We start from the raw sequence: 288358 nt of genomic DNA, 5'->3' as shown, positions 1-288358 counted from the left end.
AATCATAGTTACAATCATTAATCATAAATTACAAAATTCAGATTCTAGCCTTCCTTGTTGCAACAAGTAAGTCAATACTGGTCTTTTTCTCTTGTTTTTTTTTCCAGTAACAAAGTTCTATATTGCATTTTGCATTTCTTCTTTCATTTTCATATACATCTTTTCAATAAAAGATTAGGTTAAAGTTAGGGTTAGGGTTAAAGTTAGAGAGTTAGAGTCAAAGTTAGGGCTAGGGTTAATATTGGGGTAAAGGTTAGCCTAATCCTAAACCTAACCCCTTTCATGACTCTCTTTTCATACTTTGCCGGAATAGTTCTTGTCACTCTGCATAATGCCTAAGTACTATACCTAGGGAAAGTATATGATGATGTTCATCCATCGACATCTAATGGGTTACGGGAGTTGGGAAATGTGAAGATTTGAACGTGAATTGGATTAAAATGAGGGAGAGGTGTGCATAATGAGGCTCACTCTCTCTTCTCAGATTCCATCTTGCTCCAATGGCAGGACAAGAATTGAGACAGTTGGAGATGTGTTGGGCACAGTGGTTGACCAGGTTATATTTCATGCTTTGCCGTGCTCTTAGCATATCACATCGCTTGTGGAGTCCACCTTCATGACCGTTGTCCTATTCTGGTAGGTTTCATCCACTCAATCCACCGGAATCTGTCTTCACATACTCAGGATAGACAAATCTCTATCTGACTGAAGGTCGATGACCTGAAGGCTATCCTTAACCTGGTTTGGCCAGCCTGTCCAAGCTTTTGCCTGGGGTGTGGCCTCTGTGCATGCTACAGCTACTAGGAGCTACAGGTGAGAGCTGAATGACAGGTGGGGATCAAAGGTGGATGAGCTGCTCTAAAAGGACACTACATGCCCCTACACCAGAGGTGCTACTACCCCTCTCTGAACACCTCATATCCCAAGGGAAAGTACCATATTTTTTGGAATATAACATGGACCTTTTACACCCTAAAAGAGTGTGGAAATGTTGGTGAGTCTTATACACTGAATACAGCCACTTTCGGCTTCCTGAAGCCCTGCCCCCACATTCTATTTTTGTGAAAAGGGTGAAAAATGGGCTGTTTTTCGCAAAAATGGAGGCATTTTTGCCTTCCCCCAGCCCCCAGCAGCACTCTGAAGGCTTCAGCAGGGCTGGGGAAAGGCAAAAACACCCCCATTATTGTGAAAAACGGTCCGTTGGATGTGGGGGCAGGGCTTCAGAAAGCCAAAAATGGCTGATTCGATGTATAAGACACACTAATATTTCCACGCTCTTTTAGGGGGGAGAAAAGGTGCATCTTATACTCCGAAAAATATGGTACTCTGAAAAATATGGTACCTCTTCGAAATCCTGGTGCACCTTATCCACCAGCGCGTCTTATAGTCCAAAAAATATGGCATATAGCAAATTAAAATAACAAAAACATTTCATGCTTTGCCTAAAAATCTTTAGATTTCCTAGGCATTCTAGGAAATGCCAGCTTTCCACACATCGCCAGTAACATATATGAGACACTGAGGTTTGTGAGCTTGTATTATTTGTATACACAAAGGTAATAAAGTCCTGTTCTTTCCTGTGTATGCATGTGTGTGTGTTTGTCTTTGTTTTTTAATGTCTCAGTCTGTTTATAAAGCATCAGTTCCTGCAGGTGTAACTCCTGTCAGGGCACATATTATCCAATATAAACTCTTTAACAACATTTGAAACTCTGGTAAAAGATAACTTTCTATATAAAAGGTAAACTCTATAATCCTACTATTGGCTTATTGCTTACAAAATGATACATTCCCTCTATTTCTGATGTTTATGTCAGGAGTGCCATAATAAGACTCCCTGAACACAGGTAAATATTACCACCAGGTTTTTGACTGAGGTTTTTAGAGAATGAAAAATATTCGAAGTCCTTGAGGACACCCCAAACGCAGGCAATAAGGAGTAACATACTTATTCAATAACAGATGACGAATAACTGTTGAAAGAAGGAAATGGAAAACTAGGAGTAGAAAATAATGCTTTGGCTGACATCTGGAGAAATACCATATTATAACATTTTGTTTTTGATTTGACTTATTTTATTGGTACTCTTATAGAACATAGAACGATATGTTGGAAAGGACTTTGGAGGTCTTCTAGTCCAACCTCCTGTTCAAGCAGGAGATCCTATACCATTCTAAACAAATGGCTGTTCTTGTAATCCTCCAGTGATGGACCATCACAGCTTCTGGAGGTAATTTATTCCACTGATTGTTCTCACTGTCAGAGAAAACAGCCCAAAAAATCGTCTGAAAATGGTCCGAAAAACAGCCTGAAATGGCCTGAAAAATGGCCCCAAATGGCTGAAAAATGGCCCAGAAAACAGGCCAAGAAATGAGCAGGGGCAGGGCCAGCCAGTGGTGGGATTTGCCAGTTTGCTGAACTGCGCAGAATCTTAACTACCAGTTGATCCAAACTAGTGTGAAACGGCAGCAGCCCATCTCTGGTGTAGATCCTTTGCTGAACATGCAAAGCAGTGGTGGGTTGCTAACTGGTTTACTATCGGCTCGCTCATGCTCGCGCACATGCTTGCATGTGCATGCAACACTTCTGCGCATGCGCAGAAATGTCCGGGCGGGTGGGTGGAGCCTCCCACCACCACCATACCACTCCAGCTGAACTGGGCCGAGCCAGGAGCAACCCACCATCCGATGCAAAGGAACTGCAAGCTCAAGTTGTGAAAGTCAAGGACCACCGTGAATAAAGATGTGAGTACAACTAAAAATGAAAAAGATCAAACTAATTCAACAGATACAGGAATCAACTTTAGAGCTGACAATGAAGTTACTGAAGTTGTGGATAGCTTTTGCCTTTTAGGATTGACTATGAACAACACAGGAATTAGCAGTCAAGAAATATATAATACGAGTAGAACTTGATGGGGTAGCAACGAAGAGGCCCTGGAAAACCTATTCAGATGACATTTTATGATCAGAATGAGGCAGATGGTGGTTTATCTTGCAACATTCTGTGAAAACAAATATCAAACTTTAAAGAAGCAGGATAGAAAGACTATTGGTGCTTTTGAGTATTGAAGAAGATTCATAAGAATAAAATGGACAATCAAGAAAAGATAGAAACCGATTACAGAACCAATCAGACCAGAATTCTCACTCAAAGTTCAAGTGACAAGGCTCCTTTTATCATATTTTGGACATATTAGGTCCAAAGACCAATCTCCTTTGAAAACCTTCATAATACTGGGAAATATTGAAAGAAAGAGAAGAGGATGACCAGCAGCAAGGTTGGTAGACTCAACTGAACAGTAGCAAATTCACCATTGAGAGACCTGGAAGACTAAACTAAGACTAAACTGAGTTTTGATCATCTTGGAGAAATAGAATAAAAACATAATTCTTTATTGGCCAAGTGTGATTGGACACAGAATTAATTTGACTTTGGTCTATCTATGCTAAGTCTATCTATGCTAAGAGTTGACCCAGACTTGATGGCATATAATCAATCAATCAATCAATCAATCAGGGAGGCAGAGTATGTGCACAGCTGAATTTGATTTTGGGTCCAACTCATCCATCCATGTCTCTCTTGCTTTTGAGGTTAACTTAACAGCAGTGGTGGGATTCAGTCAGTTTGCACCACTTCAGGAGAACGGTGTTGTTAATTTCTGAGCAGTTTGGTGAACTGGTTGTTGGAAGAAATCATTAGGACAGAGAACTAGTTGTAAATTATTTGAATCCCACCACTGCTTAGCAGCTATTTTTTATATTTTTCCAACTGAGACCTATTAAGAGAAACCAACTCCTTCATTTCATTTACCCCGTGCTTTCTCACTCTGTATTCAGCAAGGTAAAATGCCAACTGTCTGCACAGAGAACACCCACTCTACTAATGAGCTTTGTTCTTCCCCCGCTCATAAAAAGATAAAATAAACAAATGGATTCTTATTTTATTCCCTGTTTACATTTATATCTTGACCTATCTTGCCATGCTCAGGACCGTTGATGTGAGGAGTAAAGATTCAAAGCTGACTTTCCCTGGTTCGAATCTGGAACTTTAATGGGCATGGAGCCATGGCAACTTAGATAATCATAATCATGGTTCACAGTCAGAATTATGACAAATAATTTATCCAAAGAATAACGTTGTGGAATCAGAGCTACTCCAGGCAGATGACAAACTCAAGAAAAATAGAGAAAATAGAGAGTTTTGGGGGAAAGACATGCTTCTAGGACACCTTTGGTCCCATCAGGTTAAAATATATTCTTAAAAAGTGGATGGATGAATGGATGGATAAGAGAAAGAAAGAAAGAAAGAAAGAAAGAAAGAAAGAAAGAAAGAAAGAAAGAAAGAAAGAAAGAAAGAAAGAACCAACCAACCAATCTCCAGTATTTTCTTGAATTCCTTTGGGGTTTCATGAAAATTAATTTGGGTTTCCATGGGATAATAGAGATTTTACAGTATCTTAACTGCATTGAATCTTGTATCTTGCATTGTATCTAGAATTAGATCTATTACATCTAATTTATTTCAGGATAACTGATGGTTTATTCATAGTCATATCGTTATTCCTACCATAACTATTATTTTGTGCATGTGTCCACCACCAACCATCAATATTCTAAACATGCTCCTCACCTAAGAAGGTTGTCTTCTCCACCATAACTATTTCATCATGATGGACCTTTTTTTTCCTTTCTTGATCAGGTCCACAATAATATTACATAAAGCTTTCCAGACAGAAGAAAAATGATAGCCTTATCCAAAAATGTTTAGTAACAACAAGATTTTTGTTAAAGTTGATTAAAACCTTCTCTTGTCTGCTTGCTTCTTTGAAACCCATTTACTTGGATAAACAGTATTGGGAAGCTTAATGTTAAATAGCGAGAGTGAGTCACGCAACCTTTCTCTTTCAAGTCATCTTTTTTATCTTTGTCCAGAAACTCAGTGTTGGTGAACCTTTTTGGCACCAAGTGCTTTAATGGGAGAGTGTGTGCACGGGCATTAGAGTGCCAGAAACTGGAAGAGCAGTTCCCCAGTGCACATGTACGTACTGGGAAACTGAGCTTCCGGTTTCTGGCATGCACATGTGCACTGGTCACTTGTTCTTCTGTTTTATGGCACACATGCACGCATGAAGAGCAGCTGGCTGACATGCAAGCGATACCATAAACCAGAAGCTCAGCTTCCCAGTGCCCGCATGCATGCCAGGGAGCTGCTCTTCCAGGTTCCGGTGCCCCCATGCATGCAAAGACCAGCTGGCCGGTGCCAGAACCCAGAAGAGCAACAAGCGATGACTGGAGTGCCTGGAGAGATGGCTCTGCATACCACTTCTGGCATGCGTGCCATAGGTTCGCCATCACGGTCCTATTTGGTCATCAGTTCTACCTTTCATTTGCTGGATTTAAATGTCTTGAAGTCTCTAAAAGAATCTTGAAAGCCTAAAAGTACATTTCTCCACCCTCACCTTTACAGTCCAAGAAACTAGGAAGGGTCCCTTCTGCAACTTTTGCAGTGGGGGGTTGCAGGCAGTATGCTCCGGTACACGCATACCGGTGCCTGCCGGAAGCAGCAGCCACCGTATCAGAACGGTGCTTTGGAGGGCCCACCCACCTACCCGCCCTCATTCCTTACCTGTATTTGAAGGAAATGGGCCATCTGCACACTCATGCGCAGCGTACAGCTCCTGCGCAATGCTCCACCGAGCAGCTGAAATGTCGCAGGCGGTGGGTGCGCGTCCGTGCATCAGGAGCATAGCTTCTGGAGACCCTAATCTGATTCTCAGCAGTTGGTCTTGGGTAGAATTGTCATTCATTCATTCACTCACTCACTCAGTCACTTTGGGTCTGTGTTGACGCCTGATAACTGCCTGGTCTAGTCCCTATGGTTTTCTTGATAAAATTTTGATTCCTTCCTAAGACTGAGAGAGAGAGATTGGTCCAAGGCCACCAAGTTGCCTTTGCGTCTAAGGCTTAAGCTCTACACCAAAGGAGGTCTCTATTTATTGGTTAGGTTATCATGCTCCACTTTTCTTCCAAATTACAATCAGGAGTCACATACATGCGATGGAATGCTGTGTAAGTTTATTAAATAAACAAAAAAGCTTTGAAATAAGTAAAGCTGGAAAAGAGTGAAAACTATAGCCAGGAGCTCCTGATCTGGTTCACTGATTTCCCCAATGCCGGAGGGGCCAGGGACGACAACTCTGCTCACAATAGCATCCCTTATGCCATCAGGCTCGAAATTTTGGACTTGGATAATCTGGAACTACACTACCTGCAGTCCAATCTAAGCATAGTCCTACCATTCAATGACTACTTCAGCTTCAACCACAATAATACATAGGCAAACAATAGATACAAACTCAAGGTTAACCGTTCTAAACTCGATTGCAGAAAATACGAGTTCAGCAACAGAATGGGCAACACCTGGAATGCTCTACCTGACTCCGATGTCACATCCTCAAATTCCCACAACTTCAACCTCAAATTGTCTACCGTGGACCTCACCCCATTCCTAAGAGGCCCGTAAAGGAAGTGTGCATAAGTGCACCAGCGTGCCTACCGTCCCTGTCCTCCTGTACCCATTTATTTGTATTCATTTCCTGTGTTCATGTCCATGTTTATACTTGTATCTGTTACCTTGTACATGTTTGACAAACTAATAAATAAATAAATAAAAATAAACATCATTTTCAGCCCCAGGACTCTCCAGAAATTCTAGGGGAGAAGTGTCATCCCTGTTGGATGGTCCTGGTTCCAACGCCCCCTCCTCCTCCTCCTCCTCTTCCTCCTCCCCCTCCTCCTCCTCCTCACCAGGATCCAATAGGACCATGACACTTAAAGGATAAACAGAGATTGAAATCTCATTTCCCCTCACACAATCTAATAGTAACACGGCAAACATTTTCTAGTTGCTAAACCATCCAACAGTAGTTTTTAATATAACTTCCACAGGAACATCTGCAATTTGAGAACTGCTAATAGCAAGATCCAATTTATCCCAACAGTTGAAATAATAATAACTATGAATTATCCAGCAATGGAGATTGGCAAAGTTTTCTCTAAACCATTAAACACACTCGTGCTTTGTAACTACAGCCATTTTGGCAATGTAAAGGGATAATTTTGCCCCCACAGTATAAGAAAGATCCTCTGTCCCTCCTCCCCAAATGTAGGCCCACTTGCAAAAAGATTGCCTAGCCTTCTCTTATGTCTTTGCAGCATCTTCTTCTCTCCTTTTCTTAGGATTGACTCTTTCCTCCTTCCTCATTTTGTAAAGGCTTCTCAAGTGGGGATGAACATTATGAAAAACACTTCAATCTTCCTTGTGCATTTTAATTCACCGGCAGTCATGCCAAATGCTATTTACAAGGAGCCCTCATCAGCTTGTAGTCAGCCATAAGCATTTCAAATCAATTGACGACCACTTTTCATTCCCTGTTCTTTTTTTTTTCATAGATGAGCAAGTTATCGATCCGAAGGGTTTTCAGTCTCATTTAATATACTGGTATGGACTTAAACTCCCCCCCCCCCCATGTAAACCTCAGAAGAAATTAGCTGGCTTAACTAAGACAATTCTCATCAGTATCTTGGGCCTGGAATAAAAATTGCAATTACCGGTAAGTCTTCATGGATATTTACAAGTGTCCGGATGGTCATTTATACATGCAAGGCATTAAAATGTACTTGATTTTAATAAGAAGTGAAAAGAAAGCAGCATTATCCTCCACTCCATCACCCAGAGGTATGCAAATCCTGCCAACCCTTGAGTGATTTATAACAATTAGTAAACCTCAGCCTGGACCTACACCAGTGGTGGGATCCCAATAATTTAACAACCAGTTCTCTGCCCTAATGACCAGCTGGATAGGCGTCAGTCATGTCACTGGGTAGGCGTGGCCAACTCAACATCACTCAAATTGATGGGCGCTTCGTCTTAGCTGTTACAATGTAATAAGGGTTAACCAGAGAGGCAGTTTCTGTAAGCAGGGCAAGAAAGATTAGGCTAGAAACAACACCAGAATGTTTCCTTCCTGCCTTCCTTACAGGATTAGCCTGTAAAGTGGAAAAAAAACAAAAGGAGATTTCTTCCAACAATCGGTTTTCTGAACTACTTAGAAAGTTACCAACCGGTTCTCCCAAATAGGTGCGAACTGGCTGAATCCCACCACTGACTTACACATATCCAAGTATAAGAATTGACATTGTAGGGAAGGAAAACAAGTCCCTTTGTGAAGCCTTTCTTATCTTCTGCCTAAAAGCAAAGGAACCTATCCATCTAGCCTAGAATAAGAAAATTTCCAGACTGTGCAGAAAAACTAACTCAACTCCAAGTTCCACTATAATGCCATTATTTAGGAACCTAGAAGGATGAGTCAGAAATTGTCAGCTTGATGTGAAACAAAATTTAGGCTTTACTTGATAAAATGGATCCAGTCTATACTTAAAGTGATCAGGAGTCTCGATTTTTGAGATGCTTGTAAAGCAATTCTCTGGAACGCCAGAGATTTTTCTCAATGACAGCCTCTGCACGACTGAGCAGATCCATCCCACAAGTATTTTTTTTAATCTGTCTCATTCATGGAAGGAAATTCAAATGGATAAATCCATGCAGTGGATGTCCAGAGCAGCAGTTTTCCAGTGATTCCAGTGTTCAGCAGAAGAGTCAGTCATAGTTATGGAGTCTTTGGTCCTCTCTGAGCTTGATGGTTTTCATGCAGACTTTTCATTACCTAACTAGATAATCTTATCAGTGCTAGAAGGGAGTGGGAATTTGCTGTCTGTTTATATATTAATGGCTTGCCCTGTTGGTGATAGGGGGAATGTTCTTGGCGATTCCTTGATGAGTCATAGGAAAATCAGCCTGGAATATGGATTCAGATTACATTATGTTTGTTTATAAATCAAATTTATATAGCTGCCCATCTCATAAAAAGTGACTTTGGGTGGTGTACCACAAATAAAGAAAACAGCACACATATAAAACAGCACATACAGTTAAAGATCCACATTAAAAGATAAATATTGTAAAAAAGAAAACCCCAAATATACCAACCCCGGGCAAAATAAGGATTTAAAAAGACTAAGTCAGCAATGGAGCAATCTAAGTATGTTATGCATTTATTTGTTTGCTTGTGTTTGATTGATTGATTGATTTCTATATCCGCCTGTTGTGGCCCAGCAGCGGCTGGCTGAGCTGTTGGTGGACTCTGGCAGCTCAGACCATTATGGAACTGCTCTGGAGGATGAGGAAGTCTCTGATGGTTTGGAGTCAGAGCCGGAACTAGAGAGGCCTGTTGGCCACCAAGTGGCATCTGAGTCAGGGAGCAGTGAGGAAGAACAGGGGGAGGTTGTCCCTGATGTGCGTGTACGTAGAGCTGAGAGGAGAAAGGAACAGCTGTGGAGAAGACGTCATAGAAGGAAGTAGGGACAGCTGGCTAAGGTTGTGGCCCCTCCCAAAGAGTTTGTAGGTGGAGCGACGGGAGGGGAATCTTTGCAGGAAACAACAGTCCATTTTACTAGCTGATGAGAAAGCACTCCGTAAGTTTAATCTTGGTTTCTTGAAGATAGCGTTCTAGGCTCCTAGCCAAGGGGTGGCTTTATCTATGTAATTAGTCATGCCAGACAGCCAAGCTGGTGTCTGCATATTCATTGGAATCACAGGACAGAACACCAGCCCATCTCAGCAAATGACTCTGGGAAGCTCACAATTCAAACATATATTCAGAGATGGTATTCTGCCGTTTCGGACCAGTTTACCCGAACTGGTAGCGGAAATCACAGGTGACCCCGCCCACCCACCCTGGCTCTATGGCTTCCCATTTAGGCACTTTTTTAGCCAAAGCGCATGCACAGAAGACTGAGTGCTTGCACAGTCGGGGCGCATGCGAACGAAGGGGGAGGACGCTCACATTTGCGAACCAGTAGGGAAGGTAAGTGAATACCACCCCTGCATATATTACAATTAAAGATTTAAAAACATTTTGAAACAGTCAAAGGCATTAAAACAATAAAACAGGAGGGGAAAAAACCATGAATGTTGCTGGTTCCCTCAGAGCCCAGGTCTGATAATATAACCAGATCTTGAGGGACTTCTGGAATGTCAAAAGGGATGGAGATAATCTAATTTCAGAGGGAAGAATGTTCCATAAGGTGGGTGCCATGACAGAGAAAGCATTGCCCCAGGACCCACCATATGGAGGTCCCTAGCTGATGGTACCCGCAACATGCTTTCTGGGCCAGATTAACAGGGCAGACTGAGATGATCTGTCAGAGAGGCTGGTTCCATGAAGGGCTTTAAAAGTTGAAACCAGTCACTTGAATTGGACCTGGAAGCAAACTGGCAACCACTGCAGGTCACAGAGTAGAATTATAACATGCACTATTCTATGAACATTTATTTATTTATTTGTTTGTTTATCAAACATGTACAAGATAACAAGTATAGGCATGAACATAAACATGAACAAAGGAAGCAAATACAGATAAATGGGGACAGTAGGGCAGGGAAGGTAGGCACACGGATGCCCTTATGCACATTCCTTTTACGGACCTCTGAGGAATGGGGTGAGGTCTATGATAGGTTGAAGCTGTGAGGGTTAGAGGCTGTAACAATGGAGTCAAGTAGAGCATTCCAGGCTTTGACCACTCTGTTGCTGAAGTCGTATTTCCTGCAGTTGAGTTTGGAGCGATTTACCTTGAGTTTGTATCTACTGTTTGCCCTTGTATTATTGAGGTTGAAGCTGAAGAAGTCATTGACAGGTAGGACGTTGTAGCAGACAATTTTGTGTACTATGCTTAGATTGGACCGCAGGCGGCACAGTTCCAGATTGACCAAGCCCAAAATTTCAATCCCGGTGGCATAGGGAATTCTACTGTGAGTAACATAATGATGATACCTCAATCCATTTTGATGGATGAGCTCACCCAGAATCCTCAGGTAGGTTCTAAAGAGGAGAGGAGACAACATCCAACCTTGTGGCACCACACAAAGTGGTGCCCCCCCTCTTCTCCCCACTCACTACCAACTGGAATCAACTGCAAAGGAAGGAAATGAACAATACAGTGCCACCCATGCCCAATCCTCTGAGTCAATCCAGAAGAAAAACATGGTTGATGATATCACAAAGAAGGGGGTGTGTGTCAACTTATTTTCCAAAGCACGAGAAGGCAAGACAAGAAACAATGGATGGAAACTAATGAAGGAGAGAAGCAACTCGGAAGTAAGGAGGAACTTCCTAACAGTGAGGACAATCAACCAGTGAAACAGCTTGCCTCAAGACGTTGTAGGTGCTTCATCACTGGAGGGTTTTTTTAAAGAAGAGATTGGACAGCTACTTGTCTGTTCTCCTATGTGAGCAGTGGGTTGGACAAAAAGACCTCCAAGGTTCTTTCCAACTCTATTCTGAATTATTATTATAATTATATGATTGTATCACAGCGGCCAGTTGTTTCGCCGGATTTGGCATTGATTACTAGTCGGGCCCCACCCAGGGGCCTAGGACGTCGTAACGTATTTTCGTAATATACGTGCAGATCCAAGCAGTGCAGCTTTTTGCATTTGACTGATGGTGATTTTGTCAAGTTTTAACTGTTTTAAATGTAATTCCAGTGCTTTTGGAATAGCACCCAGTGTGCCGATTACCACTGGAATTACCTCTGCTGGTTTGTGCCATAATAGTTGAATTTCAATTTTTAAGTCCTGGTATTTCGCGATTTTTTCATGTTCCTTCTCGTCGACCCTGCTATCACCTGGTATTGCGATGTCTATGATTGTAACCTTATCTTTCTCAACCAGTGTGATGTCTGGTGTGTTATGTGCTAGTATTTTGTCTGTTTGTATACGAAAATCCCACAGTATCTTGACCATCTGATTTTCGGTGACTTTTTCAGGCTTATGTTCCCACCAGTTTGTTGTTGTTTTAATATTTAATAGTCATGTATCCACTTTGCTTCCTTATTGTAGTCCTTTGCATTTTCCCACAATTCTTTCCAGAATTCAGCTGTGGCCTGCTTTTCTGGTTTTTCACTTTTGGTGTCACCATTCACATTAAGACTTTGATAAAAACGCAGTTGGTCTGATCGAAATTGTTGATTTTGTTTGTATTGAATGATTCGTGCCTCATATCTCTCAATTTTTCTAGCTGTTGCTGTTGTTGTTATTGTTATTATTATTGTTGTTATTGTTATTATTATTGTTGTTATCGTTATTATTATCAAATTGAATTTTTAATTGATTTTTGTTACATAATAAAAATTCTGTCCGAATTCCCCCTTTAACATTCTCACCAAAAGACATAATTCATTTTACATTATATTTCCATTATTTCCAATTTTAGCCGTATTACTTTTCTTCTCCTATTTTCCAATTTCTAGTTTTTAACATATACAAACAATATGGTTTTTCTTTCTCTTTAAAAATAAACAATTTATCATTTCTTTTCCATCTATTTTCCATTAACACTATGAATCTTCAAGTTTCAAATTACAAGTTTTATATAATCAACAGAACATAATTATTTATCAGCGTTAAGGTTCTTAATATAATTCCCACACATTCTAATTAAAACATACTTTTACCTTGCCGATAATCTCTCTTTCTACTGGATCATATCATTCTACTATTCTATTTCTAAGGAGAAAAAAAAATCTATTCTGAATTATTATGGTACCAGAAGCAGCCAAAGGTCAAGTAGGGCAAGGATAGATGCACAAGAAAGAAACTGAAAAGCCATTTAGGATCAGCATTTCTTCATAACCTAGTGCAGGGGTGTCCAAACTTGGGAACTTTAAGACTTGTGGACTCCCAAGTTTGGACACCCATGACCTAGTGGGTCTCAGAAACTTGTAAATTCTAGTGGGCCTTCACTGCAGGCTCTTTGAAAGCTATTGCAGTGCCAAAAATGCCAGAAATCCTACCCAGGAAGCAGAGAATGTTGGAGGGGGGCAAACTCCTTCAGAACTTAAGAAGAGCTTTGCTAATCAAGCATCCATGACACAGCTGACTCAAAGCATCTTCCGAAAAGCTTAGAGGTCATGAGCATAATTGTCCTCTTAGTTAGCAACTTAGATTTATGGTGTATTGCTTTTGCTCTGAAAGTAATATACAGCTATCAAACCTAATAGCCCTTGATAGCCTGATACTTCATTAATTTGTCTAGAGCTCTTTGAAAATCATCTGAATTAGTGGCTCTCTGTTCTGAAGGCAGCCACTTTAACGAGAACCGTGTCTGTGACCCTCAGCCATGATATGATTAGTTTTGGCTTAGTGTGTTTAGCAGATTCAGTTATTGTGGTTTATAAACCAGCATAGGGTTTAGTGTGTTCTGTTCATGCAAGCCAACTGTGCTTTCTTTGTGGTAGCTGACCAGTAGTGGGTTCCAGATCCCATTGCAACTGGTACGGTGCAATGGGGCCCGGTGTCCCCCACATGCACATGCGCAACTCCTTGGCGGAGCATCGCACAGGCATCGTACTCTCCATGCACATATGCGGAAGCGCAGAAGAGCTCAAATACAGGTAAGGAGCTTGGGCAGGTGGGCCCTCCAGAGCACCATACCGGAACTGTACCCGGTACTCCCAGCATGCATTGATACGCCCGTACTGGGGCGTACTGCCTGCAACCCACCACTGTAGCTGACCTAACTGGCAGTAGATGAAACTAATATGTTGTTGGTGGTGGTAGTTGTGAAGTCATGTCCGACCCATTGCGACCCCATGAACAACTGCCAGAGTTTTGGCAGCATGACTAGTATAATGTGATACACCCAGGAGCAATAACACACCACGCAGAGCCTTAAGACAATTAATAGTGGTTTATTTACAAATATATACAGGCAAACACATGCAGGAGATAAAATCCCTTACCATTCACTACAGGCACAAGGAGAGAACTGAATATACTGAGAGGAAGAAGCACCCGCTAATGACCATCTACAGTATATATAGATACCTCTTAAAGGAGAGATGACCTGTGTAGACCCCAGCAGAGTCTTAAAAAGGTGATATCATATATTGCTGAATCATCCTCATTGCATCAGCTTACAGATTATAACCTTACATCAGCTGGCAGCTATTAAATCCTCAGTACCTTGACAACGATGTTCCTCCAGACCTTCCTGTCCTCTACCATCCCCTGGAGTCTGTTTAAGCTCACACCTACTGCTTCAGTGACTCCATCCAGCCACCTCATTCTCTGCCGTCCCTTTCTTCTTTTGCCCTCAATCTTTCCCAGCATTCAGCTCTTCTCCAGGGAGTCCTTCCTTCTCCTTAGGTGGCCAAAACTAATATCGAATTGGTCAAATGAAGTGAAGTCCGAGCAATATCTAACTTCTTCTGAACACACTGCAATGCTCACCTCATATATAAAAAGTATGCTGACAATGTCAACAACAAGAACTAAAAATATATGTAGCTGAGAGCACCAATGATGATCAGTGGCTGCAGCATCTCTCTAAAGCAGGGGTCTCCAACCTTGGCAACTTTAAGACATGTGAACTTCAATTCCCAGAATTCCCCAGCCAGTTATGCTTTGACTGCTGATGGTTTCCATGTAGCATTTAAGCATGATATCACTAGAGTAGACATGAAAACATAGAAATGTAATGTGTTGCTAGGAAAACCCCTGCTTTCAGTTATTATAAAATGAAGGGCTATTAAAGGGACAAAAATAAACCAAACGTAGATCACTTTGGCTCCTTTCTAATTCTTAAAAATTAGACCAGGAGTGTCAAACTCATAGATCTGGCCCAATGGGCCATCCTGGAAACAGTGAAGGACCACCCCTTAGTGCAGCGATGGCGAACCTTTTTTTGGCTCGCGTGCCATAAGTGGGGGGAGTGCAGGGGGGTCGCACCCATAATGCAATGCGTGACCCACCAGTGCGCATGCACGCACTACAGGCACTCCCCCCCCATTTGTACATGCTGTTTTTGCCCTCCCCAGGCTACAGGGGCTTTATAGGAGTCTGGGGATGGCGAAAACAGCCTCCTCTGCCCCCCTGGACACCCTCCGGAGGCTTCAGAGAAGCCTCCGGATGGTCCCTGAAGCCTTCGGAGCACTCAAAACGATCCTCCGAGAAAACCGGAAGTGAGGGTCATTTTGAGCACTCTGAAGGCTTCAGGGACCGTCCGGAGGCTTCCCTGATGCCTCCGGAGGGTGTCCGGGGGGCGAGGGAGGCTGTTTTCGCCCTCCCCAGGCTCCTATAAAGCCTCTAGAGCCTGGGGAGGGCGAAAAAATGGCTTTAAAAAAGGGTGAACTCAGCTGGCGCCTCGCATGCCCTGACAAATGGCTCCGCGTGCCATAGGTTCGCCATCACTGCCTTAGTGCCTCTGCCAGTGAAAACGGAGCTGGGGAGAGCCACGTATGTCCCTCCCGAGCTCTGTTTTCGCCAGCAGAAGGTGCAGGTAGCTGTAACAGCCAAAAACGGAGCTTGGGAGCCTGTTTTGGCTGGCAGAGCACTTGGGCCACCACAGGCGCCCCAAACACGAATGGCATTGAGCTGGCTATGCCCCCTTCTCCCCCCACCCCAAGGTCAAACACAATGCTGACACAGCCCTCAGTGAAATCAAGTTTGCCATCCCTGAACTAGACTCTTCACTTGAACAGTTCTGATATATCTCCCCAATTTGCAGGCAATGAAAATAAAAGGCTGTGATGGCTACATTGGGGAAAGAAATTGTCCAGTGAACAGGATTGATTCAGAGAACAAGAGAAATTCAGTGGGAAGTTTCCTGTTTTGTGTATCCGCATTTAGGAGGAAGCTGCAAAACAATTGCTATCTGGTCTACAAATCTCTGTGTCCACATGCCTGGATTGATATTAACAATTGGAAAAGGAGCCTTGGGATCCAACCCGGGAGAAAGAAGACTCAGGATCACTGATTTTTTTTTTTAAGTTAGAAGAGCTTATTTTCCCTGCTGTCCCTCTTTTATACTCTGAGACGTACAACACCAGAGACAATTTCTTGTGTGTAATCATACTTGGCCAATAAAGTCTTCTCTTCTCTTCTCCTTTCCCCTTCCCTCCCCTTCGCTTCCCTCATCTCCTCCCTTCCCTTCCCTTCCCTTCCCTTCCCTTCTGTTCCTGTTTCTATTCTGTTTTGTTCTGTTCTGTTCTGTTCCCATCACATCCTACTCCAATCCCCATCCCCATCCTCATCCCCATCCCCATCCTTTCTCCATCCTGCCCCATGCCCATCCCATGCCCATGCCATCCCCTCCCTATCCAGTCTCTTCTTAATCTTAACAACCTCCAGTGATGAAGCACCCACAACTTCTGATGGCAAGCTGTTCCACTGGTTAATTGCTCTCAGTATTAGAAAGTTTCTTCTTAATTCCAGGTTGCTTCTCTGTTTGATTAATTTCATCCATTGTTTCCTATCTTATCTTCAGGTGCATTAGAAAATAAGCTGACTCTCCTCTTCTTTTTGGCAGGAATACTGGAATGCTACTATTAGATGAAGGAGGAGGAGGAGGAAGGAGGAGGAGGAGGAGGAGGAGGAGGAGGAGGAGGAGGAGGAGGAGGAGGAGGAAAGGAAGGGAGGGAGGGAGGCAGAGAGGGAGGGAGGGAGGGAGGGAGGAAGGGAGGGAGGGAGGGAGGGAGGGAGGAAGGAAGGAAGGAAGGAAGGAAGGAAGGAAGGAAGGAAGGAAGGAAGGAAAGGGGTGTCAAACTGGGGGCCCATGTGCCAGGTGCATCACCCCATCCCAGTTCCACAAAGGTAAAAAGGTCACAAAATGTCATGTGACACGCACACACACGCATGCACGCACACATTCTGTGTGTGTGTGTATGTATGTGTGTGTGTTGTATTTGTGCTAATAAATAAATAAAGGAAGACTAGTATAGATCTATTTCAAGCTATTTAGCTCTCATCAGCTAGCCATACCCTTACTGATGAGAGCTAAATAGCTTGAAATAGATCTATACTAGTCTCCCTTTATTTATTTATTTATCAGCACAAATACAACACAAATATAAAAAGGCAACATTAAAAATATGGTCTTCTGCCTGGATGGTCTCCTGCAGTGAGCCGATAGACAGAAAGGGGGAGTAGTGAGTTCCCTCCCATATTTGGGCATACCAGGGGTTGTAACACACACACACACACACTCACAGACACACACACACATACACATATGCTGGTCTTGTTTTATTCGGGTCTTTCGAGATTGTCTAGGCAACATTTGGGCAAGGTCTCACTCGCTATCTTCAGGCTGGTATGCATGTATGCATGCATGCATGCATGCATGCATGTATGTATGTATGTATGTATCACTCTCTGAAACGTCAATATCAAAGCTATTCTCTATTCCTCTCCTTAATGGGTAGAAATTGGTTATGAATTTTAAAAAATAACAGTGGAAAGCGCAATAGATTCAAACCTAGTTGTGCTAGCAGTCAATCATACTGGCCATTATCTTAAGATTAGCGCTGTGAAACATCCTTGCATTTTATTTTCTTTAAAAACCCTGAAGAGATCTAAGCTTTAGTTTAATTCTATTTGAAGGATCTTTCATCAAGAAAGGTTAATCTGAGCAACTGAAGCTAATAATGGTACTCAGGCAGCTGCCATAATCATGAGACTGACCTCAGTGATATGTTAAGTGTGGTGTACTTCACCTTACTACAGTTGATAGCTTTTCACAGTCAATTATCTTACCATGATAACAGCTTCTTAAGGCCTGCGGAGTTAAATATAGGTCCGTGTGCAAAATGTTCATCTTTTCTGATCCCACACCAGCACCATCCCACAAACAAAAGAGGAACCTGTTTAACCCCGGGAGAGTTTTCATCAAGGTTTGCAAACTTTACAGGTAGCCCTGTTGACCCACATTGTAAAAAGCAGAAACTAAAGCAAAGTGATAATATTTCCAGAATAACTTGACCTTTATAAGGTCAATCCCTTAGCAAAAAATAATGATGATGATGATGATGTAAAACTGCATCATTTTTGCAAGCACTTCAGAATCCCAATGTATCATTTCTTTTAACAAATCGTTGTTATTATTATAAAAGAGCAAGCAACAACTGAACATCTGAGGAACTATAAAAACCAAGGGATAATTTGTTCTGAGTTGTGTGTTACATGAGGAAGGGCGGGATGAATTCAATTGGCTCATATTCCTGTCAGTGTTCCGATTAATGCGCCCATTGAAAGCAGAACTCCGAGGCAGATAGATTCCTCAAAAAACCATTGATTGGATACATCATATTGGCACAACTGGTGAAAACTGACTGAACGTTCCCACAGTTTTCACCTAATTAAAAAGTGAACCTTCCCCCTTCCTCCCAGATCATTGGTCACATTGTCCAATAGTGGTGCTGGCCGCTGGCCTGGTCCCTCCTCCTCTTCTCAGCCACCTGTTGGAATGTCCTTGGTTCCCACAAGAAAACATTTTTATTTTGATGGCAAAGCTGAGCTATCTAATTTCCCCCCTCCCATTCTCCCCCTCTGCCTTGTGGCAACCATGAAGCATCAAAGATGGCCTCAGCCAGGTTCACTTCAGGGTTGACAATTACAATGGGAACCAAAACATTCTCCTTGTAATCTTGTTGTACAGCCCAAACAGATTCCTAAATCTACTTTCAGTTTATAGACCCAAACAGCAAGTGAGAGGTTGAAGAATTATTTTTATTCTTTTCAATCTAACTGAATATCGGAAAGAGGTTATATAAAAAGGACTCAGGACTCTGTCTGTCCATCAGTAGGATAACTCTCCAAAAACTGAACAGAAAGGAACCAAATAGGTCAGGGGTCCCCCAACCCACACTTCACAGATCAGGACTGGTCCATGGCCTGCCAAGAACCTGTCCACACAAGTGACTGAAACCTCAACCCTGCACACATGGGATGCAATCAGCATGTCAAACCATGCCCCTCTGGCAGGGGTGGGTTCCTACCAGCATTACTACCGGTTCAGCGCCTGAAAAAGTTTGCGTGCGCACACTCGCTTTTAACCTAGAATTCAAAAGCACATAAAAATGCAAGTAGAAAAATAGGAACTACTTTTGGTGGAAAGGTAACAGCATTCCATGCGCCTTCAGCGTTTAGTCATGCCGGCTACATGACCATGGAGACGTCTTCAGACAGCACTGGCTCTTTGGCTTTGAAACGGAGATGAGCACCACCCCCTAGAGTCGGGAACGACTAGCACATATGTGTGAGGGGAACCTTTACCAATTTATTCCCATCAATGTCTCTTCAGTTTGCCCTACTGCCTCTACATGATATGAATTAACAGGAACTTATCAATTCTCTTTTTAATTGGTAAGTGATGATGAACCTCCTGAAATCCAATGACAAGTAATGAAGATCGCTCTCTGGAAAGAGTCAGACAAGAGCAACAAATGATTAGAGGACTGGAGGCTGGAACATTTAAAGAACGGTTGCTAGAACTGGGCGTGTTTAGTTGAGTGAAAAGAATGACTAGCGGTGACATGATAGCAATGTTCTGATATCTAAGGGGCTGCCACAAAGAAGAGAGAGTCAACTTATTCTCCAGAAGGCAGACAAGAAGCAATGGATAGAAACTAATCAAGGAGAGAACCAAACTAGAACTAAGGAGAACTCTCCTGACAGAACAATTAATCAGAGGAACAATTTGCCTCCAGAAGCTGTGAATTCTCCAACACTGGAGCTTTTTTTTTTCCCCTTTTTTTTCAAACAAAATTTTTATTGGTTTTTACAAAAAATAATCAGGGAAAGGGATGGTGGATAAGGTACAAATTTTGACAGTTACATTATGCAGGAAATGGCCCTCCCCCCATTCTCATAACTTTCATTTATTAATACATTAAATTGTTACTACTTAATAATATTTTGTCAGCATATTTAACCTTTTATCTTCAAATGATTTCAATCATTTTATATCAGACAGATTTTCTAGTTCATTTTTATGATCTAAGTTTTCTCGATGTTGCCTCTTCTCCCCCCTCCAGCAAGGCTCCAGCACCTCCCGTGTCCTGTATATCCCGTGTAGTGTCATCAGATTTATCCAGGAGGACTTTGTTTTTTTCCATGAAGGCCTCAGCCTCCATAGTTGTGTTAATTCTAACTCTAGTGTCCTCCCAGAATATTAACATACCTTCTGGCAGAAGCCACCGAAACCACACCCCTTTCTGGTATAATTTCTTCGCTAGAAGCGAATAATTTTTTTCTTTTATTTCTAGCTTTCTTTGGGATTTGTTTCAGAATGGCTATTTCTCTATCCTTGTATTTTAATACTTGCCCCCTTTGTGCACTCAGAATCTCATCTCTTGTAGTCTTTCTGAGAAATTTAATGTGGACCTCCCTTGGAACGTTATGTGTTCTGGCATATGCTGAGTTTACTCTATAGACCAGGTCAATATCCCACCCCAACTGTTGTCTGTCTTTTTTGATGTATTCAGCCAATAATTTTGTCATAATGTCCCTCAAGTCAGCCTCAATTACATTTTGAAATCTAAGGAAAAAAGACATCCTTTCAAATTCCATTTTTATCTGGTGGTTCTCAAGTTTTTGATTTCCTCTCTGGACCCCCCTCACCTCCCCCCCTCATCTCAGCCATTCCCTCCTCCAAAAGTTCCAGTCTCTGTGAATTTTGAACTGTTCAGTTTTGGTTCTCTCTGAGCTGGTCATTCATTTCTTTCAGTTGATTTTTCAAGTCCTCCTGCCCCTTTAAGAGCTGTTGGAACATCTGTTGGGTTAGGTCCACCTCAAGGGGCTTAGGCTGAAGTAAAGACATTAGTGTCTGTTGTCCGCTGGGGCTGGACGCTGAAGATGCTGGGGCAGAGCCAGCAAAACCCGGTTTCCCCGGTGGTGGTCTTTTTGGTGGCATTGTAGTAAGAAGAGCTCAGAAATGACTGTGTCAACACAGGGAAGAAGCAATTGTAAAAGTGGATAGCCGAGAGAGATCACGAGGCAGGCAGCCCAGACAAATAAAGACCTTTTCTAAAGTCTAAATCCAAGCAGTAAAGTCCATTGTTCCAAGTCCAGGATAAAGTGTATCAAGAGATATCTCTGAGTGTCACGGAGACAAAGACAAGATGCCAGCAGTTTCTGTGGGTGGAGTCAAATTTCAAAGTACATGAAGACAACGGAAGTGTGCCATCTTGCTTTGCCAGCTCCGGAATCAGAAGGCAACAAACCAAAAGTTTTCAAAGTTTTCAAAAAGTCAGATCATCACCTCATTTTCACAATTGCAGTAGAGAAAATCTGCTGCTTGCTATGAGCGTGACTTCATTCCAGAGCTCACCCCCCTCCTCCTCCTCTGGGGGCGGAGAGCAGTTTAGAGCCGCTTATCCAAGGGGGGGGGGAAATCCCCCTCCCTCCAGTCACACTTCCCAGGAATGGGTTGAAAGTTTTTCTAAAAAGCTGACCGTCCTTTTTTTTTTCAGTCAAGAAAGGGAACGGGGGGGGGGGATTTCCACCTCACCGCATTGCAGCTGCAGCCTTCAAATCATCAATCTCGCCCAGCTGCCTCGACGCGAAAGTGCAGGAGAGCACCTCCCCTTTTGCCTCCTGGTGCCTAGGGCGATGCAGGGAGCCCCCCCGGCCACCGCTGACACAGGGGATCCCCCACTAAGCTGCCCCCTTGGCAGGGGCCCCTACAAGGCTCCCTGTGCCCCCCCAATCAGGGGGGAGCCCACCAAGAGCGCGTGGGGCGAGCAAAGCATGCCCGTCGCGATCCGCAGCCAGAACCGGAACCCAACACTGGAGCTTTTAAAGAAGAGATTAGACAACTGTTTGTCTGAAATGGTATAGGGTTTCTTTCCTGAGCAGGAGGTTGGACTAAAACATCTCCAAGGTCCCTTCCAACTCTGCCATTCTGTTCGGATTGCATTTGCAAATAATCCACCAGCAGAGGATAACATATCCATTATAATAAGACTCTGACGTTGTGACGTTGTGTCACCACTTCAAGAGTGGGTCATTGTTAGGCACCTGTCCTGCTGCTCTTGGTGTGCTACTGTGCCACTTAAATCCATCAAACTGCAATGAAGCTCGCTGGGGAGAAACTTTAAAAACCTCTAAAAACACGACAGCTCTGGCAGTTACCATCATTTTCACAGCAGTCCCTCGAGTAAGCAATGGTTTTCTTCAACTCAAACTTCACCTTCCTATTACAGAACCTGTAAGAGTTTATCACTCCCTGATCTTCACCTATAGCTATGAATTTCCCTATCCAGTTCACTTGTCTTTGCAACACAAAGCTCCTACTTGCTGGGCAGTTGTGGCATTCTAGGGCTCAGTCCTATTTGTGTGTGTGTGTGTGTCCCTCTTTTGAAATTCAGAATTTGTCCCAAAGGAGTCCTCCAGAACAGGGGTCACCAACCTTTCTGATCTCAGGGACCACTAAATTCATAATTTTAAATCCTGTGGACCACCAATATGAATTAGTGATGGGATAGCTTGGCTGCCAGTTAGCGGAGAGAAGTGCCTGGGGTCAACCCCAGATTTTTTTTGCAGCTAGGAATCTCAAATATGGCCAAGAATGATAGTTTGTCTTGTAGCCAGCCTTGGTGCTAGATCAGCCCCCTGCAAACCCTGTCTTTTGAGGAGCCCTGCTGAAGTTTTGCGCACTGCCCACTGAAGCGCCTGGACTCCCAGGGAGGGAAGGGCTGGAGCTACTAAATAGGCAGCCAAGCTAAGTGCCTGAAGGACCCCGGAAAGGATCAGTGGCAGGAGTAATTGCTTTGGCAGACCATATCCAGCCCAGGGGCCGTAGTTTGAGGAGCCCTGATTTAGTGCAATATAAAAATTGCAAAAATGAAAAGATTTTTTCTGTGGACCACCAAAATATTCTCGCGTACCACCAGCAGTCCGTGGACCACCAGTTGGTGACCACTGCTCCAGAAGACTCTGAAAAAAATTCTGCTGGGTCACACCAAAACCTATGGAGGTAGTCCTCAATTTACAACCACGGTTGGTTCCAGAACTTCCACCATTAAGTGATGGGATTGTTAAACCGCCCTGACACTGGAGGTGGTTGACTAATTAAAACCTAAAGATTGTAATGCTTTTATGTGGTAAGCTGCCCAGAGTCATTTAGTAAAAGTTGGATGCCGATTAATTTTTAAATAAATAAATAGTAAATAAATCAGTCTTGTATGTATGTATGTATGTATGTATGTATGTATGTATGTATGTATGTATGTATATGTTGTATTTGTGCTGATAAATAAATAAAGGGGGACTAGTATAGATCTATTTCAAGCTATTTAGCTCTCATCAGCTAGCCATACCCTTACTGGGATTCGAACATGGGCTGTATTACATATTAGGCAGATGTATTAGCCACTAAGCCACAGGCTCTCCTCCTTATCAGCTGAGCCACAGAAATAGGTATGTATTTGTGTTACAACCCCTGGTATGCCCAAATATGAGAGGGAACTCACTACTCCCCCTTTCTATCTATCGCTCACTGCAGGAGACCATCCAGGCAGAAAACCATATTTTTAATGTTGCCTTTTTATATTTGTGTTGTATTTGTGAAGTGTGTGTGTGTGTGTGTGTGTGTGTTCCAGCATAACTCTGGAACACCTGCAGCAATTTCAACCAAACTTGGTACACAGATGAAAAAAATTGGAAAAACAATTGTGGGGGTAAGACACCCCTAACACCTCTCTGGGTGCGTGTTCTGTTAAGATGCAGCCTGTTATGCCTTTAAGTGGCTTCTACTGTACTGCTGTAAAATGGCTTCTACTGTACAGCTCAATGGAGTTGCCATGGTAACGGCTTCACAGTACTCCACACGGGGCTCCCTCTAGTCAGGGGGAAAATCCAACATTAGAAATTACGTTTGGTCTGAACATTTGCCCACTATAAATAAATACCCAGGCAACGTCAGGTTATCAGCTAGTCATCTAATTAAAAAGCTTGTTCTCTGGAAGAAGGAACACATTGAATGCAGCCATGTTCCAGAGTGAAATCCAGAAACTGTTGTATTGCAGGCTGGACTGCCCCTCAGTTGGCCATACATTCCTTGGGAAGGAAGTCCCGGATGTAAAACCGAAGGTGCATTTGCATTAAAAATATTTGAAGATGCAAAAATGCAGCTTGCTAACTAGCCAATGAGTTTGCGTTCATTCACTCATTCCTTCACAGGGGAGACAGTAACTCGAGATAAAATAAGCACTTGGCTGACTGTCAGCTCAATCCAGCACTGTTCCACATGTCTGCTTCAAATCTTCAAGAGGCTGTTGAGCAGATGCCAATAAATGGGGAGGGAGGGAGGGAGGGAGGGAGGGAGGGAGGGAGGGAGGAGAGAGAGAGAGAGAGAGAGAGAGAGAGAGAGAGAGAGAGAGAGAGAGAGAGAGAGAGAGAGAGAGAGAGAAGTAAAATATGAGAAAGTGACTGTAGCATTTACACAACTCAAGAGCCTCAATCAGAATCCAGTACTTGAGATTGTAATGGCACAGAAAACTCTCTGCTTGTTCCCAGCTCTTCATTTTCCTGTTCTTTGCTCAAACCTATTCAGGGAACAGTTATTTTGAAAGCTTTCAAGAGTATTATTAAAAGATTAGTCTAACTGTGCTATCACAGACAAGAGGCTTGAATGACAGAGATTGCCACCTAGTGCAACAGATGGAATAAGATGAGGAAGCATCCTGGATAAATTTCCACAATCTCATCAATATAAGCCTTTGATGTACGGTATGCAGGCCTCCCCAGCAGTTTCCTAGCTGACAGTTTTTGTTTGAAAATTTATACAGGTGTTCACCAATTCATGGGGGATCTGTACCACAGGTGGTATTCAGCAGGTTCTGACCAGTTCTGGAGTACCGGTAGTGGAAATTTTGAGTAGTTTGGAGAACTAGTAAATGCCACCTCTGGCTGGCCCCACCCCATCTATTCTCTGCCTCCCGAGTCCCAACTGATCAGGAAGAAATGGGGATTTTACAGTATCTTCCCCTGCCATGCCCACCAAGCCACACCCACTAAGCCACACCATGCCCACCAAGCCGTGCCAACAGAACCGGTAGTAAAAAAAATTGAATCCCACCACCGATCTGTGGTGGGATTCAATGACAGATTTGTACAGCCAGGGAATTCTTCCTGTATCTATGTATCAAATCACTTCTGGATCTGCCATCTGGTGCAACAGAGAATAAATCCTCTCTTTCTTCTATGTGATAATCCTTCCGATATTGAAAGACTGTTGTCATTCTTGATCTCACTTGTCTTTTCCACAAGCTAAACATACCCAAATCCTTTACCTGTTCTCATGGACTTGATTTCTAAACCCTTTGTTATCTTCATAGCTTCAAAGGTGCTTTTTCAGGAGGCAACTAGACTTTCTTGTTTTTTTCTTTTGAAGACATTTCACTTCTCATCCAAGAAGCTTCTTCAGCTCTAACAGGATAGTGGGGAATGGAAGGATTTATATTCCTTGCAAATAGCTGGTGGTCGGAATCCTTTTAGAGGGTCGTTGAAGGACTTGGAGGTTTATTTGTGTCCTCGGGGTCACCTGAGTAGTGCTCCTGGTTCCTGTAATCTGCAATTTTCTTGGATGAGAAGCATCATCCAAGAAGCAAAATATCTTCAAAAGAAAAAACAAGGAAGCCCAGCTGCCTCCTGAAAAAGCACCTTTGGGACAACTATGACCTGGATGACGGAGAATCTCTACAGACTTCATAGCTCCAGTTTGTCCCTCTCTTTTCTGAATAGAAGTGCCTGGAACTGGATCCACTATTCTGATTACCAAGGCAAAGTAAAATGAAACTACATTATTATTTCCCATAATCTGAACTCTGTGCTTAGGTTAATGTTCTCCAAGACAGCTTGACTTTCAGGTGTGACATCCTTTCAGGTATTTGAAGAGAGATTCTGTGTTCTTCCTCATCTTTTTTTCAAGTCTCCTTTCCAAATTCCTTCGATCTCTTTTCATAATATTTCATTTCTATGCCACCTGATTGCTGCTCTTCTGTGAATTGCAAAAGTATAGAACTTCACAACGTACCAATTTTGGATCATTGTGTACTCGTTGCATCTGAGAAAGATGATCACAAAAGCAGCAAAAATGCCAGAAAGGCAAAAACAAATTCAGCCATTGGTTGGATAAAAAAGCCTTTCTTAATCAAGATACACTTTCAATGTTTCGTTTACATTTGTTTAACTTTAAATTTCCATGCTTGAGAGAATGAATCAGCTCATTCATTCTTGTAAAATTGTAGCTTCAAGTATTCAGCTTCTCACAACTCACTTCCTTTTCTCCATTTGAACAACGATTGACAAACTAATTTATGGCCAATGAACAATAATTGAAAATGTATTTTCAAACCATTTGACTAGGATGATATAACATCTCCTACCTTGCAGAATAAGGACATGGTGGCTCATGGCTAAGACGCTGAGCTTGTCTATCAGAAAGGTAGGCAGTTTGGCAGTTCAAATCACTAGCACCGCATAATGGAGTGAGCTCCCGTTACTTTGTCTTCTACCAACCTAGCAGTTCGAAAGCATGCAAAAATGCAAGTAGAAAAATAGGAACCACCTTTGGTGGGAAGGTAACTCTTCCATGCACCTTCGGTGTTTAGTCATGCTGGCCACATGAACCACAGAGACGTCTTCAGACAGCGCTGGCTCTTCAGCTTTGAAACAGAGATGAGCACCGCCCCCTAGAGTCGGGAATGATTAACACATATGTGTGAGGGGAACCTTTACCCTTACCTTATAAATATTTTCGTAATCTAATTTTTGAAGCTGTGGTATTCACAATGTCCCCAAAAGTACAATTCAGTGGAACATTTGAGGCATGACCTCGGGGTGCTACACCCAGTATTTGGAGGATTGAATTAATGGGTTTAGGTTGTACAATTCTGAGATACTTTGATCTGATCCCAACCCTTATTGGATAAGGGTTTTCTTACAGTTTTTCTGATGAGGTTTGCAGATAAAAAGGCTTGTGGTTATTTTTATTTTTTGCTCTCAACAGTTCTTGCATTGTACATCAGCATTCTTTGTCAGGAATGATGAAAAATAAGATGAGCTAGTGCCCAGTTTTCCAGCTGCATAGTTGGCACGCTTCCCATTAGTAAGATTGGTAGTCACTGTTAGCACATAGTCAACCTTTATTAAAATCCTTATTTAGCTCAACTAAAAGTGAAAGCCACTTTCTTTCCTGAGGCTAACATTTGAATCCAATCCAATTCTGTGGGATGTGGCTTCTTAATATTACTTCAAGTCCTTTGAACTAGCTCTATGGATTTTCTCTCTACTTCTCTCATTTTCAACCTCCTGGCAAACATCTTATTGGGTAGTTTTTAACGGTAATTTTAATGCTTATTTGTATTTTAATTTAAATATTGTACAGTGCATATCCTACCTCCTCCGTTTACCTATTTGTATATTTAAGTATATCTATATTTGTAATTTGTAAATTTGTATAATTTAAGTATATCTATATTTTGTATTCATACTGTTTTAATATGACTGTACACTGCCCCGAGTCCTGTTTAGGAATGGGTGCGGTTTATAAATTAAAGATTATTATTATTATTATTATTATTATTATTATTATTATTATTATTATTATTATTCTAACCAAGCAACAGTCCAAAACCTAGCAGGAAAATATCCTTAATCCTTATTTTGGATTAAACTGGAAAGCAATGGAGTCAACATTTATCAGAATGCTGCAGTGCTGTGCACAACTCCAAAGATGCACACCAACAGCCAAGAGAAACAGGTGTGTTATGGGGAAACACAAAAACACATTATCAGCAGAAAATAGCTGGCAGAGAAGCACGCGTGCTAGGAAACACTCGCAAAAAGATGTACGTGAAATTTTGTGTGAATTGTCTTTTGCACCGAAGCTTCAAATCAGCGTGGCAAAACTTTAATTTACTGAGAGGACAGGGACAAACTGAGCAAATCCAAAGTTGGCTAATTCATCAACCCCTTGACAAACCATGCGTTTATTTATTGGCTGTACTTTTTTTACAGGGAAGAAAGTGAAAAGGCAGTCCAGCAGCTATTCAAATATAAAAAGGTAAAGGTTTCAAATATCAAATATTTGAATCAATCAAATACCCCGATTCCTCGAAATGAAGACCTCCCCGGATAATAAGTCCAATTGGGCTTTTGAGTGCATGGGCTAAAATAAGCCTTCCCCTGAAAATAAGCCTTCCCCGAAAATAGTGCAACATAGGAGCAGCTATGATGTGACCATGCTCATCACCTCCTGCACCTCAAAAATAAGAAGACCTCCCTGAAAATAAGGCTGTGCTTAAGACACTCTGTTATTTTCAGGGAAACATGGTATAAAAAAAATAAAGGTTTTCCTATCTACTCATGTCTGAAATCTCGGGGATGGTGCTCACCTCCATTTCCTAGCTGAAAAAGCCAGGGTTGTCCGAAGACATTTTCCATGGTCGTATGGCCAGCATGGCCATGTGTCAAAGGCACACGGAATGCCTTACCACCAAAATGGTACCTATTTATTTACTTGCATTTGCATGCTTTCAAACTGCTAGGGGAACAGGGGTTGGAGTAACGACAGAAGCTCGCCCCTTGTGCAGCGCTCGGGTCTTGAACCTGGCTGCCGGCTTCTCAGCCAACAAGCTCAGCGCCTTTAACAGCTGAGCCATTACACCCCACAACCAAATATAGATCCACAAACGCATAGCAAAGGTCAGGCATATCTACCCCTTGTAGATTGTCCTTCAAGATAGGCACTCTGACAAATTCATTTTTTGAACATTAAGAGGCAAATTGAGCCAAATGACACTTTTCCAGCAGATTAACGTTTTGCTCCCAGTTGGCTTTCATACTTCCTGAATGCTCTGACTCAACACTTCATGGAAGTAAAGAAGAAATATGTATTTGGGAAGAAAATATTTAAAGCTGATTAAATACAGGTTTAGAGTTCCTATTTTTATCAGAGGAGGTATTCAGCCAGTTCTGGCAGATTCTGGAGAACCGGTAGCGGAAATTTTGAGTAGTTTGGAGAACCAGCAAATAGGCTGCCCCGCCCCGCTGCCTCCCAGCCTCCCAGCTGATCTTCTTTTGTTGCCCTGAACAGAAGAACAGAGCTGGAAAACAGGTTAGTGGGGTGGGGAGGGAGTGGGGATTTTGCAGTATCCTTCCCCTGCCACACCCACCAAGCCACGCCCACCAAACCACAGCACATATAACTGGTAGTTTCTGATTCCACAGAACCACAGATCCACAGATTCTCATGCTATGGAGATTCTCAGTCATCCAGGTTGTGATTGTTCCAAAGGTGTTTTTTTGTTCAAAATACAATTGGACTTCCTTGTTTTTTTTTCCTTGAAAATATTTCACTTGTCATCCAAGAGGCTTTTTGGAGAACTGAAAAAGCTTCTTGGATGAGAAGCAAAACATTTTCAAGGAAAAAAAAACCAAGAAAGTCCACTTGCCATTTGAAAAAATATCTTTATGCTCTGTTTAAAAAATAAATATATGTGCTAGTCGTTCCCGACTCTAGGGGGTAGTGCTCATCTCCATTTCAAAGCCAAAGAGCCAGCGCTGTCCAAAGACATCTCCATGGTCATGTGGCCGGCATGACTAAATGCCAAAGGTGCACAGAACACTGTTACCTTCACACCAAAGTTGGTTCCTATTTCTCAACTTGCATTTTTATATGCTTTCGAACTGCTAGGCAAGCAGAAGCTGGGACAAATAATGGGAGCTCACTCCGTTACCCAGCGCTAGGGATTTGAACCACCGAACTGCCTATCTTTCTGATAGACAAGCTCAGTGTCTTAGCCACTGAGCCACCGCGTCCCTATTTTGCAAGGTAGGAGATGTTATATCATCCTAGTCAAATGGCTTGAAAATACATTTTCAATTATTGTTCATTGGCCATAAATTAGTTTGTCCATCCTTGTTCAAATGGAGAAGTGGAAGTGTCAGCCTCTGTTTTGCTATTTGCTTTTGGCTGCCATTGAAACGGGGAGGGGGTCTGGTATTTGGGAGGGGAAGTTTAAGTACAGGAGAGATTGTAAAAAGGGAGTTTTGGTCTCACCGTCTCCTGCGCATGCTGGAGATTAGTGCTTGTTGTCGGTCAAGGCCAACCGTCCTGCATACCAACCTGATGATGCTCCTTGAAGATGGAACTCACGTGACACCTAAGGGATTTGCAGATTGGACACTGGGATGAGGGTTACCAGGGGGAGGGGGTTTGGTCATATATTAATATGTATGATTTCGCACGCTTTTGCCTCAGATCTTGCTTTGCTTAGTTGCTATCTTTTCATAACCAGTAAAAGTACTCTTAATTCTGCAAAATGGAGTTAAGTGGTTTCTTTCTTGGTTGCTGAGGGAGGCCGGCTTGACAAGAAGTGAGTTGTGAGAAGTTGAATATTTGAAGCTTCACTTTTACAAGAATGAATGAATGAATGAATGAATGAATGAATGAATGAGCTGATTCATTCCCTCAGGCATGGAAATATAAAGTTAAACAAATGTACACGAAACGTTGAAAGTGTATCTTCATTAAGAAAGGCTTTTTTAATCTGTTTCAGTGGGAAATCAATTAGCTACAGGGCCATGTGGAGTTTAACTTTGGATTACCTAATCTTTTCTTCCACAGGTAATTAACCTTGCTGTTTATATCAGCTGCCAAAAAGAGAAAAAAGGAGGAAAGAGACCCATTATTGAATTACTTGTAAAGACAAGAACTCAATATTTTGGACAGCTAAGTACCCTTCAGGTTAATTTAAAATAGATATACAACAGCTATCCCTAAAACATCTGAGAGATCATTATTTTTAACCTTCTGTCTTACATTGAAGTGATGCTCTTTCTGACAGCTATCTTGTATCAGCACATGATTTGATTTCCAAAATCTCAGAAACCCAGAAAATTTCCAGTCTGAAGGTGGGTAGCATTTTCTTTCTGCTAAAAATACTGCAACAGATCTGCTAAAAAATACCCTGTTAAAACACTATTGCAAATCTAAAATACTCTAGTAAAAATACAACTAATGCTAGTGTAAATAGACTGAATGTATATTTCTAATTTGCTGGTGAAACTCACCATAGTTTCATCTAGGGTTTGTCCAATTAATCAATGAATTAAACAAGGTAAGTCAATCAATTGAATGTATGTATATTTCTAATATTGTATGCATATAATTTCTAATATTGTATGTATAAATTGAATGTATGTATATTTCTGAATGTATATAATAATAATAATAATAATAATAATAATAATAATAATAATAATAATAATAATAATAATAATAATAATAATAATAATTTGAATTTATTAGCTGCTCCCTTTCCAGGCAGGACTCGGGGCGGCGTACAATGGAGCATATAGAACATAAAACATGTGTACAGACACATAAACATACATATATACAAAGACACACATGCACGGAGGAGGTAACAAATTACAACATTTAGACAGTTAAAAATCACCATTAAAATACCCCAATTGTAAGAAACCCAATGTACAATTAAAATTTAAAATTTAAAAAGACAGTCAGGAGGAGTGAGAAAAATTACGGTTGAGCCAGGCCAGATAATTGAAAGAGGTGGGTCTTCAGCTGTACACGGAAGGAGCGGAGATCGGAAGTAATCCTGATGTCACGGGGGAGGTCATTCCACAGGGCTGGGCCCATCACAGAGAAGGCTCTGCTCCTGGGTGTCGCCCCCCGACATTGTTTGGCGGACGGCACCCGGAGAAGTCCCTCTCTGTGTGAGCGATTTCTAATATTTCTAATTTGCTGGTGAAACTCACCATAGTTTCATCTAGGATTTGTCCAATAAATCAATAAATTAAACAAGATAAAAAAGGTAAGTATAAAAAGTGGAAGGAGGGGGACATAACTAAGGCAGAATATCAGCAAATAGCCCAAGCCTGTAAAGATGAAGTGAGGAAAGCTAAGGCTCACAATGAAGAAAGGCTTGCCACAAAAGTAAAAATTAACAAAAAAAGCTTCTTCCAACATGTTAAAAACAAGAAAAAAGTTAAGGAAACAATTGGTCCATTGCTAGGAGAAAGTGGCAAGAAAGTGACAAGCAACAGGGAGAAAGCAGAACTATTTAACTCATGTTTTGCATCTGTCTTTACACAAAGGGATAAAACAGTCCAACCTATCAGAAGCAGCACCACAAAAATCAGATTAGGAACACAAATTGAAATAGGGAAGAAAATGGTAAGTGAGCACCTGTCTACCCTAGATGAGTTCAAATCACCAGGACCGGATGGATTACACCCTAGGGTTCTGAAGGAACTAGCAGACGAGATCTCAGAACCACTGAATTATATCTTTCAGAGATCCTGGAACACTGGGGAACTACCAGAGGACTGGAAAAGAGCTGATGTGGTTCCCATCTTCAAAAAAGGGAAAAAATTAGATCCAGGAAACTACAGACCTATCAGCCTGACCTCAATACCAGGAAAGATTCTGGAAAAAATAATCAAGCAACGAATTTGCGAACACCTAGAAGCAAACAAAGTAATAGCCAAAAGCCAACATGGATTTGTCAAAAACAGATCATGCCAGACTAATCTTAGTTTGAGGGGGAGATGGACCTTGCAGGGATAACGGAGACCTGGTTGGGCCACGAGGGTGGTTTACCCCTCGTGGAAATGTGCCCACCAGGTTTCCGTGCATTCCATCAGCCTCGGGCCCTGGGTAAGGGTGGTGGGGTGGCGGTAGTTATACGGGAAGGTCTAGAGCCGAGGGAGTTCACTGTTCCTCAGATATCCGGGTGTGAGTCCCTTGGTGTGAAATGGGGCCCAGGGAGGCAGTTGGGTTTGCTGATTGTATACTTCCCTCCTCGCTATACATCAGCGGCCCTGCCCGAGCTCCTCGAGCTGATCTCGGAGATGGCGGTTGAGATCCCCAAGCTTGTGGTTATGGGGGATTTCAACCTGCCGTCGACGGGAGCAGCATCTGAGGTGGCTCGGGAGTTCATGGCTTCCATGACAGCCATGGGCCTGACCCAATTAATTCAGGGCCCCACACACGAAGGCGGCCACACACTGGACATTGTTTTTGTATCTGAGCAGTGGACGAGTGATCTGGGTATAGGGGACTTAGTTGTCACACCCCTGTCATGGTCAGATCACTCATGTCTCCGGCTGGACTTCCCTGGCGCTACCCCCCACCGCGAGGAGGCGGGACCAGACGGTCCAAGCTGGTACTGCCCCAAGCACCTGATGGAACCGGATAGGTTCCAGACGGAGCTTGGGCCATTACCTGTAGCCCTGACCCGCGCTCGGTCGGAGGACCTAGCGGCCGCCTGGAATAGGGCGGCGGCTGGGGCCTTGGACCGGGTTGCGCCTTTGCGACCTCTACTGCGGCAGCGACCCACCCGGGCTCCTTGGTATACCGAGGAGCTGAGGGTGATGAAGCGCCATAGGAGACGTCTAGAGAGCAGGTGGAGGTCCTCACGCTCCGAATCTGATCGAACACAGGTAAGAGCCTATTTACGGACCTACCTTGTGGCATTAAGGGCGGCCAAACGTAGATATTGCGCCGCTCTTATTGCGTCCGCGGATAACCGCCCTGCTGCCCTGTTTAGGGTGACCCGCTCCCTCTTGTCACAGAGGACGCGGGGGGCACCCTTGCAGGGCAGAGCAGAGGAGTTTGGGGAATATCTGCAGGACAAAGTCGCTCAGATCCGGAGCGGATGGGCCCCCCTCAGTGGACCAGACGGGCCGCCAACAGCGAGTCTTGTGAGACCATCCTGGGAGGAGTTTGATTCTGTTGCCCCCGAGGATTTGGATAGGTTGCGTGGACGGCTGCGACCCACCACATGTTTAATGGACCCGTGTCCCTCCTGGTTGGTACTGGCATCTTGGGAGGTGACCCGAGGCTGGCTTCTGGGCCTGGTGAATGCCTCATTGGGTGAGGGATCCTTGCCAACCGCCTTGAAGGAGGCGGTGGTGAGGCCCTTACTTAAGGGGCCTTCGCTTGACCCAACGGAGCTAGCTAACTACCGTCCAGTCTCCAACCTTCCCTTTCTAGCGAAGGTTGTCGAGAATGTGGTGGTGCAGCAGTTTCCACGACACCTTGACGAATCCGATTATCTAGACTCACGCCAGTCCAGCTTCCGACCCGGGCACAGCATGGAGACAGCCTTGGTCGCGTTGGTCGATGATCTCTGGAGGGCCAGAGATAGAGGTTGTTCCTCTATCCTGGTCCTATTAGACCTCTCGGCGGCTTTTGATACCATCGACCATGGTATCCTATTGCGCCGGTTGGAGGGGATGGGAGTCGGAGGTACCGTTCTGCGGTGGTTCGGCTCCTACCTCTCCGACCGGAAGCAATGTGTGTTGACAGGGAGACAGAGGCCGACCCCGAGGCCACTCACTTGTGAAGTGCCACAGGGGTCGGTCCTCTCGCCTCTCCTGTTCAACACATATGTGAAGCTGCTGGGTGAGATCATCCGTGGTTTTGGGGTTGAGTGTCACTTCTACGCTGATGATACCCAGCTGTATATTTCAACCCCAAACCACCCCAACGAGGCTGTCGAAGTGATGTCCCGGTGTTTGGAAGCCGTCGGGGTCTGGATGGGGGACAACAGACTTAAACTCAACCCCTCCAAGACTGAGTGGCTGTGGCTACCGGCACCTCGGTTCAGCCAGCTGATTCCATCGCTGGCCATAGGGGGCGAACAATTGCCCCCTGTGGAACGGGCATGCAATTTGGGCATCCTCCTTGATGCCTGGCTGTCAATGGATAACCATGTGGCAGCCGTGGCAAGGGGGGCATTCCACCAGGTTCGCCTGGTGCGCCAATTGCGCCCCCTACTGGACCGGGATGCCCTACGCACGGTCACTCATGCGCTGGTGACGTCCCGCCTGGATTACTGCAATGCTCTCTACATGGGGCTGCCCTTGGGACGCGCCCGGAGACTGCAGTTAGTTCAGAACGCAGCCGCGCGGGCTGTGATGGGGAGTACGAGGTACTCCCACATAACACCTCTCCTGCGCGAGCTGCACTGGCTACCTGTGGTTTTTTGGGTGCGTTTCAAGGTGCTGATTACCATCTTTAAAGCGCTCCATGGCACGGGACCTAGTTACTTGCGGGATCGCATCCTCCCACATACATCCCTGCGGCCAATTCGCTCACACAGGGAGGGACTTCTCCTGGTGCCGTCCACTAGGCAATGCCAATGGGCGACACCAAGGAGTAGGGCCTTCTCTGTGATGGGCCCAACCCTCTGGAATGACCTCCCCCCTGACATTAGAACCACTACTGACCTCCGCTCCTTCCGGCAAAAATTGAAGACTCACCTGTTCCGATTAGCAGGCCTGGCATAATTACAACTGTCCCTCCTGGCAAATGTACTATTAACTGGTTATTTTAGGGGTATTGTTTTTAACTTATTGTGTGTGTTTTAGGGGTTCAAAATCCTATATTTATATATACTGCTTTGTACAGTTCTTTTAATTCCATTTTTAACCTCCTCCATTCCAACTGTACATATTCAATTTTTATTGTATTTTGATATATTTTGCATGGACTGTACACCGCCCCGAGTCCCTTTTGGGAGAGAGGGCGGTCTAGAAGCATGAATAATAAATAATAAATAAATAAAATAAATAAATAAATAATTGCATTCTTTGATAATGTGACAAAATTAGTGGACCAGAGGAATGCCGTCGATATAGTTTACTTGGACTTCAGTAAGGCTTTTGATAAGGTAGACCATAACCTACTACTAGATAAAGTAGAAGAATGTGGGTTAGACAGCATCACCACCAGATGGATTCGTAACTGGCTGACCAACCGCACTCAACGTGTAGTTCTTAATGGAACTGCAGCTATATGGAGGGAAGTATGCAGTGGAGTACCTCAAGGCTCTGTTTTAGGCCCAGTACTCTTCAACATCTTCATCAATGATTTGGATGAGGGAATAAATGGGGAACTCATCAAATTTGCAGACGACACCAAGCTGGCAGGAATAGCCAACACTCCAGAAGATAGGCTTAAGATACAGAAGGATCTTGACAAACTTGAACATTGGGCACTATCTAATAAAATGAAATTCAATGGTGAAAAGAGTAAGGTTCTACATTTAGGCAACAAAAATGGAATGCACAGGTACAATATAGGTAATACCTTGCTCAGTAGTAGTAACTGTGAAAGGGATCTTGGAGTCCTAGTGGACAACCATCTAAATATGAGCCAGCAGTGTGCAGCAGCTGCCAAAAAAGCCAACACAGTCCTAGGCTGCATCAACAGAGGGATAGAATCAAGATCACGTGAAGTGTTAATACCACTTTATAATACCTTGGTAAGGCCACACTTGGATTCAGTTCTGGTCGCCACGATGTAAAAAAGATGTGAAGACTCTAGAAAGAGTGCAGAGAAGAGCAACAAAGATGATTAGGGGGCTGGAGACTAAAACATATGAAGAACGGTTGCAGGAACTAGGTATGCTCAGCTTAAGAGATAGAAAGACTAGGGGAGACATGATAGCATTGTTCCAATATCTCAGGGGTTGCCACAAAGAAGAGGGAGTCAAACTATTCTCCAAGGCACCTGAGGGTAGAACAAGAAGCAATGGGTGGAAACTAATCAAGGAGAGGAGCAACTTAGAACTGAGGAGAAATTTCCTGACAGTTAGAACAATTAATCAGTGGAACAGCTTGCCTCCAGGAGTTGTGAATGCCCCAACACTGGAAGTCTTTAAGAAGATGTTGGATAGCTATTTGTCTGAAACGGTATAGGGTTTCCTGCCTAGGCAGGGAGTTGAACTAGAAGACCTCCAAGGTCCCTTCCAACTCTACTATTGTATTATTGTATTATTGTAAACAATCCAAGTATATGTTTAATTCTTCAGTCAATATGTTTTTTATTTATTTATTTGTCAAGCATGTATAAGGTAACAAATATAAGTATAAATATGATTATGAATACAGGAAATGGATACAAATAAATGGGGGACAGTAGGACAGGGACGGTAGGCACGTTGGTGCGCTTATGCACGCCCTTTACAGATCTCTTAGGAATGGGGTGAGGTCAACAGTAGACAGCCTAAGGTTAAAGTTTTGGGGGTTTGGGGGAGAAACCACTGAGTCAGGTAACACATTCCAGGCATTCACCACTCTGTTGCTGAAGTCGTATTTTCTGCAATCGAGTTTGGAAAGGTTTACCTTACGTTTGTATTTATTGTGTGCTGGTGTATTGTTGAGGTTGAAGCTGAAATAGTCATTGACAGGTAGGACGTTATAGCCAATAATTTTGTGTACTTTGCTTAGGTCAGACCAAAGGCGGCGCAGTTCTAAGTTATCTAAGCCCAAAATTTCAAGGCTGGTGGCCTAAGGGATTCTGTTGCGAGCAGAGAAGTGCAGGACTCTTCGCATGAAGTATTTCTGGACTCGCTCAATTGTATAATGTCCAATATGTGCAGATTCCAGCATGTGCACCAGCCAGCTCATCTTCGTGCACACCAGAGTACCAGAAACCCGAAGACCAGCTGGCTGGCGTGCGCATGCCTGGTTTTTGGCCATTTTCTGCTGTTTTGGGGTTTGTTTTTGGCCATTTCTCAGGCCATTTGCAGGCTGTTTTTTGGCCCATTTTGGCCTGAAACAGCCTGAAAATGGCCTGACAACAGCCCAAAAACAGCCTGTTGTTTGGCCGTTTTTTGGGCCATTTTCTGGTGCTCTGGCACCTGTGAAAACCAGCTGCCCAGTGTGTGTATTCATGCCAGAAACCAAAGGAGCTGCTGGCAATGGCTCACATGCTCACAGAGAGGGCTCTGCGTGCCATCTCTGGCACACTTGTCATAGGTTCACCAACAAGGGGGTAAAGTCTCCTGCTCTAACACTGGGTTGGACCAGAAGACCTCCAAGGTCCCTTCCAGCCTCTGTAAATAAGGAATCCAAAGTTGGCAAACAAGTGGCAAGTCAACCAGTGTCGGTGCCAGAAAAGAAAAGAACATAAACAATGTCACTAAAATGTTAAAAAAGCAGTGAAAATAATATCTACATCAGAAGCAAAGAAAAGTTCCTCAGGTGATGAAATATTAAAGGAGTAAAATTAACCTAATGATGTCTGTAAGTCATTCAATGTCTTCTAAGAGACAAGCGGCAATGATGCAACAAAATGAAGCCTGTGTAACACAGGGGCAAAGCAGTAGTGGGTTTCAATTTTTTTTAGAACCTATTCTGTAGATGTGGCTTCTTTTGTGGGTGTGGCTCAGTGGTCATGTGACCGGGTGGGCATGGCCAACTTGGAAAATGTGGTGAAACTCACTTAACGATCGTAACGGCGGAAACTTCGTAATGGCGGGAACTTGTTCTCACTCACCCGGCTTCTGCAGAGGCTTCCCTCTCTGGGACTGTAATTGTGTGGGGTGTGTGGGTGCCTATGTTTTCCATGGCTTGGGGCCACGGCCAGAATGTGCTCATCTCCGTTTCAAAGCCAAAGAGCCATCGCTGTCCAAAGACGTCTCCGTGGTCATGTGGCTGGCATGACTAAATGCCGAAGCTGCACAGAATGCTGTTACCTTCCCCCAAAGGTGGTTCCTATTTTTTCTACTTGCATTTTTACATGCTTTCAAAGTGCTAGGTTGGCAGAAGCTGGGACAAGTAACGGGAGCTTACTTTGTTACGCGGCGCTAGGGATTCGAACTGATGAACTGTGGACCTTTCTGATCGGGAAGCTCAGCGTTTTACCCACTGAGCCACCGCGTCCCACTTACCGCTTAGAAAGGGCTGTAAAGCACCGTGAAGCTGTATATAAACAGGTGAGCTCCTGACAAGTAACAGGAGCTCAGTCCGTTAGACGGTGCTAAGGATCCAAACCGCCAAACTTAAAATGGCTACTTGCATTTTTACGTGGATTCGAATTGCTACGTTGGAAGAAGCTGGGACAAGAAATGGGAGCTCCCTCTGTTATGCAGCACTAGGGATTCCAACCGCCAAACTGCCAACCTTTCTGATTGACAAGGTCAGCGTCTTAGCCACTGAGCCAACACACATACACACATATATCCATCTCTGCTGCACGTGCTTTTCCCCTTTTCTTATTTATTGCGCAGCCTCTTTCATTTTATCTATAACAGGCGTTTTTATTGTTTTACCATTGCTCTCCGAGCCTCTTACGCTCGGTTTCATGGCTTTGTCATCATGATTGGTCTTTCCCAGAATACCGAGAGGCCACTCAACAAAACAGGTATTTGAGGTAAAACTTACTTCGCTTGCTGTACTTGACTGAGTGGGTGAAGAGCCTCTTCCTTTCTCCTTAGCTTTTGTTTTAATTTCCTTTCAAAATAGCTCTGAGGGCATCAGTACCAGTTTTGTGGAATATAGATGGGGGAGTGAAAGAGATACTGCAACTCCCCTCAGTTAATTTTCAATTTTAATTTCCATTTGTACTTGGCCATTCCAACACTGTGAGGAACTCTGCCTTGCACTTACAGTTCTCTCAAAAGTCTTCATCCCCTGCCAAGGAGGTTCCACTTTTAATTCCATCTTGCTTGAAAAATTATGTTGGATTTCTGTGGATGGATGTCAGCCTCTGCTTTGCTTGCTTGCTATCGGCTGCCATAGAAACGGGGAGGGTGGGGGCTATCGTATTTGGGAAGGGAATTTTATGGTACTGGAGGAGTTCTGTAGAAGGGAGTTTTGTTCTCACCATCTTCTGCGCATGCTGATGGCCTGTGTTTGGACTTGGTCAAGGCCAACCGTCTCGCATACCAATTTGATGAGGCTTTTTGAAGATGCACCCATGACACCCTAGGGAGTTGCAGATTGGACATTGGGTTGGGGTAATTGGGGGGGAGGGTGCTGGGTAATGGTTTGATATATTCTTGTTCGCGCCTTTTTGACTCAGATCTTGCTTTTCTTTCGCTGCTATCTTTTCATAACCAGTAAAAGTATCTTAAATTCCACGAACAATGGAGTTGGGAGTTTTCTTTCTTGGTTATTGGAGGCACGCCTGACAATGGGTTTTTGTGCTTGCTTGATTGTTGGAAATGGCAGAGGGTGCTATTCCTGATATTTGTGTGGGGTGTGTGTGTCATTTTATTTGAAATTCTTACTATGATTCTGAGGCCTCCCTAGCAGCCCCCACTTTCCAATTTGAAAATGTCTTTGATCACTTCCTTAGGGATTTAATTAAAAAATGTAAGAAGACAAGGAGATTTATTTGTTTATTTGTTTATTTATTACCCCACCATTATAATTTCCATAAATATCTCTGCTCTGTATGGAGAACTAGGCAGACAGGAACTGAGGCAAGGCAGGTTGTGCAATAACAAAACGACATTTATTCTAAACAGATTAACAAGGCAAAGTGCAAGGCAATGCGCAAAGCAACTCCTGAACCAGCAACAACAACATTTACCATCTGACAGCTCTTTATATAGGAGCTGTCAGGCGGACGGACCAATAGGGAAGCTGCAGTCTCCTGCCGGCTGACTGTTCACATCTTAGCCAATCAGGAGCACGCGGAAGCCAGCAATGTCTTCAGGCATCGTTGTAGCCCGAGGACTTAACAATCTCAAAGCAGCAAACATACTCCTTCCTCCTCCTATTTTCTCATAACAAAAACAACCCTGTGAGGTGAGTTGGGCTGAGAGAAGTGACTGGCCCAAAGTCAGACAGCTGTAGGAAAAGAGTAGGCAGAGCTAGAGGATGGAGTTAAGTGAGTCATTAGCTTAAAGTCATTGCATTCCCACAAGTGCTCCAAGTTCTACTCCTTTTGAATTCTGTTAACCCTTAACTGGCGCCAACTGTCAACTCTCAAAAACAACTTTAGCTGAAGCCATGTTCTTTTTTACTTCATTTCTTAGTTGCCATACATATGAGGGGAGCTACGGGGTGTGGGATAAAATTGCACTAATTTTCATACCTGCTGGAGAAAAGAGGAAATGAGGCAGGTCTTGGAAAACTTGGTGCCAAACACTTAAAGAAAATCTTAAGATTATTAAAACTGCTGGAAAACTCTTGCTACCCAATGTGCGCTGTGCTTTCCCAAAAATAAGACTTATCCCTAAAATAGTCCCTAGCTTGATTTTTACACATGCACCCAATACAATCCCTACCCCCAAAATAAGCCCTAATTAAGACCCCGCCCACTCTGGGGTGCACAGAGTAAGTGAGGCGCACAGGTAAAATCAAGCTAGGGTGAAGATGGGGGGGGTGGAGCTGCCCTACTGGGACTTACCTTTAGACGGTTGCAGCCAGGCCTCGCATACCCTGCCACCTGCCTCGCACTTCTTCTGTGGCCATTTGCACATGTCGCAGAGCTCCAGATTGACACGTGCAGTGCCCCCTGGCCTCCGTTTTGCTGTCAGAGGCCTTTCTGTGCACGTCAATATGGAGCTCTGTTATTGGCTGCAGAGGCATTTCCTGAAGGACTCTGATGGCAAAACAAGGCAGGGATGCTGTGCACGTCAATCTGGAGCTCATTTCTCAGCTGCAGAGGCCTTTCTTGAAGGTCTCTGACAGCAAAACGAAGGCCAGAGGCGACACATGCAAGTGGTGAAGAAGTGGGCTGCAAAGAAAGTGGGCAACAGCCTCCTGCTGGGTGGGGCTGTCAGTGCTGCTGTTGCAAGGTGAGTCGGTGGGAGATATCCTCCTAAAATAAGACCTGGCGCTTTTTTGGTGTGTGTGTGTATCTGTGTCTGTGTGTCTATATCTATATCTATCTATCTATCTATCTATCTATCTATCTATCTATCTACACACACACACACACACACACACACACAGAGAGAGAGAGGGGGGGGGAGAGAGAGAAAGAGAAAGAGACTGGGTCTTATTTTCAGGGAAACACATTAGTTGTCAGAGTTCCAAATATCATGCAGAATTAAATCAGAGTCCAAGGCAGAGCTATCCTTAAAGTTCCAATTTAATAAGACAGACATGTTGGCACATCTGTGGAATCCCAAATCTAAAAGCTTCCTGGGATTCCACCCAGTTGAAAGTTCATGATCTTATCCCCATACCCATAAATCCATCACATGGTCCAATCTTCTTCAGCCACACTGGCATCTCCACCCAGCTGGTTCCGGTCAGGTGCAGAGGTGCGGAAGCAAAAGATGACCTTGGCTTCTAGAAAGGAATGACAACAACACATTCCACAATTCTACTCCTTTCTATTCCCCCCTCCCAATTACTACACTAATGAAACAGCATAATGAAATAATAGAGAGTGTGGCAGCCCAAAGATCCTAAAAAGGAATATAACTGCAGGCCTGACATTAGTCTTATAAAAGCAATCTTCATATGATTGAATGAATGCTTTTGGTGCACTGTAACTATTGCAGAAGTATTCCTGAACATCTGCAGGGCAGAATACAAACAGAATCTTGGTGTGGCCACTTTTTGCATACTCTCAAATAAGACCTAAAGAAATTCATTTCGGATTTGCAACAAATGCTTCAGCAACTTATACAGGGCCAGGAAGAAATTAAGAAACAATTAAAGGAAATGAAGGAAGAAATTAAAGAGAATCAAGTCCAAATCTATAAGAACTCACAGAGACTGGACCTTGTGGAGGGTGGGGTGGCGGAGGTGAGGGGGGGGGTAGAAGCAGTGCAGAAGGGAAACAAAGAACTTGATATCCAGCAAATGAAAACAGAATTTGAGAGAATGTCCTTTTATCTTAGATTTCAAAATGTTATAGAAGCAGATGGGGAAAATATAAGGGACATTATGACTAACATTCTAGCTGAATACATACATAAAGAAAAACAACAGATGGAATGGGAGATAGATCTGGTCTACAGAGTGAATTCAGCTTATGCCAGAACACACAATGTACCCAGGGAGGTCCATATTAAATTCCTTAGAAAAAGCACAAGAGACGAAATTCTGGGTGTACAAAGGGGGCAAGCATTGACATACCACGATAGGGAAATAACCATCTTGAAGCAGATCCCCAAAAAAATTAGGGAAAAAAGGAAAAATTATTCGCAATTGGCGAATAAATTATACCAGAAGGGGGTGTGGTTTAGATGGTTGATGCCTGAAGGTATGCTGATATTCTGGGAGGAGACAAAAATTAGAATCAATACACCCATAGAGGCGCAGGCCTTTATGGAAAAAAACAAAGCAAACCTAGAAAAAACAGAAGATTCTACAACGGTTATGCAGGACACGGGAGGGGCCGGAGCTCTGCCAGCGGGGGGAGAAGGGGCAATACCAAGAAAGCTCAGATCACAAAAATGAATAAGAAAACCACATTGTTATAAATAGACCGAAAGTAGTAATGAAATTATATGTAGATTATATATTACAATATATAAACTGATTGAAAATATTTTTAGAATTAATATGCTGATTTTATATGATTATGTAGTAATGTTTTACACTCAGATGTATTTTATGAGTTTGGAGGGAGGGGGCGCCTGCCACACTTGCAACTGCCAAAATTTGTATACCCTTCCATTTACTCTTTTCCCTATAAATGTTAAAAAAACCAATAAAATTCTTTGGAAAAAAAAAGAAATTCATTTCATAAACGACATTGTTTGGAAATCTAAAACCCGTGTGTGTGTGTGGAATGAAGCAAGAATTTTAGAAGCATACCTAACCAGGTTACAACTGCTTTCTTTCATTCACAAAAGGATCTGAACAGACTTGATTTTCTGTAGACTCCTATGAAAATAAATGAGATTCCTTCATATCAGAGGGCAACTACAAGTATTACCTGTCACAGTGACTTTATACTGTCACTGAATTTAGTGAATTTACTAAATTTAGACTTAATGGGTTGGTAAAGTATGTTGGTGCTTTGTTGAGAGAGTGATATTTGTGCTTGGGATCTTGGTTTGGCAAGTTCCAGTAATTTCCAGTCCCTGTTTGGATCCATTAACAATCAGCGGAATAATGCAGCATCTTCTTCTTAATGTGATTTCCACATTGTTCCTCCTACTCTCTCAGTTTTATGCTGTCTTCCGGAATGCCAACATTTGCAATTAGAGAGATGAAAATCTTGGCTTTGGTTGAGGCTTTTATTCGACTGGAGGAGTAAGCAATCAGAAGCATTTGACTCAAAAAACGATGGTGCCAAACTACACAACAAGCAATTAAGACAACAAAAACTAATTTCATACACTTGGCTGAAGAAGCTGCTTTCGCAGTCAAAAGATTTAGAATAGGGTTCAAAGTTAGAAAAAACTCAGTGCATCTTAATTGCTTCCTTTCTATATATAGTATTTGTTGGGATGTGAGCTTCACTATTGATGGAACACAGCCCAAATCCATCTTGATAAGAATGTGTGTGACAATGTATCACCATTCGTTGAGATGTTTTGTGTGTAGTTCGGTGTCCTCACACAAAGACAGCAGTATGGTACAGATGTGACAGGGCACACAGCTGAATCACAATCTATTAGTATGTGCCCCAGTGCATGCTTAAAAGGACACACACTCAAAAATTTCTACCCAAATGCATATATAACACTGCTTTTCTGAATTCAGAATTTGATGTCTAAAACAGGAAAGGGAAATGTAATACTTCATGGAAACTTCATTTTGGCAGCTTTACATTGATCAGTATGTGCTTATTAATACCCTAGAACCGGGGTATTAAACTTGCGACCTGCAGGCTGGATGCGTCATGCGCTGGCCATACCTACCCCCAGTTTAGCCAAAGGGGAAAAGATTATATGATAAGTCATATGATGAGAATGTGACACCGCAAGTTTGATAGCCCCTCCCTAGAAGATGAGGGGGAGAGGGAAATGCAAGGTAGCAAAATAAGTTACAGCAACATCTATGAGTTACATGTTTATGTCTTACCAACAAAGAAATAAAGGGAGACTAGTATAGATCTATTTCACGCTATTTAGCTCTCATCAGCTAGCCATACCCTTACTGGGATTTAAACCTGGGCTACTTGCATATTAGGTAGATGTTTTAACCTCTAAGCCATGGACTCTCCTTGCTTTGTTGGCTATACCAAGGGTGAGATTAAAATGAAAGCAGTATGCTCTGTCCCATAATTGGGTAGACCAGGTTTCCCTGATAGACTGGTCCCACTGGAAAAAAACACTTAATCTACCGTGTTTCCCTGAAAATATGTCCTACTCAGAAAGTAAATCCTAGTTTGATTTTTATATGTGCGCCAAATATAAGTCCTACCCCCAAAATAAGCCCTAATTAAGACCCTACCCATTCCAAGGTTCATGGGTAAAAATTAAGCTAGGGTGGGGATAGGGCGGAGCTACCCTACTACTTACCTTTGGATACTTGCAGCCAGGCCTCACACACCTTGGCCCATTTCTTCTGCAGCCAGCAAGCCTTTCCTGAAGGCCTCTATAGTTGATAACAGAGCTCCAGATCCAGAAGAAATGGGCTGAGGTGGGCGAGGCCTGGTGGAAACTATCTGAAGCCAAAGAAGTTCCTGAAGGTCTTTGACAGCAAAAAGGAGGCTGGGGGTGACGCACGCAAGTGAGGTGAGTCAATGGACGACATCTCCCCCCCCCCCAAAAAAATAAGACCTGATGCTTTTTTTGGTGGCAAAAAAATATAAGGCAGGGTCTTATTTTCAGGGAAACACAGGTATGAGTTACATTCTCATTTTATAGAAAATGTTAGAGTTCTTTTAAATGCAGTTCAGATGTTAAGCCCAAGTGAGCCTTATTGCATTTAGCCCCATCCTCCAAGTTTCTGATCTTGCTGAGTTCAATAGTCAGGGATGAAGAGAATGTATATACATGCCAGTGGTGTGTTCTGGATTCCGTTGCAACAGGTCGAGTGCAATGGGGCCCGGCGGCCACCACATGAATGCGTGCAGCGCACGCATGCATCCTTACCTACTGTGACACTCCCTGACGCCTCCGAGATGCTCCAGCTGCTTGGTGGAGCATTGCGCAGGCGCCGTATGCTCCATGCACGGAAGCGGCAAAGAGCTCAAATACAGGTAAGGATGGTGGGCCCTCTGGAGCACCATACTGGAACGGTACCCGGTACTCCCGGCAGGCACAGGTACGCCTGTACTGGGGCATACCACCTGCAACCCATACATGCTCACTCCAGGGTGGGTTCCAGCAGGCACTACTGCTGGTTTGCTCATGGGTGTGCTGCGTGTGCGCGCATAAACAATGCAATAAAAACTGTTCTGCGAATGCGCAGAAGCGAAAAACAAGATTGTGGCGCCTATGTTACCGCCTGGAGAACTGGTTTGGGGGCATGGCAGGCCTGGTCGCTGCCGGTTCCAGCAACCCAGGCTGCCAAACCACTACCAGTTTGGCTGGAGTGGTCCGAACTGGTAGGAACCCACCACTGGCTCACTTATATTATTACTACAGAAACAACATTTAGGAGGAGTAGCTAAGGAAGGACTGTTACTGAACCAAAGAAATGGGGCAGAAGACAAAACTTAGCCCAGGGGGAATTTAGTATAAAGCAAAAGAGTCTGATAATTATTAAAAGTATAGGGAAAAGTATATAAGTGATCCTTACTTAATGCTCTGGAGCTGGCATATTTTGCAGAGATTTGTTGCAAACTTGAAATTAACTACTAAAAGGTTATGGAATGAAGAGAAATACTTAGTTTAAAAAACAGTGTAGGAGACTGAATTCTATTTTGACTTTTGCCCTTTTGTCCAAAAGAAGTTCAATTGATTTGTTCCAATATCTTGTCTTAAATATGACATGAAGATATTGCTCTGAAGAGTTGCTGAAGTGTACTTTATTACGTTCCAGCCAGAAGCAAGAGTGTCCATAGAGTGTGCCGTTTCTTATGTGTGTTGTGACACTGATTGTGTCATTTGCTCACCTCCCCTCTCACAGATGCCTTCGCTTTTAGCTATTTTTAATTGGCTTTTTGATGGTCTTGGTTGTCATCAGTGGCTATCCTGCTGTTTTAGTAGAGGATGGTTTCCCTGAACATATATAAGATTATACATATCGTATTTTTATATTTGAGGAAGCCAAGCTTAGAATACTTTCTGCTTTAAAGATTTGTATAAAAATACCTTGATGAGTGGCTTCCGGGTGGCACCGTAGGGGCTTCCGGGTGGCACCGTAGGCGTTGGAAGACGTTTCTCTGGGAACGCCAGCCTCAAGATCGTGTTTAAGCTGCTAGAACAGCGTAAACCAGCTGTCAAGCGGCTTGAAAACTCTCCCCTCAGGAAAAGAGGGGGAGGAGAGCAGCCGGGTATTAAGGGCAGAGCCCCCCATAAACCCGCAGGAGTAATTCTGTGGTGAGAAGGGTGAGAGCTCCCCAGCAGCCCCAGCAGCCCAACATCTCGGGATGCTTCTGCTGCAGCAGAAGCAAAACGTTGTGACCACCCCCTGCAATCAATGCTTATCTACATTTGAATAAAAAGCAGGCAAAGCAAGTACGGGAGTTTTTATAATTGCGAGCACAAACCTTAACTCCGATGCAGTTTTACTTCCTTCTATGAAAATTGAAAAGAGCAAAGGGTGATAAAGATGGCGTCTGCAAGTCAAAGGGTGTGATCAAAGCAAAACTTAAAAGGAAAGTATTTGTTAACTGTTTGTTATCGTCGCTAAAAGTCTCAAGAGCTCATGTCTAAAGTTACAAGATTTAACAAGCTTGGGGATTAAGTGGACCTTCTGGACTCAATAAGTTGGTTGCTGGAAAGTGTGATTTGGATATTCGGAAATGCTTTTAAAACAAACCAATATAAGTGCCTCTAAGAGTGCTGGAACGGATACACAAATGGTGACATTTGAAGCTCTCAGGGGTGCTTTGGAGGCACAAGTTTTGTTTTTGCAGGAGGGGATTGCAACTGCCCTTAAAAATGTGTCTGATGAAATGTCTGAAATTAAGGACTTAATTCAAACCCGTAGTCCACAAATAAGAGAGGCTACAGTGGATGTGCTTAAGGGTTTGTTTGTTTTTGCAACATCATTGGGCAATATGGTGGAAAAAATCACCCAGTCTAATGGGAATTTGGAGAATAAAGTCAATGAGCTTCAAATCAAGATTGAAAAAACAGAGGCAGAAGTTACAATGATACAATACACAGTGATGGAATTTGTTTTGAGAATAAGAGGTTTGAAAGAATATACCGAAGAAAATTTGAAAGAAATTTTTGTAGAAGCTTTCGCTCAGTTAACTGGTGAACTAAAAGCAGAATATGGTTGGCAGACTGAAAAAATTTATCGGGTTAGTTCAAGGATCGTCAGACAGAGACAACTATCAAGAGATAATGCAATTTTCTTTGTTATCAGGGAAACAAGGAATGGAATACTACAAGCGTTTCACGATCCAGGATAAATCCAAAAGAAGAATCAGAAAAATTAATAGGATGTGAGATAGTAAAAAAGGTTACATATTTAGGAGTTTATATTACAATTTTAAATGGGAGATTATATAAGTATAATTAAGAACATTAGGGTATAAAATATAGATAGAGACGGTAAATGGGAGAATTTACAATAGTTTTTAATAATGATGGGAATACGGAAAAAGATTTGGGTAAGAAATGATAATTTATGCAAGAATAACATTTGATAGAGACTCTTTATAAGATGTTTTTAGATGGTTTTTAGATCTTAAAAAGTTAGCTTGTGTGTATCTCAACTTATAATTTAAATGGAAATGTGATTGTGCTGATGCTATGTATTATTATGTATGGTAGATTTGTAAGGAAACTAAAGCATTTTGAAGTTCACTCCTCAGTTGTTTTTGTTAGGTATAATTACAGACTGTATATTTATAGAGAATAGGTTGATTTTGAACTTAATAATGGCAACAAGATTGCGGGAAGAAGGAAGAACTGCTTATTATTCAAGATTGGACATTAAAGGTAGTAAATCTAGCAGAGATGGCGAAAATTTCAGTATATTGGAAAGCAGTGACGTGCGGTGAGGGTTATGGCTGGGGAGGCTGGTGAAGTCATCAGGAAGGCGGGGAATGGGACCACGTGTGCAGCACATGTGGTCCCATTCTCCGCCTTCCTGAGTGAACATTAAGAGGACCGCGGAGTGCACTGATCTGCGTAGCATTGCTTCCTCTACCGGCGCCAGTCCCTTCCCCCCCCACTCCTTCAAGGTCTCCCACCAACCCAAAGCCCGATCCCCAGCTCCCTCGGGCAAGGCTTGAGCGGGGTGAATGGGAAAGCAACGTAAGGGGCTGCGCTTTCACCCCGCTCAAGCTTGGCCCCTGCAGCCACCGCCCGCCCTCGCTGCCCCTTTCGTTGCTTTCCCGCCCACCTCTAAGGCGCGCCAAAGCCTCCTTCGTCCCCCCCAGCGCCCGCCCTTTTTATTTCCCCCGATACCCCCCCATTTCGGGAAAGCTTTCCCCATTGCCTGGGGAGTGAGGGGGCCGGCTCCTCTCCCCCCACTCCCTCCGTCCCTGCCTCTCTCCTCAGCCCCAAAGCTCCGTCCGCGTGACTCACTTCCAAGGCGGTGGCTGGAGAGGCGCGCAAGAACGGCGAGCGGTTTCCCACCAAAGCGGCGTTTTGCGTGCAACAAGGAAAAGTCCGCTTTGTCGCCCCGAGCTCTTGTTTGCGCTTCCGCCCCTTTTTATTCGCTCCATCCCGCTCCGGCTCTGGAAGGGCCGGTGAGGTTGGCTCCAGCCGAGAGCGACAGGAAGGAGAGGAGGGGGTAGCTGCGGGCTACCTTCCGCCCCTGCCGTGCGCACCTCGCTCTTGTCGGAGCCTCGGCTGCCCGCAGCTTCCATTGAGAACCGCAACTCCGCCCGCCTCGCCAAACCAATTTCAAAATCATTCTTTATTCCAAATGCGCACGAAAAGCTGGAAAAGACAGCTGGGTAGATGTGTGTTTGCGTTTCAGCTACCTAGTGCTCTTTTCCACCGATCGCGGACGCTTTTTGTGCGCATTTGGAATAAAGAATGATTTCGAAATTGGTTTGGTGACCCTCTCTGCAGTCCCTCACTCTCGCCAGCGAAGGAAGGAGGGATACACTCACTCTCTCTCACACACACACACACACACACACAAATGGCAAATCGAGCAGCCGCTGTTGGGAGCCCGTCACATACATTCGGGCAATGGGGGGGGGCAGACTAGAGGGACTGCAGAGAGGGTCGCCTCGAGTCTACGGCAGTGAGTCATTCGATGGGAAAGTTCCCTCTTCCTCCGCCCAGCCCTCCTTTGCTTAGGCTTCTTTGTCAAGAAGCGGCTTTTGGGGCTAATGGGAGAGGAGAGTGAAGAGAGAGAGAGAGAGTGAATGGGAGAGCAAGAGAGAGAGAATGAATCCCGTCACATACATTCGGGCAATGGGGGGGGCTTTCTTGCACGCCTTCAGAAAGCTTCTGAAGGTATGCAAGAAAGCCCCCCCCCCCCCATTGCCCAAATGTATGTTATGGGCTCCCAGCAGCAGCTACTCGGATTTGCCATTTTTGTGTTTGGGTGTGTGTGTGTGTGAGAGAGAGAGAGAGAGAGAGAGAGTGAATCCCGTCACATACGTTCGGGCAATGGGGGGGGGGGCTTTCTTGCATGCCTTCAGAAGCTTTCTGAAGGCGTGCAAGAAAGCCCCCCCCCCATTGCCTGAACGTATGTGACGGGACTCTCTCTCTCTCTCTCTCTCCCTCTCCCTCTCCCTCTCCCTCTCCCTCTCCCTCTCCCATTAGCCCCAAAAGCTGTTTCTTGACAAAGAAGCCTAAGCAAAGGAGGGCTGGGCGGAGGAAGAGGGAACTTTCCCATCGAATGACTCACTGCCCTAGACTCGAGGCGACCCTCTCTGCAGTCCCTCTAGTCTGGCCAGACGAGAGGGACTGCAGAGAGGGTCTCCGCAGTCTAGAGCAGCGAGTCATTTGATGGGAAAGTTGCCTCTTGGAAGGAATGACCCGGCTTGGCTCCCACTTCGTCTCTCCTGCCTCGTCTCTCCTGCCTCTTCGCTTCTCCGTTCAGTTGTTGGGCGGCAGATCGAAAGCGGGAGCCAAGCCGGGTTATTCCTTCCAAGAGGCAACTTTCCCATTGAATGATTTGCTGTCCTAGACTCTCTCTCTCTCTCTCTCTCTCTCTCACACACACACACACACACACACACATGGCAAATCCGAGTAGCCGCTGCTGGGAGCCCGTCACATACATTCGGGAAATGGGGGGGGGGGCTTTCTTGCACACCTTCAGAACCCCCCCCCTGCCTGAACGTGTGTGATGGGCTCCCAGCAGCGGCTGCTCGGATTTGCCATTTGAGAGAGAGAGAGAGAGAATGTATCCCTCCTTCCTCCAGTCCAACACTCTCGCTGGCATCCCGGCCAGACGAGAGGGACTGCAGAGAGGGTCTCCTCGAGTCTAGGACAGCGAGTCATTCAATGGGAAAGTTGCCTCTTGGAAGGAATAACCCGGCTTGGCTCCCGCTTTCGATCTGCCGCCCAACAACTGAACGGAGAAGCGAAGAGGCAGGAGAGACGAAGTGGGAGCCAAGCCGGGTTATTCCTTCCAAGAGGCAACTTTCCCATTGAATGACTCATTGTCCTAGACTCGAGGAGACCCTCTCTGCAGTCCCTCTCGTCTGGCCGGGATGCTTTTTTGAGCCTTTTTTTAACAGTTAAGCAGAGTCATCAGCAGCTAGCTCAGTCTCGCCTCAGCTGTCGCCTGAGAGGCTGAGCGCGCTAAAACCTCACAGCAAGCTCTCATATGTTTTTTTTTTCATGATGAGAGGTGAGGCTGTGCCTCACTTGCCTCACCTGACTGCACGTCACTGTTGGAAAGACTGTTCAGAAGAGAAATACAAGTCGAAATGGAGAAGATGGACTGACTATATTTAAAATAAACATTGGACGAAGGAACTTTAATTAGTCTAGGAATGAATAAGGAATGTTATAGTTTATCTAAATTTGGTTTAATAAAAGGGGAGTTAAAGTACAAGAGGGAGCAAAGATGTTATAGTTAGTTAGCCTATGTTAGTGTATGATTGTTAAAGGTTTATACCCTGTATTTGCTTTGGGAAGTTGGGGGGGAGGGAGGCTTGGAGGGGTGGTAGGGTTAGGGTGGAGGGGAGGGGAAGGGGAAAATATTTGTAAAAAATTATTAAAACTTTTCAATTAAAAAAATACCTTGATGAGTGAAGCAAATTAATAAATGTCCAGCAGAAGCAATAGCACTTATATACCACTTTACAATGCTTTTACAGCCCTCTCTAAGTGGTTTAAAGAGTCAGCCTATTGCCCCCAACAATCTGGGTCCTCATTTTACCCACCTTTGAAAGGATGGAAGGCTGAGTCAACCTTGAGCTGGTGAGATTTGAACTGCCGAACTGAAGCTAGCTGGCATGAAAGTCAGCTGAGTGTTCTTGGGCTAGTCACTTGCTGTCACCCCAACTCACCTCACAGGGTTGTTGTTGTGCAGAAAATAGGAGGAGGAAGTATTGGTAGTTCATGGCCTTGAGTTATTTATAAAAATAATAAAGATTGAATCCAAACTCTATAAAGGAAACTAGAGAGAGCATTCTTGGAAGATCTCCCATTTAATCCCATACTCAACACAGTCTGTTTATTGACAGAAAGTAAATATAGTCTAGAATAGTGTTTCACAACTTTGGCAACTGTAAAATACCTCCCAGTATTCTCAGCCAGCATGCTGAGAGTTGAAATCTGAATAGAATAGAATAGAATAGAATAGAATAGAATAGAATAACTTTATTTTCAGTTAGAATGTACACTAATCAGCATACATTAAAATGAAATTTCATTGCATACAGGTCTCAAAAGGTCACCAGCTCCAATATACACTACATAAACATGACTAAATAAATTAATTAATACAAAAATATGCATAAACCTACATATATTATATGACACAGAAAAACAACACAGTCCAGTCCGAATGTATACATGTACATGGCGAGAAAAATGAATCTTGTGAGAGTCATATAATGTTCTCGGCTGGCCTTACCACTCTCTGTATGGACTTTCTATCTGAGGCACTACAGCCACCAAACCAAACAGTGATGCAGGTTGTTAAGATGCTCTCAATCGTACCTCAGTAAAAAGTGGCCAGGACAGAAGGAGAAAGATGTGCTCTCCTCAGCCAACGCAGGAAATGCAGGGGCTGGTTTGCACGCTTCACTAAGGATGACATCTGGAAAGACCAGTTCAGATGGTTAGCTATCTGCACCCGCAGATACTTAATACTGTTGACCACCTCTTCAGCTGCATCCTTGATACTGAGTGGAGTACCACTATGCCAGCTCTTTCTAAAATCTAGAATGATCTCCTTTGTTTTATTAACATTTAAAACCAGGTTACTTTTATTGCACCAGTCCACCAGAGCCTTCACCTCTTCCCTATATCTTACTTCCCTACATCTTACATCTTACTATTACTGCAGTTGAGCAATATTGGTCTAGAAAGTCACCCATGGAAGAGGAAGTTGAAAGAAAAAGAATGGAGGAACTCTGCGCTGCCAAAGAAATTGCTCTTAGCAGAGGGAACATGAAGCCTACAATACTTTTTGGGTGGTTATCTGATTCCCCTAAAGCTGAGCCAGGAAAGTAGAAGAATAAGCATCTCAGCTTTTTCAGATCCTGGAGCCATCACAATAAGGAATGGAACACTGTATTTTTAAAAAAAAATCAAAGAGGGAGCTCCCTAGGGGTTAACAAAAAAAGATCAGGTGACCTCCCATGAGTAACTTTATGTAAACCAGTTATTATTGGTAATAAGCAAAGTAACACAATGTTTGCGCCCGTGATTGTCCTGTCACCTCTCCATGATACCAGCTTGACAGCCTCTGTGCTGAATGTGCAGCTAGTTTTTTCTCACCCTGTGCCGTGATTTACAGATTTCTCAAGCTTTTCTTTGGATTTGTCCGCATTTCCACATCCATATATTTGATGTATTGTTGAGCAAGGCATTTGTTATCTTCTACAACGACATGCTTGTAGCTCAGTAAATCTATTTCCAGCTTGTCTTCCGAGACAGATACTACAAGAGCTTCTTCTGAGGCATCAATTTATCTGATGCAAGGAACAAAATATGTGACAAATGCCTCTAAGAGTTGCATCACCTTACACCATTCTCCTGGTCAATGTGTAGCAGCAGCTTGCCTTTCGTCATTTAATTACTTTGACTCAACAGCTATCAAAAACAATGGTTCACTTGACCTGGATTGCAAAAGTCTCCTTCTATGGTATTTTTTTGCCTAAAAGGAAAGAATCATGAGTGGGAATACATGTTTTGAAAGTGAAGTAGTTACCTGTCCATTTTCTGGGAAGTAGTAGCCTCTCCATTTTCTGGAGAAATTTAAGCAGAAGGTGGATAACCATTTTTTTAGATGCTGCAGTACATCCAGTTCCAGTCACCACAATATAAAAAGATTGTGAGACTCTGGAAAGAGTGCAGAGAAGAGCAACAAGAATTATGAGGGGGGGCTAGTGGCTAAAACATATGAAAAATGGTTACTGGAATTGGGTATGTCTATCTAATGAAAAGAAGGACTAGGGTATTTTACAGATTAACAGATTTGGAAGGGACCTTGTAGGTTCTCACTGTCAGAAAATGTCTCCTTATTTCCAGGTTGAATCTCTCCTTGTTCCATCCATTATTCCTTGTTTGGCCTTCAGGTGCTTGGAAAATAGCTTGACCCCCTCCTCTCTGTGACAGTCCCTCAAATATTGGACAACTGCTATCATGTCTCCCCTGGTCCTTCTCTTCACTAGACTAGCTGTGACTTTTTCCTGCAACCGTTCATTGTATGTTTTAGCCTCCAGTCCCCTAATCACCTTGGTTGCTCTTCTCTGTACTCTTTCTAGAGTCTCAACATCTTTTTTATAGTGTGGTGACCAAAGCTGGATGCAGAATTCTACATGTGGTCTTACTAAGGCTTTATAGAGTGGTATTAGTACCTCCCTTGATCTTGATTGTATCCCTTTGTTAATGCAATTTAGGATTGCATTGGCTTTTTTGGCTGCTGCCGCACAGTTAGCTCCTATTTAATTGGTTGTCCAACTAAGACTCCAAGATCCCTCTCACTGTTTAAGGGGCTCCTACAAAGACAAGGGTTTCAAACTATTTTCCAAAGCACCAAACGGCAAGACAACAAACAATGGTTGGAAACTAACCAAGAAGAAGAGAAGTGACCTATAATAAGGAGACATTTCCTAACGATGAGAGCAATCAACCAATGGAATAACTTGCCTTCAGGCGCTGTGGCTGCTCCATCACTGGAGGCTTTCAAAAAGAGACCGGATAACAATTTGACATGGTGTAGGGTCTCAAGCTCAAGCAGGGGGTTAGACTAGAAGATCTCTGGGGTCCCTTAAAACTCTTTTATTCTAGGTTCTGTCCTACACTGCAGTGAACAGGATCTGGGGAAGCCTCTAAGAACCATTTTCATTTTTACAAGCTTCTGAAGACTTAAAGTGTAAGGATTTTTTAATATAGAGAAAAAGGAATTAGGGTGAACCTTAGGTGGGAAATGGAGTGGTTTTCTCTGTTTCTTATATCAATAGCACTTAGAGATATCCACTTAATCTAAGTAGCAGGCAGCAAATTCAAGATTAGTAAAAGAAAGTGATTTTTTGTGATAACAGCTGCGGGCTTAGATTGTTTCATAAAGGGACAAGCAACAAATCCATAAGAGAAGGAGTGGGCGATTAATGCCAACTGAGAGATGGAGTCAATACAATTTGGGATACAGAAATCTTTTAACTTTCTTCATGAGCTTGCCAATGTTAAGTGGATGGTCCCTGCTGGAGTCAGATTAGCTTAGATGGGATGATCCAACTAGGTACTTGTGTTCATCTATCTCAAGGGTGTCCAAACTTGGCAACTTTAAGACTTGTTGACTTCAACTCCCAGAATTCCCCAGCTGGCTGTGGAATTCTGGGAGTTGAAGTCCACAAGTCTTAAAGTTGCCAAGTTTGGACACCCCTGATCTATCTGAAACTCCATCATACCAAACCTTGCATTTACTACCACATGCATGAGGAAATTGACACATAAAGGTTTCCAAATATTCCATGTCATGTTGAGATTTTTTTTTAAAAAAACAAAGTTTTATTGGTTTTTTTAAGATTTACAAGGGAAAAGGTAGTGGAAAAAGTATACAAATTTTGGCAGTTGCAAAGTGTGGTAGGCGCCCCCTCCCTCCAAACTCATAGTATACATCTGGGTAAAAATCATTAATACATAGTCATATATAGTCAGCTGTTGTGGCCCAGCCGGTGCCGCTGTCACCAGACTCCGAGAGTGATACTCCATACGAGTCAGCTCCAGAGGAGATGGGCGATCCTGGACAGGATTCGGAGGCTGAGCAGGAATCCAAGAGTCTGGTCGGCCACCAGGTGGCGCCAGAGGCATGGAGCAGTGGTGAGAGCCAGAGGAGGAGGACTCCCGATGCCCTGCCTTGGAGCAGCGGAGAGGACAGTGACTCAGGACTTAGCAGGGCGTTTCTAGATGCCCGTTTCCGGCACGCCCACAGACGCAAGGAGCGTGGGCGTAATTATAGGCAGTAAAGAGCTCTCAGGTGCTGTTTGGGAGACGCCCTTTTTAGGTTATAAAAGGGTTGACTCTGGAGAGGCTCTGCGTAGCAATCAACAAAGGACTTAAGCCAGCAACTCTAGTCTGGGATCCTGGCAAGCTGGATAGCTGCTTTTGTGTGTTCTATCTCTGTGAGTTCTGTCTTGGTGGCTTGCTGCCACAAAACCTCTTGTCTGTTGGTGTAATAAACCTTGTTCCCTTGTACTGTTCCGGAGTGTGTGTGCTGTGTGGGCAATGGAGGAAGGGGGGTCAGAACAGTCAGCATATTAATTCTATTGGTACTTTCAATCAATTTAATACATAGTAGTATATAGTCCATATGTTAATTCCATTAATACTTTCGATCAGTTTATGTCAAAAAGATTTTCTTATTCATTTTTGTGATCTGAGCTTTCTTGGTATTGCCCCATCTCCCCCCGCCGGCAGAGCTCCGGCCCCTCCCGTGTCCTGCATATCCATTGTAGGATCTTCAGTTTTTTCTAGGTGTATTTTGTTTTTTTCCATAAAGGCCTGTGCCTCTATGGGTGTGTTGATTCTAATTCTTGTCTCCTCCCAGAATATTAACATACCTTCAGGCATCAACCATCTGAACCACACCCCCTTCTGGTATAATTTATTCGCTAATTGCGGATAATTCTTCCTTTTTTCCCTAACTTTCTTGGGGATCTGCTTCAGGATGGTTATTTCCCTATCATGGTATGTCAGGGCTTGCCCCCTTTGTACACCCAGAATTTCGTCTCTTGTGCTTTTTCTAAGGAATTTAATATGTACCTCCCTGGGTACGTTGTGTGTTCTGGCATAGGCTGAGTTCACTCTATAAACCATATCTATCTCCCATTCCATCTGTTGTTTTTCTTTATGGGTATATTCGGCCAAGATGTTTATCATGATGTCCCTTATATTTTCATCATCTGCTTCCATCACGTTTTGAAATCTAAGATAAAAGGACATTCTCTCAAATTCTGTTTTCATTTGTTGGGTATCAAGTTCTTTGTTTCCCTTCTGCACCGCCTCCACGCCCTCCCTCATCTCCGCCACTCCACCCTCCACAAGGTCCAGTCTCTGTGAGTTCTTATAAATTTGGGCTTGATTCTCTTTAATTTCTTCTTTCATTTCCTTTAATTGTTTCTTAATTTCCTCTTGTCCCTGTAAAAGTTGCTGAAGCATTTGTTGCAAGTCCATCTCTGTACTTTTAGGTTGCATCAGGTCTGTTATCTTTGATTGTGTAGCAGGACTGGAAGTTGCTGATGTCGGGGCAGAGGTAGCAAAGCCAGGCTTTCCAGGAGGTGGTCTTTTAGGAGACATTGTTTATAGAATAAAGAGCTCAGTCAGTGTAGAGAATGGACAGCTAGAGCGGCAGAGCAGCCAGATGAGTCCAGGAGGCAGAGGGTCCAGGCAGGAGAGAATTTCTCTAATCAGCCTGGCAGTAGAGTAAAATTTTTCACCCCAGGGAGTTCAAAAAGTAGGAATCCACAAGAGATTTATCTGAGTAACATGGAGACAAAGACCGGAAGCCTGAATTTTTAAAGGTGGAGTCAGAGATTTTTTTTTATTGTTGTCTTTTTTGTATTGTGCTGAGATATAAGTGCCAAGGTGGTGCAGTGGTTAGAGTGCAGCACTGCAGGCTACTTTTGCTGACTGCCTGCAGTTTGGCAGTTCAAATCCCCCCAGGCTCAAGGTTGACTCAGCTTTCTATCTTTCCAAGGTCGGTAAAATGAGGGCCCAGATTGTTGGGGGCAATATGTTGACTCTGTAATCCACTTAGAGAGGGCTGTAAAGCACTATGATGCGGTATATAAGTCTAAGTTCTATTGCTATAAGTACATACAGTACAGAGAGCCAGTTTGCTGTAGTGGTTAAAGCATCAGGCTAGGCTGTGAGTTCTAGTCCTGCCTTAGGCACAAAACCACTTGGAGGACCTTGGGCCAATCTTTCTTTCTTTCTCAGCCCTAGGAAATTGGTAATTGCAAACCACTTCCGAGAAATCTTACCAAGAAAACTGCAAGGAGTAGTTGCCAGGAGTCAAAGACTAATTTGAAGGCATAAAACAATTTAAAAATGCTGTCTTGCAGGCAGCGTAACATAGGTTTTCATACAGAACTTTGACCTCAGTAAGAGAGACAATTGAGATCACACTTTTACTCCTAGAAAATACAGAATAACAGAATTGGAAGGGATTTGGGAAGTTCTCTAATCCAACCCCCTGCCCAAGCAGAGGACCCTAAACCAGTAGTTCTCAACATTTTCTTCATCACAGACCCCCTTTAAATTCCTTTTGTGGCCATGGTCCTTGGCCACAGGCTCCCAAGTCTTAAGATTTAAATCATAATATTTCTTCAAGCTTTCACAGATTCCCTATGAAGACATAGTGCTCCCCCCAGGGTCCCACAGACCACAGATTGAGAACCCTAACCCTATGCCATTCTAGACAAATGGCTGTCCAATCTCTTCTTAAAATCTCCTGTGATGGAGCAACCACAGCTTCTGGAGGAAAATGAAGGCCACTAATTATGGCTCAGTGGCTAAGAGGCTGAGCTTGTCAATCAGAAAGGTTGGCAGCTCGGCGGTTTGAATCCCTAGCACCACGTAACAGAGTGAGTTCCGGTTACTTGTCCCAGCTTCTGCCAACCTAGCAGTTCGAAAGCATGTAAAAATGCAAGTAGAAAAGTAGGGACCACTTTGGTGGGAAGGTAACAGCATTCCATACACCTTCGCCCTTTAGTCATGCCGGCCACATGACCACGGAGACGTCTTCGGACAGCACTGGCTCTTCGGCTTTGAAACGGAGATGAGCACCGCCTCCTAGAGTTGGGAACAACTAGCACATATCTGCAAGGGGAACCTCTACCTTTTACTAATTGTTCTCAACTAATAGGAAATCTCTCCTTAATCCTAGGTTTCTCCTCTTTAATAAGCTTCCATCCATTACCTCTTGCCTTGCTCTCAGTGTCAACCCCAAAGTTGTCTGAACTGTGGCTATTTTCTTTTATGACTTTTCTCTAGAGAGTTTCTTCTTCTCACAGCTTCAGGGCTGACACAGCCTGGAGTGAAGGGGCCAGGGAAGGAGGGTGTGTGTAGAGATAACTGGGGTGCTGTAGCCAAAATAAAGTTATTTCCCCTGGGAATCAAGGACATTGGTGCAGGTGTTTGGAAGGTGGAGAGTGAGGTCACCTAGCAACTGGACTACAGGGTGATTGGACCATGTGATTGGTGGCTCTGTGGGGGAAGTGACAGTTTTACTTTTAATTGGGTGTAAAACCAGCGGGAACCTAGAGCCAGTTTTTCACCAAGAAAAGGCCAATTTGATAAGTTCCAATAAAGTGTTCTTTGAGGAATATGCCTGCCTCAGAGTTCTTATTGAATGGGACGTATTACTTGAAACCTTGACACTCAGGTGCTTCCTAGAATAGGTTGTCCCCTTCTTCTTTCTGACACCCTCTCAAATATTGGAAGACTGTTATCACGTCACCCCTAGTCCTCCTCTTCATTAGATTGCACATACCCAGTTCTTCTCCCTCTTGAAAGGAAGCAGTCCATTCTGTCCCCAAGCTTATCTTTCTTGAAGTACAAGGCCCTCAGGGACCTCCACCTCAAGCTAAGGAAACATTTTTGTTGCCCTGGTAACCATGATGCGGGTGGCCTTTTTGCGGCTCTTGATGGGATGTGTTATTTCCAGTTGCCGTAGCAACTAGATTTGCTCAGTTCCTGGCCCACAACTTCCAAATGAACAGCAGCCATTGTATGTTTATTGCCATCAAAAAGAGATCCCTGTCTTGGAGCTGCTGGAGACATCCATGTTCTGACCTAGGCTTCCGGATAAAGCATAAATCACAATCTTAGTCCCCGAAAACCCTCTTTTATTTATACAGCTGTAAATTATGGTCGTTGCAAGGCTTCAAATATAGTCTGTGAAGGTTCTGACAGATGTCTGCTCGAGTTGCCACAGTCTTTCAGGGGAATGTTGATAAACACCCACCTTATCTTCCTTGGAATGCTGCCAGAGACCTAATTGCCAAATGCAGAGCAAGGCCAAACTTAGATCAGAGTCAAACAGAACTTTTCAAAGCTTGAACCGACCAGATGAACTAATTGCTTCCTGCAAAATCTCACATCCTGTTTGCTCCTCTTTTATGTCTTATGGGAAGGGCCAATCATCTCCAAGCCTTATTCCCAAGTCGACCCTGTTTTCTTAATTGTTCTTGCCTTCTGGTAGCTCTGCGCATATGCACACTGGGAACAGGCTCTCATTCTTCTGCCTCACTGATGTCAGACTCGGGTGGCTCTGGAGGCAGCAAATAACTACCAGAAGGCCTTGGCCCCCTCTCTGCCTCCGACACAGAGCCCTCATCCGAGCCTTCCCCAGACTCCAGGACTAGCCCATGTTCTTCCCCAACCTCCTCATTGTCCGAATCTGCTGCCAGCTCTGCTGGCCACTGGCAGCCCACAACAATCTGATTGACACTTTCAGGCTTTGTATCAGTTGTGATAATGATGATGATAATAATTACTATCATCGTCTTGAAGCGATTCAAAATTAAAGTCCAGGGAGGAAAACACAGCATGGTTAACAAGGTCAAAAAAGTAGCCCTTTTGATATGAAAATTGAAAAACAAACCCACATAAATTGGCGGAATTCCTGCACTGAGGAGAGTGTTAGATTTCATGGTCTAAATGATTTCTTTCTACTCTTGCTTTTTATGAAATGGTAATTAGTAAAGAAAGTGAAAATAAAAGAAAATTTAAAAAAGATGTTGCTATAATAATGGTTACCAAGAAGCTGAATCACTGTGGATTTCTCCTTTCCCTACTACAGAAATGTGGCAGAATAATTCTGTTTTGTTTCCACATCCCAATTTCTCTATCCATCAGAGTTACTTCTGGCTGATTTCAGGAAGCTTAAATGGAGCGCACACTGGCTAGTGCTTGGATGGGACACTACTGTTGGAAGAAATGTCCTTCTGGGTTCAGTTCCAAGTGGGAAAAAAGACACTGGATTCATGGAAGTTACTCAGAAAGAAGGTTTATTGATGGCGGACAGGACCACATGGTTTGAGGTCCTGGGGGACAAGGGTGTCACATGCCTTGAAGATCTTGAAGGAAAAAGGGCAGAGATGCTGAGAGAGCCTGAGTTTTATACCCTCTCTTGGGCCCCAGCTTAGAGTTTCCTGTTCCTGTACAAGAAATGTATCTCATTGGCTGTCAGACGCCCAGGGGGCGGGAGGTCTTAGTTAACTTTGTGGGCTGTCGGTGTGATGCACCCAGGCTTGGGTGATGCAATCTTCCCAGGTACCATGGTGAGATCTGTTGCTAGATGGGTAGAGTGCTAATCTTATCACTGTGATGGCGAACCTATTGTACCTGTGCCACAGGGGACACGTGGAGCCATTTGTTAAGGCACGTGAGGCGTTGCCCTGTGAGCTGGCCAGCTGACTTTGGCCTTCTTTCGAGGCCATTTTTCGCCCTCTGGAGGCTTCCTTGAAGCCTCCAGAGCATGAAAAACCCGTCCTATGGGCAAACCGAAAGTTCAAGAATGGACTTCTGGTTTGTCGGTAGGGCCATTTTTTGCCCTCTGAAGGCGAAAATGGCCCTATGAGCAAACTGGAAGTCCAGGCCAGTTTTTCGCACTCTGGAAGACCTCTGAGGGACAGGGGAAGCTGTTTTTGCCCTCCCCAGGCTCCTAGAAAGCCTCTGGAGCTTGGGGAGGCTGAAAAAAGTGTGCCAAAAGCAGGGGGGAGTGCTGATGGTGTGCACATGTGTGCAGGGGAGGGCATGCATGCTAGGGTCATGCGCATAGCATTATGGGTGTGGCACGCCCACACATGACCCCCTGCGCTCCCCCTGCTTTTTGGTGGGTGCTAATTTCCTTCACTACCAACAGATTTGTAAGCTAGAAACTGCAAACATGTCCCAGAAAGAGTCAGGATAGTTCTGTATTGTTTTCAAAAAGACTAGACGGTTCTTGAACTCACCTGGAGATGAATTTGGCTTGAATTTACTATATTCTTTCATTTAAAACCAAACAAGGTAGAAGAGAAAGTCTAACAACGATGAGCAGAATGCAGTTTGCAACTAAGGCCAAAACTGTTTCCATCCAACAAATAATATCTATCATTTTTTAATATTAACTCATACTGGAGACGGGGAAAGTGGTTGGCACAATCAGCATCCATGCAGCCTCTGGAGCAAGTATTTTTGAGTCTTGGCAACTTTAAAGTTGTGTGGATCTCAAGTCCCAGTTGAGATCCACAGAACTTAAAGTGTGATAGTTGAAGTTCACACATCTTAGAGTTGCCGTGGTTGAAAAGCATTACCCTGGAAGGGCATGGAAACCTATCTAATGAGAAACCCATCTAAAGAGAAATCCACAGAAAAAGATCTTTAGATTGGACCGCCAAAATTTGACATCAAGATAGCAGAACTCCACCAATGCAACCTGAGAACAGAGAAAGTGGTGAGGTGTAAAAATGGCAATGATTTGCCCCTGAGATCCCTCCTACCTTCATTCTCCTCTTTTGGAGGGAATAAAAACCATGTCATCCAAAACCATTCTACTGCCACATTTTAACGGTGTGTGGCATATTGGTAGGTAGCCATTGCCATTATGGGTAGAAGGCTTCTACTTTTCTCCTAGCACAATCTCTAATGAAAAGGCCTGTTCCCTTTTCACAAACAGAACTGCAAGTCCCCAGGTGGACCATTCCACAGATTTAGAAATATCTTGCTACAAGGCACAGTTCTTCCAGTAACATCTACAAAACAGGTAATGTGATTCCATGACGGGGAATTAAGATTACAATGCTCCAACCACTAGACAGCATTATTCAAAACGGAAGTGTCCGGTCTCTAAAACAAGGGTAGGTGATCTGTGACCCACAAACCACCTGCAATCCCTCTTCAAAATTCATTGATATAAATATGTGGTTTTTAAGAGCAAAGAGCAAATTGAAGGTACCAATAAAGGAAAGTATTTGTCGCTCAGGGTTGAAATGAGGAGTCCTTGTGGTCTCTGAGCTTGGTTGTTTTCTTGCAGATATTTCATTATCCAAACTAGGTAACATCATCAATGCTAGAAGATGTGGGATTTTCTCCCAGTTTCTATTCTAGTGGCTTGTCCTGTCAGTGTTGATGGTTCTTTGATTGGGTTGCTTACCATTAGCTTGTCTAGTACGTCCTTGATTGGAGTACTATTTATTTCTTAATGTTTAGTCTGATGTTAATTTTGGAGTTAACCTATGCTTACCTGGATCCTGTTTGCTGGCAAGGAGATATTTTGTTATTTCTGTTCCCTTTTTGGCTTGTTGATTGTCTCTTTTGCTCAGTGTGTAGCTATTATTTATGTCTACGTGTCTATTGATTGCTAATTTGTCAGAGTGCCAGGCTTCTAGAAATTGCTTAACAGTTTTGGACTTGGCTTGGTCTAGATCGGTCACAGTTTTCCAGTTGAAACTATGGTTAAGTCTATCATATGTTGTGAAATTACAATTACAAACAATAGAGGTGTTAACCTCTGCAGAGCATGAGATGTTCTTTCTGCACCTTATAAAACCTATATTACTCATATTAAAATCTGCCCAGGTCACACACTCCTACTCCAAAGGAATCATGGAAAAAGGCTACAGTTGGGAAAAACAGATCTACAACAGATTATAGAAACCAGGAGCAGTACTCAGGTAACCCTGAGGATATAGAGAAACCTCCAAGTGCTTCAACGATCCTCTAAAAGGAGGCAAATGACCAGCTGTCTTCAAGGAATATAAATCTTTCCATTCCCCACTATCCAGTTGCGTCCTGAAAAAGCACCTTAGGGACAACCGGGACCTGGATGACCGAGAATCTCTACAGACTTTTAGCCATACAATTTGGGGTGAACACCCTTTGAATGATGCGGGAGTAGGAATTGATTTCCAGTGGGGGGAAAATTGAAGACTACATGAACCAGGAGCACTATTCAGATGACCCTGAGGACACAGATACAATACAATACAATAGCAGAGTTGGAAGGGACCTTGGAGGTCTTCTAGTCCAACCCCCTGCCTAGGCAGGAAACCCTATACCGTTTCAGACAAATAGCTATCCAACATCTTCTTAAAGACTTCCAGTGTTGGGGCATTCACAACTTCTGGAGGCAACATCTGTTCCACTGATTAATTGTTCTAACTGTCAGGAAATTTCTCCTCAGTTCTAAGTTGCTTCTCTCCTTGATTAGTTTCCACCCATTGCTTCTTCTTCTACCCTCAGGTGCCTTGGAGAATAGTTTGACTCCCTCTTCTTTGTGGCAACCACTGAGAACTTGGAAGACTGCTATCATGTCTCCCCTAGTCCTTCTTTCTATTAAACTAGACATACCTAGTTCCTGCAACCGTTCTTCATATGTTTGGAGATCAACCTCCAAATGGCCTCATTGACCCTGTAAAAGGATGCAAAGGACCAGCTTTCTTCAAGAAATATAAATCCTTCCATCCAGAGTTGAAGACGCTTCTTGAATGAGAAGCGAAATGACTTCAAAGAAAAAAACCAGAAAGTCCAGTTGCCTCCTGAAAAAGCACCTTTGGGACAACCATGACCTGAATGACGGAGAATCTCTACAGACAGCTCTACGACAAGTCACCGAGTTGAAGATTTTGGCCACAGAGACGGGCAATAGCGACCATCTCTTGTGAAATTTGACTGACCCGCCACTCTTGTGACAGAAACAGCATCTTGATAAATAAAGTGATGAGATTTCAGTGTGTCTCCTTGGATGGAGATAGAGAAGTGTGGGGTTCTATAACCAAATTGTTCAAGCAGGAGGGGGAGAAGGAGAATTCACCAGCCATGGGAAATAAATGTTAAATTTGTTAAGATTTCATGGTTAGCTGCACAGATATTCACGGGCTGCTTTCCACTGTCAGGATAACAACTAGTTTTCCAGTGGAGAGACAAAGTAATGAATAGGTTGTGAAATACACTGGTAAAAGTGAAGGATTTTATTCATCATCTCTGATTTTCTGGAAGTCCCCTTTTCTCCAGCTTTCCCCCGCTCCCTCCTTCATCCATTCTGTCCTTTTCTTATTATGTTTTTTTTAAAGTGTTTAATATTCATGTCTTTAAAAAAAAACCCAAAGCATTTCCGATTCGTCCCAGGGTGATAAAAAACTTTTAAAGTGGCAAGGCACCCGGATCGAGAGTTCATTATGTAATAATTAATACATGTTCAAGTACTGTGTAAATATTATGTTGCAGTCGTCGTAAGGAGACACAGACAAGCTCTCTGGCAGCGCCTTTCAAAAACCAAACGTTAGCAATTAATCTCTCTTAAAAGTCTGACATGTCAAAATGGATGTTCTTTTTTTAAAATTACAGTCTGGAATGTCAGCGGGAAAGAGGGAGCTATTTAGCATTTTAATCATGGAACTTTCATGTCTTTGAAAGAAAGGTTTCCTCTCCAATCGTTTGTAGCTTTTCCCACAAGGAAAAGTCCAGGTGGGGAACAGGATCAAGGTAGCCCTTAAGCGAAATCAAACGTTGCCCAGGAGATCATGTGACACCGGGGTGGGTGAGTGGGGGTGGAGCTTAATAAAATGCTTATGAAGTCCTGCTTCCCCATGGTGTAAATTTCTCTTTCTACTGTGTATGTTGATAGAGAAATTACACCATTGCAAATTGTCCTTGATTTGCTTAATGCTTGTTTTGGGGCCATTTGGAGGGCCATTTACAGGCCATTTGGGGGGGGCTGAAAAATGCCCTGGAAAATGGCCCCCCAAATTGCCAGAAAACAGACCGGAAAATGGCCCATAAAGTTGCCTGATTTGGGGGCATTTTAGGCGGTTTTCCAGTGCTCCACCATGAAGACCAGCTGGCCAGCATGCATGTGTGTGCACCGGAAACAAGAAGAGCAGCTGGCGATGGTGCGCCTGCCCACAGGGAGGAGTCTGCGTGCCACCTCTGGCACATGTGGACCTAGATTCTAAATTTAAAAGTTTGTGTGTCCCCCTCCCGGTCATGTGACTGCAGTTCAGGTATTCAGCAACCAGGCTGCATTTACAAGTGTTTGCAGCATCCTGCAGTAGTTTGACTCTGTTTTATGACTGTTTTGCTGAAAACTAGCATTACTTCTGAGTTTTGACAACCCTGGCCCCATAGTAAACCCCTGGTTTGATTATTGACCAAGGGAACATTTGTGGTAGTTGTGTTAAGCAAACCCCACAGATTATGGGGTTTGCTTAATCACCACCACAAAATAGGATCCGGCGTATGAACAACCCACTTTACATCTGGGTAGGCTTCATTATGGTCATAACTTGAGGAGTACCTGTAAAGATAGAGTGGATGCCTTGCCTTGCCTTGCACTGATCAGATCATCTGGCATGCCTTTTCTTCCAATAGAAAACAACATCTATAGCTCAGAGTTGAACTGTGAAGTTCTTGGTGCAACCATGAACACCAAATAGATGACACATTGTGAGCAGGCTCAACCCACAATTTTATCCAGTAGTTAACATGCAGATAAGCAGGAATTAATACCAGGCAAACAACACAGGCTAATAATTCTGGTCTAGAATAAACAATGTGGACTCTCACGGACATGACTTATCAAGCCCATGAGACCTCTACAAGCTTCATCAGATAGCAGTTGGCTTCCCAGTGCCGATTATCATTCATAAAGTCCTTCCTGTCATAGGGGCTGATTATTTGGAGGACTATTTGTCTCTGGTTGTTTCAGTTCATCTGATGACAGCAGGCAGTGTGAACACATTTTGAGTCCCATCAGTTAAACAGTGTGATCAAGCATGACTCAGAAAGCACGCTTTCTCTTGCACTGCACTTGCCTTCTAGAATGAGATCCAGTGTAGGAGATGACCAGGTGAGCCTGAGGAAGAGGTCGAACATGTCATCAGTCATGAGTCCCTTTGTGCCTACAAGAGATCTAAGTACAGCCCAACTTGAATTCCTTCTACTCTTATCTCCCGCTAATTTCCCTTAGCCATTAGTAGTTCAGATTCTTGTAGAGAGCTTAAGCTTCCAAAAAATCCATTTGAATTGTCTGGATCTCCTGATTTTTCTGGAGCTTGACATCCCCCTGGTTTTTATCCTGACAACATTCGGGAATCTATTAAAGACCTGGCTATTTTCATAGGACTTGGGGATAGGTTTGCATTTGAGCCCCTATAACAGTGCTGGATAACCTTTTCCGGAGTGAGTGCCCAAAGCGTGTGTGTGCACACCAGAATGCGCATGCACATGTGCCCAAACTCCCAAAATGCAGTGAGTACGCATCCCCCACATGCACACATACCCTGTGCATAAACACGTGTCCCCCATGCACCCCAACCCCCGCACATGCACAGCAGAGACCCAAAGACCCGCTGGTAGGAGGCATGTGTGCATGCATGGCAGAGCTGAATTGGTTTATGTGCCATTAGAGAGGGGTTCACCCTAGGTTCTCCATCACAGCCCTATAATATATTTGTCTTCTGATCATTCATGATTTGTTTGGTTTATCATGCTATTCTTTCTTTATAGTTGTAAGCTGCCCAAGCCCCTTGGGAGTTGGCAGCCTCTTCCTTACATCAACCAATCTGTCAGTCAGTCAGTCAATATCAATCAATCATTCAGCATTACAAGAGTGACAACAAGATATTCAGAAAGCAATTTCTGGGATTTTTTTTCCCCTCAAGATTTTGCAGGTTTTCTCCCTCCTCCCATCTTACCTTAAATCTAACCTTTGTCACCCACAAATGGTGTGATCAATTTCTACATGCCTAACCAAGCTGCAGTCATCTTACCACAGCCAACTCTCCATGGACAACTCACTGCCGTACTATTCAGGTGGGATGACTCAACACAACAAATATTATCTGCCTCTGTTTCTTCTATATTGTTTCCTTTTTTGTCAATAATGGCCATGGCAAGATGGCCACGGCAAGTTGGTTGTGGCAAGATGACTATGGAGAGATGGCCGCAGCAAGTTATCCCATTCCATGCTTTCTTCCCTTTCACTCCCTTTAGTAAAACTAAAAGTCAAGTTAAACCTCAGCTGACCTTTCATCTGTTGATTATGGCTGTTTTAAAATTACTACATTCTGAATATTTAAATGGAGCAAGCACCAGCCATATGGAATAGATTATTTGGCCTCCCTTAAATCTTCCTGCCGTAAAATTGTTCATGAAATTAGAAATGCTACTGCTGCAGTCCAGCATTGCCATCTAGTATTCCCTACACTAACTGAGTTTGTGTGACGTGTTAGATAAACTAAAATGAAGTTTGGTAGTTTGCAGATAGTAGTATAGGAATTCAGCCATTATTTTAGCCGGCTAAGTTGACCAATCCTTCCTATTACGCTATAATGTCATTTGTTTCTTGGGAGAAAATGTGTATATGAATAGAGCAATTATATTAACCTCAATTTAGGGCTTTACACATTGTGTGAACCCAGGCATAGAGTGTCTGTTGAAAGCTGGTGTTGTTGTGAAAAGTTTAGTCAGACCAGTTCCATTTGTTTTGCACTGAAATTGTTGTGATCCATCCAGAGTTCATCCCTGGGAGGAAAGATGTAATAATGTTGTAAAACAAATAAAGTGAAATGCAACACCACTACCACCATCACCAGTGGTCCCAGTAGCATTAGGAATAATGAACACCAATAATTCAGAATATTATTCAAGTACCTGACCCATAAGCAGTGCAAGATCAGAGGACGTGGAGAGAGCTGGCCCATAGAATCGCCAAAAGTTGGACACGACTGAATGGATAACATCACAACACCTGAACCATGCTGGCTGGGAACTTCTAGGAGTTGAAGTCAACACATCTTAAAGTTGCTAAGGCTGAGAAATACTATTGTTGAGGGTTCAAGCTAACTTGCTGTAGAGGATAAGACTAGAACTAGTGGGATGAAATTTGAAGTACATATAGTTTAAGAGGGACTTCTTAACAGTTACAGCTATCAATGAGTGGAATGAGTTACTGCATGGAGTGGTTTCTTCCCTTTCACTGGAAATTTTCAAACAGAAGCTGGATAGTCATCTATCTACAGTGGCACAGTGGTTAGAGTGCAGTACTGCAGGCTGCTTCTGCTGACTGCTGGCTGACTGCAATTTGGCAGTTCAAATCTCACCAGGCTCAAGGTTGACTCAGCCTTCCATCCTTCCGAGGTGAGTAAAATGAGGACCAAATTGTTGGGGGAAAGATGCTGACTCTGTAAACCGCTTAGAGAGGCATCTAAAACACTGTAAAGCAGTATATAATTCTATGTACTATTGCTAAGCGGTATCAAAAATGGTGTAATGAATCCTGCAGTGTGCAAGAGGTTGGACTTGATGACCTCTTAGCTTCCTTCCACCTCGATGCCTGCCCGATAATTCCAGAGGAACGGCCACTTTGTCATTCAAAATATTAAAATCTTGAAATTTCAACAGGCTTACAGCCTCTGCAAAATTCAGCTGCGCTTCAAGCAAGAATCCAAGAAAACACTTCCCCCCCACCTCATTTTCTGAGCCAGTTAAAAGCACTGCTTCGCAAGGTAGCATCAAGAGCCAGCTGTCAACCATTATGCTTGTTAATTTATTAAAACCAGTTCTTTATCCTCTCAGGAAATCATGGCACTCACACTTCCTGCCAGACAATCACATTGAAGGGCCAGGCTGTTGAACTTGTTGACAATATCAATTATTCAGTTTTCTGCCAATTCCTATTAGACTTCTCAGGCTGGAGAATTTACACTGCATTATTGAATTAAACACACACACAGCTAAAAGCTTCAGGGAACTCAAACTAATTAGCCAGGATTTGTAAACCCCTTTGTTCATGGTAATTTGTTTACAAGGGTAGCTCAACCTTTTAATTATGGTATGTTCATGCAGGCCAGTTACTGTACCTTTGTCTTTACGGGTGCATTGGTGAGGTGTGAAAAGGACAATGGGAAGGAAGTAATTTTTGATTTAATGAGCAGTGGCAGTCTAGCCCCATCGTGCTTGACCTAAAATGCAAGTATGTTTTTAATTACACAGAAGGAAAATTAAGCACCCCGTGTGAGACACTGAGCCCATACTCAACTCTATCTCAGAAAAGGAGAAAGAAAGACAGACACATTGCTTTCATCCCTGAGAAGACTTGGTTATGTAATTTTGAAAGATGCGAGAAGTAAGGTTGTGGTCTCTGTGTCACCTATCCCCAGAACTTTCAGTCTAACCCAGGGGTCAGCACTCAAAGAGCCACAAAGGTCCTAACCGGAATCCTCCCCCCCATTCAATTCTGAAGCCGACCGGAAGTCTGGTTCCCCCACCATACAGTCTCCTCCTAGAGCAGCGTCCTTTTTCCTCTACCTGTCCTAACCGAAAGCCCTATCAATTGTGGAACCGAGTGGCAACAGGGAGCCGCAGCAGAGGGATGAAAAAGCCACATGTGGCTCCAGAGCCACAGGTTGCTGACTGCTGGTCTAACCAATCTCCATAACTCCTGTGGAGTTGATTTCTTGGTCTGGTCGAGCCGCTGGGGCTGATAATAAATCCATCTCCACCAATTCCCTCCTCATGCTGGAATAGTGATTGATTGATTGATTGACCACCTTTCATATTTCACTACAGTCAATCTGACTCTTACAATATAACCTGGAAGAAAGTGCCTTGTGGTGGCATTCTTTGATTGACATTTCCTCCACCCAATCGCACAGTTATACTAGAGACAACCAATCTTGAGCCAGGAGAGACAAACCTATAAGGTCAAGTTTCCTTTGAGTCAGGTTCAACTCCTAGTAATTGGGAAGATCCATACAGAGGTTTGAATGTTTCTTTGAATTTCCAGTCCAGTCTATAAGACTGGCATATCCTGATGGTCTGCTGTAAATGTAACAGAATAATAGAGTTGGAAGGGACTTTGGAGGTCTTCTAGTCCAACCCCCTGCTCAAACAGGAAACCCTACACAATTTCAGATAAATGACTGCCCAATCTCTTCTTAAAAACCTCCAGTGTTGGATCACCCACAACCTCTGGAAGCAACTCATTCCACTTATTAATTTTCTAACTGTCAGGAAATTTCTCCTAGGTTGTTTCTCTCCTTGATTAGTTTCCATCCATTGCTTCTTGTCTGCCCTCAGATGCTTTAGAGAATAGCTTGACTCCCTCTTCCTTGTGGCAGCCCCTGAGATATCTAAACACTGATATCATGTCATCCCTAGTCCTTCTTTTCATTAAAGGAGACATACCCAATTCTAGCAACCATTCTTCATATGTTTTAGCCTCCAGTCCCCTAATCATCTTTGTTGCTCTTCTCTGCACTCTTTCTAGAGTCTCCACTTCTTTCATCCTAGCCTTAGCTGCATTAAACCCTGTTCAGCTTTTTTGAGAACCTAAGGACAGTAGAGATTGCCTCCTGTTGGGTATTTTCAAATGGATGTTCTCTTAAAAACATTCATACTGAACTACATTTGCCAGAGGGCTTTAAAACAGTATTTATTGCATTTTTGGGAGTTGAGAATCACTGTGGGAGCATTCAAAAAATGCAAACACACATATTTGATATTACAGGTGTTGACAGCAGTAAGAATTGTATTTGCACAATATTGGAAAAAATGAGGGAATTCTGACAGATGAAAATATAATTAAAAATATGAGACTGTGTGGAAATGGATAGGCAAACATTAAAAAATAAAGGAGAAAGGAGACACAGAATATTTTTAACATGTTTTTTTTTTTACAAATGGTTAGACAACAAAGGTAGAAATTAGAAGTTGGAAGAATACTACTATTTACGAGTAAATATTGTTATTAGTACTGATATTATGTATAGGTAAGTTGACTCAGGCAATACACTGTATATTAAGCACTCATGTGTGATAAAGAAAAAAAATATACAAATAAAACTTAATTTTTAAAAATACAAACATCCTACAATAATTTGAAATGCCGATTGTATTCTGACCTAGGCTTCCCAAAAGCACAAAGCAGACTCCTCCAATAAAGCCCTTTTTATTTAGTTTAAAGTTTAAAGGGAATTCCTCTCCAGCAAAGTCCCGGCCAACAGTCTTGCAAGAGATTTCACAACTATAGACCTCTAAGGCTTGGAGAGCTGCCAGGCCGATATCTCCCAAATGTCACTCTGTAGCAGACAATACTTGGCAAGAAGTCAGGAACAGATCTTTACCCTAATGAATTGAACTAATTGTCTCCTGCAAACTCCACTCCCCTTTCGCTCCTCTTTATTCCCTATGGGAGGGGCCATTCACTGTCCACCTGTGGCTTTTCTCACGAGTCGAACCTTGTTCCTTAGCTGTTCCCTTCTCCTGGAAGCTCTGCGCATGCACACACTGGGAACAGACTCCAGCTGTTCTTCTGCCCCACTGATGTCTGACTCTGAAGGCAGCTGATAATTATCGGACCGCCCTAGCCCCATCTCTACCTCTGGCACAGAGCCCTCATCAGAGCCTTCCCCAGACTCTAGGACTGGCCCATGTTCCTCCCCAACCTCCTCACTGTCTGAATCTGCTGCCAGATCTGCTCGCTGCTGGTGAGCCACAACAGATTGTAGATTAGCCTTGGTGACAGAGGGATTGCCTGTGAAGGCCATGTGCTGGAAGAGTAGTTGGCTTCTTTGTGCAGTTGTTGGCCACTGTGAGAGGAGACTGCTGGATGAGACAGGTTAGTGGTCCAATCTATCAAGGCACTGCTTATGTTCTTATAAAAAAAATCCTAGATATCTGTTCATCAAACAACTCTAACCCCATTGGAGTAACAGATCTCTTTGGAGCCTTAGACTCATCATTTAAAGTAAGTCCTTTAAGTCCTTGTAGTTATCAAAAGGAACAAAATTGTACCATTGCTCAAAGAACACCGCATAATGATAGTGGAAGGACCCATCGCTCTTCTTACAACACCCTGCGCCTAAGTCCCTATTTGAGAAAGATCAATCTAAAAAGCAAAGCATATTTTGAACATCGATGTACAAGAAAAGCAGATACATTTATATACACATTTAAAGTGGAACTTTAAAAAGAAACATTAAGAACATTTAAGAGTCTGTGTTAGGGCATACACACAAAACTAGAGCTATAGAAGAAATTGACCAATGGCAAAAAATGCAGTTCAGATTTGCACTGATCTCCATATTTCTTCATACATTGGCCAATGGTCTGGAATGGTAACAGGAGTGGAATCCATAGCATACCGGACCAAATTAGACAATGCCGCCTTATATGGATTGATTTCATTTCATGGAATGGAATTTTGTAGACTAAACATTATGCCCAACTCTTCTGTGAAAACTGTTTAGTAGGAATTTTTAACTGAAATGCTGCTATAGGTTCAGGCCCAGCACAAGAGCAACATAGGACAATCTAGCCGGACTTCAGTTCTTCATTTGCTTATGGAATCTTGCCAGACTAAACCTATACTACTCTAATGGAGGGATATATGCAGGGAGATTCTAGACAGTGGCTGTCCTAAATCTCTTCTTTGATTCAGCTCTGGGCTGTATTGTCTCTTGTCATGATCCCCTCCTTGAAATGTGCTCCCTCCTTTCGAGGAAACTGCTGCTTCATTACACCTTAAAGGAAAGGTAAAGGTTCCCCTGCATATACGTGCTACTCGTTTCCGGCTCTAGGGGGCGGTGCTCATCTCTGTTTCAAAGCCGAAGAGCCAGCGCTGTCCAAAGACGTCTCCGTGGTCATATGGCCAGCATGACTCAACACGGAAGGCACATGGAACGCTGTTACCTTCCCACCAAAGTGGTCCCTATTTTTCTACTTGCATTTTTACTTGCTTTCAAACTGCTAGGTTTGGCAGAAGCTGGGACAAGTAATGGGAGCTCACTCCATTAAGCGGCACCAGGGATTCAAACCACCAACCTTTCTGATTGACAAGCTCAGCATCTTAGCCACTGAGCCACCCTCTGTCTGCAATAGGACATTCTAAAAGCTTGTTTGGCTGAACATCTCTACAACTCCTACACATCTGGTTTCAGAAACAAAGGAAACAAGGATTGTAAAATTTGCGTGCTTTTGAACTGCTAGGTTGGCAAAAGCTGGGACAAGTAACAGGAGCTCATTCCGTTACATGGCGCTAGGGATTCGAACCGCCGAACTGCCGACCTTTCTGATCCACAAGCTCCGCGTCTCAGCCACTGAGCCACCGTGTCCCTTCCATTACACCTTACTTCAGTTTAATGCAGGGGTGTCCAAACTTGAGAACTTTAAGACTTGTGGACTTCAACTCCCAGAATTCTGGGCGTTGAAGTCCACAAGTCTTAAAGTTCCCAAGTTTGGACACCCCTGGTTTAATGTAATGAATCTCTTTCTCTCCCTTTTCCTCTCCCTCTCTGTCCATGTATTTGAGACGTGCCCCACTTGGGGTTTGAGGGTTACATAAAAGATCAGATACAGGGTGAAGATCCGCTCCAAAAATAGATCTATAAAAGGAAAGACAAAATAAGGTTTTTAGTCCTATGGGATATCTGTTGTGAAAACATGACTTCGCCAAAGCCACATGTTTTCTTAACACATTTCCCCAAACACGATAAATCAATTTTCATCTAATTAAGTTATGCCCGAAGAATTCATTTCTTAGCTGCTAAAACTGACAGAATATATACTCCTAAATTAAATTGGTGTGTGCGCGAAAGAGAGAGAGAAAGAAGACTCACTTAAATCCTGCATAGTCCCAAATGTTAAGTAAAACAAAAAAAAAATGCACAAGATATTCTGGGCATGTAACACCGTTTGTAAGATTGCTAATTTTATACGAGGAGAAATTCATGGCTTCCTGTTTTCCAAGAAGTTCTGCTTCCTCTGCTGAATTAAATGGATCAGTGCCTGCCAATATTTATTAGCTTGTATCTGCATCAGAGTGGGACGCGGTGGCTCAGGGGCTAAGATGCTGAGTTTGTCGATCAGAAGGTCGGCAGTTCAGCGGTTCGAATCCCTAGTGCTGCATAACGGAGTAAGCCCCCGTTACTTGTCCCAGTTTCTGCCAACCTTGCAGTTCGAAAGCAAGTAAAAAATGCAAGTAGAAAAATAGGAACCACCTTTGGTGGAAAGGTAACAGTGTTCCGTGCGCCTTCAGCATTTAGAAACTGAGATGAGCACCGCCCCCTAGAGCTGGAAATGACTAGCACGCATGTGTGAGGGAACCTTTACCTTTACCTTATCTGCATCAGGTTTGTTCTATAACAGCGATGGCAAACCTTTTTTGGCTCACGTGCGACAAGAGGGGGAAGCGCAGGAGGGTCATGTGCAGGCGTTCCGCACCCATAATACAATGCATGACCCACCCAGTGCGCATGCGTGCACAACAGGTGCTCCCCCTCATTTTTACATGCTTTTTTCGCCCTCCCCAGGCTCCAGAGGCTTTATAGGAGGGTCGTTTTAAATGTTCCGAAGGCTTCAGGGACCGTCCGGAGGCTTCCCTGACGCCTTCAGAGCACTCAAAACGCTCAAAAGTCACTTCCGGTTTGCTCGGAGGGTCGTTTTAAGTGTTCCAAAGGCTTCAGGGAAGCCTCCGGACAGTCCCTGAAGCCTCCGGAGGGCCTCCGGGGGGCGGGGGAGGCTCTTTTCGCCCTCCCCAGGCTCCTATAAAGCCTCTGGAACCTGGGGAGGGCGAAAAATGGCTTTTACAAATGGTGAACTCAGCTGGCCAACGCGCACATGCCCGCTGGCCAACTGACAGGGCAGTGCCTTGCGTGCCCTGACAAACAGCTCCGCGTGCCACCTGTGGCACGCATGCCATAGGTTCACCATCACTGTTCTATAAGAAACATGAGCTGAATCAGCTCCAGAAGGAGCTGAAATCAAGATCAAGGTAAATGTTGCCACCCCCACCACCCCAATTCTGCAGAATTGGAAATGCTTATTCTATCGAAATAAGAATAGGCTATTTTGTGTGAAATGGATCTTGGAGTCCTAGTGGACAACCAATTAAATATGAGCCAGCAGTGTGCAGCAGCTGCCAAGAAAACCAACACAGTTCTAGGCTGCATAAACAGAGGGATAGAATCAAGATCACGTGAAGTGTTAATACCACTTTATAATGCCTTGGTAAGGCCATACTTGGAATACTGCATTCAGTTCTGGTCGCCACGATGTAGAAAAGATGTGGAGACTCTAGAAAGAGTGCAGAGATGAGCAACAAAGAGGATTAGGGGACTGGAGGCCAAAACATATTGCTTCTTGTCTGCCCTCAGGTGCTTTGGAGAATAGTTTGACTCCCTCTTCTTTGTGGCAACCCCTGAGAGATCCAAACACTGCTATCATGTCTCTAGTCCTCTTAATACAATACAATAGTAGAGTTGGAAGGGACCTTGGAGGTCTTCTAGTCCAACCCCCTGCCTAGGCAGGAAACCCTATACCGTTCCAGACAAATGGCTATCCAACATCTTCTTAAAGACTTCCAGTGTTGGGGCATTCACAGCTTCTGGAGGCAACTTCTGTTCCACTGATTAATTGTTCTAACTGTCAGGAAGTTTCTCCTCAGTTCTAAGTTGTTTCTCTCCTTGATTAGTTTCCACCCATTGCTTCTTGTTCTACCCTCAGGTGCCTTGGAGAATAGTTTGACTCCCTCTTCTTTGTGGCAACCCCTGAGATATTGGAACACTGCTATCATGTCTCCCCTACTCCTTCTTTCTATTAAATCTAATAGAATCATATTTATTCTCTGGACTTTCTAAAGTCTCAACATCTTTTTAAAATCATGGCTACCCAGATGGAGTGCAGTATTCCAAATGTTCTCCTACCAAAAGAATGAGAAGAGGAAGTCAATTTATCCTCCAAAGCACTTGAGGGCAGGACAAAACATACCTGGTGGAAGGAAGATCCTTAAAGAGAGATCCAACCTAGAACTAAGGAGAAATTTCCTGACAGTGAAAACAATGGCTGCCTTCCCCTTCCTAGTCATGTGATCGTGTTTTGGGCACTTGGCAACTATTTGCAGTCTCATGATCGAAATTTACAACATCTTCTGCCAAAATCCAGGTTTTATTTTACTTAATGACCATGGTGATTCACTTAACGACAGCAACAACAAAAAAGATACAAAATTGGGAGTGATCATGTGGTAACCTGTTTAATGGCCTGTCCTATTTAGTCAATTACGGTCGTAAGTCGAGGACTACCTGTACATTATCATCCTCTGCTTTTGGAGCTTGCCATCGAAATTTATACTGTACATACCCTGCACACTAGATGCTCCACCGTGTTATTTAAAATGCATTCAGAAGGGCTCTGCCTAAATCTTTTAATCCCATTTGATCTACAAACATTGCAGTAACATGTCAGGTTGGATTAGCTCACTTGGGCCTGTGTGAAATTACACATCTCAAGCCCCATTACAAGGCAAGCAACAGCTGCAGCTTCAGATAGAGTTTTCCCCCTCATTTTCCCATCCCGCTATTCTCCCCTCCCCACCTTTCATTTGTAACCCTGAGCTAGACATGAATAAAACTTGTCCTTCTATTTCCGCTTGATTGAAATACATGTACACACGATTCTCCCCCCAAAAAAAAAACCCAAAAATTAAAATTAAGCTCCCTAAGCATCAAAGTGACTGAAAGACTGATTTTTCTGTTAAGGTTTCAGGCTTTTTCCTCTCAGGACCGCTTAGAGTAGAGCAGTTAACCCTGCACACTCTTCTTATGTGGCATCATATAGGTAATACAGTTAGTCCTCGACTTAACAACAGTTCGTTTAATGACTGCTCGAAGTTACAACAGCACTGAGGAAGTAGCAATTGCACTTGGACTTATATATGGCTTTATGTGCTTGCAGCACTCTCTGAGATGTTTACGGAGTCAGCATGTTGCCCCCAACAAGCTGGCTTCTCATTTTATCAACCTCGGAAGAATGGAAGGCTGAGTCAATCTTGAGAGAGTCAGGATCGAACTCGTAGCAGTGAGCAGAGTTAGCCTGCATTCTAACCACTGTGCCGCCATCCCTCATCATCATGCATCATCTTCCCAGCCCTGGAGATATGTCTCTCCTCTGGTCTTTCTATCTTTGATCCACTTCTTGGGATACTAGGCAATTTCCTGTGATAGCAATAGCACTTAGACTTATATGCCGCTTCACTATGCTTTACAGCTCTCTCTAAGCGGTTTACAGATGTTAGATACTTGTTCTAACTACAGTGGTTTCTGTTAGGGATGTAACCCTAGGCTTGACTTGACAATGTATATAAGCCATGATTGTAACAAGTGTATCTATTACTTTAAATGCTTAAGAGGTGTAATTGGTTTGTTACCTCAAGCAGCCATAAGAGGAAGCCAGAATGGCTGTTAGCTCTCTGTTTTGTTAGATGCTGATCGGTGTATTGTGAGGTACTGTGGTTTGCAACTGTTAGCTATATTTTGTGTGTTAGACTGACTATTTTGATAACTGAATTACTGAACCGTGTATGACTTGGACTGTTAACCGGACTCTGAATACCTCTATATTTTTACATAGTAAACTACTATATTTTTATACTATTCAGTGTCCCTGTATGCTGGTTTGTGCGTGTTCTTCCATACCACTCTCATTACGCTTCTCTGCATACTCGCTCTCCTAACGGGGAGCTTAATTACTTAACAGTTTCCACCAGGGTCCTCTGTTCTGGCAGGAACAGAGGTTTAATCCTATTGGTTGAAGGGTCTGACAGCTCTCTATAAAAGGGCTGTTGTCAGACTCAACCTTCGCTGGATTGTTCTCACTTGTACTTAATAAAGAGCTGTTGTTACTGTTAAGCCTGTGTGTGCCTATCCATTACCCAATCTAACAACAGAGTCAACATATTGCCCAATATATGTCAACATATCAATCTTGAGCCTGGTGAGATTTGAATTGCCAAATTGCAGGCAGCCAGCAGGCAGCAGAAGTAGCCTGCAGTACTGCATTCTAACCACTGTGCCCCCCTGGCTCATATTTCATATGGATTTCCTGTGATCCATATTTGTAATGAATTGAACATTTATATTTTAGGAAACAGTATTATCTATCCTTTAGGGAAACACACTTTTTTGAATGCTGTTATTCAGTTCTTGACTTACAATCACAACTGGGATCAGAATTTCTATTGCTTATTTAGTGAGTCATGTCTGATTTTACAACTTTTTTTGCCATGGTTGCTAAGTAAATCACAGCAGTTGGTATGTAAATCATGCAGTCATTAAATAAATCTGCCTTCCCCCCTTTACTTTGCTTGTTAGCAGCCAGCTGAGAATGATCACATCCCCCCCCCCCCACACACACACACTACAAGTGGTGTAAATGCATACTGGTTATCAAGTACCAGAATTTTAATCTTATGACTGTGGTCAATTGCAAGTTGCAAATGGTCGTAAATCACTTTTCTCAATCTCATTGTAACTTCAAAGAGTCTGTAAATGAATAGCTGTAATTTGAGGGCTATCTGTACAAAAGTGTGTGTTTTAGGACTAAAATAGGTTGCCCATTTTAGGGGCTGCCACAAAGAAGAGGGAGTCAAGCTATTCTCCAAAGCACCTGAGGGTAGGACAAGGAGAAATGAATGGAAACTAATCAAGGAGAGAAGCAACCAGAAATAAGGAGAAATTTCCTGACAGTTAGAACAATTAATCAGTGGAACAATTTGCCTCTAGAAGTTGTGAATGCTCCAACACTGTAAGTTTTTAAGAAGATGTTGAATAACCATTTATCAGAAGTGGTGTAGGATTTCCTGCCTGAGCAGGGGGTTGGACTAGAAGATCTCCAACGTCCCTTCCAACTATTCTATTCTATGCTATGTATAAAGAAAAGCACCTTTGAGGGGGAAATGAATAAATGCCATTTATATTGGAGGATTAAATACTAGATCAATGTAGAAAGAAGCAACAAGGTGTTGTGAGTGAATACAAGCGCAACTGGCTGGAAAAAGAGATTATTCCATCTATTCTTACTTTCCAACTTTAATTCAAAAAGACAAAGGAGAAAAATGCCACCTGTACCTAATATTTGAGATAATCAAGGCATCTTTTAGCTTCTTCCTCGTATCCGTTTCTACTCCTGAAATCCAGCTCCCTGGTAAAATATGTCTGTATCTTATCTTCTCACTAATCAGACTAAATGACAGTAATTAATATGAAGCTCATTAAAAAAGATTAAACATAGTGAGTCAGTAATAAAAAATGGCAGGGGTTTTCTCCCTCTTTCCTCCCCTTTTTTGTGATTGTTTTTAATGAATAAACAGTGACTCTTCCATTCATTATTTATCTCCCTCTGAATGTTAATGAGTCCTTTCCTACGCTCATTAACAAAGTTCAAAATTTATGGAAAAGTGGTACTTCATAAATACAAAATTCCTTCACAGCTTAAATATATACCAGTTCAGAAATCAGTAATTATGTCTCAAACTACTCATTATACTTATAATTATAAGCCAACGGTGGCAGAACAGCACATAAATTAAAAATTAAAACAAATAAAAGTGGAATCTAATATTTATGGAAGTTACACTGTGTTTGAATTATGGAAGGGGGGAGGGGAAGGTAGAAGCTTTAACTGAAAACGATTAACTCCCCACATATGAAGTCTCTCCTTTAGCCTTATAAATACAGAGGTTGAAGAAATACAGCAAACAGGGATCCTATCCGTCTCTCCCATTGAATTCAAAGACCCAACAAGAGTTAAGTCAACACAAAGCTGGAGATCAGAGGACATTGATTGATGGCCAAAATGGTGGGCGCTCAAGGCAGAGGGAACACGGAGGTGAAGGTTCAAAAAGAGAGAGATGGTCCCTCTGATGGTCATGTGATCAAACTTTGGATGCTTGGCCACTGGTATGTTTTGCAATTTCCCTAAGTCCATGATGGCGAACCTATAGCACATGTGCCAAAGGTGGCACACAGAGACATATTTGCTGGCATGCTGATTTTGAGCTGATTTTCAACCTTCTGGAGGGCCTGGGAGGGGTGTTCCCGAACTTCCGGTTGGCCCATTGGGACCATTTTTCACCCTCCCCAGGCTTCAGGAAAGCCTCTGGAGGTGGGGTAGGGTGAAAAACAGGCCAACGGGCCAACCGGAAGTTCAGAAACAATCCATTTCCAGCTTCCAGAGGGCTTCCAGGGGCCAGGGATGGCCGTTTTCGCCCTCCCCGGGCTTCAGGAAAGCCTCAGAGGGAAGTCGTGCACACATGCACAGGTGGATGGGGAGGATTGAATTGTTATGGGCACACACGCATGCGCAATAGCATACACAGACAATTTTGGCATGCCATAAGAAAAAGGTTTGCCATCACTGCCCTAGGTCATGTGACCACCTTTTGTGACTTTCTGACAAGCAAAGTCAATGGGAAAACCATTGATTCACTTATAAACCATGTTACCAAGTTAACTGATTTCACTTAATAACTGGGGCAAGCAATGCTGTGAAAAAGAGGCAAAATTCACTTTTAACAACTGTCTCACTTAGCAATAGAAATGTTGGACTCAGAACAGAGGGGGTATTCTACCGGGACTGGATTGCCCAAACTGGTAGTGGAAAATGTGATTGGCTCCGCCCACCCACCCACGGCTCTATGGCATCTCATTTAGGCCATTTTTTTGCCAAAAGCGCATGCACCAAAGTGGCGTGTGCGAGTGACGCGAGCCCGAGCGCACTCACATTTTTCAACTGGTAGTAAAGGTTAGTGTATATCACGCCTGACTCAGTTGTGATGGTAAGTTGAGGACTACCTGTATCGCGAGAGCCCAAAATGTGGCTTAATTTAATAACCAGATTAAGTGTAATGAATTAAAAAAAAACTTATGGATGCATGCATCTTGAGATCCTCCATGCATAGAAGGAATCTTATTGGAATTTTGGATTTACTGTAACTATTATTATGTGAAGTGTTAATACCGCTTTATAATGCCTTGGTAAGGCCACACTTGGAATACTGCATTCAGTTTTGGTCGCCATGATGAAGAAAAGATGTGGAGACTCTAGAAAGAGAGCAGAGAAGAGCAACAAAGAGGATTAGGGGACTGGAGGCTAAAACATATGAAGAACGGTTGCAGGAACTGGATATGTCTAGATTAATGAAAAGAAGGATTAAGGGTGACATGATAGAAGTCTTCCAATATCTCAGGGGTTGCCACAAAGAAAAGGAAGTCAAGCTATTCTCCAAAGCACCTGAGGGCAGGACAAGAAGCAATGGGTGGAAACTAATCAAGGAGAGAAGAAAATTAGAACTTTGAGAAATTTCCTGACAGTTAGAACAATTAATCAGTGGAACAACTTTCCTCCAGAAGTTGTGGAAGTTTTTAAAAAGATGTTGGATAACCATTTGTCTGAAATGGTATAGGATTTCATGTCTAGGCAGGGGGTTGGTCTAGAAGACCTCCAAGGTCCCTTCCAACTCTGTTAGTCTATTCTATTCTATTTTTACATTAACTTATAAATATTTCATATTGCTGGGAGTGTACTGTTTCCCTAGACAGCATTGAAGGAAAGGATCATAGTCCTTATCAAGGACAGGAGCTGACATTAATATCATACAAAATTGTATTTTTTCATCCAATATCAACAAAAATGCATGCCATTCTTAAAGGGAACCATCAGCAACTATTTCTCTCCCACCAAAGGATCTATATCAGTTTTGAATTTAACCAATGTTGCTTTATAAAATTCTTAGAAAATTAAAGGTTTGCACAATAATCTGCAAACCTTCCTGTTAGCATAATACAGGTAATCCTCAATTTAAAACTGTAATTGAGCCTGGAATTACAGTCATAAGTCACAGCACTCATTGAATAAGCAGTCACTATATGACCATATAATTTTTTTTGCAGCAGCCATTAAGCAAACAATGTGGCTGTTAAGTGAACCATTATACCCAGTGGACATTTTTGCCAAAAATGGGAAGTAAATACCGGTTCTAGGTTTTAAAAAATGCCAAAAGTCATAGTCATGTGACCACAGGACATTGCAAATGGCTTTAAATGGGGGCTAGTTGCCAAATGCCCCAAATTTAATCACATGACTGCAAGGGGTGGACATAGCCATCAAAACTCTGAAATTGGGGGGAGGAACTTGACATCATGGTGAAACAATGGACTTTCCCAGGGCTCCGGGATCGCTGCCAAATTCCAGGTGCCTGGATGGTCCAACTGGACCTAAACCGTCCCATAGAGACAGTGACAGGTAGGGGTATATCCTGTCGATCCCAGAGACACCCACCCATGTCATTTTGGTGAGAGTTTTAAATTTCTTTTTTTCTATTGGAGAGAGAACACTCTAAATCTGGAGATTTAATTTAAAATAAAGACTGATGAGAGAGTAAGCGGTGGACTTAAGGCATGGTCAATTGAAGGTTTCCTTTTTTCCCATTTTATTGTCGGAAGCTGGATTGGACTTTCATTGTAAATCACTTTTTAAATTGGACTGGCTCTTTGCGCCTTTTTTTTTTCTTTCTTCATTGGACTCTTTGGAAACATTGATATAATTAAGTTTTAACTGTCTACTAATTTCTTTTTTTTTTTTTACTTTTGCTTAATGAACTATTGTATTTCCCTTTTCTTGGCTTTGCTTTTTCTATTTTTTTAAAGTAAAAGACAGAGCGTAAAAGACAAAGACTGAGAGTGGGAAACAAGTATCACTGCCACCTAGTGGATTTGAAACAATGTTTTTATTTTTGCATGAATGTTTGGAGAGAAGCTGTTCTTTCCAAGGCTACTTAATCAAGGCTTGATAGTGAGAGGAACACAGTTGTTTATACGGGTGTTCCTTGTAAACTTTCAGTGTCTAGAAATTTATCTTGAAAGAATAAATAAATTTTAAGGGAAAGCCCAGAGTGACCTTGGAAAGGCTTTCACCTAATAAAAGCTTTGAACTCTTTTTTTTTCTCTTTTTGGTGGCAGTGTTTACCTTACTCTTATGGAAGCTGTGACTACTCTCTGTCTCCTTTTTCCTTTTTGAATTTTTCTTTTTTTTCTTCTGAGACATTTGTTAGTTTGTTGTAAGTGAATTGAACTAAGGGAAAAATTAAACACTTTTTTCTTTTCCTTTTTTTTCTTTTCCTTTTCCTTTTTCATAATTTTTGCATTTTCATACTTCTGTATTCCTATTTGGGGATTGTTCCTTTTTTTTCTTTTTGCTCCCTTTTTTTCTCTTTTCTCTTTTTTCTTTTCTAATTGGAACCAATTGGCTAAGGGCATATAAGAGATTAAAGATTTTTACCTTTTTGGTTTTTTACATTATTGTATATTTTTCCTTTTTCTCTTTTTGGCATTTTTTGTGTTGCCTCTTAACCCATTTATTGTTCTATTTTCTATTTTTTGACCTTCCCATGGTCACTTGGGATTATAATCCCACCTCACATTAGGTGAATTAAAGCACACACACACAAAAAACCTTTGAAGATGAGTAAAAAAATAACAACCATTGGCTCTGCAACAACAACCCCCTCCTCTTCAGCTGCAGGAGGACAAAGATCAATACAGATGATGCTTCAACAGGAAAAGGACAAGGGAGTTACATTAGAGGTGATTTTGCAAGGAATACAAAAACTACCAGTAAGAGCAGAGATTATTGAAAAGAGAACAAAAACCATTGGAAAAAAAACAGAGAGAATGGAAAATAGAATTGAGATGATAGAACATCTTACTTATAAAATATGAACATGGAAGAGAAAAAATGATTACAATCAATCTAAATGGACTTAACTCAGCAATTAAAAAAAGAAGAATATTTCACAAATTAGAAAAATTAAAATTGGACATAATCTGTCTACAAGAAGTCCATATTCAAAAACAGTATGAATACTTATTAGTGCAGCCAAAACTTGGGAAAATATTTACCGCATTGGCAAGCTGTAAGAAAAGAAGACTGATCTTTTACATTAAAGATACAATTTCAGCGAAACCAATTTATACAGATGAAAATGGAATAATGCTGATGGTGGAAATTATGGACAACACTAAGAAAATACTTTTAATTGCAATTTATGCTCCTAACGATAAACAAGATGAATTTATAGAAAACTGTACAGGAAAATAATTGACTTGGACTATGCTCATATTTGTATGATGGGAGATTTTAATGGAATTGTAGATCAGAATATGAATTATAAAACACAACAATCAACAAAGCTAAATAGAAAACCACTCCCCAAATCCTTTTTTTTTAAATGATAGATGAAATAAAACTAAAAGATGTCTGGAGAGAAAGAAATCCCACAAAATATATATATATACTTTCTATTCAAATAGACATTTATCATGTTCCAGAATTGACATGATATGGGCCACAATGGAATTGACTTGTAATGTACAGGAAATTGAGATTGAAACAAGTACCTGGGCAGATCACAATCCAATTACAATTAAATAGAAAGGACAAAGGAAAAGATCTAGATGGACATTAAATAACACTATATTAAAAGAGAAGGATTTTGTACAGAAAATGGAAAAAGAACTGGCCTTCTTTTTCAAAGAAAACAGAAAAGAAGATACATCGATAGAGAATCTTTGGGATACAACGAAGGCCTATACCAGAGGCTTGATAATAGACTATACAAGAAAGAGAAATATAAAGAAAAGACAAATTTTTAAAGGTCTAGAGAATTATAAAGCTCTTGAAAAAGAGTTACAGAAATCCCCACAAAAAAGGACATTAAAATAAAAATGGACATAAATAAGCACAAAATGGACCTGCTGTAAAGGAGGAACTAGCACAAAAAATTAGAGGTGCTAAACAGAACTACTTCGAAAATGCAAACAAACCAGGTAGATGGATGACGTATAAATTGAAAAAGGAGAGAGAATCAAGAAAATATTGCAATTAAGAGATGATCAAGGGCAAATTTGTTATGGAAATGCAAAGAAGAAAATTATACAAGACTACTACAGTAAGCTGTATGACAAGAGAATATAGATAAGGGAAGAGTTAAACAATGCTTACAAGAAGCTAACCTTCCCCTGAAGAAATTGAGATAATACTAGAAGGCAAAATAACCATCATGGAGTTAACCGAAGCACTTAAAAAACAAAACAATTGAAAGGCCCCAGGCCCGGATGGGTTGCCAGTGGAATTTTACAAGACACTCCAGGAATCGTTGTCTCTTCCACTATTAGAAGTTATGAACGTGGTGATGTCAGAGAGCAGGATGCCAAAATCATGGTCAGAAGCATATATTACACTTCTGCCAAAAGAGGATGCTGATCTATCACAAATTAAGAACTATAGATCCATCTCCTTGTTAAACTTAGACTGTAAGCTATTTGCTTCAATATTAGCAGAAAGACTAAAAAAAATACTTAAATAGTTTTATCCACCCTGATCAAAATGGGTTTCTACCAAAGAGACAAATTAAAGATAATATGGGAATAATCCTGGACACTTTGGAGTATTATGAGGCCCACCCCGAAAAACAAATGACGTTGATGTTTTTAGACGCACAGAAAGCATTTGATAATGTGAATTGGCAATTTATGTTTTTACAACTGGAACAGATGAATTTTGGTAAGAAATTTACCCAAGCCATACAAACCATATACTACAAACAAACAGCAAAGTTAATGATAAATGGAGAACTGACAGATTCTATTGAAATAAAGAAAGGTACGAGACAAGGTTGCCCACTATCACCTCTATTTTTTGTTTTAACATTAGAAGTTTTAAATAGAAAGATTAGAGAAGATAAAGAAATAAAAGGAATGAAAATCAAAAAAGAAGAATATAAACTACAAGCATTTGGAGATGACCTAGTTTTTATCCTTGAGGACCCATTAGAAATGGCACCTAAATTGATAGAAAGAATAGAGGAATACGGAAAAATAGCAGGTTTGAAAATTAATAAAGACAAAACGATGATTCTGACAAAGAATATATCATCAAGACAAAAGGAAGAATTGGCAGAAGACTTGGAGATTCAAGTCATAAATAAGGTCAAATATTTGGGGATATACTTAACTGCAAGATGCAGGACACTTAAAGAGAATAACTATCATAAACTTAAGCAGCAGATTGCGACTGACTTGATGAAATGGGAAAACCTACAACTATCAATGATAGGGAGAATATCTACAATCAAAATGAACATCTTACCCAGAATTTTATATTTGTTCCAGACAATTCCAATTAGATTAGGGAAAGACTATTTCAATGAATTAAATAAAATAGTGCTGAAGTTTATTTGGCAAGGGAAAAAAACAAGAATAAAACTAAAATTGTTACAAGATGCTAGAATAAGAGGAGGATTGGGCTTGCCTAACTGGGAATTATATTATCAGGCAACAAGTTTGATGTGGGTTAAGGAGTGGATAACACTAAGGAATTCTAGATTATTGACTGTAGAAGGACATGACTTACTGTCGGGATGGCATGCTTTTTTATGGTATAAGGGAACTAAAACACAGGGTATTTTAGAAGACACTATTTACGGGAGGCTTTGTTTCTGAATTGTGAGAAGATCAGAAGGCAACATTATTTAAAAATTCCAGTCTGGCTATCAACTATTGAGGCTTTTTCATATCCAATAATATTCAAAAAGGAACAAACAGTTAGATATGGTGAAATATTGAATGCAGAGGGTGATCTTAAATCTATGCGAGTTGAAACAGGAAGGAATAGGAATGAATTGGTTTTCATATGTGCAAATACAATTTAGATATGACAAAGACCGTAAAACGGAAAGTTTCTATGATAAAATGACTGAATTAGACAAAATTTTGACAGGTACTGATGAAAAAGTAATTTAAAAAATATATGGACACTTACTAGAGGTTAAGTTAAAGGAAGAACAAGTTAAAGAAACTATGATAGCTTGGGGGGAAATTTTGGACATGGGATTGAACTAGAGAAATGGCAGAAATTGTGGTCTCAAAATTATAAAATGACAATGTCAACAGCATACAAGGAAAATTTGTATAAGATGTTTTATTGGTGGCACCTACCCCCAATGAGAATAGCAAGAATGTTCAAGAACAAGTCGGAAAAGTGTTGGAAATGTCATCAGACACCGGGTTCATATTACCATATGTGGTGGACTTGCATAGAAGCTAAAAGATACTGGACTAAAATCCACACGTGGTTGGAGAAAATGATACAAAAACACATAGACTTTAAACCAGATTTTTTTTTATTGGGAATCATACCAGAAACATATAATAAAGATCTGAAATATTTGATTGTAAATGTTTTAACGGCAGCTAGAATTGTATTTGCAAAAAAAATATGGAAAAATGAGAAAATACCAACGCAGGAGGAAGTTATTCGAAAAATAATGGAATGTGCTGAAATGAGTAAATTGACATTCAAAATTAGAGAACAAGAAGATGAACAATTTTATAAGGTATGGGATTTGTTCTATCAGTGGTTAGATAAAAAAAACATTGAAATGAAAAATTTTGAAGAAGTCTTTCACATTGTAAGAATAATAGAACGAGAGAGGTGATGTCATAAAGACATATTATTATTAAATAGATTTATAATGATGCAATGGAATATTGGTATATATATGAATTGAATATCTAGAATATTTTGTTTAAAATGAAGGAATAACAATTGTAGTTGAACATATGATGTACAATGATAACAACGTATCTATGTATATTTGATGGACGATCTGTGATTTTATATACAACTGAAAGTGGTGATGCATAAGTATTCTTTCATATTGTAAGAACAATAGAATGAGATAGGTGATACTAAAAAGACATATTATTACTAAATAGACTAATAATGATGCAATGAAATGTTGGTATATATATGAATCTATTCTGTAGAATACTTGTTTAAAATGAAGGAATAACAATTGTAGCTGAACATATGATGTACAACGATAACAATGTACCTATGTATAACTGATGGACAATCTGTGACTTTATATATAATTGAAGCGGTGATGCACAAATGCTTGTAACCAAACAACATGCTATATGTATATGTAATTGATGATGGTTTTATGTTTTATGTCTTTTGTCTTTGTCTGTCTAAAAATAAAAAACTTTTATACAAAAAAACCCCCTCTGAAATCGGGTAGTAAATAGATCTGGGGAGGCCTGTTGTAACTATGCGACCAGTCATAAGTCAAAGACTGTAAAGATTTTTCCATAACTTAAGGGTCTTACTTAAGGGAAGCGGTGGCTCAGAGGCTAAGACGCTGAGCTTGTCGATCAGAAAGGTTAGCAGTTCAGCAGTTTGAATCCCTAGCACAGCATAACAGAGTGAGCTTACTTGTCCCAGCTTCTGCCAACCTAGCAGTTCGAAAGCATGTAAAAATGCAAGTGGAAAAATAGGAACCACATTTGGTGGAAAGGTAACAGCATTCCGTGTGCCTTTGGCGTTTAGTCATGCTGGCCACATGACCACGGAGACGTCTTCGGATAGCACTGGCTCTTCGGCTTTGAAACGGAGATGACCACTGCCCCCTAGAGTCAATGAACGACTAGCACCTATGTGTGAGGGGAATCTTTACCTTTACCTAAGGGTCTTACTAAAATAACGCTGTCTGTTTCCTACCAGTTAACATTAAATGTGATGAAAAGAGAATTTGCTTTCAATCACCCCTTCAAGGAAGCTGAGAATTTCGGAGATACTCTCCTAGCTTGCAAATGTTTTTTTTTTGCGCTTACGAACGTAACAAGGGATTTGCACAAGTGTCCTGTTTTTCCCCCGTACAATCATTTCTCTAGTGAGCTGCTTCTTCCCTCACTTCCATTAAACCTCAAGGGAAGACATCAGGAGAAACTGCCTCCCCCCTGGGCCTTTTGCAGACTGAGAATTGTGAGCAGCCAAAGAGATTTCAGGATGATGGAAAGCTGCATCACCAAAAACAATAACATCAGCAGAAGATCCCTCTGCTTCCTTGAATAACCAAGTAAGGTCAAAAAGACCTTCAAGATAAATTAAATCCTCAAGCATCCAGAGAATCTTTCAGAGTGGAAGAAAATTTTGCTGGAATGGCAAGGCAGATTTATAACATAATACAGAAGTTTTCCTTAGCCTCACCACGTTCGGTCCTCAACACGGTGGCTTCTGATTTTCAAAACTCATCTAAGACTTTCCTAACCAACATCTTATGAAGTGCAAAAGAACCATGTGAAGACTTCCTCCCTAGCTTAAATCATCCCTGAGGGAGACAAATGCCTGGCTAGGTGGCTCAGTGGCTAAGACGCTGAGCTTGTTGATCAGAAAGGTCGGCAGTTCGGTGGTTCGAATCCCTAGTATAGGTCTCCTGGATGAGCAGGGGGTTGGACTAGATCAGCGATGGCGAACCTTTTTTGGCTCGCGTGCCATAAGTGGGGGGAGCGCAGGGGGGTCGTGTGCAGGCATGCCGCACCCATAATGCAATGCGTGACCCCCCAGTGCGCATGCGTGCACTACAGGTGCGACCCCCCCCATTTTTGCATGCTTTTTTCGCCTTCCCCAGACTCCAGAGGCTTTATAGGAGCATGGGGAGAACGAAAACAGCTTCCCCTGCCCCCCCCCCCCCCGGAAGCCCTTCGGGGGCTTCAGGAACCTTCAGGAGGCTTCCCTGAAGCCTTTGGAGCGCTCAAAATGACCCTCCGAGCAAACAGGAAGTCTGTTCCGGTTTGCCCGTAGGGCCAGTTTTTTGCGCTCCGGGGGCTTCAGGGAAGCTCATGAAGCCTCCGGAGGGCCTCTGGGGGGGCGGAGGGGCTCTTTTCGTCCTCCCCAGGCTCCTATAAAGCCTCTGGAGCCTGGGGAGGGTGAAAAATGGCTTTAAAAAAGGGTGAGCTCACCTGGCCAGTGCACGCATTCACGCTGGCCAGTTCACAGGGCAGCGCCTCGCGTGCCGTGACAAATGGCTCCGCGTGCCACCTGTGGCACGCGTGCCATAGGTTTGCCATCACTGGACTAGATGACCTCCGAGGCCCCTTCCAACTCTGTTACTGTTAAATAGGGAGACCGGGGCTGCCCTCTTCTCATTCCTATGCCCCAGACTTGAAGTCTGGGACCTCCAGATGTAGAAGTCAGGATGTCGTCTGGCCGAAAAGACAAGGTCTTTATTTGATGCAGGGTCAGAAACTTTTTATATAAGGACTGCTGCGGACTAGAGGTGGAGCTCTCGCCTCGCAATCAGGAGGTTGTGAGTTCGATCCTAGGTAGAGGTAGATGTAGGGCTTGGGCAGAGGGTTGGACTAGATGACCTGCAAGGTCCCTTCCAACTCTGTTAATCTGTCAGTACATCAAAACCCACATCTTCAGATGGATAAGCAAACATCGTGTGGAGATTTCCTCCAAATTCTGGTTCCAGGACTACGAACCCTGTCAGGACCTTGATCTGGTTGCCATGGCCACCAAAGAGGAGGGACCAGCTTCTGCTTTGGGGGTGGGTTTCTGGGCCCATCGCAGTCTGCTTCTCTCCCACATCCATCTTTAGATGTGGTGGCCACGCCGGGTAGCTCTTGCGATCTAATTAAATTGTCTTTGTGCTTTGCTGGATGAAAAGGTATTGTGGAGAAACAGCATCTGTTGATTACACAAAGCTAAGCAATTTCTTTGGCAATCACGGGCAGGAGTTAGCTAATCACAGAGCTGGAGAGCTTCCTGCTGCGTTTTCCATTACCTTGTAATTTTTGTCTTGTTCACTGTTGCTGAAAACGGCCCCCTCGGCTTTTGAATTCGTCCCACATCCCTCCTGCTCCTCTTCCTCACGTCTCTCGTCAGTACAGATGCTTTCCACTGGGGGAATGTCTTGAGCTTAGTTCCCGGAGTTTTTAGCAGCCAGGAAAACTCCAAAATGATGCCGTTAATCTTCCAAATTTATGTCGTCTTCCTTTTTGAAGGACTAAATGCAATTCGAAACAATTTGTTTGAGGGAGGGGGCATTTTAAAAAATCAGAATTTTCTCACCCGCTCCATGCAATGGAAAGAGAAAGGGATGTTTTGTTTTAAATTTTAAAAAAAAACTAGAGCATTTGCAGCTCATTAGCAACAAGATTCACAAAACATCTGGCCTTGTCCCCTCCTCTTTCTTTCTGATGGTGTTACAGAGTGCCAGGAGTTTTTTGCATTCATTCCACACGCCGGAGATGCAAAATTGCTTTGCCAGGAACTCATTAAATGTTCTCACAAGTCAAACAGTGTAACCGTACTGTTTGGGGAAAATTGGAATATTTCCTCACCGCCCTCTCCCTCCCGAATGTTATTCTTACCATGGCAAGCACGTAACAGCGATATATTATTCTTTGAACATCTCACCATGGTTGGGTTCCCTATGCATTAACCACAGCACAAGACTCACATACTTGAAATATCTCTTTTAGTTCCAGGTCCTCATGATCTGACTGGTATATAGTTGCACTCTCCCATCGAGGAGGAGGAGGAGGAGGAGGAGGAGGAGGAGGAGGAGGAGGAGGAGGAGGAGGAGGAGGAGGAGGAGGAAGAGGAGGAGGAGGAGGAGGAGGAGGAGGAGGAGGAGGAGGAGGAGGAGGAGGAGGAGAAGGAGAATAGAATAACAGAGTTGGAAGGTACCTTGAAGGTCTTCTAGTCCAACCCCCTGCTTACGCAGGAAACACTACACCACTTTAGACAAATGGCTATCCAACATCTTACAATACAATACAATACAATACAATACAATACAATACAATACAATACAATACAATACAATAGCAGAGTTGGAAGGGACCTTGGAGGTCTTCTAGTCCAACCCCCTGCCTAGGCAGGAAACCCTACACCATTTCAGACAAATGGCTATCCAACATCTTCTTAAAGTCTTCCAGTGTTGGGGCATTCACCCCTTCTGGAGGCAAGCTGTTCCACTGATTAATTGTTCTAACTGTCAGGAAATTTCTCCTTAGTTCTAAGTTGCTTCTCTCCCTGATTAGTTTCCATCCATTGTGCCTTGTCCTGTCATCAGGTGCTTTGTAGAATAGCTTGAGTCCCTCTTCTTTGTGGCAGCCCCTCAGATATTGGAACACTGCTATCATGTCTCCCCTAGTCCTTCTTTTCATTAAATTAGACATATCCAGTTCCTGTAGCCATTCTTCATATATTTGCCTCCAGTCCCCTAATCATCTTTGTTGCTCTTCTCTGCACTCTTTCTAGAGTCTCCACATATTTTTTACATCGTGGCGACCAAGGGACATTCCCATCACAGGCATAGTATCCAAACTGGGTTGGTGGGAGTGCAGGTAGCCAAATTCATTTCGTGACCATTCCAAAGTTCCAACACCACTGAAAAGCATGACTTATGTTTTTCACACTTAGGGCCATCCATTGGGATGGTCACAAGATCAAAATTTGTATGCTTGGCAATTGACTCCTTTTTACGATGCTTGTATGCCCTGGGATTATGTGATCACTTTTTGAGGCTTCTGACAAGCAAAATCAATGGGGGAGCCAGATCCTCTCAGCAATCGTGTTACTAATTTACCAACTGCAGTAATCCACTTAACAACTGTGGCAAGAAAAGTCGTATGATGGGGCAAAATTCGCTTAACAACTGTCTCGCTTAGCATTGGAAATGTTGGGCTCAATTGTGATCTTAAGTTGAGGACTACCTGTATTGCATGGTCATTAATATGCTAACTAGACAGCAGAGTTCGAGCCATTGGAAGATGGTAAATACTTCCTTAGTCATCCAGCCAGAAAAACTGGCCAGAGGTTGGTTTATTTCAGGGGTGTCCAAACTTGGGAAGCTTAAGACTTGTGGACTTCAACTCCCAGGATTCCCCAGCCAGCATTCTGGGAGTTGAAGTCCACAAGTCTTAAGCTTCCCAAGTTTGGACACCCCTGGTTTATTTGTTAGGTAAATGATGACATAGCAATAGCACTTAGGTTTGTATACTGCTTCATAGTGCTTTTACAGCCCTACGCGGTTTACAGAGTCCCCAACACTCTGGGTTCTCATTTTACTCACCTGGGAAGGATGGAAGGCTGAGTCAACGTTGAGCCTGGTGAGTTTTGAACTACCAAATTGTAGGCAGCCGGCAGGCAGCAGAAGTAGCCTGCAGTACTGCACTCTAACCACTGTGCCACCCTGGCTCATACAGTACTTCATATGGATTTCCTGTGATCTGTATTTGTAATGAATTGAACATTTATATTTTGGGGAACAGTATTATCTATGCTTTGGTGAAGCACACTTTTTTGAATGCTGTTATTCAGTTCCTGACCCATAGTTGACTTACAACCACAACTGGGATCAGAATTTCTGTTGCTAAGAAAGGTACTTATTTAGTGAGTCATTTCTGATTTTACAGCTTTTTTTTTTTGCCACAGTTGTTAAGCAAATCACGGCAGTTGGTATGTGAATCATGCAGTCATTAAATAAATCTGGCTTCCCCCCCACTTGACTTTGCTTGTTAGCAGGCAGCTGAGAAGGTCACAAATAATGATCACATGACCCCCCAAAACTACCTTTTGCAACCTTCTGACGAGCAAGGTCAGTGGGGAAGCCAGATTCACTTAACAACTACGGTACTAACTTAACTGCTGCAGGGATTTGCTTAACAATGGTGGCAAGAAAGGTTCCTAAAGCGGGGAAAATCTCACCAACTGTCTTGGTAAGCAACAGAAATTTTGGGCTCAATTTGGTGGTCGTAAGTCGAGGACTACTTGAAATTCAGGTTTGTAGACCTTAAACAAAGGAGGACGCAGAGAGGAGGGGATATAGCAATAGCACTTAGACTTAAATACCGCTTTGCAGTGCTTTGCAGTGCTTTGCACCTCTTTAAGCGGTTTACAGAGTCCCCAACAATCTGGGTCTTTATTTTAACAACCTCAGAAGGATGGAAGGCTAAGTCAATCTGAGCCGGTGAGATTTGAACTGCCGAACTGCAGCCAGCAGTCAGCTGAAGTAGCCTGAAGTACTGCACTCTAACCACTGCGCCACCTCAATATCATGTATTCCTACCCCCCAAGATAGAATAGGTGGGTCGTGTTTGTGCTGCTATTACATGGAAGTGTGAACCTGCCTTTAACTTATTCTAATCTGAACCCAAGTTAAAGCAATTTTCCACTACTCCCAACCTCATTGTTCAAACCGTTGGTACATGTTGGATGGAGCAGAGACTTTTTGCCATCACACCACACTCTCTAACGGTAGCCTCAGGTTATATAAAATCTATCACCTTGGATGGAGATCAATTAACTGCAGGATGAGAAGAAGAAATAGAAGTAGGACAGGAGTTGGTAATGGGGACAATACATTCCAGGGTGGCTTGGTTTTCTGCCAGATCAAGTGGGGAAAATCCCAGAGTCCTAAATTCAGACTATTTCCATTCATATTGTGGTGCTTTCCTTGGTAGATTTGTTTTCTGTTAACCAGCAGAAGGAGGGCATCATGGCTAGTAAAGAGAAGGACTAGGAGACACATAATAGCAGAGCATTCCAATATCTGAGGGGCTGCCACAGAGGGCAGGGGGTCAAGCTATTTTCCAAGGCACCCGAAGGCCAGACAAGCTCATAGTGCTTATAAGCAGTATCCTGAATAATGGGAAGGGAGCTCCCTATAATCTTCTCGGCTGTCCTTACTACTCTCTTTATGGACTTTCTATCTGAGGCACTGCTGGGGCCAAACCAAACATATGATGCACTTTGTTAAGATGCTCTCGATTGTGTCTCTGTAACAGGTGGCCAGGACAGAAGGAGAAAGATGTGCTCTCCTCATCTGATGCAGGAAATGCAGACACTTGTTTGCATGCTTCACTAAAGATAAGGTATGAAGGGACCAAGTCAGATTGCTAGTTATTTGTATCTCCAGATACTTAATAATGTTGACCACCTTCACAGCTGCAACCTTGAGACAAAGTGGAGTATGACTATGCCTATTCTATATTTTCTGTCCCCCACCCCCACCCCACCCCATATATATATATATGCTTTGATTATTTAGAAAAGAAACTAAAATTATTACGTTGCTAAAACAGGAAACTCTCTGCAGATGTGAGCTTTTTCACATAGAGTCAAGGTGAATAATAGTAGTCATTATAGCAGTATACAAAATCAAGTCAAGTATAGAAACTGTGAATATGGAGAAGTCCCCCCCCCCTCTTTAAATGTTAGAACTTGAGGCTTTAACTGAAATTAAATGTGAAGTGATTCAGAAGTAATAAAAAGAAGTATGGAATGTGCTCCCATCAAATATAAAGGTCTGTAGTTTAAATGGTTTAGATAGCTAGTCCGATGTACAGATATGTCAGAGTTTGTTGCATAAGTTCAAATTCAGAAAGCTCACACAGATAACTGATTCAGCTTGATTCATTAACTTCTTTATATACATAAGAATAGATGCATAAGTGTACAATACCAACAGGTGGTTTTTTCAAGTAAACACAAGACAGGAGAGTTACAAGCCAACACAAGCAGTTTCATTTCAGCAGACAAGCCCAGACAGACTGCTAGTTTACTTCTCAGAGCATCAGACTGTTTTAGTTTCAATTCTCAGCACAGAGCTTAATACAGCTAAGCCATGACCAGACTTCTTACTTAAGTTTCTGTTTCCAATTCTCTGCACAGACTCAGAACTGTTTTAGCTCCCATTGGCTGACTTAGCTGCTATGCCTATTCATTGGCTGACCTTGTTCCCATGTCTCTCCAGTCATGAATATTTTAACAAGGTAGTCCTCAACTTACAACCACACTTGGGACAAGAAACTCCTAAGCAATACAGTCATTAAGTGATTCATACCTGATTTTACAATCTTTTGGCTGCAGTTGTTAAGTTAACCACACCACTGTTAAACAAATCCAGTTTTCCCTTGCTTGTCAAAAGCCAGCTGGGAAGGTTGCAAATAGTGATTGTGTGACCCTGGGATGCTGAGACCATCGTAAAGATATACTAGGGAGCCAAATTTTGATCAACTGTCCAACTGTGAAGATTGTAAAATGAGCACTGCTCATAAGTCACTTTCTTCAGCAACATCGTAACATTGAATGACTGTTAAAGAAATGGTCATAAATTGAGGATTATCTATATGGGGGTAAGGAAGGGACTAGATGAGGGGTGTCAAACTCAAGGCTCGGGGGCTGGATCCAGCCTGTGGGATGCTTAGATCTGGCCCACAGGGCAGCCCTGGAAACAGCGAAGGACCGGCCCACAGTGCCTCTGCCAGCAAAAACGGAGCTAGGTATCAACCATCCTGAGGTGTTTTGGCAGAGGGTTCCAGGAGACTGTCACAGCTGAAAAAGGAGCTTGTGAGGGCCATGGGCAGCCCTCCCGAGTTCCGTTTTCTCTGGCAGGGAGTTGCAGGAGGCTATCGCAGCTGAAAACGAACTTGGGAGCCTGTTTTGGCAGAGCGCTTGGGCCACCACAGGCGCCCCCGACATGAGTGACTTCAAGCTGGCCATGCCCACTCTGGTCCTCAAGGTCAAACACAACACTGATGCGGCCCTCAATGAAATCGAGTTTGACACCCCTAAACTAGGTTCTATTTCCTCCTTAGCCACAGAAATTGATGTAGAGATCTGAGGCAATTTACTCTTTCTTGACCCAACAGCCAATGAAGATGTTGAACTAACAGTTGCAAGACTCCAGTTCAAGTCACCTCTAAACCATGGGTGTTCACTGCCAAACTCTGGGTTAATCTCTCTCTCATACAACCCAGCAGTGACGTGCGGTGAGGGTTATGGCTGGTGAGGCTGGTGACGTCATCAGGAAGGCGGAGAATGGGACCACGTGTGCAGGAGGCGGAGGCAGCCTCAGCCTCCAGCACACGTGGTCCCATTCTCCGCCTTCCTGAGTGAACATTAAGGGGACAGCAGAGTGTACTGATCCGCGTAGCATTGCTTCCTCCACCGGCGCCAGTCCCTTCCCCCCCCCACTCCTTCAAGGTCTCCCACCAACCCAAAGCCCGATCCCCAGCTCCCTCGGGCAAGGCTTGAGCGTGGTGAATGGGAAAGCAATGAAAGGGGCTGCGCTTTCACCCCGCTCAAGCCTTGCTGCCTGCAGCCACCGCCCACCCTCGCTGCCCCTTTCGTTGCTTTCCCGCCCGCCCTCGCTGCCTCTTTCGCTGCTTTCCCATTCAGGCGGCTGCGCTTCCCATTCCCATTTCCCATTCAGGCGGCTTCCCATGCAGGCAGCAAGGCTTGAGCGGGGTGAAAGCGCAGCCCCTTTCGTTGCTTTCCCATTCAGGCGGCTGCGCTTTCATGCCTTTGTCATCCGGCAGCGCTGACATTTCTGCCTCCGCCCTCCGCAGCTCCCTGGCGGGCCTGCACGGAGGTAGCCAGAATGGCGCCGAGACAGTCCGGCGGGCGAGCGAGCAAGGCAGCCTGATCCTCGGTCGCTCGCCCGCCGGACTGCCTCAGCGCCATTCTGGCTACCTCCGTCCATGCGCGCCCTGGAGCTGCGGAGGGCGGAGGCAGAAATGTTGTCGGCGCTGCCGGAGCCGACAACATTTCTGCCTCCTCAGCTCCCGGGCGCGGCCGGATGGATGTATATAATATTATAATATTATATATATATATATATAGTATATAATATTATATACTATTATTTCATGAAGAGAGGTGAGGCTCTGCCTCCCCTGACCGCACGTCCCTGCACCCCAGCATAGCTCACAAGGCTCTCATAATGGGGGGGGGGGGAATAGGAGGAGGGAGCAGGGCATACAAATCAATTGTTTAGAAAAGAATGATGAGAATAAAGACATTGCTGCTTTTTGATGGCTTTGCACAAGTTTCTGAATCAAAGAAAGAATGATGGCAAATTCCACAGAGAAGGAAGCTGGACCAATTCATCTAGGTTTCACTTAAGTTTAATCAAAGTTTAAGGAAAATAATTAAATACGGTAAAACTGAATTGTCTTGAACAATTTCCAGTTGGGAGAGCAAATTTCAAAGGAGCTCTGTAAGTCTCACCCAGGCCTTCTGGCAACTCGCTAACTAGCCACAGGACAAGAGTTACACTAGTATCAAAGAAATAGTGGAACAGAATCATTAAAGAAAAGATTCCAAAGGAGGGATAAAATGAAATGTGTCTGACAAACATTAAAATATTTTTTTAAAATTATTTTAAATCATTGAATTGAATTATTGAATTGTCCCCAGCGAGTTGTCTCATGGTGAGTTGGCCATGGTGAATTGGCTGCAGTGAATTTCCTGTGATGAGTTGACTGTGGCAAGTTGGCTACAACAAGTTGTCCCATTCCACCTGGAGCACCAGGCTGAACCTTCCTGGTGAAGCCAACCATGACGTAAAAGAACATATCCCACCAGCCATCCAAATTGTGGGTGTCTTGCTATCACCTCCCTCCAAGCTTTGTTACTTTTGCAATTTCTTGGGAGGCAGAAACAATCTGTCCATCTTAAAAAGGTAAAGGTTACCCTCACACATATGTGCTAATCGTTCCCGACTCTAGGGGGCAGTGCCCATCTCCATTTCAAAGCCAAAGAGCCAGCGCTGTCCGAAGACGTCTCCGTGGTCATGTGACCAGCATGACTAAATACCGAAGGCACACAAAACGCTGTTACCTTCCCACCAAAGGTGGCTCCTATTTTTTTTCCTACTTGTATATTTTACATGCTTTCGAACTGCTAGGTTAACATAAACTGGGACAAGTAACAGGAACTCGCTCCGTTACGCAGCACTGGGGATTCGAACTGTGAACTGCCGACCTTTCTGATCGACAAGCTCAGTGTCTTAGCCCCTGAGCCACCCCTCTGTCCATCTTGCCAAACTTCAATTCCTGAGACTGAAAATGAGAAAGAAGGAAAAGGAGGAGGACTTTTGGCTCCAGCATAGACTAGACTCTCTTCATTTCTAAAACGAGAGCTCGGTCGCTTTACAGAAAATGCTCCTAAAACATAGGACGGAATGCGCGTCACTCCTGTGCAGTCAACTGGCTGATATTCTAAAATTTGTTTAGTGCGTCCAAGGTGTTCTCGGCTCCTTCCTATCTTTGTAAAAGTAAAACCTAGCCCTGCTCAGCGCATGCCAAGGTAATTAAAACTAATTGATTCTGAATGAATGAGCAGTTTTTATGGTGATGGATAATCCACTTAGGGAAGGAGGCCTTTAAGAGAAAAGGAAGAGACAGCGATGGTGCCGAGGAAGATGATCGGCAAAAAGACAGACTTTGGGCCCTATAAAGAAGAATATTTGTAGCTCAAGGTTGAAATGAGGGATCCTTGATGCTCTGTGAGCTTGGTTGTTTTCTTACAGACGTTTCAAGTCTAGGAAGACTAGTACTGATGACGTTACTTCATTTGGGTAATGAAACATTTGCAAGAAAACAACCAAGCTTTGAGCAAGGAACCCTCGTTTATGACCTATTATGGTGTTGGAAAAAATGTCCATCTGGGTTCAATTCCAAGTGGGGGGGAAAGACGCTGGAAACATGGAGGCTGTTCGGAAAGGTGGTTTTAATGGTGGGCAGGATCACCAAAAGAGAAGAGATGCCAAGAGTCCGAGTTTTATACCCTCTGGGATTTGAATTTGAACTTGTATTCTGATTGGTTGTCAGACTCCCATGGGGCCATGCAGAGGCAACTCTGTAGGCTGTCCTGAGTCCCAGGCTTGGTTGAGCCTTGCTGGATGATGATGTAATGAAAAGGCTTTGGGATTCCTATGATGGCTCTGCCTGAAGGAGGTAGATCTTTGTTATGCAGAATAGACTGTCTCAGGCCTTTAATGGCCCATTGACAAAGGTGGGGGGGGTGAGTTTCTGCCTCCCTTTTAGGGGAAATATTCTGCCCTTTTAATATTCCCTAAAATATCTCATTTTCTTAGGAGAGGGGTGGGTGCTAACTTCCTACTGTGGGAGGCACTGCCTAGGCCAGGGGTGTCCAAACTTGGGGACTTTAAGACTTGTGGATTTTAACTGGCTGCATAGCATAGCTGGCTGGGGAATTCTGGGAGTTGAAGTCCACAAGTCTTAAAGTTCCCAAGTTTGGACACCCCTGGCCTAGACTGATGCTTACCTGAAGAAGGCAAGGGAGCACCCAAAAACCAATGATCGATTAATTATCTGCCATTAGAAAGCCATTCTTTCACACTGGCAAAACACCCCTTTAAATGGAGAATTTCATTTCACTGTGCACAGGTTACTGTTGCTTTTAAGCACATTTTATAGTTTAATTCAAAGGCAGGTAAATTTAAGCCGAGGCTGTAAATCACTTTCTAGCTCATTCATATATTCAAGCATTCATCTTTTTTGTTCGGTTTCATCCGCCTGTGATTTATTTTGGTTTTTAAAAAAAGGCAAAATATTATTTTACCACCGTCTTGTTGTTCTTGTTCTTGGATTGTGATGATGGGTAATCCACCGCTGCAAAATAATATGTGGCCCCTGACCCTCCAGAATTGGTAATTGACTTTCTTTCTAATTTTCAATACAATACAATACAATAATAGAGTTGGAAGGGACCTTGGAGGTCTTCTAGTCCAACCCCCTGCCTAGGCAGGAAACCCTATACCGTTTCAATACAAAGCAATGGAAGTGGATTCATTAATAACCCTAATGTGCCTCTGCCACCTCCACCTCAAATAAGACGATATCGCACAATACTTTAGAAGCAAAAGACTTTGTTTGGACAACACACTAAATCCCAATAAAGTGAAACAAACTCAACACTTGCAGAGTTGTCACTCAAAACACAAATAACCAGACTCAAGTTATCCTACTTTGGTCACATTATGTGAAGACTTGGGTCTTTGGAGAAGGTTTTGATGCTGGGAAAGATGGAAGGAGAGAGAAGAAAACAATCAACAGCAACCTGAATAGCAATTGCAGTAGCACTTGGACTTATATCCCTCCACATAGCCTTTACAGGCCTCTTGGAGTGGTTTACACATTTAGCCTATTGCTCCAAACAATCTGGGTCCTCATTTTATCAACCTTGGAAGGATGGAAGGCTGAATCAAACCAAGAGCTTGGTCAGGATCGAACTGCTGGCAGTGAAAGAATCAGCCACCAATACTAATTCTAACCAATGAGCCACCAGGGCTTTCTAAAGTGGATGGACTCAGGTGGGAACAGACAGTCATGGAGAGAAACTGGCAAAAAAAAGTTTCTTTTCTTTTCTTTTTTCCATCCCAAGCACAAAACCTAGAAATGATTTCCACCTTAAGAAAATGTAATTAAATATATTCTACATCTGAGTTCCAATTATTTTCATATCGCAAACAGCAAGTTGCCTGTAATTGGCTTTGAGGGCGGTGTGGCGCCCTGTAGATGTTTTTTTATGAAACTGGGACTTTAACCCAGTGATGGGATGCTGCCGGTTTAACAACCAATTCAGTGAGCGGGCACTTTGCGCGCATGTGTGCTTTGCGCGTGTATGCAGTGCTGAAAATAGAGCATTTAGAACCTCAGCTGCTTACCTTCCAAGTCAGCAACGGTAAGTAAAACAGTTGGGGGAAGGAATCAGATGTGCCGCACAATTGAGATGAGCTAGAAAGCAGGAAATAAATGATAGGGTAGAGCAGGGGCATCTGGGTGTGGCCAGCTGATGGTCAGAGCTATTGGTTCGCCCAAACCTGTCCAAACCAGCTGAATACCACCCCTGCCTGAACGTCAGTCATCACTCTTTGCTTTGCATTGAAGAGGGAAAGAAGAGAAGGCACTTTTGTGATTTTCCACTTGATCTCACACATGCACATATATTAGCCTGGTCATTTGTATTTCAAAGGAGAACTCCAAGTTGACTTAATACAATACAATAGTAGAGTTGGAAGGGACCTTGGAGGTCTTCTAGTCCAACCCCCTGCCTAGGCAGGAAACCCTATACCGTTCCAGACAAATGGCTATCCAACATCTTCATAAAGACTTCCAGTATTGGGGCATTCACAACTTCTGGAGGCAAGCTGTTCCACTGATTAATTGTTCTAACTGTCAGGAAGTTTCTCCTCAGTTCTAAGTTGCTTCTCTCCTTCATTAGTTTCCACCCATTGCTTCTCGTTTGATAATCCCTCAGTTTGTTGCTGGGACCTTAGAAAGAGGACAGAGAAGAGCAGCAGAGATAAGGGGTTTGAAGGCTAAACTGTTGAGAGAACTAGGTATGGCTAGTCAAGAAAAGAGGACTGTACCACTTCAGGCAAATGGTTGTCCAAACTCTTCTTAAAAGCCTCCAATGTTGAAGCATCCACAACCTCTGGAGGCAAGTCGCTCCACTATTTTATTATTCTAACACTCAGGAAATGTCTCCTTAGTTCTAGGTTGCTTCTCTCCTTGATTAGCTTCCATCCATTGCTGCTCGTCCTGCCTTTAGGTGCTTTGGAGAATAGGTTGATCCCTCAGTCTTCTCTATGGCAGGCCCTGAGATATTGGAATCCTGCTATCAGGTCATCTCTAGTCCTGCTTTTCATTAAACTAGATCAGGGGTGTCCAAACTTGAGAACTTTAAGACTTGTGGACTTCAATTCCCAGAATTCCCCAGCCAGCATTCTGGGAGTTGAAGTCCACAAGTCTTAAAGTTCCCAAGTTTGGACACCCCTGAACTAGACATTCCCAATTCCTGCAACCACTGTTCGTACTTTTCGCTTGGTTTACCACATGCAGCGGTGGTATCCTAACTAATAATGCAAACCCATGTTGTGGACTTGTGGTTCGACAGTAGCATTATAAGCTACCCACTGGGGATGGAAAAGTGGATGTAATGCTAAGAAATTATACATAAGTAATTTAAGTAATTTCCTTTAAGCTTCAAGTTCCTCCATTCTAAATTCCCTTGCCTCAAGCATATTACTGGTGTTTTCATGGAGCATATTATTTATTAGAGCTGTGCAAGCATTTTACAGAAGCATTTTGCAGAACACATGAACATAAGCAAATTCCCACCCCTGAAACGTTAAAGCAGCCAAATCCTCTGGAAAAACCCACCTGGCTGTTTTGAAGCTTGTTTTAGCCTTTTTTTTCCCCCTGTATGAACATAGGCCACTGTCCCTGGTACCCAAAATTCACTTTGTGCCTAGCATCATTTTGGAATGCTTATGTAATCGTATCATTTGTGGGATAAAGATGGTCTAAAAAAGCCAATGCAATCCTAAATTGCATTAACAGAGGAATACAATCAAGATCAAGGGAGGTACTAATACCACTCTATAAAAGCCTCAGTAAGACCACACCTAGAATACTGCATCCACTTTTGGTCACCACACAATAAAAAAGATGTTGAGACTCTAGAAAGAGGGCAGAGAAGAGCAACAAAGATGATTAGGGGGCTGGAGACTAAAACATTGATTGAGATTCTCAGTGAGATTGAGATTCTCAGTCATTCAGTCAGGAGCTGAAGAAGTTTCTTGGATGAGAAGCGAAAAATCTTGTAAGAAAAAAAAAACCAGAAAATCTAGTTGCCTCTTGAAAAAGGACCTCTGGGATAACTCTAAGGCTCATCCTTTTTTTATATATTATTTCTGGTATTCCTAAATCAGTGACACCCACTGGTTCATGCCTCCCTCAAAAACCTAAGAAAAAATCCCTTATCTTACCTTTATTCCTCAAATGACTTCATCCACTTGACTTCCTCGCCTATCCACTACGACCTTCTCAATCGACAAGTTGCTCATCTGTAGAAGACTCCTGAGAACACCATGGACAGCTAAGACAGTGATGATGTTTCCTAGTTTTGGCAATGAAACATCAGCAAGAAAGCCACAAAGTTCAGAGAGCACCAAAGATCCCACGGCTAAGAAAACAAACCAATGAATTCATCAAACAAATCTTGAGGCCCAACTAACCAGGTTCAAATCATCCCAAAGAGGACAAGCAGCAGCAAGGTGGATGGACTTAATTACAGTGGTGAGGGGTGCACTGTTGGGAGACATGAAGGACCAAGATAGGGAAACAAAATTATGGAGAACATCTATCCATGAGGTCACTAGGAGTCAACAATGCCTTGATGGCACATAAATTATCAACCAATCGTGTTTAAAGAAACACATAAAATCAGGTGAGTCTCCTGAAACAGGAAGTTCTATTGGCCAGGATTGAGAACCCACAAATTAACTGCCCTCTATTTTGGTATGTGTTACACAAATAGGGACATGATGGCTCAGGGGCTAAGATGCTAAGCTTGTTGATCAGAAAGGTTGGCAGTTAAGTGGTTTGAATCCCTAGTGAGCTCCCGTTACTTGTCCCAGCTTCTGCCAACAGTTTGAAAGTATGTAAAAATGCAAGTAGAAAATTAGGAAGCACCTTTGGTGGGAAGTTAACAGTGTTCTGTGCATTTTTGGCATTTAGTCATGCCGGCCACATGACCACGGAGATGTTTTGGGACAGCGCTGGCTCTTCGGCTTTGAAACGGAGATGAGCACCACCGCCTCCTAGAGTTAGGAACAACTAGCACATATGAATGCACAAATAATATGCTGGCTCATCAAAAGATCAACCAGTGTCAACAGCTTCAGATTACAGGTGAAATGATTCTTTTCGCTCAATTATCTTGAAATTCAGTTGGAGACTCTTTTTTTTTTCCTTTTGATAATACGGAGCATCTAGAAAGAGAGACCAAAAAAACCCACGTTATTAGCATACCTGTGGCTCGAGTTTATGAATTTTTTAAAAAGGAAAAGCTGCTTCTTCGCTCAACGTTTGAATTATTCAGGTGCCTTGCAACACAGTCCGTGGCTAATTACAGCTTGCAGATGCAAATGGAAGCAATAATGATCACCATTTCCTGGGCTTTTATACCATGCCAGGTTTTCAACTTGAGGGTCTTCAAACATTAATTAAGTCTCACAGCACACTGGTGCACCAGGTCCAACGAATCGTTCGCAGCTGCAGTGGAAAGAGGACAGAATATTCAGAAAGAAGACTGCTGAAACTGGGCTGCAAAATTTTTATTCTGCCACTGGATATTTTTCCTATCTCTGCTGCCATCTAGTGGTCATCTGGATTCTTACAGACCGGTTCTATCCTGGGTCTAACAGGTCTCTCAGCTGAAATAACAACCTGCCACATCTGCCTTCTAAATGCCAGGTTTATTAATCTTGGAAAGAAACTTCTGTTTGGGGAAGTGCATGGATTTTAAATTCTTTTCTCCAGCTGCTTTTCGGTTTCTTTAGCAATGGGGATTAGTGTGACTGCTTAACCTGGTTTATTGGGGCTGAATGAGCCGTGGTAGCTCAGTGGTTAGAATGCAGTATTGCAGGCTGACTCTGCCCACTGTCAGGATGTCACTCTTTTCTCCAGCTGCTTTTCGGTTTCTTTAGCAATGGGGATTAGTGTGACTGCTTAACCTGGTTTATTGGGGCTGAATGAGCCGTGGTAGCTCAGTGGTTAGAATGCAGTATTGCAGGCTGACTCTGCCCACTGTCAGGATGTCACTCTTTTCTCCAGCTGCTTTTCGGTTTCTTTAGCAATGGGGATTAGTGTGACTGCTTAACCTAGTTTATTGGGGCTGAATGAGCCGTGGTAGCTCAGTGGTTAGAATGCAGTATTGCAGGCTGACTCTGCCCACTGTCAGGATGTCACTCTTGGCTTTCCTGCAGGTCAATGGTGATTTAACCATTAAACAGACTAAGGGCACCAGGCCACAAAGTTGAGAAAGGAAAAAAAACCTATGAAGCTTGGCTTCATTTGTACAGTAGGTACAAAGGAGGGGAAGGCACCAAGATTCGTCAGTGCTTAGGGCACCAGTGAGCTGCTGGTGACCACCATCTGCTAAAACATGGATTCCTAGCCCCCTGGCAACCAGGATGATGATTTCTCATCACCGGGCAAACCATTGTCGATCACAGCAGATTTTGCAAATTATGACTTGATGAGTCATAATGATGAGTCCCCAAATATCTTCACAGCTTTTAGCATTTTCACTACCGAAACCTCTGACTCCACACAAGTATTTGATAGCAAGATTGAAGGTCCCTTGATTGCATCTTAATTATCGAAAAGATGGATAAATTAAACAACCCACACATCCATTTTGGCAAGTGCTGGTTCAAAACACACACACACACACACAGACTCACAAGCAGAACCCTAGACAAACTAGGGTTTTGTAATCATGAAGAAGCTTCTAATTACATTTAAATTGGAAGACGAAAATTAAGCAGTTTGTCTCCCTGTAATGCATGGCCATTAGAGTAATTGCAGTTCTTTTAATGAACAGTATGCATATTTACTATAAAGAAGGGGAGGGGAAAAATTAATTGACAGTTTGGGCCAATATAAATGAAATCCCTTTACATCAGGGGTGTCAAACTCGATTTCATTCAGGGACGCATCAGGGTTGTGTTTGACAGTTGGGGAGTCAGGGAGGCGTGGCCAGGGTGGGCATGGACAGCTCAACATCACTCGTGTCAGGGGCACCTGAGATGGCCCAAGTGCTTCTGCCAGAGAAAACGGGCTCCTGAGCTCCGTTTTCAGCTGCCTCTGCCTCCTGCAACCCTTCTGCCAGAGAAAATGGAGCTCGGGACGGCCACATGCAGCACTCCCGAGCTCTGTTTACACTGGCTGAGGGTTACAGGAGGCCATGGCAGCCGAAAATGGAGCTCAGGAGCCCATTTTCTCTGGCAGAAGCACCATGGGCCAGCCTTTTGCTGTTTCCAGGGCAACCCCGCAGCCAGATCTAAGTACCGCACAGGCCAGATCCAGCCCCCGGGCCCTGAGTTTGACACCCCTGCTTTACATCATCCATTTTCTGATCAGCTTCAAGTTCCTAGTCTTTAAGCCTATGGCATTTTCTGCCCTTCACAGATTCACTTCACCCATCCAGTTCGGGTGAAACCTCTAATACGATGCAAGTTATAACACAGGGCTTTTCACTTAATGACAAGCATTTCTTCCTAATAATGCACCCGGCTTTATAACGGTTCACTCCAATAACACATATCTGAACATTACCGGCACTTTAGCATTACATCTCTTGGGGAAAAAAAAATCAGTTTTATTACTGTATTCATTTAGTCTGAAATAGTCAGCTCTCAAAAGACCAGTCTGGTTCCTTCACCCACTTAAGATGGAAGAGGGAAGATCCCAGCCTCTTGAGGATGAGAGTAGAAGTTCAAATTTTAAGTATGCTTTCAACCTATTCACAGGCCGCCAAACTACTAGCGGTTTGGTCGAATTGGTCCAAACTGGTAGGAACCTACTACTGATTGCTTCCCAGGAATGAAAATCAGGGCTGTCTCAACAGCATTATGGGCCCCCAGCAAAGCAGTGTACTGGGGCCCCTACGACAACTACTCATAGGAATAAAAATAAATGGTCGATAAAATTAAACATACATTTATTTTATTGGCACTTCCAACAAAATTGGTGTTGAAACATTAAAAATATGCTGTGCAGCAACAGTTAATCAACATGATAAACATTTGAGCAATACACATGGCTTGAAAAACACAATCATACTCAGTAAGCCATACAGTTGCTGTATTTATACGATACAAAGTGCATTGAAGGGTTAACATACACAGATTAGTATGGGGCCCCTATGCTCATGGGGCCCACAAGCAAGTGCCCATCAGGCCCCATGTGTTAAGACAGCCCTCATGAAGATGATAACCCAATCGTCTTTGCTATCAATTTTTTTGTTAACATGCATTAGGCATAGACTAATTTTTGCAATAATCAGAGCTCAGTGTCACTCCAATTGGATTTGGTGCCTCGGTGGCTAAGACGCTGAGCTTATCAATCTGAAAGGTCGGCAGTTCAGTGGGTCGAATCCCTAGCACCGCGTAACAGAGTGAGCTCCTGTTACTCCCAACTTCTGCCAACCTAGTCGTTCGAAAGCACGTAAAAATGCAAGTAGAAAAAATAGGAGCCACCTTTGGTGAAGGTAACAGTTTTCTGTGCGCCTTTGGCATTTAGTCATGCCACATCTTTGTCTTCGAACAGTGCTGGCTCTTCGGCTTTGAAACAGAGATGAGCACCACCCCCTAGAGTTGGGAATGAGTATCACATAAGTGTGAGGGAAACCTTTACCTTAAGTGTTTCTCTTTACATTCCCTGAGACACATTATTTGTACCTTCCATTTCATATCCAGAAAATGAATGCATATAAGTCTGTATATGTACAGATCTTTTAAAAAGCAAGTCAGGAAGAAAACCAACTCGTTTGAGATGTGGTGCTGAAGAAGGCTTCTGCCTATTCCTTGGACAGCAAAAGTGACCAACAAATAAGGACTGTAGTGCGTAACATCAGATATGTCACTGGAAGGAATAATCACAAAACTGTGTCTCTCTTATTTTGGGCATGTCATGCAGGGGAATTCACTGGAGAGATCAATTATGTTTGGAAAAGTTAGCGGTAAAAGGAAAACAGGCCATCAAAGAATACAATGGATGGACACCATCAAAGCTGGCACCAGCCAGAGCATGGGTTCCCCTCGCACATATGTGCTAGTCGTTCCCAACTCTAGGGGATGGTGCTCATCTCCGTTTCAAAGCTGAAGAGCCAGCGCTGTCCGAAGACGTCTCTGTGGTCATGTGGCCAGCATGACTAAACGCCGAAGGTGCACGGAACGCTGTTACCTTCCCACCAAAGTGGTCCCTATTTTTCTACTTGCATTTTTACGTGCTAGGTTGGCAGAAGGTGGGATAAGTAACGGGAGCTCACTCCGTTATGCAGTGCTAGGGATTCGAATCACTGAACTGCCGACCTTTCTGATTGATAAGCTCAGCATTTTAGCCACTGAGCCACTGCATCCCTAGCCAGAGCATAGAACAACTCAAAAGAAGTAGTTGGAGATCGGAAGATGTGGAGACACCAGGCCCACAGAATTACCAAGAGTTGGAGTTGATTGAATGGATAACATCATCATCATCCTCTTCCTCCTCATCACCGTCATCATCATATACAGATCACATCTGAATGTCTATATAGACTAGTGTTCCTCCACCTCAGCAACTTTAAGAAGTATGGACTTCAACTCTCCTGTGTTGGCTGGGGAAATCTGGGAGCTGTAGGCCACATATTTTAAAGTTGCTGAGGTTGAAAAATATAGCTATACACACACACACACACACACACATCACATCACACATACAATTTCTAAGCAGCTCACAGGCCTGTGCTGGAGCTCTGCCAGGCCAACTGACTCCATTTGACACCTGGGAAATTTAAAGCTGCTGTGTATTGTTATTTTACAAGCTCTTATGCAGTGTTTGTTTTAAATTATGTGTGCTGAGATTTACTAGCGCCTGCAGGAAACTGTGTACACAGGAAGGCAGACTGGTCAGTATGCCGGCATCAGTTAAGAAGTGAGGAAAAAAATAGAGTGAGCAGGGAGATCCCAAAGAATGACTAACAATTTGAACACCGGTATTTTTAGATGTTAGTGTGAGCAAATCAAGGAACTATCACAACAGATGGGCCAGTTTCTCAACTCCTTGGGATGAGAATTATTCGTTGTCTTGACGCTATCCTTCTGATGGTGCAGTCTAGGACAGCGTTGGCCTTTTTGGCAGCTGCAGCACACTGCTGGTTCATTTTTAAGTGGTTGTCCACTAGGACTCCAAGATCCCTTTCCCAGTTACTACTGTTGAACCAGGTACCACTAATTGAGTTGTGTTCTGACCTAGGTTTCCCCAGCAGGACGAAGCAGAGTCCTCATCACAGTAATCCCTTTTGTTTAATATACAGTAAATTTTTCTCCAGCAAAGTCCTGGCCAACAGTCTTTCAAGGCAGTTCACAATTATCGACCTTTATCAGACCGCTGCAATACTTGGCAAGAAAGCAGGAATGAACTAATTGTCTCCTGCAAACACCTCTTTTATTCCCTATGGGATGAGCCATTCATTGTCCACCTGTGGCCTTACTCCCAACTCGGCCCTTGTTCCTCAGCTGTTCCCTTCATCTGGCAACTCTGCACATGCGCACACTGGGAACAGACCCCAGCTGTTCATCAGCCTCACTGATGTCTGACGCCAAGGGCAGCTGATAACTGTCAGATGGCCCTGGCCCCATCTCTGCCTCTGACGCACAGCACTCGTCAGAGCCTTCCCCAGACTCCAGGACTGGCCCATGTTCCTCCCCAACCTCCTCACTGTCCGAATCTGCTGCCATACTCCACTGGCCGCTGGTGGCCCACAACAAGGTGTAAAGTTATAAAGCTATATATTGAGAGCATAAAAAGTGATAATATCGCTTTGTACCACACTAGTGAGGCCACGTGAAGTATTGTGTACAGCTCTGATCACCATGATACAAAATAAAAGATGCTGAGACCCCAGAAAATATGCAAAGAAGAGCAACAAAGATCATAAAGGATCTGGAGGATAAATCATAAGATTAACAATTGAGGGAGCTAGGGATGTCTGGCCTAAGGAAGAGAAGGATTAAGGGGGAATGTGATAACTGCCTTCCAATACTTGAGGGACTGTCAGAGAGAAAAGGGTGTCAACTTATTCTCCAAAGCACCCAAGGGCAGGACAAGAAGTAATGAGTGGAAGCTTGCTAAGGAGAGATCCAACCTAGAAATAAGGAGACATTTTCTGACAGTGAAAACAATGAATCAATAGAACAGCTGGCCTCCTGGAGTTGTGGGGGCTCCATCACTCCAGGTTTTTTTTAAAAAAAATAGATTGACAACAACTGACTGGGATGATATATGGTTTCCTGGCTTAAGCGGGGGGTTTGACTAGAGGACCTCCAAGGCCCCTTCTAGCCCTATGACTCTATATTCTACGCTTATTTGCTTCCTTTGTTTAGGGTCAGTGGGTTTTTCTTCTAAGCAGGGTTTTCCCCAAGCTGGCTTGCAACATTTCCGAATGGCAATTTTAAAAAAAAAATGAAACCCTGAAACAGTGATTCGGAGAACGATCTGTAACAATAAAAGCATAAACAGCAGGAGGATTCATTAAAAAAAGCTTCCCCGCAATACGTGCATATAAATTATGAAGCTATTTAAAGATGAGGGAGAATTAAGAAAATACGAGGTAGGAATCATATCTGTGCCATGCAGAGAGCATAACACATCATGGGGTCCATCACAGAGAGCGCATTCTGCTTGTTGTGGTCCGCTGGTGGCTGGCGGAGCTGACAGCAGAGTAGGACAGGGAGGAGGTTGGGGAGGAACATGGGCCAGTCTTGGAGTCTGGGGAAGGCTCAGATGAGGGCTCTGCGTTGGAGGCAGAGAGGGGGCCAGGGCCATCTAGGAGTTATGTGCTGCCTCCAAAGCCTCCAGAATCTGACATCAGAGAGGCAGAAAAACAGTGTGAGCCTGTTCCCAATGTGCGCATGCGCAGAGCTGCCAGAAGGCAAGAACAATTAAGGAAAAAAGAGTGACTTGGGAGTAAGGCTTGGAGATGATTGGCCCCCCCATAAGACATAAAAGAGGAGCATTGTTACAAAACAAATTGGCAATTTGGCAGCGTTTCAAGGGAGATAAAGGTGGGTGCTTATCAACATTAACCTGAAATACTGTGGCAACTCGAGCAGACATCTGTCGGAATCTTCACAGACTGTTTGTGAATCATTACAGGCTGTGAATGACCATATTTCACAGCAGTGTAAACAAAAGAGGGTTTGGGGGACTAAGATTGTAATTTATGCTTTCTCAGGAAGCCTAGGTCAGAACACTGCTATGCAACCACTCACCATACCTTAAGATGGGAGTCACTGACTCAGGCCCTACAAAGATCATCTTCTGATATAAAGCAGAAACATATAAGAAATGGTATTCGCCCTCGATAAAATGTACACCTAAAGAGGAGAAATCTATGCTATTTAAGACCGAGAAAGAGGGAAGACTTGCGATACCTAATGTATTGACTTCAATTCTCCAAATTTCCAAAATTAGCAATAGCAATAAGCACCTAGCTTTATATACCACTTCACAGTGCTTTAAAGCCCTCTCTAAGTGGTTTAGGTGGGACGTGGTGGCTCAGTGGCTAAGACGCTGAGCTTGCTGATCAGAAGGTCTGCAGTTCGGTGGTTCAAATCCCTAGTGCCGCGTAAAAGAGTCAGCTCCCGTTACTTGTCCCAGCTTCTGCCAACCTAGCAGTTCGAAAGCAGGTAAAAAACACAAGTAGAAAAATAGGGACCACCTTTGGTGGGAAGGTATCAGCGTTCCGTGTGCCTTCGGCATTTAGTCATGCCGGCCACATGACCATGGAGATGTCTTCGGACAGTGCTGGCTCTTCGGCTTTCAAACGGAGATGAGCCCCATCCCCTAGAGTCGGGAACGACTAGCACATTTGTGTGAGGGGAACCTTTACCTTTTACCTAAGCGGTTTACAGTCCTCAGCATTCTGGGTTCTCATTTAACCGACCTCAGAAGGATGGAAGGCTGTGTCAACCTTGAGCCAGTATGTGGCCATTTGTTAAGAATTTTGGGAGTTGATATTCTCCATGTCTGGAGGCTGAAAGCTATCCCTGTTGAGGCTGACATGGGGAAAATATACTGCAGCTAAGGAAGATCTCTGTAGGAATAGAAAAGAAAAATCCTTCAAGGTGAGGAAAATGGAAACAAGTGTAGGGATATATCCCTATCATCCTTAACTTAATTCTGCCTATCTTGTTCTTCTGGGAGAAAAATGTAAAGATAACGGGAATAATTCAATGTTTTTGAGAAGCTGACACCAAAGCAACACTTCATACAGATTGTTCCATCACCAGCTTCTTTCCGGCAGAGAAGATCTAATCTCAGCATCTTCTGATCCTTTTCTATAGTTCATTACTTTCTAATCACTTCTAGCTCTTATCGAAAAGAAGCTCTGAGCCACTCTGACTGGAACAAATCCATAAATCAAAGTAAGAGAGAGCTTTAACAGAATGCCTTCCCTTTCAGACTTCACCTACCTCTGAAAAACTACAGGGCATGAAGTGTGTGTGTGTGTGTGTGAGAGAGAGAGAGAGAGAGAGACCCTCCAGTATTTCCAGATCAGAAATAGAGCTGTGAAAACATTCTGTTGGACCCAGGCCCTATAAATAAGGAATTTTCCAGTCCGGTGCCCTCCAGTTGTGGTTAACTTTAGGCTTCAGTTCCCACAATCTCCAAGTCAACCACATGCTGGTTGAAGGTCTATGCAAGTCGAAGTCCATCGAAGGAGCACTAAGGTGGAAATCTCTTTATTAATAGGATTGGGTTAGATTGAAGCAATACGGAAGTCATGGTAATAAATGAAACTTCAGTAATAAGATTGCCGTATTGTTTTTGTTTGTTCGATGAGGCCACACTAACTGAAAGCAATGTTGAGCTTTTCAATTAACTGGCAAAGATACCCAAGGGGGATGGCAAAAGGGCTGCCTCTCCCTTCAATAAATTAAACTTTTGAACACTTTGGTGGTCTAGTTAAGGAACCAGCCTAAAAACTGGGAGACTGGGAGTTCTAGTCTGGTTTTAGCCAGTTAGATGACCTTGGGACGGCTGCTTGGTCTCAGCTCTAAGAGGTGATGGCAAACCATTTTGCCATCTGAATAGAATAGAATAACAGAGTTGGAAGGGACCTTGGAGGTCTTCTAGTCCAACCCCCTTCTTAGGCAGGAAACCCTACACCACTTCAGACAAATGGATATCCAACATCTTCTTAAAGACTTCCAGTGTTGGAGCATTCACAACTTCTGGAGATAAGATGTTCCACTGATTAATTGTTCTAACTGTCAGGAAATTTCTCCTTAGTTCTAGGTTGGTTCTCTCCTTGATTAGTTTCCACCCATTGCTTCTTGTCCTGCCCTCGGGTGTTTTGGAGAATAGCTTGACTCCCTCTTCTTTGTGGCAACCCCTGAGAGATTGGAACACTGCTATTATGTTTGTGAGTTTCCTTTCTTCTTTGAATGTCCCATTTCTGCCAGAATATTCTGTTGAAGCAACACTGCAGGCTAATAGTAAACTCAATGGAACTAATAATGGGTGGAGCAAGCAGAAAATATTGGCACCAGCATGCACTTGGTTCCCTTTTCAAAAACTGATCCCTTTTCTCTCTTTTTCCACCAGTGGTGGATTCCTACCGGTTTGGCCCGGTTCGGCCGTTTCGGTAGTAGTTTGGCAACTTGGGTCACTGGAATTGGCAGAGACCCAGGCCTGCCATGCCCCTGAACCAGTTCCCCGGCGGCGCGGGTGGGAGCCGCCATCTTGTTTTTCAGTTCTGCGCATGCGCAGAACAATTTTAATTGCATTGATGGGCAAATGTGCACATGCACGCCTGCACAGAACCAGCAATAATGGTGGCCTGCTTTCCACCTTTTCTTACCTGATACCTCACCTGCTCTTTTTCTACAACTCAATTGAGGAAGAGAGTGAAATTAAGCTGAAGACCACCCTGGTTTTAAGGGATAAAATGGGCGAATGGTTGCACTTTTCAACCCAACCTTTTGCAACTCTCTCTGGCCACTTTGTTCTTTTGAAATCTGGCGGAATCTCGAGAATTCTAATAAGCAAGACATTTGATCTCAGTAAGCTCAAGTCTGGCAGTGGGAATTTTAAAAAGCTCTTGGTTTCTTCTTTGTTTTTAAACCTTGGAAGATGGTTTCTGTACTCCGTGCCTTATTAATAACCTACACGAAGAATAAACAGCACTTTATATTCAGTGTTTAATAGTAAGGTGAAATAATTGCAACCATTGTGTCTCAAAGAGATTTTTACTTTTCATGGATTTTTTTTTTGTTACTGAATCAAAGAAGTTAAAGGATAATTAAACTGAAAGAAGGATCTCGTGTGCTATTTTTGTGAGGCTCTAGTACTTCCTTTCTACCCATCTCTTTCCCCTTAAAAGTTCTTCCCCTACAGCCCCCCCCCAACAATTAAGATAGTTTCTCTCAGATTTCATTAGACAAAGAAGGAATAAGGAATATGGAACAAGCAGTATGCAAATTGTGTTGCTGGACGTTTTAATTATCTGTCCAACAGGTTTTTTCTAGCCAACTTTAGCTGTTCTCAGAAAGCCAAGCAAGATCAGACTGGAGGAGGAGGAGGGGAGGGGGAGGAGAAGAGGAGGGGAGGGAGGAGGAAGAGAAGAAGAAAAGGAGGAGAAGAGGTGGAGGAAGAGGCGGAGGAGGAAGAGGAGGAGGAGAAGGAGAGAAGGAGGAGGAGAGAAGGAGGAGGAGGAAGAAAAAGAAGAGGAAGAGGAAGAAGAAGAAGAAGAGGACGAGAAGGAGAGGAGGAGAAAAAGAAGAAGGAGGAAGACGAAAAGGAGGAGGGGAAGGAGAAGAGGAGGCGGTGGCACTAGGAAGCATTAAACTGAACTTAAAGGAGACATTACTAATAAAGGGGTGCCATGATAGAAATTTCTGTCTCTTGAGATTAAAAAAAAATGGCCATTTCCAAAATATTGCAGAACAAAAGCAGATGGATATGTTTGCAGCTTCAAACAAGCAATTAGCATCTTCCTCATTAAATCAAGGCACAATAACAAAAGAAGAGCGAAGGCAAGAAGGAGGCTCTGCCTTAATGTATCCACTGATAAATGAGGTCCAAGGTAAACCTGGGCAGTTTCCAAGATTCTGCAGCCAAACCGCTTTGCTCTTGGCAATAAACCTGCCTGTTCTGACTCTAAGGATCTTGCTTTCTTGGTTGTGTGCTGCTACAAAGAACTTGCCATCAATCCTAGAAACTGGCTCTATAGGACAGTAAAAAGCCAGGTGTATTTAAAGAGTCCCAATACTTGGGCAAACTCTAAACGGCATGTGAACTTTAGGCAATAGATTGTGGAGCTGAAAGCAAACCTGATAAATAATTTTTATTGAGCTTTTTTTATAAAACAAAACATAAACACCACATTCTGCATCCATTCTTCCCATTCCTAAGACATCGGTATATCTCATTTTGTTTATCGTCATCTATACTTCCCATTTGTTTTATATTTGCTATTTCCTTTTTACATTTATAATTCCTATAACCTAATGTCACACACACGTGTGTGTGTGTGTGTGTGTGTGTGTGTGTTGTATTTGTGCTGATAAATAAATAAAGGGAGACTTATTTATCAGCACAAATACAACATTAAAAATAAAAATATGGTTTTCTGCCTGGATGGTCTTCTGTAATGAGCCGAATGACAGAAAGAGGGAGTAGTGAGCTCCCTCCCATATTTGGGCATACCGGGGGTTGTAACACACACATACACACATACATACATACATACATACATACATACATACATACATACATACATACATTCTACTTTCATTCGTTGTTCCTGTTCTCTGACCAATAATATCATTTATCTGTATGATATTCTTTGTCCCCAAACAAGAAATATTCGGGATCTAGGAATGGAGACCGTTTTCTTTCCCCAGCACCGCTGTGACTTCATCAACCGGAAGCCCTGAATACGAAACCTAAGGGACCCAGGAAAGCTTCCATCACAGGCTTGTTCTTTCCTGTCCCACAATGCAGGACACAAAATAATTTATTGTACGCTGCCCAGAGCCCCTTTCTGAAGGAGACGGGCAGTTCGGAAATCTGAAATATAAATATATAAATTGTCTTAAGTTACGGGGATGGTGACATGGAATGGAAATAGAATGGGAATGGGAACGAAATATCTCTGGAGGCTTGATCTATAATACATCAGTTTGCAAGCTAAAAGGTTCCATTTTGTAGATGGCTGCCAACTTATGGATTTTTCCATCCGTGTTCTGGGATTCTGGAAGAGGACAGTCTTCTGGAGTGAGCAGTTTGAAGGGAGGACATGGTACCATCTCATGTTTTTTCTAAACATAAAAAGGGGGGTCAACATCTTGAACTAGGTGGCACACAGAGCCCTCTTTGCAGGCACACCAGCCATTGTACCAGCCCATCTCCACCGCACATGTACACGTGCCTCCCGCTGGCCAGCTGGTTTTTGAGTCTCTGCTGTGTGGGTTTGCGCAGGGGGTGGTGTGCATGTGCGGGGATGCTCGCATTTCATTTTGGGGGCTCGCACATGCACGCGCGCACACACACACGTGCCCTGTTTTGGGCCTGGGAGGCCTCCTGCACCAACCTGAAAGCCAAAAATAGGCAGGGAGGTCAGGGCGCATGCACAAGGATGCATGCAGGGGGGCAAGGTGCATGCGCTTTGGACACTCACACATTTCTGTGCATATATGTGCACCAAAATGGTTAGCCATCACTGTTATAGGGTTTCCTGCTTGAGCAGGGTTTGGAGACCTCAAAGTTCCAATTTATTAAGAGAGCCATGTTGGCACATCTGGGAAAACCCGAATCTGAAAGCTTCCAGGTTTTCCCACCCAGTTGAAAGTTCAAGATCTTGCCCCCACACCCACAAGTCCATCACATGGTCCAATCTTCCACTGCCATGCTGGCAGTTCCACCCATCCAGTTCTGGCCAGGTGCAGAGACAAAGAATGGTCTTAGCTTTCTAGAAAGAATTTTGTTATGGCTACATATCTTCTAACTCCGTACAATCCCCCCTCCCATTTTCCCACAATAGAAAATGCATAGTAGAATAATAGAAATAATAGAAAGTGTGGCAAGCCTGAGATCCAAAAGAAAAGATGGCTGCAGACCTGACATTTTTATCCTTCCAGCCAATGGTCCTTTGGCCTCCTAGGAACCCCAAGCTGACAAGGTATCGCGGGAATGCTATTCTCCTGGCGCAAGATTTGGGACCAGACATGAAGATTTCTTGCAGAGCAAGAAAGATGAATCAGGACCAGAAAACCAAAATGGTACCGAATTGTGGGTCAGGCAAAGTTATGAAAGCAACACATCTGAAATCCATGCTTTAATGCAGGATGCTGAACTAGCTAATACCGGCAGAGTGAGGAAAGTGGATGATATGACTCATCTAAATTTACTCCTGGTTTAATCTCCTGATTCAGCCCTTTGATGCCCACCAGCGAGAAATGCATTCTGCTTCCTCCAGCTGGCTATCTTTCCACAAGCACTCAGCTGTGACTTTCATTCCACTTTTTGCTTATTTGTGCTTTCTTTTTTTAAAAAAAAAAAACTTTTTGCTTAGCGCATGAAATGCGAGCACATGAGTCAGCATTGCGAACCTGCAAATCATAACTCTGCAGGAGAAGGGATGCTGGACTCCATTGTTCTGGAAGGACATTTCCAAATTCAGGAACACAAAAGCGTGAAATGTGTTCGCTTTGTTGGATTATGATTTTTCTTTTTTTGTTCATCTAGAGGCTTTGAAGTCTAGGGAATCGGGCGGCGTACAAATGTTTGCAATAAAAATGTAATAAATAATAAATAAATGCACTAATGAAAATGTTCGCAGCCCCTTGAAACAAAGCACAGGGCTCCTTTCTGTTAAAAAAAAATCAGCTTTATTTTCAACATTTTTCGTGGGTCACTCAAAAATCTCTACATAACTTAAGAAGGAAGATTGTACAGGTATTCTTTGACTTAGAACAGTTCGCTTAGTGACTGTTCAAAACTACAACGGCACTGAAAAAATTGATTTATGATCATTTTTCATACCTATGACCACTATCCCCATGGTCACATGATTTACATTCAGATGCTTGACCACTGACTCACATTTATGATGGTTGCAGTGTTCTAGGATCATGTGGTCACCTTTTACAACCTTCTGACAAGCAAAGTTAGTGGGGAAACCAGGTTAGTAACAACTGTGTTGTTACTACTAGGAAAAATCATAAAATGGGGCAACTTCACAAATTTTTCGCTTAGCAACATACATGTTAGGCTCAATTGTGTTGTTGGTTGAGGATTATCTGTAGAGTTGTGTTGACCATATTATAAAAACAGAATGGCAATTGACCTGGAATGAATATATCACACAAACTGATTCTTCCTGGATATCTTCATGACAATTATCCATTGCAAATCAATCAAAACTACCCCAAAAATGGAATTAAAGTCTATACATCTTAAAGCTGCCAATCTTGAGAAACAATGTGCTAGCATAAGACAGTAGAGTAGAGTAGAGTAGAGTGGAGTGGAGTGGAGTGGAGTGGAGTGGAGTGGAAGGGAAGGGAAGGGAAGGGAAGGGAAGGGAAGAGAAGAGAAGAGAAGAGAAGAGAAGAGAAGAGAAGAGAAGAGAAGAGAAGAGAAGAGAAGAGAAGAGAAGAGAGTATAATCTGGAAGGGACCTTGGAGGCCTTCTAGTCCATCCCCCTGCTCAAGCAGGAGAACCTACACCATTTCAGATAGGTGGCTGTTCAGTCTCTTCTTAATAACATCCAGTGATGAAGCAACCACAACTTCTGAAGGCAACCTGTTACACTGGTGAATTGTCCTCACTGTTAGGAACTTTCTCATTAATTCCAGGTTGCTTCTCTCTTTGATCAGTTTCCAACCATTGTTTCTTCTCCTGCCCTTCGGTGCTTTGGAGAATAATTTGACCCCCTCTTTGTGGCAACCCCTCAAATACTGGAATACTGCTATCATGTCAACCCTAATTCTTCTTTTCTTTAGACTAGCCAGACCCAAATCCTGCAGTGTGAGGGGTTTAAAGGGTAATTTACATTTCCTATCTGTGGGACACTTCTTATTTTTCACTTTGCAGCTGCAGGCTGGCTGGGGAAATCCAGGTGTTAAAATTGCCAAGGTTGAGAAACATTGTGCTACATCATCATCTCATTTATTACTAGCTTTCATGCCCAGCTTACATCTGAGCCAGCTAAGCACCATAGACAGACACACTAAAACCTGAAGGTGGTACAAGCAATAGGTTAAATTGTTATTTTAAAAAAAATATGTTTGCTGCGTTCGCAATATGTTTGCTGTGCTATTCTCAAACAAATTAACCACATGATGGCTTAAAGAGATCATTCAATCTGCTAAATCAATGCTTGAATTTCTACAGCACGCAGAACCACAAACTGCCAAGCCCAGCAGTGTCTGCAAGGCAGTCAAAACAGGCAATTCAACTGTCTGGAACCCACATTGCATATCGGACATGAATACAATTGAGCGAGTCCGGAGATACTCCACGAGAAGAGTGCTCCTCTGCTCGCAATAGAATACCTTATGGGCTTGGACAACCTAGAACTATGCCGCCTTCAGTCTGACCTAAGCGTAGTACATAAAAGTATCCCCTAAAATGTCCTACCTGTCAATGACTACTTCAGCTTCAACCTCAACAATACACCAGCACACAATAGATACAAACTTAAGGTAAACTGCTCCAAACTTCTATTGCAGAAAATACAACTTCAGCAACAGAGTGGTCATTCCTGAAATGCACTACCTAACTCTGTGGTTTCTTCCCCAAACCCCAAAAACTTTAACCTTAACACTGTCTACTGTCAACTTCACCCCATTCCTAAGAGGTCTGTAAGGGGCGTGCATAAGTGCACTAATATGCCTACTGTCCCTGTCCTAATGACTCTCACTACCAGCATCCATGGTATTCAGCTGTCACATGATAACAAGGTCAGCCAATGAATAGCCATAGCAACTAAGTCAGCCAATGAGGGCTATTTGGATTCTGAAATTTGCTGTGTGAGCAACAAGGAGACAGGAAGGAGCCTGGCTTAGCCGAGAAATGAAAGTGAAACTGCTTGCGTTTACTGCTACCTTGGAAAACCTGCTTTTGGTAATGTATTGTATATTATTATTATTATTTTGAATCCTGCTGAATCAGTTACTGTGCTTTCTGAATGTGATTGCTGCTACAAACTCTGACCAGCCAGGTCAGCTTCAGCACTTATTGCTGCCTGATTCAGCACAGCTGATTGGTGGGTGGATCGGGTCTGCCGGAATACCCCCAATCAGCTGTTCCAGGCTGCAGGGATTGCCACAGACCATCACTGACTCCATGCTTCGTGTTTTTGACCTCTGTTGGGGGTGGGTGGGGCTACATTCAGTGTATAAGACGCACCCACATTTTCACCCTCTTGGGGGGAGGAAAGGTGTGACTTATACTCTGAAAAATATGGTATATATGTTATCTAATACATGCTTGATGAAATAAATAAATAAAATAAATAAACATGGCAGTTGTCACATCACAATTGAATCCTTGCCTCTTTGTGCATGTGTGCAAAGTCAATGCATGGACAAAAGGGGTGGAGCTTGGACTGCAATATCATCTACGTATTGCCGCACCCACTGCACATACTGGTGACCCAAACCCAGTTTCAACTTGATGAATGCCTTATGACAACTCAACCACATCGTCAATTACTCCATGCTGCAATGGGATTGTAACTTTAGGGGATTTTGTTTTCCTTTGAGATCTCACTTCGTTGTTCGTTTTTCTGAGTTTTCGTTACGTGCTCTAACTGTTTAAGTACTCTGTTTTATTTTATGTTGCTTTTATCCATTTCCCATCATTCGTGGGGAAATGCTGAAGATGCTATTCTTCTCTCTGCGTAGTTTTGTTCTGGATCCTTAGAACACCTTATCTTTTAAAGAGGAAATGCAAGGAATCCAAACGAAGACTCCCCACGAAGAACAGAAAGTGTGCAAGTGAGTTATGGTTTTCTACTTATTCACAATAATCCTAGGAAAGGCCCTGTCTTGTCATGACCTGAAATGTTACTGCAGATGTCTTGCAAGCTGATTTCCTAAAATTCAATGCTAGCTACTTTTAAAAGGGGGCATGGTGGCTCAGTGGCAAAGATGCTTGTCGATCAGAAAGATCGGCAGTTCGGCAGTTCGAATCCCTAGCGACATGTAACAGAGTGAGCTCCCATTACTTAGCCCAGCTTCTGCCAACCTAGCAGTTTGAAAGCATGTAAAAATACAAGTAGAAAAATAGGAGCCACCTTTGTTGGGAAGGTAACAGTGTTCCGTGTGCCTTCAGCATTTAGTTATGCCACCCATGTGACCATGGAGACGTCTTCGAACAGCGCTGGCTCTTTGGCTTTGAAACAGAGATGAGCACTGCCCCCTAGAGTCAGTAACAACTAGCACATATGTGTGAGGGGAATCTTTACCTTTTTACTTTTATAAAGTAACTAGAAATACCATTTTCAGCCGCTGTAGAATGGATAACAATTACAAAAGATGGATTTCCTTCCTTCCTTCCTTCCTTCCTTCCTTCCTTCCTTCCTCCCTCCCTCCCTCCCTTTTCAAATTCCTTTCCATTTTTCAAAGAACTGATGAAATATACCCTTAATTTTCTGTAAAGTGAATGCAGTGACAGCAACTATAGGAAATCAGATGCCCAAAAGGCAGTTATAATTCATGTGCTTCTTTTCAGTGGTGCAATAACAAATCAGAATTTTCTCAGGATGTTTCATGGGTGTTTGTGTATGCGTACAAGTGTGTGAGAGAGGTATGCAGAGGTGGTATTCAGCCAGTCCTCTCTGGTTCAAGTGAACCAGTAGCGGCGGCTGTGGGAGGCTCTGCCCTCCCACCCCGACGTAATTCACAAGCACTGTGCATGCACAGGTGGTGCACATGCGCTAATGCAGCATGTGCAAGCGAAGCAAGCGCATGACCATGCTCACATTTGCGAAGAGGTAGGGAAGGTAAGTTAATCCCACCGCAGGAGGTATGGTATGCCCAGGATGATCCTACAGCATATCTCAGAGTTGAGCCTAGTCTATCGATCAAATAGCTTGGAGCCAAAATGTTATCACACCAAAGATGCTGCTGAATTTAAGCTGCAACCCTCTTTCATATTAGTCTCCTTGTCCGGAATTGCTACAACTTGTAGATTGAAAACACTGAAGGGTTCTTCTCTCATGTAGTAACCGAGGAATGGTGGGAGAAGCTTGAGGATAGAAACAAGTCATTCATCCATTCATTCATTTCTATACATAGATTTTAAAAAATGGCCATCTCCCAGCGCTCTGACTTTTTTTATGCTATAAAAAACTAGAGCAAAAAGTTAAAGGATAAAAGATGGATACATCCAGAGAAAGAGATAGCAGAAACAAATATTGCAGGGACCCACCAACCCCTTCTAAAAGGCTGAGGAAAATAGTATGTACCTTCCATTTCTTGATGCTGAAGAAGAAACAGAAACAACTGTCATCCTGCCATCATCCCAGCTTTCTTTTCATATTGTATTTCAGCTCTCTTTTTCATAAACCTGACTTTTGCCAGATGAAGAGTCTGACCAGTGCGCCTCGTACCCCTTGGTGACGTCTCCATGCTGAACTCTCTGGCCCTCCTGGGGCAGCTAGCCTCCCTGACTCCTCCTTTTCCTCTTGGCTGCTCCAGCATCTCGGCCGGGGGTGGCAGCGCAAGAACTGCCCCCCGCCCCCTTGTAGCGGCAGGAGCAGTGGGCGGGGCGGGTGGCCACCCAGCCAGCAAACCCTGCCCTGCTGCCCCCGAACTAGCTGGGCGCTCTGGACCGCAGACCCGTGTCAGTGCTGCGGGCTGGAGGGCTGGGGCCACGCAAGAAGCCCGCCTGGGTGGGGAGGGAAGCCCCAGCCAGCCCCTCCTGATTGGCAGCTCTGCTCCCCTTGCTCTTCTAGGTTCCAGTGCCAACCACTGGTCTTCATGTAAGCATGCATGCCAGAAACTGGAAAACCAGGTGGCCAGCACATATGCATGCACTGGAAACTAGAAGATCATCTTCCAGGTGTGCACATGCACACCGGGCATCTGCTCTTTTGGTTTCTGGCACTCCCATGCATGAAGACCAGCTGGCCAGCGCACCGGAACCTGGAAGAGCAACAGGTGACGGATCCACATGCCTGGAGAGATGGCTCTGTGTGCCAACTTCCAGCACATGTGCCATAGGTTCACCATCACGGCTCTATTCTATTCCAGACAAATCACTGTCCAATCTCTTCTTTATAACTCCCACAACTTCTGGAGGCAAGTCGTTCCACTGATTAATTGTTCTCAATTGTCAGGAAATTTCTCCTTAGTCCTAGCTTGGTTCTCTCCTTGAAAAGTTTGCATCTATTAATTTTTGCCCTGCCTTCAGGTGCCTTGGTTTATCCCCTCTTCTTTGTGACATCCCCTCAAATATTTTAAGGTTGCTGTCATGTCAATCCTAGTCCTCCTCTTCGTTAAACTAAATATACACCATTCTTGGATGAAGAGGACCTTGAATAAAGACAGGAATTTCCTTCAAGTAGGCAAGGCCCAAGGGAAATTGAAGTAATAACAATCCCCTTGAATTTAAGTCTGACATTTACTGGAAGTGATTGCCATTTAGACAGTAGAGGTGTCACAGAAACCTGTTGGACAGAAGCCTGGAAACTACATTTTAGATCTTTTGCAGTTTCAGTGTTTTCTTCAAGGGCACCCCTACATACACTGCATAACAATAATCTAACTTGGCTATCATTGGCTATCATCAACATATGGCTATGGTGCCCTTCGGCATATTGATTGTTCCAGCTCCATATCTGATAATGAAATCCCCCACCAGTTTGATGTGGATAATGGAAAAATTCTGGAGAGAGCAGGGATCCCAGGGGGACACTATATAATGGCTTCTGTTTTGACAAGCAACTGTCTCCTAGTGACCCTACTTGAAACCTACTTGAGAGATGGAAATGAAACTAAAAAGTGGGATAGCAATAGCACTTAGAATAATATAGCACTTCATAGTGCTTTATAGCCCACTCTAAGCAGTTTTCAGGGTCAGTTTATTGCCCCAACAATCTGGATTCTCATTTGACCGACCTCGGAAGGATGGAAGGTTGAGTCAACCTTGAGCCGGTCGGGATCAAACTGCTGGCAGTCTGCAGAATCAGCCTGCAATACTGCATTCTAACCACTGCACCACTATGGCTCTCTCAAATGACCTTGTTGATTGTAATCAACAACAACAGCTAGAAGGATATGGAACCACGAAATGACAGTATTGCCAAAAGATCATTCAGCAATTGAAGGATGGAGTCAACCTTGAGCAGATCAGAATCAAACTCCTGGCAGTGGCAGAGTTAACTTGCAATACTGCATTCTAACCACTGAACCCCCGGAGCTGTTACGACCGTTTTTCATACCTATGACCATTGCTGCATCCCCATGGTCATGTAATCAAAATTCACTTGGTAACTGACTCACATTTATGACGGTTGCGGTGTCCTGTGGCCGTGTGATCACCTTTTGCAACTTTCTGGCCAACAAAGTCAATGGGGAAACCAGATTCACTTAATAACTTTCTTACTAACTTAACAACTGCAGAGATTCACTTAACATCTGTGGCAAGAAAACTCCTGAACAGTGAGCAGAGTCTGTCTGCAAATACTGCATTCTGACTATTGTGCCACCATGGCTATTTTAATCTTTGGGATGTGTCCAATTCCCAAGAATCCCGGGAGTCAGCAATATCAAAAGCCTTGGCGGTCAAGAAGATCGAGAAAGAACCAAGAATGTCATACTTCCTTTTTCAGTCTTCTGACAAAGATCATCCATCAGGCCAGCCAAAACAGTCTCAACAGCATGCCCTGAAGCCATTAAGCAATGGGCCAAAAAATTTGTGTCTCTAAGAATGCCTACCCAATGATGGCAAGTCAGAAAGTAGCCTGCAGTTGCCCGTCTGCAAGGAATCAGTCTTCCTCAGAAAGACCTAATAATTGCCTGTTTTATTTAAAGGATCCAGTGTTGGGATTCAAACATTTTTACTACTGGTTCTGTGGGTGTGGCTTGGTGGGCGTGGCTTGGTGGGTGTGGCAGGGGAAGGATACTGTAAAATCTCCATTCCCTCCCCACTCCAGGGGAAGGTTACTGCAAAATCCCCATTTCCTCCTGATCAGCTGGGACTCGGGAAGCAGAGAATAGACGGGGGAAGGGGCCAGTCAGAGGTGGTATCTGCAGGTTCTCCGAACTACTCAAACTTTCTGCTACCATTTCTCCAGAACTGGTCAGAACCTCCTGAATACCACTTCTGGATTCTTCCCATTCTCCATAAAAGAGGTATTTATGAAGGCATGGGGCAGTCCTCTACTTCCAGCTTACCCCATCCCTGTCTGGAGGGAAGGGTGCATGAGACCATCTTCATTCCAACCTAGCAACGAATGAAAGCTCTGTCTGTGATTTTTGGCTTTGCATCAACATATTGTCTTCTGTTTTGTGCTGACTCAAGCTGTGCTATCCGGTGCGAATGCTGCATTTCAGTTCTTTGTAACAAAAACCTCTTCACTCCAATTGGGTTTTATTGCAATGGCAAAACCTCCTAGACTGGTCAGTAGTCATTGGTTTCCACTGCTATTTTTGTACAGGTTCACCAATGACATAAGTTCATTGATGGAACAACCCAAGCAGAGGTGGTATTCAGCCAGTTCAGACCGGTTCAGGCAAACCAGCAGTGGCGACCTGCAGGTGGGCCTACCTACCCACCCACTCCGGCTCTATGCAGCTGTATTTAGCCACATTTTCAAAGTTGTGTGCATGTGTGCAAGTGATGTGTGAGAGCAAATTGAATGTGCGATAGGCATGCTCGCTCACAAAACGCACGTATGCGTGTGCAGCGAACCAGTGGTAAACTTCATTGAAACTCACCTCTGAACCCAAGGATAGACGAGACCTTTGGGTTGTGTTAAACCAATAAAAAAACCTTTATGAAATTAATAAGAATTCTGCCACTTCCTTCCTCTAGGACAGTGGTGGGCAACCTTTTTTTTCAACTGAGCCAAATCTCGCCAAAACCACGATTGAAATTTATTTTGAGAGCCACATTTTTAAAACCGAAAATACATAGGATGGTACACTGTTTTTAGTTTCAATAAACTCTGGCATTTGAAGCACGCAAGTCTTAAAGCTGTCAAGTTACAAGATCCTTGCATCCCTAACCCTTTAGGAAAAAAAACCCAAGGGGTCTTCAAACCTGACAGCTTTAAGACTTGTGGACTTCAACTCCCAGAATTCCTCCTCCAGTCATGTTGGCTCAGAAACTCTGGCATTGAAGCATGCAAGTCTTAAAGCTGTCAAGTTGCAAGACCCTTGCACCCCTAACCCTTTAGAAAAAAAAACCCAGGGTCTTCAAACCTGACAGATTGAAGACTTGTGGACTTCAACTCCCAGAATTCTGAGAATTGAAGTCCACCAAGGGCATCAATCATATTAGCCCAGGGATCTGCAAAATTGGCTCTTAAGACTGGTGGACTTCAACTCCCAGAATTCTGAGAATTGAAGTCCACCAGTCTTAAAACAGCCAACTTTGCAGACCTCTGTGTTAGCCCAAAGTCTGGCGCTGGGCGGGCCTTGCTCCCCCATTGGTGGAGCCCCAAGAAGCGAGGAGGGAGAAAAAGAGACGGAGGCCAAGGAGCTTCCCCCCCCCGCCCCCTCCCAGCAAAAATCTAACCGGGGAGCCGGGCGGGCAGTAGCAAATTAGCCGATCACGCCGTGTGGGCAGTAGCAAATTAACCGATCACGCGGCATGATCAGCTAATTTGCTACTGCCTGTCCGGCTCCCCGGTTAGATTTTTGCTGGGAGGGGGCGGGGGGGGAAGCTCCTTAGCCTCCGTTTCTTTTTCTGCCTCCTCGCTTCTCGTCCCCGCCCAACTTCAGGATCCTCCCTAATCATTGTGGGTCGAAAAGAAAAAAGGGAAAGGGGCGCTTGTTTTGAAGTGCCCGAGAGGAGGGAGGGGAGCGGGTGCCCGGCACACAGAAGAGCCGCATTAAAGTGTGCAAAGAGCCGCATGTGGCTCGCGAGCCGCGGCTTGCCGACCACTGCTCTAGGACACCTGATAGGAAAAATTGAAACAATTCCTTCCTTCCTTCCTTTATAGTTCCTTCCCTCCCTCCCTCCTTTCCTTCCTTCCATTCTTTCCTTCCTTTCTTCTTTCCTTCCCTCCCTCCCTTTCCTTCCTGTCTTTTCTTTCCTTTCTTTCTATTTTTTTCCTCCCTCCCTCCCTCCTTTTCCTTCCACCCTCCCTTTCCTTCTTTCTTCCTTCTTTCCTTTTCTTCCCTCCCTCCTTTCCTTCCTTCCATTCTTTCCTTCCTTTCTTCTTTCCTTCCCTCCCTCCCTTTCCTTCCTGCCTTTTCTTTCCTTTCTTTCTATTTTTTCCTCCCTCCCTCCTTTTCCTTCCACCCTCCCTTTCCTTCTTTCTTTCTTCTTTCCTTTTCTTCCCTCCCTCCTTTTCTTCCTTTCCTTCTTTCCTTTCCTTTTCTTTCATTTCCTTTCCCTCCCTTTCATTCCTTTTCCTTCCTTATTCCTTCATTGTTCCTTCCCTACCTCCTTTCCTTCCTTCCATTCCTTCCTTCCTTCCACAGGCAAGAGGCAATCAGAAGGGAAGAAAAATAAGCAAGTAAATAAATCACTCGGGACTATACCGAATATCAAGCCATGTATGTGACCAAAACAATGGAACAAACGAAAGGGTTTCTTAAGCTGATTTTATTTCCAACTGATTAATGCACAGGAAACCAGCCGTTGAAGGCTGCCATGTGGGAAAGGCCTCTAATTCTTTTCAACAGGAATAAAGTCTTCCTGGGTTAGATTAAGATGTCATTTGCTTTGCCGAATAATATGCCTCTCTGGCCCATTACGTCTCTGTTTACTTCCAGTTATTCCAGTTAAGCCATGAAAGAAGTTTCCTGGTTGTAATTATTATGAAAAAGGTAGAATACATCCGGGAAACAGGAGGGCAAGGAGAGGAACGAAAGGGGAAGAACAAGGAGGAGAAATAAAAGATGGAACAAAAAGGAGACAAAAATGCCTTAAGATATGTATTTTAAAAAGTCAAAATGGTAGTCCAGTTTGACTTTTAACTCCCATTTTAGTGACTAAAATTTTACCGTTTGTTTATTTATTTCCCATCTTTATTGTTTTGATAAATAACACCAAGTAGGCCAGGGGTGTCCAAACTTGGGAACTTTAAGACTTGTGGACTTCAACTCTGGGAGTTGAAGTCCACAAGTCTTAAAGTTCCCAAGTTTGAACACCCCTGAAGTAGCTAACGCAACTAATACTCCCTTCTTCCTGTTTTCCCCACAACAACAACCCAGGGAGGTAAGCTGGGTTGAAAGAAAGTGACTAACCCAAAGTCACCCAGCCAGTTTTTATGTCTATCACATTGCCCGTGACAACAAAGGTAGTCCTCAACGTACGACCCCAATAGGGGTCAGAATTTCTGTAGTTAAACAAGGCAGTTTTAAGTCAGTCACTCCCAATATTGCAGCCTCTTTTGCCACAGTAATTAAATGAAACATGCAGCCATGAAGTGAATCTGGCTTCCCGCATTCTTTGCTTGTCGGAAGCCATCTTGAAAGGTCGTAAATAGTGATCACATGATTCCAGGATATTGCAGCCATTTTAAGTTTGGCGGTTTGAATCCCTAGCACCGCCTAACGGAGTGAGCTCCTCTTACTTGTCGGGGGCTCACTTGTTTATATACCGCTTCACAGTGCTTTACAGCCCTCTCTAAGCAGTTTAGTGGGACGCAGTGGCTCAGTGGCTAAGTTGCTGAGCTTCCCGATCAGAAAGGTCCACAGTTCAGCGGTTCGAATCCCTAGTGCCATGTAATGGAGTGAGCTCCTGTTACTTGTCCCAGCTTCTGCCAACCTAGCAATTTGAAAGCACATAAAAATGCAAGTAGAAGAATAGGAAGCACCTTTGGTGGGAAGGTAACACCGTTCCGTGCACCTTTGGCATTTAGTCATCCCGGCCACATAACCACAGAGACGTCTTCGGACAGCGCTGGCTCTTCAGCTTTTAAAAGGAGACGAGCACCGCCCCCTAGAGTCAGGAATAACTAGCACATATGTGTGAGGGGAACCTTTACCTTTATACATATCAATGAGTGAATGGTGTGATACCCGGGAATCATACAACTTAATACAAATAGACATTGTTACATATTATTACTCATAGTTATTACATTTCATTTTCATTGTTTCATATTGTTTAAACATACCTAATACTACCGCCTTTCAATTTCTAAATCTCCCTCGTATTAATTACATATATCTGGTTAGATGATAGATAGATAGATAGATAGATAGATAGATAGATAGATAGATAGATAGATAGATAGATAGATAGATGATAGATAGATGATAGATAGATAGATAGATAGATAGATAGATAGATAGATAGATGATAGATAGATGATAGATAGATAGATAGATAGATGATAGATAGATGATAGATAGATGATAGATAGATAGATAGATAGATAGATAGATAGATAGATAGATGATAGATAGATAGATAGATAGATGATAGATAGATGATAGATAGATAGATGATAGATAGATAGATGATAGATAGATGATAGATAGATAGATAGATAGATAGATATAGATAGATAGATAGATAGATAGATAGATAGATGATAGATAGATGATAGATAGATAGATGATAGATAGATAGATAGATAGATAGATAGATAGATAGATAGATAGATAGATAGATAGATAGATAGATAGATGATAGATAGATAGATAGATAGATGATAGATAGATGATAGATAGATAGATAGATAGATAGATAGATAGATAGATAGATAGATGATAGATAGATGATAGATAGATAGATAGATAGATGATAGATAGATGATAGATAGATGATAGATAGATAGATGATAGATAGATAGATAGATGATAGATAGATAGATAGATAGATAGATAGATAGAGATAGATAGATAGATAGATAGATAGATAGATAGATAGATAGATAGATAGATGATAGATAGATGATAGATAGATAGATGATAGATAGATAGATAGATAGATAGATAGATAGATAGATAGATAGATAGATAGATAGATAGATAGATGATAGATAGATAGATAGATAGATGATAGATAGATGATAGATAGATAGATAGATAGATAGATAGATAGATAGATAGATAGATAGATGATAGATAGATGATAGATAGATAGATAGATAAATAGATGATAGATAGATAGATAGATAGATAGATAGATAGATAGATAGATAGATGATAGATAGATAGATAGATAGATGATAGATACATGATAGATAGATAGATAGATAGATAGATAGATAGATAGATAGATGATAGATAGATGATAGATAGATAGATAGATAGATAGATAGATGATAGATAGATGATAGATAGATAGATAGATAGATGATAGATAGATGATAGATAGATGATAGATAGATAGATAGATAGATAGATAGATAGATAGATGATAGATAGATAGATAGATAGATAGATAGATGATAGATAGATGATAGATAGATAGATGATAGATGATAGATAGATAGATGATAGATAGATAGATAGATAGATAGATAGATAGATAGATAGATGATAGATAGATAGATAGATGATAGATGATAGATAGATAGATAGATAGATAGATAGATAGATAGATAGATAGATAGATAGATGATAGATAGATAGATAGATGATAGATAGATGATAGATAGATAGATAGATAGATAGATAGATAGATAGATAGATGATAGATAGATGATAGATAGATAGATGATAGATAGATAGATGATAGATAGATAGATGATAGATAGATAGATAGATAGATGATAGATAGTTAGATAGATAGATAGATAGATGATAGATAGATAGATAGATAGATAGATAGATGATAGATAGAGAGATAGATAGATAGATAGATAGATAGATAGATAGATAGATAGATAGATAGATGGTAGATAGATAGATAGAGAGACAGATAGATAGATTGATGATAGATAGATAGATGATAGATAGATAGATAGATAGATAGATAGATAGATAGATAGATAGATAGATAGATAGATAGATGATAGATAGATAGATAGATGATAGATAGATAGATAGATAGATAGATAGATAGATAGATAGATGGTAGATAGATAGATAGATAGATAGATAGATAGATAGATAGATAGATAGATAGATAGATGATAGATAGATGATAGATAGATGATAGATGATAGATGATAGATGATAGATGATAGATAGATAGATAGATAGATAGATAGATAGATAGATGATAGATAGATAGATAGATAGATGATAGATAGATAGATGATAGATAGATAGATAGATAGATGATAGATAGGTAGATAGATAGATAGATAGATAGATAGATAGATAGATAGATAGATGATAGATAGATAGATAGATAGATAGATAGATAGATAGATAGATGATAGATAGTTGATAGATAGATAGATAGATAGATAGATAGATAGATAGATAATGATTATAGATGATAGATAGATAGATAGATAGATAGATAGATAGATAGATAGATAGATAGATAATGATGATAGATGATAGATAGATAGATAGAGAGATAGAGAGATAGATAGATGATAGATAGATAGATAGATAGATAGATAGAGAGACAGATAGATAGATAGATGATTGATAGATAGATACAATACAATACAATACAATAGTAGAGTTGGAAGGGACCTTGGAGGTCTTCTAGTCCAACCCCCTGCCTAGGCAGGAAACCCTATGTCTCTGCTTTTTAGTATGCTGTCTAGATTTGCCATAGCTTTTCTTCCCAGGAGCGTCTTTTAATTTCTTGGCTGCAGTCCCCATCCGTGGTGATCTTGGAGTCCAGGAAAATAAAATCTGTCACTACCTCCATTTCTTCCCCATCTATTTTCCAGGAGTTGAGAGGGCCAGATGCCATGATCTTAGTTTCCTTAATGTTGAGTTTCAAGCCAACTTTTGCAGTCTCCTTCTCTACCTGCATCAAGAGGCTCTTCAGTTCCTCTTCACTTTCTTCCATTAGAGTGCTATCACCAATTTAGTGCTGACCATTTATTGACTAGATTCTTGTATGTAGGCATAAGCAATAAATCACCTTAACTGCAACTCTATGTGTGGTCCTAGTTTTCATGCCTGCCAGTTCCCAAGCTTGAAAACACTGCTTTAGTGAAAAAAGGACAAATGGAATTATGGGAAATAAGGGGGGGGGGAAATGACCCAGCCAGCAGGGACATCAGTGAAGATATTTTAAATATGGATTGTATATTGCACAACGCATATAACAAAGAAGCAGGGCTAGTTTAACTTTTTTTTAATCTCCCACCCCAAATCCCATGGACGTACCTATGTCCTCAGCTTCAGGTCAACGCTGTTGTTACTGTTTTGGTTGGCCTGATGGATGAACTTTGTCAGAAGATTGAAAGAGGAAATATGACATATTTGGTTCTTCTTGATCTTTGTGACCTCCAGGGCTATTGATAGTGTTGACTATGATTCTCCTGCGCTTCTTGGAAATTGGATGCATCCCAAAGATTAAAATAGCACTGGTCATGCAGTGGTCAGAGTGTAGTATTACAGGCTGACTCTGCTCACTGCCAACAGTTTGTTCCTGACAGGCTCAAGGTTGATTCAGCCTTCCAATCCTTCAATTGCTGGATGTTCTTTTGGCAACACTGTCATTTCGTGGTTCAACATCCTTCAGGCTGTTGTTGTTGATTACAATCAACAAGGTCATTTGAGAGAGCCATAGTGGCGAAGTGGTTAGAATGCAGTATTGCAGGCTTGATTCTGCAGTCTGCCAGCAGTTCGATCCTGACCAGTTCAACGTTGACTCAGCCTTTCATCCTTCTGAGGTCAGTAAAATGAGGACCCAGATTGTTGGGGGCAATAGGCTGACACTTTAAACTGCCTTAGACAGTCCTGTAAAGAACTATGAAGTGGTATATTATTCTAAGTGCTATTGCTATCCCTTCTTTAGCAAACAAATATCAGGGATTCTCTCTCTAGCAGGTAAAATGTATTCCGTATGGCTGAATCTGGAGAAGCAAATCTTTACTGGGAAAAAGCAAGTCCTTCGGGACAAGTGAAGTAGCTTTCGAAACCTAGAATGCTCTAATAGCAATAGTAAAGATTAATAGACCCTCGTGAGAACATCAGGGGATTTTAAAAAGAAAGAAAAAAATATCTGCTAGTGCCGGAAAAAGGCTTGAACCACTCAAGTTTTCAGTTTTCAGTTTTCAACAAGGAGATAAAGCACAGGAAATCGGGGACAGGGGAAAACATCAGCATTTAATTTAATCATGACTGCTTGCTTTGGGCTCAAAGGCAAGCCATGTGGCCATCGGAAAAAATATTTCCATGCGAGGAACATAAAAGAAGGAGAAGCAATATAGGTAATCAGCGGTGGGTTTCACATTTGGTTACCACCAGTTCTCCATGCATGTGCTTTGTGGGTGCTTTGCGGGCGCTTTGCAGGTACATGTCCCCATTCTGCGCATGCGCCCAGCCTTTCGCACATGTGCTTTGCTCACACGCAGCTTCTGCACATACACCCGGCTTCAAAAATGTGCCTAAATAGGACTGCATAGAGCCAGGGTGGGGGGTAGGCCCACCCACGATTTCTGCAACCAGTTCAGGCGAACCGGTCCGAACTGGCTGAATACTAAATACTACCATACTGCTACCAATACTAACCATGGGGATGCTGCAATAGTATAACAGTATATAGGTCATAAGTCATTGTTTTCAGTGCTGTTATAATTTTGATCAGTCACTAAATGGATGATTATAAGTTGAGGACTGTCCATGCAGTGAATGGTTCAAATAAGTGTGAATCTATAGGCCAGGTTCTGCGAAATACTAACTAAACTAACTAAAGCTGCACGGAGACCCAACATTTCAATTATCCCATTATAAAAAACATACTTTAGTCCACCTCATTGAAGTAGAATATTAAGGAGACATGAAAAGCCAGTAAGCTCAGCAGATGAGAATATGAATGTAGGATCCTTTGTGGATTGAATAGATTTTCTGCTGGAAAATTCACAGATGAATTTTAAAATCACTGAGGTTCAACGTTTTTGGCTCGGAGGCAAAATCACATGTGATTATCTAGCACAGTGCTTTTCAACCTCGGTACCTTTAAGACAGAGCTGTCAAACTCCCGGCCCGCAGACCAGATCCGTCACACACTGACTGCCACCATGCCCAGTTTAGCGAAGGGAGGAAAAGTCCAGATACGTCACGTGACATCGCCATGAGGATGTGAGTTTGACACCCCAGCTTTAAGACATGTGAACATCAACTCCCAGAATTCCGCAGCCAGAATGCTTTAAAGACGTTAAAGTGATGCTCTGTTCTGACCGAGGCTTCCCGAGAGCATGAAGCAAACTCCTTGTCCCGACAAAAACCCCTTTTATTAATTGACTGTGAATTCTGCTCATTCACAACCGGCAAAGTCTTTCAAGGGAGGATTTACAGTCACAGACCTTATATGGCTTGGAGAGCTGACAGACAGATATCTGCAAAACTTGGCAAGGAGTCTCGGAGAGTCACGAAACAATTAAGCGAATTAATTGTCTCCTGCAAACTCCACTCCCCTTTCGCTCCTCTTTTATTTCTTCTGGGAGGGGCCATTCATCGTCCACCTGTGGCCTTACTCCCAAGTCAACCCTTGTTCTTTAGCTGTTCCCTTCATCTGGCAACTCTGTGCATGCGCACCCTGGGAACAGGCTCCAGCTGTTCGTCTGCCTCACTGATGTCTTACTCTGAAGGCAGCTGATAACTGTCAGATGGCCTTGGGCCCATCTCTGCCTCCAATGCAGAGCTCTCATCAGAGCCTTCCCCAGACTCCAGGACTGGCCCATGTTCCTCCCCAAACTCCTCACTGTCCACTGGCAGGCCACAATATGCTCAACACCTTGAATTGGACACAGGAGGAGATCAGTAACCAGTGCACTTTCACAATGCTTCATTCTGAACCAATTGTAGCTTCTGAACACTCTTCAAGGATAACCCCAAGTAGAGTGGATTGCAGTAATCTAACCAGAGATGACTGGGGCATGAGTGACTAAGCACTGGTTCCTGATTGCACGAGGTCATGCCAAGACAAGAGAGATGATACTGAATAAGGATTCTCTTCCCTTTCGAAGACTTAACCATTTAAAGATGGAAAACCAACCCAGAATCATCCGAATCAGCATCCATTTTTAACCACAACTTCAAAACAAAAGGCTCTGTGGAAGTCACCTTTTGTGTGATGGACAGGGTAGAGCAAATGGGAAATGCTTTGCACACAAAGCAAGTGTGTTGTGCACTTGGGCTCCCTCTGCTGGCTCGTGAATGTTGCTGTAGGTACCACTGAAACAAATTTACCGAAAGGGATGTGAATACGTTGGTTTGTTTTTTTTAAAAGGGGAGATAATATAGAAATGATATCCTTGAATATTTTGCAAGACTAGGAGGTGCCGGGGGGGGGGGGAGAAAATGGGGAAAGAACAAGGTAAGATTAAAATAATCTGCAGTTTGGAATATGAAGCAGCTCTGAAAATTAAGGGAATCTGTTTTTCAAGATGACTGAATGATGGAGAGGAATGTCATCTTGTTGGGAAAAGGCTCTTAACCATCCACCTTCTGGCAGATTACACAATCAGGTCTGCATGAATCTTCACAGAAAGGAAAGGCATTTCTAATCTTATGGGCTGCTTCCTGTCCTCTATATCCACCCTTCATAGTAAGCCCATGTCAACAGTGCATTTTTACACATCCCCAGCTGTGGGATAGGCACCCTGTCCATAAAATCATAACGTTGGAAGTGGCCACTTTGGTAAATAACTGGAGGAATCCCGACTAAAGTATCTCTGACGGGTAGCTGCCTTGCCTGCCTTTGAACGCGACAAAATCCCAAAGGTGTTTTTTCTAAAGGCAACTGACTTTGTTTTGTCCAGTTGCCTTTCGAAGAGGCACCTTTGGGACAACCATGACCTGGATGACTGACAGACATTTAACACATCAAAATGAAGGGGATTCGGCCATCACTCTCGATCGTTGGTTCCACAGTTAAACTGGTGGGAAGTTTTCTCTAATCTGTAAGAATTTGTGTCAGGCCCTCAGCCATCTTTTCTTTTGGATCTTTGGCCTGCCACACTTTCTATTATCCTATTAGGCATTTTCTATTGTGGGAAAATGGGAGGGGGAGTGAGATGTTATGTAGCCATAACAAAATTCTTTCTAGAAAGCCAAGGTCATCCTTTGTCTTTGCACCTCTGCACCTGACCGGAACTGGATGGGTGGAACTGGCAGTATGGCAGTGGGAGATTGGGCCCTGTGATGGACTTGTGGGTGTGGGGGCAAGATATTGAACTTTCAACTAGGTGGGGAAAACCGGGAAGCTTTCAGATTTGGAACTTTGAGCGATACTTTGCCTTGGTCTCTGATTTACTTTTAAATGCTATTTGAAACCCTGACAATTTGCCTTCTTTTAGCTCCACTCCGATATTTTGGAAGTTGGAGGGGGCCTTGGAGGTCTTCTAGTTCAACCTCCTGCTCAAGTAGAAGACCCTACCTACACGATTCCAGACAAGTGGCTGTCCAATTTCTTCTTAAAAGCATCCAGTGATGGAGTATCCACAACTTCTGAAGGCAAGTTATTCCATTGGTTAATTGTTCTCACTGTTGGGAAATTTATCCTTAGTTCAAGTTAGCTTCTCTTCTTGCCCTGCTGAAGAACACTGATTGAATGTTTGGAGGTTTGAAACCTTGTACCAGCTCTATACGATGGTGGAAGAGCTGGTACAAACTGAAGCTGAAGACTTTCCACCGGTCAATAAGCAAAGTTCTTCTAAGGACTGAGTTGTCCTCAACTTCTTTGGGATAAATGAATGTGGGAACCCAGATTGTTGGAGGCAATATGCTGCCTCTGTAAACTGCTTAGAGAGTGCTATAAAAGCACTCTCCATATATACCATGAAATGGTATATATTTCTCAGTGCTATAGCTACTAATGTATTCTATCACATCATACACCATACACCATACACCATAAATAAATAAACCAGTGTGAAATTCAAAAACTTTTTACTACCAGTTCTGTGGGTGTGAGTTTGTGGGTGTGGCAGGGGAAGGATTCTATAAAATCCCCATTCCCTCCCCACTCAGGGGCTAGCCAGAGGTGGTATTTGCCGGTTCTCTGAACTACTCAAAATTTCCACTACTGGTTCTCCAGAACCTGCCAGAACCTGCTGAATCTCACCCCTGAAATAAACCTTCATGTCTGGGCATCTTGATGTCCAGTTCTCGCCCCTATCCTACCACTTAAAAATATATACAGAGAAGCTGGAGCAGGTTCAGAGAAGAGTGATGAAGATGATAAGGTGACATTTGGGAAGGTAGGTGGCCTTACTTTCATGGCTGGCAGCTGCATCTATTCAGCATTTCTATTTTTTTTTTAAGACTACGCCTATGAAATCCAGGCATCTTATTCAAAAGGCATATGTTTGAAGGATGGTGCTTTGCAGCATCCTGTCCCATAATTTCAGTTTTAAATAAAAGAATTTCAAAGGTAAAATCAAATAAAGAGAAATGCAGCCTGGTGGGAGAGAGAAGGTAAACATTGAATTGCAGAGATGATGTGTTGGGGATCAAAGTCATATACTAACACAAGACTTCCTATTCTCTTGCATCTGGCTTGCAGTGGCGTATAGGATACCTATCACCCCATTGCAACTTTTCCCCATTGTTTGAGTCCTCAAACCAGGAAATCTTCCATCCTTCTTTATCTCGTTTGGGGTACAATCACAGATGGCCTAGTTACTCTAATCCAGGGGTGTCCAACCTTGGTAACTTTAAGACCTATGGACTTGTAGAAAGTCAGTAACCCCCACCACCACCTCCTAGAAGAATGAAATATTTTCAGGAATATTTTAAAAAGGCAGAATATTATATTTCCCTAAATGAGAAATGGAGAAACATGTTTTTTTCGATGCAGGAAACAGACTCAGTGTCAGGCCTGCAGCCATCTTTTCTTTTGATCTTTGGCCTGCCACACTTTCTATTATTCTACTAGGCATTTTCTATTGTGGGAAAATGGGAGGGGGCTGTACAGATTTAGATGCTATGTAGCCATAACAAAATTCTTTCTAGAAAGCCAAGGTCATCCTTTGTCTTTGCACCTCTGCACCTGACCGGAACTGGATGGGTGGAACTGGCAGTGGAAGATTAGACTATGTGATGGACTTGTGAGTGTGGGGGCAACATCTTGAACTTTCAACTGGGTGGGGAAAACAGGGGAAGCTTTCAGATTCGGGTTTTCCTAAGATGTGCCAACATGGCTCTCTTAATAAATTGGAACTTTGAGCAATACTTTGCCATGGATTCTGGTTTACTTTTGGATGCTATTTGGAACTCTGACATGGACCCTCTTTCCAATCAGCCTCCATTTTGTCTCCAGTGCCTTTCTCCTGGCTTAGAACTGAACCAGATGGATATTTCTTCCCACAGACTTCAACTCCCAGAATTCCCCAGTCAGCCGGCTGTCCACAGATCTCAAAGTTGTGAAGGTTGGACACCCCTGCTCTAGATACAACTCTTCAAAATAAATAAATCAGTGTGGGTTCCCACTGTCTACTTACATAGCCACTTAATTCAATTTAGCTATTGATTTGTGTTTGGAAATCAAATAATAAATATGAATAGAAGCCAGGATGCAATATAAGAGTTCCTTCAATCTCTCTCTCTCTCTCTCTCTCTCTCTCTCTCTCTCTCTCTCTCTCTCTCTCTCTCTCTCTCTCTTTCTCTCCCCCTCTCCCTGATGCGTGATTTAATGTGTTTGTTTATTTACTGATAAGTCTAAGTGTTCCCTGTTGCATTTCACGTATAATCTAGCAAATCCAAAGGATTTATTTCTGCTCCCCGTGCAATTGATTAGAAAAGTCAATGTTTTACACAAAGGATTAAAAAGAGAAATATCTCTGAGCCTGATGAAATCTCCTTATAAAAAGCTATTATCTCCCACACTCTCAGGCACAGAGAAAGCCTATGTTGTGTTTTGTCAAGCATACGGAAATTCATGAATGCTTAATATGTTTCATGTTACCAGCACGGTGGCAATTATGGGAAAAGACTCTTTAATTTGCACAATGTAGTAATGGATTCTGGCACAAGGTCACTGCAAATTGTGACTTTCGAATTGAAAAGGCCTTTTTTTAAAAAAATGTAATTGTTTCGTTCCTTCTATCCTGAAGCCTGTATAAATAGGACACATCAAATACAAGTTTTGATCTAATTATTGACTATGAAGCTTTCAAAAGCAGCTATTTCACTAATAGAAAAACGTTAATAGAAAAAGACTAGGATACTAACTCCTCTGAAACCAAAGTGTCTGCTGGCCAGTCCAGGATGAAAGCGAGGAATAAATAGTACAATGCATCAATCTATCTAGATCATTTCTGTGATAATTCTGCATCAAAGGAGGTGTGTTCATTGATAACATTTGAAAGCATCTCACTGTTTTTTGACAGTTTTAAATTTTGATTAGCAGAAGCAATTAAGACACTTGTCTACAAAAGACCTGGAGAATCTATAGAGCTCTTGTATGGAGGGAGGACGGATGAGATGGGATGGGATGGGATGGGATGGGATGGGATGGGATGGGATGGAGGAGGAGGAGGAGGAGGAGGAGGAGGAGGAGGAGGAGGAGGAGGAGGAGGAGGAGGAGGAGGAGGAGGAGTTTTATTGTCACTTTAAATGTTCACTAATCGGCATTATTACAATGAAATTTTGTTGCATACAGCTCTCAAAGGGTCAGGGATGGATGGATGGATGGATGGATCAATAGATGGATCAATGGATAGTATCAGTGTGCCTTCATTGAATGTTAAATTCATCAAGATATTTGCCAAACTAAAGCAGACCACAAGTGAGCCAACAGTTTTTGTTGTTACAAAAGACAGTTGTTTGTTTGTTTGTTTGTTTATATAATTTATATTGCCACCTACTCACACATGGCGACTCAAGGAGGCTTACACAGATATAAAAACCATATAAAAGAAATACAAAGAATAAAAACAAAAATAATGAAACAGTAAAATAACAGCCCCCACCCCCCAGTCTGGTGACAACACACATTCATATTAGGTGAGTTTTGCCCATTTAACAAATTCTTCTTGCCATCGCTATTAAGTGAATAACTGGAATTATCAAGGTAGTAGCAAGATTGTTAAGTCAGGGGTGTCCAAACTTGGCAACTTTAAGACTTGTGGACTTCAACTCCCAGAATAGCTGGCTGGGGAATTCTGGGAGTTGAAGTCCACAAGTCTTAAAGTTGCCAAGTTTGGACACCCCTGTGTTAAGTGAATCTGGCTTTCCCATTGACTTTGCTTGCCAGGAGGTTACAAAAAGTGATCACGTGATCTGGGGACACTGCCATCATCCTAAATATGAGCCAATTGCCAAGTGCCGGAATTTTAATCACATGACCATGGGAATGCTGCAATGGTCGGAACTGTAAAAAATGATCATAAGTCACCTTTTTTCAGTGATGTTGTAATTTTGAATGCTCACTAAACAAATGGCTGTAAGTCGAGGACTACCTCTACTTGCCCTATAAAAAATATAGTCCAGGAACTATTAGGGAGGAGCCACCGTCACCCTCTTTCTCCCACACATAACTGTTGTGGCCCAGCAGGATCCAGTTGAGCTGCTGATGGACTCGGATAGCGAGGAACCATATGAGTCTGCCCTGGACGATGTGGAGGACCCTGTGCAGGGTTCAGACTCAGAGCAGGGACCAGAGAGGCTGGTTGGCCACCAGGAGGCGCTTGAGGCATGGAGCAGTGGGGAGGATCAAAGGCAGTTTGTCCCTGATGCTAGATTGAGAAGGGCTGAGAAACGGAAGCAGCAACTCTGTAGGCAGACTCTAGAAGATGATTAAGCACAGGTGGTTGTGGATTGGCCCCTCCCAAGAGAGATTATAGGTGAGGCGTTGGGAGGGGACATTTGGAGGAAACAACCGTTCGAATTAGTTGTTAAGAAAATGTATCTATGTATTCTAGCCGTGTCTGCTCGTTTGGACTATCTGTGTTGCTTCATTATCTGGGTTGCTCTATTGAACGTGAATTGTCTGGGCCCTCAGCCAAAGGATTCGTTATCTCAGTAATTAAACAGTGGCAAACAGCCAAGCCTGTGTTCTGGTTTATTCACAGGCATGGAGAGGAGGGTCAGAACTATCTAAGGGTCTCCAACCTTGGCAACTTTAAGACTTGTGGACTTCAACTCCACAAGTTCTGGAAGTTGAAGTCCACAAGTCTTAAAGTTGCCAAAGTTGAAGATCCCTGATCTAAACTATGCTGTCTTTTGCTCCTCTGGAATCCAACCCCTCCCTCCTGGGATCCAGGCCATATTCCAGCACAATATGCCAGTTCTAGGCTGCATAAACAAAGGGATAGAATCAAGATCACGTAAAGCAGTGGTGGGTTTCAAAATTTTTTAGAACCTATTCTTTAGGTGTGGCCTGTTTTGTGGGAGTGGCTTGGCAGTCATGTGACCAGGTGGGAGTGGCTTGGCAGTCATGTGACCAGGTGGGTGTGACCAAGTTGGAAAATGTGGTGAAACTCACTTAACAATGCTCTTGCTTAGCAACCAAAATTTTGGGCCCAATTGTGATCATAAGTTCTCTTTCTTTTCCTTCCTTCCTTCCTTCCTTCCTTCCTTCCTTCCTTCCTTCCTTCCTTCCTTTCTTTTTCTTCTTTCCTTCCTTCTTTCTTTCTTGTGTCTCTCTCCCCCACTTATTTTCTTTCTTTCTCTTCCTTCCTTCCTTCTTTCTTGTCTCTCTCTCCAACTTTCTTTCTTTTTCTTTCCTTCTTTCTCTTTCTTATTCTATCTTTCTCTCTCTTTCACAGACATACACCATTTCCCTCATGTGTGCCACTGACAGCTCTCAAACAGAAGGAAGTGTAAGGACTCCTGCCTTGGGAAGGGGTTGGACTAGATTACCTCCATGTTCCCTTGCATCCCTCTATGTTATCTGTCCCATTTAGTCACAAACAGCCCCATTCACTTTAAAGTTGGTCACAAACTCCACTCACCCTGCAGGAGCCCTGGTCCCACCCAAGGAGGCGAGCTGTGGGGCAGAGGAAAGGGGGGAGTCTGTAGCTCCACGTCTCTCGATCTTCTTCCTCGCCTCAGTTCTGCAGGTGGGAGGTGCTGCTGCCGAAGTGGTGCGGTGGCAGCAGGAGAATCTGGGTGCTGCCCACAGCCAGCCAAGGAGCAGTAGCCTCCGCCAGCAGCCTCGTGCCACCATCACTCGCTCCCCCTCAGGCCGGTGGCAGAGGGGGTGCGACGGCAACAAGGGCAGCCGAGAAGGGGCAGCACTTTGGTGGGCACTGAGGAAAGGAAGGAATGAAGAAGAGCCAAGCTGAGGGGGGGAGTTCTGCCGGGTAGGGGAGAGGGGTGGGTCACTCCATGGCGGGCCAATCCCATGGCCGTGTAGCCTTTTATTATTTTTTTCTCTTCCCCTCACGAGAGTCACGCCGGCAGGGGTGGCAGCAGGAGGACCAACAGCCTGGCGTGCGCTCCCAATCCAGCCTGCCTGAGGAACAGGTAGGGAGTTCAGCTGTTTGAAAAGCCCCGCATGGAACTCCCCTCCTCTTCCTTCTTCTGCTCTTTGAACAAGCCACACGGGGCACACTCTCTTGTCTTTCACAGCCACCTCATTTCCAATTGGGGGGGATGCATAGAGATGGAGGAAAAAGATAGATTCCTTCCCCCCCCCCCAGTTGGAAACGAGGCAGCTGTAAAAGACAAGGGAGCTCGCCCCGCTTGGCTTGTTCAAACAGCAGAAGAAGGAACAGGCGGTGAGGATTCGTTGGACAAGCCCATGGGCGCATGCTTCTCTCTCCTCTGACAGCTGCCTCGTTTCCAATGAAGGGGGTGGGGAATCCATGCGATTTCCTCCCTCTGCATGGATTTCCCACCCCTTCATTGGAAACGAGGTGGCTATCAGAGAGAAGAGGGCAGCACACCTCACATGGGGTTGTTGAGGGCCTCCGGGAGAACTGGTATGCTACGGCATGCTAAATTTTATCAACTGGTACACCTGTACCAGTCTGTACCGGCTGAAACCCATCCTTGATGGGAAGTGTTAATTCCACTTTATAATGCCTTGGTAAGGCCACATTTGAAATACTGCATTCAGTTTTGTTTGCCACAATGTAAAAAAGATGTGGAGACGCTAGAAAGAGTGCAGAGAAGAGCAACAAAGATGATTAGGGGACTAGAAGCTAAAATATATGAAGAATGGCTACAGGAACTGGATATGTCTAATTTAATAAAAAAAAAGGACTAGGGGAGACATGATAGCAGTGTTCCAATATCTGAGGGGCTACCACAACGAAGAGGGACTCAAGCTATTCTACAAAGCACCTGATGGCAGGACAAGGCACAATGGATGGAAACTAATCAGGGAGAGAAGCAACGTAGAACTAAGGAGAAATTTCCTGACAGTTAGAACAATTAATCAATGGAACAACTTGCCTCCAGAAGTTGTGAATGCTCCAACACTGGAAGTTTTAAAGAAGAAATTGGATAACCATTTGTCTGAAGTGGTGTAGGGTTTCCTGCCTAAGCAGGGGGATGGACTAGAAGACCTCCAAGGTCCCTTCCAACTCTGTTATTCTATTCTAAACAGTAGAAACAGCCTTACCCATCATACAAAAATAGGTTGCCTTTTGTTCTGAATCCATGTATGTGTCAATGATATTTCTTCTGCCAAAATCCCGAGCCATCCTGTGTGACTCCCCATCCGTTTGGTCTAAATTTTGGTAATGCAGAAAGAACTCCAGGACTGTTTTGTGTTTATTGGTTTAGGAAACTCTGAGTCAGAAAGTGCAACTTTAGTCACAGCGCCCCAGTTTTCAATGAAACATACATCTTTTATTTTTAAAACCAATTAGAGGATGGTAATTACTTGTGGGAAATAGGGGTTTCAAGAATTGAGAGACAATCCAAGTGAAGATATTCTATTTGTAGCTATTTCCTATAATCAGAGCACTTGGACAAAGAGAAAACATTTCCTGGCATTCTCCAGAGAGCATTTGATCACGAGAGTAGTTTAATGTTTGGGGATGGGGGGGGGGGGGGAGTTGAGTCTTTGTCTCGTTTCCATCACTGTTGCTTTATGACTTGGATTCCCTGCTCTATCAGTTAGACCAGAAAGCAGCGTTATAATCCTGGGAGCAAATCTGTAGCATCCGGCCAACATATTAATTAGATCTAAGAGGTGAGCAATCCAAAGCAATGAACCAGCAGCAGCCAAGTAATAACTAAACAGATCTATATGTGCTCCCAACCTCTGCCACGGTGGCGCAGAGGTTAGAATGCAGTATTGCAGGCTAACTCTGCCCACAGGCTGGAGTTCGATTCTGACGGGCTCAGGGTTGACTAACCCTTTCAGCCTTTTGTGGTCGGTAAAATGAGGACCCAAATTGATGGGGGACAAGATATCTGTAATCCTGATACAAGGCCCTCCCGAGCTCTGTTTTCACTGGCAGAGTGCTCGGGCCACCTGACATGAGTGATGTTGAGCTGGCCACGCCCATCCTGGCCACACCCACCCGCCCCCTCAAGGTCAAACACAACCTTGATGTGGCCCTCAATGAAATCGAGTTTGACACCCCTACCCTATACCATTCTGAACGAATGGCTGTCCAACCTCTCCTTAAAAACCCACAATCCACACCCGCAATTTCTGGAGGCAAGCCAGTCCACTGATTAACTGTTCTGACAGGAAATTTCTCTTTAATTCCAGCTTCCATCTGTTACCGCTTGTCCTGCCTTCAGATGTTTTGGAGAACAAGTCAAACTCCTCTTGTCTGTGACAGCCTTTCAAATATTGGAAGATTGCTATCATGTCACTCCCTAGTCCTTTTCTGTCCTTCTCTAGTCCTTCTCCAAGTCCTTCTCAAAAATGACAAATTTGGGGCCCTGATTATATGAAGAGGTTCTATAGGTCACAAAATCAGATTAAATTCTGTCTTTCTGGTATGGGGGGAATGGAGGGATTTATATTCCTTGCAGACAGCTGGTCATTTGCATCCTTTTAGAGAGTTGTTGAGGCCACCCAGAGATTTATCTGAGTCCTCAGAGTCATCTGAGTAGTGCAAATGGTTCCTATAGCCTGCAATTTGTCTGGAAAACTGTTCATATTCCCACAACATTCCAAGGGTATTCATCCCAAATTATATAGCTAAAGGTCTGTAGAGATTCTCAATCAACCAGGTCATAGTTGTCCCACAGGTGACCTGGATGACTGAGAATCTCTACAGACTCAGAAAAGATGCAACAATAGACTGTGGAACAGGGGTGGGTTCCTGCCAGTTCTAACCTCTTCTATAGAAGAGGTTCCACAAATCTACAGTGCCGTTTAGAACCGGTCCCAGCTCCCTCCCCCTGCCCGTCAGCGCATCATCAAGATGAAGAGCGAGAGGAGGAATTCTGGGAGTTGAAGTCCACAAGTCTTAAAACTGTCAAGTTTGAACAACCCTGGTGGTTTTTTTTCTAAAGGGTTAGGGGTGCAACTTGGCAGTTTTAAGACTTGTGTGCTTCAAATGCCAGAGTTTCTGAGCTAACATTTTGGTTGCTAAGCAGGAGCGTTGTTCAGTGAGTTTCACCACATTTTACAAGTTGGCCACCCCCACCCAGTCACATGACTGCCAAGCCACTCCCACTCAGTCCATTGCTGGCAAGCCACTCCCACCCGGTCACATGGCTGGTAAGCCACTCCCACCCGGTCACATGGCCAGCAAGCCACTCCCACAAAGCAGCCACACCTACAGAAGAGGTTCTAAAAAGTTTTGAAAGCCACCACTGCTGTGGAACATTGCGTTCCCTCAACTTGTTCACACAGCTTCAGTGAAAGGAACAAACAGCTTGTTTTGTGTGCAACACTGGAGGAACATGGCATAAATCAAAAGAGGAATAACAGTTGTGATATTAGACAGAATATTTATACCAGTGGTGGGTTCCTCCCGGATCGCACCGGATCACGCGCGCTCCCTTTCAGCGCTCCACCTGGCTTGTGCGCTCCCTTTCAGCGCTCCACCTGGCTTGCGCGCTCCCTTTCAGCGCTCCACCTGGCTCTCGCGCTCCCTTCCGGCGCTGAAACCAGAAGTACAGTTTTGCCCGGCCCTGGCGAAGCAACGACGCCTGTCTGCGCTCCACCAGCTCGGCTGGGAACGGAGATGTTTCCTCAGCGGAGCGGAGCGCCTGAAAAGTCTTTTCAGGCGCTCCGCTCCGCTGAGGAAACATCTCCGTTCCCAGCCGAACTGGTGGAGCGCAGGCAGGCGTCGTTGCTTCGCCAGGGGCGGGGCAAGACTGTACTTCCGGTTTCAGCGCCGGAAGGGAGCGCGAGAGCCAGGTGGAGCACTGAAAGGGAGCGCGCAAGCCAGGTGGAGCGCTGAAAGGGAGCGCGCGCGATCCGGTGCGATCCAGCAGGAACCCACCACTGATTTATACCCACTTGTCATGCCATTTCCAGAAGAAATAATTGGTCTTGAGAGGAAGTGGTGCTAAGAATACACAATCACAAAAGATTGGAAAGATGCAAAAACTGAAGATATTTTCAGCTACATTTGGGAATGTCTGTGGTAATAAAAGATGAAATAGACACTTGTTTGGCCACAAATTTGATAAATCTGGGTGATCAGTTAAGATGCAACCCTATACACCCTATATATAAATGTAAGACTTACATTGGCTACCAAATCAGTTTCTCATAACAGATTACCTTAAGGCAGGGGTGTCCAAACTTGGGAACTTTAAGACTTGTGGACTTCAACTCCCAGAATTCCCCAGCTGGGGAATTCTGGGAGTTGAAGTCCACAAGTCTTAAAGTTCCCAAGTTTGGACACCCCTTCCTTAAGGTCAAGCAATTGCAGTCACACAGTATGCTAAACTTGGTTTGTGTTAACCCCTGTTAGTTTTTTTTAATGGGGTAGCATGTTTTGTTGAATGCCAAATGGGGAACCTAGATAAATATTTTAATACTGTGAGAAAGTTGTTAAGCGAGTTATGCCTCGTTTTATGACCTTTCTTGCCACAGTTGTTAAGTGAATCACTGCAGTTGTTAACTTAGTGACACAGTTGTTAAGTGAATCTGGCTTCCCCATTGGCTTTGTCAGGGGATCAAGTGACCCTAGGACACTGCAATCATTACAAATATGAACCCGTTGCCAAGCAATTGAATTTTGATCACATGACCCTGGGGATGCTGCAAAGGGTCAGAAGTGTGAAAAAGAGTCATACGTCACTTTTTTCAATGCTTTTGTAACTTTGAACGGTCTGTAGAGATTCTCAGTCATCCAGGTCATGGTTGTCCCAAAGGTGCTTTTTCAGGAGGCAACTAGAATTTCTTGTTTATTCTTTGAAGACATTTCGCTTCTCATCCAAGGAGCTTCTTCAGCTCTAACTGGATGGTGGGGAAATGGAAGGATTTATATTCCTTGCAGCAGGAATATGCAGAAGCATCTTTGGAACAACCATTCCCTATATGACTGAGAATCTCCCTAGACTTTTAGCTAAGCATTTTGGACTGAATACCCTTCAAATGGTGTGGGAGTATGAACGGATTTCCAAAAAAATTGCAGACGACATGAACCATTTGCACTACTCAGGATGACCCTGAGGACAGAGATAAACCTCCAGGTGGCCTCAAAGACTCTCTAAAAGGATGCAAATGACCAGCTGTGACCAGTCTGGCCTCACCAAGGCATTATAAAGCGGCATCAACACTTCAAGATCATGTGAAGTGTTGATGCCGCTTTATAATGCCTTGGTGAGGCCACACTTGGAATACTGCATTCAGTTCTGGTTGCCACGATGTAAAAAAGATGTGGAGACTCTAGAAAGAGTGCAGAGAAGAGCAACAAAGATGATTAGGGGACTGGAGACTAAAACATATGAAGAACAGTTGCAGGAACTGGGTATGTTTAGCTTAAGAGAAAGAAGGACTAAGGGAGACATGATAGCAGTGTTCCAATATCTCAGAGGTTGCCACAAAGAAGAGGGAGTCAAACTATTCTCCAAAGCACCTGAGGGTAGAACAAGAAGCAATGGGTGGAAACTAATCAAGGAGAGAAGCAACTTAGAACTGAGGAGAAATTTCCTGACAGTTAGAACAATTAATCAGTGGGACAGCTTGCCTCCAGAAGTTGTGAATGCCCCAACACTGGAAGTCTTTAAGAAGACGTTGGATAGCCATTTGTCTGAAACGGTATAGGGTTTCCTGCCTAGGCAGGGGGTTGGACTAGAAAACCTCCAAAGTCCCTTCCAACTCTACTATTGTATTGTATAGCTGTCTGCAAGAGTATAAATCCTTCCATTCCCCACCATCCAGCATTAGAGCCTTTTCCAGAGAGCCGATTCTTTGCCTAATCTTTCTGAAGTAGAATAATTTGATCCTGGTCATTTGTACCTTGAGTGAGAGTTCTGGGTTCATTTGTTCAATGATCCATTAGTTTGTTTTTATTTTATTTATTTAGTTTTTCAAACATGTACAAGATAACAGGTATAAGTATAAACATGGACAGGAATAAAGGAAATGACTACAAATAAATGGGGACAGTAGGACAGAGACGCTAGGCACAATGGTGGACTTATGCACATTCCTTTTACGGACTTCTGAGGAATGGGGTGAGGTCCACGGTAGACAGTTTAAGGTTGAAGTTGTGGGGGTTTGAGGATGTAACAACAGAGTCGAGTAGTGCATTCCAGGCATTGACCACTCTCTTGCTGAAGTCGTATTTTCTCCAATCGAGTTTGGAGCGATTTACCTTGAGTTTGTATCTATTGTTTGCCCATGTATTATTGAGGTTGAAGCTGAAGTAGTCATTGACAGGTAGGACGTTGTAGCAGACAATTTTGCATACTATGCTTAGGTCTGACCCCAGGCAGCATCATTCCAGTTTGTCCAAACCCAAAATTTTGAGCCTGGTGGCTTAAGGCATGCTACCGTGAGCAGAGGAGTGGAGTACTCTCCTCATTAAATACCTGCTCAATTGTATTAATGTCTGATAAACAGTGTGGATTCTAGGCAGATGAGCTGTATTCAAGGATTGGTCTGGCAAAGGTTTTGTATGCCCTAGTTAGCAGTACAATGTTATCGGAGAAGAAGCTTCGCAAAATGTTCTTGGCTGTCTATGGTTTTCTCATGAATCTTCTCCAACACCAAACCTCAAAGACATCAATATTCTTCCTAACCTTCTTCTTCAAGGTCCAACAGTCTAGACCAGTGTTTCTCAAACTTGGCGACTTTAAGTCCTGTGGACTTCAACTCCCAGAATTCCCCAGCCAGTTACAATTCTTTTTTTAAAAGCAAAAAAGTTGAAGATTTTAAATCTCCCGGGAGTAGGCAATGGTCTGTAAGAAAAGCAACTGGCAAAACCTAGCAGATGATATATTGTATGTTGCAAGTTGTCTTGTTTCAAGGATTTGTCGGCAGTTCACTCACTGCCTATCCCGAAGTGGAGTAAATCTTCCTAATTCTTAAAGCTTATACAAATACCAGTGATTTGTAGAATGAAGAGTGTTGCTTAGGAATTGGTAATGACACCATTGGGAGAGACTGACTTTCCTCAGCTAACTTACAACTCCTTGGAGACCAGGGGGTTGCTACACAACGAAAGCCAAAGCAGCTACATGTAGGCAGAATCAGCCCCCCTATAGATCATAGAGTGCAGCTTTCTAAATGCAGCAAGAGAATCCACTTTTGGGGGATGAGGGGGACAGAAAAGCCAGTTAAACAAACTACTGGTCCATTTGCTGTTTGTGCTAGCAGAAAAATCTAATTAAAGAAATCCACACCCATTAAAAGGTTTAACCTAACAGACAGAACTTTTGGATATAGTTTGTGTATATGCAAAGTAGAATGTGATAAGGCCCTGTGATATTCTTTTTTTTTTTTCATTTTAGACATCAAATTTGAAATGACACCACAATTCTTGTTAACTTCAACAAGATAATTTCAACATATATTAGCAACAAATATTAAACAACAGATTATTAGATACATGTTTACAACAGCAAAGATAATTTTAGCACAACTTTGGGATAGAACAGAGCTGAAATTTAGATAGATAAATAGATAGATGATAGATAGATAGATAGATAGATAGATAGATAGATAGATAGATAGATAGATAGATGATAGATGATAGATAGATAGATAGATAGATAGATAGATAGATAGATAGATAGATGATAGATAGATAGATAGATAGATGATCGATAGATAGATAGATGATGATGATAGATAGATAGATAGATAGATAGATAGATAGATAGATAGATAGAGACAGACAGACACAGACAGACAGACAGACAGACACAGACAGACAGACAGACAGACAGGCAGGCAGGCAGGCAGGCAGGCAGGCAGGCAGACAGAGTGTTTGCATGATTCACTTTATTTGTTCAACCTTGTCTCCAAAATAACCCTGCCTGAATAAATTCAGTGAAATAGTCTGCAAGGGGCACCAGGACTCAGCAATTAAAGATGCTGAACATGTCAGCTGGGTTTAAGATCTGAGCGCTGCATGATAGGGTGAGCTTCTATTGTTGCCCCAGTTCCACCCCACCTAGCAGTCCGAAAGCAGGCAAATGAAAGTAGATACAGAGGTACCACTTCAGTAGAAAGTTAACAGCATTCCATGTATCTTTGGTGTAAAGACATGCTGGCCACGTGACTATGGAAAATGTCTTTGGACAACTTTGGTTCCCTCAGCCAAGAAACGGAGATGAGCACTGTCCCCTAGAGATTGAGACAACTGGATAAGGAAACTATCTTTTTCATAGTCTGCATTACCCAGTTGTTCCATTGATATACAATACAATACAATACAATACAATACAATACAATACAATACAATACAATACAATACAATACAATACAATACAATACAATAGCAGAGTTGGAAGGGACCTTGGAGGTCTTCTAGTCCAATCCCCTATCTAGGCAGGAAACCCTATACCATTCCAGACAAATGATATCCAACATCTTCTTAAAGACTTTCAGTGTTGGGGCATTCACAACTTCTGGAGGCAAGCTGTTCCATTGATTAATTGTTCTAACTGTCAGGAAATTTCTCCTCAGTTCTAAGTTGCTTCTCTCCTTGATTAGTTTCCACCCATTGCTTCTTGTTATATGATATATAATCTGTTTTATGGAAAATTAATAAGGGGCTCTTGGCCTAAATCACTGTAAAGTGGAAGGATTTTTTTAGTAATGGTTGATGAATAGAATAGAATGAGATGGCATGGCAAAGAATAGAATAGAATAGAATAGAATAGAATAGAATAGAATAGAATAGAATAGAATAGAATAGAATAGAATAGAATAGTTGGAAGGGACTTTGGAGGTCTTCTAGTCCAAACCCCTGCTTAGGCAGGAAATCCTATGCCATTCAAGACAAACGGTTGTCCAGTTTCTTCTTAGAAAATTTCCAATGTTGGAGCATTTACGACTTCTGGAGGTTTTTCAGTGATTAATTGTTCTAACTGTAGGGAAGTTTCTCCTCAGTTCTAAGTTGCTTCTCTCCTTGATTAGTTTCCACCCATTGCTTCTTGTCCTGCCCTCAGGTGCTTTGGAGAATAGTTTGACTCCCTCTTCTTTGTGGCAACCCCTGAGATATCGGAACAATGCTATCATGTCACCCTTAGTCGTCCTTTTCATTAAACTAAACATACCCAGTTCCTGCAACCGTTCTTCATACGTTTTAGCCTCCAGTCCTCTAATCATCTTTGTCACTCTTCTCTTCACTCTTTCTAGAGTTTTTACATCATGGTGACTATAACTGGATACAGCATTCCAAGTGTGGCCTCACCAAAGCATTATAAAATGAATGTCCTTTTCTAGAAAAGTACAGTATAAGATAACGGATTTGTGAGATCCAGCAAAGTTGTTCCTGCTGCCACTGGGAACAGCACTGACAAAGGGCCCACTAGCCATCATCTGTCTGTGATCCCAATCCTCTATCACACAACTTATTCAATTGTTTTGTGAGAGAGGCTTCTGAAGATGAATGCATATTTTTGAACGTTGCATACAGTAACTTACAGTAGATGTAATTGTGTTAAAGATAAAGGGAGCATACAATATTAACATTTTAAAAGCTTGCCTTAGTGTAATTTGCATAACAAAACCTGACAACGGAGAAATTTGCATTTTATATAGCTTTCATACAGCATTTACATTTAAAATACATACATTAAGAGGACATTTTGTGCAAAAGCTCTCTCTTTGGGAAAGTTGCTCTTTTATTCCCCCTGGGCTCTCTTCTCTCCATTAAAAACTGATAGATCAGAGAATTATTTTACCAGTGTGGTCCACAGAACTGAATACACCCATTTCAAATAAAATTTACGTGGGTGTCTACATCCATGCATATGGATCAAACCAAGCTTCCTTACCAAACACTGTGCTTAACTCACAAATCAAGTTGCACCAGCGACCATAATTTAGTGGTGCCTAGTACTGCATCTCTATCAGTGGTGGGTTTCACTTATTTTAACCACTGGTTAGCCACACCTGTGCATGCTCACTTCATGTGCACACCTTCTGTGCATGTGCTCGGCCTTCCGTGCATGTGCTTTGCTCACAGATGCGCCATCTGCACATGCGCGCGGCCTGAAAAAGGTGGCTAGATAGGACAGGATAGAACTGGAGATGGAGGGGGCACCCGCGGTCTCCGCTACCAGTTCGCACAAACCGGGTTGAACCGGCTGAATACCACGTCTGATCTCTATGTCCATTCTCCTGAAGCTCAGACATTTCTTCTGCCTAACATGCCACTGGGAAGGGTTTGCTCCCATGCGCAAAATATTCTATTTTATTTGTGCCAAGACCCAGCAAGTCTTGGCACAAATAAAATGAACCAATCTTGGTCAAGACCCGATTAGCACTGTATGGGGAATTCCAGGGCAGTTGACTAAATTGGGAACTAAAAATATATAGACCCCAGAATAAGGCAAAATGCGATGCAATAATGCCTTTATTTCCATCAATTTTGTACAATTCTATTTAAGGGATCACATGTAGGAGAAGAGCAGGTAGAGCTGGGAGGTGGAGTTAAGCACATCATCAGGTTAGAGTTATTATGGTCCCACAATGGCAATGTTATGCAGTAGCTCCAGGATTATGGAACTATGGTGGTGTAGTGGTTAGAATGCAGTATTGCAGGTTGACTCTGCCCACTGCCAGAAGTTCGATCTTGACTGGCTCAAGGTTGACTCAGCCTTCCATCCTTCCAAGGTTGGTAAAATGAGGAGCCAGATTTTTGGGGGCAATATGCTGACTCTTTAAACCACAGAGTACTGTGAAGCACTATGAAGCGGTATATAAGTCTAAATGCTATTGTTAGTGTTATAGTTTCTTTGCCACAAAACTCTACCTCCCAGTTAATTTTAATGCCAGGTTCTATGCAGAAGGTTAGCTTCACTTTCTGATGCTCCAAGATGATATCTGCCTTAGTTATTTCATCTGTTTGTGCCCTGCCTTTATTATTATTTATTATAATTATTTTTACAAATAACTCAAGAGGGCAAATATATGCAGGCTAAGGTGGGACTTGAACTCACAATGTCATACTTTCTAGCCTGTTTCCTTAACCACTAGACCAACTTGGCTTCCAGTTATGAAGCTTTGGAAAAGTTATCTACCTTTGTCAATTGAGAATCCCCAGAATTCCTAAGATTCTACAAGAGATCACTAGAAACTATGATATTTAAAAAAAAACCATCAGTTTTGATGTTTAATGCAGTTATATACAAATATGCAGTTCTCAGCTTACTGCCATTTGCTCACAGCTCTTCCAACTGACGATGGCACTGGAAAAAAATGACTTTGGACCATTCCTCGCATTTATGACTATCGCAGCCAACTTGCCACGGAAAACTCACCACAGCCAACATCATTAAACTCACCACAGAATCATTAAAGAAAGGGTGCAAAAGAATGAAATGTGAATTTCAAAAAATGAAAATATTTTTTTTTTAATTTATTTGAAATAATTAAGTAGAATTGTTAAATTGTCCCACAACGAGTTGTCTCGGAATGAGTTGGCCTGCAGCGAGTTGGCTGTGGTGAGTTGGCCACGGTAAGTTGGCCATGGCGTGTTGGCCTTGGCAATGTCCCAGTCTGTATATCCATCATGGCAAGCTCTTGAGTCAATAATAAGCTTCCCATCACAGCCAATTTTGGATAGTTTCTCCAACATAATCTATTTACTGGATCACCGCTCCCTGAAAAAATTCTCTCTATTCTACGAGGTCTGACAAAATTGGCCTACACCAATTTAAGGCACCCTTGCCTTAAATGTTCTTGTATGATGGGACCAGTGGTGGGATTCAAACTGTTCTACTACCAATTCTGTGGGCATGGCTTGGTGGGCGTGGCTGTCAGCGTTCCAAATATCATGCAGAATTAAATCATTGTCCAAGGCAAAGTAGTCCTTAAAACTCCAATTTAATAAGACAGGCATGTTGGCATTGTGCTGGTGAAATTTCAACTCTATTGTACATCCGGTGAATACACCCAGTTAAAAGTTCATCATTTTTCCCCACACCCCATAATTCATCACATGGTCCAATCTTCATCTTCCACGCTGGCATGTACACCCCTCTTCTTCCGGCCAGGTGTCGAGGTGCGGAGACAAAAGACGACCTTGAGCTTCTAAGAAATTCATAACAATACATTCCACAATCCTACTCCTTTCTATTCCCCCCTCCCAACTACTATACCAATGGAACAGCATAATATATATATGTTTTAATTATGTGGCAGGCCAAAGATCCTAAAAGGAACAGAATTACAGGCCTGACAGTGGCTTGGTGATCGTGTCAGGGGAAGATTATTGCAAAATCCCCATTCCTTCCCCACTCCTGGGGAAATCCCCATTCCCTCCCCACCCCACTAACCTGCTTTCCAGTTCTGTTCTCCTGTGCAGGGCAACAAAAAAAGATCCAGCCGATCAGCTGGGACTCAGGAGGCAGCGAATAAATGGGGGTGGGGCCAGCCACAGGTGGAATTTGCCAGTTCTCCAAACTACTCAAACTTTTTGCTACCGATATGCCAAAACCAGTTCAAACCAGCTGAATACCACCTCTGGATGGAACCCATCTACTGCATCTTCTCCATAATAGTCCAAAGGAATACCCTTCTCCTGCAATCAGGCAAGCTCCTATCCTCTAACTTTCTAGAAACTCTTGGAGAGGTGACTCTATTTATATTTATTCACTTATTCATCTGTTTAGCTATTTAATGAATTTTACTGTGGATGATTTATTTGCTGTGTGGACTGTACACCGCCCCGAGTCCCTTTTGGGAGAGGGGGCGGTCTAGAAGTGCGAAGAAATAAATAATAAATAAATAATACTCTACCAATGATCACTGAGATAAAATGGTCTGAAGCTCAACAAAATTGAATATTAATGTTTTTGATTTATATTTGATAACAGAGAACATTGAATCATAGGGCTGGACCTTCTAAGCCAAGCCAAGATTCTTATGCCATCCCAGTCAAATGGTTGTCCTGTCTACTTTAGAAAATCTCCACTGATGGAGCATACATAACTCTGGGAGTCAAGCTATTCCATTAAGTACCGTATTTTTCGGAGTATAAGACATACTTTTTTCCCTCAAAAAAGAGGCTGAAAATCTGGGTGTGTCTTATACACTGAATACAGCATTTTTTGCCTCCCGAAGCCCAGTCACTTTCACCAAAATGGCCGTGCATAGCCTTTAGGAGGCTTCAAAGTGCTCCTGGGGGCTGGGGAAGGCAGAAATGAGCAAAAACAGGGCAGTTTTTTGCTCAATTTCCCCCCCCCCAGCCCCCAGGAGCAATCTATAAGCCTCCTAAAAGCTATGCATGCCCTTTTTTGACAAAAAAAAATGGGCTGTTTTTGCTAAAAACCAGCCGTTTTTGGAAGGTCTTCAGAGTGCAAAAAACTTTTTTTTAATTTGCCTCTTCAAAATCTTGGTGCGTCTTATACTACTGTGTGTCTTATACTCCGAAAAATACGGTAATTGTTCGGTCAGAACATTTCTCCTCAGTTCTAGGTTGTATGATCTTTAATGATCTTCCACCAGGGGTGGGTTCCTGCCAGTTCTAACCTCTTCTATAGAAGAGGTTCCACAAATCTACAGTGCCGTTTAGAACCGGTTCCAGCTCCCTCCCCCCACCTGTCCGCACATCATCAAGATGAAGAGCGAGAGGAGAAATTCTGGGAGTTGAAGTCCACAAGTCCTAAGGCTGTCAAGTTTGAACACCCCCGGGGATTTTTTTCTAAAGGGTTAGGGGTGCAAAAGTATTGTAACTTGACAGCTTTAAGACTTGCACACTTCAATGCCAGACTTTCTGAGCCAACATTTTGTTGCTAAGCAAGAGCGTTGTTAAATGAGTTTCACCACATTCTACAAGTTGGCCACGCCCACCCAGTCAAATGGCTGGAAAGCCACTCCCATCCAGTCACATGGCTGGCAAGTCACTCCCACAAAGCAGGCCACACCTACAGAAGTTGTTCTAAAAAAATCTGAAACCCACCACTGTCTTCCACCCACTTTAATGATCTGTCCTACTCTTGGGTGCTTTGGAGAATAGGCCGATCCCCTCTTCCCCTCTGTGACAGTCCCTCAAGTACTGGAGGCTGTCGTGTTCCCCTTAATCCTCCTGTTCATTAGGCTAGACCCACGATGGCGAACCTATGGCACACGGGTCACAGGTGGCATGTGAGCCCTCTCTGTGGGCATGCAAGGTGTCGCCCGAGCTCAGTTCCGTCATGCATGCGCACATGCCTCCCACCAGCCAGCTGATTTTTGGGTCTGCACATGCACGTGGGAGAGGGCATGCATAAGATGCATGCACATGCACAGGGGGTCACATGCATATATGCATGCATGGGAGAGCGTAATGCACATGGGGGGTCACATGCACATGTGCAGGGGTGGGGTGCATGTGGGGGGTCATGTGCACATGGGTGGAGGGTGGGGCACACGGGGGACATGCAGGCATTGCATTATAGGTGTGCGCACAGGCGCTTTTGGCACTCGGCGCCAAAAAGGTTCGCCATCACTGGGCTAGACATACCTAGTCCCTTCAACCGTTCATAATACAATTTAGCCTCCAGACTCCGTATCATCTTTCTTGCTCTTCTCTGCACACTTTCCAGGGTCTCAATATCTTTTTTGTATCATAGTGACCAGAACTGAAGGCAATGTTCCAAGTGTGGCCTCACCAGTGCAGTCTAAAGCAGTACAGTCACTTCTTGTGATTTTGATACTATCCTTCCACTGATGCAGCTCAAGACTGAAAAACAGAATTACAGAGTTGGGAGGGATCTTGGAGGTCTTCTAATCCTGGCAGGAAACCCTATACCATTTCAGACAAATGGATGTCCAATCTCTTCTTTAAAACCTCCAGTGTTGGAGCATTCATAACTTCTGGTGGTAAGTTGTTCCCCTGATTAATTTCTCTGTCAGGAAATTTCTTCTTAGTTCTAGGTTGGTTCTCTCCTTGATGAGTTTCCATCCATTGCTTCTTCTCCTGCCTTCAGGTGCTTTGGAGAATAGGTTGACACACACACACACACACACACACACACACACACACACACATCCATTCTGCATCATAATGAATCAATATTATTTTCCTTAGGAGTGTGACAGGTTTTTCTTACAGTTTTATGGTTTTAAGGGTTGTTTTACTTCTGTTTTGTAAGTCAGGCAGAGTTATGGCACATAACAGGGGTGGGTTCCTGCCAGTTCTGACCTCTTCTATAGAAGAGGTTCCACAAATCTACAGTGCCATTTAGAACCAGTTCCAGCTCCCTCCCCCCGCCCATCCGCCCATCATCAAGATGAAGAGCGAGAGGAGGAATTCTGGGAGTTGAAGTCCACAAGTCTTAAAGCTGTCAAGTTTGAACACCCCTGGGTTTTTTTTCCTAAAGGGTTAGGGGTGCAAGGGTCTTGTAACTTGACAGCTTTAAGACTTGCGTGCTTCAAATGCCAGAGTTTCTGAGCCAACATTTTGGTTGCTAAGCAAGAGCGTTCTTAAGTGAGTTTCACCACATTTTGCAAGTTGGCCACTCCCACCCAGTCACACGGCTGGCAAGCCACTCCCACCCGGTCACATAGCCGGCAAGCCACTCCCACAAGCCAGGCCACACCTACAGAAGAGGTTCTAAAAAAATTTGAAACCCACCACTGGCACATAACCATCAGTCCATATTGTTGTTGTCAGTTGCGAAGTCGTGTCCGACCCATCGCGACCCCATGGATAATGTTCCTCGGTCCATATAAGTATTTTAAATAAATAAATAAAACAAAGTCTACAGCAAAAGTGGTTGGCCAGCCTGTACATCCATCTGTCTCTCCCTGGTGCTTAGTAACTGGAATTGAAGTTTCTACCACAACATCACATGCCTTCTGATGCCTCCAGCTTGCAACCAAAAGCTGAGTTGTATTTTTAGCTCTCTTCTAGTTACTTAGTCATGGTTTATTAATTGCTGTCACTGAATGGTTCTTACTTCAATTTCCTTGATTTAATTCAGGGATGCTTTCCAGGCAGTGGCCAGGACATTGGGTTTGGCTTAACTAATGAAATATATAATTAATCTACGTTAACGGCTGTTAGCAGTGCCACAAACTCAATTGGCTGAACTCTTTAATAGCTTCTTTTCAAACAGAAATGTCCAGCGCTGTCTCAAGCAATGAAGCCAAGCAACGGAAGGGAAAACAGGCAAAGTTTTCATAAGGACTGGATGAGCCATCTAGTGGTAATTCCCTGTAGCTGCACCCAGAAGCCCAGACAAGATGGCTGCCTTTGCAAATCATCTACAGTTGAATACGCCAGGCAATATGTAGACCCCTCAAGCAAAATATTTCATTTTTGTTTTAATCCTGCCCTATATACAGTTTGAAAAAAAATGCATAAGGAGGAAAAAACTCAATGAGAAGAAAAATGAAAGAACTAAATTTAAACTATCTTTAATGTTGCTGGAACTGGGTATGTCTAGCCTGATGAAAAGAAGGACTAGGAGAGATGTAATAGCAGTGTTCCAATATTTCAGGGGCTGCCACAGAAGAGAGAGTCAAGCTATTCTCCAAAGCTCCTGAGAGCAGGACAAGAAGCAATCAGAGGTGGGTTCCTACCGGTTCAGATAGGTTCAGCCGAACCGGTAGTGGTTTGCTGGCCTGGGTTGCCAGAACTGGCAGCGACCCAGGCCTGCCACGCCTCTGAACCAGTTCCCCGGTAGGGGTGGCATGCTTTTTTTTCATTTTTTAATGTTCTGCGCATGCACAGACCTATTTATGGGCAACTGTGCATGCATGCAGACTCTGGAAAACTCTGGAAAACTCTAGAAAACTCTAGAAAATTGTGTGCGCACCAAACCGGCAGTAATTCTGGCAGCAACCCACCCCTGGAAGCAATGGGTGGAAACTAATCAAGGACAGAAACAACCTAGAACTGAGGAGAAACTTCCTGACAGTTAGAACAATTAATCAGTGGAACAACTTGCCTCCAGAAGTTGTGAATGCTCCAACACTGGAAATTTGTAAGACGAGATTAGATAACCATTTATTTGAAGTGGTTTAGGGTTTTCTGCCTAAGCAGGTGGTTGGACTAGAAGACATCCAAGGTCCCTTCCAACTATTCTATTCTATTTTATCTACAGAGCCACGAACCCTAAGGAAGAACTGTGCATTTGAGAAAATATTAGACACATGCTAGATTCAGTAGGCAGATGGTGGCAATCTATACTCCTAAAAGTGTTGTTGAACTCCCTATGAAGATAGTCCCCAACTTACCACAGTAATAGAGCCTGGAATTTCCATTGTATGACATGACGGTCTTAAATCAAGGCACCTATATGACCGAACCGATTTTACAATGTTTTTTGCAGCAGTCATTCTACAAAACCAGAATACAAATCCTACCATATGGTATATGCACAAATGTCAAACTTTTAAGAGAGGCTGTGGCTTGAATTTAAGAAACCATTTAGAAGAAAATATATAGTTTTGAGACTGCATTAAACTAATCTACCGCATAGAAACTTGACATAAAGAGAGCAAATGATAAAGAGAAAAATCGTTAAATTATTATATAATACAATACAATAGCAAAGTTGGAAGGGACCTTGGAGGTCTTCTAGTCCAACCCCCTGTCTAGGCAGGAAACTCTATACCGTTTCAGACAAATGGCTATCCAACATCTTCATAAAGACTTCCAGTGTTGGGGCATTCACAACTTCTGGAGGCAAGCTATTCCACTGATTAATTGTTCTAACTGTCAGGAAATTCCTCCTCAGTTCTATGTTGCTTCTCTCCTTGATCATGTCTCCCCTAGTCCTTCTTTTCATCAAACTAGACGTACCCATTTCCTGCAACCGTTCTTCATATGTTTTAGTCTCCAGTCCCCTAATCATCTTTGTTGCTCTTCTCTGCACTCTTTCTAGAGTCTCCACATCTTTTCTACATCGTGACGACCAAAACTGAATGCAGTATTCCAGGCGTGGCCTTACCAAGGCATTATAAAGTGGTATTAACACTTCACGTGATCTTGATTCTATCTCTCTGTTTATGCAGCCTAGAACTGTGTTGGCTTTTTTGCAGCTGCTGCACACTGCTGGCTGATATTTAAATGGTTGTCCACTAGGACTCCAAGATCCCTTTCACAGTTACTACTGTTGAGCAAGGTACCACCTATACTGTTCCTGTGCATTTCGTTTTTGTTGCCTAAATGTAGAATTCACCATTGAATTTCATTTTATTAGATATTGCCCAATGTTCAAGTTTGTCAAGATCCTCCTGTATCTTTAACCTATCTTCTGGAGTGTTGGCTATTCCTGCCAGCTTGGTGTCATCTGCAAATTTGATGAGTTCCCCATTTATTCCTTCATCCAAATCATGAAGATGTTGAAGAGTACTAGGCTCAAAACAGAGCCTTGGGGTACTCCACTGCATACTTCCCTCCATGAAGATGCAGTTCCATTGAGGACTACACGTTGAGTGTGGTTGGTCAGCCAGTTACGAATCCATCTGGTGGTGATGCTGTCTAACCCACATTCTTCTACTTTCTCTAGTAGTAGGTTATGGTCTACCTTATCAAATGCCTTACTGAAGTCCAAGTAAACTATATTGATGGCATTCCTCTGGTCCACTAATTTTGTCACATTATCAAAGAATGCAATAAGATTAGTCTGGCATGATCTGTTTTTGATTAACCTTGAGACACTTCTTCAAAGGATTCAGTTGACCACCCTAAAAATCATAAACCATGGCTAACTACCTGCTAGACTAGAGCCTTCTGTTTCCTGTTCTCAGTAATTCAAGATTTACAATAAAAATTAAAATTGAATGGTTTGCTATTTTCCTATGTGATATTTACAAAGCTGGAATATTCAGAAAATAGAGTATTTCTGTAGCTCCAGAGTGTATCTATTCATCCCATCTTCCATCCAGTTTCTCTTGATGTGAGAAACTTACAGGACCTACTATGTTCGCATGTAACTTCACCACCATGTTTCTCAACCAATCCAGTTTGGTGTCATAGTTCTCTAAAGGTCACCAAGCTTTCGGACCTCAGGGACCACTAAATTCATAATTTTAAATCCTGTGGACCACTAATATGATCTGCCTAATGACCAGATGGGGGGGGCGTGACTAGGTGGTCATGTGACTGGGTGGGTGTGGCCAACTCAATGTCATTCACATTGAGGGGCACCTCGCCAGCCTCTACATGCCCCTCCCCTCTCAGCCATTCCTCGTCTCCTCGCCCAGGCTCCTTCTCTTCCCACCATGGGAAAGAGTTGGCAAAACAGCTCAGTTCAAATTGGATCTGACCTAGAAGGAGACTCAATAGAAGCACCTCACTGTGGACTATGCACATAGGCTTTCCAAGCAGATGGAAGACATGTGGGAGTACAAGGCCAGGTACCGGCGCCTGGAGGCTCAGCGGGCTGAGATGGTCAGTCAGTTCCAGGCCATGATGCAGTCCCACTGGAACATGACCCTCCAGCTCTTCACTACCAGCGGCACTACCCTCCAGCCTTCGCCCAAAGCCTCACAGCAGGAGGCTGAAGCAGACCCCAAGTCAGAATTTCTGCCCCTCTCCAACCCACACAAAAAGACCCCAAAGGAAGAGACTCTGCAGCAACACAAGCGTTCACCGCACATATCCGGCCCAGGGGCCGTAGTTTGAGGACTCCTGATTTAGTGCAATATGAAAAATGCAAATATTTTTTCTGCGGACAACCAAAATTTTCTTGTGGACCACCAGTTGGTGACCCTGGTCTGGATCACTCAACAGATTTACTGGAATATTTAAACAGTACAGTAGAAGAGAGTATATATCGCTCAGGGTTGAATTGCAGAGATAAACCACATTTATACACCATGCAAAATAAAAAAGCTAAGAAAAAAAAGACAAGAACACATCCTAGTCAACACTCAGATAAGCAGGGATTAATACCAGACATACAATTAAGCAGAAAAATAATACCCTAATCATGGAACTATCAAGGAGAAAACCATACTCCAACAAATACTGCCAGGGCAACCTACTGGATGTAAACAGAAAGCAAATACCACACTCTTTGCACTGATGATGCTACCTAGCTGAGTAATGAAACACCTGCAAGAAAACAACCAAGGTGAGTGAGCACTAAGAACTCCATAGTATCTATAGATAAGCCATGGTGGCACAGTGGTTAGAGTGCGATGCTGCAGGCTACTTCTGCTGACTGCCAGCTGACTGCAATTTGGCAGTTCATATCTCACCAGGCTCAAGGTTGTCTCAGCCTTCCATCCTTCCGAGGTGGATAAAATGAGGACGCAGATTGTTGGGGAAAATAGGCTGACTCTGTAAACCGCTTAGAGAGGGCTGTAAAACACTACAAAGTGATATATAAGTCTAAATGCTATTGCTATAGTGTCATGGGAGACCAAAATACAGTATAACATTGAATGTGTTACATTCACTTGAACTCTATATTTTGAAGAAACACGTAAAGTAACTGAAATAGCCTAGAGCACTTGCATGATAGGAAATTAATGTTTTCTCACACACAAAAAGATGTTCCCCTCATTTGATAAAGATTATCAGGAATCTTTAGGCCAGGAGTTGGCAAATTAACATCTTCCACATCTTCTCCATTTCATCTCCTCAACCCAGCTAGCATGATCAATAATGGGTTGATATGATGGGTATTATAGGAGTTATTATTATTTATTAATTTTTTATGCCACCCAACTCCCCTACAAGATGACCTTAGGCAGGTTACACGTTATAAAACTTGTAAGGAGTTGCTATCCAAAATAATGATAGGTCTACACACCAGGTTCTAGTATGGCTTTAAGATAAGCCCAAGCAAAGTTGGACCCAGTCTGGTAGTGGTGACAGTCATAATGCTGATTAACTTTTTTTTTTTAAAGTGAACTGCAAACCTCAATGACACACATAACTTAATTCTACAGTTTTCCTTAGGTTCAAATGCCTTTTGCTACCGAACATATCTAAACCTTTTTTAGTACACGTAACTAATCATCATCATCTCCTCCTTCTCTCCTTCTCCTTCTCTCCTTCTCCCTCCTCTTGTTTTTTCTTCTTCTTCCTCCTCCTTCTCCTTCTCCTATTCCTTTCTTCTTCCCTCTTCCCCCTCCTCTTCTTGTGGAAGCAGCTGAGCTTCTAATGGGGGAAAGCAGTAATCACTTCTAAGAAACCAAATTGCCCATTTCAACAGATGATTTTTTAAAAGAGGATTTTAGTTCCTGGAGTTGTGCCTGCAGCCAAGGGGCCCAGAGGTCTTCCCATCTAACATGATGAATAGGCTAGCTTGGCATAGCATTTTGCTCTTTCAAAGGGAAGGAATTGCAGTCAGATCATTGGGGTAGCCAAGCAGTGGGCATGCCTTGGCACATCTTAAAGCTATTTTGCTAGTCTAACCTTCATTTACATCAATCAAGTGTCTGCTAATGTAATCAGGAATAGACCAATCAATAGGAGGGAAACAATTGTGTTGGTTCCTCGCCACTGTACCTCAGCTAGAATCTGATTTGCAGGGACAAGCAGCTGGAAATATACAAGGAGCATTTTAATATCAAAACCTTGCATTCCGACTCATCAATGGTCTTCATTTATCTGCAGAGATCCACACAGGAATAGAGGAAAACAGTTTTAAACTGAGCCAGTTTCATCTACTCCAGTATTTTCTATTTTGACAGGCGATCGTTTTCCATGTTTTCAGACTGGACTATTTCCCAGACCTACCTTGTCATGCCAAGAGTTCCTCCATGCCAAGAATGAGTTCCATCAGGCTGTTGCTTAGGACGTTCATAAGACAAGCTGTGCCTCTGTTTGTTGCCTTGACTATGAAGTGAAAAATCAGCTCATCTTTTTGCTGATCGCTGGAAATTTCCATAAAAGATGAAAATGACGCTTCCTCCTTTTGCTTTTAATGCGCTCCAAGCCCGTATATCGTCTTCTCTTGTAGTCACTTGTGTCCTGACCTAGGCTTCCCAAAAGCACGAAGCCGACTCCTCATCCTGATAAAAAATCCTTTTATTTAGTTCAAAGTGAATTCCTCTCCAGCAAAGTGCCGGCCAATAGTCTTTCAAGAGATTTCACAACTACAAACCTTTATCAGGCTTGGAGAGCTGCCAGGCTGATATCTTCTAAACTCCATGCTGTAGCATCAATTACTTGGCAAGAAGTCAGGAACGGATCTTCTAATGAATTGAACTAATTGTCTCCTGCAAACTCCCCTCCCCTTTCACTCCTCTTTATTCTCTGTGGGAGGGACCATTCACCATCAAACCTGTGGCTTTACTCCCAAGTCGACCTTTGTTCCTTAACTGTTCCCTTCTCCTGGCAGCTCTGTGCATGCGCACACCCTTGGCTTGCCTAGTTGTGTTGCTTATCTGGAGTCTCTGTCTGACCCAGTCCTTTTGAATGGATTATCAAATCTCCATTTCAAAAAGCTGGCATCTTCAGGAGCAGGGAGACTGGGGCTAGTTTCTGCCTCCCTTAGGATTTTTTCCACATTTCTCCTTTAGGGGAAATATTCTATCCTACCTTTTAAATATTCTCTAAAATATTTCATTCTCTAGGAGGGTGGGTGGGTGCTGACTTTCTACAGCCTAAATAAAATATGCATAGTTTCATACTACAAGTGTGTTTGACGGAGGACATGAGAAGATGCACCACAAGTTTCATAAAGAACAACCGTTTATCACAACATTCCAAATTCCAGGTGTTGCTACCTGAGTGAGTGTGGGAGAAATTGACATCCTTGCAATGGGCGAGATGTCTTCTATTACAGTAAGGAAAAGGATTAAGCCCTGTGGCCAATTTTCTTTTATTGCTCTTCTTTTACGATGAAAAGCAACTATGCAATTTGGAAATAAAAGGGAGGGAAGCCAATTTTTCTGTAATAAAATCCATAAAGCCATCATCATAAAAGCCAAGATGATTTCCTTCTTATTTTTGCCATTTTTATTGTTTTGTTTTTGTCCCTGAATCACTTGGCACATAATTTATATTCTCTTCATGCTTTGGAACTCTGCCTTATGCATTGACAAGGACTCCTGCTCTATCTCAAGGCTTATATTTGGGCTCCATCCTCCAGTTTTCAACTTAGTGTCACAGAGTTACCATGTTTGGACATCGTGCTAAATCGGGAAGCTAATGATCTCTGGTTAACTAAACAATAACTCCCAGCAGCCCCAGCCAGGATAACTAGTGGAGAGGGATGCTGGGAGTCGCAGTTTATCAATAATACAATAATACAATAGTAGAGTTGGAAGGGACCTTGGAGGTCTTCTAGTCCAACCCCCTATCAACATCTGGGGGGCCTGGCTTGGACTGGCTTTGGCTCTGATGTCTCATCTTCTGCCTAAACCTCACTTATGAAATTTGGCTTGACTCTGTTGCTTGTTGTTTTTTTCTCATTCCTGGCTTGATTGTTCATTGGTTTAACTGTGATCTAGACAGGATAGAATTATAGCAATGTGAGGTCCCTGGTGCTCTCAGAGTTTGGCTGCTTTTGTTATGTATTGAATATATATAGACAATAGAATAACAGAGTTGGAAGGGACCTTGGAGGTCTTCTAGTCCAACTCCCTGCTCAGGTAGGAAACCCTACATCACTTCAGACAAATGGTTATGCAATCTCTTCTTAAAGACTTCCAGCATTGGCGCATTCACAACTTCTGGAGGCAAGTTGTTCCACTGATTAATTGTTCTAACTGTCAGGAAATTTCTCCTCAGTTCTAAATTGCTTCTCTCCTTGATTAGTTTCCACCCATTGCTTCTTTTTCTACACTCAGGTGCCTTGGAGAATACTTTGACTCCCTCTTCTTTGTGGCAACCTCTGAGGTATAGTTGTGTTAACTGTGTTAAAGTGAAACTAACCTTTAGATGACCCCAACTGTTTTGGAGGGAAATGTAGAACATTTATATTTGGGTGGGCTTTTTCTAATTCTATGATTGGTTAAGGCCCTGTGGGCCTAGAGTATAAAACACAGGCATTTGCCTGCCGTTCCTCAGTTCCATTTTTTTAATTCAAGATTTTTTTGTTTAATACAAATTATGCATATTATAGTAACAAATCGTTGTCTGGGTCTTTTCTTTTGCATCCTTTCTTTTACATAGTCCATTTTACATCATAGTTTTGTTTTCACTTTCAGCCAAATTATTCTCTTCTGTTATTTTCATCTTTATACTTATTTTCCTTAATACATAAACAATATCTTCAATTGTCTCTTTCATTTCCAAATTTTCATTTCTTATTTTCTCACAGTTCCATTTTTGAGCCAATAAATGCTGTTGCAGCTATGCTGATCTGGTTCTTGCCTACTGAAGCCCACTCCACAATAGCTTTCTTGAAAAAAACATGCCGAAAACTGGTATTTTGCTGAAAAATAGGTACTGTACTTCAGCAGCACAAACTTTGGAGGTGTTGAGGCTATAAAAAAACAGCTGATCAAGTATATTCAGCCTCTGGATCACAAAGTTGCCCGGCTATTCCATAAGACAAGACCAAACAAGTCACATTACAGCTTCTGTAATTGCTGCCCTCAGAAACTCAGTATTTGTAACTGAAACTTGTCCTCCAGAATAAAAAAAAAGATATCCTCCTTGGTAATTGATCCTTTAAGAGAAAGCTTTGTCTATGCAAACTGTGCATAATAGTTTTCCTCTTAAGATATTACAAACGTATTGGGATCTCTTGGTCTGATTAATTCTTTGTGTTTAATGATGAATTTGCTTTCATTTATCACTTCTTTGAACATTTAATTATCCAGTATTGCAAGACAATTAAGCATTGAATTAGGATAGATTAAATTTACTGAAATGCTGGCTTTCAGAGGCACGGAGAAACCAAATCCAAATTTTGTTCTAAAAACATGGGCTCATTTTTAAATTTAAAAAAAAAAGTACAAAAACAACAGTAGCAAAATGACAACGAAAGATTTGCAAGCTTATTGCAAGCAGTTGCATGATGGAAGCACGGGGAATGTTAAAAGGGGACCATGATTTCCGGTGAATCAACGATAGAAAGAAAAGTCAGAAGTATATGTTGCTGTTGATTCTATGGCCCCTCTTCTCTTTTATTAATACCAAAATTTTAGAATAACTGGAAGACTACACTTTTTGTCTTGGTATCTGAAATACTTTCCACTCTCAAGGGTATAAAAGAAATAAAAGAAATGTACCTTAAGTGGGAATGGCCAAGTGATGAAGCACCATTGCTCATAATCATCCCAGAAAGAATCAAGATAAGAAGCTTGTCTAAAATAGATTTCCTGCTGCTGGAAACACAGCAGGGTATTTGTTTATGGAGATTCTCAGTCCTCCAGGTCATGGTTGTCCCAAAGGTGCTTTTTTCAAGAGGCAACTGGACTTTCTGGTTTTTCTTTGAAGGCGTTTCGCTTCTCATCCAAGAAGCTTCTTCTGCTCTGACTGGATGGTGGGGAATGGAAGGATTAACACTCCTTGCAGACAGCTGGTCATTTGCATCCTTTTAGCAAGTTGTTAAGGCCACCTGGAGGTTTATCTGTGTCCTCAGGGTCACCTGAGTGGTGCAAATGGGTGTGGAGCCTTCTTGGAACTGTTGATAGGACTGTGGTGTAGATTGGAGATAGATGATGTCATATCCCTCCCCCTTTCCAAGAGAGGTTGGAAGAGGGAGTTAAAGAGACCATCTATTTCAAAATTGAACGACCTTCTCTCAACAGAGGGGGATTGCAATCGCCATCTTCTAAATTCTGTTTGCCATAATGGTTGATCTGAGTGTTTGTTTTCTTTCTGTTTTTTTTTAAAATCTCATATGTTGTATCCAGGGGTGGGCTGCTGGGGGTTCGCAGGGGTTCGGGAGAGCTTGTGCAGTTCAGTGAACCCCCAAATCTCACTCCTGGCTGGCCCTGCCCACCCTGCCCAGCCCCTCCCGGGAGTCCCCACATGGCCCATTTTGGATGCAGGTAAGTGCAGGGTGCGCGCGGAGGCTCGTGGAAGGCGAAAAACGAGCCTACCGGAATTTCGGGAAACCTCTGGAGCCCAGGGAGGGCAAAAATGCCCCCCCCCCCATTGTGCAGGAGGCTGACTAAGCCACGCCCACCATGGCCACGCCCACCCAGCAACCAGGCAGAGATCCCATGGCTAAAAATTTTAAAGCTCACCCCTGGTTGTATAACCTGGTCCAGGGATGGAGAACCTTTTTTGGCTTGTGTGCCAAAAGCAAGGGGAGCGCAGGGGGGTCACGCACAGACATGCCACACCCATAGTGCTATGCACATGACCACAGCGCGCATGCATGCACGACAAACACCCCCCCCCCTCCATTTTTGGTGTGCTTTTTTCACCCTCCCCAGGCTCCAGAGGCTTTATAGGAGCTTGGGGAGGGCAAAAACATCCTCCCCCACCCCACCCACCCCACCCAGAGGCCCTCCAGAGGCTTCAGGAGCTTCCCTATAACCTCCGGATTGCAAAAAAACGGCCCTACGGGCAAACCAGAAGTTCAGGAACAGACTTCCGGTTTGCTTGGATGGTCAGTTTTAGCCCTCCAGAGCCTTCAGGGGCCTCCAGGAGGCTTCCCTGAAGGCTCTGGAGGGCAAAAAACGACCCTACAAGCAAACCGGAAGTGAGTTTCAGTTTTCTTGTAGGGTCGTTCTTTGCGCTCCGGAGCCTTCAGGGAAGCCTCCTGAGGGCTCCTGAACACTCCGGAGGGCTAAAACCAGCCCTACGAACTAATCAGAAGTCCGTTCTTGAAGTTCTGGTTTGCCCGCAGGGTTGGTTTTTCATGCTCTGGAAGCTTCAGGGAAGCCTCCGGAGGGAGAAAAATGGCCTCAAAAGAAGGCCGAAGTCAGCTGGCCAGTGTGTGTATGCGTGCTGGCCAACTGACAGGGCAAGCCTCGCGTGCCCTGACAAACGGCTCCATTTGCCACCTGTGGCACACATGCCATAGGTTCGCCATCACAGGCCTAGTCTGATGAAGAATTCTTCAGAACTCAGCACCTTACACATTTAACTGACATTTCACTTGTCCTTAGAAAAATAGAAAACTGAATAAGCTGGCTTTGCAATAGTTTTTGTTGTATTTTGTTCCAGAGTGAAGAACAACCTGAAAACAGGAAGGGGAAAGGGAAGGAAGAAGGAGAAGAGAAAAATTTTGGGACAAACTGGAAATCAGCATGCTCATGGTTGAAAATTCCAGAAGTTGAATTGTACACTTCTGATTGGAAAAGGAAGATTTAACACTCTGCTTGATACAATAAATAAATAAATGAAAGAAATACATAAAGCTGAAGCTAGGACTTCCCCAAATTTTTGCTTCAAACTTCCTATCAAGCCCACCTACTGGTGTATGTTTAAAATACTGTCGTTCCTTGACTAATTCAGCCTGATCATGCAGACAGCTAAATAGGTGTAGATTTTATGTACACCACAGTGCAAGCTAAGCTTCAGCAAAGCAAAAAGTAGGATCCAAGTTTACAACTCCATGATATTCACTTTTAAGTGTTTCATAGGTGATTAAACAATATCAGCAAAGAAAGAGACAAGATGTATAAGAGCCTCTTATTGATTATTCCACTCTGCTATCTTGAAACTTCAGTGCCACTCGTTTGTAAATCCACATCCTGCTTCTAATACAGCAGCCAAAAAATGCTGTCAAATGTTGTTAAGTTACAGGCAGTTTGTAGGAAGTTATCACCTAGCCCTCTCCCAGAAAAATGAAATATCCTAGGAAATATTGATAAGGCAGAATATTATATTTTCCTGGATGTGAAAAAAGGGAGAAACACATTTTAAACACAAAGTAAATTCCTACAGCTTCCAGCCCATCCCCACTTTGTCAATGGGCCATTAATAAGACCAAGCTAGTCCACTTTACATAATAAAGAGTTCTCCTCTTCAACTCCAGAGTGATGGGATAAGGCAGGATAATATAAGCCTTTATTCAACTGACCACATGGCATCTGAACTCAATCAAACCTGGATTCAAAACAGCCTAGAGGGTTGCCCTTGCACGGGCCCATGGGAGTCTGGCAACCAATCAGAATACATTTCTTACACAGGAACAGGAAACAGATAGGTGGGGCCAAACAGATTATAAAAAGCCTTGCAAGCCCTTCTTCAACCCTTCCCTTCCCTTCTCTTCTTCTTCACCAACATTGAAGCATGTGATCACCTTTTCTGTTCAGGAGCTCAAGCCATGTGGTCCTGTCCACCATTAAAACCATCTTTCCAAGCAGCCTCCATGTCTCCAGTGTCTTTTTCCCCACTTGGAGCCGAACCCAGAAGGACATTTCTTCCAACAATTAACAACTAAATCCATTTTTTCTTAAAGCAGAAAAAAAAATTTATTTCAGCTTCACTTACATTCTGTCTGTTTTCTGAACTTCCAGCTAACTTTGCCTTTGCAAACGGAGGTTTTTCTCACATTAATGCAGCTTTTGTGAATCTTTTAGTTTTTGGGAAAATCAAATTAATTGCAGTTCCCTGAAATTAAGCATTGATGGAGATTGTATCCCTTCTCCTTGCTCAGTTGTAATCTGCTTTCTAATCTACTTCATCCTAAAATATTCAGTTTGATTAAAATAGTGGGGTTTATTATTGAGTTAATTATAGGTTGGAACTGGTGATTAATGCCCTACTCCTTAACTAGCCACCTCTAAAAAGTCCTTACAAAGCAACGGAACTTCATACAGGAAAAACGCTTCAAAATTTCTTCCCAGTTGAATTGAGTTTTTTCTTTGATCAACCCCAAATTCTAATTCTTTTCTGAGTTGGTAGAACCACTGTTTTGTCATGCCCGCTATTCTTCCTTGTAATATTAACTCATGGATTTTGCTACCTGTAAACTCAAAATCTCATCATGAATTTATTGAATAATGTCATTAGATTACTTACTCCAGGGGGGCTGTGGAGGAAATAATAAGAGGGTGGTGAAACATGGATGGCTAATTGTCTCCAACCTTCCTTTTTTAGCGAAGGTTGTTGAGAGTGTGGTGGCTCAGCAGTTCCCGCGTCACCTGGAGGAAGATGATTATCTAGACCCGCGCCAGTCCGGCTTCCGACCCGGTCACAGCACGGAGACGGCCTTGGTCGCGTTGGTGGATGATCTCTGGAGGGCAAAGGATGGGGGTTGTTCCTCCATCCTTGTCCTATTAGACCTCTCGGCGGCTTTCGATACCATCGACCATGGTATCCTATTGCGCCGTCTGGAGGGGTTGGGGATTGGGGGCACCGTATTGCGGTGGTTCCGCTCCTACCTCTCTGGCCGGACGCAATGTGTGTTGACAGGGGAGCAGAGGTCGACCCCGAGGCCCCTCACTTGTGGGGTCCCACAGGGGTCGATCCTCTCGCCTCTCCTGTTCAATACATATATGAAACCGCTGGGCGAGATCATCCGTGGTTTTGGGGTGAGATATCATCTGTACGCTGATGACACTCAGCTGTATATTTCCACCCCAAACCACCCCAACGAGGCTGTTGAAGTGATGTCCCGTTGTCTGGAAGCCGTGCGGGTCTGGATGGGTGACAACAGGCTCAAGCTCAACCCCTCCAAGACAGAGTGGCTGTGGCTTCTGGCACCCCGGTACAACCAGCACATTCCATCGCTGGCCATCGGGGATGAACAATTAGCCCCGGTGGAACGGGCACGCAATTTGGGCGTCCTCCTTGATGCCCGGCTGGCTATGGAAGATCATGTGGCAGCCGTGGCGAGGGGGACGTTCCACCAGGTTCGCCTGGTGCGCCAATTGCGACCCCTTTTGGACCGGGAGGCCCTGCACACAGTCACTCACGCGCTGGTGACGTCTCGCCTGGACTACTGTAATGCTCTCTACATGGGGCTCCCCTTGAGGTGCACCCGGAGACTGCAGTTGGTCCAGAATGCAGCCGCGCGGGTAATTATGGGGAGATCGAGGTTCTAACACCACTCCTGCGCGAGCTGCACTGGCTTCCTGTGGCCTACCGGGTGCGCTTCAAGGTGTTAGTTACCATCTTCAAAGCGCTCCATGGCATAGGGCCTAGTTACCTGCGGGATCGTGTCCTGCCCCATACATCCCTGCGACCCATTCGCTCACACAGAGAGGGTCTCCTCCGGGTGCCGTCCTCTAGAGATTGTCAGAGGGCGGTGCCCAGGAGTAGGTCCTTCTCTGTGGCGGGCCCTACCCTTTGGGACGACCTCCCCCCAGACATTAGAACAACAACCGATCTCCGCTCCTTCCGCAGTAAACTGAAGACCCACCTGTTTCGGCTAGCCGGCCTGGCATAATTCGACAACTTTTCCACCCCTAGGTCATTTTTAATTGTCAATTTTAGTTTTTAAACTATTAATGTCATTGGGGTTTTAACCTTGTTCAGTATTGTAATTATTTATTTATTTTTTACCTCCTCTGTATGACACTGTGCTGACTGTTACTTGTGTACGTCGCCCCGAGTCCCTGTGGGGAGAGGGGGCGACTAATAAGTTTAAATAAATAAATAAATAAATAAATAAATAAATAAATAAATAAATAAATAAGAAAAAGTGGAGAAAAACTTAGACGCCATTCAACATCTTGTACAAAGAGAAGTTCAAAAGCTGAAGGCAAAATAAAGAAGATTTGGATAGAGGATCCAGATGGCATCCATCATGGTCCCATAGTGACCCTTAACATGGTTTGTAGAACTTCTACCGCTGAACCAGAACATGTCTTTTGATGAATAGTCCAACTAGAGGATTGTTGTGGGCCAAATGAGTGATAATGATGAGACACTGATGAGACACTCAAGATTCAACCTGTCCATCCTTCCCATGAAATAGGCAACCTCTTTAATTGTAAGAAATCTACCCAGATAATACTGATACTTTCCACCCTGAAGTTTTTCCCCTTTAAGATTTCTATCCATGGAATCCTTCCCAATCTAAGTTTGTTGAAATCGGCTCTTTTAGAGTTTAAAACACTAGTTTGACTTTGCTCTATTGCTTATGCTGGCAATATGTTGAATTCTAATATGACATAGTCACTCTCCCCCCAAACTTCCAGCAGAACATTCAAAAAAGACAATCAAAAGATCACAACATCCCTTGACCCAGCAACCCAATTAAGCAGAGATTAACCCCAAGCAGTAAACAATGCCCCAATCAAGGAACTAACAATTAGGTAAACAACAGTTAATCAGGGAATCACCAAGGACACTCCCACCAACACTGACTGGGCAAGCCATCTGTATATAATCAGAGAGCAAACCCCACTCCCTTCGAAGCACTGAAGATGTTACCTAGTTGGGTAATGAAACATCTGCAAGAAAATAACAAAGCTCAGAGAGCACCAAGGACCTTACATGAACAGAATATAGAAACACAGATACAATACAATAGCAGAGTTGGAAGGGACCTTGGAGGTCTTCTAGGAGGTCTTCTTGGAGGTCTTAATGATGGGTTTGCTAACCCCGAGAAGTGGAGGAAGCGAAGACTTAGGGGGTTTTTAACCAGATGTTTTTTATCCATTTTAGGGGGTTCCAGGGTGGGTGGGAGGGATAATCAGGCCAGGAGGGGGACTTTTGCCAGGCGAACAGGTGAGGTCAAGGGGGAAGTGAGCAGAGTGGGGGGGGAAGGGAAAATGACATTCCCACAGAGGGTTGTTTTATTCCAATGGTCGTGGGGAGGGGTGGATGCGAGGACGAAAAAAAATCCCGAAGTCGGTTGGGAGACCGTGGCTGCTGGACACGCCCGGTCGCTCGTACCAACCCCCGCAGCCTAGGTGGCCAGGACCTACAGAGCCAGGGCCTGAGGCTGATGCTCTGCAATGCAAGGTCCGCTGTTAACAAGGCCCCCCTCATCAATGAGTTGATCTCAGAGGGGGAGCCGGACCTTGCAGGGATAACGGAGACCTGATTGGGCCACGAGGGTGGTTTACCCCTCGTGGAGATGTGCCCGCCAGGCTACCGTGCATTCCATCAGCTGCGGGCCCGGGGTAAGGGTGGTGGGGTGGCGGTAATTATACGGGAGAGTCTGGAACCGAGGGAGTTCACTGTGCCACAGATATCCGGGTGTGAGTCCCTTCGTGTGAAATGGGGCCCGGGGAGGCAGTTGGGCTTGCTGATTGTATATTTGGCTCCTCGCTATGCATCAGCGGCCCTGCCTGAGCTCCTCGAGCTGATCGCAGAGACGGCGGTTGATACCCCCAAACTTGTGGTTATGGGGGATTTCAACCTGCCGTCGACGGGCGAAGCATCCGAGGTGGCTCGGGAGTTCATGGCTTCCATGACAGCCATGGACCTGACCCAATTAATTCAGGGCCCCACACACGAAGGTGGGCACACACTGGACCTTGTTTTTGTCTCTGGACAGTGGACGAGTGATCTGGGAATAGGGGATTTGGTTATTACACCCCTGTCATGGTCAGATCACTCATCTCTCCGGCTCGACTTCCCCGGCGCTACCCCCCACCGCGGAGAGGCGGAACCAGACTGTCCCAGATGGTTCCGCCCCAGGCGACTGATGGAACCGGATAGGTTCCAGACGGAGCTTGGGCCACTTCCTGTAGACCTGACCCGCTCCCGGGTGGAGGACCTGGTAGCCGCTTGGAACAGGGCGGCTGCTGGGGCCTTGGACCGGGTAGCGCCTTTGCGGCCTCTCCTGCGGCAACGAACCACCCTGGCTCCTTGGTTTACCAAGGAGCTGAGGGTGATGAAACGCCACAAGAGACGCCTAGAAAGCAGGTGGAGGTCCTCACGCTCCGAATCTGACCGAACACAGGTAAGAGCCTATTTACGGACCTACCTTGTGGCACTGAGAGCGGCCAAACGTAGACACTGTGCCGCTCTTATTGCGTCCGCAGATAACCGCCCTGCCACCCTGTTTCGGGTGACCGGCTCCCTCTTATCACAGAGGCCGTGGGAAGCCCCCTTGCAGGGTAGAGCAGAAGAGTTTGGGGATTATCTGCAGGACAAAATCGCTCAGATCCGGAGTGGATGGGCCCCCTTCAGTGGACCAGGGGAGACGTCGGAAGCAAGTCTTGAGGCACCATGCTGGGAGGAGTTTGACTCTGTTGCCCCCGAGGATTTGGACAGGTTACGTGGGCGACTGCGAGCCACTACATGTTTATTGGACCTGTGCCGCTCCTGGCTTGTACTGGCATCCTGGGAGGTCACACGAGGCTGGCTCCTGAGTCTTGTGAACGCTTCATTGGAGGAGGGGTCCTTGCCGGTCGCCTTGAAAGAGGCGGTGGTGAGGCCCCTACTCAAGAAGCCTACCCTGGACCCGGTGGAGCTAGCTAATTATCGTCCCGTCTCCAACCTTCCCTTTTTAGCGAAGGTTGTAGAGAGTGTGGTGGCACAACAGCTCCCACGTCACCTGGAGGAAACCGACTATCTAGACCCACGCCAGTCCAGCTTCCGGCCCGGTCACAGCACGGAGACGGCCTTGGTCGCGTTGGTGGATGATCTCTGGAGGGCCAGAGATAGGGGTTGTTCCTCTATCCTGGTCCTATTAGACCTATCAGCGGCCTTCGATACCATCGACCATGGTATCCTATTGCGCCGGCTGGAGGGGATGGGAGTAGGGGGCACCGTTTTGCGGTGGTTCTGCTCCTACCTCTCCGACCGGACGCAATGTGTGTTGGCAGGGGAGCAGAGGTCGACCCTGAGGCCACTCACTTGTGGGGTGCCACAGGGGTCGGTCCTCTCGCCCCTCCTGTTCAACACATACATGAAGCCGCTGGGTGAGATCATCTGTGGTTTTGGGGTTGGATACCATCTGTACGCTGATGACACACAGCTGTACATTTCCACCCCAAACCACCCCAACGAGGCCGTCGAAATGATGTCCTGGTGCTTGGAAGCCGTTCGGGTCTGGATGGGGGACAACAGACTCAGACTCAACCCTTCCAAGACTGAGTGGCTGTGGCTACTGGCGCCCCGGTTCAACCAGTGGATCCCATCGCTGGCCATAGGGGGCGAACAACTGCCCCCCGTGGAACGGGCGCGCAATCTGGGCGTCCTCCTTGATGCCCGGCTGTCGATGGATGACCATGTGGCAGCTGTGGCAAGGGGGGCATTCCACCAGGTTCGCCTGGTGCGCCAATTGCGCCCCCTATTGGATCGGGACGCCTTACGCACAGTCACTCATGCGCTGGTGATGTCTCGCCTGGACTACTCCAACGCTCTCTACATGGGGCTCCCCTTGAGATGCACCCGAAGACTACAGCTAGTTCAGAATGCGGCCGCGTGGGCTATCATGGGGAGGACAAGATACTCCCATATAACACCACTCCTGCGCGAGCTGCACTGGCTGCCTGTGGTTTTTCAGGTGCGTTTCAAGGTGTTGGTTACTATCTTCAAAGCGCTCCATGGCACGGGACCTAGTTACCTGCAGGATCGCATCTCACCTCACACATCCCTGCGACCAATCCGCTCCCACAGGGAGGGACTCCTCCGGGTGCCGTCCACCAAGCAGTGTCAACGGGCGGCGCCCAGGAGCAGAGCCTTCTCTGTGATGGGCCCAACCCTCTGGAATGACCTCCCCCCCGATATTAGAACTACTACCGAGCTCCGCTCCTTCCGACAGAAGCTTAAGACCCACCTGTTCCAATTAGCTGGCTTAACTGATTTATAGTCCCACTTTTAACCTCCTGGCAAACAACTTATTGGGTAGTTTTTAAGGGTAATTTTAATGTTTATTTGTATTTTAATTTAAATATTGTACAGTGCATATCCTACCTCCTCTGTTTACCTATTTATATATTTAAGTATATCTATATTCTGTACTCACACTGTTTTAATATGACTGTACACCGCCCCGAGTCCTGTTTAGGAAAGGGTGCGGTTTATAAATTAAAGATTATTATTATTATTATTATTATTATTATTATTATTATTATTATTATTATTATTATTATTATTATTATTATTATTATTCTAGTCCAACCCCCTGCCTAGGCAGGAAACCCTATACCATTTCAGACAAATGGCTATAGATGGTAGACTGAGCCAACCTGTTCTAGTGTTATTGTAAATGAGTATCAGACAAGGTTTCCATGTCTCCAGCATTCCTATGACAAGAGAGAAAATCCAAGCAAGGCTTCATCTGAGTTTCCTAGAATGGAAATAGAATCAGAGATCAGAACGGAAATAGAATCAGAGGGTCCAAAAAAGCTTGGAAGACCTCTCGGTCCTGGGGACTGTCCCAGATTGGCTTCTGCAACATTATCCTGCAGCATATATATTTGCCTTTATTCATGAGAACCAGGGATGTTCATTCAGGTATCGTGGAATGTCATTTCATAAACCTTCATTTTTCTCTCTGGCCAAAAATTAAAAAGACCTATTTGTGCACTTTAAAAATTTGAGCACAATCCCCACCCCACCCCCCCAAAAATAGGATTGTTATGGTCGTTCAAGGCGTATGTTTTAAAAGTCTGTATCGGGGAGATTTACGTAATAAAGCATAGCATCAGGGAAATTTGCATTAAAATTTCTGAGAGGCTTTATATAGCAAACAGTGTGTGCCACCAAAGATTATCTATAAAGCCCTCGTATCTTAGGTGAAAGTTGCAAACAAAAATGGGTGCATACTTCTGTGAATTTTTTTTTTTAAGTTTTCAGGGGACTATGAATAGAAACTGAACATTCATGCAAAATGAATAAAGATAGTGGTGGCAGGAGGACTAGGGGTGATATAGCAGCAGCAATAGCAATAGCACTTACTTATATACCACTTCCTAGTGCTTTTACAGCCCTCTCTAAGTGTTATACAGAGTCAGCATATTTGCCCCCAACAATCTGGGTCCTCATTTTACCCACGATGGAAGGATGAGTCAACCTTGAGTCAGTGAGATTTGAACTGTCAAACTGCAGCTAGCAGTCACCTGAAGTAACCTGCACTCTAACCACTGCGCCATCTTGGCTCATAATAGAAGTGTTCCAATAGCTAAGAGGCTTCCACAAAGAAGAGTGGGCCAACTAATCTGCAAAGCATCTGAAGGCAGGACAAGAAGCAATGGGTGGAAACTGATCAAGGAGAGAAGCAACCTAGAACTAAGGAGAAATTTCCTGACAGTTAGAACAATTAATCAGTGGAACAATTTGTCTCCAGAAGTTGGGAATGCTCCAGTACTGGAAGTTTTTAAGAAGATGTTGGATATCCATTTATCTGAAGTGGTGTAGGTGTTCCTGCCAGAGCAGGGATTGAACTAGAACACCTCCAAGGTCCCTTCCAACTCTGTTATTCTGTTATTAGCAACGAGACTAAAATGACTACAGTTATTCCATCTACTCCCCATACATGTGGCTCCTTCATTCACTGCACATTACAGTTCTAGAGCTCTATTCTGATCCTGTCACCAGGACAGTTCTATTAAATCTGATTTCCCACTATTTAAGATGGAAAGAAAAGGCAGAAGGTCGGCTTCATCACATCAAGTTGGATTTTTTATTTTATTTTATCTCTTTGTGGCACGATTATTATGAAGTTCACTCTTGTTCCCGTGAATCCAGCAATGATAAGCCTACATTTTACAGCCTGTCATTTTAAAATTGCTATGCTCGGCATTGTAACTTTGTAGACTGGGGCAGATTACGCCGTACAAATTGCTGCTCTGAAGAAAGCATTTTGCTTTGGGGGATGACAAGCATTGATTTCCAATCTCTTTCCAAAATGACTCTATCATTCAGGATTGAGTCAAACAATTTGCTTCCGCTTAACACTTTCAGTCACGGAGTTTCAGATCGCTCTGACAGGTAAGCTGGAAGTCCTTTAGGAGATATTTAATTAGAAAAAGAGATAGAAGCGAGACCACTGTAATTCAACACCTACTTAATATGACACGCCATAGACAATGCTACTTTACCACATTCGTACTGTCAAAGGTACCTTCCTCCCCTGTAGCTGGAAAATTAAATCCTCCCTGTATCCTTCTTATTCTCTTCTTTTTCACGTATCAAAAAGCTATAATCCTAGGGTGTGCTCAATTGTCTGGTCCCTAGAATCAATGATAAATAGTTTGAAACAAAATACAAGGATTTCTTCCCCTTGGGGCGCAATTAACTTGTGGGATTCGCTGCCAAGGGATGCCGAGATGGGTGCCAACTGCAATGGTTTTCAAGGGGGATTAGGGAAAAAAATTATAGAGGAAAAAGCTCTCAGCACAGCATTCTATTTGATAGAATGATTGGGATTGCTCTAGTAATGGAGACTGTAAACCTCTTTAAATTAGTTCCTTGGGGAGAAGAGGGAGCCTTTATTGCCCTACTGAGATCGTGACCTAGGAAACCTACTTTTAATGTCTTATGAATAGACATACTCAAAATAGCGCTGTAGGAATCAACCAATGTGATTTTTACGGGATGGTTAGCAATGCTAGATTTAAAGTCATACTGGGGGAGTCAGGGGTGGGTTGCTGCCAGAATTACTGCCAATTTGGTGTGCACAAAAAATCTTGCATGCAGGGGCTCGCTTCACCCACGTGCACATTTGCACACGCATAGGTCTGCGCATGGGCAAAAATGTTTAAAAATGAAAATAAAATAAAATTGTGCAATGAAAATTGTTCTGTGCATGTGCAGAGCCGAAAAGCAAGATGGCGCCGCCTACAGCGCTCCCTGAAGAACAAGTTTGGGGAAGGGCAGGCCTGGGTCTCTGCTGGTTCCTGCAACCCAGGCCGCCAAACCTCTACAGGTTTGGCCAAACCGATCCGAACCGGTAGGAAACCCACCACTGCTGGGGATCAGTTTTTATCATAATACAAGGAAAGATTGGCCCAAGCTATCAACCAAGGTGAAAAAAATACCTCCCACCCAACACCAACTTATACAAAACATATTTATTTGTACGAAAAATAGCATTTTGTAAATGCTAATATGTTAAAAGCATTGTACCCACCCCTCTTCTAGAAGAATGAAGTATTTTGAGAAATATATTTCCCTGGATGATGAAAGAAACATGTTTTAAAGACAGAGAGCAGCTCCCTGCCCCCAGCAGATATTTGGTGCCCATTAAGAAAGACTGGGCCAGCCTATCTACAAGACAAAAGATCTACAGCTCTGGGGTGACGGGATTGACATGACCAGTGGTGGGTTCCGGATCCCGTTCCAACCGGTATGGTTGGAATGGCCCCGGTGTCATCCACATGGATGTGCGCAGCATGCGCTTATGTCTTGCCATCCAACGACACCTCCACAAGCCTCCGGGATGCTCCAGCTGCTCGGCGGAGCATTGCACAGGCGCTGTATGAGCCGTGCGCTTGCACGGAAGCAGCAAAGACTTTAAAGACCAGTAAGGAGCATGGGTGGGTGGGCGGTAGGCCCTCCAGATCACCATACCGGAGTGGTACCCAGTGCTACGGGCAGGCTCCAGTACACCCGAACCGGGGCGTACTGCCTGCAACCCACCACTGGACATGACCCTCCAGGACATAATAGAATTAACCCATCCATCAGCAAAGCTCAAAACATGACACAATCAATGGGGACATTGCATCACTCAGCAAGCTTCAACCAAGCCTGGGACTCCTACAAAGTTAGCTGTGACCCCTACAACAACCAATAAAATGCATATTCTTGCACAGGAACAGGAAGTTCAAGTGCAAAGCCCAAGAGAGGGTATAAATACCTCTCTCTGTCTCTCAACTCCATGTGGTCAGCTGCACCAGGACCATGCTCCATTAAACCACCTTTAGCCTCCATGTTTCCAGTCTCTTTCTCCCTGCTTGGAACTGAACCAAATGGATATTTCTTCCAACAGTATGTTCAAAGCAAACTATCTTCACCATGATGGCATTGTTGTTGCTTTAAAGAGAAGAACCATAATGAAATGGAAAACAGACTGATCAGACCAAACTCAATTTGTTGATAGGCAAATGTTCCGAACCCCCTCCCCCACGCCTGTGAATAAACCAGAACAAGGCTTGGATGTTTGCCACTGTTTAATTACTGAGATAACAAATCCTTTCGCTGAGGGCCCAGACAACTCACGTTCAATAGAGTAGCTCTGCAGCAACCCAGATAATTCAAATGAAGCAACACAGAGAGTCCAAACGAACAGAAACGGCTAGAATAAACAGATAGATTTTTCTAATTCGAATGGTTGTTTCCTGCAAATGTCCCCTCCCAATGCCTCACCTATAATCTCTCTTGGGAGGGGCCAATCCACAACCACCTATGCTTAATCATCTTCTGTGAGTCTGCCCACCGAGTTGCTGCTTCCGTTTCTCAGCCCTTCTCAATCTAGCATCAGGGACAAACTGCTTTTGATCCTCCCCACTGCTCCATGCCTCAGGCGCCTCCTGGTGGCCAACCAGCCTCTCTGGTCCCTGCTCTGAGTCTGAACCCTCCACAGGGTCCTCCACATCGTCCAGAGCAGACTCATATGGTTCCTCGCTATCCGAGTCCATCAGCAGCTCAACCGGATCCTGCTGGGCCACAACAGGCAAAGTTGGAACACAGTAAAATTAATTTCCCATGATTCTGGTGTGGAAGGAGACTTCTGAGAATATCCTGGACAGCCAGGAAAACAGACAATTGGGTCATCAAACAGTTTAATTTGATGTATCAATAGTTTCTACTCTTTTAACACTTCGGGGGAACAAAACATATTTGCACCTGGCTGAACATTCTATGAAGTTGTCCATCACATTAGATTCCACTAAAGGTCGAAGTTGTACTGCAGGGCAAGTCTGAAGTATTGCAGGGGTGACTAAAATGACAATTTGCCAAGGTCAGTGTGTCTCAGCCTTGCCCACTTTAAGGGATGTGAACATCAACTCCCAGAATTCCCTAGCCAACCTGGCTCCCTCAGGGAATTCTGGGATTTGAAGTCCACACCTCTTAAAGTTGGCAAGGTTGGGAAACCTTGCTGTAAGTTGCACTGAGTGTGTCTGCTTATCAAATGTCGCCCCTTCTCCACAAATGTACTACTTTATGGATGCTTTGGAAGAGATGGCCTTGGCAGATCACTTCTGTGCAAGGTGGCTAGAATTTTGGCAGTACAACCATAACCCTTGTTTATAAGGGGTTGCCAGAAAGAAGTGGGAGCCAACCTATTCTCCAAAGCACCAGAAGGCACAGCAAGAAGCAATGGATGGAAACTAATCTAAGACAGAACCAACCTAGAACAAAGGAGGAATTTCTTGACAATTAGAACATTTAGAATCAGTGGAACAGCTTGCCTTCAGAAGTTATGGGTGCTCTGGTACTAGAGGTTGTTAAGGAAAGATTGGACAATCATTTTTCTGAAATGATATAGGGCCCTGTTGGCAAACCTATGGCATGCATGCCACAGGTGGCACGTGGAGCCATTTCTGAGGGCACGTGAGGCGTTGCCTTGTCAGCTCCAGCGTGCATGCATGTGCTGGCCAACTGATTTTCGGCCTTGATTTTCAGCTGGATTTCGCCCTCCGTCGAAAACTGGAAGTTCAGGAACGGACTTCTGGTTTGTGCATTGGGCTGCTTTTCGCCCTCCGGAGGCTTCAGAGGCGGCTTCTAAAGTCTCCGGAGGGAGTAAAACAGCCCAACAGGCAACCTGGAAGTCTGTTCCCAAACTTCTGTATTAGGGAGGTCTCCTGAAGCCTCCAGAGGGAGAAAAATGGCCTAATGGGCAACCCAGAAGTCTGTTCCGGTTTGCGTGTTGGGCCATTTCTCGCCCTCCCCTGGCTCCTAGAAAGCCTCTGGAGCCTGGGGAGGGCGAAAAACGGACCTACCAGGCCCGCCAGAAGGTGGAAAATGGGCCATTTCCGGCCTCTGGAGAGTCCTCCGTGGGTGCAAGGAGGCCATTTTCGCCATTCCCAGATTACAAGAAAGCTGTGCACACATGCGCGGGACAGGGAGGGAGGGTCACGCACGCATGCACAGGGGGCATGGCGTGGGGGCGGCATTAAATTATAGGGGTGGTCACGCGCATGTGTGCGATAGTCCCTTCTAACTGTTACTCTGTTATCGTTGTGTGTTTGTTGCAGATTTCTTGGGTGAAGAATGGAATCCTCTAGCTCCCGGATGCATTGGTTCAGCATCTTTGATGAGGGATGGAGAGAGGGATGGAGAAAGGAGCATAGGGGAAGGGGAATAGAAACATCTTTCTTTAACACCCATTCATTTCTGCTACTCAAGCTTTCCAACAATCTCTAAACACAGCTGCTTTAATGCACAGCTGGTTTAATGCAGGTCCCCTGAGCATTCTATTCATCCCATATTCATCAGATTGTCTCTCTGTGTGTGTGTTTTTTAAGGTCATTTAAGCTCTTTTTATTCCAGCCCACATTCTCAGGGACAAAATGAAAATTTGCAATATTGTCTTCTGTAGAAAACGCACCCTCCTGCAGTCAGCGTTTTCTTTAATGGCCAGTTCAGATAGGATCTTCAAAATTCTAAAGGGCTGGCGTTTTACAGTTTTTATATTGTGGATTTTCCTTGTGACAAATCAACCAGGGTCACATACATGTGTGTGAATTGGGCAACCATATACATTTGTTAAAAAATAAAATTAAATATGAAAAATAAAATAATAATAAATAAAATACAGTAAAATAATAAAATAAATAATAAATAAGATAAGATAAGATAAGATTCTCAGGGGCAGAGATATCTGCAGGGAGAGTCAAGGGTTGGGTAAAAAAGAAAGCAATGCTTTGCTAACACATCATGTCCCTCTTTCTCAGGAGGCAAAGCTTTGTCAAAATGCCCACAAAGTGGGCATCTCTCTCTCTCTCCCACCCTCCCTCTCTTTTTCTCTCTCTGTCTCTTGGTCTCTCTCTCCCCCCTCTCTTTCTCTCTCTCTTTCTCTCTCTCTCTCCCTCTCTTTCTCTCTCTCTGTCTCTTTGTCTCCCTCTACCTCCCTCCCTCCCTCTCTTTCTCTCTCTCTCTCCCTCCCTCCCTCTCTCTCTTTCTCTCTCTCTTTCTGTCTCTCTCTCTCCATCTCTCTCTCTTTCTCTCCCTCTCACTCTCTGTCTCTATCTCATTCTCTCTCTCCCAATTATAACTCCAACAAGAGATCTGTCCATGGGGAATCCTTAAGAGAAATATATAAATCACACAGAACAAAGAAGGTAGTAAATTTGCCACCGTCCCCTTCTGATGCTGAAAACGTGGTGAGTTGATCCACAGTCACTGGATTTGCATAATGGATCAGTCACTGTGGTTTAATCCTGGAGTCCTGGGTGCATTTTCTTTTCACCTAAGGTTAGGAGTAGATGATGATGCTGTTTCTCTCTCTCTCTCCAAAAAAAGATTCTACTGAATTTTTGAGAGAGCAAAGAGTCAAGGGCAACACTTCAATAAATACATTCCTTTTATAACAGATACAAGAAACCTTAATGATGAAGATCAACTACTGAACAATTTAGCAATCCAGGTGGAAGGAAACTATGCTGCTTTTTGATAACAGATCTGTCTGGCCCCAGGCTCTTTGATTCTGCCCTTGGCAGTTTCAGCCTTCACACTAAGCAGCCTTTTTATATTGTGTTGACCAGAACTGGATGCAGTATTCCAAGTGTAGTTTACTGCATCCAGTTCTGGTCATCACAATATAAAAAAAGATGTTGAAACACTGGAAAGATTGCAAAGAAGCGCAGTCAGACTGATTAGGTGGCTGGAGGCTAAAACATATGAAGAACAGTTACAGGAATTGGGTATGTCTAGTTTAATGAAAAGAAGGACTAGGGGAGACATGATAGCAGTGTTCCAATACTTGAGGAGCTCCTACAAAGGCAAGGGGGTCAAACTATTTTCCAAAACAACAAAAGGCAAGTCGAGAAACAGGGATGGAAATTAACCAATGAGAGAAGCAACCTAGAATTAAGGAGAAATGGTAAGAACAATCAACCAATGCAACTGATTGCCTTCAGAAGTTGTGGGTGAAGAGACTGGACAATCATTTGTCTGAAATGGTATTGGGCAGGGGTCCCCAACCCCTGGTCCATAGCTCGACACTGGGCTGTAGCATGCCAAAAACCGGAATGCGTAAACAGGGAGTAAGTGAAACCACACACACACACCACTCCAGTCCATGGAAAAACCCCTCTCCATGGAACCAGTCCCTGGTGCCCAAAAGATTGGGGGCCACTGGTATAAGGTCTCCTGCTTGAATTAGAAGACCTCCAAGCTCCCTTCTAACTCTATTATTCTATGTTCTATGTTCCAGCCCTTCCATACATTGAACATAATGCTCATCATCCCGAGGTTGTATAGCGTTTAATGCCAGGTATGAATTATAGATAGAAAGTGTGAAAATTGTAATCCAATATATTGGAAGTTCATTGATTAAGGAAGGCTGGTTAAAGGATGGTAAGTCCTCTGTTTTTTTGTTACTGATTGCTTTGTGCCTTTTTTCCCATTAGAATGGATAGAGAAATGTCACTGTTGTTTTCCCTTATATTCATTTCTTTCAAATAAACCCCCAGATTTTCTTCACCCAAGTTACAAAAAGAATTGAAAATTTGGTAAATGAATATTAAGAGGGAAAAAGCAAAATAAATCCTCACCCACTTCAATCCATTAAAGCAGGGGTCTCCAAACCTGGCAACTTTAAGACTTGTGGGCTTCAACTCCCAGAATTCCCCAGTGAGCATGGGGAACGGCTGCCTGGGAAATTCTGGGAGTTGAAGTTCACAAGGCTTAAAGCTGCCAAGTTTGGGGACCCCTGAATCAATGGTGCAATTCAGCCAGTTCTATCCCGTTCGGGTCAACTGGTAGTGGTAGCAGCGGGAGGCTCTGCCTGCCCGCTCGCCTGCCCGGATGTCATCACGTCATGTTTTTAATGCTCTGCACATGCAGGGAAGGTCCTGTGTATGTGTGGAGGTGGAACGTGTGCTCACATTTGCAAATCGGTAGCAAAGGTAAGTTGATTTCACCCCGCCCGGAATTAAAGTCAGTAATCACATCTATTCTTGACTGGAAGAGAAATTGGTTGGATCCTTTTTCTATGAATCTCTAAAAGACAAGGATCGTGGCTGTAGCAATCTCAACATAGAATCACAAACATGATTGAACTAACCAGAACTCAAACCCAAACTTTCCAGAATTAAGCAACACAAAACTCTATCTGATCGTCAAATCAATCAACTTTCCCTTTCTGCCACATTGAATTTTTGTATCTTAGTTCGTCCCACTGACGAAGACATTTGCGCATTTGGTGATGTTTTCTTATCTTCCCTTTCTAAGGCCATGCTTTACCTTGGTCAAGGGCATAGGAGCAAAGGTGGCGCAGGGGTTAGAGTGCAGTACTGCAGTCTACTTCAGCTGACTGCTAGCTGCAGTTCAGCAGTTCAAATCTCACCGGCTCAAGGTTGACTCAGCCTTCTATTCTTCCGAGGTGGGTAAATGAGGACCCAGATGGTTGGGGGCAATAGGCTGACTCTGTAAACTGCTTAGAAAAAGCACTATGAAGTGATATATAAATCTAAGTGCTATTGCTACATTACTCAGGCCATCTCTATGAACAAAACCTACTACAAGAATTTGTTTATTTGCAAACCCAACATCACCCACGGGAGAAATAATCTATTAGGTCCACTTCATAGAACTCCATCCTGAAGCAGAAAAATCCTTACAGATCTACTTTCTTCCATGCAGAGGTTCGCTGGGATCATCAATCATTCTAATGACACTGTTGTACCAGTCCATATGCATACATCTCTTAGCCAAGGGGCACCAGAAGGATCACGGAAAGACAGATGGGTTCTTTCAAAATGTACATCAAGACAGGCACATGGTGGAATTTCTCCCAGCCAATATGGCACAGTTCGCAGATCAATCATGTCCATGTGGAAACTGTAGTCGTTTTTAAAAAGATAATCACTGTCAAAAGACCGTAAATATTTTTATAATGTAGATTGCTGCTTAGTTTAAGACAGATTCTTTCTATTCTTTTTAGAGCTAACTAGTGGGCGGCATTAATTGGGAAACAAATCCTGAGCAAATGATAGGAAGAATAGAATCAGCTGTATGCCAAGGGTGATCGTGTGTATATGGGGCTGGGGGACTGAGGCTAGAATTTTTCTACATGGATTCAGTGTTGTTTTTTGGATGACAGAGAGTGACATCGACCACTGGGGAAAACGTTTGAGTACCATTCTTGACCGAGATGCAAAAATCAAAGTGTGGGCTTTGTACAAAATTTTGGTCTTGGAAGAAAAACTTTAGAATTAGAATAACAGAGTTGGAAGGGACCTTGGAGGTCTTCTAGTCCAACCCACTGCTTAGGCAGGAAACCCTACACCACTTCAGACAAATAGTTATCCAACATCTTCTTTAAAACTTTCAGTGTTGGAACATTCACAACTTCTGGAGGCAAGTTGGTCCACTGATTAATTGTTCTGTCAGGAAATTTCTCTTTAGTTCTAGGTTGGTTCTCCCTTGATTAGTTTCCATTCATTGCTTCTTGTCCTGCCCTTGGGGGCTTTGGAGAATAGCTTGACTCCCTCTTCTTTGTGGCAGCCCCCGAGATGACCCTTGATGGTTTCAACTTTGATTAGATTTTGATGTGTACAATAGAAGAGAGTATCTGTAGCTCAAGGTTGAACTGTGGGGTCCTTGATGGTCTCTGAGTTGTGCTTGTTGAGTTGCAGATGTTTTATCAGCCAGCTAGGTAACAACATTGGAGCATGGATGATGTTACCTACTTGGGTAATGAAATGTCTGCAAGCAAACAGCCAAGCTCAGAGAGCATCAAGGGCTCCACAAATTTGTGGCTTAGCCATTTAGATGAATATATTGTGTAAACCTAGAAACTGGATGGAGTCGGTAGCCAGATTAAGCAAGTTGTATTTAAAAAGCTATTTAGAAGTAGTTTTGAAAGGATAACAAGCTTTATCAATCCTGCAAAATGGAAATTTTATTTAACTAATCTTGTTACCCACAGGGAGAATGGGAAAAAAATAGGGGGAGCCCACCTCATCCATATCCTTATTTTTTTCAACCAATCATTGCAGAAAATAGGATAGTTTTATTTATATTTGCTTGTTCTTGTTTTTTCTTTCCTCTACCAGGTGTCGTGTATGCATGCTCATATTTGTGAACTTGGATTGGAAGAGGCAATCTGTTGAAATCTACAATCATTCACAAATGTTCTTTATTGTCCTAGAGAAAAGATGTCTAACAACTTTGGTTTGTTTTTTTAAATAAGAACTTGCTGAAGTTCCAAGTTTTGCAATCTGAAAATGAAAGAAAGCAAAGGTGAGCAATTTGTCAACCCTTAAACAGGGTAAACTAATTACTGTGGTTATATAAGTTTAGAATCAGGCACATCAATTATTTGTAGGGAGCATCAAAATGTTCTTTTATTGTTAGTTGTGAAGTCGTGTTTGACCCATCATGACCCCATGGACAACGTTCCTCCAGGCCTTCCTATCCTCTACCATCCCTGGAGTCCATTTAAGCTCACACCTATTGCAACAGTGACTCCATCCAGCCACCTCATTCTCTGTTGTCTCCTTCTTCTTTTGCCCTCAATCGTTCCCAGCATTAGGCTCTTCTACAGGGAGTCCTTCCTTCTCATTAGGTGGCCAAAGTATTTGAGTTTCCTCTTCAGGATCTGGCCTTCTAAAGAGCAGTCAGGGTTGATCTCCTCTAGGACTGACCGGTTTGATCGCCTTGCAGTCTAAGGGGCTTGCAGAAGTCTTCTCCAGCACCATAGTCCAAAGGCCTCAATTCTTTGGTGCTCAGCCTTTCTTATGGTCCAACTTTCACAGCCATACTTTTCAACTGGGAAAACCAAACATTTGGTAAAGCCAAAATGTTCTATTCCCCCCCAAAGTGTATTTGTTGTGTCTTCAACATTCTGAAAAGTTCAGGGATTCTAAAGCAAAGAGTTTATCCATTGTGTCATCAAAATTCTGGACACTTCAGAGATTCGAAAGCAAGGAGTTCAGTCTTCCAAACTCTGGAAAGCTCAGGAATTCTAAATTTCAACAGCCTCCCATCACTGCTAAACTGCAAGCAATGCAGCTATTGAGCAGATCTTTGCCTTCTGTTGTACAAGTAGGAGTCTTTATCTGAGCAAGAACTGTTTTCTGTTACATTTTCAGAGACGCAAAAGCCTTGGTACAATTCTTAGTAATGACTTCCTCCTATGGTACTTGATTGGCCAGGACAATCAATCTCCATTACAAACAATCAGGGGGAATAATAGGATTTTTTTTTATGGCTTGCGTGTAGTTCAAACATCAAGAGAACAGCCATTAATATCCTAAGTGGGTGATTCAGGTCTCAGTGAAAATCATCCCCGTTTTGGTGGTGGCCCATTCAAACAGTCATTTTCAGAAGGAAGTTTATCTGAGTTTCAAATAGGACTGAAGAGTTCTATCTATGCTTTATCGAGAGGAAATGAAGGAATGGCTTGTATGAGACTGACTATAAGCAAATAGGACTAAAATAAGCCCTATCTCCCCCCAAAAGTAAGCCCTCCCCTAAATAAATAGCCCGTACAATTTCCAGGGGGAGGGGGGAACATGTCCCACATTATTATTCATGCTTCTAGACCGCCCCCTCTCCCAAAAAGGGACTCGGGGCGGTGTACAGTCCATGCCAAATATATCAAAATACAATAAAAATACAATAAAAATTGAATATGTACAGCTGGACATGCACCTGCCATCCACGCAGAATGGCCTCACGGAGGCCACTCCCACAAACCTTAGCTATTGCGCCCCTTCTCTTAGTGGCAGACGCAAAAAGAGCAGCAGGCCCAGTGACACCAGGGCTTGCAAGAGTGTGCCAGAAGCAGAGAGAGAACTTCCGGCTCTCTCTGGATCAGCTGATCCGCGGGGTGCGGGCAAAGGTAAAGAGCCTCCTGCACCTCAAAAATAATAATACCTCCCCAAAAATAAGGCCAAGTGCTTATTTTGGGGATCAAAAGAAAATAAGACCCTGTCTTATTTTTGGGGAAACAGTGTATACTATACGGTGGTGAAGATGTTGCAGAGAACAGCTACATAAGCATCAGCTTTAATTTTAACTTTTCGCATTCTTCTTCTGAACTTGATCAAAAGGACCTGTTGCCCAAGCCCTAACATCAGATCTTCCCAGGGATCTACTGTACATTAGCTACGGTTATAAACTTCAATCTGAGTTAGCAAAATGTTCTGTCTTTACAGCAGTGGTGTCTCTATCCCTGCACACTCAAATTGAAATCATTTCTATCCCTTTGGTGAAAGTTTTGATGTTTTTGCTTCTAAAAGGGAATCAAGAGGCTGTAATCTGCCCATAATTGAATTTCAGACATTGGGAATAATAATGTATTGGCCTTTTCTGTAAATCAGGAGTGAAGAGTTATTAGAGAGCTTGAGGGGGGGGTGGGGGAGAAGAGAGAGAATGAGAAAGAGTTAATGCTTTGGCGAAATTCATCCTATTCCCTCCCCCGCTTCAAATCCTTTTACCAGCTGTTGTTGATGCTGACAGAATTCTATCTTAGATCAGAGCTCTGATTTGAAATGAGACCAATCAAAAGATAATAGTTTCTTAACTCTACAGTCGCTAATAAAATGTCATAAATTGCATCTGGCATGTGAAAAAGAAAAAAATGTATTCTACTATGCTATTTAGAAACATTTAAACTGATCGCATTGACCTCTGTGGAAACAAGCAAAGCAGAAGAGCGATTAGAAAGCTTAAAGCTCATGTTTATACACATTTATCTTAAGTAATTAGATCTCTGGAGTCGAGGCAAGAGGAGAATGAGATATAAAGAGCCATGAGGAAGGAAGGAAGGCAAAATGATTTATGTTGTAGTAATGTACTTCTTTTCTCTTCCTCTCCGTTTATTTTACAATGAAGAGAAACTGAGCAAGCCGTGGTGGGAAAGAGGCAGAGCCTTTGACGTTCCTATGCACCCTGGTTTTCTGGAGGGTGGGGGGCAGGATTGGACTTCAGGAGTGGCATTTTTCACTAGCTCAGCTTTATTTTTTTAAAATTGCCTCTACTAGCCATATATTTTGAGGGGACATCTGGGGAATTTTTTGCACTCGTATCAGAAGCCCTGAGGCACTTCCAGGTTGAAAGGATTAGCCAGTAGCACCACTATTGCCCAGTGGGACACCTAGTTGGGGGCTCTTTTTGTGCCCCCAGGAGCATCTGGAGTGAAGGACAAGTGCTCAACCCTGCCCCATAGCAGTAGGCTTGCTAACCTCCTGTTCAGCATTCCAAGCCACCATGCTATCTGGAGAATAATGTTTAATGCAATGGTTTTGTTATTATTCATTTGCTAAGTCATGTCCAACCTTATGGATCATCGCATGCCAGGCCCTTGTGTCCTCCACTGTCCCCCAGAGTTTGCCCAAGTTCATGTTCATTGTGTGTGTTTGTTTGTTTTTTGCAATATATTTTTATTGTTTTTACATTTAAAACAATGCAATGCCGCGGAGTCGGGGTGATCATATATTCACATTATGTACAGCTGGTTTCAATCATTAACAGTTATTCTACTTAATACATTGTCTGTCCTTCTGTTCGATCGCCATATATACATTTGTTCCAGTCTTGTCATCTTAACTTATACCAGTCATAAAATCTATTCCATACCTCAAAATATTCTGATTCCCCTTTATTTATAAGTTCCAAAGTGAGCCTATCTGCTTCTGCACAGGCCAACACTTTTCTGATTATATCTAGCTCTGATGGTGTATTTTCTTTTTTCCAATGCTGTGTATAGGTTATGCGCGCTGCAGTCAGTATATGTATAATTAGATAGAGTGTATCTTTCTTAAACCCCTCCGGTATCATGTTCATAGTGTTGATGACACTATCTAACCATCTCATCCTCTGCTGTCCTTTCTCCTTTTGTCTTCAATCTTTCCTAACACCAGGGTCTTTTTCAATGAGTCCTCCCTTCTCATTAGGTGGCCAGGGTATTTGAGCTTCAGCTTCAGGATCTGTCCTTCCAAGGAACGACGGTGGCCTTCATTCCTCTTTCTCCTGTTTCTGCTTTTGAATTTATATTGTAATGGCAGGTGGTATGACTTTGGGGGGACAAAAGGAAGAACCACAGACAAGAGAAGAGCTGAGCCTCAAAAGGAACGGGGACATGGCAAACATCTCAGAAAACAGCCTTCCTAGTTTCTTGGACTGTAAAGGTAGGGGTAAGATCAGGGGTGGGTTTCAAAAAGTTTTACTACCGGTTCAGTGGTCGTGGCTAGATGGGGGGCTTGTGACTGAGTGGGCGTGATGAACTTGATGTCACTCACACACATTCAGTCACATGGCCCTCTCACCAAGCCATGCCCACCGAAACGGTGGCGAAAAGTTTTTACGGGAGGAGGGGGGCTCCAGCCTCGCCAGAGCTAAGGGAGCGCCTGCAAACTACTCGGTAAGAAAAAAAGTTTGGGTCTTCCCTGGCCCCCAGGAACAATCTGCAGGCTTCAACGGGGCTGGGAGAAGAGAAAAACGTCCCATTTTTGCAAAAGCGAGGACATTTTTCCCTTCCCCCAACCCTGATGAAGCCTACAGAGTGCTTCTGGAGACTAGGAGAAGAGAAAAATGCCACTTCCCACCCCTCACTCAACCTGCTGCTCAACCTCACCCAAAGCCTCGTGCCGCACCAGGAGGCTGGAGTTGGAATTTCTTTTTTCCCCTGTTGCATACCTTGGCAACAGGACTGTTTCTCTCTGCCTCCTTTTCCAGCCAAAAAACATGCTGGCAACGGCAGTGGTGACCGAGGGAACCAGTTGGGGGCATGGCCAGCCTGCCATTACTACCAGCAGAAAGGTACACCAGATTTTTACTACCTATTTGGCTGAACCGGACCAAACCGTACGTCTCTCTGGGTGAGATGTACTTTTAGACTTGGAAGATTGATGTCAGCATTGACTGATAGTCCAGAGAAGAAGTACACCCAGAAGTACCAGCTTCAATGCTATTGTAAGGTTGCATTAACAGAACCTTGCAAGTCTGAAAGTACATCTCTCCCCCCTTTGCCTTTAGTCAATACAAAATGGGGCAATGGAACATTCTGCTGTATGACAACTCTTCAGATGCTTGAAGACTAGCATATCTCCCTTCCGTTGCCTTTTCTGCAGGCTAAACATTTGTTGTTGTTCAGTCACTAAGTCGTGTCTGACTCTTAGAGATTCCATGGACCACAGCTAGAACTACTAGAACTATTAGAACTACTATAAACTATTAGAACTACTATAAACTATTAGAACTACTGTTGATCTCCGCTCCTTCCGTAAGAAACTCAAGACCCACCTGTTCCGATCAGCCGGCCTGGCCCAATTGTAATCACAAGTACAACCTATTATGGACCTTCCTGGATGGCTTTTTAAATTGTAAATTTTGGGGTTTTAATTTGGTTTTAGATTGTTTTTAACTATAAATTAGTTTGGGTATTATACAGACTGTATGTGTACATTGTTTGTCTAGTGTTTCGTGTTCCGCCCTGTTGTTTTTATATATGTACTGTCTGTACACCGCCCCGAGTCCCTGCGGGGAGAGGGGGCGGTATATAAATTTAATAAACTCAAACTCAACAGCATTCCAGCCCCCCTGTCCTTCACTGTGTCCAGCCCAAGCTCATATTTATTGAGTCGATGACACAATCTAACCACCTCTTCCTCTGCCGTCCCCTTCTCCTTTAGCCTTCAATCTTTTCCAACATCTGGGTCTTTTTCAATGAGTCCTCTCTTCTCATTTGATGGCCAAAGTATTTGAGCTTCAGCTTCTGTATCTGTCCTTCCAACAAACAACCAGATCTAGTTTCCTTTAGGACTGACTGATTTGATCACCTTGCAGTCCAAGGGACCCTCAAGCATCTTCTCCAACACCACAACTCGAAAGCATCAGTTCTTCAGTGTTCAGCCTTCCTTACCATCCAACTCTCACAGCCACACATTGCTACTGGGAAAACCATAGTTTTGGCTAAACACACCAGTGGTGGCTTACAGCTGCTATGCCCCAGTATGGGCGTACCGGTGCCTGCTAGGAGCACCAGGTACTGTTCCGGTACGGTGCTTTGGAGGGCCCACCCACCCGCCCGCTCTCCTTACCTCTATTTGACCCAACCGGGCCATTTGCGCATACGCATGCAGTGTATGGCGCCTGGGCAATGCTCCACCAAGCAGCTGAAGCATCACAGGGCAGTGGTGCACATGCATGTGCAGCGGCATGTACATGGTGGACACCCGGCCCTGTCGCAGTGTACCAGTTCTGATGGGATCTACAACCCACCACTGATACATACCTTTGTCAGCAAGGTGATGTCTCTGCTTTTTAATATGTTCTCTAAGCATAGCTAGATCTTTTAAATGAATCTCATGCAGCTTGAGTTTCAAATTCTTCACCATCTTGGTAAATTTGCTCCAACTTGTCATTGCCCATAATTCTACTCCATATTCCAAATGGGATCTGAACAGGGAGAATTGAGAGGAACATTTACTTCCTATAAGCGAGGAAACATGGTGTCCAACAAAACCAGGCTACCCATCACCCAAGCACTCTTATCCCAAATTTGCAACCTGTGTGTCAAGATTTGGGTTAATGCCAGGGTTCCAAGTAACACCCCTAACAATAGAAAACTCCAAGGCTTGAGATTCCTCAAAGTTCCATTTTATTAGAGATGTCATACTGGCACATCTGGAAAAACACGAATCTGAAAGGCTCCAGGTTTTCCCCACCCAAATGAAAGTCCAAGTCCCTGGCCAGCACCCACATGTCCATCACATGGCCCAATCAAGCACCATCCCAACTGGAGATGCCTCCCAGTCACGCCACTCCAGGTGCAGGGCAAGATGTCCTTGACTCTTTGAGAAAGGAATGTTACTTTGACTACATCTACCCCACTCGAAATAATCCCCCCTCCCAGTTTCCCACAGCAATGAATGTGGGAGGCCTGAAGACCCAACGCAAAAGGTGGCTTCCAGACCTGACACTGTGAACTAAATGGCAGGTTTAGGATGAGGTATTCAGCAGCGCCGTGCTTGTGAGTGTGATAAAAGCAGTCAGCATAACGATCTGCGCAATAGACTTGTTACTGTTGTGCAGACTGCTAATTACAACATCTGTCACAGATGAAAGTGACTTTGGCAACCTCTTGTGAAAGCTGCTATCACTCTAGGCATACTGTGTTTGCTATAGATGGATTTGGGGATCAAAAGAGAAATAATGACATTTTATTTTACTGGTTTTTTTATTCCGCTTTAGATACTGATCAACTCCAGTCGTCTCTGGGTGACTCCCAACATAAAACAAAACAAAAACAACAAACCTTCCCACTAACAATCGTCAAAATGATAAATCTAATGAACCACAAGCACACCATACACCCCAAAAGTGGCTTCAACCAACCTAAACCAAATCCCAGGAGATAATTTCTCATCCATCCTCCAAATCTTGGCTTTAGCTCTTTTGGGAAATGTGGTGTCCCCAATTCTAAAGATGGCAGACGTTTGCTCGTGTGATAAATATTAAACCCCTTCCGTTGAAAACAAAGGAGAATGAAAGAGACAGACCAACCAGCAGCTTGGAGTGAAGTGCACGGTTCAATTAGACCTTCTGTGATTTTCCTCTTTGTGTCTGCTTTGTGAAACAGCACCAGAGGGATTAGCACAGAACAGAACAGGGTCAAAAGAGGTCATTTTTGAACAGCAATTTCCCCGCAGTAGCTGATCGACAGGCAGAGCTCACATTCTGTTCTCGCAGAAAAAAAACATCTTCTCAATTCCGTTGCATTTTATTTATTTTATTTTATTTTTTGGGGTGGTGTTCCATTGGATGAGACCACAAATGCCTCTTAGCAAAGCAATGGCTAGAATTACATAAATCTAAATTTTTATTAAAGGTTTTAATCTTTTTAAATTGAAATTAATTCTAGTTCTTGAATTTCTGTCATGAGACGAGATTAGCAAAGCAATGCAGGCCTGGAGATTGAAACATACAAGCCTCATCTTTAAGATATGTTTGGCACCTTGAGTTGACATATGTGTAGGGAGATAATGTGTAGGAAGATAGGTAGGAGATAAAAGATGAGAGGATATAGATAGAGATGGAGATAGAAATAGAGATATATAGATATAGATATAGATGATATAGATATAGATGATATAGATATAGATATAGATATAGATATAGATATAGATATAGATATAGATATAGATATAGATATAGATATAGATATAGATATAGATATAGATATAGATATAGATATAGATATATAGATATAGATATAGATATAGATATAGATATAGATATAGATATAGATATAGTGTTATGTCAAAGCACCTCGTATGCCCAAATATGGGAGGGAGCATACTGCTTCCCTTTTGCTTTCAGCTCCACCCTAGGAGCCTTCCAGGAAGGAAACCATTTTTGTGTTGCATTTGTGCTGATAAATAAATAAAGGGAGACTAGTATAGATCTATTTCAAGCTATTTAGTTCTCATCAGCTAGCTGTATCCTTACCGGGGTTCGAACCTGGGCTGTTTTTACACCTGGCATACCAGGTGCTTTGACATAACACTTAATCATTTCTTTGGCTCAGCTGATAAGGGAGGAGAGCTTGTGGCTTAGAGACTAATACAACTACCTAACATGTAAAAAAAACAGCCCAGGTTCGAATCCCAGTCTCCCTTTATTTATTTATCAGCACAAATTAGATAGATGATAGATAGATAGATAGATAGATAGATAGATAGATAGATAGATAGATAGATAGATAGATAGATATAGATATAGATATAGATATAGATATAGATATAGATATAGATATAGATATAGATATAGATATAGATATAGATATATGACCTAGTTATCTGCAGGATCGCATCCTACCACACACGTCCCTGCGACCTATCCGCTCACACAGGGAGGGGCTCCTTCTGGTGCCGTCTGCTAGGCAATGCCAGCGGGCGACACCTAGGAGTAGATCCTTCTCTGTGATGGGCCCAACCCTCTGGAATGACCTCCCCCCAGACATTCGAACTACCACCGACCTCCATTCCTTCCGGCAAAAGTTAAAGTCTCACCTATTTCAATCAGCTGGCCTGGCACTTTCTTAGTTTTACCTCCCGGGGATTTATTTTATTTTAATTGGGTTTGGGGTTTTAATTGGGATGTTTTTAGGATTAGAATATATTTATTTCTTAGTACAGCCTATCTCCCCCTCCAAATGTATCTTAAATGTATTTTATTATTATGACTGATTTTATTTGTATTGACTGTACACCGCCCCGAGTCCCTTTCTGGGAGAGGGGGCGGTCTAAAAATCTAAGAAATAAATAAATAAATAAATAAATAAAATAGATATAGATATAGATAGATAGACAGACAGACATAGAGATATATAGATATAGATATAGATATAGATAGGTGTGTGTGTGAGAGAGAGAGTGTGAGTGAGTGTGTGTATTTGTATGTATTTGTGTTACAACCCCTGGTATGTCCAAATATGGGAGGGAACTCACTACTCCCCCTTTCTGTCTATCGGCTCACTGCAGGAGACCATCCAGGCAGAAAACCATATTTTTAATGTTGCCTTTCTATATTTGTGTTGTATTTGTGCTGATAAATAAATAAAGGGATTTATCAGCACAAAATAAATTTGTGCTGATAAATAAATAAATCTCCCTTTATTTATTTATCAGCACAAATACAACATATATATATATTTGTTTTTTTCATAGGTTTTCACGGGTGTAGGTATGCTGGTTTTGTTGTATTCAGGTCTTTTCCTGTGTAAGATTGAGATTATCTATCTATCTATCTATATCACTCAATCAGAAAAGAGCTTGAAGGGACCTTGGAGGTCTTCTAGTCCAGCAGTCACCAACTGGTGGCCTGTTGAACAATGGTGGTCCATGAGAAAAATTTGGTGGTCCACAGAGAAATTATTTGCATTTTGTATATTGCATTAAATCAAGGGTCCTCAAATTATGGCCCATGGGATGGATACATGCAATGAACATTTGTGTTGCTGTGGAGAGTCTCCCCCTTTGGGGTCTTTTTGTGTGGGTTGGAGGGGGGCAGAAATTCTGACTTGGGGTCTCTTCGGCCTCTGGTGCGGGGCTTTGGGCAAAGGCTGGAGGGAAGCACCACTGGTGGCAAAGAGCCAGAGGGCCTCATTCCAGTGGGACTGGATCTTGACCCTGAACTGGCTGACCATCTCAGCCCGCTGAGCCTCCAGGCACTAGCACCTGGCCTTGCACTCCTGCAGGTCTTCCCTCTGCTTGGAAAGCCTATGCTCATAGTCCTCAGTGAAGTGCTTCAGCTGAGCCTCCTCAGTCAGATCCAATTTGTTTTGCCAACTCTTTCTCATGGTGGCTGCTTAGCTCCAACAACTGCTTCCTGCTGGGGCCCTAAGAAACCCGGGCGGGCAGGTGAGGAGTGACAAGCAGATGCTGGCAAGGCACCCCTCGACGTGAGTGACATCGAGTTGGCCATGCCCACCCAGTCACATGACTACCCAGCCACGCCCACCCAGCCATTGATTAGGCAGATTGCATTAGTGGTTCGCAGGATTTAAAATTATGAATTAGTGGTCCCTGAGGTCCAAAAGATGGGGGGGGGGCTGTTCTAATCCGACTCAAACAGGAGACCCTGTACCCTTTCAGATAGGTGGTTGTCCATTTTTTTCTTAAAAACCTCCACTGATGAAGCCCCTACAGCTTTTGACAGCAAGCTGTTTCACTGGTTAATTGTCCTCACTGTTAGAAAGTTTCTCCTTAATTCCAAGTTGCTTCTCTTCTTGAGTAGTTGATGGTGGTATTTAAGGGTAGACCTGACTTTCCCTGCTCCTAGTCTCATACTTTCTCAATACTCCAGAGTATATCTCTTTGTTCTGCATTAGCCAGAGCAAAATCTCCTCCCCAGGAAAACATATCCAATGCAAAGGATAGGAATTGCACTTCCTTCTGAAACTTCACAATCCAGTTTAGAGCTCCCTTTAATTGTTTTTTTTTTTTAAATCTAGCATCTTTCCTGCAGCACTGAATTATTTTAAAAGCAAAGACTCCTCACCTAGCACATCTCTAGATTAGCCTTTCATGTAAACAACAACACTCAGAAATAAAATATAGACTACATTGGTTAGGTTAAGGATAGATGAGAAGTTTGGCTAAGTGACGTAATCCTGGAGACTCCAGATTAAACAAAAAAGACAAGTCTGGAAATGGGGAATAGGCCAAAAAATTTCCATACGTTTAGATGATTAGGGAACTGGAGGCTAAAATACATTAAAAACGGTTGATGAAATTTGGTATGTCTAGTTTGATGAAAAGGAGGACTAGGGGTGACTTGATAGCAGTGTTTCGATATCTCAGGGGTTGCCACAAAGAAGAGGGAGTCAAGCTATTCTCCAAAGCACCTGAGGGTAGAACAAGAAGCAATGGGTGGAAACTAATCAAGGAGAGAAGCAACTTAGAACTGAGGAGAAATTTCCTGACAGTTAGAACAATTAACCAGTGGAATAACTTGTCTCCAGAAGTTGTGAATGCTCCAACACTGGAAGTTTTAAAGAAGATATTGGAAAACTATTTGTTTGAAGTGGTGTAGGGTTTCCTGCCTAAGCAAGGGGTTGGACTAGAAGCCTCCAAGGTCCCTTCCAACTCTGTTATCCTATCCTATTCTATTCTATTCTATTCTATTCTATTCTATTCTAGGAGCCACATGCACTGCAGGTTAATATTCCATATGAAGGATGACCGAATACAGCTAGACCACGACTTCTGACCACAATTAAACTAAAAATTATGTTGCTAAACAAGACAATTGCTAAGTGAGTTTTGCCCTGTTTCATGATCCTTCTTGCCACAGTTGCTAAGCAAATCACTGCAATTGTTAAGTTAATTAACACGGCTGTTAAGTGACTCTAACTTCCCTATTAACTTTGCTTGTGAGAAGGTCACAAAAGTTGATCACCTGACCCTGGGACACTGCAACTATCCTAAGTATGAACCAATTGTCAAGCATCTGAATTTTGATCTTGTGACCACGGGGATGCTGCAATGGTCGTAAGTGTGAAAACCGGTCATTAAGTCACTTTTTTTTCAGCATCGTTGTAAACTCCAAACGGTCACTAAATAAATGACTGAAAATAGAAGACTACCTGTACTACGTTGTCCTTATCCCTAATTCAAAAACTAGTTGAAAACCAGGATTCACCCAGCCAACTTGCGTAAACAAACATGAAAGTGGCCATAAAATAATCCGTGCCAATGAATTAAGGCAGAGGGATTCTCAAACCAGGCTGGCATCTGGCTTCCAGTCACATTTTGTTTACACTTTGTCAATAACACGGTGAAGGAAGGTGCGAGTGAATCTTATTTCATTGGACAAGCAGCTCGGAATACAGATAAGGCCACGAGAAGATATGAACCTTTAAATAAATGTTTTTAGCATTATCTTGGAAGGAGAACAACGCCATTGATCGAGATCTTCCCTGACAGAAAATCAGTTCCTCCTGAACTCTTCGGGGCGGCACACACTAACTTGCATTTGATCCTAATAAAATATCCGTAAATTCACCCAAAATAATAAATACGTCATCGCTGACATTACGGCAACAGCTGAGAGCTGCATTAAGCGGAAGGTTTAATTGAATTGCTGCACAATGTTTTCCCCCGTTCGGATAAGAAATTGTGTCCCTCTTGCATCCGGTCAAAGGTCTGACTTCCCACAGCGGTAACCTTCAGACTTTCTAATCTGGCCTTTCGTCCTAGGGCTTAATGGTTTGTCAAATCTGATTCTTTCTAGAGGCCATTTAGGTCACTAGGTCTAACTTCCGGCTGAGGGCAAGACTCTGAATCAAAATGGCAGCCCCCTTTGCCATTCTCCCCCCCCCCAAACTATTAACGCTTGCCTCTTGCTTTGTCTGATTGTCTGAACGCAGTGTTTAAATAATTATTGCCTAAATTCAAAGGGGCTAAGCCTTTTGAAAGCCCTGCCATTAGAACCATTGGCATCTAGAGCAAAACGACGGCTCATTCTTTCACTTTTTTAAAGGAGGACTGGAATCTTTTTTTTAAAATTCCGTTGTCCTTAGAGATGACTTTGTAAGTTCAACCCGAGGGCTTTAATGAAAGACCCTTAGTTGATTGCAACCTGTAGCTCCGAAGAAATGATTGCATACAAACTGTGAGCAGGAAGGCTATAAGAGGAAAGTGTCTCTACCCTCAACTTGACTATTATTTTCCTTCTAAAACTTCCTCTATTAATTGGCTAAAAGCAAACATCAAAAGGGCCATTCAGGTCATTGTCCTATTTATTTCTCAGTGACAAAGATGTTTTATCTCTGGATTTCCTGTACCAAGACAGAGGGGGATGAGTTTGGATACTATCTTTTCCTCCAATTCTGAATCTGTAAAAGCTCCAGCAGCGTCAGGGTTCCAAAGAGCATCCTCAATGCTAAGATGGCTTCCAAGCCTGACAAGCAGAGCTTCATGATAGGTAATCCTCGACGTATGACCATAATTGGCTACTCGGAGTCACTTCAAAGTGCAGATGGGAGGCAAATTAAGATGATGGTGAGGCTGATGAGGATGATGAAGATTCACCATCAGTGAATTGCAGAAGATAGCGTTACTTGCAACTGCTTCCATCCTGTGATGATATCTGTGATACCATCAAACATCCATATTTGCCTATCCCAAGTCCTTGGTAAGGACACGAGAGGTAGACAAAAATGCCAAACCTAGACTGAACATCCTTGAAAGGACAAAATAAGGGTGGAAAAAGGAAGAACACCCCCACCAAGAAAGCCCAATTGCCTTTTGGAAAAGCACCTTCAGTAGCACAGAAAAGAAGAATAACTAGTTCCTCTCTCTCCTTCTCCTGCTGGTTGTCTGCTTATTTGGCAGCTGAAGCAGGATGCTAAAAAGTGAAAACATGCTGCAGCAGCCTTGCCTCTGTTGACATTAGACCAGGAAAATATAACGGCCTTATAATATTTTATCAAGAGTTCAAAATATATCTTGGAGCTGCTAGCTTGTAAAAGGGCATGCTACACAATACCTTGGCATTGCAGAAATGTCACAATTTTCTTCCACCTCTGTGAGCCAAGCCAAAAGTGTAATCCTCGGTCGCTCCCTTCTTGTAAGTCAGAATATAAGTGTTCGTGGAAATTCCTCTTTATTTTTCTGTTCAACTGGTTAAAAGTGTGACTTCTGTCCTCCATGTGTATCTGTCCTATAAATTGTATTAATTGCTAATGTTTATACCATAGTGACATCCTGTAGGAACAGGTCATCTGGGAGGGAAGGGGAGCAGAGCACATCAGAGCACAGAGGGCGGGGGGGGGGGAGAGTAGGGCAAAAGAGAGGGCAAAGGGGAGAGGGGACAGGGGAGGGGAGAGAAGAGGAGAAGTTAGAGGGGAGAGAAAGAGAGGAGATGAGAAGGGGGAGGGGAGGGGAAGGGAGGGGAAAGGGGAGGGGAGCGAAGGGGAAAGGGAGGGAAGAAGGGAGGGGAAGGAGAGAGGAAGGGAGGGGAGAGATGGAGAAAGAGGAAGGAGAGGAGAGGAAAGAAAAGGAGGAGGAGGGGAGAGGACAGAAGAGGAGAGGAAAGATGGAAAGGGAGAAGAGGAAAGGAGGGAGAGGGGATGGCAGGGGAGAGGGGAAGGAAGGGTAAAGGGGATGGAAGGGGAGGAGGGGAGAGTTGGAGGGGAGAGGTGAGGGGAAAGGAAGGGATAGGGAGGGGTAGGAGAGGGGGTGGGGTAGGGGTGAGGGAGGGGAAAGAGAAGGGAGGAGAGGGAAGAGGAGGGAAAGGGGAGCAAAGGGGAAGGGAGTGGGAATGGATAAAAGGGCAGGGGAGGGGAATGAAGAGGGGAGGGGAGAAAGGGGAGGGGAGGGGAGAAAGGGGAGGAGGAGGAGAGGAGGGGAGGGGGAGAGTGTTGAGTACTGTGGAGCCTGGCCAGCAGAGGGCGTTCAAGGAAACCCTCTGATTGGCCCAGGCGCGCGCTCCAGCCGGCGGGAGAATTTACAAGTTCTTATTGGTTCGCCGTCTGACAGCTGAAAGTATAAATAGCTGTCAGACGGCTCGCGTTCTGTTCGTTCCTGTCAGCCTGTTAACAATAAATCCGTTGAACTGACAGCTGCCTCAGTCTCCTCACTACAGATTTAACACTGGCGACGAGGACGGGCGACACGGACCCATACGTAGTGCCGCCAATGGCTACTAACGCCGCTTTCTCGCCGTTCCGACCAGAGGCTGAGGCTTGGGAAGCGTTTCTCGAAAGATTCGAGTGCTTCCTTATAGCCCATGACCTCGTCAGCCTCTCACAGGAGAGGAAACGCGGCATCTTCCTTAACTATTGCGGGCCGGAGATGTTCGCCACGGCACGGGCTCTTGCTGCACCTGAACCTGCCCACTCGCTGCCGTGGGATGACCTGATGACTCGCCTCAAACATCATTACGAGCCCGCGCCATCTCGCTTTGCCCGGCGACAGTATTTCCGCCGTTGTATACAAAAAGAGGGCCAGACAATCGCCCAATACGTCGCTGCACTCCGCGCTGAGGCGAGCCTTTGTGAATTCAGCAACCTCGAAGAGGCGCTGCTGGAGCAGTTCATTTATGGCCTCCGCGACGTCAAGCTACATCATCGCATCCTGGCTAGACCCGAACTCACTTTGAAGATCGCAGTCGACGATGCCAGAGCCTACGAAATGGCTGACCAATCCACCCCGGATTTCAGCCACCTCAGCCAGCACCCTCACGCTGCCTATGTGCCGCCTTCACCCTATGCGGCACCCACCACCTCCTATGCTCCTTCTACTGCCTCCTCGTTCCGCACCGAGGTCGACCAGACCGTCGACCGCCTCCAGTCGCTATCTACCAGAGATGGACGTCAGTGCCTCAGTTGTGGCGGCCGCCACCTACGCTCCCAATGCCGATTCCGACAAGCTCTCTGCCACCAATGCGGCAGAAAGGGTCACCTGGCCGCCGTGTGCCGCTCCACGCCTCCTGACCGACGACCCCCACAGCAACTTCCTCAGCCGCCCCGTGCTCTGCCCGTCGCCAACTTCCTCAACCGCCCCGTTTGCCTGCCCGTCGCCAAAATTCCCTCACTGTTGGCGACCCCACTGCAGCATTCCCGGAGTGGCTGGTTGACTCGGCCTCTTCCTCTGCGGAGGGCCAAGGTAAGCTGCATCTCCCCATTTTCATCGAGGGAGTGCCAACCTCCATGGAGGTGGACACGGGATCGGCTAGATCCATCATGTCCTGGGACACGTTCCACTCTTTACTGCCAGCAGTCCGGCGCACTTCCCTTGCTCCCCCAGACTGTCGCCTCCGTGACTACCAGGGGAACCCCATTGACTTGCTAGGATGTGGAAATTTTAACATTACTTACGGTTCCCGGCATGCCATGCTACCCCTCCTAATTGTGAAAAACCCTCTATCCTCTTTGTTAGGGTTAGATTGGTTTAGGGCGCTAGGGCTCTCCATAGCTGGGGTACACTCTCTAATTCCCTCTCCTCTTCCCACCTCTACTTCTCTTTCTTCCCTCCTTACCGAGTTTGCTGACGTATTCGACCCCTCCCTTGGCTGCTACACAGGCTCCCCCATTTCTCTTAACCTCGACCCCTCAATCGCCCCCATCCGCCTAAAAGCCCGCTGCCTGCCGCTGGCTCTTAAAGCCAAGGTAGACGCGGAGCTTGATAAGCTCATCAGCCAGGGCATACTTGAACCGGTTGATTTCTCCCCATGGGAGATGCCAATCGTTGTGCCCCTAAAGTCTGATGGATCCGTGAGGATCTGCGCGGACTTTAAATCAACGTTGAACAAGGCCTTGCAAGCGCACCCCTACCCTGTCCCCATGGTGCAACATGTTCTGCATTCCCTAGGCAATGGGCGCATTTTCACCAAGCTGGACCTCGCGCAGGCGTATCAGCAACTGCCCGTGGACGAACCCACCGCGCTTGCGCAGACGATAGTTACCCACCGCGGGGCATTCAAATGCCGCCGCTTGCAGTTCGGCATCAGTGTAGCCCCGGGAATCTTTCAAGGGTTAATGGAGCGCCTTCTCCATGCCATTCCCGGGGTCACACCGTATTTCGATGACGTGCTGATTGCGGCCCCCGACGCGGTGGGGCTCGTTCATACGTTGCGCGTTGTCCTGCAGCGTTTCCGCGCTGCGGGGCTCCACTTGAAAGCCACCAAATGCCAACTGGGGGTTCCTGCCGTAACCTTCCTCGGTTACCGCATTGATGCCGCGGGCATCCACCCCGACCCTGCTAAATTGGAAGCCATTCTAGCGGCCCCCCCGCCTACAAATAAGGCTGAGCTGCAAGCCTTCCTGGGGCTACTTAATTTTTATGCCTCATTCATTCCCCACAAAGCCTCCCTGGCCGAACCCCTCCACCGCCTTCTAGACTCCAAAACCCCATGGACTTGGACCAGCCGCGAGGCGCAGGCGCTCGCGGCTGTCAAACGCTCCCTCACAGCTCCTCCAGTCCTCGCCCAGTACGACGAGTCCCTTCCGCTGACCTTAGTCTGTGACGCCTCTCCCTTTGGGGTGGGCGCCATCCTTAGCCATGCATTCCCTGATGGTTCTGAACGACCCATATCGTTTTACTCCCGCACCTTATCAACGCCTGAGCGCAATTACAGCCAGCTTGATAAGGAGGCGCTGGCCGCCGTTGCGGGGGTAAAACGCTTCCACCACTACCTGTACGGACGGCCCTTTTCTCTCGTGATGGACCATAAGCCACTCCTCGGCATCATTGCCGGGGACCGCCCCACCCCACCCATTCTATCCCCCCACATATTACGCTGGGTGGAATTCCTTTCCTCCTATTCATACACCCTTGCTTATAGACCCGGCGGCCACATCGCCCATGCTGACGCCTTAAGCCGCTGCCCGCTCCCTCTTCCTATTGACGACCCGGCTCCTACACACACAGTCTCCCTCATCAATGACCTCTCCCTGCCTATGTCCATCACGGACATAGCTCAGGCGTCCCGCACCGATTCCGTGGTCCTCCGCGCTATGGCCGCCGTAACTCGCGGATGGACCGCTGGCTCTACGGATCCCCTCCTCCTGCCTTTCTTCCGCCGCCGTTTTGAGCTCTCCGTCATGCAGGATTGCCTCCTCTGGGGCTCCCGCGTAGTAATTCCCTCTTCCCTACGCAGCGCTGTGCTGTCTCGCCTCTATGACGGCCACCCAGGCATCGTCCGTATGAAGGCCCTTGGCCACGGATATGTCTGGTGGCCGTCCATGGACGCAGACATCACCACCTACGTTCAGGGCTGCTCTGCCTGCCAACGTGTGCAAGCTGCCCCTCCTACCGCTCCACCCCGAGACTGGGAGCAACCTATGGCCCCATGGAGTCGGTTGCATATCGACTTCATGGGTCCCCTTGATGGTCACTCCTTCCTTGTCGTGGTGGATGCATGGTCAAAATGGGTTGAACTCTTCCCTATGACCAGCACCACCTCCGCGGCCACTATCCGCGTCCTCAATTCCCTCTTCACCACCCATGGGCTGCCCGATGTTATCGTTTCCGATAACGGGCCCCAATTCTCCTCTTCTGAATTTCTTTCCTTCCTCACCTCCCTTGGCATCCGCCATGCCCCCATCTCGCCTTACCACCCTGCCAGCAATGGCCTGGCAGAACGGGCCGTGCGATCTGCAAAGGACGCTTTTGCCCGTACGTCTGCACTCCCTTGGCCCGAACGCATTCACACCTACCACCGTACCCAACACACCACCCCTTGTTCCTCCACGGGCAAAGCACCCTCTGAACTGTTGATGGGCCGCCGCCTCAGGTCCACGTTAGACCGCCTGCATCCCCTCTATTCTACCCCTCCTTTTCACCCCCCCCAGGGCTTTTCTAGTGGGGGAGGAAGTTTTCGCCCGAAATTTTGCAGGGGAGCCAAAATGGGTGCCGGGGAAAATCTCCGATATAACAGGGCCCTGTTATTACAGGGTCCTCCTCAACGATGGGAGATCTTGGCGGCGGCATCTAGACCTGCTGCGGCGGCGACCAGCAGAAGATCCAGCAAATGCAAACAGCGGACAGAAACAACCAGGCCCTAGCAACGCCGCCTGCCGGCCCGACCTTGCACAAAAACCTAGCTCCGAGTCCGCGAAATGTTTCCCCGGTGCGCTGGGTTCCTCACCTGCTCCGTTGAATCCGTTCCAAGGGGTTGAGCCTGTCGCGGCCGCTCCTCCGGCGCCTCGTCACAAGGGTGGAGCCGACACTCCTTCCACCTCGGACAACGCACCATCTCTGCTGAGGCGCTCTCAGCGCGTGCGCAGACGCCCGGGCTATCTGGACGATTACGCATGCGCAATCCGGGGGGAAGGGGTGTTGAGTACTGTGGAGCCTGGCCAGCAGAGGGCATTCAAGGAAGCCCTCTGATTGGCCCAGGCGCGCGCTCCAGCCGGCGGGAGAATTTACAAGTTCTTATTGGTTCGCCGTCTGACAGCTGAAAGTATAAATAGCTGTCAGATGGCTCGCGTTCTGTTCGTTCCTGTCAGCCTGTTAACAATAAATCCGTTGAACTGACAGCTGCCTCAGTCTCCTCACTACAGATTTAACACGGAGAGGGAGAGGGGAAAGAGAAAGGAGGAGATGGAAGAGGAGGGAAAGGGGAGAGAAGGGGAAGGGAGTTGGAATGGAAAAAGGAGAGGGGAGGGGAGGGGAGGGGAGGGGAGAGGGGAGGGTAAAGGGGGGCAGTGGAGGGGAGAGGGTTAGAGTTGCACTCATCAAGCTAATTTGTCAGCTGAACCAGAACTGCATGCTGTTGTTGGTTCTGTATTAGGGAGGTCTCCTCAAGCCTCCAGAGGGAGAAAAATGGCCTAATGGGCAACCCAGGAGTCTGTTCCAGTTTGCGTGTTGGGCCATTTCTCGCCCTCCCCTGGCTCCTAGAAAGCCTCTGCAGCCTGGGGAGGGCAAAAAACGGACCTACTGGGACCACCAGAAGGCGGAAAATGGGACGTTTGTGGCCTCCGTGGGGGAGAGGCCATTTTCACCCTCCCCAGGTTCCAAGAAAGCTGTGTGCGCATGTGCAGGGCAGCAGGCAGGAGGGGGTCACAGGCGCATGTGCAGGGGGCATGGCACAGGGAGGGCATTAAATTATGGGGGTGGGCATGTGTACTTTTGGCACCCAAGGCGAAAAAGGTTCACCATCAGTGCTCTAGGGCAGCGATGGCGAACCTTTTTTGGCTCGTGTGCCACAAGTGGGGGGAGCGCAGGGGGGTCGTGTGTGGGCGCGCCACACCCATAATGCAATGCGCGACCCCAATGCGCATGCACACACAACAGGCTCGGAACCCCCCCCCCATTTTTACATGCTTTTTTTGCCCTCCCCAGGCTCCAGAGGCTTTATAGGAGCCTGGGGAGGGCGAAAAGAGCCTTCCCCCCCCCCGGAGGCTTCAGGGACCATCCGGAGGCTTTCCTAAAGTCTTCGGAACGTTTTGAGCTCTCCGAAGGCTTCAGGAACCATCCGGAGGCTTCCCTAATGCATTTGGAGTGCTTAAAACGACCCTCCGAGCAAACCGGAAGTCACTTCCGGTTTGCTCGGAGGGTCATTTTAAGCATTCCGAAGGCTTTAGGAAAGCCTCCGGATGGTCCCTGAAGCCTCCGGAGGGCCTCCGGGGTGGCGGGGGAGGCTCTTTTCGCCCTCCCCAGATTCCTATAAAGCCTTTGGAGCCTGGGGAGGGCGAAAAATGGCTTTAAAAAAGGGTGAAATCAACTGGCCAGAACGCGCATGCGCACTGGCCAGCTGACAGGGCAGCGCCTCGCGTTCCCTGACAAATGGCTCCGTGTGCCACTTGTGGCACGCGTGCCATAGTTTCGCCATCACTGCTCTAGGGGATTCTATCCATCAGAATTTTTGTTAAATTCAATTTTGTTAAATTCATTAAATCCCAAGTGGACAAATGCAATTCTGCAATCTGTTTGGGAAATATATGTCATTCATTCATTCATTCATTTATTGGATTTGTCAACCGCTCCCTCTCCCCAAGGGGACTCGGGGCGGTGTACAGACAGAATAAAAAACATTATATACAACAATTACAAAACCCCATAAAAACAAATTAAACACAAGTCTGTACAATAGTGCAACAATTAATTAGTGATTTAAACCAAATTAAAATACCCCAAAATTTAAAATAACCGGCCAGGCGAGTCAAGGGATTAGATCATAATTGTGATTGGGCCAGGCCTGCTAATTGGAACAGGTGGGTCTTGAGTTTCTTACGGAAGGAGCGGAGATCAGTAATGATTCTAATGTCGGGGGGGAGGTCGTTCCAGAGGGTCGGGCCCATCACAGAGAAGGCCCTACTCCTAGGCGCCGCCCGCCGGCATTGTTTGGCGGACGGCACCCGGAGGAGTCCCCCTTTGTGAGAGCGAATTGGTCGCAGGGATGTATGGGGTAGGATGCGATGTATGGGGTAGGATGTATATATTAATAATGTACATTCTAAGCTTTGTGTCAGAAACCTGTCCTTTAACAGTCCCATTTTGGTGTGTGTGTGTGTGCATGTGCGTGTGCGTGTGTCTCTCTCTGTGTGTGTATGTGTGTCGGGGCAATGGAGGGGGAACACAGAATGGGAGGTGGGAGGCACACTGTTTCCAACCAGACTACATTTCATACATTTTAACTCCTTTCCTTATTGTATTATATATATAAAAAATCAGACAAATTTCTATTTTGTAAGAAAACCAGGAAACTATATAAATTGCTGCCAATTGTTACTAATAACATTTCTGTTTGAAAACTAGCAATGGATAAGAATGCCCAATTATTGTATCAAGTGTTAAGATTATTGGTGGCCTTCAATAGACCTTGTTATTGCTATCTGCCTTGTAACTGAATAGTTGCTGTTGAACTGACGTAAATTAAAATGTAATACTGTATATTTGATTTAAAGATTACTGGGATAATCAGAGTTCTTTTGTATACACTGAACATTCACGGGTTTCTCTTGATATAAACTTGGATAGAAATTACCATGTTTTTAAAGTCTCAGTTTATGATTACATTGCGTAGGCTACTACTTGGAGTTTAACCATTATTTGTATTTTTTAAAACCAATATATTTAGTTATTTATATCTATTTAATACCAACAATTTTAACCTAGTTTTATACATTCCTTATTTTTCCTTTCCCTTCTCGTTCTCTTCTTGTTCTCTTCTTTTTTTATTTTGATTGATATGTGATTACACACACACACACACTTTTAACTATATGTACACTTTGCATTTAAGACTCCGAGAGGCACAACCTGCCCCACAAGACATCTCTGTGTGTGCCCTGCACACAAGGCAGGGTCACAAAATTAGATTAATAAGCTTCCGCTTCCGGGACCGAATGGCGACGGACGTGTAGTCTGCCGATCGCTCCCTTGGCGGGCTCCAAAAGGAGCACAGGAGGCTCGAGCGAAGGGTCTCCTGCCGAAAGGCGGCTTGCTGGGACCCCCCACAATGATGGCAGCCGGTGGGGGTGTTTTTCCCAGCTTCGCCTAGGTGCCAGGGAGCAGTGGGGGGGCGAGTGACGTCGCCTCTTTGCCGGACGGCCCTGGGAGGCTTAAACAATTAGAACGAAGCAGCTGAAGAGCGGTGAGCCTAGGGGTCTCTCCAGGTCTTTTACTATTTTTACACTTCTGATGGGTTTGCAGTTTTCCTGCCTTGCTTGTTTCAACCTCTGGAGGAGCTTAGATTGGAGGGGGGGAACTCCACCCCCTCGGAAAAGCGGCGTTTGAAAAATCCCTCCCCTTCATGGGGGAGAGAGAAAGTTTAAAAACTACTTTCACTTCCCTTAAATAATGGGGAAAAAATCTTCTTCTTTGGCTACAATTGCGAGAGAAAGGATGGCTGAACTGATTCTTTTTTAAACTATTTATGGAAATTTTGACTTTTTTGTTTTCCTGATCACCTATACTGGCTGACCCAAGATGGCCAACTTCCTCCTTCTTCTTTGTCTTTATGAATGAGACTCCTCCCTTGGAAAACTTTATGGCTTTCAACTAATTTCCACCCCAGAGACCTCTTCAAATACGTTACTCCCCTGGACTTGGAATATTTTGACCCACCTATTTGTTTTAACTTCTCTGCTAGAGGACCTGTTCTCCTTTGGACTTGCTTGTTTGGTGATCCCTGCCGGCTGTGCTCTCCCACAGACACCATTTCTTTGTACAGAATAACAATTAACTCTGAGCCTTATGATGGGTCCTAAGAAATTACCACCTGGTAAGGCCTCGTCGGCCCCAACATCTTCAACGTCTAGCCCTGCACACCAGTCACAAATGGTTGTTAGATACTTGCTTCAGCTATAGTAGTTTCCACCAAGGTCCTCTGTTCCAGCATGAGCCTGCATGAGCCCCAACAAGCAGCTGGGTGTCGCAAGGATTGCGCATGCGTGCACAGTGCGTGTTCACGAACAGGAAGCGTGGCCCCGTGATTAGCGTACCGGTAGCGACGGTAAGAGCAACCCACCACTGGACTAACTGTACTACTTCCTCTTTAAACCGCTTGGCCACTTCCTTTTTATTTCTTGGGATTAGACCCAGGGGTGGGATTCCACCAGTTCAGACTGGTTAGGGTGAACCGGTAGCTCCGACGGTCAGTTGGGAGCGAACTAGTTCACTCCGACGATCAAGTGGGCCCACCTGCCCCTGCGCTTTACTGACCTTCATGTTCTTATTTGAGTCACCTGGCAGAGCAGATTGCTGCGCCTCAGCTGTTTTCCTCCCCAGCAGTAATGCAGGAGGTAAGTTTTCTCAAAACTGTGCAAGCGTGCACAGTGTGCGATCACCGAACCGGTTGTTAAACTGGTAAGATCCCACCATTGATTAGATACAGGATAAATGAGCCTCATGTTTCTCCTTCCACTTTCTTAATGAAAATGAAACTATCAGCAAGAGAGAACAGAATTCATGCATGCTTCCCTTGCATGGTGAATGTTTCAGCAAGTTCCTAAGTAATTGATGTTTCCTTTAACCACTATTGCCTGTCCTGTTGAGTGAATTCAGCAAGGTAACATTCAATATCCACTGCCTGAATAGGTGCCCTATAATATATTCCCACAATGGCATGTATTATGTATTACGTCTATGACTGGCTAAAATCTTGGGCCTCTAGGATATGTTTTTACTCTCATTTTTCTACCTAAGATGTAAGAACAGATGTAGATAATTTTTATGGCTAGTATTACAGATCTTTTGTTTATAGTGATGAAAGAAATGTCCTTCTGGGTTCGGCTCCAAGTGGGGGAAAAGACACTGGAGACATGGAGGCTGCTTGGAAAGATGGTTTAATGGTGGACAGGACCACATGGTTTGAGTCCTGAACAGAAAAGGTGATCACATGCTTCAATGTTGGTGGAGAAGAAGAGAAGGGTCGAGGGAGGGGCTTGCTAGGCTTTTTATAACCTGTTCAGTCCCACCTCTCTGTTTCCTGTTCCTGTGTAAGAAATGTATTCTGATTGGTTGTCAGACTCCCATGGGGCCATGCAGGGGCAACTCTCTAGGCTGTGTTTTGAATCCAGGTTTGGTTGAGTTCCCAGATGCCATGTGTTGAGTTGGGTAAAGGGCCAATATTATTATGGCTTAATCCCATCTCCCTGGAACTGAATGGGAGAACTCTTTATTATGTAAAAGGACTGGCTTGGCCTTCTTAATGGCCCATTGACAAAATGGGTGTGGGGAGGAAGCTGCAGGGAGCTATTCTCTCTTTGTAAAACATGTTTCTTCCTTTTCACATCCAGGGATATATTCTGCCTTTTCAATATTTCCTAGGATATTTCATTTTTCTGGGACAGGGCTGGGTGATAACTTCCTACAATAGCCCGTGGCAATTTCAGGAGGTGTTATACTGTCTTGTGGAGGGGGACTAAGAAGTTATTCTTATTTTTTTTCCCTAAAGAAGGAATCATAGTCTTTCCGTAGTTTGGTAGTAGGTTTCAGGGAAGTCTCTGGAGGGCAAAAAATGGCCAAAAATCAAGGCTGAAAATGAGCTGGCCAGCACGGGCACGCACGCTGGAGCTGATAGGGCAACATCTCGCGTGCCCTCAGAAATGGCTCTGCGTGCCATAGGTTTGTCATCACCATCCTACTGGGTAATAAGTCTTTCAAATGTTTCCTTTAAAAAGTCGTTCAATTAGATTGCTCCCAAAAATCTTCAGCTAACAATCGCCTTTGGTAATGTATTCTGCATTAATTACAGAGTTGACAAGAAAAATGCCCTTCAAATCAACATTTTTTTTTAAATGAAACTTTGTACACCCTCACTTGCCTCTTAGCATTTAACAGTTTTATACAAACGATGCACGTGGCTTTCAAAACAGAAAGAAAGAAAAGTCTCTCTCAGCTACTTAAGACAAATAAATGAACTAGATTGCATTCGAATTAGTTTGTACTGTTGATTTCATTTTGCTGTTCCTCTTCTCTTTCTTTCCTTCCTTCCTTCCTTCCTTTCCCTGCATTAGAGATTTCTGAAGAGAGCTAGCTCTTCACATCATATATACAAAATATGAAGCTTAGAGCCTGGTTATTTGTGCCTGAAGTTTAAAGTCTGGATTGATTTGTTCTACGATTGGGAAGCTTAATTATTTATTAGTACAAAGGATTTGCTAAGTCAGATGGTTACCAGGAAAATAAAAGAGAGATTGAGGAAACTCTTAAGAAAGGTCAACAAGGAAGAAAAACAATAGCAATCTTCAAATACATAAAAAGATGTCACAGAAAATTATTCAGTCTTGTTTGCTTTCTTCGCAGGAGTTATCCCACTGGCAAACTGAGAGAGAAAATCTTGAAGCCCTTTACATAATTTGTTTTCAACAGTCCATTCAGTTGGGAGAAGAAGAAAAATCTTCCAATATTTTTTAATGTTCTCTCTCAAAAAATAGAGAATAGATTAGATAATCAATATTAGGAGCAAGAACTGAGAAAATGAGCCACAGCGGCACAGTGGTTAGAGTGCAGTACCTCAGGCTAATTCTGCCGACTGCCTGCAATTTGGCAGTTTAATTCTCACCAGCTCAATAGCAATAGCACTTAGACAATAATACCGCTTCATAGTGCTTTTACAGCCCTCTCTAAGCAGTTTACAGAGTCAGCCTATTGCTCCCAACCATCTGGGTCCTCATTTTACCCACCTCGCAAGAATAGAAGTCTGAGTCAACCTTGAGCCGGTGAGATTTGAACTGCTGAACTGTAGCTAGCAGTCAGCTGAAGTAGTCTGCAGTACTGCACTCTAACCCCTGCGCCACCTTGGCTCCTATGCCCTTGACCAAGGTAAAGCATGGCCTTAGAAAGGGAAGATAAGAAAACATCACCAAATGCGCAAATGTCTTCGTCAGTGGGACGAACTAAGATACAAAAATTCAGTGTGGCAGAAAGGGAAAGTTGATTGATTTGACTGTCAGATAGAGTTTTGTGTTGCTTAATTCTGGAAAGTTTGGGTTTGAGTTCTGGTTAGTTCAATCATGTTTGTGATTCTATGTTGAGATTGCTACAGCCACGATCCTTGTCTTTTAGAGATTCATAGAAAAAGGATCTAACCAATTTCTCTTCCAGTCAAGAATAAATGTCATTACTGACTTTAATTCCGGGCAGGGTGAAATCAACTTACCTTTGCTACCGGTTTGCAAATGGGAGCACACGTTCCACCTCCACACATACGCAGGACCTTCCCTGCATGTGCAGAGCATTAAAAACATGACATGATGACATCCAGGCGGGCGAACGGGCGGGCAGAGCCTCCCGCTGCTACCACTACCAGTTGACCCGAACGGGATAGAACTGGCTGAATTGCACCACTGTTTCAGGGGTCCCCAAACTTGGCAGCTTTAAGCCTTGTGAACTTCAACTCCCAGAATTTCCCAGGCAGCCGTTCCCCATGCTCACTGGGGAATTCTGGGAGTTGAAGTCCACAAGTCTTAAAGTTGCCAGGTTTGGAGACCCCTGCTTTAATGGATTGAAGTGGGTGAGGATTTATTTTGCTTTTTCCCTCTTAATATTCATTTACCAAATTTTCAATTCTTTTTGTAACTTGGGTGAAGAAAATCTGGGGGTTTATTTGAAAGAAATGAATATAAGGGAAAACAACTGTGACATTTCTCTATCCATTCTAATGGGGAAAAGGCACAAAGCAATCAGTAACAAAAAAACAGAGGACTTACCATCCTTTAACCAGCCTTCCTTAATCAATGAACTTCCAATATATTGGATTACAATTTTCACACTTTCTATCTATAATTCATACCTGGCATTAAACGCTATACAACCTCGGGATGATGAGCATTATGTTCAATGTATGGAAGGGCTGGAACATAGAACATAGAATAATAGAGTTAGAAGGGAGCTTGGAGGTCTTCTATTACAAGCAGGAGACCTTATACCAGTGGCCCCCAATCTTTTGGGCACCAGGGACTGGTTCCATGGAGAGGGGTTTTTCCATGGACTGGAGTGGGATGTCTGTGTGGTTTCACTTACTCCCTGTTTGCGCATTCCGGTTTTTGGCATGCTGCAGCCCAGTGTAGGCTGACTGCTTAGAGAGGGCTGAAAAAAGAACTGTGAAGCGGTATATAAGTCTTAAGTGCTACTGCTGTTGAGCTATGGAGAGGCAAAGAATTTTGTAACTTGCCTGTTCACTAATTCCCCATTAACACATTAGGGGGTGACATGATTGCACTGTTCCAATATCTATGGCAGTGCCACAAAAAAGAGGGGGTCAACCTGTTATCCACAGCACTTAAAGGCAGAAGCAGCGGAAGGAAACTAAGCAAGGAGAGAACCAACCTAGAACTAAGGAGAAATTTCCTGATGGTGAGAACAATTAACCAGTGGTGGGTTGCGAATGTTGTTACTAACAGTTTGAGCATGTGTGCGCGGCTTTCTTAGAGCCCGGCAGATGCATGTGTGACACCCCCGTCCCCCCCCCACATGCACGCGCATCTCCAGCATGCACAACAGAGACCCGAAAATCATCTGGCTGGCGGGAGGCGCACGCACATGTGTGATAGAGCTGAGCTGGGTGACAGCTTGCGTGCCTGCAGAAAGGACTCCACATTCCACCTGTAGCACGTGAGCCATAGGTTTGCCATCACAGGTGGCACGCGTGGCACATGGAGCATGTGGAGCCTTCTCTGTGGACACATGAGCCAGCTCAGCTCCACCATGCATGTGCAGGCACCTCCCTCTGGCCAGCTGGTTTTGGGGTCTCTGCCACGCATGCAGGAGACATGTGCACATACACGGGGGAGGGCGGGGGGCGTTGCATGTGCATGTGTATGTGGCGGTCAGAGTGCAGGATGGTAGTGCTGCGGGCCACCATTTTGGTCCCAGGAGGCTTCAGGGAGGCCTGCTAGGCCCAAAACGAGGCGCATAGGGGTCATGCTTGCATGTGCAGGGGGTGTGGGGGAGCACAGGGGGAAAAGTGCATGCATGCGCTGGGGTGTGTGGGAGGGTGCCACATGCACATTGCATTATGGGTGTGGCCACATGCATGCACACTGTCTCGTGCGCGTGCTTTTGGCACGCGAGGACAAAAAGGTTAGCCCTCACTGGGCTAGAAGACCTCCAAAGTCCCTTCCCTATTCTGTTATTCTGCTTGTTGTTCTATTAACACCTCACCTGCATCACTGACATTTCACCTGTGACTACCTCACCACTGCTTCATTGTTTTGGGACTCCTGGGTTACAGGTCTCAAAACTGCTCTCTGCTTCATCCTAAGAATGCCAAGGTTTGAAAATTATTCTCTCTCTCTTTTTCTTTTTCTGTTTCAAAAGATCTCTCTCCTCCTTCCTGAGAACCTGGCGTACTTTGCAATAACTCTCCTTGCCAAGTGGCCTCATTTACCTAGAATTCACAATATGCAAATCATGATTAGTTAAGCAATTACTGCCTGCTCAGTGACGGAACTTTAATTAGAAAATTGCATCACGTTTGGTGGAGAAATGGAAGGATGGCTGATACCCCGTAGCACCGATCTAAATATCAAAATGTCAAAATAGAAATGACTTTTATGTAAATGTGGTAGATGAAAATGGCTCCAGCATCTTACAGGAATTCGCATTCAAGTAGACTTTCACTTGGCATTATCTGCTCCAGCCAGCTGCCAAAAATACCTATCCCATAATTTCTCCAAATTTGCTAATGACTATTTTAATAATATTTTCATTTCAAATTTAATTCTGTCCAAGCATTAGCCCCATATTACTTATGCAAATATAGAGCTTTATAACTCTATTAGCTATTGCTCATTATCACTCCCTTCTGGTTTAAGGAAGAAGCCGAAAGACTGGAGTGCATCCAGACGTTTTAATTGAAGATGCTCAGGAAAACTCCCATTCATTTGGATCATTGGCACCCACAAATTCAAAAATGATTAGCATACATCTGAGAGGGATTTCATGCTTAAGGACTAAATTAAGGTTCAACTAGTGCAGGGTATAAAAAAGGAAGGTAAATGTCAAAAGAAAATTTACCTAATAGAATTTGAATTTACCATTTCCAACTCTGGGAGAGAGGTGGGTTCCTACCAGTTCGGCCCACTCCGGCCGAACCGGTAGTGGTATGCCAGCCTGGGTCCCAGAACCGGCAGTGACCCAGGCTGGCCACGCCCCTGAACTGGTTCCCCGGTTGCCGCAGTCTCTGCCGCCATGTTGTTTTGGAGTTCTGCGCATGGGCAGAGCAATTTCTATTGAATTGTGCATGCGCACGCATGCAAAGCGCACACATGAGCAAACCGGCAGTAACGCCGGCTAGAACCCAGCCCTGCCCTGGGAGATAGGAAAAGCCTTTTCTAATGCAGGGGCTCCCAATCTCCACAACTTTAAGTTGTAGGGACTTCAACTCCCAGAATTCCCCAGCCAGCATGGAAGAATTCTGGGATTTGAAGTCCACGTGTCTTAAATTTGCCAAGATTGGGAACCCTGTTGTATTGGATTGATTGATTGACTGACTGACTGATTGACTTTGCGCCATTGAGTCATTTTCAATTTCAGTCACATGAACAGTTTTGCTCCATTATAATAAAATAGAATAGAATAATCAATTCCTATTATTTCAAATCTCCCAGTTGTGCACTCATCGCCAATGTAAGCGAGTCCATCCATCTTGCAGCTGGTCATCGTCCTCTCTTTCATCTTGCTTTTCTCAGCATTAGAGATTTTTCCAGGGAGTTTGGTCTCTGCATAATGGGTCCAAAATAAAATAGGATAGAATAGAATAGAATAACAGAGTTGGAAGGGACCTTGGAGGTCTTCTACTCCCACTCCCTGTTCAGGCAGGAAACCCTATACTATTTCAGACAAATGGTTGTCCAATCTCTTGTTTAAAACTTCCAGTATTGGAAAATTGACAACTTCTGGAGGCAAGCTGTTCCACTGATTAATTGTTCTAACTGTCAGGAAATTTCTCCTCAGTTCTAAGTTGCTTCTCTCCTTGGTTAGTTTCCACCCATTGCTTCTTGTTCTATCCTCAGGTGCCTTGGAGAATAGTTGGACTCCCTGTTCTTTGTGGCAACCCCTGAGATATTGGAAGACTGCTATCATGTCTCCCCTAGTCCTTCTTTTCATCAAACTATACATACCCAATTCCTGCAACCATTCTTTATATATATATATAGCCTCCAGTACCCTAATTATCTAAACTATTGGAAATTCTTTGGCCTATGACCCAGTTCTGGAGAACCAGTAGCAGAAATTTTGAGTAGTTTGGAGAACCGGCAAATACCACCTCTGACTGGCTCCAGAGTGGGGTGGGAATGGAGATTTTGCAGTATCCCTCCCCTGCCACACCCACCAAGCCCCCAACACACACAGAACCAGGAGTAAAATAAATTGAATTTCACCACTGATCTGATCTTTCTTGAAGAAATTACTTTTTAAGTGGAGCAGCCTGACTTTCTCTGAATACACACCCCTCAAAGAGAAAAAGAGAGTGAGTCTTTATAATAACAGACTAAATCCTGAGATTATAGTAATCTGTAATTCCAAGGTTCAATTTTGCCAGGGCTTGAAATTTTCACTAAAGCCTTTTGCTGGGATAATTGTCATTGTCTTGTCTTCTACCAAGCTTTCTGCCAAAGAATCTTCTCCTCTTTTCTACCCCCTCTTCCACACAGCCTGAAAGATAATCATTCTTTTTCTCTGACACTTTATTGACAACTTCTTAAATCCTGAAGTGAAAATTTGATTTGGATTTAATTGGATTTGCCAAATTGCGCTAGAAAGTTATTACAAAAAAGCCAACAATGACAAGAAAAAGATTCTTCTCAACCAAACTCTTTTGCTCTGTATTTCCTTTTTTTTTGAAATACAGAAAAGAACAAAACAACTAACAGTTCTCCTCTTGTTCTCAAGTTTTTTTCTTTATCTCATGTAGTTCAGAACTGCTGTAGGAAGTTAGCACCCACCCCTCTCCTAGAAAAATGAAGAATTTTAGGAAATATTAAAAGGGCAGAATATTTCCCCTAAAAGGGAGGTAGAAACTCAGCCCCCACCCCTGCTTGTCAATGGGCCATTAAGGCCTGAGCCAGTCTATTCTACAGAACAAAGATCTACCCGCTTCAGGCAGAGCCATAATAGGAATCCCAAAGCCCTTTCATTACATCATCACCCAGCAAGGCTCAACCAAGACTGGGACTCCGGACAGCCTACAGAGTTGCCCCTGCGTGGCCTCATGGGAGTCTGACAACCAATCAATACAATACAATACAATAGTAGAGTTGGAAGGGACCTTGGAGGTCTTCTAGTCCAACCCCCTGCCTAGGCAGGAAACCCTATACCGTTTCAGACAAATGGCTATCCAACATCTTCTTAAAGACTTCCAGTGTTGGGGCATTCACAACTTCTGGAGGCAAGCTGTTCCACTGATTAACTGTCAGGAACTTTCTCCTCAGTTCTAAGTTGCTTCTCTCCTTGATTAGTTTCCACCCATTGCTTCTTGTTCTACCCTCAGGTGCTTTGGAGAATAGTTTGACTCCCTCTTCTTTGTGGCAACCCTTGAGATATTGGAACAATGCTATCATGTCTCCCCTAGTCCTTCTTTCTCTTAAGCTAAACATACCTAGTTCCTGCAACCGTTCTTCATATGTTTTAGTCTCCAGTCCCCTAATCATCTTTGTTGCTCTTCTCTGCACTCTTTCTAGAGTCTCCACATCTTTTTTACATCATGGCGACCAGAACGGAATGCAGTATTCCAAGTGTGGCCTTACCAAAGCATTATAAAGTGGTATTAACACTTCAGGTGATCTTGATTCTATCCCTCTGTTGATGCAGCCTAGAACTGTGTTGGCTTTTTTGGCAGCTGCTGCACACGGCTGGCTCATATTTAAATGGTTGTCCACTAGGACTCCAAGATCCCTTTCACAGTTACTACTACTGAGCAAGGTACCACCTATACTGTACCTGTGCATTCCATTTTTGGAATCAGAATACGAGCTCAAATTCAAAAGCTAGAGAGGGCATAAAACCCAGGTGCACTCAGCATCTCTTCCCTTTTTTTTTTCTTCACCCAACATCTTCAAGGCACATGATCCTGTCCATCATTAAAACCACTTTTCCAAACAGCCTCCATGTTTCCAGTGTCTTTCTCCCCACTTGGAACTGAACCCAGAAGGACATTTCTTCCAACACTGCAAAGTGGGTTTTTTTTCCCTTCCCTTGTCATCTAAGAAGCTCTGCTCCTCTCTTTTCACCCAGGAACATAGCTTTATCTCTCTTATACTCCCCGTCATGAAGCAATGTTGTACCTGTGCAAAAACTTTTCCCCTTTTCAAAATGCAAGTTAGCGTTTTTAAAACTTGGCAACTTTAAGATGCACAGGTAGTCCTTGACTTGCAACATTTCATTTAGTAAAGTGACTTATGGCCTTTTTCACACTTAGGACCATTGCAGTAAACCCATGGTCACATGACCCAACTTCAGAACGCTTGGCAACTGACTCATATTTATGACGGTTACAGTATCCCAGGGTCATGTGATCGTTTTTTGTGACTTCTGACATGCAAAGTCAATGACCAAGCAAGATTCACTTAACACTTGCCTTCTTAACTTAACAACTGCAATGATTCCCTTAACAACTGTGGCAAGAAAGGTCATAAAATGGGGCAAACTCACTTAGCAACATAAATTTTGGGCTCAACTGTGGTCGTAGGTTAGCCTGTATAGTACTCAAGGTCCTACACTGTATTAGGTCCTAATTTATAATGTTTTATTAACATTGATGGGCAATCACTGCTTACAATACTTTACAGTGGAATGGCATTCATGAAGGTTAAGCTAAGCTACTGACACGTAACTGACGCCAATACAAATAGCTGAATTATAAGGGCACACATCTCCATCTTGTTTGAAGGAGGAGGAGGATGAAAAAAAATGTTTTAAAAGGCAACTGAAATTTTCAGATTTTCTTGTCTATTTATAAGAGAAGAATGGAGAAATAATTCCATAATCTTATTGCCATGCATGGGCTCCATTAGCCAAAATTTTATCAAAAAGGGAGAACAAGCAAAAGTCAAAAGTCAACATAAAAGGGAGGAAGAAATTCTGGGATTGGAGGGAGGAACTAAAATGGAACAGTTGGAAATGCCTGAGGATTTTATCTTTGGGGCATGTTGTGACCTGCCAGCAGAGCTGGCAGCAGATTCAGACAGTGAGGAGGTTGGGGAGGAACATGGGCCAGTCCTGGAGTCTGAGGAAGGCTATGACGAGGGCTCTGCATCAGAGGCAGAGATAGGACCAGGGCCGTTTGACAGTTATCAGCTGCCTTCAGAGTCAGACATCAGTGAGGCAGACGAAGAGCTGGAGCCTGTTCCCAGTGTGCGCATGCACAGAGTTGTCAGACAAAGGGAACAGCTAAAGAACAGGGGTTGACTTGGGAGTAAGGCCACAGGTGGACGGTGAATGGCCCCTCCCATAGGGAATAAAAGAGGAGCAAAAGGGGAGTGGAGTTTGCAGGAGACAATTAGTTCATTCCTGTATTCTTGGGTGTCTGAAAGTTATCGGCTGGCCACTCTCCAAGCCTGATAAAGGTTGGTAATTATGAACAATCTTGAAAGACTCTGGGCCAGGACTTTGCTGGAGAGGAACTCACTGTAAATTAAATAAAAGAGGTATTAAATAAAAGCTGTTTCCTTCAAAATATGTTTTTTGAAAAAATATGTGAACCAAAGTTTATTGGTAATTTTAGAAAATCCAGGAAAAGGACAGCACGGGGTAAACATATATTGAGGTGAAGGATACTAGAAAAAAAACAACCGCATTGCTTCTATTCGGAAAGTCAGCAGATGCACTGAAGCTTGGCTAACATTCATCCGAAAATTACAGTTCAGAAATAATACATCCGCGTTGTAAATAAAACAATTGAACCATATAAGCTGCCATAGAGTGATTTATTCCCAGTGTGCACATTCTAAGGGGCTGCATCCCTATGCTACCTCCATCATCTTTTCTATTAAGACCACCATTGTTATCCCTGAAGATCAGTGGTGGGTTCTTACCGGTTCAGACCAGTTCGGCCAAACCGGTAGTGGTATGGCGGCCTGGGTCACTAGAACCAGCAGTAACCCAAGCCTGCCACACCCCCAAACTGGTTCCTTGGTCTCTTCTTTTATCACCGGCATGTTTCTGTGCATGTGCAAAGCAGTTTTCCATCAACTGCGCATGAACAGCAATGCGCGGTGGGCGCGCACACGAGCCAACCAAGCAGCGCACACACAAAACGCCCTCTCAGCAAACTGGTTAGGAACCCACCACTGCTGAAGATCTGTTCCAAACCTATTTGACACATGTTTACCAATTAACACTCTTCCTCAGAAAATCTCTCTGTAGTTAAACTTCAGTTCATTCCAGGTGAGGACCCACCCAAAATAGGCCATTCTCCTCTTTTACTGTTTACTGCCAAATGCTGTATGGTTGAGCGAGTGCTTTTTTATGTGGTTGATAGTAAACGTGGAGCCGCAACAATCTGGGCCTATTTGAAAAAGCAATTGGGATTTGTCTGAATAAGACATTTATCCTTCAAAGGACGAGGTGAGGGAATGGTGTCTGAGCAAAGGCTGGGGGGATCAATTCTTCTTAACCCCTGAGCTATCAATCCTTATTACATCTTCACAGGTTTCAAAAGGTATAAAGCCCTCATAACTAAAATGGAAACAACACATCCATGGGATGAGACCGAATGTGCTGGGAAGGACGCTGAGGATAACATGTTAATCATATTTTCTTATTATTATTACTCAATGAGTAGGTGAGTACTTGAATGAATTCCTAATAATGCACAAGTTACCTAGAGTTATGTAAAAGAGGTGGATGGCTGTATAAATCAAAGGAATGAATGAGTGAGTGAGTGAACAAATGAATAAATGATGATCTCTTACCCAGCAAACGCAAGGCAGAACAAGTGTCTGCATGTAGAAAAGACATAGACCATAGAATAATACAGTTAGAAGGGTCCTTGGAGGTCTTCTAATCCAACCCCTACTCAAGCAGGAGACGCTATACCAGTGATGGCGAACCTATGGCATGCGTGCCACAGGTGGCACACGGAGCCATTTGTCAGGGCACGCGAGCTGAGTTCACCCTTTTTGATAGCCATTTTTCGCCCTCCCCAGGCTCCAGAGGCTTTATAGGAGCCTGGGGAGGATGAAAAGAGCCTCCTCCGCCCCCCCGCCCCCCGGAGGCCCTTCGGAGGCTTCATGAGCTTCCCTGAAGCCTCCGGAGTGCAAAAAACCAGCCCTACAGGCAAACCGGAAGTTCGGGAAGTGACTTCCGGTTTGCTCGGAGGTTCGTTTTGACTGCTCCGGAGGCTTAAGGGAAGTGTCCTGAAGGTCCCTGAAGCCTCTCCGAAGGGCTTCCAGGGGGCAGAGGAGGCTGTTTTCACCCTCCCCAGGCTCCTATAAAGCCTCTGGAGCCTGGGGAGGGCGAAAAAAGCATGCAAAAAATGGGGGGTCGTGCCTGTAGTGTGTGCATGCACACTGGGGGGTGTTGCGCATTGCATTATGGGTGCGACACGCCCGCACACGACCCCTCTGCGCTCCCCCCACTTATGGCACGCGAGCCAAAAAAGGTTTGCCATCGCTGCCCTATACCCATGACAGTGAACCTATGGAATGTGTTCCACAGGTAGCACGTAGAGCCATATCTGCCGGCACGAAAGCTGTCAGCTCCAGCGTGTATGTGCGCACCGACCAGCTCATTTTTGGCCTTCCGGAGGGCCGGAGGAGGCGGGTTTTGCCCTCCCCGGGCCTCAGGAAAGCCTCTGGAGCCTGGGGAGGGTGAAAAACAGGCCCAATGGGCCTACCGAAAGTTTGTTTCAAAAAGGCCTCCTCAGAACCCCCGGAGGAAATACTAAGCTCAGCTTGGAGGCGAGCAGTGCGGCGCGCGTGGGGGAGGTTGTGTGCGCATGTGGGGGCTCACATTGCATTATGGGTGCCAGCACGCCCACATGTGCACCCTCGTATTTTTGGCACCCAACAACAAAAAGGTTTGCCATCCCTGCCCTGTACCATTTCGGAGAGAAATAGAATAAAAATGGAAATAGAAATTCAGACAGTAAGGAGTACCAACTCTTGGGTGCAAAAGGCTTTCACAAATGTTATAGAGGCTTTCACAAAATGGTAGCCATAAAGGTCATGATTGCTAAACACATCTACCTTATAGCAAATTGGTAAGAATAACCTCTTTACCTAGTTTGTTCCAAGGACGCTCTATACAGTGTGTCAGCTCACCTGATCCTTTTCCTTCTTCCAAACAAAGAAGATTGCAGCCAACCACCTAGAAATAAGCCAGATTCTTGAACCGTGTGCTTTGCATGTCTTCACTCCCCAGTTAATTTCCAAATTAATACAACCTATTTGTCCCAAGTGGTAGAAGGCACCATATCTATCACTTTGCAATCACTTTGGCTGCCCCTACTTTCCAATCTGCAAACAGTCCAAGAGAGGAACTTTTTTTTCTTTTGGGGCATACTAAAAGTCTTGCCTGCGAAGATTCTCAGTCGTCCGGGTCATGGTTGTCCCAAAGGTGCTTTTTCTTTGTTTTTCCTTGAGGATGTTTCGCTTCTCATCCAAGAAGCTTTTTCAGTTCTGACTGGATGGTGGAAGATGGAAGGATTCATATCAGTGATGGTGAATCTTTTCAGCACCGAGTGCCCAAACCGCAATGTGCATGCATGCAAGCACATATGCATGCTGGAGCGCCAGAAACCCAAAGACCAGCTGGCCAGTGTGCATGCGTCCACCAGCCACCTCATCTTTGGGTTTCCGCCATGTGCATGCATGCTTTGTGTACGGCGGAGCACCGCAAACCCAAAGACCAGGTGGCCAGCGCTCCAATGTGTGCAAAGATCAGCTGGCCGGCATGCATGCATGGGCCAGAAACCCAAAGATCAGGGGGCCGGCACGCACATGCGTACTGGCCAGCTGGTCTTCAGGTTTCTGGCACTCCAGCACACACAAAGACCAGCTGGCTGGCGCACATGCACATGCCGGAAACCAAAAGAGCAGCTGCCAACAGTGCGCGTGCCCACTGAGAAGGCTCTACATGCCAACTCTGGCACACGTACCATAGCTTTGCCATCACAGATTTGTATTCTTTGCAGGCTATAACTCTCAGAAAGAGTGCCAGATGACTGCAAGAAATATACTGTCAATCGTTCCATCTTCCACCATCCAGTCAGAACTGAACAAGCTGGTTAGATGAAAAGCGAAACGTTTTCAAGGAAGAATGAAGTCCAATTGCCTTTTGAATAATAATAATAATAATAATAATAATAATAATAATAATATATTTATTTCTTAGCCGCACCCTCTCCCGAAGGACTCGGGGCGGCGTACAACGAAACATTCGAAATAAATATGTAAACAAAACAAACATATAACAAAGGTACACTAAAACATACATACATACATAAGGAGGAGATCGATTGATAAAAACAATTAAAATACAGTATATAAAACCCCTAGAAATTAAATATAATTAAAATACCCCGTTAAAAACCCGTCAGGAGCGATATGGTTAGATCAAAGTTGAGCCAGGCCAGCTGCTTGGAATAGGTGGGTCTTAAAAAGGACCTTTGGGATGACTCAAAGCTTTGGGAGTCAAAGGGGTTGTAGACCACTGGAAACTACATTTTATCACAAAAGAGGGGATATTTATATGCAAACAAATGCAGGCACCTTTGCATATGGAACATTTGAATAGGGAGCTCCCCCTTGAGAATTTTGTCAAAATTCTCTCTCCCTCTAAAAGTAATTTCAAAAACAAATTCCTTTCAGCACACTGATTGAGAACTGATGGGACAAATTCACAAGATACTTTTTTCTGCACACTACTATGTAAGCCTCTGCTCAGAAACAGGCAATTTGAAGAGGCCATGTCTTCACAGGCCTGGATTCCTATATTTCATGCAGATTAAGTAAATCAGGTTTTACTGCATTGTAGACAGGAGGTGATCTGCAGCCAGTTCCCTAATGCATTTTTTGGTGTACATGCAAGGCATCTTAAGGCAAAGTCACAAGTTGGAATAGGATAGGATAGGATAGGATAGGACAGGACAGGACAGGACAGGACAGGACAGGACAGGATAGGATAGGATAGGATAGGATAGGATAGGATAGGATAGGATAACAGAGTTGGAAGGGACCTTGGAGACTTCTAGTCCAACCCCTTGCTTAGGCAGGAAAACCTTAAACCACTTCAGACAAATAGTTTTCCAATATCTTCTTTAAAACTTCCAGTGTTGGAGCATTCACAACTTCTGGAGGCAAGTTGTTCCACTGATTAATTGTTCTAACTGTCAGGAAATTTCTCCTCAGTTCTATGTTGCTTCTCTCCTTGATTAGTTTCCACCCATTGCTTCTTGTCCTTCCCACAGGTGCCTTGGAGAATAGACTGACTCCCTCTTCTTTGTGGCAGCTCTGAGATATTGGAACACTGCTATCATGTCTCCCCTAGTCCTTCTTTCTATTAAACTAGACATATCCAGTTCCTGCAACCGTTGTTCATATGTTTTAGCCTCCAGTCCCCTAATCCTCTTTGTTGCTCTTCTCTGCACTCTTTCTAGAGTCTCCACATCTTTTTTACATCGTGGCGACCAGAACTGAATGCACTATTCCAAGTGTGGCCTTACCAAGGCATTATAAAGTGGTATTAACACTTCACGGGATCTTGATTCTATCCCTCTGTTTATGCAGCCTAGAACTGTGTTGGCTTTTTTGGCAGCTGCTGCACACTGCTGGCTCATATTTAAATGGTTGTTCACTAGAACTCCAAGATCCCTTTCACAGTAACTACTATTGAGCAAGGTACCACATATACCCTACCTGTGCATTTTGTTTTCCTTGCCTAAATGTATAACCTTACTTTTTTTCACCATTGAATTTCATTTTGTTAGTCTTAGATGTGATTGAGCAGAACTTAAATGCAGACAGGGTAAGATTTTTGCTTCCCCAGAATGGCACGGGGACGCATGGAAAGGGAACATTTCTAGGTGATGGAGAGCATTTCAGATTTTATAGGTCAACCCAGGAGCTGGCATTCAAATCACGTTACATTCAAATTGCATCAAGCAATCAACTTCATGTAACAGCAAATCTAATGACTGATGAATGAAATGCAAATAGGATTCCCCTCTCCCCTTACACGACATTGTAATAAGGCTATTATTTTGTTCAAGTCTGCATTTTTTTAAGCTAAGTTGCTTCGTTTATTTGTTCATATTTTTAAAGACCCTGATGAGAGGTGGTTATCAATGGATTTTAAATGTGCTATTTAAAGCAAACCATAGACTTACAACTTACGGTATGCTAATCTTATTAGCAGCAGCTAAAAAGTTGAATTGTCTGTTATTGGAAAGCAATAGTGATAAAGCAGAGCTGGCTGGGGGTTGAGATCCATAGGTCTTAAAGTTGCCAAGATTGGACACCCCTGTTGCATAGATTGATTTGACCCAGAAATAGGCTTCTTCCTTGTTTTTAAGGTTTTCGATATCATTTTTTTAGTCTGCTTTCAAGAGCCAGACACAGGAAACACTCTATCAGTTTTGAGATTTGTCTGTCTATTCGTCTGTCGTCTAGCCATCCATCCATCCATCCATCCACCCACCCTCCTACCCATCCATCCATCCACCCACCCATCCATCCATTCATCCATCCATCCATCCATCTATCTATCTTTCTAACTAGCTAGCTAACTATCATCTATCACTATATCTATCTATCTATCTATCTATCTATCTATCTATCTATCTATCTATCTATCTATCTCTATCATCTACTTACCTATCTATCTATCTCTTCTATCATCCATCCATCCATCCATCCATCCATCCATCCATCCATCCATCCATCCATCCATCCATCCATCTATCTATCTATCTATCTATCTATCTATCTATCTATCTATCTATCTCATCACCACCCGGTTATCCAGATTTTTTTTCAGCCTAGATCTGGTTGGCCCAGTAGAATGGGATGGGATGGGATGGGATGGGATGGAATGGAATAGAATAGAATAGAATAGAATAGAATAGAATAGAATAACAGAGTTGGAAGGGACCTTGGAGGCTTCTAGTCCAACCCCTTGCTTAGGCAGGAAACCCTACACCACTTCAAACAAATAGTTTTCCAATATCTTCTTTAAAACTTCCAGTGTTGGAGCATTCACAACTTCTGAGGCAAGCTGTTCCACTGATTAATTGTTCTAACTGTCAGGAAATTTCTCCTCAGTTCTAGGTTGCTTCTCTCCTTGATCAGTTGGCACCCATTTCTTCTTGTTCTACCCTCAGGTGCTTTGGAGAATAGCTTGACTCCCTTTTCTTTGTGGCAGCACCTGAGAACTTGGAACACTGCTATCCTGTCTCCCCTCATCCTTCTTTTCATTAAACTAGACATACCCAGTTCCTACAACCATTCTTCATATGTTTTAGTCTCCAGTCCCCTAATCATCTTTGTTGCTCTTCTCTACACTCTTTCTAGAGTCTCCGCATCTTTTTTATATTGTGGCAACCAGAACTGAATGCAGTATTCCAAGTGTGGCCTTACCAAGGCATTATAAAGTGGTATTAACACTTCATGTGATCTTGATTCTATCTCTCTGTTTATGCAGCCTAGAACTGTGTTGGCTTTTTTGGCAGCTGCTGCACACTGACGGCTTATATTTAAATGGTTGTCCACGAGGACTCCAAGATCCCTTTCACAGTTACTACTATTGAGCAAGGTACCATAGCAAATTATTGGTTTGTGAGTATTTATGCCCATGAAATAATTTGGTGTAGTGGTTAGGCCCAGGCTAGAAATCAAGAGACTGTGAATACCCACCCTGACGTAATGAGTGAGCATTGTGCATGCACAGAAGGCAATGTGCATGCGCAGACAAGGCACATGCTAGCAAAGTCAATGCATGTGCGAGCGAAGCCAGCGTGCGTGCGAGTGTGCTCACATTTGCGAACCAGTAGGGAAGGGAAGGGAATCCCACCTGTGCTCAGAAACTATACAGGATTGAAACGAGGAGTACTTGAAAACCCCACATCCTTGTAAGTTACACGAGGACATCAAAAGACAACACAAATTCTCTTCCATATTATTTTCAAGGAAATTGCATGGATGTGGACATAAGTTTAAACCAAAGGAATAAGTTTAATAGGTTAAAAGCTTTACAAAACAAAGGGGAAATGCACATTAGAATCAATTGGGGGAACTAGAAGGAGGAGAAACAGGAAGGAAGGAAGGAAGGAAGGAAGGAAGGAAGGAAGGAAGGAAGGAAGGAAGGAAGGAAGGAAGGAAGGAAGGAAGGAAGGAAGAAGGAAGGAAGGAAGGAAGGATTTGCAGACTGAAAATGTAGCAGGGAGGGTCAAACAAAATATATATTTGGGGCTGTATCAAATGTGACTATTCTCAAGCCCACCCATGTGGCCAACAACTAGGTCCAACATCATCTGCAACATTGACACACAGACTCTGTCTAATTTATCGTGTCTTCCTTTTACAGTCTTCTGTAGCCAAAGAAACAAACCGTTGAATCCTTTCCGTATTTCTGCCTCCCATCAACTCTTCCTCATTTCACCAGGGAAATACCAATCTTGTGTAGTAGTTATCTAACCCCCTTCAAAGCATGTTTGTTTGAACTCTCGGTTTCAAATTCTACAATGTACTGCCGGAGAGAAAAATGAGGAGGGGTTGATTTCCACAGAGAACAAAGAACAAGGCCATAATGTAATGTAAAACATGTAGAGCTGCATGGCTTTTTAATAACTAATGAAATGGAAACATCTGATAGTGACAGTTTTTACTATCAACATCTTATTAAAAATTGTGGTTTCTTGGGAAGAGAGACTACAGAACTGAGCAAAGAAACCAATGATAGAGCTTGCGGGAACCAAGCAACATTTCCCAAACCACCACCAGCCACAAAACAGCATGGCAAAGATAGACGATATCTACTCGGGATGTCTTTCCTACTCACTTCTACGTTTCTGTCAGAAATGGTGCAGGGCCATGATGGCGAACCTATGGCATGCGTGCCACAGGTGGCATGCAGCAGAGCCCTCTCGGCAGGCACACGAGCCATTGCCCCAGCTCAGTTCTGCTGCGCATACACTCGCGCCTCCCACTGGCCAGCTGACTTTTGGGTCTCTGCCCTGCATGCACAGGAGGCGGGGCGTACCCACAAGGGTTGCTCACCCATGCACGTGAGGATTGAGTGCACATGCACAGGAGGTTGCACATGCATGTGCAGGGGGTCGTGCATGCATGCGCAAGGATGGGCGCACACAGGGGGGTCAAGCGCATTGCATTATGGGTGTGCGCCAGTGGTGGGTTTCAAAAAAATTTAGAACCTCTTCTGTAGGTGCGGCCTGCTTTGTGGGAGTGGCTTGCCAGCCATGTGACAGGGTGGGAGTGGCTTGCCAGCCATGTGACTGGGTGGGTGTGGCCAACTTGTAAAATGTGGTGAAACCCACTTAACAACGCTCTTGCTTAGCAACCAAAATGTTGGCTCAGGAACTCTGGCATTTGAAGCACGCAAGTCTTAAAGCTGTCAAGTTACAAGACACTTGCACCTCTAACCCTTTAGGGAAAAACCCCAGAAGTGTTCAAACTTGACAGCTTTAAGACTTGTGGACTTCAACTCCCAGAATTCCTCCTCTCGCTCTTCAGCTTCATGATGTGCGGATGGGCGGGGGGAGGGAGTTGGAACCGGTTCTAAACGGCACTGTAGATTTGTGGAATCTCTTCTATAGAAGAGGTTAGAACTGGCAGGAACCCACCTCTGGTGTGTGCCCACACAGGCTTTCTGCACTTGGAGCCAAAAAGGTTAGCCATCCCTGGTGTAGGGTCTGCTGCTTGGGCGAGGGGGTTGGACTAGATGACTTACAAGGTCCCTTCCAACTCTTTTATTCTGTTATTCTCTCCCCTTATTGATTAAATTTGTTTACCGCCCATCTCTCTTGGAAGCAACTCTGCTCTTGTTGGCAGTAAACAGGTCAGTATGCCTTCTAGTACAGATAGTCCTCAACTTATGACTATAATTGAGCCCAAAATTTCTGTTGCTAAGTGAGACATTTGTGAAGTGCCCCACTTTACAACCTTTCCTGCCATAGTTGTTAAGTGAACCATGTCAGTTATTAAGTAAGTTGCTAACGTGGTTATTAATCTGCCCTTGCCATTGACTTCCCTTGTCAGAAGGTCACAAAAGGGGATCCCATTATCCTGAGATATTGCTACCATCATAAATATGAGTCAGTTGTCAAGCATCCAAATCTTGATCTCATGACCATGGGGATAATGCAACGGTCGTAAGTGTGGGAAATGGTCATAAGTCACTTTTTTCAGTGCTGTTGTAATTTTGAACAGTCACTAAAGGAACTGTTATAAGTCGAGGACTACCTGTACTCACAGATCCACTGTTTGCTGTGTCTTATTTCTAAATATGTCTCTATTTTCAGTCTTCCAAAATTAGGGACTCCCAGGAAATGGGAGTGAGGGGAAAAAAAGCCATGTGAGATCAAATTTCTCCTCTTAGAACAGAAGTTTGTCTCAACAATTCTGTTGTTCTATAACGTATATAAGGGATGCAGTGGCTCAGTGGCTAAGACGCTGAGCTTGTCGATCAGAAAGATCAGCAGTTCGGCGGTTCGAATCCCTAGCACTGTGTAACGGAATGAGTCCCATTACTTGTCTGAGCTTCTATCAACCTAACAATTCAAAAGCATGTAAAAATGTATGTAGAAAAATAGGAACCACCTTTAGTGGGAAGGTAACTGTGTTCTGTGCACCTTCGGCATTTAATCATACCGGCCACATGATCACTGACAGAATGTGGAAGGCACCTGGTACTAGATCAACAGTACTAGATCTCAGATCAAAAATCATTTCTGAAACATTTCCTGTATCTTTCTTTGCAACGATCAGGTCATCCCCAGCGAAGCTCAATTGTTAAAGTCCTTTCTGAAAATATAGATTGTTGCTTTAATCTATGCTGCCATCAATCCTAGAAGCAAGCTGAAAGTGCTTCAAAAAGATAATTAGCACTGAACACCTAAGTATTATTTGTTCTAATTGCCTCACAGCTCGTTTCCTTGACACTGCTGTAACGTTGAATCAATAGTGGTGAATTATTTAAAAAACAAAAGTCTATTATATCCTTGCAGTTGATCCTGCCTCAGGCATTGTTCTGTGTAGAGGAATATCAACTGGAAATCTCACGATTCCTCTCCTGACAGCATCTGGATCAATTAAGGACAGAACAGGCCCAAAATACGCTTACTGGCAGTGTTCACGGATTACATTGTAAGGTACTCTTCACCATTTTTCTCAAGTCTTCTTCACAACTACTCTGTCATATAAGATAGGCTGAGAGATGGCAATAACTTCCTTTTCTCTTCTAAGGAGGTCACTCTAGTGGGGCCAAGAAAAGGGTCTTCTCTGTGGCAGCTCCCTTTCTGGGGAACAATCACCCCTGCAGAAATAAGATTGGACCTCACCTTGACGCACTTTCAAAAGATTGTTCTGACCAAGGCTTCCCAAGAGCCTGAAGCAAACTCCTTGTCCCAACAAAAAAAAACTTTATTAATTTGCTGTGAATTCTGCTCAATCACATCCAGCAAAGTCTTTCAAGGGAGGAGATTCACAGCCACAGACCTTCTCTGGCTTGGAGAGCTGACAGGCCAATATCTGCAGGATTTGGCAAGGAGTCTCAGAGAGTCACAAACCAATTAAGCGAACTCATTGTCTCCTGCAAACTCCACTCCCCTTTCACTCTTTTATTTTTTCTGGGAGGGGTCATTCATCGTCCATCTGTGGCCTTACTCCCAAGTCGACCCCTGTTCTTTAGCTGTTCCCTTCGTCTGGCAACTCTGTGCCTGCGCACACTGGGAACAGGCTCCCGCTGTTCGTTTGCCTTACTGATGTCTGACTCTGAAGGCAGCTGATAACTGTCAGACAGCTCTGGCCCCCTCTCTGCCTCTGACACAGAGCCCTCATCAGAGCCTTCCCCAGACTCCAGGACTGGCCTATGTTCCTCCCCAAAAAGCACGGGGGGGGGGGGGGGGAGAGAGAGAGAGAGAGAGAGATGTATACCCTCTGTTGGGCTTTGAATTTGAGCTTGTATTCTGATTGGTTGCCAGACGCAACTCTGTAGGGTGTCCTGAGTCCCAAGCTTGGTTGACTCTTGCTGAGTGATGACTAATGAAAAGGCTTTGAGATTCCTATTATGGCTCTGCCTGAAGGATGTAGACCTTTGTTATGTAGAATACGCTGGCCCATGCCTTAATGGCCCTCTGACAAAGGTAGGAGGGGGATGCGTTTCTGCCTCCCTTTTAGGGGAAATATTCTGCCCTTTTAATATTTCCTAAAATATTTCATTTTCCTAGGAGAGGGGTGGATGCTAACTTCCTACACCTTAAAATAAACTTTATACTGATTTAAAGTTACTGTACTATTCTAGATTCAGCTCCTACATCCAATGTTCCCTCTAAGGTGCACAGGTGCGTGGCCACGCACGTGGCAACAAAACACAGCGCAGCAGTTTCCAACTGCCGCGCAGTGGTTTTTGTGAGACGCCTTCCACGATAATAGGAGAGGAGAGCCAGCCTGGAGACAGCAATCAGTTCTAGGTTCACAAGGCAGAAAGTAGCTGAGAGAAGGGGTGTGGAGGTTGGGAGAAGGTATGGGACGGGCTCCCAGCAGCGGCTGCTCGGATGTGCCATTTGCCACAGAGAGAGAGGGGGGAGGGGGAGAGAGAGGGAGAGGGAGAGGGAGAGAGAGAGAGAGTATCCCTCCTTCCTTCAGCCCAACACTCTCGCTGGCATCCCGGCCAGACGAGAGGGACTGCAGAGAGGGTCTCCACAGTCTAGAGCAGCGAGTCATTCGATGGGAAAGTTGCCTCTTGGAAGGAATGACCCGGCTTGGCTCCCGCTTCGTCTCTCCTGCCTCGTCTCTCTTGCCTCTTCGCTTCTCTGTTTGGTCGTTGGGCAGCAGATCGAAAGGGGGAGCCAAGCCGGGTCATTCCTTCCAAGAGACAACTTTCCCATCGAATGACTCGCTGTCCTAGACTCGAGGAAACCCTCTGCAGTCCCTATCTCCTCAGATTTGCAGAGAGAGAGAGAGAGAGAGAGAGAGAGAGAGAGAGAGAGAGAGAGAGAGAGAGAGAGAGAGAGAGAGGAGAGGGAGAGAGAGAGTGTTGGTGGACAGACTTAGCACTTTGGTAAGTTTGTTTCTCTGTGTGTTGTGTATATACATGTCTCTGTGGGTGCAATTGTGCAAGCATTTTTTTCCTCTTTAAAATAATTTTTGGATTTCTCCTCACCAAACCTTTAAGACTGAAAGAGTTAGAATTGAAATATAAAGAGATTGCCATACTTTAGATTGATAGGCAATTATGGACTATCTTGATTATATCCTCCTTAGAAAGAATATGCTACTGTATGGTTGAGAAAAAGATCAAACTTCATTCCATGGAAACCCAACAAAGTAAATAGGGAGGGTTTCCTTCTACGATGGGCTTCTTGGGTCAACAGTGAATATCAGTTATCAAAAATGTAGGTAGAAAATTAAGCACGCAATAGGCAATTACAAAAAGGGAAGCCAGCTTTCTGAATTCTGTTTCTTTGCACTTATTGACTTATAAATAGTAGACTAATGTTCTGAAAACCTGACCTAAATTGCTATATATTCTAAATAGCTGTAAAGCTATGCTGAAAAGGTTGTTCTCAAGGTATTGTGATAAATTCAATAAAAAGAAGGGAATTCTTGATGAACTTAAGGAGAAATGAGAGTATTAGATAGTAAATGGACAAATACAATTGCTAATCAAAGAGAATATTTGCACCTCAGGGTTGAAATGAGATGTTCTCTCTTACTCTTTCCTCTTCCTCTCTTCTCTCTCTGTCTCTCTCATCCTCTTTCTCTTTGTCTCTCTTCTCTTTCTCTCTTCTTCTTTTCCATTCTTCTGTCACTTTCTCTCTCCTTCTCCCTTCTCTCTCCTCTTTGTCTCTTTCTGTCTCTCTCACCCTCTTTCTCTTTGTCTCTCTCTCTCCTTCTTTCCCACTCTTCTGTCACTTTCTCCTTCTCTGTCTCTTTCTGTCTCTCTTCCCTCTTTTTTCTTCCTCTCTTCCTCTCTCCCACTCTTTTATCAATTTCTCTCTACCGCCCAACCTGTTCCCATACTTATCTTCGACTGATCATGTTTGCAATAATTTACCTTATTTTCTAAATAGGCGCAGTTCCCTTACCGGATCTCTCACTCACTCAAACACACACACACACACACAAGCACAAAACCATTTTTCTCCATTCCAATTCGGATCCTATAAATCAATTGCTCTGTGAAACATCTGTGAAAAAAATTCAGGTGCTCAGGCATGAAAATGTGCCGCTCAAACACTATACTTTTCTGCATACACTGAAAAAAAATTAATACAATAATACAATACAATAGTAGAGTTGGAAGGGACCTTGGAGGTCTTCTAGTCCAATCCCCTGCCTAGGCAGGAAACCCTATACCGTTTCAGACAAATAGCTATCCAACATCTTCTTAAAGACTTCCAGTGTTGGGGCATTCACAACTTCTGGAGGCAAGCTGTTCCACTGATTAATTGTTCTCACTGTCAGGAAATTTCTCCTCAGTTCTAAGTTGCTTCTCTCCTTGATTAGTTTCCACCCATTGCTTCTTGTTCTACCCTCAGGTGCTTTGGAGAATAGTTTGACTCCCTCTTCTTTGTGGCAACCTCTGAGATATTGGAATAATGCTATCATGTCTCCCCTAGTCCTTCTTTCTCTTAAGCTAAACATACCCAGTTCCTGCAACCGTTCTTCATATGTTTTAGTCTCCAGTCCCCTAATCATCTTTGTTGCTCTTCTCTGCACTCTTTCTAGAGTCTCCACATCTTTTTTACATCGTGGCGACCAGAACTGAATGCAGTATTAGAGGGAACATTGCCTACATCCCAAAGAGAGATTCACCATCAAAATTAAATATACAACCTGGTTGGTCCAGAAATCTCTAACTGCTCTCAGAACAGAGAATGAAAAAAAATGTTGTATGTCAATCCAAGTGATTGCCATGAACTTAATGGAAATAAGTAATAACTTTCCAATAAATTCCATAAAGCTTGGGATTCAATTAAATCCTCTTTCCACATAAACATAAATGATAAAACAAATGTCCAGTGATCTTTTTGAAAGTTTGTTGAATTAAAATTTCCTTTGTGAAAATAAACTTTAGTCAATGAAATTCTTATCTTCCCACATAAGATTCCTCAATACTGTAGTCTCGCTGATTGAGCAAAATTTATTTTTAGAACTAACCAATAACCGGGCGTTGCCCGAGTATTTATTTATAGGGGGGAAATGTCTGGACCAAATGTAATTTCTAATGTTGGATTTTCCCTCTTACCAGAGGGAGCCCCCTGGTGGAGTACCGTGAAGCCATTACCATGGCAACTCCAGTGCGCTGTACAGTAGAAGCCAATATGGCACAACAGGCTGTATCTTTACAGAACACATACCCCGAGGGGTGTTAGGGGTGTCTTACCTCCACAGTATTTTTTCCCAGAGAGTAAGTCATCTCTGTATGAAGTTTGGTTGAAATTGCTCGAGGCGCTCCAGAGTTATGCTGGAACACACACACACACAGGCAGCCATTTTGAGATATATAGATTAACATCAGACTATGTCTTACAATATTATTCAATTGGAGAGTAATATTCATTTTAATAACATCAAAACATGATTTAACTCCGAAGAATAGTGAGGGGGGGTTGGTTGTTGTTGTTTTTGACAATTGCGTATTCTCACACACAAGCTGCATGGTGGCCTAGTGGGAAGGTGCTGCTGTCCCACTAGGAAAGTTGACAGTTCAATCCTAGTCAGTGACAGATGTTTCTATCAGGACGCAAAGAGAACAAATCTGCTCCGAACTCCATTCGGCGTCAGGAAGGGCATCCAGCCACTAAATGCTCAGCTCTATTCAGTCGCCCCAACTCCACCCTGACAAAAGGGATTACAGAATCGTAAAAAGAAATATATGTATTCTCACATGCAAATCACTAAAATACTGTGAGATCTTCTAGGCAGAACTTTGAGAAGGCTTTTTGCCATTTTGCAAAATGTCAGTAATGTTTTATGATTTCATTTTCCAAAATCAGAACACTTCTTGGTGCTGCCTTCCTGATTCCTATTTCATATAAAGCAAGTGCCCTGAATGTAGAAAGGGATTGTAAAACTCTGCTTTGTTCATCCACCCCAAAAAAGCCTGAAAACAAAATAACAGCAATTCCAGTTTTCAGCACCCACTCCCCTCCCACTCCTCCTTCCAAATAATTTTGCTTCAATACAGATTATTTTGCCATCTGTTTGCCCTGATTTCTGGCTGGAACTTGAAAACACATTTGCTGCTCACGAGTATTATGAAATTGTATTTTATTGGGTCGGCTGTAATACAAAATGGTTTCTAAATAATGTGATTGCGTTGTTTTCTTGGTGGAAACCACTTGGTGATAGCCCGGAGATGCAATTGAGAAATGCAATTAATGAACAGTGAAAACTGTCTATTTTGTGGAGGGTGAGACAACAGGAAGCATTTCTGTACATGTGCATGCATATCAGAGATGGCATTCAGCAGGTTGTGACCAGTTCTGGAGTAGTTTGGAGAACCGGTAAATACCACATCTAACTAACTCTGCCTCCATCTATTTTCTGCCTCCCAAGTCCCAGCTGATCGGGAGGAAATGGGGATTTTGTAGTAACCTTCCCCTGCCATACCCACCAAGCCACGCCCACCAAGCCACAGCCACAGAACCGGTAGTAAAAAAATTTGAATCCCACCACTGATGGATATCAGTGGTGGGTTCATACTGGTTTGGATCAGTTCGGCTGAACTGGTAGTAGTTTGGCAGCCTAGGTCGCTGGAATTAGCAGTGACCTAGGCCTGCCATGCCCTCAAACTGGTTCTCCGAACTGGTTCATCTTGGGTTTTTTTTGCTTCATGCACAGAACAATTTTTATTGTACTCCACATGTGTGCACAGTGCTCATCAAGCATGCGCAGTGCAGCCATGAGCAAAGCAGCAGTAGTGACTGCCGGAACCCACCCCTGGTGCATCTGTGTGTGTGTGTGCACACACATAGTACATACCTCTTGCTAGCTCTGTGGAAAGCTTGCAAGAGAAAAATATAGCAAGTCCTTCAGCTACATTAAGTGAAGCACCCATGCAATTGCTTAGCTCAACAACTGTTGTCCCTGCTCCTCCTGTACATGTCATCTCTGTGCACAGAGATGGACTGGATAAAGGAAGATCAAATTCCAATAATCTGATCCTCCTTTCTCTGCTCCAGTGCGCTGGCTCCCCTCCCCACTGTGCAGAAGAGTTTCCTCTTCTGCTCTTCCTGCAAATTTGATCTGAGATCTATTTTTGAAGCATTTAGGAACTGTCATGCCATCAAGCCCACACTTAACCAAACAGGACTACTCTGTTCTTCTATAGCACCAGTAAATAAGATCTGTACTAAGTGAAATTTGGGGAGATTGTTAACAGCTGGGAGGTCACCACTGAAATTGTTTTCATGTTTGGCTGTCCATCATACCTCATTTGAAGGGGGCTACCTGAGGAGCATTTTGGGCCAAGTCCTCAAGATATGGATAAGTAGCCCACCTTGGAATGCAGTGGCTCAGTGGCTAAGATGCTGAGCTTGTCGATCAGAAAGATCGGCAATTTGGAGGTTCGAATCCCTAGCGCCACATAACATAGTGAGCTCCTGTTACTTGTCCCAGCTTCTGCCAACCTAGCAGTTCAAAATCATGTAAAAATGCAAGTAGAAAAATAGGGACCACTTTGGTGGGAAGGTAACAGCGTTCCCTGTGCCTCCAAGGGTTAGTCATGCTGGCCACATGACCATGGAGACGTCTTGGGACAGTGCTGGCTCTTCGGCTTTGAAACGGAGATGAGCCGCGCCCCCTAGAGTCGGGAACGACTAGCACCTATGCGCGAGGGGAACCTTTACTTTTACCTTTAACTCACCCAGAAGGATGTATCTGCATTTCAACAAAATGTACTCAGGCTGCCAAAGAGGACACGATTTCCATCCAATTATTCCCACCCCCACTCCCCCCAAAAAATGGAACAAAACCCACGTTCGTGTTCAATTCACAAATGGCTAGTTTGTGTGAATTAAAAGCAGAGCGCAAGAGAGAGTGTTTTCCGATGAAATTAGCACAAACAAAATGCTGCTTGTGCCTCCAACATTTGCAAGTCTAATTAAACACCAGCCTCTTTAAAAGCCAAAATAGAATCCTCTCGATGCAGATTGTCTTATTGCTCAAGATTAGACTTGGATGGGAATAAAAATACTCCTTGCCTGCATCTGCCAACATGTGGTTCATTAACGAGTGTTAAGAACAGCATTTCAAATTCCATTCCTTAGTGTAAGACAAACCACACAATGCTATAAACATCCAGACGGTGCAATACCACCCCCATGTGCAGTAAATTTGCCTAGCAGCAGCGCCAGAAAGCAAAGACACATTTCCTTTGTCACTCACAATTGCTGTGGATGCAAGAAGGCATAAACGTAGCAACCTCTGTAAGGGTTGCACATTTACAACAGGGGTGTGTGTGTTTTCGCAGTCTGCTGTTTAAAAACATTGGATGTGCCTTCTCAATGCTCACCACCACCCCCAACAAAATTTATCAACCAACCATCATTTCTAATATGCCCAAGCAATCTGGTAAACATTTGGGAAGCGAGGCCAGTAGGAAAAAGCCCAGGAAACTAGGTTGAATTGATCAGACCAGGGGTGGGTTCTGGCACCACTACTGCTGGTTCGGTTGCGTGCGTATGCCTTGCTGTGCGCTGTGCGCATATGTACAGTACAAAAAATGCTTCTGTGCATGCATGCGCAGAAGCAAAAACCAAGATGGTGGCGCTTATGGTGCCACCGGGAGAACCGGTTCAGGGACGTGGCAAGCCTGAGTCGTTGCCGGTTCCAGCGACCCAGGCTGCCAAACCACTACCGGTTCAGCCGAACCAGTTCAAACCGGTAGGAACCCACCACTGGATCAGACGTTGAATCATAGCAACTGGACTTCATGGCAATTGAATGACTCGATTTCCAAACAACTCTACCTGAATGACTGAGAATCTTCATCAGCATGAGCTGCACTGAGGACTAGAATTGTCCTGGTTGGAAATAAAACAGCCTGAAAATCAGCTGATCCATTATCACATCAAACTTCAGCTTCAACCGCAATAATACATGGGCAAGCAATAGATACAAACTCAAGGTAAACCGCTCCAAACTCGATTGCAGAAAATATGACTTCAGCAACAGAGTGGTCCACGCTTGGAATGCTCTACCTGACTCTGTTGTTACATCCTCAAACTCCCAAAACTTTAACCTTAATCTCTCTACCGTGGACCTCACCCCATTCCTAAGAGGTCTGTAAGGGGGCATGCATAAGCGCACCAGCATGCCTACTGTACCTGTCCTAATGCCCCCATTTATTCATACCCATTTCCTGTGTTCATGTCCATGTTTATACTTATATCTGTTATCTCGTACATGTTTGACAAACTAAATAAATAAAATAAAATAAAATAAAATAAATAAATAAAATAAAATGGCGACCAGTTCTCTCACACCAAGGCCAAACTAAGGCTCTCAGCTCGCTGATACCTGCAAATGGAGAAAGAAGGGCAAAAATTAAATTTCCTCCCCCCTAAAAATAGGTCCTGTGCTCCATATAAGGCAGTTGCTGGATCAGTGTAAGACTCAGGGGTGTCAAACTGGCGGCTTGCAGGCCGGGTGCATCACACGGAGGCCATGCCCATCCCAGCTCCGCTAAGGGGAAAAATGTCACGATACGTCACATGACGGCAACGTGACCCCATGAGTTTGACACACGTGGTGTAAATGGAAGAAGTGTGGACTTCAACTCCCAGAATTCCTCTGTCAGCATGTGTGGAGTTGAAGTCCACACATCTTCAAGCTGCCAAGGTTGAGACACCCAATGTCCACCCTGATTACCTCACAAAAAAGGTGACAGGGCTCGGATTTCACCGTGACAGCCACCATTTTGACTCTTTTGACCCTTCCCACAAATCCTCTGGAGACCAGGTCAAGAGAGTCAAGTGAGCTCCCTGTCCCCAGGATGTGTTGGCAATGCAAGTCAGGGCAATGGCAAGAAGGAGGAACCAAAACCATCTGTAACCATCTTCCCTTCAGCTAGAGCAGGGGTGTCCAAACTTGGGAACTTTAAGACTTGTGGACTTCAACTCCCAAAATTCCCCAACCGACTGGGGAATTCTGGGAGTTGAAGTCCACAAGTCTTAAAGTTCCCAAGTTTGGACACCCCTGAGCTAGAGGATCAGTGGAGGATTTGCTGTTGTTTTGAGTGAAATGGGGTTTGCTATGATTCTCCCCCCCCCTCCAGTGCTAAAAGCTGCCATTCACCCAGTTTTCCAAGACATCCGTGTGCAAACTGTTAGATGCTTGTTCTAACTACAGTGGTTTCCACCAAGGTCCTCTGTTCCAGCGGGAACAGAGGTTTAGTCCTATTGGTCGAAGGGTCTGACAGCTCTGTGGATTCCTGCCACAGTGATAGGCAGCACCGGGCCTTGCTCTTATCTTGTAGAGCTCCACTCTTAGACAACCAGAGGTAACTCCTACACGAGTTAGCCAAAGCCTTACCCAAACGGAGCAAACACTCACTCCTTCCACGGCCAGCTCAAACCCAAAGGTACCGGGAAAGTTATCTGGTTATGTTGCAGGCCCGCAGCGAGCTCCGAGCGAACTGATCTAACACAAACCTTCCCTTCCTCCCTGTTTACCACCGCCTGCCTGCCTGCCTGCCTGTCTGTTTTAACAACCTCCGGAGGGATTTGCACACCTCATTATGCAGCACTGCTACTCAGACATTCGCCTCGGCGCTTGTTTAAGTAATCTGCGCACACAACACCTTCTGCCAAAGATGAAAACTTCCCCTCTTCAGAGCCGCCGCCTCGACGTTGTTGTAGCATAGATAAAACACAGGCCTCCCTTGTTTTTGTTTATTAATTATTTATTTGTCAAATGTATCCAGCCACCCATCTCACCAGAAGGGACTGTCAGGACAGCATTTGAGTGAGGGGATGAAGGTTGATCCAAGCCCAGCTTTTAATGTATTTATTTATATTTATTTATATACACACATTACATATGCGCATAAATGGACATGTAGGATCTGTTTATACTGTTTGTGTTTGCCTTTTGTTTAAAAAGTAAGCCAATAGAAGTTGTTTGGAGCGGAGCAGCCTCTAAATTGTATACCGGTAATCCACAACTTATAGTACAACCACACATTTACTACAGCCCTTAAAAAAAGTGACCTGTGACCATTTTCCACACTACCATTGTAGCACCCCTATGGTCACGTGATCAAAATTTGCACACTTGGCAACTGGCTCATATTTATGAGGGTTGCAGTGTCTCACGGCAGTGTGATCGGTTTTGCGACCTTCTGACAAACAAAGTCAATGGGGAAGTCAGATTCGCTTTACAACCATGTCACTAACTGAACAACTGCAGTGGTTCACTTGACAACTGTGGCAAGAAAGGTCACAAAATGGGGCACAACCAGAGGTGGGATGCAACCGGTATAACAACCGGTTTGGTGAGTGTGCGCATGCACGCTTTGCGCAAAGCGTTAAAAAAACCGCCCATTTTAAGCTGAAAAACATACCTTCTATGTCAGGACTGGTGAGTAAAACAGCTGACGTGAAGCAATCCGCTATGCCACGTGAACCAACTGAGCTAAAAAACAAGGAACTACAGGACAGGAAAGAGCAAGGCCGGATGGGCGGGGCCAACTGCTCACTGGGACTACCGGTTCGCTTGAACCGGTCCAAACCGTCTGAATGCCACCCCTGGGTACAACTCACTTAACTATCTCGCTTAGCAATGGAAGTTTTCATAAGTCAAGGGCTACAAGTAATTAACTGTGTGACTTTGTGGGTAGATGGGTACATGCATACCGAAGATGTATGAATGAAAAGAGCACCGTTTTTCTCTCTTTCTGATGTGCACACAGCCACATAATCTTCCCCTGGACTGATTTTTTTTTCTTTTAAGTATTAACAGCAGAAAGGTCTGTGCTAACATCTACCTTTGTAGCCTTTTGAACTCCAGAGGGTAAGAGAAAATTCTTCTTGAAAGGCTACTGAGTCCAGCTGCCTGCTTCCAACAATGGACGGCTGGATTCTGTTTTTAAGAATATTGAGGGTTCTTTTTTTAATCCACACGGATGCATCCATTCATACATCTGCCAATCATACATCATACTCTATCTGCCTCTGGATAGAGTTTGATGTAACCAAAGCATCAGTTACGATAGTGTTTCTCAAGCTTTGCAGCTTGAAAATTCCCCAGCTAACACGCTTCTTCAAGCAAAGCTTAAGAAACCCTGAATTAAGATATAGACTCCTATATAAGCATCCAGGCATCCATGCACACATTGTTGTTAGTTATGAAGTGGTGTCCAACCCATTGCGACCCCATGGACAACATTCCTCCAGGCCTTCCTGTCCTCTACCATCCTCTGGAGTCCATTCAAGCTCACGCCTACTGCTTCAGTGACTCCATCCAGGCACCTCATTCTCTGCCGGTCCCTTCTTCTTTTGCCCTCCATCTTTCCCAGCATTAGGCTCTTCTCTAGTGAGTCCTTCCTTCTCATTAGGTGGCCAAAGTACTTAAGTTTCCTCTTCAGGATCTGGCCTTCTAAAGAGAAGTCAGGGTTGATCTCCTCTAGGACTGACCGGTTTGATCGCCTTGCAGTCCAAGGGACTCGCAGGAGTCTTCTCCAGCACCAGAGTTCAAAGGCCTCCATTCTTTGGCACTCAGCCTTTCTTATGGTCCAACTTTCACACCCATATAGTGCAACTGGGAAAACCAACTGTACACATACATGCATGCATACATAAAGAAGCCATTTGTCTAGCACCCTGTTTTTCAAATTTGGCAATTTCAAGATGTATGGAACTCATCTTCCAGAAGTCAACTATACTTCTGGGGAATTCTGGGAGCTGAAGTCTATACAACTTAAAGTTGCCAAGGGTGAGAAATATTAGTCTAGGGTGGTAAACAATAAGCACTTATCAAAGCATTAGGGAAGTGTGAGAAGAATGGAAACCAGTTGGAAATTTGATATGATGAGATTGTTGTTAGTTTTCCTTTGCTCCATATCTGTAGAAAGAGGGAGAGGAAGCAAGTGACAAAACATGTGTTAACACATCACAACACAAACTGCATCCCTGACGTAGTTATATCTGTGATGCCACATCACAGGCATGCAAATTCCAAACTTGTGTTGAGATGTCACAATATTTCATTTGTTATTTTATTTCATTCAGGTTTAGCTGTGTGGATATCTGGAAGGAAGGAAGTTTTCTAAAATAAAACTGCTTGATAAATCTGGGATGGGGAGTTCTGCTGTTACTTTCTCTGGACATTTTTTTTTTTTGAATGCAAGCTTTTGTTTCAGGCCATTAATGAAACTTTTATCAGTAATTTACCTTCTAAACAACTTTTAATCTAAGAAACTACCCCTGAATTAAGGCCTGCTGGTTGCCAAGAATAGAATAGAATAGAATAGAATAGAAGAGAAGAGAAGAGAAGAGAAGAGAAGAGAAGAGAAGAGAAGCTGGAAGGGACCTTGGAGGTCTTCTAGTCCAGCCCCTTGCTCAAGCAGGAGAACCTAAACTATTTCAGACAAGTGACTGTCTAGTATCTTCTTAAAAACCTCCAGTGATGGAGCGCCCATGATTTCTGAAGACAATCTGTTCCATTGTTAATTGTTCTTCCTGTTAGGAAGTTTCTCCTTAATTCTAGGTTGCTTCTCTCTTTGATTAATTTCCAATCATTGTTTCTTGTCCTACCCTCAGGTGCTTTGGAGAATAATTTGACCTCCCTCTTCTTTGTGGCAGCCCTTCAAATACTGTAACACTGCTATCATGTCGCCTCTAATTCTTCTTTTCTTTTGTAGGAAGTTAAAACCCACCCACCCCTCCTAGAAAAATGAAATATCCTGGGAAATATCTAAAAGGCAGAATATTATATTTCCCTGGATCAGAAATGGGGACACATGTTTTAGGCAGGAAGCAGACTCTCAATAGCCCTCACCTTTGGCAATGGCCCATTAAAAAGTCTGGGTCAGTCTATTCTACATAACAAAGATCTCCTCCCCTCGGCTCCAGGGTGATGGGATTAAGGCATGATAGTATCAGCCCTTTACCCATCTCACAATAGGACACCTGGGAGGAAGCAATGCTCAAACAAACACAGCCTACAGAGTTGCCCCTGCATGGCCTCATCAGAATACAAGATCAAGATCAAAGGCCAGAGAGGGCATAAAACCAGGGACTTTCAGCATCTCTCTCTCTCTCTTTTTTTTTCTTCTTCACCCAACATCTGGAAGCATCTGATCCCCCTTTTCTGTTCAGGAGCTCAAGCCATGTGATCCTGTCCACCATTAAACCATCTTTCCAAGCAGCCTCCATGTTTCCAGTGTCTTTTTCCCCACTTGGAACTGAACCCAGAAGGACATTTCTTCCAACACTTTAGACTAGCCAACCCAGATCCTGCAGCCATTCTTCATATATGTTAGTCTCCAGGCCTTTGATCTTCTTAGTTGTTCTTCTCTGAACTTTTTCCAACATCACAACAATACATCATTCTGAAGGTGTGTTTCTGGGGTGGGTTCCTGCCAGTTCTAACCTCTTCTATAGAAGAGGTTCCACAAATCTACCGTGCCGTTTAGAACTGTTCCAGTTCCCTCCCCCCGCCCGTCCACACCACGCTTGCTCCGCCCGCCGCTCACTGATTGGCTGGCTCAACAATCGCCCCGCCCGTCTCTAAGAGTCCTATCTAAACCTTAAAGTCTTAAAGCTTCAAGTTTGAACATCCCTGGGGGTTTTTTTTCTAAAGGGTTAGGGGTGCAAGGGTCTTGTAACTTGACAGCCTTAAGACTTGCGTGGTTCAAATGCCAGAGTTTCTGAGCTAACATTTTGGTTGCTAAGCAGGAGCATTGTTCAGTGAGTTTCGTCACATTTTACAAGTTGGCCACGCCCACCCAGTCACATGACTGACAAGCCACTCCCACTCGGTCCATCGCTGAACCGAGTGGGAGTGGCTGAACGGCATTGAAAAAAGAGTTGTAGGCCGGTCTTCACACGTAAGACTGTTGCAGCATCTTCACATGAGAAAAATTTGGGTGCTTGGCAACTGGCATGTATTTACGATGGTTACACCTCTCTGAAGTCATGTGATCACTATTTGAAATGTCGCTTCTAACAAGCAAAGTCAATGGGGGAAGCTGAGTTCGCTTAATGACCGTGTGATTCACTTAGAACTGCAATGATTTGCTTAACCACCATGGCAAAAAGATTGCAAAATTGTGTGTGACTCCCTGAAGAACTGCCTTACTTAGCAACCAAAATTCTAGTGCCAGTTGTGGTTGTAAGTTGAGTTCTACCTGTAAACATTTTTCAGAATCTTGGGAATGCTATTAAATGTATTAAAATATATAGTTGTAGACCAAACACACCAGTGGTGGGTTTCAAAAAATTTTAGAACCTCTTCTGTAGGTGTGGCCTGCTTTGTGGGAGTGGCTTGCCAGCCATGTGACTGGGTGGAAGTGGCTTGCCAGCTATGTGACCAATTGGGAATGGCTTGTTAGTCATGTGACCATGTGGGCATGGCCAACTTGTAAAATGTGGTGGAACTCACTTAACAACGCTCTTGCTTAGCAACCAAATTGTTGGCTCAGAAACTCTGGCATTTGAAGCACGCAAGTCTTAAAGCTGTCAAGTTACAAGACCCTTGCATCCCTAACCCTTTAGAAAAAAACCCCCAAGGGTGTTCAAACTTGACAGCTTTAAGACTTGTGAACTTCAACTCCCAGAATTCCTCCTTCAGTCATGTTGGCTCAGGAACTCTGGCATTGAAGTGTGCAAGTCATAAACTGTCAAATTACAAGACCCTTGCATCCCTAACCCTTTAGAAAAAAAACCCAGGTGTGTTCAAACTTGACAGCTTTAAGACTTGTGGACTTCAACTCCCAGAATTCCTCCTCTCGCTCTTCATCTTGATGATGTGTGGACGGGCGGGAGGAGGGAGCTGGAATCGGTTATAAATGCCACTATAGATTTGTGAAACCTCTTCTATAGAAGAGGTTAGAACTGGCAGGAGCCCACCCTTGGTTTAATATTAAACAGAGACGGAGGGAGTGGGACAAACACAAGGATGGATGGTAAACTGCAAAGGGGCAATATAATTTGATGGGATTTGAACATTCAAAACGAATCCATTCTTCATCTTTAGACCTCTGCAATAATGGAGATATCAAATACACACACACCTCCCAAGCTTTCTCAAAATTAGGAGAAGTTGGATACTAATCTCTCTTCTCCACTGTCTGCCTGCTGCAGGAGTAATTGACATATGATTAGCTCTCTCTTTTATCTCATTAAGCACTGTCTGTCCATCAAATAAGACTGACAGTTCTTGCCATAAACAAGACAAGTACAGCAACAATTATCTCCCCCCACCATCCCACTCTGCTGCCAATGAGTCCAGTCAAAGAGAAGACAAAATGCTGATTGTAAGAAGCTCAGCTCCAATTATCAGTGAATGACATTCAACACAGTTGTCAGGAATTACGGCCAGGAATATTCATAGCCCCACTGAGCTGCGCCAGGCCTAATAAAGTGATTGTGCATTCTTGGTTGAAATACGGAGGGCTTGGAACGTGGGTGTGATTAAAGCTTTTTCCGCCAGACAAAAAAACCAGTTCAGCATTCTTCCACGAACGATGCCACACAGACAGAGGAGTCACACATGCGCGCACTCAAAGCTCACTTGGCACGGAGAGGCAACAGCCTGCTATCTCCAAGGGGCGAGAAAGAAAGCTATTATTGTTGTGTTGAAGGCAGTTAGGTCCTCTCTTGCCAAGAACAAGCCAGGATTTTTAAACAGACCCCCAAACCAGGGGAGAGGATGCCAAAATTAAAATAAAGAACAGATGGGAATTACAAACTATATCACAGATGCACATGTAGAGAGAAGACCATATTTATTTAATGCAGGGAGAGGCATATTTTCATGGCTGGGGCCCCCCACTCAAGGAATCTGCAGGAGGTAGGTAAAGAAAAAAGAAAAAAGGAACCGTCAAAACGACAGCCACAAGCACACAATCAAAACCCTGCCTCTTTCATTGTGCATCACCGGTTACATAAAGGACAAGGACTTCAGTTACACCATCCTGCCGCCATTTTAACAATTTTTTAACTCCATCCCATCCTAGCCCAAGGATGCTCCTGCTTCCATTCAACCTCAACCAAAAGGCTGAGGATGCAGAGAGGGACGAGCCAAGCCAAAATGGGTGAATCCATTTCACAGCAGGTAGAAGAGCCACAGCGGTGGGTTTCACAGTGTGCATATGCATCTTAGCACCGGCACGACGCTCCAGCTGCTCCACGGAGCGTCGCACAGGCGCTGTATGCACCATGCACGCACACGGCAGCGCAGAAGCTTTAAAAGACAGGTAAGGAGCTCGGGCGGGTGGGTGGGCCCTCCGGAGTACCATACCGGAACGGTATCCGGTACTCCGGGCTGGCTCCAGTACACCTGTACTGGGGCGTACCACCTGCAACCCACCACTGAAAAGCCAATATGTCTTGGGTTGGAAGACATCTTGGAATTGGGAGTAGGAAGAGGCGAATTATGACAAGCCAATTTTAGAGTCTCCACTGAGGTTTTCATGGGTTCCCCCTCATGAAATGAGAGATTTTCCATTACTGTTATCAGGGGAGGGAATCAGATTCCAAAAAAAAAAAAGATTATTTGGAGAATGTGGGAATAGGAACACGGCATCTTTCTAGAGTGCATTAAAGCAGCTATGTCTTTTTCAAAAGCATTGCATACTCAAGGATGCTTTTTTGACAAGCTCTGAGGAACTCTTTACCCTGAACAAGGACCCTTTCCTCTAAATGAAGAGTGCCACCATTTTTAAGTTCAGTTATTCATTCGCCAAGGATCTGTGGCTTCTAATGGATGCAGGTCCTCTGAATAGATGCAGGAGAAAGGAGGAAGAGATGGGCTGCCTTATAAGAGGTATGGGTGACATCAAACTTTAATAAAATAGCAAAATAATGATAAAATAATATAAGATGATGATATGATAAGATGTTGATAAGGTAAGATCAGGGGGTGGGCTGCTGGGGGTTTGCAGGGGTTTGGGAGAACCTCTAATTAAGATTCTGTGCAATTCGGAGAACCCCCAAATCCCACTCCTGGCTGGGTCCGCCCTCCCCTCCCCTCCAGGAGTCCCCACCCGGCCCGTTTTGGATGCAAGTAAGTGCAGGGCACACACGGAAGTTCGGAGAAGGCAAAAAACAGGCCACCCGGGAGTTCGGGAAGGCTGGAAACAGGCCTCCAGAGGCCCTCCGGAGCCTGGGGAGGCCGTTTTCGCCCTCTCGGAGGCTTGAGGAAAGCCTCCGGAGCCCGGGGAGAGCTAAAACGCCCCCCCCCCTCGTGGTGCAAGAAGCCAACTAGGCCACACCCACCATGGCCATGCCCACCCAGCAACCAGGCAAAGAACCCCTTGCTAAAAATTTTGAAGCCCACCCCTGGATAAGATGATGATGATGAGAGAGAAGAGAAGGCCTTACATGTAGTAACAGAAAGGGAAGGCTGCCTCAAGACTCCTTTTGGGCCAAATTATGAGCCTTCGAGAGCTGCTGGCATGACCTGATCTGGGCTTTGCTTCCTATTTCTATGTTACATTGACAGAACAAACTCAGTTAAAACTCCAGCCACTTTATACGTATGCCATGTTAAGCTCAAACCCAGGCTGTCAGTTTTCCAAATGATAAGCCCAGCATCTTAACCGCTGTACCATCGGGTCCCCTCCAAAACGGTTACGGTTTAGTCAATGCATCCTGTTTTAACCACATTGTGGCTTCATACAGCACCTGAACCTAGGCATAACATTCTCCCTTTGTAATGTTATACGGAAAGGGAGAAAGGTGGCTCGGTGGCTAAGATGCTGAGCTTGTCGATCAGAAAGGTCAGCAGTTCAGCGGTTTGAATCCCTAGTGCTGTGTAACGGAGTGAGCTCCCATTACCTATCCCAGCTTCTGCCAACCTAGTAGCTCGAAAGCATATAAAGATGCAAGTAGAAAAATAGGAACCACTGTTCCCTGCGCCTTCAGCATGTAGTCATGCCGGTTACATGACCACGGAGATGTCTTCAAACAGCGCTGGCTCTTTGGCTTTGAAATGGAGATGAGCATCACCCCCTAGAGTCGGGAACGGCTAGCACATATGTGCTTTACCTTTAATATTATACGGGAATGACTTGGGAAACAAAGGGAAGAGATTCTGCATAAGGGCAGAATCAGATAAACCAAGGAGAAGCCCACAGCTGAATAACAGACAGAGAAAGAAACCTGGATAGGATTCAACAGAAGTAATCAGGCAGTTAAAAGAGACAGTGGGACATTTGTACTTTCAGATTGCAAGATGCTGTTAATGTAGCCATACAATAAAGTAAGATAAGTTCATCTTGTCGTGTTTCCTGTCCGATGTACTCGGGAGGCTGACACCTTTAATCAGTTCCCTAGCCAAGTTAAATCTGTTTTCTCAAATTGGGTTGTGAACAAAATAGGCAAGAATAAATGGAGGAAATTGGAAACTTGCTAAAGGATGCAGTTACTCAGCCTGACAGCAATGATTCTGCTCTTGTTAGAAGGAGGGGATAGCACAGTGTTTCTCAAACTTGGCGACTTTAAGTCCTGTGGACTTCAACTCCCAGAATTCCCCAGCCAGCTATGCTGGCTGGGGGATTCTGGGAGTTGAAGTCCACAGGACTTAAAGTTGCCAAGTTTGAGAAACACTGGGATAGCAGGATACCCCTATCTGCTTATCTGCCTGACCACAGTTTGTTTACTGTAAAATAGCTGCCTGAGCCCCCCGCCTTCCATTCACCTGGCCACCAAAAATGCCTCTAAGGCATGTTAGGCAACGCTGTTTATTGGCTTTCATTCTGGGCTGGTGACTACCTGTCTTGTTCTATCTCAATTAGCAAACCGGGATGTATTTAGAAAGCTGACAGAAACTATTTGGGGAATTAATGATCACTGATTTATGAACATTGAGTAATGCAAACTGAGCCGTCGTTCACAGATGGATCGTGCTCTCTTTGCCATTATCATCTTTTACAGTCACTCAACGGCGGTTAAATGATTTTGATTTATGACCTTAACCTACGGAACCTGGTACAATTTACTTTATCTGCGTAGAAATTCTTCTGATGCAATTCCCGGCTGCCCATCAAAACAGACAATTTAAAGTCAACATTATGCATGAGCTGAGCGCACTAGAATTCTCAGATCCCTTCCTTCATTTCATTACATTTGCACCAAACAATCTTGCAATTAAAATTTAATCTCCATCCCCTACTTATGATTGGCATCTGGCCTCAGTGAAAAGCAGGCTTTAATTTTGTTCACCGGAAGAGTCCAAAGCAGCTAAATTGATCTTGACATGATTTAGCTGTGCAGCAATGATGAGACACTCATGTTCCAATTAGCATTTGTGGCCTATTTGGGGGGGGGGGGGCAGGACAAAGGGGGGGGGGGTGCGGCTAGCAAGATCATACCCATGAAAAACAAATAGCAATTTGATAGCTGAACTGCAGAATCAAGAATTCAGACCAGAACAGAATAACAGAGTTGGAAGGGACCCTATAGGTCCGTGATGGCAAACCTACAGTACACGTGCCACAGGTGGCATGGGGAGCCATATTTGGTGGTACGCCAGCTAATTTTTCGCCCTTCCGGAGGGCCGCGAGAGGGCGTTTTTGCCCTCTCCAGGCTTCAGGAAAGCCTCCAGAGGCTGGGGAGGGTGAAAAACAGCCCCAACGGGATAACTGGAAGTTCGTTCCCAAAACAGCCTTTGGGATACCGCTAGCAGCTGCCTGGCAACACCCCTTTCTAGCTGGGCAGAGCACCACTTGTTTGGAATGTAAGCTAAAGGTTGGGTCAGCAATATATAAGCCATGAGAGTAGTACTGTTTCTTTAAGTACTGCTGTAATGGGATTGGTTGCTGTTACCTCAAGCAGCCATAAGATGGAGCCAGAATGACTGTTAGCTCTCTGTTTGTTAGATGCTGATCGGTGGGTACTGCTTGTAGCTGTATCGTGAGTTACTGTGGGTTTTGCTACTGTTAGCGACTTTGTGTGCTGAACTGATTATATGATACTGGACTATGTTTGAAGGATCACTTCTTAACTGAGAACATTGATAACTGACTGACTGAACCGTGTGTAAATTGAACTCTGAATACTTCTATTTTCCACATAAGTAAAATACTATTACTTTTACTATTTGGTGTCCCTGTATGCTGGTTTGTGCGTGTTCTTCCACACCACTCTCACTACGCTTCTCTGCACACTCGCTCTCCTAACGGAGAGCTTACCTAACACCTCACCAACCCAGTTATATCCCAAAGGCACTAAGCTGTGTGGCGCTCTGCCCGGCTGGAAAGAGAGGTTGCACGAGCACTTGTTCTGCCTCCAGCTCATGTGCCTCCCAGCCTCACCATGCCCAGCTCTCCCTGCAGGGCCGGGACAGGGCGATGGGACAGAGAGTCTTCCCGCAGCCAGCCCACAACCATAGAGCGTAGTCCCAGAGCGGCCGCTGCCAGAAGACTCAGCAGCGGATCTCCGGAGTTTGGAAGCCAGTTATGCTCGGAGCATGGTGACGGCGGCAGCACCCTGGGATATTATTGGGTCAGTGAGTGGCGCTCTGCCTCGCTAGAAAGGGGGGTTGCTGGGCGGCTGCTCATGAGTGTGGTCACCTCATGGCGGCTTTGTTGCGCTGCTGCGACAGCGCAACACAGCATTTGACCTTGAAGCTGTGCCCGGCTCTTCGGGCACCCGCTCGCAAGAGACCAGCCACCCGGCAACCCCAAACCAATAAGCCCCCTCCCGATAATAAGGCCCAAGCAAAATTTGGGGGATCAAAAGAAAATAAGATCCTGTCTTATTTTCGGGGAAATACAGTAGAATAACCGAACCTCAAATGCCTATCAACATTTTTCTTTATAGGTTAGTCCTTGACTTACTATCAGAGTTTGTTGCTTAAATTCAAATCCAGAAGCACATACAGATAACTGATGCAGCAGGATCCATTAACTTCTTTATATACATAAGAATAGATGAATAAATGTACAATACCAACAGGTGGGTCTTCCAAGTAAACACAAGGCAGGAGAGTTACAGGCAAACACAAGCAGGTAGTTTCATTTTAGCAGACAATCCCAAACAGACTGCTAGTCAGAGCATCAGACTGCTTTCTTCTTAAGTTTCTGTTTCAATTCTCTGCACAAACTCAGATCTGTTTAAGCTCCCATTGGCTGACTTAGTTGCTATGCCTATTCATTGGCTGACCTTGTTCTCATGTCTGTCCCAGTCATGAATATTTTAACACTTACAACCATCATTGAGCCTAGAATTATGATGATAAGTCAATGCAATTATTAAGCAGGTTATCACATGGGAGCCAACTAAATCTCAGGGGACAAGGTGTCCCCGCACAACAGGTGCAACACCAAAGGCATGATTCCTGATTCCCATGAGATGGCATTGATGGACCTGGAACATGCCAACTCTATCAGATCTACTAAGGGGAGCAGAACTAAAGGGAGACAGACAACCCTGCAAACAACCAGGCCCTGTGCCATGCAGGGCTTTATAGGTGAAAACTAGCACCTTGAATTGCATCAGCAACCTACTGGAAGTCAAGACAGTATATAAGCTAGTAAATATCACCTTGCTCACTCCTAAATAGCAATATATTCTGTCTTTCTGAATTGCTGAGGAATATCTTTTTCTATTTAACCAGATGAGAATGCTATGCTCTAGGTCAGTGTTTCTCAACCTTGGCAACTTGAAGATGTCTGGACTTCAACTCCCAGACTTCTCTGGCTGGGGAATTCTGGGACTTGAAGTCCAGACATCTTCAAGTTGCCAAGGTTGAGAAACACTGCTCTAGGTCAAAGCTTTATTCTTACAGCTTTGCCTAAGTGCACTTGGCTACAGCCCTAAAATCAAAGTGCTGAGACAAATCCTAAATGTCTGCCTATGGCAGGATACAGACATTCAAAAGCAGGATTTATTGATTCTTTCTTCTCTCTCTCTCTCACAAACATACACACACTCTCTCTTCACGCTCTCTCTCTCTCTGTCTCTCTCTCTCTCTCTCACACACACACACACACACACACATACAAACAGGGAGGGAGGGAAGGAGTGTGTCTATTGCAAAGGTGTCAAACTCAATTTCATTGAGGGCCACATCAGGGCTGTGGTTGACCTGAGGGGGGCGTGGCCAACTGAGTGGGTGTGGCCAACTGGGTGGACATTGCCAGCTTGATACCATTCACTGAGTGTGGCCGACTGGATGGGCATCGCTGATTAGGTAGGCGTGGGCAGCTTGACGCCACTCCCCAAATTGCTGGCATGTTTCCTCTTTGCATTGGGTAGACTGGGCCAAAGCCACGGTGCCCCGATGTTTCCTCTTTGCATTGGGTAGACTGGGCCAAAGTGACGCAGGCTGGCCCCTTACATTTTCCTTGTGTTTGACACTTCTGGACTAGTGGATCTTAGAATCATAGAACTGTGGAATCAGAAGAGACCACAAGGACTCACTAGTCCAATCCACTGAAATATACAAGAGAACCAATTAAATCATCCTACTTCAGTTTTGAAACAGAAAACCATCACCAACACAAATCAAGAATCTAAACCTGAGTGCTTTCAACATTCATATTATCATCAGTCCAATGTGGGACCTCTGTGCAGGTAACTTCATTCCAGATACACGGTACTGTACTTCTCTTATACTGTTCCTATAAAACAAGATGTAGCCATCAACAAGTAGCAACGGTGAGATTTATCTCATTATGTTTCTCTAATCTTTATTATGTCACGTTTGACTTAGTGCCTAATGACATCCATCTCATCTTGTTTGTAATCCACACTTTGGTTATTTAGGATCATGAGTTAGAATCTCTGTGCTTGCTTTTTGTGCTGCAGGCCATTGACTAAATAAATATTATTGACTGATTTCCTCTATGTCTGCATTTCCTTTGTTTCAAAGCATTCTAGAACACTTTGCTTCGTTGCTGCACTTAAGCCATTAATTACCCATTTATTATTCACCAAGGATTTTAGGACTCCGCTGCCTTTTACTGTAGCATGAAGTCCTCGTAGTAAGGTTAATTAGCCTGTAGCAAACCCAAGGCACATGCGAGCGAAGCTTGCTGTATGGATAAAGCTGGAGTTTCCTTTTTATCCCTCCTTTTTCTTCCGGGTGTTCTGTTTTGATTTACCTCATGATGTTCCAGTCATCCTGACTATCTGATGTTCTTCCTTTTCTGAATGATGACATAGATTGTTGTAAGATATATTTATATTTATATAAAAGACTGTGTTAGTGTCTCAGATTCCACCTGGACACCTGCAGCGCAATTCATTGACAATTTGTATTGTGCTTCACTTTATTTCGCTTCGCAGATTTCATTATTGTTTTTCCACCAGCAAAAAGATGACAACTCACTGAAGGTTCAAATGATGAGCATTTTTAACTACAATGTATTTTTAGTTAAAAGATGTACATTGGGTTTTTTAGACATAATGCTCTTGCACACTTAATGGACTACAACAGGGGTGTCAAACTCACAGCATCACATGGTCATGTGACATATCACGACGTTTTTTTCCTTCAGTAAAATGGGAGGTGGGCAGGGCCAGCACGTGATGCTTCCGGCCCGCGGGCCACAAGTTTGACACCCCTGGGCTACAGTATGATGTAGACATAACTTTTAGATGCACAGGGAAACCAAAATTTGGTGTGCCTTCATTAGGATATTAACTTTATTGTGGAGCTGAACCTGAAATATCTCCAAGGTATACCTCTATATAATTTCTGTGAGGTATCTAATCTGGATTTCCAGAAGGGAGGAAGAACATTCCAGAAGAGCAAGAGATAGTTCAGATAGTCTGTATCTGGCTCCTCCCTAATATTTCCCCAAAATATGTGCTTTATCTGGCTGGTAATCTGCTTTAGTCTGGCAAGATTCTGTTTATGAGGGAGGATTAATAAAGAAATCTGCTTTGAAGAATCACAACATTGTCTTTGGAGTCTGACATTTCCTTCCTGACTGAGGTTAATTTCATCTTTAGAAAGAAGGACTTAAGTCAGAGGTGGGTTGCTCCCAGTGTCAGGCCTGTGGTTATGTTCCTTTTAGGATCTTTGGCCTGTCACACTTTCTATTATTTTCCTTTGCTGTTTCGTAAGGGTAGTAATTGGGACGGGGGAATAGAAAGGAGTAGGATTGTGGAATGTATTGTTGTCATTCTTTTCTAGAAGCTCAAGGTCATCTTTTGTCTCCGCACCTCGACACCTGACCGGAAGCAGAGGGGTGTAGATGCCAGCGTGGAAGATGATGATTGGAACATGTGATAGATTATGGGGTGTGGGGATAGATCATGAACTTTCAACTGCGTGGAATTCCAGGAAGAGAATCAGAGTTGGAATTTCACAGAAGTGCTAACATGCCTGTATGATTAAATTGGAACTTTAAGGATGATTCTGCCTTGGTCTCTGATTGATTTCATGCATGGTATTTAGAACGCTGACACCCAATTTGGCCCAGTTTGGCCGAACCGGTAGTGGCAGCAGCGAGAGGCTCTGCCCGTCCACCCAGACACTTCTGCGCATGCTCAGAAGTGTTGCTGCATGCACGCGAGCACGAGCGAACCAGTAGTAAACCGGTGAGCAACCCACCAGTGACTTAAGCCATGGACTGGAGCATTGTTGAAAACCTTCCTGGTCAATTACAGAATGTGATGTCTAGCATAAGTAAAGCTTCTAGTTTGGGTCTCCCTAATTCAGGAAAAGCAACCACCAATCTTGGAAGAATAAATCCACTTGATAACAGTTTTTTGTTTTCAGCACAGATCAAACTACACTGAAAAATCAGACTCTTGGAAAACGTACAATGAAAAACCATCAAAACCAAGAACACAATATGTTCATAAATTACAGCATAGAATCGGCTTGTACTAAGCAAGATGCAATCGGCTTGTACTAAGCAAGATGCAATCGGCTTGTACTAAGCAAGATGCAATCGGCTTGTACTAAGCAAGATGCAACAGAAAGAAGTTTCACGACTCTCCTATGGAACTTAGCGTTCTAGATCAATAAGAGAAGGTGGCTTATATCTACTCTGTTCTACTGCATTAGATACAAGGGTATTTATAAAAAAAATCAGAAATTGGATACCTGTTGTAAGAACAACACTGAAGAACATTGAGGTCTGTTGAGTTTCTAGGGGTATATTTACTGAGAGATGGGGATGTTCTATTTACAGACTAGTACCTGCAAAGACAGAGCAGTAAAGCAATCTAGAAAGACAGCTCTGAAAGGAGTGAATCCAATCATGCCCCACCATTGGACCATTTATTTCTATCCACTATTTATAGCCTATTCTTGCAGTCTCATTACCATTTAATTCTCCTTTTCTTTGCCTTTATTTCTTTTCTCCCAGGTTTGTTTTTCAAAATAGCGGTTGCCTTCTTTATCATTTTGTACTCTATCCTGAGAATTCTCATTGAATATCCTCGCCAACAAAAATGCACTTCTCACCGGACAGTACACAAGATATGAAGGTGGGAGGGGCCGAGGCTTTGCTGGCAGGCGGGGGGGAGGAGGCAACAATGAGAAAACTCAGATCACAAAAGTAAGTTAGAAAAATAGTGCAATTGCTGATATAATGAACCTTTTTTTTAGACATAAAGTAAATGATTGAAATTATTGAAAGATACAATGTAAAAATAAGCTGTCAAGATCTAGTTAAGCAATAACATCTTGTTTATCATTTTGTAAAGGTTATGAGACTTTGGGGGAATACTATTTCCTGCACGATGTAGCTGTCAAAATTTGTACCCATACCCATTACCCCTTTCCTTAAAATTTTGTAAAACCAATAAAACTTTTTTTCAAAAAAAAATGCACTTCTCACGTCCATAGAATAGAAAAAAATTCTTTATTTTTATATAAATTATATAAATTCTTTATATATAGTTTGATTGGACACACAAGGAATTTGACTTCGGTGCATAAGCTCTCAGTGTACATAAAAGATATAAGTGAAAAACCATGATCGTAGTCAACATAAATACATTCATCATGAATCATAAGATACAACACTTAGTGATAGTCCTAGGATACTAAATAAGCAATCAAAATTGTACTAGGATACTAAATAAAACAATATAAATCGTAGATACAAACAACAAGGTTATAGTCATAAGTAGAAAAGGAGATAGATAATAGGAAGGATGAGAGGAAGAATAGTAATACATTATATAACATTACAATATTATTAATTATATGTAATATATAATGTTATATTAAATTATATTACAATATGTCTCACGTCTATCTTTGGAAGAAGTGCCCCAACTATCCTCTTTTTACAAACAAAACAAAGAAAAAAAATATTTAACATTGCAAGTAAACAGTAAACCAGCTTGGGTGAAGTGCAGAGCCAATTCACAATTAAAAGCTAACTATTTCCAGACTGTGACACCAACTGCCAAATTAAGCCTTGTTTCAGCTTTCATTATTAGCCCTGGGGGATCTTTTTAAGAGAAAAAAAATCTCTGGGCCAGGCATTTGGCAGAGTTCAGAGATTCTCTTTCTACAAAGATGTCAGGGCATATGTTGTTACCATAAATTTCAAGCAAATCTTTGATGGACTTGTTTTCCGACTCCTGATATTTTTTATTGCTAGACTCACATTGGCCTATTAAAGGAAAGAAGGACAGTTTGATAAATTGAAGCTGTAACTGAATCTTGGCTAAATTCACCCTTTTATGTTAGGGATTAAGGCTGGGATCTCCTTTGCCAAGTACTAGAGAGGGGAGAGGGCAGAGCTAAGATATCTCAGTGCTTTGGTATAGCTTGGTGTTTAGCTGCTTCTAAGCAGCTTTTAGGGAACGTGTTGGCTCAGTGGCTAACATGCTGAGCTTGTTGGTCAGAAAGATTGTCAGTTTGGCAGCTTGAATCCTAGCACTGCATAACGGAGTGAGCTCCCGTTACTTGTCCCAGCTTCTGCCAACCTAGCAGTTTGAAAGCATGTAAAAATGCAAGTAGAAAAATAGCGTGGGAAGGTAACAGCATTCCGTGCCCCCACGGCGTTTAGTCATGCCGGCCACATGAACACAGAGACGTCTTCAGACAGCGCTGGCTCTTTGACTTTTAAATGGAGATGAGCACCGCCCCTTAGAGTCGGGAATGACTAGTACCTATTGTATGTGCAAGGGACACCTTTACCTTTACCTCTAAGCAGTCTTTAGGACTACATAGTCCATGGAGCAGGGTTTCCCAACCTTGGCAACTTCAAGACATGTTGACTTCAACTCCCAGGATTCCCAACTCACCATTCAGGGAGTTGAATTCCATGTGTCTTAAAGTTGCCATGTTTGGGCACCATTGCCACCAGATGTGATGGAATGTAGTGGTTTTATTCCCAGGAGGGAGGCCATGGATTCCAGAGGATTAAAAAACAACTCAGTTGAAACCATTTGTGTAAGAGAATGAGGGTGAAGACATGAGGGCCTCTCCCTAAAAGTTTTCTGAGTGTAGGTTTCTGTAGATAGCAGACTGCTTTAATTTGGCAAGATTCTGCCTCTAGGTGTGGAACCAGATTACTGTAACCCCCATCCATGAGAACATCATTTGTGCATTATGCATCATCAAGAGTGTATGCCTCGGTCAGCTTTTAAAAGATAAATACAGGTAGTCCTCGACTTACAGTCATTGTTTTAGTTACTGAAGCTATGACAGTGCTGAAAAAAAGGACTTATGATTGGTCCTAGCACTTATGGTTGCTTCAGCATTGCCATAGTCATATGATCACAACCTAGATGCTTGGTAACTGGTGTGCATTTACGATGGCTACAGCATCCCAAGGCTTTCAATCCCTGGGGAAATCAGGGGATTCAGGCAGTTCAAATGAGTATAAAGATTTATTGCAAGCTTAAGCTCTCTACAAAAAACTGAGCTACTAACGGTCAAGGGAAATGAGCGGTAATAAGAAGGGATTCCAGGTGAACTGGACTTAGATCTCTTGTGGGCATGCAGTTACTCATGACGTATGATGTGTTTGACCCCTCCCTCAGGTCATTTCCTGCAAGGGTTACATGTTCGGCATTTGCAACCTTCGAAGTCGGTTTCCAACCAGCAAAATCAATGGAGGAAGCCAGATGCACTTAATGACCATGGCAAAAAAAGGTAGCAAAATCAACTATGACTCCCTTAACAAACACCTTACACAGTGACAGAAGTTTTAGTCCTAGTTGTGGTTCTAAGTCAAGGACTACCTGTACTCCTTCAGTCACTGGTGACATGAAGAGATCCATATTGTTTTCTTGGCATTAAAAGTGGTTTTCCATTTCATTGCTGGGGAATGGGATAAAAGTAGGGGAAACTTTTTTTAAATTTTCCAGTCTGCAACCTTCATATTGTCTGACGCTCCCCTGCCCCCACTCAGCTTTCTTTGTTGTTATTGTTGTGTTGTTTAAAGTCAGCCACCATCAGCTTGGTTTTGCCACCTTAATGAGCTGTAGCGCCAACACTAAAAACATTAAACATGGTGGAATACGCTGCAAATTGCCTTATCCACTCCCAACTCTTTAATGTTGCTTTTATTTGCTCCCATGTTTATATGTGATTGTTTTATCTGATTTATTTGATTTATAGGCTGTTGTTGTTTCAACATTACAATTCATTTGGTTTTGTGTAATCTGATTAGATCGCTTTGCTGACAGTTGTAAATCCCCTTCAGAGGATAATTCATCTTGAAAGCTAGCTAACTAAAAATTCAAAATAATCATTTTAATTGTAGTGGTAGCTGTAGAATTCCCCCAAGCTTCCCTCCAGAGCATGCAAACATATTCTTGCCCTCTTTAACGTTGCACCTTTCTTGGCTTTTTCCGATGCAACGGTGAAAAGAGATCAGGGGCCAATCAGGACCAGCCCTACCATTAGACATTCCAAAAACAGGGTCTCTGAATGGATGACTCTAGAACAGGGATGTCACACTTAAGGCCCGTGGACCAGATCAATTCTGCAGGATGTTTAGATCTGGCCCACAAGGTCACCCTGGAAACTGTGAAGGACCGGCCCACGGTGCCTCTGCCAGCAAAAACAGAGCTTTGGAGGGCCATCTGCAGCACCTCCTGAGCTCCATTTTCACTGGCAGAAGGCTGCAGGAGGCCAGCACAGCCAAAAATGAAGCTTGTGATGGGCACATGGGTTCTCCTGAGTTCTGTTTCCGCTTGCAGAGGGTTGCCGGAGGCTGGCCCAGCCGAAAACGGAGCTTGAGAGCCCATTTTTCCTGTCAGAGAGCCTGGGCCACCACAGACACCCAAACTCGAGTGGCGTTGAGCTGGCCACACTCGCTGTGGCCATGCCCCCATGGCCCCTCCCTAGGTGAAACAGAACCCTGATGCGGCCCTCAATAAAATCGAGTTTGACACCCCCGCTCTAGAAGAGAACAGCCAGCTTTGAGAAAGATAGCATGCTGTTCAGTGTTGCAATGAAAGACCCTATCCCAATGCTGGGCCGGGGTTGGCTTCAAAACTTTTAGCAAGGGGTTCTCTGCCCAGTTGCTGGACGGGTGTGGCCATGGTGGGCATGGCCTAGTCGGCCTCCTGCACCATGGCAGAGGGTGCGTTTTTCCCCTCCCCGGGCTCCAGAGGCTTTCCTTGAGCCTCATCCCCAGGCTTTGAAGGCCCTCTGTAGGCCGGAAATAGGTCCATTTCCAGCCTTCCTGGACTTCCGGGAAGGCCCGTTTTCCCCTCTCCCTGAGCCTCTGCGCGCACCCTGCAGTTACTTGCATCCAAAATGGCCACGTGAGGACTCCTGGGAGGGGAAGGGCCAGGCCAGCCAGGAGCGGGATTTGGGGGTTCATCAAACTGCACAGAATCTTAGCCAGAGGTTCTCCTGAACCTCTGCGAACCTCCAGCAGCCCTTCCTGATACTAGGAAGGCTACCTACCAGACTGTTAGATATTAGCATATATCGTAGGAAGTCTCCTCTCTGGTCCCCTGCTACAGCGGGAAACAGGTATCGCTCTGATTGGTCGAGAGGCGTACCCGAGTCCTATAAAAGGGGAACCCTCCGGCCACAGAGCAAGCTGGATCACTTCTTCTACAAATAAAGAGCTGTTAAGTCACTTCGTGTCCGCAGTCTGTTCTCTCGTTGCCCAGATCTAACACAGACAGTTTGCAAAGAATCGTTCTTGGTCCATGGCAGCAAAATGCCTGGGGTTGCCCTGCGCACACTTCTAGCATCTGCCTCAGATGCTCCTCCAGGTTGCTGGGCATAAGTTGGTCTCCATCCTTAATTCATTTGCAGTCCCTCCGGATCATATTTCCTTGAATTCCGTGCCTTCAGCTCAAGGGGAATTTCTAAAATTAATTCCTTAATTAGAGAACATGCATCATTTGTCATTAATGTTCATTCCTTCCCCTCATTTGCATCTTTCTTTTTTATTAAGGATGTGCTCAGTCATAAGCCATGTTTCCTGTACAATAAAGCCCAGGTTCAGGTATTTAACTTCTTCAGGTATGGCTGAGGCAGAAATTTCAGTTGAAGTTATGCTGAGCAGGCTGGACAGCCATTATTTTGATTTTCCACAGGCAGTTTCTCATCTGTAGTGATTAAAAAATTAGCCTCCCCTCCAACTCAGAAGAAAAGGCATCACTCATATGACGATGTGTAGCATTGCATTTCTAACTTTATTAGTGTCAGGCCTGTAATTCTGTTCCTTTTAGGATCTTTGGCCTGCCACATATTTAAAACATATATATATATATATATATATATATATATATATATATATATATATATATATATATATATATATATATATATATATATATATATATATATATATATATATATATATATATATATATATATATATATATATATATATATATATATATATATATATATATATAATGCTGTTTCATTGGTATAGTAGTTGGGAGGGGGGAATAGAAAGGAGTAGGATTGTGGAATGTATTGTTATGGATTTCTTAGAAGCTCAAGGTCGTCTTTTGTCTCCGTACCTCGACACCTGGCCGGAAGAAGAGGGGTGTAGATGCCAGCGTGGAAGATGAAGATTGGACCATGTGATGAATTATGGGGTGTGGGGATAGATGATGAACTTTTAACTGGGTGAATTCACCGGATGTACGTTAGAGTTGAAATTCAACAGCATAATGCCAACATGCCTGTCTTATTAAATTGGAGTTTTAAGGATCACTTTGCCTTGGACAATGATTTAATTCTGCATGATATTTGGAACGCTGACATTTAGGTCTATTAAGGCTTTATGAAAGACCACTTAAAGATGAGCCAGCTGTGTGCAGCAGCAGCCCAAAAAAGCTAACACAATCCTTGGTCGTATAAACAGAGGCACAGAATAAGTGAATCAGACGTTAAGTGAATCAGACTCCCCCATTGACGTTGCTTGTTGGAAGCTTCCAAATGGCGATCATGTGATCCAAGGACACTGTAACTGCGATATATCTAATAGTTCTCCCTCCAGTCCGTCTGCCTAGGGGCCGCTGTTCTCGCTCCTGATTGGCTACCTGTTCGACAGCCGGGATATATAAAGAGCTGTCAAACAGGGCTCAGCTGTTGCCATTAGCTGAGACGTGTGCATTGTGAATTGCCGCGTTGGCAACCTGTTATTATTAAAACGGTTAGCATTTTAAAAGTCCTGGCTCACCTCAGTTTGTCCACCTGGCGTTCTCCCTAGCTAGAACAGTAACTGTCCTAAATACATGCCAGTTGCCAATTACCCAAATTTTGAAGACATGACTATGAAGATGCTGTGATGGTTGTTAAGTGTTAGGACCAGTCATGTGTCACTTTTGTCAATGGCATTGTAATATCGGTCGCTAAACAAATGGTTGTAAGTCAAGAACTATCTGTAGTAGCATAATCAAAGATATGCTACCCTGTTTCCCTGAAAATAAGACCTCCCCGGATAATAAAACCAATCGGGCTTTTGAGCGCATGGGCTAAAATAAACCCTCCCCTGAAAATAAGCCCTCCACAAAAAAATTGTTGCAACACAGCAGCAGTCATGAGGTGACCACACTTGCTGCTTCCTGCACCTCAAAAATAATAAGATGTCCCCGAAAATAAGGCCAAGTGCTTATTTTGGGAGTCAAAAGAAAATAAGACCCTGTCTTATTTTCAGGGAAACACGGTATATTGGTGTTATTTCAGAATATTAGTGTCTTTCAGAGACTCTCTTACAGCAGGGGTGTCCAAACTTGGGAACTTTAAGATTTGTGGACTTCAACTCCCAGAATTCCCCAGCCAGCCATGCTGGCTGGGGAATTCTGGGAGTTGAAGTCCACAAGTCTTAAAGTTCCCAAGTTTGGACACCCCTGTCTTACAGTCAGCTAAGCATGCAAGTGGCATTCAGCCAGGAGTGGTATTCACTTATTTTCCCTACCAGTTCACATCCCCACCCACACATGTGTTTGGCCTTCCGTGCATGCGCTTTGGTTTGAAAATGTGCCTAAATAGGACGGCATAGAGCTGTGATTTCCACTACCAGTTCAGGCTAACTGATCCGAATCAGCTAAATACCACCTCTGTACTCAGCTAATGCATATAAAGAGAATTTCAGCTTCCCTCTTCCCTGTCTTAGGTGCCTGCTTTCCAAGAAAATGGAATGCATTGAAATGCTTTATGGTCTGAGTGCTTTCCATTCTGAGTTTAATTACTTCTGTGTCTGCCATCATAATGCTTGCACTACAACGACAGTCTTCCTAGCCTAAATTATAGATAGATAGCAATGACTAAATTCCTCGAAGTTTTAATCAAGAGTTTCAATTGAAATGTATTTGGCAACTTCTCACTGCTGATGTAGCCTTAACCTTCTTTTGGGGGCGGGGGGGTGTTATTTCTTCTTTTTTCCCCTTGGAAATCTCTATCAGGTAAACTGAGCCTTTAGCTTCCCTGCATAGCAAATTCTGTGCCAATTCTTTTCTGGTAATTTTGAACTCTGAAATGTGCATCGCTTTACCAGTTATTGTTCCACACTAGCCAATTTTTCTTTCTCTTTCCCTTGTTGAGTCAATTTCTAACACAATTCCTGTCAAGTTCTTTGCCTATTTCACCTGTAGCATATTTCACCCACCCTCTCTATGAGAGATTCTCTCTCTGTATGCAAACCTTATTTATTCTTCTTTCAGTATTTCCTAGATTTAAGTTATTACAAGTATGGTTTGTATGCCTGGGAGATCATGTGACTGGATAACAGATGGTATTTATTTTCTTCACTCTGTCTCATAGAAAGAAGAGTTATAAATACAACATTAGGTTTTTTGCTGCTGGTTTGTGCATGCATTCAATTGTGCACATACCTCAGGAAGCACACAGAATCCTGATGTAAATATTCATACAAACAGCTTTGTTTCAAGTAGGGTAGATTGTTAACCAGCTTTGCCTGAGCAATGGCTTTTGAAAAGTTATTTATAATGCATGAGTTGCACTCCATCAATTTGAAACATTCGGTATTTTTATAAAATGCTTAGATTTGCATGGATGGACGTTAAAAGGGTGCATAGAAATCAGACATTTGCCAAGTTCTATGGGAAAAAAACCTTCCAGTTCTGGAAGAAGCTACTAAGGGGATTTCTGTCTTGCAGAAGCGGATTCAACGATGCAAATTTCTTTTTGGAGGAAGCACCTTAGTGTTCAAAAAAATCCACTCAGTTATAGAACAATAAATCTTGAGACTCACTGCTAAAGTCAGTCTTGAGCTCTGGTGCTGGAGAAGGCTCCTGCATATTCCTTGGACAGCAAAGACGACAAACAAGCAAGTACTGGAGCCAGAGGTGGGATCCTACCGGTTCGGACTGGTTCGGCTGTGTAGGTAGTAACTCAGCCATCCACGCCCCCGAACCGGTTCTTTTTCACTACTGCGCACGCGCCTGAACTGCGTCCCTGAGAGAACTGGCAATAAAAGAGTCCGGAACCCACCCCTGCCTGGAGCACATAACACCAGACATGTCACTGGATGGCAAAATCACAAAACTGCATTTCACTTATTTTGGCCATCTCATGCAGGGAAATTCACTGGAGAAAGTAATTGTGTTCGGTAACCAGGCCACCAAAGAACACAATGGCTGGATGCCATCAAAACTAACACCAGCCAGAGCATAGAACAACTCAAAAGAAGTAGTGCAAGATCCAAAGATGAGGAGAGTCCTGGCTCATAGTATGTCCAAGAGTTGGATCCAACTAAATGGGTATCATCCTCATCATGTGATAAACCAGGAGATGGAGAAATGGATCCACAGCTACTTTCAGTCAATGAAGCTCCTGGAGCAGGGGTGTCAATTAAGACCCGCATCAGGGTTGACCTCGGGGGAGCAGGGGGGTGGCTGACTGGGTGGGTGTGGCCAACTGGGTGGGTGTGGCCAGCTTGACACCACTCCCCAAACTGCTGGCATGTTTCCTCTTTGCATTGGCTAAACCGGGCCGAAGCTACGCTGGCCTGATGTTTCCTCTTCACATGGGGTAGACCGGACCAAAGCAACACAGGCCAGGCCATTACATTTTCCAGGACAGCCCTGGGGGGGTCAGATCCAACCACATTGTGGGCTGGATCCGGCTTGCGGGCCTTGTATTTGACACCCCTGTCCTAGAGTCATGTCCTAGATCAGTCATTGTCTCTCAGCTTCACCTACCATGGGATTGTTGTTGTGGCAATAAAATGAGTAGAGATCCCTGTGTAATTTGCCTTTAGCTCTTAGAAGGAAAGAGGCAAGGTAACAATATAGGAAAGAAACAAATGAATATACTGTATTTTACCCAAGGTCCATGCACTTTATCTGCTCCCCTTTTTCTAAAGTAGCTGAGCTGGAACACCTCTAGTTCCAGCTCCCTGCAAACCTGCCCTGTGACATTGGTTTGTTTGCAGATATTTTATTACCCAGCTAGATAACATCATCAGTGCTAACTACCTACCATCTGCAAGCAAACAGCCACGTTCAGAGAGCATCAAGCACTCCACAGTTCAATATATAATCTATATATAATCTCTTCTATAGGGCCTTCTCATTTGCTTTGCAAAGGGGAGAAAGATGATGTTGTATGAAAATCTTCCACGCCCTCAGTCGTTGCATTTTCTAACCATTCCCAAAACGTTTGAAACTTAATATACATTTTTTAAATTACATTGTCTTCACTATCTGAGGATTTCGGATATCTTCCCCTTGATGTTGTTTATACAATATAGATCAGGAGTCTTCATACAGGGCAACTTTAAGGCTTGTGGACTTCAAATTCATGCTGGCTGGGGAATTCTGGGAATTCTGGGATTTGAAGTCCACAAGTCTTAAAGTTGCCAAGTTTTTTTTGGGGGGGGGGAACCCTCAACATAGACTGTGAGCCAAGAGCTCAAAGATAATTTCTTTACTACTCACTGTTTAGTCTGATCAAGCCAACAGTTGAGCATAGAGAATACTAACCAATTCCCCCAGAATTTCCCATAATTCCCAGTATTAAACAAATTAATAGACTTCCCCCTTCCAGGTGAGCAATTGCAAGGAAAGATAAATTTTTGATATTCTTAACAAATGTATATTGGGACTGTCAACAAATGCATGAAGAAGCCTCAAATGCCTTCGGTTCTCCATGGCACCAAAACAGCATTTCAGAGCAAGTCCTAGGAAGATTCTAGCAAACTCATTCCAGCAAATCCTGAGAGTGTTGTATGGTAGCAAGCAGAGGAACATGTTAGCAAAATATATTTCCCACAATTGCACTCCATGAAACACTAGCTAGGAGCAGGACATGACATGCCTGGCAGACAGCCATTCCAATGGGGAAACAAATGTTTACAACTTTTGGATGAATTTGTGGGATTGGAAGTCCCATCTATCCCTAAAGGAAGAGCAGGAGGGGGGGGAGCACAGATCAGGTTTTATGTATGGTGAGCAGCTGGAGGTTTGGGAAATTGGCAATTGGCGTCTGGAAGCGCTCACAGTTCAAGCTGTCACCGAGGAAGAAAAGTAAAAGCACCCGGTCATTATCAGCTACTTTCGTTTGCTCACAGATGACATTCAAAGTCCGGGGAAGACAAATTGCTGTGATCGAAGGAATTAAGAGAACTACAGTAGCACAATTTTCAGGTCAGGCCGTATGGAAAATTGCCAAGCTTAAATGAGCATGCTGCGAATGACTTAATGCCAAATATTTCATGGATATTAAGTAAGACTTGTCACTTTGAATTCTTAGAAAATCTTTCTCAATTGAATAGGGAAATGTAAATTGTGTTCCATTGTAATAAGGCTGGGCTTCATCAAGCCCCTTAAGTTGTACGGTCAAAAATGTGCGTGTATGTTTGGGCATGCATAATTTAACAGGTTTGCAAAAATAAAATAAACATACAATGCATACCAGATCAGGAGGATCTTTCCCCGGAACTGCCTTGCAAACAGCCATCGCAATCGGGGAAAATTCAGAGCTGTCAGGAATCTGACTGCCTCCACAGAGCACCAGTTTGTCTTCCCACCAAAGTGGTACCTATCTACAGTATTTACTTGCATAGAACATGCTTTCGAACAGCTAGGTGGACAGGAGCTGAGGTGAGTGACAGGAGCTCACCCTGCCACACAGTGCTAGAATCCGAACTGCTGGAGCAAATACCATTACGCTCCAGTGTCATTACGCCACTGAGCCACTGTGCCTCTATATCCCCATGGGGGAAAAACACGCTACTGCAGTGGTTCCCAACCTTTGTTTTGGCCATGCCCCACCTAAGCATCCTTAAAATCCTGATTCCCCCCTCCCCCAATGACATATAATTCTTACTTTATTCAGAAAGTGAACTCTACTCAAGCAGAGGAAACCTAAAAGGCCATTAACTTGGTTCAAACAAATTTCAAATGGCCCCCATTAAAATCAAATTGCCCCCCTGTGGGGCATGGGCCCCACATTGAGAACCACTGCTCTATTTTGAATAAAGGCTGTGTAAATATTTCATTTGTTATAGATCCCACTTCAGCTAACCTGGTTTGCGCATGATAAATCAGGACAGCTTTATTTGAGGCAGGGCTAAACAGAAATAGGATAGGATAGGATAGGATAGGATAGGATAGGATAGGATAGGATAGGATAGGATAGGATAGGATAGGATAGGATAGGATAGGAATATTCTTTATTGGCCAATTGGGATTGAACCCGCAATACTTTAAGGACAGGCAAACTGCATCTTAGCCTCAGGAAAACCATCTTTCCTGATCTTGGGCAAAGGTCTTTAGGGAGATAACTACCAGTAGTCCTTGTTTAGTGACTACAATTGACACTGGCAACTCAGTCATTAAGTGAAGACGTTGCTTAATGAAACTACAACTATGCTTAGGATCTTACATCAGGTTTCCTTTGCTTTATAGAAAAAGCAAGGGCTGTCCCAAAGGTGCTTTTTCAAGAGCCAACTGGGCTTTCTTTGTTTTTCCTTGAAGACATTTCCCTTCTCATCCAAGAAGCTTCTTCGGTTCTGATTGAATAGTTGGGAATGGAAGGGTTTATGTTCCTTGCAGTCATCTGGTCATTAGCATTCTTTCTGAGAGTCATTGAGGCCACTTGTACAAAGTCCAGTTGCCTCTTGAAAAAGCACCTTTGGGACAACCATGACCTGAATAACTGAGAATCTCCGTAGACAAAGAGAAAAGATGGTTATAAAATTAGTTTTTCATCACCATCGTAACTGCAGACACTAAACAAAGCAGTTGCTAAATGAGGACTACCTTTAGATGACATTTCAACGTGTCTTTCTCAGAGTGTTATATCAGTTTCCTATTAATCCCTTGTGCTAGGTCAGGGGTATCAAAGTCAATTTCATTGAGGGCCACATCAGGGTTGTGTTTGACCTCAGGGGCCCAGGGTGGGCGTGGCCAGCATGATGTCACTTGTGTTGGAGGCCGCCTGTGGTGGCCCGAGTCCTCTGCCAGCAAAAACAGGCTCCCGAGCTCCATTTTTGACTGCAATGGTCTCCTGCAACCCTCTGCCAGTGAAAACAGAGCTCAGGTGGATCGCACACGGCCCTTACGAGCTCCGTTTTTGTTGGCAGAGGCACCGGGGGTCACTGTTTCCAGGGTAGCTCCACAGGACAGATCTAAGCATCCCACGGGCTGGATCCGGCCCCCGGGCCTTGAGTTTGACACCCCTGTGCTAGGTGAACTGTTACGAACTCAAAAGGAACAACTTGTGAAGAAGCTTAATTGTTCTAATAAGATAAGTGGAATGTGAGATATGCTATTGTATAACCCTTTTGAGAAACTGTTCTGGTTCTTGATTTACATAATTGCTACTTTTAATTTTAAGAATAATGTGGGAGAGAGAGAGAGAAAATGAAGAACCTGGCTGCCGAGAATATGTGAAATATAATTAATTTATTAAAGATTGGGAGGGGAGAGAGGGAGAGAAACTATCATGGTTATTACACATTTAGGCAGCTTCCATTTCGACTTCTAATATTGTAACAGGGAATAATTAATTTAAGAGCCCGTGATCTGAGTGTGCTTTTCTTCATTTATATTATTATTAATAGCCATTTATTCCTGCACCCCTCTTCTCTCAGAGGGGTTTTAAGTGCTTCATAAAAACTGGCACACAACTATATTAAGGCTTTCTCAATTTTAAAGGTATGTATGGGGAGGCGAGGTTCATGAATAAAGATACAATATTCCGGCAATATGTTTTGTGTCAGAGTTGTTCTATCTGTCACACGATGTCTCTGGGGGACAGGCAATCACTCGAAAATGTACTTAGCCAGTCATTTATTGGCAAGCTTCACATATTGCCTTAAGTTTGATCATGGTTTATTATTATATGAACCGCAACTGACTGGGTATATATATAATACACAACTCCTAACATCATCGTCATCATTTTGATCAAGGGTGTCTGCCCTTGAGAATTTTAAGACTTGTGGTTTTCAACTCCCAGAAATGAAGGCTGAGGGAATTCTGACTGGAGAATTCTGGGAGCTGAAGTCCACAAGTCTTAAAGTTGCCGAGATTGGACACCCCTGTTTTAAATGTATATGCTGCCCAAACTCCCAGCAATTCTGGCTGGTTAACAAAATTGTTTTACAAAATTAAGAAAAGAAAAAAGAGCAAAGATGAGAAGAATGACGGAATGTAATCGCCCAGATTCCCAGGAGGGAAGGGAAAGCATTCCAGAGGAATAAGAGGCAATTCAATTCAGATAGTTTGTGTGGGAGAAAAAGGATGAAGACAGCGTCTTCTCATAGTATTTGTGCGATGTAGGTAGTAAGCTACTTCAGTTTGGCAAGATTCTGTCTACGGGTATGTCTACAGGTATGGAGCGATAAAGAAATCTACTTGGAATAATCACCACATGTCTTTCTTGATTTGGGGGCCTGACAGGAACAAAGAAAAAGAAGAAAAGGAGGAAATTGGTTATCTTCTCAAATGGCATGCTCAATTAGCTGGTGAGCGACCCAGATTGGATCCTTCAACATTATCCTGGGACACGTATGTTCACCTTCATTCATGAATTCATCTGTATTCTGTAGTGCCACTGAAGCAGCCACCACCATTCAACCCAAATGGCCTAGAAATTGTCTAATAACAGAGGAGAATAACAGAGTTGGAAGTCTTCTGGTCCAATCCCCTGCTCAAGCAGGAAATCCAATACCATTTCAGACAAATGGCTGTCCAATCTCTTGTTTAAAACCTCCAGTGTTGGAGAAGCCATGACTTCTGGATGCAAGCTTTTCCTCTGATTGTTTTTTCTCACAGGAAATTTCTCCTTAATTGTAGGCTGGCTCTCTCTCTGTTAAAACTTCCATGTGTTACTTCTCCTGCATTCAGGTGATTTGGGGAATAGATTTACCCTCCCCAGTAGTGGGATACAACCGGTACGCACCGGTACGGTACCCTTGTCCCCGGTACAGGTACCGTTCTGGTACGGTGCTCCGGAGGGCCCACCCACCCACCCATCCTCACTGGTATTTGAGCCAATTGGGACTTCCGCGCACACGCATGGAGCGTATGGCACCTGCGCGATGCTCCTCCAAGCAGCTGGAGCGTCATGCAGCCATTGCAGAGTGTCACGGGCAGTAAGTACACATGCGCGTGCTGCGCATGTGTTATGCACGTGCATGTGGTGGACGCCCGGCTCCGTTGCACCATACCGGTTGCACCAGGATCCAGAACCCACTACTGACCCACCCCCTCCTCTTTGTGACAGACTTCAAATATTGGAAGACTTCTATCATATCACCCCTAATTCTTCTCTTTGTTCCACTAGACATTCCCAGTTCCCACAACCGTTCATCATTCGGTTTAGCCACCAGTCCCTAATAGTCTTCTCCTTTCTTCTCTCTCCTATACAAAGATTTGGACAGGGAGGTCACATCCGACCCCAAATTCTTCTGCTAATCATCCATAATAGAGTGCCGAAAAGAGCAACAAAGATAATTAGGGGGACTGGAGGCTAAAACATATGAAGAACGGTTGCTGAAACTGGGTATGCCTAGTTTAATGAAAAGAAGGATGAGGGGAGACATGATAGTAGTGTTCCAATATCTCAAGGGCTGCCACAAAGAAGAGGGAGCCAAACTATTTTCCAAAGCACCTGAGAGTAGAACAAGAAGCAACGGGTGGAAACTCATCAAGGAGAGAACCAACCTAGAACTAAGGAGAAATTTCCTGACAGTTAGAACAATTAATCAGTGGAACAACTTGCCTCCAGAAGTTGTGAATGCTCCAATACTGGAAATTTTTAAGAAGAGATTGAATAACCATTTGTCTGAATGATGCAGAGTTTCCTGCCTAAGCAGAATGTTGGACTAGAAGACCTCCAAGGTCCCTTCCAACTCTTCTATTCTATTCTATTCTATTCATAGGCCATCAGTTGAGAAGGTATCCTTCCAGTTCTGGAGTGACTCATGTGGGTAAAGAAGAAATGTATACAGGTTGGATCTCAATAGGAAGGGATACGGTCTATCTGACTGCTTGGCAAACACTGGAAGAAATGTGCTTTAACAAATATCCCTCCCATAAATCAGTTTTGTAACTTACTGCAGGAACCCTCAGATGTTTGATGGAAAATGTGCATCAACATCTGGAAGACCATGGAATCCCTATGCTGGCCCACTACCAATTCATCCTCTTTTATGGTTGTCATTTTCTATAATGAACACCATCCTGAACTCATTATTTTCAAATTCCTGGATCTACCACCAGGAGGTTTTTAATAGTAACAGTGATGGAATCTAAACACTCCATGACCTATTACGGTCTTATTCTTTTTCCAGATGTGCCCTTTAGAATGCTCCCCCTTTATCAATTTTCTCTTCCCTTCACCTGAAGTTTTCTTCTATTTCTCCGTTGTTTTATGTCTCACCCTGTCAGCTTATGAGACAGTCTGCAAACATGGCGTCAAAGATGTATCTGGTAACTAATCTTCATTCATCAGTACATCCTTGGTCAATTTGCCTCTAAATTCTTAAGTTGTGCTTTAAGGGGAAGGGTCTGCAAAGCTAAATCCATCTTTGTTGTTCTGAATATTAAAGCAGGAAGAGGGAAGGGAGAGTCACAGTTTGGATGGAACTGATTACATCGGAAGCAGCCCAGTTTAAAAAAAATTGAGCAAGTCAGAAATATGAGAACATAAAAAGAGCTATTATGGATCAGCCCAAATGCCCATCTGGTTAAAGCATTCTATAGCATATAGTGACCAGTAATATTTGCAACTTAAAGAGACAGAAAGGATTCTCATCTACTAGAGCTGTGGTGGTGCAGTGGTTAGAATACAGTATTGCAAGCAAACTCTGCCCACCGCCTGGAGTTCTCATCGGTTCAAGGTTGGCTCAGCCTTCCATCATTCTGAGGTCAATAAAATGAGGAGGCAGATTGTTGGGGGGCAATATGCTGACTCTCTAAACTGCGTAGAGAATATTGTCAAGCATCATGAAGCACTGTATAATTCTAAGTACTATTGCTATTGTTACAAGCAAGCAAACATGGATGGATGGATGGATGGATGGGTGGGTGGGTGGGTGGGTGGGTGGATGGACGGATGGACGGATGGACGGATGGACGGATGGACAGATGGACGGATGGACGGATGGACGGATGGACAGTGTGCCATCAAATCAATGTCAATGCCTGGCAACTAATAGGTGAATCTTCTCCAGAGTGATCTGTCTCCAAACTAGTCCTTCAAACATCCTAATGATGTATCCATCTTCTCTATAATCAATTAATCCACCTTGCTGTCAATCACACTCCTCTTTCCTTTTATAATAATAATAATAATAATAATAATAATAATAATAATAATAATAATAATAATAATAATAATAATAATAATAATAAATATTTATTTCTTAGCCGCACCCTCTCCCGAAGGACTCGGGGCGGCGTACAGTAAAACATATGAAATAAATATATAGACAAGACATACATATTACAAAAACATATATCAAGACATGTACAAGGAGGAGGTCGGCTAATGAATAAAAACAATAAAATACAGTGTTTAGAAACCCCTAAGTAATTAAATGCAATTAAAATACCCAAATAAAAACCCGTCAGGAGCGATATAGTTAGATCAAAGTTGAGCCAGGCCAGCTACTTGGAATAGGTGGGTCTTGAGCTTTATACGAAAGGAGCGGAGGTCAGAGGTATTCCTAATATCCGGAGGGAGGTCATTCCACAGGGCTGGGCCCGCCACAGAGAAGGCTGTACTCCTAGGCGCCGCCCCTCGACACTGTCTGGTGGACGGCACCTGGAGGAGGCCCTCTCTGTGCGAGCGGATTGGTCGCAGGGATGTATGGGGCAGAATACGATCCCGCAAGTAACTAGGTCCTGAGCCATGGAGCGCTTTAAAGATTCTTATCAAAACCTTGAAACGCACCCGATAGACCACAGGAAGCCAGTGCAGCTTGCGCAGGAACGGTGTCACATGGGAGTACCTAGTACTCCCCATAATTACCCGCGCGGCTGCGTTCTGGACCAACTGTAGCCTCCGGGTGCATTTCAAGGGAAGCCCCATGTAGAGAGCGTTACAGTAGTCCAAGCGAGACGTCACCAGCGCATGAGAGACTGTGCGTAAGGCGTCCCGGTCCAGTAGGGGGCGCAATTGGCGCACCAGGCGAACCTGGTGGAACGCCCCCCTTGCCACGGCTGTCACATGGTCATCCATGGACAGCCGGGCATCCAGGAGGACGCCCAAATTGCGCGCCCGCTCCACGGGGGCAAGTTGAATGCCCCCGATGGCCAATGATGGAATTAATTGGCTGAACCGGGGAGCCGGTACCCACAGCCACTCCGTCTTGGAGGGGTTGAGTTTGAGTCGGTTGTCATCCATCCAGATCCGTACGGCTTCCACACACCGGGACATCACTTCGATGGCCTCGTTGGGGTGGTTCGGGGTGGAAAAGTACAGCTGAGTATCATCAGCGTACAGATGGTATCCCACCCCGAAACCACGGATGATCTCACCCAGCGGCTTCATATATGTGTTGAACAGGAGTGGCGAGAGGACCGACCCCTGTGGTACCCCACAAGTAAGGGGGCGCAGGGTCGACCTCTCCTCCCCTGCCAACACATGCTGCGTCCGGCCAGAAAGGTAGGAGCCGAACCACCGCAAAACGGTGCCCCGGACCCCCAACCCCTCCAGCCGGCACAGCAGGATACCATGGTCGATGGTATCAAAAGCCGCCGAGAGGTCTAATAGGACCAGGATAGAGGAACAACCTCTATCTCTGGCCCTCCAGAGATCATCCACCAACGCGACCAAGGCCATCTCCGTGCTGTGACCGGGGCGGAAGCCGGACTGGCGCGGGTCTAGATAATCATTTTCCTCCAGATGCCGTGGAAACTGGTAGGCCACCACACTCTCTACAACCTTCGCCAAAAAGGGAAGGTTGGAGACAGGACGATAATTGGCCAGCTCCAAAGGATCCAGGGAAGGCTTCTTGAGCAAGGGTCTCACCACCGCCTCTTTCAAGGCGGCCGGGAGAGACCCCTCGCTCAGCGAAGCGTTCACTAGGTCCAGGAGCCAGTCGAGTGTAACCTCCCAGGATGCCAGTACAAGCCAGGAGGGGCACGGGTCCAATAAACATGTGGTGGGTCGCAGTCGTCCACGCATTCTGTCCAAATCCTCGATGGCAACCAAGTCAAACCCCTCCCAGGTCGATTCCTCAAGACTCGCCACGGACGTCTCCATTGGACCACTAACAGGGACCCAATCCTTCCGGATTTGAGCGATTTTATCCTGCAGATATTTCCCAAATTCCTCTGCTCTGCCCTGTAGAGGGGCCTCCCGCGACCTCTGAAACAAGAGGGAGCGGGACACCCGAAACAGGGCGGCAGTGCGGTTCTCTGCGGATGCAATGAGAGTGGCACAATATTGGCGTTTGGCCACTCTCAATGCCACAAGGTACGTCCTTAAATGGGCTCGTGCCTGTGTTCGATCAAGTTCGGAACGAGAGGATCTCCAACGACTCTCTAGACGTCTCTTGCGGCATTTCATCACCCTTAGCTCCTCGGTAAACCAAGGGGCCAGGGTGGATCGTTGCCGCCGGAGAGGCCGCAAAGGCGCCACCCGGTTCAAGGCCCCGGTAGTCGCATTATTCCACGCGACCACCAGGTCCTCTACCCGGGGGCGGGTCAAGGTTACAGGAGGTGGCCCAAGCTCCGTCTGGAACCTATCTGGTTCCATCAGGCGCCTGGGGCAGAACCATCTAGTGCTTTCCGGTTCCGCCTCCCCGCAGCGGGAGGTAGCACCAGGGAAGTCAAGACGAAGGAGTGAGTGATCTGACCATGACAGGGGAGTGATGGTTAAGTCCCCTCCTCCCAGATCACTCAACCACTGGCCAGAGACAAAAACGAGGTCCAGAGTGTGTCCTCCCTCGTGTGTTGGGCCCTGAATCATTTGAGTCAGGTCCATGGCTGTCATGGAAGCCATGAACTCCCGAACCCCCTCTGATGCTTCTCCCATCGATGGCAGGTTAAAATCCCCCATCACTAAAAGTTTGGGGGTCTCGACCGCCACCGATGCGATCAGCTCGAGGAGTTCAGGCAGGGCCGCTGATGTATAGCAAGGAGCCAGGTATACTATCAGCAGGCCCAACTGTCTCCCAGGGCCCCATTTCACAACAAGGGATTCACATCCGGACGTCTGTGGCACAGTAGACTCCCTCGGCTCTAAGTCCTCCCGAATAATTGCTGCCACCCCACCGCCCCTTCCCTGGGCCCGGGGCTGGTGAAATGCTCGGTAGCCTGGTGGGCACATTTCCACGAGGGGGAGACCTCCCTCGTGGCCCAACCAGGTCTCCGTTATTCCCGTGAGGTCCGGCTCCCCCTCTAAAATTAGATCGGGAATGAGGGGGGCCTTGTTAACAATGGACCTCGCATTGCATAACAACAGCCTCAGGCCCTGGGTCTGTAACTCTTGACCACCTAGACTGCGGGGGTTGGTACAAGCGACCGGGTGTAACCAGCAACCACGGTCTCCCAACCGACTGTAAGTTCTTAATCTGTCCTCGTATCTGCCCCTCCCTCCGACCGTTGGAATTAAAGAGCCCTGTATAGGAATGATATCCTCCCCCTCCTCCTCCCTTCCGCTCCTTCTGCTCACGACCACACCTGGAGGCCCGGCTCTCACATCGCTCCTGATCTGACCCACCCGCCCCCGCCCCCCCACCCTGGAGCCCCCTAAAAAGGATAAAAAACATTTCATTAAAAAACCCCTAAGTTTGCGTTATCTTTTCTACCCTTATGGACTTCTTTTTTTAATGTTTTATTTTTTAAAACAAACATAAACAAACAAAACACGCAACATAAAAACATCTTCAATTCCGTACAATATGTTGATTAGTTACATGGTTTTTGTGCATCCTTTCCGTAGTCATCCCTTAAATTTTATATAAAGTCACATATTGTCAATCAAGTATATTTGTATACATTATTATTATAGTACTTCATTTGTTTGACTGTCACTATTATTTCTTCATTTTAAATATGGTGTTCTAAATATGGGTTCATTTGTATTATAATAATTCGTTAAATCATTTTCAACATATCCAATAATAAGTATTTTTTAATCCTATTTTAAATCATTCTCTTATTTTGGTGTTGGTAATATTCTCTAATAGATTTTCAATTCATTATTATTATTATTATTATTATTATTATTATTATTATTATTATTATTATTATTATTATTATTATTATTATTATTATTATTATTATTAATTATTATTATTATTATTATTATTATTATTATTATTATTATTAATCTAACCACTAATTAAATAAATCCCATGTCCTATAAAATTGTTTATATTGTTGTTCTCTAATTTCATATGTCAACTTACTCATTTTCGCACATTCCATTGCTCATATCATCAATCTAATATATATGCATACAATTATTATGATTATTAAAGATTCATTGAATATAGCTATTATTACATCCTTTTTATGTGAAGCATACTAAATTTAAAGTAAATTTATATTATGACATTTCATAACATCATCCTGGACTCATCCAATGGTGTTGTTTCATCTTTGTATTCTATTCTATGTAGAATTGTTTATCTTTTATTTTAAAAAAGGCTTTTCCACATCATCTCCTTGATCCTCATTTACAGCTTATATAAAATTCCAGATATCAACTTAGTATATATAAATGCATCATTATCATTATTAATCATTTATTTGACTATAACTATTATTACTTTGTCTTATACATAATACTCAAAGTTTAATTAAGTTTAACTTAATTTTATTGTGACATTTCATTTCATTATCCTGTATCCTTCCAGTAGTAGTGCAGTCCAATATCTCTTGCCATTTGTAAAATCTGTATTCTAGGTGTTTTCTTGATAAGTCTTATGTGAACTTCTCTTGGCAACTTGTTGTTCATTGCATATTTTGTAAAGACTCGAAACCCTCCATCTGTTCCTTTCATTCAGCTTGCCTTGGTTATCACTGGTGCTTCTGCCAAAGATACTCTCATTGTTTCTGCCAAATTTTCTCCCCTTCCCTCATCTATGTTTTGAAGCATGAGATAGAGATCCAGCTCATCTACCTCTCCTTTCAGTATTCCATATGTATCATTTCCCTCCACTCTCGGTTTGCTATCAGTATCAACAATTTTCTTGTCACTTTGTTCATATTTCTCTGGAATTTTTTGGGGTCTATCTTCAAGTTTCATTATTGTTTCATCAATATTGTCAACTCTTCCCTCCATTCTTTCTGTTTTTTGTTCTATAATCCCAAAATTCTTTTCAATTCTTTCTGTGTTTATTAGGACTTTTTGAATTTCTAGCATAATTTTTTGCAAAGTTATTTCCTCTTCTTCTTCATAAGGCACCATTTTCCAGGTTGTAAACACTGCCCCTAGAACGTCCAAGGCCTTTTACTAGGTTTCAAATAAATTCACTATAATCTTTCAAATCAAGGCTTTCTCTTTATTGCAGTCCAGCTATTGATAATATTCCAGAAGAGCACCTGTGTAAACAAACTGTACTCTTCCCACTATTCTTTCAATAAACAAATTCTGAAGCTTTGAAGCATGAGATTTATATCAAATATTTTTTTAAAAAACAATATTTCCAAGCTTCCAGCCTCTAGATGGCAGTTCTTTTTCCTCTGTTTTAGCTCTCTCTTTAAGCTTTCTTTGCACTAAGAAAAAAAATGGTTAAAAAGGACAATCCTGCCGTACGTGAAGAATAGAAAAGAAAGGAATCCTTAATCCACAAATACAAAAAATGAGAAAAAATAGAAGAAGAAGGGAAAAAGAGACCAATCCAATTTAAACAGTAAGAGGCATTTGTGGAAATTTCATCCATAAAAAGGAAACAAAATTAAAGAAAAAAAGATAACACAATAGTCTTAATTCAGGCTAATCCGCCACTTACTCTCTTCTGTCTTCAATTTTAACTTTACTCTAAATCTTTTTGGGTGTTCTCTAAAAGTAAAATTTATCTCACCAATTCCGACACACACTCTCTCTCCTGCTGAGCTTCCGTTCAGGGTCTGTCCCAACCTTACGCAGCTTAAAAATGGCTGCTTCTCTTGTAGCCGGCAAAAAGAGCTTTCTCCTGGATCGATCAGGGACTTTGCAATGTCCCTGAGATCAGCAGGACATGCACTTCTCTATCACCATCTCTTCAGGACGGTTTAGGTCCAAAAGGACCGTCCAGCAACAGAGATATCAACAGCAATCCTGGAGCTCCAAGACTGCATGTTGTGTTGTAGTGACATCAGCCCTGCCTCTCTCCCTTACGGACTTCTCAAGAGAAGGAGCACGTATGCCACCATCAAAATAAGTAGCCATTGAGAGCCACAATCCTTCATGATTGTATCTAATTCCCTTTTAAACCATCCTAAGGAATGATCATAATCATATCTAATGGTAGCAAATCAACCCTTTATGTACAGTTATGTATAAATCCATTCTCAGATAAGCAGATTCTTGAAACTTTAACCGAAATACCTGAAAAATGTGCACCGGCAGATAAGTCAACCCTGGAAATTTGTGTATGCTTCAATTTTTTCAATCAGCTTATTCATAGATGGTACTTTTGTCTTTGTATTTGAATTTAAAATTTACTTATCCATGGAGGAGATCATGTCGGAGTATATATAGGAAATATGGGAACTTTTTAAAAGCTGAGAGAACAATCCATCATATATACTTGTAGATAAGCCTAACTGCAGATAAGCCAATATTCTTGGCTTATCCACAAGTATATATGGTACCCTGTTTCCCTGAAAATAAGGCTCAGCTGGAAAATAAGCCCTAGCATGATTTTTCAGGATGCTCTAATAATAAGCCCTACCTCCAAAATAAGCCCCAGTTAAGATTGTCAGACAGACAGATGCATTTAGTACAATATTTCCCGGAAAATAAGACCTAGCCAGAAAATAAACCCTAATGTGTCTTTTGGAGCAAAAAATTAGTGTAATTGGTCTTATTTTGGGGGGAAACAAGGGTATCTTAAAATTTATTGATTTGGATTAAAAAGCCCTTTTGCTCCACATTTTCCTATCAATGGATGACCGTGAAATTCTAACTGTCAGGCCTGTAGTTGTGTTCTTTTTAGGATCTTTGGCCTGCCACACTTTTTATTAATTTCCTATGCTGTTTCATTAGTGTAGTAGTTGGGAGGGGTGGAATAGAAAGGAATAGATTTGTGGAATGTATTGTTGTCATTCTTTTATAGAAGCTCAAGGTCATCTTTTGTCTCCGCACCTCGACACCTGACCGGAAGCAGAGGGGTGTAGATGCCAGCGTGGAAGATGATGATTGGAACATGTGATGGATTATGGGGTGTGGGGATAGATCATGAACTTTCAACTGGGTGGAATTCCAAGAAGAAAATCAGTGTTGGAATTCCATAGACGTGCTAACTTGCCTGTATGAATAAATGGGAACTTTAAGGATGTTTCTGCCTTGGACAATGATTTATTTCATACATGGTATTTAGAACGCTAACACTAACTTTTGAACAGAGAAAGATATTCCATGCTGTACATGACAGGATATTCTAGTACTGATAGTCCTTGGTTTACGACTACAGTTGGAACTAGAATTTCCATTGCTAAGCAAGGCATTGTTAAGCGAATTGTGTCTGATTTTATGACCAAGCAGAAAGCCTTGGTCTCTTCTCTCGTGAATTTGTATATCCGTTTATAAAACTGCTGTGTTTTTAATTACTGAGAGAGCCCAGTCCAGCCTCATGTAAGGTAAGGCATCCACATTACTTTAGCAGCTGGACAATTTTGTCATGGATCCTCTTGATCACATCTAGCCAAGATGCTGGTTTCCATTCAAAGAATAAATCTCAACGTATTCATTGCACAATAGCTCAGCCGTTTAAGGTCGCGATGGCTCAGCGATTAAAGCTGCTGAGTTTGTCAGGTCGAAAGCTGATAGCCCAGGTTCAAGACCCGAGCCTCGCGCAAAGGGGTGAGCTCCCATTCCCACCCAGCACTTCGGCTGGAAAGTAACAGTGTTTTGGGCATCTTTGGCATGCTGGCCCCATGACCATGAAAATTGTCTTCAGACAACGTTGATTCCCTTGGCCAAAAAATGAAGATGTCACAGGAGCAGCGGGACCCCCCATTGCAGGGCAGGGCAGAGGAATTTGGAGAGTTCCTGCAGGATAAAATCGATCATATCCGGAGAGGTTGGACCCACTCCAGTGCTCCAGTGGGGACGTCCGAGACTAGTATTGAGAGACCATGCTGGGAGGAGTTTGACCCTGTTGTCATCGAAGATTTGGACAGGTTGCGCGGGCGACTGCGGGCCACCACATGTTTACTGGACCCGTGTCCCTCCTGGTTGGTGCTGGCCTCCTGGGAGGGCTCACGAGGCTGGCTACTGGGACTGGTGAACGCTTCGTTGGGGGAGGGCCTGATGCCGGCTGCCTTGAAAGAGGCGGTGGTCAGGCCCCTGCTCAAGAAGCCTTCTCTGGACCCAAAGGAGCTAGCAAATTATCGTCCTGTCTCCAACCTTCCTTTTTTAGCGAAGGTTGTTGAGAGTGTGGTGGCTCAGCAGTTTCCGCGCCACCTGGAGGAAGCTGATTATCTAGACCCGCGCCAGTCCGGCTTCCGACCCGGTCACAGCACGGAGACGGCCTTGGTCGCGTTGGTGGATGATCTCTGGAGGGCAAAGGATGGGGGTTGTTCCTCCATCCTTGTCCTATTAGATCTCTCGGCGGCCTTCGATACCATCGACCATGGTATCCTATTGCGCCGGCTGGAGGGGTTGGGGGTTGGAGGCACCGTGCTACGGTGGTTCCGCTCCTACCTCTCTGGCCGGACGCAATGTGTGTTGACGGGGGAGCAGAGGTCGACCGCAAGGCCCCTCATTTGTGGGGTCCCTCAGGGGTCGATCCTCTCGCCTCTCCTGTTCAACATATATATGAAGCTGCTGGGCGAGATCATCCGTGGTTTTGGGGTGAGTTACCATCTGTACGCTGATGATACTCAGTTGTACATTTCCACCCCAAACCACCCCAACGAGGCTGTCAAAGTGATGGCCCGGTGTCTGGAAGCCGTACGGGTCTGGATGGATGACAACAGGCTCAGGCTCAACCCCTCCAAGACAGAGTGGCTGTGGTTCCCGGCTTCCCGATTCAATCAGCATACTCCATCGCTGACCATCGGGGATGAGCAATTAGCCCCGGTGGAAGGGGCGCGCAACTTGGGCGTCCTCCTTGATGATCGGCTGACCTTAGAAGATCACGTGGCGGCCGTGGCAAGGGGGGCGTTCCACCAGGTTCGCCTGGTGCGCCAGTTGCGGCCCCTTTTGGACCGGGAGGCCTTGCGCACAGTCACTCACGCGCTGGTGACGTCCCGCCTGGACTACTGTAACGCTCTCTACATGGGGCTCCCCTTGAGGTGCGCCCGGAGACTGCAGTTGGTCCAGAATGCAGCTGCGCGGGTTATTATGGGGAGATCGAGATTCTCCCATATAACACCTATCCTGCGCGAGCTGCACTGGCTTCCTGTGGCCTACCGGGTGCGCTTCAAGGTACTGGTTACCATCTTCAAAGCGCTCCATGGCACAGGGCCCAGTTACCTGCGGGATCGCGTCCTGCCCCATACATCCCTGCGACCCATTCGCTCACACAGAGAGGGGCTACTCCGGGTGCCGTCCTCTAGAGAGTGCCAGAGGGCGGTGCCCAGGAGTAGGGCCTTCTCTGTGGTGGGCCCTACCCTTTGGAATGACCTCCCCCCAGACATCCGGACAACAACCGACCTTCGCTCCTTCCGTATGAAGCTGAAGACCTACCTGTTTTGTCAAGCCGGCCTGGCATAACGTTACAATCTTGCCACCCCAGGTCATTTTATAATGGGAAATTTTGTTTTTTAAAGTTTTTAGAGTTTAATATTTTTGGGGTTTTAAATTTTGTAAGTATGCTTATTTATGGACTTATTTTTACCTCCTCTGCACGATATATGGTGCTATCTTGATTATTGCTCTGTACGTCGCCCCGAGTCCCTGTGGGGAGAGGGGGCGACTAATAAGTTCAATAAAATAAATAAATAAATAAATACCATGCCCTAGAGTTGGACACAATTCAACAGGAAAACCTTTATCTTTTTTTTTAACTTATTCATTGCAATTATAAGCAAGGTGAACCTTCTAAATCATGGGTGTCAAAATTGCCGCATCACATTCCCGTCATGTGACATTTTGTGACATTTTTCCCATTTGTGGAGCTGCGATGGGCGTGGCCTGTGCGTGATGCATCTGGCCTGGGGGCTGCCAGTTTGACAGTAATCTCCCCTTTTCTATCTCGATATGCATCCATGACATCCTTTTTTTAATACACAGTTCTTGACCGTCCTCCATGTTTTCCTCAGAACTGAGGAGCCATCAGGCTAAGCCAAACACTTCCTGTTTACAGAGAGATTTTGTTCTGACTTAGGCTTCCCAAGATCATGAAGCAGACTCCTCGTCCTGATAAAACTTTTTTTATTTAGGTTAAAGTCCCGGCAAAGTCCCGGCAAACAGTCTTTCAGATTTCACAACTGCAGACCTTGGAGACTTGCCAGGCCAATATCTTCCAAATACCATGCTGTAGCAGCAATTACTTGGCAAGAAATCAGGAACAGATCTTCACCCTAATGAATTGAACTAATTGTCTCCTGCAAACTCCCCTTCCCTTTCGCTCCTCTTTATTCCCTATGGGAGGGGCCATTCACCATTCACTTGTGCCTTTACTCCCAAGTCGGCCTTTGTTTCTTAACTGTTCTCTTCTCCTGGCAGCTTTGTGCATATGCACATCGGGAAGATGCTCCAGCTGTTCTTCTTTCCCACTGATCTCCGATGGCAGCTGATAACTGTCAGACGGCTCTGGTCTCCATCTCTGCCTCCGATACAGAGCCCTCATCAGAGCGTTTCCCAGAATCCAGGACTGGCCCACGTTCCTCCCCAGCCTCCTCACTGTCTCAGTCTGCCACCAGCTCCACTGGCTGCTGGAGGACCACAATAGATTTCTCCAGAGCCTGAAGCTTAAACAATAGAGATTTGTTTCGAGCAAAATAATAAACCATCTCTCTTACCAATCTAAATCTGTCACAGCAGACAAAGATGGAAATTGAGAGTGACACGCCATGAATAAACGATCCCCAAATGTACCGTTGGCAGGTATAATTTTATCAAATATTTTGCAGTGAATATAAACAGCGTTTCTAGAAAGCGCAGCCTGTAATAACTGCATTTTCTCAATGGCAGGTTGTGTTTTATTGATGGTTGTAATTCGAGCCATTCAGCACTTCCAATGCAGGCAAATGTTTTAACCACAGGGTATTAGATCGGTGGTTACTTGTCCCAAGCTGGTCTATTTGTGGAGGAGGAGTTATGTACCTCCCCTCTCATTCATCTAGCTCAGCTTCCACACCCCAGGCTAAGTTCACATGGTGGCAGAACACAGAAATTTAATCTAAACATGTAAAACAAACTGCATGCAGTACAGCACTGTACTGTACGTTTTGGATATTAAGTACATCACCCCATCATAGTTATTATTCAAAGAAAGGCCACTGTTCACTTGCAGAGCATGCGCTATGTACAGAGTTGAATGGAAACTTTGGGCTCGTCACCGCCATCTTTAGGTAGAGATGGGAAACACTTCTTTCTGAAGAATGATTGATTGATTGATTTTATTAAAGGGGTGTTTTTTGTTTTTTACTGTCCATCTCCTTTGTAAGATGACATCTGTAATCCATTGGTGTAGAATATCCAGGGCCGTCTTAACAGCATGATGGGCCCCGGCAGTGGTGGGATTCAAATAATTTAACAACCGGTTCTCTGCCCCAATGA

This window comes from Natrix helvetica (genome assembly GCF_964273705.1).
Source record: "Natrix helvetica genome assembly, chromosome: 2".
NCBI lineage: Eukaryota > Metazoa > Chordata > Lepidosauria > Squamata > Natricidae > Natrix > Natrix helvetica.
This window is presented reverse-complemented; position numbering follows the sequence as displayed.